The following is a 203938-nucleotide window of genomic DNA, read 5'->3' on the forward strand; positions in this document are numbered from 1 at the left end:
AATGGTCATGGATGAAAATCATGTCTTCTTTTGTCGATTTGCTGGAAATTCAGTTAAAATCTATGCTGCAGTGGAAACAAAGTGTTTTAAATTCAACTAGAAGCCCAAGAAAAGATACAATCACTCTCATCATTGTGGATTTAGTTACAGTTTAGTCTGTGAGAAGTACTTGGTGGGATATATTTATTTATATAAGAGACTGAAGCATGTAGTCACTTTATGTAATTTAGTGTAATTTTTTCTGGTGGTATGACATCTGTTCCCATGCTTCCAATATTCAAATGAGGGTTATTCATGAGCTGAGCATCAAGGCATTTTGGAAGCACAGTGGCAGACCTGCTGTAACCTAATGGCTGGCAATCTCCTTTTTTTTTTTTTTTTGTTCATAATGCATGTGTATAACATCTGAATATGTATGATCCCGGGTTTTTTTCCACATTGATGTGCTGACACTGGTGCAAGCTTCAGTAACTGGTGACTAAGACCATTACCACGTAGTCTGCCAAGGTCACAGCCATTTGTCATCAGCCTCTAAATCTCTAAGTGGGCACTTCACCTCTTTCACTCTGGTTTATAAGCAGATCATTAGCCCTGTTCGCTAATGATCTGCACACAAACACATGCACAACCTGCACATACATATACTCAATTTCTAAAGCAGGATTCTACTGTAAGCTCTTGGGTCTAGAAGTGTCCACATTGCTGAATTGTCTGCAAGCAAATTACTGGAACTGGATAACTCCTGCAGCTCCAGGGTAGCTGTTCTGTATAAGATCCTGACCTTTGACCTCCCTGTGGAGAGTGGCAAGAAAAAAGGGAAATGCTTGTTGGAGTCAGTAACACATAATTTCACAATGAAAAATCCTGGTGTGCAGCTCATCACATGTTGGACTATTGTTCCCTCTCACTCAATCCATAAAGAGTAGAGAAACATTAATTTTAGTTCACACTCTATCAATCCAGATTAATTATTGAACTTCAGCTGTCAGTTGGACAAGTTCAGTAAATACTTTGTTATTCACTTAAAGGTTCAGTGTGCACAATATAGTAGGATTTATTGGCAGAATTTATAATTTAGTATTTATAGGTATCTTTTCATCCACATATAATCAGCTGAAACTGAGAATTGTTATGTTTTCTTGACCTTAGAATGAGCCCTTTATTTCTACAGAGGGAGTACGGCCTCGTCCACGAAATCTGCTGCGCTGCACCACCATATTTTCACAATAGTCCAGAACCAAACACTGGTTCTAAAGAGGGCCTTTTGCATTTTTTTTTTTTTTTGCCATTGTAGGGATGGGTGAGGCAACAGGTGTTCAGCAGGTTGCAATCTGCAACCTCATTATTGGATGCCACTAAGTCCTACACACTAAATTTTTAAATATACAAACATACTGCATTTTATAGCTTGGTACACTTGCGACAGGAATATTACTTATTTCAGTGCAAACATGGTCATGTTTCAGTGTTTTGGAATATACTTGTGCCAGCACAATGGACAATGACTGTAGAGTTGAGTTCACAATATGGCTCGTATTTTCTTCACTCCTTCGATTCCACACTGTTCATTGTCTCCATTTAGTCAGTATTGATAAAATCTGTCACCCCCATCACTTCAAGCAGGTCATGACATGCCTCTCCTTTTTGAGTACATAACCCAACACATCGTGATGCATAACAAAATGATGCCAGTGCTCACACAGCTTTGACTGATCCAAAGCGTTTGTCATAGTTTAAGTCATGCAGTATAAAAATCTGAACCATGCCACTATCCTATCAGGCCAGTATTGTGCACCACTGGTACTTCTGTATCTTCTACTATTTTTTTAAATGGACGACAACAAAGCAAATGAAAATCTTATTCCGATTCAGTTGAATCACAAGATTCAATTGACTTTTGGTGGCAACATTCACAGCATACATCTCTCTCTCTCTCTCTCTCTGGTAGGGCGACATCTACCCACTGAGCACGGGGTAACCATAGTAACTAGAAACTAGGTTATAAAGTACTGTATGTAAACAACAGTAAAGCACACAAGAGCATACAGTGCACCGCCTCAGACAGTCGATATTCCATCAACAAGATGCTCAAGAGAGGCATGGTGAATATCAAGTACACAATGCCAAAGCCTTTGTTTATCAGGACATGTGTCTGTGTCTGACGGGTTGCCATGTCTCCCTCTGTTCTGGATCTGACTTCCCAAACTCACCTCTAACACACAGTTTGATTTAATGGGATTCAGCCACATTGTATCAGTAAAGCTCATGTATACAGTATATTATATATATAACAGCTGTAAGCCATTCCTAAAGTGTTCTGTGCAAACACAGTGAACATAAGACTCTACAGGTGGTTATGATACAGTATCCACCTTACTGCCCCACTGATTCTTATACACAAATATAAAAATCTGATATATCACAATCTAATGGTGATTTCTGGCATATGGGAGGAAGATTTCACCACTCTCTGAATCGAGGCTACAGAAAGTCGTGTAGTCATCCACACAGACTTCATTAAGGGGTTATTTGGGTCAGATGGTAACGTACGTACAATACGTGACTGAAATAGGCAAAAATGTAAAAATGTTTAAATACACTGATGTGTATGAGTATAGCTGGGATTAGTTTTGAGCCAATTAACCGCTTTAGCTTCTGTGTCAGCTTTCTGTATGTGCATGTCTCTGAGGGGAAAAGCCCATATGCACATGTAGCTCCATTAATGCCTTGCTTTACATATTTACATGTGATTGTGCATCCAAGGGAGATTTTCTTTGAGGGCGAGTGTGTGTGCGTGCTTGCCTGCGTGTGTGTGACTGTGTGCAAGTTTGGGTGTTGTGTGGAAGGCCTTCATCTCCAGTGCCTTTGATGCCCACAGCCTTTTCCTGTCTTTTGTGAAACCCAGGGGGGTAGCACTGTGGTGCTTTACTGTCCAAAGCCAGTACAGCCCACAGCCTCTTAGCACCACCGTAATTGGTTGAGCAGGGATAATGAGCCTGGGCCATTCGAGGAGTGATTAGGCACAAAAACAGAAGAGGCATAATAGCAAAGCGAAACTGGAAAGACCTGTCCATCATTCTGGCACCATGCTGTCAACCGTGTCAAATAAATTATTCTTTATCTCCTGGACGGCGATGACATGCGATCTGTGGGCGTCACCTGGGCTGATCTAACATCTCCCGCCTCTGCTGAAGGGTTCACATTTTCTCATTTGAAATCCTGAAAGAATCAACAGATCTGTTCAATATCTTGAGCCAGCCAGTATTCCAAATAGTACCAGTATGCTTTGCTGTGACTACCCCATTGTTACAGACAGAATTATACTGCCAGTGTTTGGTTATTGGCACGTGAGTTGGCGCAACTCATGTGACAGTAATGGAATATAACTGTCAATAGTAGCCCAAGGCATGCCAGTGATGGCCTCTAAATCTGTCCAGTCAGGTGGTCTATCACTTTGGTCCTGACTGAAACAAACAATTGATGGATGGATTTGGTGTGGATATCCATGTTGGCTAGAGGATGAATCCTAATGGCTTTGGTGATGCCTTGACTTTCCCTCTAACTCCATTTAAGCGAAATGCCTAGACAACTATCGGATGGATTGCAAAGAAATTCGGTACAGACATTCATGTCCTCCACAGGATGAACTGCAATAACTTTGGTGCCATCATCACATCGTCTGCAGACGCTAAATATAAATTAATGGCATTCCCATCAGCCTATCAAAGGGTGATTTAATATTCAACTACAATTCCAAACCTACCATACGCTGCAGGTATCTACAGTGGGACTCCTGTTGGCCTCTTGTGTTGACTTTGAATCCTGCTTCAGTCATGTTCTCATGTGTTGGATACCGCAGGTTTTGTTCTTTTGAAGTTTCACGGCTCTTCTGTCCTTTAATCAGAAGGAAATCTGATAAATGTTGTCATCAGAGAAAACTCCTGGGGTCCTTTCCGTCTAAAATTTTGAGATAGATCAAAATGTTCCTCTCACAAACAGTTTATCAGATATGAAGAACGTGTTCCAAAGAATTCACTCTTTTGAGGCTTTTCAATATCCTCTCCAAAACAGGTTCAGAAATGTCTGCCGCTGGCAGGTTGAATCATCCTTGCCCTCAAGGATTTTTACAGTAGCTGCTGCTCAGCATATCTCCCAACCTGAGATATGTAACCAACGCATGGCAGCACTATTAACAAGCTCACCTTTTAACAAGTACACAGACACAACAACTTGCATGACTCGTTTCATGCTGATAAGCATATAATGAAGCAATTACATTGTGCAAATTATTCAATCAGTGATTGCTGCAGGGGAGGGAGGCTTTCAATCATTTTCCAAACCTAACCATAGGCCTTAAAATCAGTTTCCCCTCATGCCTTCATTAATTTTATGATGAAATGTGAAAATTCTACCTTTATTTCTTAAAGGTTTACATTCACATTGGTCGACTATAATGTTTGTACTGCAAGCTAATATCAAATTCAAATTTCTCTCTTTTTTTTTTTTTGCTTGCCTTTGTATTTTGAATTCCAGCAGCAAACTGACCCTGAAGTGTGAGACGCCCTTGAGTGCCCTTGAATGCACCTACAGCTTTGGTTAAGTCGATGTTGCATAATAAGGGAAACCCTAATCAGCATAAAATAAATATGTGACCAACTTTCTGTAACCATATTTCTATCTATCCGGCAGTAAAGCTTTACCTTGAGCAACACTATTATGCTTCTTCCCTAATCAGTGCCAGAGAGTCTGCTTTACACAAACTGTTGCATCTTTTCTGCAGAATTTCTCACAAAGACACTTCAGCATAGCAGATGTTTACAGACGCTGGAGTACAATTTCTGGTATTTGAAGGACTGCTCTTCTTTTTAGAAGGTTTTTTCTCTTATTATATGATTTTGTGCATTGAGTTCTTAGTAATAGACTAAAGAACTTGTAATACTCCAGTATTAGTTATGAGGACAAGGATTTTCTGTCACAGAAAGCACCAGGAAAAATCAGAAAAGTGTCTTTCCAGGTGACCATTTTTTTAGCCTTGGTGCTGCTATGCTCATATGAAGTCAGCATTTTACATGACATCAATCGAAGTTCAAGTTCAAAGGGTTCACCTCCTTCTTTTTTCTTATCTTTTCACTGTCTCAGTGAATCAAACATATCATAAAACATCCTAAAAGACCACATCCTATTTTGCCCTCTGTGATGATACCATGGTGAGGCAGACTGGTTGCCATGGCTATTTCCAGTGGCTTTCCCTTTGATGTGTCATAGCAGCTTTTCCCGCCCATGTTGTACTACACTGCTCACTTTGGTCAACCAATTAGATCTGCCACTGGTCGTCTAATGTTTCATCGAGCAACGGCACCCTTCTGGGAATCAAGTCATTAATATGGCCCAAAGTAAGCTTTTCAATCACATGTATGCAAATTGTGTTTGGTTGAGCAAATTTGAGGATGCAGTCTGGGAAAGCATGTTTATGAGTTATCTCTCCAAGGAAAAATCACATGAGCTTTGTGAAATTAGTCAAGCTTCTATTGACAAAAACAAGTCAGATCATTAATATACCTACATGAAATTGTCCTTGTCTGGCTTTTGTTGGACAAAAATCCTGAAAAGACTTTGTTGATACAAAGGTAGACCTTGTTTAGCTTTGGTTCCACGTTTGACAGGTGGACTGCAGGTGGAACTGGCTGTCACAGTGTACCATGGGGGATGAGATGCAGAAAGAGCTGTTATAACATGAGGTTCAGTGTAGATGAATAACCATAAGAAGAGGGGGCAATTTGGTCTTAAAGGAAATAAACAACATCACTATTGGATCAAGAAATATTAGCAACAGTTATGCTACTGGCAGTCTAACATTTGACACAACATCCCAATAATAAATACTATCACCATGGTTTCAGGATAAAGTTCATACGCAGTAGGAGGCATTGAAAAGTTGCTGTTTTGCTGAGGAAGTGTTGAAAACTGATGCTGTTCATGTTCTCATCATTTGTGGTAGCAGATGGTTCTTTTTTTCAATGAGCAGTGTGAAAGGCAGTGCAATATGAACACTTTATCAGAGAGCTACCCGTGTGTGTGTGTGTGTGTGTGTGCGCGCGTGTACATTTTGTGCTTTTGTGTGTGTATTTGTGTTTGTGCACTTTTGAATCTTGTCCACATTTCCGCATGCATAGTCACATGTGTCAAAGATGGGCAAGTTGTTAGCAATGTCGGTATCACTTAAGGGACCACAATGCAACCATAGACATAAAATGAGACAAACAAGGGACCATCCATCCATCCATCCATCCATTTTCTATGCCACTTATCCCTTTTGGGGTCGCGGGGGGGCCGGAGCCTATCTCGGCTGTCAACGGGCGGGAGGCGGGCTACACCCTGGACCGGTCGCCAGCCGATCGCAAGGCACATACACACAACCATTCACACTCACACTCACACCTAGGGGCAACAAGGGACCAAAACTAAACAAAATGCTCAGAGGGATTGGCTTTCCACCAACAATATCAGACACTCTTGTAGCTGTACTGACATGGTTCATGCAGTTCAGAGCTGATTGCAGTGACTACCTGTGTTTGTCATTTTTCTGCAGGCAGAAGGAATCAGTGCACCAGTCGCTGTGCCAAAAAATTGTCTTTTTTCTACAAATATAGAGACCAAACTGACCCCCATCATGTGGTAATAGTTTCTTCAGTACTTCTTCTTTGTTTTATCACAATAATGGCAATGTCAGGCAGTCCACCATATTTTGGACTGATTGCCATGAAATTCTGTACAGACATTAATGGTCGTTTGAGGATGATCCCCATGACTTTTGCTATCCCTGACATTTCCTCTACACTCTGAAAATCAGTGGGTCAAATTGTTCCAGTGTGAGTCAATACAACACTGGCTGGGGCTAATTTTTCCAGCCACCAGAGAGGTTGTTTTTATCCAGTAACCCAACAGTAATATAAAAATAACACCAACACTGGGTCAAAACACCCCAGTGGTACATAAAGTAAAGTTAACTCAGTATTGCATTGGTGTCATATTGACCCAGACTGTAATCTCATTTCTGAAACATGCTGTAGAAAACCCCCAGTGGTGTACATAAAGTATAAAAGTCACAGCCATGAGAGCAACTTTGAAGAGACACCAAACTATCCCTGTTTGTTATCAAAGTACAGCAATAAAAATGTTTACCAGTCTTCCATTGTTAGCTTTTCCTACAGTGACGCATCAGTGTGTGCAAGTAAGGCTTGTGGAGCAATCTGGTGTAAGTCAACAACAAGCCTCGCAGTGCCCTCCCACAGACTGGATGAGGTGAGAGGAAGAGGAGACGTCCCAGAAGATGTCATACGCAAATAAGCTCATTGTTTGAATGGAGACCTGGAGGGACGACTGGTGAACGAGTGTTGTTTAGCAGGAATTATGAGCATGTTGTGTGAATGCTAAGTGGGATATAATGACTATCAAGAGAAAAATATGGTGTTTTTTCATACACGCAATGTGCCAGCAAAGTTGCAGAATGTAGTACACCTGACCTAAAACACACAGTGAATGTACAGTATGGCATGTGCAGAATAAGACATGTCATTACAAGCTACGCTAACAGGGATTCACAAAAACATAACACTGTATGAAAGAGAGAACATCTATGCATTTAAAAAGAGATTTAAATTCACGTGTTCTGGAAACATTGCTTGATGTGTTAATCAAACAGCAGCTCGGCTGTGCCTCAAGCAGCCATTTCCTGAATGATAAACAACTAATTAAACACTAACAACTCAATTACAGCCCCACGCTGTGTTATTAACTTTACAAATGCAAACTAACCAACCAGCCATCATGATCATCATCACCATCATCACCATCACCATCACTACATCCAGCTGGAATGGAAGCAATTAATGTCCTCTCCCAGCCTCACTGATTGTGCTGTCACGGCAACAGCTGTAAATTAACACTTCTCCCTTCCTCATCCAGCCTGTCAGCAGTTAACCACCATGCTGTAATAAGCCTTCTCTGGGACCCAGGGATATAAAGCTTTTGGATTGATATTGCAATATGAGAGAGAGCTCACAAACTGTATACCCATTACAATGTCTGTCTGTCCCTGCTCATGTGCCCTCTCCCTACAGCTACTTCTGTTTTATCTACGTATTTGTGCAGTGGATTTGATGGCACAGTGGTACGGTGGTAACACTGTCGCCTCACAGCTAGAAGGTTCTGGGTTCAATTCTCGCTGTGGGCGCCAGGGCGTGTCTTCCACCATGCCTTCAGTGCCTGCTGCTTGAGGAAAGTGGCCTTTCTGTGTGGAGTTTGCATGTTCTCCCTGTGTTCACCTGGGGTATCCTCCATAAAAAAAACCCACTAAAAATATGCAAGAAAATCACCACCTGACCAATGGTGACAAAAAGGAACTGGGTCCCCGGGCGCCGCTGTTGGCTAGCAGCCCCTGCTCCTGCTCTGCCGCGGAAGAAGGACTTGCCGGGATGGGATAAATGTGGAGAAATAATTTCACAGAAGCATGCCGTGTGACATATGCTATCTAGCTAGAGCCAACAGACAACGAGCTTAGTATAAAGACTGGAAGTAGTTTTCCTTGAAACCTCCTTGAGTCTGGAAGCCTGGCAACCAACAGAGACTTTGGTTTATGTACTGATTAAACAAAGAAGACATAACATGTTAATTAGAGAGCTTCAGAGATATTGGTAGGCAGAATTTTTCAACTTTGGATAGAGCCAGGCAAGCTGTTACCAGTCTTTATGCTAAGATAAGCTAATTGCCTGCTGTCTGAAGCTTCATGTTTAGTGCACCGACATGAGCGTTTTTTTGATCTTTTCAGCAAGAACGCAAATAAGCATATTTCCCAATATTTCAATATGCTGTGAGGAAAAATGCTGTCTTTGTACAAGCTTTAAATGCAAATGCATTACATCTATGGCTATGCCAAAAATGCTGAAATGTTTGCTGAGAACAGCTGTGTATCATTATATTATCTTAAATGTACAGGCACCTAAAAGACTCAAGTTACAAAATGCATTTTGGTATAATTCTGAAGGTATCAAATATAACGGTCCATTACACATCAGTAATCCAACCGTCAGTGAAATATGTGAGGTGTTTTGGTGTAACCGACAGAAGCTATTCATTACAACAGCATCATAACCAATAAAGAACAGGTGAAAACTGATTAAGTATAAGCGTTGCTCAATGGGCAGAACACTAGCATTCTAGTGGAAGTGAAGGGTTAATGGGCGAAGGTCTTTAAAAGTTGGTAGAAATGAGCTAAAACCTGTATTACTTCATGTATTAATTTTATTTTTTGAACACTTGGGGGCAGCATTCCAAGCTGTAAAGATAACATTACTATATAATAATTTTACAAAATTATAGTCGTGTTAGCAAGTACTTGCCTATTTTCACATCCAGAAGACTCAGAGCAACATTAGTATTCATTTGAAGTCATGTCCCTACAGTCACCAGATAAAAGTTCAATTGTCACTCCCCTTTGGGCTCTGGTTTGGTCTCCACCAGCTCCTAAACATCCCACTATGTTTCCACCAATTTGATCTACCATTAGAGCAGCTTTAAATATGCTTTAAGTATTTATAAGGTTTTTTTTGCTATCTTAATGTGAAAGCCAATGAATCTCACACTATTAACGTTTCAGGGACTTCTGAGCCTGCTTTGGTTCATCTGAAAAGTGCTGCAGTTCACAGTTTCCTGCAAAGTGGAGCTAATGGCACAATTGTGCTGTGGCACAATAATATGAAGTCTATACCATCACTGTTGGTGGTTTATGACTCCACTCTTTCACACAGACAGAACTACTTGGTTTTGTTCACAAAATAAGTGAATTTACACCAAGTAACTCATTAGCTTGATTCTGAACACCGCAATGCTGCCTGAAGACGTACAAAGAACAGCTTTACATTCTGCACCACCACAAAATAACAAACAGGTACAAAGCCATCAGTTCCTGTGATGTGAGAAAGATTCGAAGCCTAATTGGGCTCACACAGTGCCTAACTGCCATTAGGGCCTGCAAGAAGATAAAAAGAAAAGAAGAGCAAAGAGTTGAGCGCTAGAGGCTCTTCATCACCCCCTACCTCGCTCTGCTATCTCTATCCACCCCTCCACTTGTCCTGTTGTCCGCCCACACAACTTCAAGGAGTCACCATTGCCTGGCAACCCTGTGACAAAGGTGGGGGGGGGCATCTATATTAAGTGTGTGTGTGTGTGGGGGGGGGGGGGGGGGGGGGGGTGGGGGGGGCTCCGAAGACATTAATGCAAGCACTGATTGGGCTGTTTTGAAGGGCGTCATAGTAACCGTCCTGTGATATTAGGGTCAGCAGGTTTCAAGGAAAGGTTAGGTCAGCACAAAAGTGTCAAGAACAATGGGATAATACTGGATTTACTCTGCTAGAATCATAAATGCACACTTAAGTAATACCAGTAGTTCAGTGACAAGGAAAAGAAAGGACTCCTTCTCGCTCCCGCTGTCTTCAGTTTGGCTGACTGAAACACAAATATCGGCTCTTTGGCAATCAATATCAGTTGGCTTGTTACTCAGACAGTTCATGTCTAGGAGGAGGTTGCACAAAGGTAGGGAACTGACAGCTGAAATATCACAAGAAGCTGAAAAGAAACAAGACAGATGAAAGATGATCAGAAACTGGATTGAACAAGATAACAACAGATGATGATGAGAAAGAGCTCACAGGCAGACATAAATGACTCTTGTGCCAGAGAAATGATGTCTGCCTCTGAAGGACCAAAAATTGCTCTTATTGCTGATAGAAATCTGTGTGTGTGTGTGTGTGTGTGTGTGTGTGTGTGTGTGTGTGTGTGTGTGTGTGTGTGTGTGTGTGTGTGTGTGTGTGTGTGTGATTGAATGTTTAAAGCAGTTCACGTTCAGCCCTTGAGTGCTATTTTGATCTTCTTATACGCCGAATCCTCTATTCCTGAAGGAGACCAGATGTAAGACCAGCACATTTTGGCAACGGTGTTACCGTGTCATCGCTATTTTTAGGTATCCACCTCAACTGCCTGCCTAATTAGCTTCTTCTTGTGACATCGGCAGAGAAAACAAAGGCTGTGATTGGCTTAGGGAGCCTGGAGTGTCTTAACAGAGCTTTTGAGTTTTCCATGTAATGGGCAGTGGGGACTGATTGTGTATTTATTTAACATCCTTGCTTTACAGTGTATGTGTGCATGAATGTGTAGATGAAGTGAGACAAGAAAGGTTGCCAGTTGAAATCCCCCCAAATAACTGTGAATCTAGATAAGTAAATAAAAAGTACAAAAAAAAAGAAAAAAAAAGCTACATTTATCAATAATGTTGCTAAGAGGCCAACGGCAAAAGTGTCTGCTTTCATGATATCCCTGGTCTGATCATGTATGTAGCTGTGTGTGAGTCATATGCAAACCAAAAAAAAAAAAAAAAGGAAAATGGAGAAAGACCACAAGGTTGGAGAAAATGATGTGGGTGAAAATGAAAGAATAATTCAGACGGAGGTTTTGTGAGTGCAGACAGAGGGACCAATTCTTTGATAAAATGGCTGAGTGACTGTACACTGGCAGCAGAAAAGGTTGTCCAATATACTGGCATCAGAAACTGGATTTTAAATAATGACTCAGTGAAGGATGCAATGAAATAGCAAATAAATAGCTAATTGCCAGTTTTTGTTGACACAATGGAGAAAAAACTATGTATTACATTTCCTCATAAAACATGTGCTGCTTCGTTGTTGCTGATGTTTTCTTCAGGAGTTAAGCACAGAGAAAGTTGGGCAATGGGAGAACTTGCGGAACCACTGCTTTAATAAGTGTGAATATCCTGAGGAATGTTTTTTACTCAAGAGGAAAGGTCTGAGCAGTTTGTGTTTTTTGCAAGAAGCAACAGCCTGAAATTGGTTTCTCTAAAGTTCAATAGGAAGATTGATGGCACAAGGAGCAGAGCTAGAGTCAAGAGGCATTTTAGCGTAGCTTAGCACAAAGACTGGAAGCAGGGGGACACAGCTAGCATGTCCATTAACATCTCTAGAACTCACACGATACAGCCTGTTCATTAGTAATCCATAAAAGTGACCGTACTATAAGGATGAGAGTGTTTAGCTTTAAGGGAAGTTACGTTCTGTAACTGTTTCTTGATGAACAGCTTGTCCATCAGCATCTTTAGCTGGCCAATCTGGTTGTATACAGATTGAATAGAACAAGATTTATCATGTGAATAAGTGAGTTTAATAGGTGTTGGGAGGTGTATTTTTGAACTATGGAGAGAACAGGGCTAACTGACAACCACATTTATTAATATATAGTGATCAAGCTGGTGCCATGGGAAAGTGCAGCTCCATCATTCAATATTTCCATCACAATCTGTATCTTGTCTATGAAACATAAGCAAATGACAGAACAAAGTGACAGATTGAGAGCTGTGGACACAGACATAACATCTCAACATGTGGCCAACATGCACTCATTTTGTGTTCTCCAAGCATCCCAGTATCTTCCTATGGGAAGGTATCTGAAACACAGAGGCAATTGAAAGTGCTTTACATAATGTTTTAAAAACATTAAACAGGAAATGCAGCATAAAACAACAGGAACTACAAGATTAGAAACTATTTTTAAAAAAGAATGAAAAAGGAAAAAAAAGAAGAAAATACAAGATCCAGCTATGCACAAACCACTTTGCACCACTCAGAGAGTCAGAGGTCAGCAGGGCAGTGTGATGTCTGCCTCTCATCCCTGCTGAGGACGTGTGAGAGTCTCTGGGGAAATTATACAATTACACATGGGATGTGATGTGTTCGTACAGGTCCATCTGGAGACGGAGGGAAAGGGAAGCTGCAGGATTTTTAAGAGATTCCTCCAGAATCACACGGTTATGATTTCTGGCTACATTAGAGGAATGTACGGTGTGAAGAGGACGGGACAATATCCAGTCGACTGTCAGCATCCAGATGACAGTGACAGTGCCCACACTCTTCAGGCTCCTTTACAGCTTTCTCAATGTCCCTTATGCAATGCAAGATTATGGATCAGGCTGTCTGTCTATCTATATGATGTTATAGGCATGGTTGACCTGCTTTTAGCCAAAATGGTGTGTCATACACACTTGTGTTCCAATATTTAAAAATGTCACTGCACATAATTAAAGGTCAGACTTTCTAGCGTTGAAAGGCGTTATTTTCTTTCAAACTCTGACAGATTAAAAACCTTGGCTCCACATGATTGTACAATTAAAGGTCAAACTTGTAAAGTCAAATGTGATACCTTGGATACCATTGTTCCAGTTCTGATGAAACCTGACAGGGTTATGCCAAGCTTCAACTTTGAAAGACCATGACTGTTTTATAGATGGTTCAGCTGGGATGAAACCTGGAGGGATCATGTTGGTTATTGGCTCACAGGTTGTCTGTGTCATTTGTGGGGAAGGCGTTTTATTATCATTATTATTATTATTATTTAACTCGTATATCTACAACAGATGCCAGCATAGCTTAATTCTTGGTGCAAATCAAAAGTGACAGTCAGCATTTATATGCTTATCAGGTCAGAAAGGATTTCCCCCTCCACCAGCAGCTTCCAGGAAGTCCTTGAACTACACAAACAATGTAGAGGACCTTTCCTGCCATGTAACTAGTAATCCTGTATTGGTCACATAATTTGTCAGTGTCAGTGAAAATAACAATTGATGACAGTGGAGTGCAGCTCAGTGTTACACACACTCACGATGATCATCATCTACATTGTTCTCATTGTGGCAGACATGCTGAGTGGAGCCATGTATGCTGCCACCAATGGTCTCTTATCTATTTCTGATTACAAAAACATGAAACAACCACTGATTTCACGCTGATGTTTTGGATAAACTGGTCTTAAGTATTTATAAAATATCTTTTAAATAAAAAAAATGGACTATCTATATTCATATTTAAGGTATCTGTACCTATATATTGGGTATATATCTTTATATTGAGTCTCAATCTGTGTGTAATATTCCTACTAGAACTGAAATCTGCTTGATTTGAGGTGATCTGAACTGTAAATAATCCACTGAGGTGGCACATCGGCATATTCAGAAAAATATGGCTATTTGACTTCATCTGCAAGATTGGCTGCAATTGGCTCGATGTTCACACGGAAGACAAGAAGGGGACCCCTCTGTTCAACTCAGACTGTTATTGGCTTCTCTGGTTACTAGGCTTCATATGGCAGATCGTGATTGGTCATGAGCTCTTTTACCTTTTTTACTTTTTTCCCCGTCTTTGTTGTTAAGCACACTGGGTCCTAGAAATGCGCTATACAAGATTGATTTATTATTATTATTATTGTTGTTGTTGTTGTTGTTGTTGTTGTTGTTGTTGTTGTTGTTGTCGTCAAGCGAGGTGTCATTTGAGACTCTACAGAGTAACTGTATGGAGAACTTAGTTCGTCCAATCTTATTTTCCATCGTGACAAATGATATATTTGTAAATGTTCCAATGAACATGGAGAGGTCGCTGTTTGAGGACGACAGGGCTCTGTGGAAAAAGGGTATGTTCTTTACAAGAAAGATACTACTTTGAGATTGTATGGAGACAACTTGGAGAGTTGAGAGTTTTTGGTTTTTGGGAGTGTATTTCGGTCAGAGACTAACGTGGAGCGAACATGTTAAGTATGCAGTTGATAAATGTAAAAAAGTGATAAATGTCATGAGATGTCTGGCAGGTTTGGAATGAGGAGCTGACTGCGTAATTAAAACGCATTCATGTGGCAAGATCACAATTAGATTATAGAAGTATTGTAGGATCCTCAAACAAACACAACAAGGTCGTGGGTTTTAACAAGAGAGCATCAGACTGTTTGAATTTATATACTGTTGAATTGAATGCTGTGCTGACAGCATTACAATGGAGTGAACAGGTGAACTGCAGTATGTATTAATATGTAGTGATTCAGTGTTGGCCCCTACAAGCATCAGGTCAGGCACAGCCAGAAGCCATCAGGATCTGCTGTACGAAATCTGGAATGCTGACTCAAGAATAGTTAGACAGCGGAAAATGTGACTTTCATTGATTCATTCCCAGTACATGCAAAAATGCATGGTTGAAGTCAATATTAAATGATCGAAATTAGAGGGGAAAGACAAAGTGTGGAGGAAAATGACTCAACAGTGGCAACAGCATTGGGAAAATGCAATAAAAGGAAGACATTTAAATTCAATCCAACATAGAGTGGGCATAATGAGAAGAGGAAATCAGCGGAAAGAGCAAGTCATATTAAACAGGCTGAGAATTGGGCACAGCAACCTTTACAGTACGCTTTCCATCATAGGAAACAGGTCTTAGCAATCACTGTCATGAGGCTGAGACAGTTGAGCATATTCTAACATCATACAGGACAAAATACATCAGACAAGAGATGATGACATGTTGACATGATGTTAAAAGAATATTAGAATGTGGGGACAATGTGTAAGGGAGGAAATGGATATTTCGTCTTTTAAAGACAGACTGGACAGGAGAGACGGCTCCAGGGGGACACTGTAGTATCCCCCCTTAAAATGGATAATGAGGGACTAAAACCTGAGGGTGGCAGTAACGTAACATCAACTGCTGTAAAACCTGAAAGAAGAAGATATAGTAAAGGAAAAGAAGAAGAAGGCTGTATACCTTTCCGGAAGTTGGGCAGAAGATGAGCGCATTGCCTGCTAATTTGAAAGAAGAAAACATCTTTCTGTGGATTGTTATGTTGTTTTGGACTATATATTTTTACTGCAGTGGATCGTCCGGACCTTTGTCCATTTCACCAGACTGTTTCTGTCGGAGTGCTGTCCATCTGCAGATCGCCAGGAGACGCAGTCGGTGAGTTGCTCGATTTTGTTAAACGGTTGTTTGTCAGCGTGTGGTCTTTATTATGTCTCCTGTTTTGATTGTGTCTTGAAATAGTTGTTTTCATGTGACGGTGTGTAATGTGTGCATAAATGTGATCGTAGCTTTTGTGTCAGTAGACAGGAAGAACGATAAATAATCGTTCCCGCCGGTGGGCCGTTGGAACGGGAAGTCGTTCTATCTTAGTTAAAGCAGGCAGGCTACTTTTTATTGGTATGTGTGTGTCACTGGATCTGCGTATACCGGGTGATGTCATTAAAACTGAGTGGGAAAGGATTCAGTGTCTCTACATTGTGTTGCTTTGAGCCTTTGGCTAACATGAAATAATTTGTTCACTGTTTACATTTGCTGTGTGACTTGATGCCAGCAGAACTTGATGTGGAAGGGTATCTCTGATGGTTACACGGACTTACCAAATGAGAACACAACCCTTGTTTTGATGCACGACTGCTAGCCCGGTGAGTGGCTGCGTGTGTTGTTGCCATTGTCATTGTTACTGTCACAAGTGACATTGCCACAGAGCCCCCGCATTAAAAATACATGTCACACTTGTCTATTCATTTGGCAGCCCCCCTTAACATCTTTCCATGCACCTGGCTGGATGTACAGACAGCTGCTTGCTAGCATGTTGGCCATAATAACTTCATAAAATGATAATATCAGTGTTGTGTTTAGAGATTTTCCCAGCTGCCAGGGACTGTTTTCCACAGCAGAGGAAAACTGGCCCTGTACAAGAGCACTGCAAGAGGCACACAGGCAAAATGAGTGACGAGCATAATGAGCATAGATATTTTCCCTTCAGGTTGTTGGAGACCAAAACAAAGAAACAATTATGAGTGAATATTGAACTTTTGCCAGTTAAACTCAAAAAGGCTGTGCAGATGTGTAAAGGAACAACTGTTTGCTCACACATGCGCCATATCAACTCAAAGGCAATCATATGTCAATGTTGTGTTTAAAGCTTGTTAAGCAGCCCTCAGGGGGCCAAAAAACAGTTACTGCAAGCTTATTATAGAATATAGCAGCACCTCCAGGCTGCATGGTATGTGCCATTATTCTGAGTCTTACTTGTTGCTTGAGCATTTTAACATTTTACATGTAAATAACTGCAATACTGATAACATGTTTTTTTACATGACATTTTTTAGATGGGCTTTTGTGTTTTTCTTATTCATAAAGTGCATGATTTCATCCAAATAAATGTTATATCATTTAATTATCACTGACATTTTTGAGACCAGAGGAGTGCATGTAATAATCACCAAAAATCTGTACTTCATTTCCAGAGCTTCAAAAAAATGTCTCACGCTGAACACTGGATCCAATAGGATTGCATCTGTGGAAACACAGTGACAGTGTGCATAGATTAGATTACTGTTACCATCTAGTGGCCAAAGGTCTGCAGTACACCTTTGATGACAGCAGATTTCTGTCTTCTCTAAAATCACACTCATATTTATCACCTTATCTCACACAATTCATCTCATATTAGTTTTACCACTGCTTTGATTTTTTTAGGGGGTGCTTGTTTCAATTTATCTTGGATATCTCATCAAAGTACCAAGTTCCAGTCCAAAAATGAAAACATGCTGACAGAAACACGGTATCAGTCGTAATCCTAATCTGAAAACCTCATTAACACATGACACTTTTCTGGTTTTCATATTTTCTGTTCTCTATTTTCTCTGTTTATTAACAAAACTTTATTCGCAAAAATGACAGCCCCAAAACTAAATTTTAATAGAATAAAAAGTCTTTCGATTATATTTGGGACTTTATGTTTTAAAAGTATATGATAAAACTACAGCATGCTGCAGAGTGAAAAATGATCTCCTCATGGTCTCACTTCAAACCGTACTGAAACATAAATGAGTCACTGCTTTTAAAGAATCATTTCAAGGTCAATTTGAAGCTGTTTAGGTGAAATTGTCAAATACATAGTTTGACCCCTGGCCAAACAAAGAAGATAAAAGGTCATAAATTGCATTCAATAACATTCAGTCTCTCTCACACACACAAACACACACACGAGTCCACACTCATGTCCTTGTCTGTCAGGTGAAATGACTCTTTTCTCGCCATTGTGGCTCCCTGCGAGGCTCTTGACCCATGGCTGAGGGAGTCCCAGCCACTTTGCTGTGACAGTCCAAAGGGATTGACTCGAGTGAACGACCTTGTCCATCCCCTCTGGACATCTGCACACTCACTCAGTGTGGACAATCAATCCTGCTTTTTAAGTGCGTGCCGTGCACTCAGTCGCCATGAGAGGGTGCTGAGATACTCTTGAATCTCCTGGAACAAACTATTGTTTGCTCTCGCTCCTCTTTGCCTCGCAATGTCTCTGAGCGACTCTTTCTTTTTCTGCTTTTTTGTCTCTCTCAATCCTTTCTGTCTCTGTCATGTGTCCATCTTCTCAGCATCTGTGCGTATGCCTCTTTGCATCCTTGCACATGTGTGTGTCTGTGTGTGTGTGTCTCTCTCTGTTAACTGTGTGCACTGTATGTGTGTGCGCACGTGCCTGTTCCGCTCTCTGTTGTGGAACAAATTACACAGCGGCTGGGGAGCCAAATGACTAATCAGTGGTACACAGATTAAAATCCAATTGCTGCAATTTGAAGCCACACAGGAGTAGTATGGGAAATTAACTACTACAGTGTCTGCGCTGCTGTCTCCACCAGGCATACCTGTTAGATGTTGATCTTTTAATTAGTGAGGCCCATAGAAACTTTAGATCAAAGATTCTAAAAAAAAACTAAAAAACACTGGATGAGGGATTTAGATTATACAACGCTTAAAAGTGACACTTATTTACTTTTTTGCGATCCAAAATAAAAGCAGCATGTGTCTCCGTCCTGTCTGTGCAGTGCTTAATGCAGATTGTCTGGGATGTAATCTGTGCATGAAAGACAATGAAAAAAAATAGTGAACAAAGTTACAGCTAACCACAGTTGGTGGTTAATTTGCCCATGTTCACCAGGGAGGGATGTTAAGAAGATGAAGTGTTGTGTTTATGATGGGGCTGGGAGGATGGGATGTTGTCTACAGCCATTCGTTCGCCATCACTGTATCATCCCCTGCCCACAATAACCACTTATCAACCACAGGCGAAAGTGGCCATAGCCAGGGCTTACCATCTCTGACTTGGAAATGGATTGAAAGCGCCGTTTGTTTATTTTAAACTACAGCCCAGCAGACGATTCATTTCTCCGAGCAGAAAAACATGTTCGAGGGGAGGGAGAATGAATAATGTGAATAATGAGCAAGCCCTCTGCCCTGTAGGTGAAACCAGGCAATTGACTCCCGTTCTTATTATATTAGGATTTTTTTTCTTGGATGTAAAGAAGTGCAATATGCGCTTGAGCGGGGCTGAGACACAACATGAACGCTTGCCTGGAATAATCTCAATGGCAAAAAATAATCTCATTTTGTCTGGGAGTGTAAAAATCCTGTTTGCATGGCTGTGGCGTGTGTCTTTGTGCCTGAGTGTCTTATGGCAGGCAGGAGACGTGTGTGCAGGCTGTCGCTGAAACCATAACAATCGCGCTGGAACATTTCATTTGGAATGAATTGAAACATGCCACGTTTACCTTTTTCACAGATGTGACATATTTTAGTTGTGGATCGTGCACACAAAGGAGAGCCTTGTTTTGTAGGTTTTTAAACTGTGTGGAAAATGCTGTGAATGCCAAAATTTGAGTTTTTGAAACGTTTATTGGCCTGCAATGGGCTGACGAAAACCCACCTGCTCTTTTGCCGCAATGCCCTGCATATCCTCATTCAGCAGCAGAACTGAACAGCCCCTACGGCCCCTGTGGACGCTGAGCGACTCCGCTGGAGCAGTTCCTGGCGCCGATGCCTTGGTCAAGGGTACGTGTGTGGTAGCTGCACAGAGAGCTGAGAATGTGCTCAGTGATTTTTCCAAACAGTCAAACCTTCCACTTCATCTCTGTGAGCTCACTCCTCCAAAGTTTGAGCTGTTGTGTGCAGCTCAAGGAGTTTTCTTGCACTGATCCAAGGCCATCAGTACTATGTCTGGCACTCAATCAGCTCAATACCACTCTCATATATGCCCAGTAAAGTCTACAGTAAGTCTGCAATAAGTAGTCAGTAACTTAGCTTAGCATAATGACTGGAAACAGGGGGAAACAGCTAGCCTGACTCTGTCTGTTAACTCAGTTTATCTTTATTTTTTTAATCTGTGCAAAAACCAAGAAAAAGGCAGGTTGTGGTTTAATGGGGGGTTAAACCGCAACTAGCCCATATATTGGGCTAAATTGGTTTGTCCCCTACAGAACCTCCCTTGTTCTGCATGCTGACTGCTACTCTACTCTCCTCTAACCACCAAACACCGTTCTTAGAGATTCTAGATCTCACACAACAGCAGTAGCAGATCATGTGCTGATCATGCCGCAGGTCAGAGCAGCTGTCATCCAATCACAGGCCATTTTGGCATCAGTTGTGTGTGTAGTGTCAATGCACAAATTACTGCAAAAATTAATTAATTAATTAATTAAAAAGGACATTGCAGCTACAACAAACAACGGGAAGTAAGAAGACGTGGGTTGAGCCTGTCATAGAGGAAAACTGACAGGAAACTGAAAGTGATCAGCCTCTATCAGAAGCTCTCCTTCACTGACCTGGAGCAGGTAGACAGTCGACAGTATGGACCAACTCCATGAAGAGTTTTGACAGAACACCACAAAATCCACCGGTGAGATGTGTGTGGCAATTTTCCAAAACACAGAGAAAGCCAAGCTGATCAATATGTTCAGGATTATCTCATTTATCCTCAGTGTGTTGGGCTCAAATGCCTTTGTAGAGAGGATTTTCTCTCTGATGACCGTTAAACGGCCAGACTCAAGAAACAGGTGCAGCACCAAAAATTAGCTTCATATATCTGAGAAGTGTGACATCTCATGTAAGGACATCTCTCTGGCTGGTATTTGTGATTTATAATGGTAAAGTTTTTTTGTAAATCTATAGACTAAATGGTACATCTACATTTTTGCCTTTCCAATTCAATAAGAATATACACTGTATATTCACACAGCATCACATCCACACCGCCGTGGTTCCCTGCACTGGACAAAACCTTTTGTCCCTTGTTTGGTAGTGAGAAAGTTGGCAGTCTTAACCATAACTGTGCGTCCACTGTTAGCAGGCTCAAAGCTAATGTCTGGACAGTGAGTGCATTGGCTGTTTGGGGTGCATAAGAGTGAACTGCAGTCAGATTTGTGAAAAAGTTGCAAAACATTTTTTCACTTCCTGTCTGAATATGCCTCAAAATGGGTTGATTTTGCTACTTTACCTAATTAATTGCATCTATGAGCTGCGTCACAGCAGTTGCAGCCCCCTCTGCCACCTTCCCCACTGCATATACATGTATGATGCTTTTCAGGCCAATCACCCCCTTTCCCCATGTGCCACCCCAAGCTGACCACCCGTGAAGAAATCCTGGGGGCGCCTCTGGTTGTAGCACATCACATTTTTTTAGTACTTGCATGCATTACGGTTTTTCCACCCAAAGAAGAATATCTTTTCAACATTCTTCTCGTAAAGAGTTTTTATGAGCTGATCAGATGCTGAAATGTCAGAGATGGTCACCCAGGACTGTGATATGTAGTGTGACGGTCAGGGGAGGGAGTTCTCATGCCACATTTTCTCCAAAGCGTCTCCATCGCATGTGCACGAAATAATGATTACAGGATTGAGTGATTATAAGCTTTTATTTAGTCGAATAGCCATAAGGCACGCCACTGTCAATAAATCATTAAATCACTGTAGCTCGGGGCTTGGTCAAAGGACCATCCAAAAGCCATTACTCCAGATGGTGCATTAGGATGAATATCATTATGATGATATCATCCCCCACAGGTCCTTTCTTTCCTCTGTTATTTTCATCATATTTTATGGCTAACCATCACGCCGCCATTTTGCCATGTGGTCCTAAACTTACTGCAGGTATTGTTCACGCATGACAACAGAGGACACAGTGTTGAGGAAAAGTGTGTATTTTTTTCCTCTAGATTAAAACACTTTGGGCAGGTTGTTCTTTTCAAACTCCCTTTCAGCGTATTAAGGAAAGCTCTTTACAATCCTCAACTGAAAAAGAAGAAAAGAGGAAGATTCCTCCGGCTGAAACATTTTCCTCCCCTCTCCTCTCCTCTCTTTTGACTATACTTCTAAATTTACCCATCCATTAGTGGGAGACACAGAAGAAGACAGAGTTGCTGGAGCTTTTAACAAGGCTGCTTCTTCTCTTCAGTGTCATGCTCTGCTGGGCTTCAAAACACGCAGCACTCTTTTGTGTCTTTATTATGGCTGCTGCTGAAAGAGATGAGTTTGAGGTTGTTGAGCTTTTGTGCTTGTATGTGTGTGTGTGTGTTGGTGAGGGGGGCGGCTGGCATCAATATAATTTTAGGTAAGCTGCAGTAGGTGGTGTTTGTCATGGGAAGGGGGCAGTAGTAGTAGGTGTGTGTGTGTGTGTGTATGTGTGTGCAGAGTTATGTCCCAGTTATCTACCACAGATAATTGATGCGGACAAGCTCGAGTGAAATCTCTGTGACAGCGTTAGGCACGTCGCGCACTCGCTGTTGATGGATGCCCATGTCAATCTTTCTGACCCCTCCCCCCTACCACCCCCTTCATTCACACATACACACATGCACTCACACACTCACAAGCTATGAGTCCTTTTCAGCAGGCCACAAAAGGAGCAGTCTCCTGGCACGCCGTCACCAGCTGAGCTGTAACAGAACAGTGCTCAGAGGGCATAGAGAGGGGAGGACAAGGGAGGAGGATGCGGGTGGAGGACAGGGGAGGATAGGGGGAGGAGGGGGAGGAGGGAAAATATTGGGAGGGAGGGAGGATTTGAGGTGATATTAATGAGGTAACAGGGGCGGGATATGAGGAGGAGGACAGAGGATTGATGGAGAAATATAAAAGTTGGTGAGATGAGGAGGTGCAGGTGAAGAGAAAAGGCGGTTGGCTCAAAGAAGAATTTAGAGGGACATAAAAGAAGAAGGGGACACGGAGGAGTGTTTTGCTAACTGTGCTGAGTTTCCATTGTGATGCTAAGAGTTTGGGAAGCTGCTTAGCATTCTTCGTCTCTCACACACTCACTCCAACTTTAGAGCTGGCTCAGCAGAGAAACACATAGATGTTAAAGTGGCGTGATTAATTTAGGATGCAATGAGCTTTTTTGGCCAGTGTGCACACACACACACACATGCACACACACACTCTCCCACGCAAACTCACGCATCAGCTGAATGGAGGTAGTAGTTGTAGAGAAATGGCTTTTCCAAACTGGAATTTATCCTTATTCAATATCCGTCAGGTCTGACAGGTGGGTATCAACATGACACAACGGAAACCTCAGTTCAGGCTTATCAAAAGGGCACAGCTGTACCCACAAGTAGAGATGCTATTCATATCAAAATAAAACAGTTCAACATTTGAGAAATACGCTTATTTGCTATCTCGCCCAGAGTTACTGCAGATGAGAAGGTTGATACAGGCGTGCAGTGACTGTCCATTAAATATGGGCTATAGCAAAAGGATGGTTAGCTTAATGTCGCTCTCTCTCACTCATACACACACTCACACACACACGCTTCTTTGTGATGGTACACCTTGCAGGGCAGTGCTTTGAACTAAATGCTAATGTAAGCATGCTGTCATGCTCACAATGATGGTGGTGTCGTGCAGATTTTAAGCAGGTATAATGTTTAACATTTTAGTTTAGGCTTAGTTACTTTAGCGCTAATTAGCACTAAACTCGACATAGAGCTGAGGCTGATGGGAATGTCATTAGTTTCGCAGGTATTTGATCAAAAACCAAAGCAAAGGGAAAAATAAAGGATGGTGACGCTAGATGGAAGGTTAAGAGATCACCAAAGCCAAGGGCGATTGATGCTGATGAGGACATGAATGCCTGTGCCAAAATTCATGGTAATACCTCCAGTTGCTGTCAAGATTTTTCAATAATAAAACAAAAATGTCCATCTCATGGTGGCACTAGAGGAAAAGTCAGCAAAGTCAGCAGGATTCATCCTCTGGGCACCATGGATATCATCCTTGGCAAAAGATTTCACCTACCAGAACCTCTAAAGCTAACTAATTAACACATTGTAGCTTGATTGTTAGAAATAACAAGTTGTGGTTTGTTAAGAGGCTACGGACAATGAAATCTGGTACATAACTCATACAACTTGTTTTTCTATTTCATACCGTTCATGATCAAAAAGCATCATCGGTATCTCCATCTTATTTCAACAGCCTGTAATTCAGGGATTATTGAATTAATGAATTCAAATTTCGTGAGAAAGCTCATAAGCATATTTCCCAGAATGTCGAACTATTCCTTTAAAGTTGATGCCCAAAGCTCTGCATCTATTTCTCTCTCTGTGTTTCCTACTTTCCTCGTTGTCTTCTTCCTTATGGTGTTAGTGAAGGCAGATTGGGGTTTAGCTGATTGGGCAAACCAAAGGGGACAGATGAATTAAGCTGCACTCAAGACATATACCTGCTTTCATACAATACGGACTGCCTGCCTTCCCTGTCTGTTGGTCCCCAGCCCATTTCTATAGTGTGCAGCTAGATTGCTGCCTACCTGTCGCTGCAGCCCCACACATCACACCTTCAGCTCTTCTGAGTTTCACTGACCACACCACATTCAAAAAACACACACATGCATCAATGCCTGAGCCCAGAAGGGCACAGGAAGTGAAACAAACGCCCACCGGTATTTGCGGAAAGAAACCCGTAGCAGTGGAGTGGCGTGTACTGTGGCGGTGGCATTGGTGGGCACTGTGATGAGAATTGGACCACTCTCTTGGCGTGGGTAGCTTTCGTATTTTTGCTGCCACGAGTGCCCGCGGTGCAGTGCGGGGCTGGCTGGCAGGCTCGGGGAAGAGGACCCATCTGTTGTATGAGATTATTTCAAACCAGATACAGCACAGGATGTCACCTGTTTGGAGAGACCCAGGGGAGGTGGGATTATGGGGAGGAGGGTATGTATGTGTGCGTGGGAGGGGGGTATGGAGGTGAATTTCTCAAGACATGTGGTCTCTCATTTTGTCTAATCGCAGTTGTATTCATGTATCTGTGTTTAATGTGATTCTGTATGTTTGCTGAATAGCTGCCATCCTGTAAATGTGTTTAAAGTGAGCATAAAGAGACTCTCCAAAGAGAAGATGCAGCCTCTTAATTTATTGTATCATCCTCTGTATATATTTCTGTTGCACTTCTTTCATACCTTATTTCCAATAATCTGAATGTGTTGTATTTTTGAACAGTATATCCATTTTTTTTAACACTGCAACAGCTCATTTCCCCCAATAGCTCATGAAAGTTTCATCCATTCTGATGTAAAATGTGGAAAATGGACACATGCACCCAAAATCACTGCAACATACCTCAATTAGGCATTTGCAGTGTTTAAGTAGTGTCATCTTTACCACCCACCCAATGAGGTTTTACCTTCAAAAAAAGGTTTACACATGGACAGAGGACCTGGTCTCATTCCCACTTCCTGTCACTAACTGACGCTGTGTCTGTGAAGATTCTCACTCGTCCAGGTCACGGTTCTTCTGAGTGCTTTAGAACGCAGCTGGACTTGTGTGGACTTCAAGAAGACATTTCGTCTCTCGTCCAGGAGGCTTCTTCACTTCTAACTGACCGGTGGGGAGCCCCAGGCATTTATCGTCTTGCAGGATCGTTCACGCCTTGAGAGTCTGAGGTCACACCCAGCCATGGTGTCAGTTGTTCAGGTCACGTGAGTCATGGTGTGAATGGCTGTTAAAGCTGCCTGGGGAAAGATCTCAGGACTGCGTTGGAAGTGTTCTGGTTCACTGTTGGTCGGTCCAGTTTGACGTAGATGGCTTCTTTCACTCCTCTTTCAAACAATCGGTCTATTCTGGCCAAAATGTGTACATGATTGTCCTCAAATGAGCGTCCCTTGTCCTACTGATGCTTTTTGACGCCACTCTGCATCTCACACGAGATATCCTGTAACATCTATATGAGACGCACGAGGCTTTCAGCTGAACCGTACTCTATCTCAGACCACTACATCTGTTGGACAGCTTTAGTTACTAGTTACTTTCAAATTAAAAAAATTATACCCATCCTAAATCCTACACACCGGACATGTAAGCAAGGTCATGAATGCAGGTCTTTTACTTGTAGTGGAGTGTTTTCTTAGTTTGGTGTCGTGACTTGTACTCAAACTGGCAACAGACAAGTTTTTCTTTTTAACATATCATTATGAAGTAAATGTTGATTGCACAATTTAATGACTATAGAATAATGACACCATCTGCGTTTAGATCGGTTCCCTATAAGCCTCGCTTCCACTATGTAATTTTGTCTGCCACCGGGTGCGATGTCCCAGGGAATGAAAGGCCGGCTGGGAATCCAGTCCAGCTGGCACCATTTCTATCTGTTTTCATGTCTCCAAATTATAGATTAAATGAATAAACTCACGCTTTTTCCAATAATGTTTTCTTCGACTTCCCCCCTCCACCTTGACACCTACCCCTGCTGTAGTTACTTGTTTGCACTCAGGCTTACTCTACCTCTACAGTGAATATGCTTCTTTCTTCTCTCTAATTTCCAAAGTAGTGTTGATCGTTTCTTCACAGTAATTTGGAAACAAATGTGGTGTGTCCTTTGTTTTTGGGAGCTGCTGAGCTCTGAGGAAAACGGAAAGGGATCTGTGCTGCATGTCTTTGCGACAGCGGTGCCAACGTTAATGCCACTTGGAAACTCTAGAGCAGTTCAAAAGTTGTCTGTTTTCACTTTAAATAAAGGATCTGAATACTTCATCCACCACTGACTTAAACCTTTCCAAAGCTTCCTGACACAGCAGACACGAGACAAGAGTACACAAGGAAACATGTGATACAGGTTATAGTTTCTTTAAGCAGAGCTGCTGTAAAACATATTTAGTTTGCCTCGCTATTTTTTATGTGCGCTTACTTTAGACAAAGTAACAGGAGATGCTAAATGTTAAAGGACTCATATTAAGAGGAGCATTTGAATGAGCTCTTTGACTTTCCTAACAGAGCAGGCAAATGACAGTCACTTCAAACAGAAGCCCTGGTTTTGGGGCCGACGTACCCCTTGGGCCTCTGGGCTTGTGCCAGGTACGCCTGTGCTGTAATCTATCCCTGGGTTTGGATAATCTTGCTAAACTGTTGGCTCGTTTACAACCTGTTTGGTCGTTTGACTGCTCGTGTTTCTTGCCCTGTCAGACTTTGCTGTTGCAATGCCATGTCCCCATTATCTCAGCAATTAGCTTTGCGAGCTCGAAATAGTGGCCAAAACTGTAATAAAGTTGAGTTTTCCTTAAAAATTCCCTTTGTCTAAGTCTAAATAAAGGACCTAAACAGGTGAAAGCGAAAGAGCAAAGTCCACCCATCACAGCATCAGAACTTCAGAGACGGCAAAGTACCACTGAAGGAGTTGGACCTTCGGCCAAGGTTAGAGTGATGCACCACCTGCATCCTAATGTAACGCAGAATCCCTGCCTGCAGGTGATGAATGAGTGTCATGTCAGGAGGGAAGGAGAATGGGAGGAGGAGGCGAAGAGGAGGAGGAGGAAGATGAAATTTGGCTCTAGAGATGTTGCCCACAGGATGCTGAGGCACAGACCTCAGGAAGCCCTAACCCCTTCACTCCACCATCTGTGGCTCAGAAGTGTGTGTGCACGCATGCACGTGTGCATGTGTGTGTATCTATGTGCACATGTGTATAGGAATGTGTGTAGTTTGAGTGGACAAGGGAAATAGTTTTTGCAGTTTTAGTTGTTGAAAAGTGTGTGCAAACTGCAATTATTGCAAGCGCGCGCGCGCGCGTGTGTGTGTGTGTGTGTGTGTGTGTGTGTGTGTGTGTGTGTGTGTGTGCGTGCAGCCATGTGTGCAATATAAAAACAGTACCTCGTGCATGTATTAGTTATTAGCTGTGTGTGTGTATGTTTGTGTGAATGTGTTGTGTTTATGTTTCCCTACATACCTGTATACTTCTGTGCATGCCTGTGTGCTTTTGTGTGCCTGTACACACACACACACACACACACACACACACACACACACTCACACACTCAGCACCTCTATCCCCTCTTGCACCTCCACCAAGAAGAACAGATGGGAGAGCAGGAGAGAGGGTTCCCACGTCCGCTCCTCCACCTCGTCCAAACTCTACCCATCGCAGCCCAGCCCGCCTCGACCCTGCCAGAACCACTGTGACTCAGCCAAAACACACACACATGCACAAGCGCACACACCTCTGCTGGAACCCTCAAACTCATGCACACAAACACAGTTCAATCCATATTTATGCTCCACGCCAAAAATTCACATGCAAACACACGCATACACACACACATCAAGTACTTTGGCTCTCTGGCTGTCCAGAGTGACACCAGCGAGCCAAATTATGATGAGGTAATCAAACTGCAGTTAGTGCTGAACTATCACACATCTATCTAGTTATAAGGACCCAGCTAATAAAATGCTGCTTGAAAAATCAGCCGGCAAGGTCAGCGTTTGGTGCAGATCGATATACTTTCAAAGTCATCTGCAGCTATACAACAACTATTGCTCAACAGTGACCACTGTGTCAACAAGTGGCAATTACAGATAATGACGCATATACTTAAAGAATCTCTTCATTCGTTTCCTTAAAAGATGTGATCATTATACAACCTGGAATAGGGCCAAAAGCAGGAAACAACAACAGTGTCTCTGAGGTATGATGCGTTTACCTTCTGCTTTACTATCTTGACAAAACCATTGAAATGAGTGTCTGTCCCTATAATGCAAGATAACGATCACGATCAGTGACTGACAGGGCCAGCACGAGTGCCACAATGCTTCTCCACTAGAGGCAACGTTCGCTATGTTAGCATGGCTAAAGTAGCACACGGATGTCTTTGGATGTCTCTGCCTTTCATGTAACCCTCCCCGTGCACATTGTAGCCGTCTCTTGAGAGTGTCTTCCATCTCTTCCCTTGACCTGAAATGCACCATGTTTGTTTAAAAGTTCACCAGCTCCGCCGAACTCATTTGCATTTTATGATTTGATTACAGTGTGGGCATATTTGAATAAACAGTAAGGCTAATTAATATCAGATGCAAATGCAATTACTAACACCACAACCTAAGGACATATCTCAATAAAAAACAGAATTCTATCCACCAATGGTTTTTTATGACCAGTAATTTATGGCTGTTACTGTGAGCAAATTTTAGGGAGATATGTAATATTACTAATTAATAGTAGCAATATCACACAGTAAGTGTAATCCTTTGCGAGTTAAGTCCTACATTCAAAAATCTTACAGCTATAATTGATTTTTTTTATGATGGTAATACATGGACCTAGCTTGTAGTGGCGTATTTACAGAGAATTATCAGCTGGATTTGCTGCTCCTCTCCGCTCTACAGTGAGTATCACCTCATTGTTTAGCCGTCCGGCTGCAACTTTATTGTTTTCTCTCTCGCCATTCTTGTAGTGTTGTTTTTCGGCTGCAGCAGGCAGCTGTTTTCAGAGAAAGAGCTCTAAATATCGACTGTACGCTACCTGCTCAACACCAAGCCACGCAGAGACTCAGAGCCAGATAGTTCCCTCAGGGGCTTTTAGACACCAAAAAACAGACCTAAAACACTGGACTTATTCATCAGGATAAAAACATGAATGATAATGTTTAATTGAAAATAGCACAACTACAAAACATCAAGTATTTTTGAAAATGATGTCCTCATTTAAAATTTGAGGCCAGCAAAACGTTTCAAAGTTGGGACACGGTCGTGTTGCTTGATGTACGATTTCAGCTGCTCAACAGTTCGAACACTCCTTTGTCGTATTTTACGTTTCATAAAGCGCCAAACACTTTCAACGGGTGACGAGTCAGGACTGCAGACAGGCCAGTTTAGCAGCTCTTTTACTACGGAGCCATGTTGTTGAAATACATGCAGAATGTGGTTTGGCGTTGTCGTGCTGAAATAAGCAAGGCCTTCCCTGAAAAAGACATCTACTTGGCAGCATATGTTGCTCCAGAACCTGTAGATATGGTTCAGCATTCACGGGGCCTTCACAAATATGCAGGTTAGCCATGCCATGTGCAACGCCCCCCATACCATCACGAATGCTGGCTTTTGAACTGTGTGCTGATAACCACTAGGAAGGTCCTTCTCCTCTTTAGCCTAGGGGACGCGGCGTCCATGTTTTCCAAAAAGAATATCCATTGTTGACTCGTAGACCACAGGACAGCTCAAAAGTTTTTCATTTTAATTAAAAATATTGTAACTACACAATTAGATCACCAAGACTTGCTAAAACAATCAATATTGAATGTCAATAATAAAAAAACCCACCATATTTCTTCAATTAATTAAATGTATTTTTTTTTAATTTAATTTTTACATTTTTGTGGTGGAGAAATACTGAAACCTTCTCACATATATTCATCCGATGACTCAAAAGTAGTAACATTTTAACATACCGAGTGTGAAAATACTGGCTTATAAAATACCCACCAAGTGTAAACTTTTAATTGAAGGCTGCTAAACCCCCTTGACGAGACCTAAATGAGGACAATGAGGACTGCCTTTGAAGACAAATGTTGCTATGGCTCTGGTCTCACTTCTCCGCAATATTTTTGCCAACTGCGTCAGGTTGGATCAAGTCAGACCCTAAGCCCATTCAAACATAAATGTCAAGTTCAGCCTTAGGTGAAAAGGCCGGTGTCTGGCCTGTACCGTCCAGCAGCCTCGACAGATGCGACTAGCTCACTCGCCAAATCCATTGATTTTCCCGAGACCAATTACCCCGGCGTCAGAGATCTCACTCACAAGTTCTGGATGGCAGGGGGATTCTCTGACTTTAATCACACATCAATGCTAGTCCCTCAGAGCAATCTCCACTGTTTATCCCGAGCCCCAGCCCTTTGCCAACTCTCTATCGATTGCTCCCCAGCTTTAGCCCTGCGCTGCGATCCGTTGCTACCTGTGTCCATCCGCCAGCCGTCCCTCTCACTCTCTCTCCCCATGGTGGGAGAAACAGCCAGAGGGGGCTTAAGCAGAGGAGAACAAAGCGCAAGAGAGATGATTTCCTCATAAAACTGCCATTGATTTTTTTGGCATGCTGATGCCATCTCTTTGTCTGTCAGGAGAGAGTGAACAAATCATCAGGTCTTGACAGAGCAGCATTGGTGTACGTAAAGCCATGCTTATGGGGAGCGGGGTAAAGCCCCGGTGGCTCATTAACAGCCAGGCTGTGGGACTGTGGTGGGATATAGTGATTTACTCACATCATGTAGTCCTGTATGAGTTTTTCATTCCGTCTGGAGGTACAGATTATTTCACTGTTAAAATGAGACATTGTCAGAACAGGAAAAAACAGATGTAATTAATTATGATGACACTCATACAGCTGCATCAGTTCCAGGGTCCTGGCACTGTGCACGCTGGCAGTGGCTCACTGGGACACCTACTATGGAGCAGAGCCATTGTTAATGTTATTCATAACACCTGTGATTTTCCTGCTAATCTATGCAGTCAGAAAGTTCTATATTACTGTGGAATGCAGCAGTGGAATATAACCATACGTTTTGAGGTCTTTGTCCTCAAGTCTTTCCTTTTTATGCATCTTCATATACTTTGCACTTTGATTTTGGAGGCATATAATGTGCTTTTTATGTCACTACTACAGTATTTATTTGGCAGCCACAGTTACTAACTACTTATAGATCAAACTAAAATTTGATTATACAAAACATATGAGCTTATATAATGCAGTACCCTGTTCTAAATGATATACCCTAACAGTTTAAAATGGCACTCACCCCTCACCTTTTAAGTTCATATGAAGAATAAGTTTGCAAAGAGTTGCTTTTTTACACAGTAGAAACAGAGGAACTTCGTCATTCTGTCAGAGGTGTGTTTCTGGCCCGCTGCTGGACTGTTTTAGCTCTGGTTTTGGTCTTTACCAACTCCTGAGGGAAATATCTGGCTCTCTAGCTGCTGAATACTCCACTGTGTTCACCAGCTAGTCACCAACTGTGTCTGGCCGCTGTTTGGTGCTGAGCAGGTAGGGCACACCGAGTTTTTAGAGCATTTTCGCTGAAAATGAAAAACAGGTTCTGACAATATTTAAGGCTGTGACAGACATGGACTTTGTTCTGCAGAACAATTTGCAAGGTGTTCGGCAATCCCTGCCATGGTACACCAACATAAACCCAATTTACTGCCTTCTTTTAATCCCAGCAGACTAGCATGAAGTGACTGGATAAGTAACATGCATCATTGCAGATACTGTGAAGGTGATTTTTGGATAATAATGTGCAATAATGCTCTGATCTATAACTAAACCTGTGCAAGCATTTAATAATAATAATAATAATAATCATGATGATAAGATAATTTCATGAGAGCATACCTCTGCTAGAATGAAATAGGCTTGCATGACAAATATTCTGCGCATTATTATTCAGATTAATTATGAACAGCAAAAATAATCATAGTTATTATGAATTGGGGATGATATAAAGGCCTGTTGTTGATGCAGTAAGAAAATGATGTGCAATCAGAGAGCGCAGAAACATAGATGAGTGCAATGCCAACAACAGAACAAGCAGCACTGCTATGGAAGTAATATTCATCTGATTAACAAGTGCAGCTATTGTACAGCATCTGGATTAAACAAGTGACATGTTCATATCACCAGCACCTGTAATAGTCGTAATTCAGAATTTACAGATTGTGAGAGGAGGGCTGTGGACTTGAGAAACAGATATGAAAATGAATGGAGAGAGAGAGAGAGAGAGAGAGCTGGTGATACGAAATAGACTGGGGAATCAGAGCAGCCCTAATCATTCATGGCTTTAGGGTAGAACTGAACTTTCAGTTTACAAAAATACTGGCTGATGCATGATGTGGCTGTGTCAGGACAGAATTAGTGGACCAGAGAAACTGAATCCGTCAGCATCTCATTAATATCGCAAATTTAGGGAGGGAGGGAGGGAATTACCTGAATCTGCTGCGTTAACTGTGGGATACTTTGTTATCGAGAGAGCACAACAGTTTAGAAACTGCTCAGCAACAGCGCACTGAAAGGTTGTGTCCTGCTGGGGTTGGCCTGGCAAAGCGAAATCTCTCACTCAGCTCACTGTCTGAACAGATGTCCAGTGGTTACGCTCAGGTGCAACACACGCAGGGCTTAAGTCTAAATGTTGTCCTCACCGTAACCAGCCTACGGTCACAACCTTCACTTGGTTGTAACTTTCAGTTCTAAGTCCAGCGTAGCATTACACCCTGCGTGCATGCTCCACTCCCAGGCTTGCACATGTTTGTTGCAGAGGCTGGAGTTTCATTTGATTTCTGCTCTGGTGATAGCAGAGCAACTCTTCTCTTAAAGGCAGAGCTGGACGTACCAGACGTACTCAGTAGAAGCAAACAAGCTGCCCAAACACCCGCCCCACAGCGAGGTGGGAGCTAATGATGCTAATGATGTGGCAGAAATTTTGGGGTGGCATCCGGGGTGAGCAATCAGATTGTAGTGGTGGCACTGGCCACCCTGACCACCCCTTTAAAACTGCTGCCTGCTGGGACTGAAAACAGCACGATGAGAGTCGACTAAAACAGAAAAGTTGTTCTACAGAGTGAGCTGAAACTCTCAGGAAAGCAGGAAGCAACTGCAGATTCAGGTGATGATTCTCTGTGGGTTCATCACTGCACGCAGCCCCTTCAACACTGTCTCACTTATAGAATTTAATTTATTTATCAGTCATCTAATTTGCCCTTAAGTTTTAAAATCCTACCTCTGGCCCTGCGTGCAGCTATTCATAATATGCATTATTACATTTTTTTAAGCTCTGTTTTCTTTGGAATCACTCAGGCTTCCACACCTAAAGCTTTGCAGCGCATCAGATTTTGTAGTTTTGAGTCAAATCCAGTGAAAATTGATTCAAGCTGGAGCTCAAGCGTACAGTACATGTGATGTTCTTGGCTGATTTAGAAAAAATGTCAAGGGAACGACAGTAGGCTCTAGTGTATGTTTAGCAGAAATCTTTTAATAAGACAAACATTAAGTTAACTGTAAGTACCAACTGCAACTTCCATGTCGACTGGAAATGACCTTGGTTGGAGAAATAACTTCCAAGGTCCCACCCTGGGTCGTCCCACCACCCTTACCACTGTCCACACACCCTTTACATTTAGAGGGTACGCACAGTTAATCCTAGAAATCATTAATTCATTTGTATGTTTCCTGTTGGTCAAATCGCAGTTCAAGCTATGAAGAAACCCACAATCCTCTCAAAGTCTTTAAAGGATGTGTATGCACGATGGGATGTGATGGTAGGATACGTATGAACAGGCAATGAAAGGCTTATTAAAGTGGAGATTTTGAATCATTGTGCTGGGCTGGAACGGCTGTATTTCTATGTGGCTTGTTTTAATAAAGAACTGATTTGTCGGGGAAAATAAATTGTGACAAGTGGAATCAGGTTGGTAACTTGATTTCTGTAACCCTACTGTCATCTCTTGCTCTGTTCAACATGACAGCTTTCTGTAGCACGGGCCTTCATTTTCAAAAAGGTCATTGATGATGCAGGGACGCATCAGCATAAATCTAATCCAGTGACAGCTGTGCCTGGGAGCCATCGCTCTCACGGCACAGACCAATTAGAGGGGGTCTTGTATCAATCAGAAATCAAATAACATCTCATCAAAACGCATGTCTGTTTTTGATCCCCCCCCACTCCCCAAAGAGAGCCATGGTTCTCCCCAGATCCCATCTCCATCAACCCACACCTCTTTTAGCTTCTGCCTATATCTTTTGATTTTTTTTCAAACATCCACCCACATTTTACCAGTGCATGCACAGATATGCGTGCGCATGCGCGCGCGCGCGCGCACGCACACACACACACACACACACACACACACACACACACACACACACACACACACACACACGCACACACACACACACACACACACACACACGAGCACATACTGCCCAGGGCAGTGAGGGACAGTGCAGGTAACCAATCCAATTAGCACCTTAATGAGGAGGTCCCCAGTCACAGACTGACTTACTCTACAAGCACAGCAGAACGCACAGCTCTCATCTTCCTGCGTGTAGCATACAGACGCCTCATGGATCAACGGATGCAGCTGGATTCTGTCAGTTAGATTGTCTTAAATTTTCCCTCCAGACACATTCAAAGTATGTAAAAATGCTCTGCTATGATTAATGTTTAACATGTTTCCATTGGCTGAAAGCACATGTACTCCTTCTCTCTTACTGGGAAATTCTGAATCTATTAATCACAGGCCACGCCCATCACTACTGATCACTAGATTGACACGAGAATGAGCCATGGCCACCACAGAGATTCAGCCATACATGCCTGAGCCTCAGTCAGACCCAGACTTAAATGAGCAGTCGACTAGCAGACCTAATAAGTGTAATTAGCATCTTTTATTTGTTTAGGCTGTTTGTTAGCTTGTATCTGCACACTGCATTAGTGGTTGTGAGACATGCAATAATATCAGCCTTGATGTTACAGTGTGTTCACGTTGTTGCATTGTTTTTAAGTAAATATGTACCAGAGGTCTAATCGAAGAAAGGTATATTCCATATGGCTGAGAATTTTAGATTACATTTAATATCTGTTTTATCTTGGGTAAGACAGACAGACAGTAGAACAGAACAGCGCAGTGGTCAAGGTGTGAAAGAATTAGGTTGTGGGTAAAGTTGATAGCACTGATCTGATTTTTACAGTGTTATTGAGTTGGAAAAAGCACATTTGAATAAATCTGTTTATGTGTTGGGACCTTGGGACCAAAGAACTCCACAGAGCACAGGTGTGGTTGAGGATGCAAAGTTGTCTGTGACAACCTGAAACTTCCTGTTTGACAAGAGCCAATTGAGAGATGAGTCAGAGATCCACTTATATAGGCTGAACTGAACTTTTAACTTCAATACTGACAGTAGCCCTGACCACTGTCCTTAAATAAATCAGCGTTATTTGTGTTTTAAACATGTAATGCTCATGAAAGGGAAAGAAAACTGCCGTTCACCTGGAGAACCTCCCGCTAAAAAAGCCAGGTGTTGTCCACTCATGCATCATGTAGGGAGTGTTGAAATCCATTATTACATATTTGCATATCAAACAGTTGTGAACAAACAGCAATGAAGTGCCTGAGAAATTCTCAAGAACACGGCAAATCACAGAGGTGTGTAATGGAGTGAACTGCAATGTGCCCTGAGAATTTTCTCAAATATCGAGCAAAAATTAAGTAAAGCAATTTTGAGCAAAGGCACATTCGCTGCATGAAGCCTTGATTAAATTGTTTTTTAATTGGGTGCCCCAGTATCTCACCTGGTAGAGCCTGCGCATCATGGACGAAGGCAGAGTGTTTACTGCAGCAGCCCGGCTCTTTAATGCATGTCATCCACTCTCTCTCCCCCCTCCTGTCTCTCAGCTGTCACTAGTCAATAAAGCCAAAAAGCCCAAAAAACATAATTAGAAATAAAAGATTTTAATTGATTTTGTGCCAGCCATAAACCTTGCAGAAGCCTGATGCCATCGCATAAATAAATAGAGCGCTATTATTCCAGTTTTCAGATAGAGCTTGTAATCAGCAGCAGATGTAGCAAATAAGAGGAAGCTGAAGCAGAAAGAGGACAGAAGAAGAACGCTGGACTGAAGTTTTAGATGTTCAAGAGACCGTGAATCTCTTGCATGTGATCAAAGAGGCAGAGCGACTCAACCTGAGCTTTGGTTTAGCCAGTTGTTCTCTCCTCAGAGTTTGAGTACAAGTTTGCCTGGAATAATAAAAGCACCTTGATGAGGCGCTGTGACGCACACAGCAGCATTAGGGCAGACAGTTTGATTCATGACTCTGACAAAAATCCTCTTGTTTATGATCACACAACATCTGTTGACGGTGAATCACTTCTTGTAATCAGCACTCGGCTGCCATTTGATCATTTTATCTGTCACAACACTGTGTGAGTGTGTGAGTGTGTGTGCGTGTGTGTGTGTGTGCTGAGGCACTTTGCAACACAGAATTGCAGGTTTTATATCCCTGCAGTTCACTTACTTTTACAATTGTGCTAATAGACCCTACTGTGTGTGTGTGTGTGTGTGTGTGTGTGTGTGTGTGTGTGTGTGTGTGTGTGTGTGTGTGTGTGTGTGTGTGTGTGTGTGAGTGAGTGAGAACAGTACATATGTGCAGGGAACACTTCCAGCATAGATTCAGTGTTAAATGAATAAAGCCATAACCAGCGTGTGAACGTGCACACTCGCCGTCGAGGGCCGATGATGGTGGCAGTTTTCTCCCATCAAAGCCGATACACATCAATGAGCTGTTCAAACATCCTCCGCTGCCATTAATTAGAATGTACCAAATACCAAAGACGATGATGTAGCAGCTCGAACAAATAAAGCTGGAGTGTGACCCTGAAAATCAGAACCTGACTGTTATCCATTTGTTTTTGAAGTGAGCGCCTGTGCTGCTGCCACTTCTAATTCCAAACACTAATTCAAAGAGGATTCAGGCATTTTTTCTAGGTCAAACATCACAACTTTGAAAATCCCCCTGCCCCCCTCAACCTTCCCGTGCTGTTGTTTTTCTGGTGTTTCTGTTTTACTAAACAGCACTTGTGTTGAAAATGACAGCAGTGAAAAAGAAAGGCTGTACAGCGGACCTGAAAATATGATGCGAAGAGCTCGCACTTGTTGGCGCTCGTCATGCCTGAGAAATGCTCATGACACCCAGAGCCATTGCTTTTGTGATTTCTGTTTGCTTCTGGTGTTCGGCCACCGACGTGTCTTACACTAAATCTTTTTCTGTTCCTGGGAGAGCCATGAAACAAAACCAGAATGCCAAGTGAGGCTGTGGGACCACATACACCAGACCTTGATCCAGAAGGGCTTAGCCATCAGCTGGCTTGAAGGGTGTTGCAGACCTTCAGTAACTGCCATGTGCTGAGGTGATAATCCATGGGTTTGTGTTTTTTTTGTTTGTTTTTTTGGCAACGTTTTGGCGCTAAATGATCACCTTTGTGATGTTTTACATATGCACAGTCCACAAGCATGGGCTCCTCTACTGAGATGAGTAAATCATAAATACCGGACTGAAATTAAAATGATTAAGTATCAGTAAATGTATCCTCAGTATCTTTAGTTTACTTGTTCTTATTTGGTCAAATTTTTAAAGTATCACCACCCAGGAAAAAAGGGTTTTTTATATTTTTCTGCAGCGATAGCACACCTCACATCAGCACTCTGCAGCGGATGTGAGTTCTTCGTTCAGACAGTGTTGGTTCAGGTAAATTGATTTGGTGCTATATTGTAAAAATAGTTTGTTCCATCACATTAATTCCAGTAGAGACACCACCAGCTGGGAGTCGACATTATAATTTGAAAAATCAGTTCGGACATGTGACAGCTGCACTATCTAGTCCCCCACCTTTCTGTAATGAAGGACAAACACAACAATAACAGAAACTAAAGCTACCATCCAGTGGGAATCACTGTTCGTGTTTGCAAACTGGGCTAACTAGCTCCCACATTCCCAGTGTGATATCCATGTTCAGCACGTGCACTTATGTATCTTTAATGCAAAGTTGTCTACGTGAACTGACGGCACTGAATCATCATTGTCACTGACCAAATCGGTAGCTTCCAGCAGTGAACAGCTCAGCCGTAATGCACAGGATGTTACTTCCTTGTCAAAAGCTTAATAAAAGGCAGCAAAAACAGTCAATATATCATTGCAAATCGTTGTCTGCTAAACTGTTAACCTTACAAACAGCGCTTGTAGTGCGCTTATTTTGAGTCGCATCTAACTTGAACCAGCAATGAACTGATCTGAAGACAGTCAGAATCAGTGCAGAATGTCTCAGTGATATCAATGAGGATGCCTTTACTGCCTGTTTCATGTGGTGAAGTGCATTTGAATGGTGAACAACTGGCTTCTCTTACAAAAGAGTGAACTACATAGCTCATTAAGTACTGCACTGGATATTGACGACAACTTCTATCCTGTAAGTTAAGACAGCATCTTAGAAATAAAACCTATGGTATCAGTCCAAAGGAAAAAACACACACACACAAAACACTCCACTGCTCCTCAGTCCTGTCTCATCCTTGAGCCATTTTATCCTCAAAAGGCAGCACAGATTTCCACTCAACATTTGGCGTGGACACGCTTCCCTTCGACCTATCGAATAGCGTTTGATTTCCCTTGATTTTCTTCTTGCTGATACACTTGGAGTTGCTGTTTCTCTACTGGTTGTAGGTGTTTCTTTGTGCGTTTAGCCAGAGTAGTTTGATGCCATGTGCCCAGTTTTGCTATTTATTCTAAACAAACCGCAGTAGCTGCTTCCAAGGAAACATCAAATTCATTACCGCCTGTGCACCCAGGGGTTTTTCCGAGGGAACAGCGACCCACTTATCAGTGTTTACAACAGCAAATAGAAAAGAAAAAGTGAAAATGACTTTTATTTATATTAAAATGTTCCATATTATTGCTTGGATTCTTGCTTTTATACACGGCCTGGCTGGCGTTCAGACCGTAAATTTACAGTAAAACATGACTGCCACTAAAGCAGTACCTTGGGAACTCTGCAGTTGATCAGAATGATCCTCGGAGGTCTATGTTTAGACATGAGAAACCCCTGAGGCTGAGGGGTTTGTTTTGTTCAACAGGGAATACAGTTACATTACACCATGATGAAAGTGTGTCACACACACAGCATGGCACCCGCGGTGATAAAAGATCATGACTGACTATTCGGCTTCTGAAGAAAAGCGGCATGCTGACAACATTGGCACTATAATGCAATTAGAATACATAGAGGTATGACAGCTGAGATTTCCTTTTAATGGCTTTGCCAGGTATTATGGTACAGCTGATGCATAAACTGAGCGCTTTGTGAACAAGCTCTTTGATCAACCCAAAGTCATTCCTGTGGTGCCACCGTAAACTTTGCTATGGTACAAATGTTGCAGTAAAAACACTCTTGTGGTACATTTTGGACACTTCACATAAACAGACAGAGAACAAAACTTAATTCGCCATGTATAACAAGTCACTGTACCGATCCTGGTATTCCTGCTCTGTGTCACTGCTGTTTACTGCTTTGTTGAAGTTATTCCAAATAAGCTGGAACTACTACTTACTGTGAAGCAGGGTATTTAACTGAAAGCAAACAGCAAACTTTCACAACCACAAACTGTGTATTTTCACTTTTAAGGTACCATTATGTTCATCAAAGGGTTCATGAAAGAAAAAATAAAATGCTTTGTTCACCACAGAGAAAATCCAAATGACCTATTTGAAGAGAGCTAAAGCCAAGCCTGCAAACTCAAGTGGGATAAAAGGGGATGGAAACAGTTTACAGAGGACACTAGAAAGGAGACACACGTGTTTAAGTTCAGCTGGAGAGAGACAGCAAGAGAGCGGGGGGTAGGGTTAGGGTGCATGCAACGTGGGCCTTTGCAGACACAGACTTAGTGCACTCAGGGCTATCAGGACGGCCCAAGTGGGCACATTTGTTGTTTCATTAGTCTGTGACTCATAAAGTTACTGCAGTCTGTATCATCCGTTCATGTTTATGTTGTAGATTTCTGACACCTCTTCACCATGCACACGCACTGACAGCTGCTGCTGCGGTGTCAGACCGGCGGAGATGTTGTCTTCATTTGCTTGTGTTTTGTCTATTTGCATACTCTTGTGCAGTTGCAGTGCACGGAACTTTCAGGGAAACTCGACCAAGTGAGGAGGAGGAGCAAATAGCAAAGGCTACATCCACACTAATACGCCCTCATTTTAAACCAGCATCGTTTCAGAAATAATCTCCGTTCATACCGAAAACGCGAGTTGCTGGTGTAAACAGGAAGCAGATTGTTAGAACAGGACAACAAAACAGGACAAAACAGATGAGGCAGGGGCTGCTCTGCACAGAGTCCTCCCGGATAATGCTATTTTTATTTCAAGATTGTCGATAGCTTTGTGTTTTTGTCTTTCTTTTCCATCGTATTTTCAATGTCCTTTTGTCTCCCTCTAAATATAGACAATGTAACATCCATTCCATCAATGTACAAACTCAAACACTCCACAATAACATCATAATAACAATAACATCATAAGCAGCTCGGGAGGCTCTTGTTGCAGGTATTGATTGCTGTTTACACAAGCCAATAGCACTGACTGTGCTAGAATGACTGTAAAACTAGGACTGAAATATCAAGAATCCAGAGATCTGACGTCTTTTAATGTGGCCTGGGCCCTGGAAGATGGTGGATGCAAAATCGGTGCTCCATTTTGAAACGTTTTAGCGTCAATGTAGCCTTTATTATCATGAACTTCTAAGAAGTTTTTCCTTTAAGAACCCAGAGGTGAAGTTTGTACAGCAGCAAACATCTGATCCCACAATAGATAGGGTGGTCAAAGTCCTGAAAGTCATTCGTTGTTTTCTTTTGAAGCGAGCCTCACATTAAGGCAGACAGACTTCATCCCAAGGGCATCGCCGTCCAAAAACAGTTCCAGCTTTGTAATGAGGTAAAAATTACAAAGCTTCTCTCACCCTATTCACATGCCAAGGGCTTTATGGCTTTATGTGCCTCTTTATGAGCACTTCCTGGGTGCAGCTGAGAGGAGGGGTGGCGAGCGCAGGGTGCCACTGTGGCTCTATCACTCTATTAACAAAGGGAGGACACACAGAAGAGCAGCACATTCATCATCTGGCCAGCAGCCGGCCCTGTGGAAAAGACAATACACATTGCTCTGAGCTCACATTTGCTTGTGGTGCCGCAGACGTGTGTGTGTATGTGTGTAGCTGATGGTGTTAGATCCCTGTGTAGTTGAGGTAAGTGATGGCGACATCCCACAGATCCTCTCCAGACAGCTGGGAAAACTCTAATGAGCCTGTGAACCTGCTGAGAAGTGCGTGTGTGTAGTTACCTGGATGTGTACACAGTCCTGTGCTTTCAAATCTGCAATTTTTATCCCAAGACTCAATAAAAATAGAACACTTTCAGAGTGATACATCTCTTATGGGTTGAAAATGCAGCTCTTCACACTCCCTAAATATAAATACAAAATGCAATCAACTTCATCTGAACCACAGCATCACCCATCTCCCAAAGTCCTGCCTGCTTCCCGCCAAATCCATAAAAAAAACAGTTGGTGATAAAACTACTCCTTACGGGAGTTTATTGTTAATACAGATTGAATTTGTGTGTGTGTGTGTGTGTGTGTGTGTGTGTGTGTGTGTGTGTGTGTGTGTGTGTGTGTGTGTGTGTGTGTGTGCGTGGCTTAAGTTGTGTGTCATTCATGACAGCCGCCCAGCAGGAGGGGAACACACTCCATCTTGTGACCTTCGCGGGTGCTAACGTCGTTGCCATGGCAGCACGGCTTGATGCTTTCTGACAGGTCTGATTTGCCCTTGACAGAAATACGGCTGCAGGCCTCGCAACTCCCCTCGTCCTTGTCTCATATACAGCATATACAGTGTCATATTCACACACGCGCACACACATCCATATGCCCGCGCACATGCTCTCATGCAGTTAAATTACATTTTAACGGTACGAGCTCACGCCGAGCCTCCCGGCTGCGAGGCCCCCTGCTGGCCTGATACAGCTCAAAACTAAAGTGAGACAAAGCCGTTTGAAGAACAGAGACTTTACACATTCACAGAGAGCGCAACACGCTCCATCTATCCTCCCTCCTTTTCTCTCTTCACTTGACTTCCCTGTGTGACTCTTTATCTTGGGCTGGTTCACAGGCCAAAGGTTCAATCAGGGTTGGATGGAATCACAGGATGGGGGGGTGTGACTTCACATCCCAGCCCCTCGTGTAGTGAGTCATGAGGAGATATTTCACTATATAATAGATGGTGGTGTAGTGAGATAACCTGATATATCTGATAATGGTGCAAGCACACACACACGCACACACACAAACACACACACACCACTTCCACTATTCTCCCTGCTCTTAATCTCTGTCTGGGCTGCATGGGGACCCTGAGTGCACCTCCCTGACGTTGACAAAGCGCTATGGGTGTTTTTGGCAGTCGTCCTCCCCTCACCTCCCCCCTCAGCTACCTGCTCACCACTTCATCAAAACCACGGGCACCAAAATGGCGAGGGATCCATCAACTTCCCACGCTGAGAGATGATGTCATCAACGAGGGATGTCTCCTGGGGGATTGTTGCTGATGGCTGACATGGATCAGAACCACAGCGAAGGGAAGTAGCCCGCAGTACTGCAGTGGAAAACAAGGATAACAGTGCATCGAGTACACCAGATGTGAAGATATCTGCGCTTATTTTACTCTTTTATTCCCAGTAACACAAGAAAACCTTTGCTCTCAGCGGATATGAAAGATACTATTTATGACTATTTATCCTCAACTCAGACTTGTTAGCTGGTGTGTTAATTATACAGCACAAACACACACATGCTCTACACTCTGGAACAGTGCAAGCGAATAACTTGTTTTTTTATTTTGTTCTGTGGGAAGTTTTTTGAGAGTAAAAGTTTTCCCATCCCATGGAGCAAAATAAAAAGAACTTTTAAAATATACATTTTTCCTCTCACTTAAAAAAATAAAAAACAGAAACAAAAAAATATTTTCCATGAGTGCAGCTGACTGCGGCCCCCAAGGACAAAACAAATGTAGATGGGAAGGCACAAATATTGAAATAAAAACACTCACATATCAAAAAACACATGAGTGAAAGCACAGATGTTAAGGGAAATGTACCCTAAATCCAGAAATTTTACATACACCAAAACATAATTATAATTTCAAAAGGCAGACAACAGAAATGTCCAGCAACACATGATACAGCAGCGTATTGTTGGTGGATGAATGCGTGTTCATGGACACTGAAAAAGATGATTTGATTGCAAAATTAATATTACTTTTCCATTCAGTTTTGAAGCTGCCACGCAGACCATCAACAGCTAGCTTAGCTATGCAGAAAAAAACAAACAAAAAAGTGGCTAATATTGGTATAAATAACACCCCTAATTAGCAATGCAGAGGGGTACTGTTTAAATCAGGGTGCCTGTGGGAGGCTGTTTTAACATTTAACATCTAGACACATTGGGCAGATAACTGTAATTCAAGAACATTTCAGATATCCACAGTGACATTCCTCCAAGGACAAACGACATCACTTTTGCCATTCATGTGTACTGGCTTTCAATTTCAGATGTCCTCATTTAGATTTTGCTCATCTAAATCTAATCTAATCTGCATTTCTGCAGTAGAGTTTTGACAAGGACAAACTCTCATTTCACATATCTGCAATCCAGTAATCAGTGATAACTGAGGTGAGCCATTTTGGCGTTTATCATTATCTGGATAACCATCAGCAGATTGTCTCCACTTGAATTGTTTATGGTCAAAATCCAAATTGTGGATATGTGAAATTGCATTTTTACTAGCCATAATAAAAAATGTGTATATCCATATATGATATTTGTATTAGTCACAGTGTCACAGTGAAAAGAGAGTTTTTCATAATAAAAATTCTATCGCAGATATCCACAGATGTTTTGGGGAAAAAATGCTTTCGTGAATATGTGAAATTGAAAGGCCAAACACACATAGTTTGTCCTCTAAAGAATACAACTGTGGACATGTGAAATGTTCCTTTTGATGAGGAAGAGCTGAATTACAGAGGTCTGCAGTATGTACATAATCTCATCTAGCTATTGTAGGATAAATCAGCCTCTTCTAACTATTTAAGCGCATTTGTATTGAGAATAATATGTTACAGCATTTAACATAAAAGTTTGAATTTGTTTGCCTCACACAGCCTTTTTAATGCGTCCTCCTGGTCCTGTACGTGTTTACGCGTACACGCCCTTCTGAGTTGCGTCAGCTTTCCCTGCTTTCTAAATTTCAGCTGTGTTTTGTTTAATACTTGTGCTTTCAGAATAGCTCGCAGCACATTTCTCTTCGTGTTTGTCTTTCTGTCTTGCATGTGTTTTTCCCTCACAGGCCACCGCAGAAAACATTGTTCAGTCTCGCATGCTTTGAGGGGCTTCTTGTGAAGTTTGCACCTCAGCTCAACATGCTTCTCTCTTGGTCTCCCCTCAGAGTGACTTTGTATCAGAAACGGCTGACTTGTTTCTTGACCAACACTCAACACCATCTTCTCCTTCTGCAGCTCATTCCAGCTGTTTCTACATGCTCTGGTCCTCCAAACAGAGTGCCTGTAAAACAAATACCAAGCAGTGGCCCTCCTCAGGACTTTGCCATGTACATGACTGGTACATGACTGTGTGTTATTGTGTAATCTCTCTCTATAGCTGCTGTAAATCCTATTTGAGGTAATGTACAACACTTTAAGGCTCCCTAAGTCGTCTTGCCTGACACTCATCCTGAATTAGCATTTTTCTCTTTTTTCCATGATTCCGGCTGGATCTGGTTTTCTTTTGGTCGCTCTTGGTAATGCACTCAACAATGATCGGACATTGTTTCCTCAATTAAAAAATCTTAACTCATTAGGGCGCACCTTTCCAGTATCATGCTGTGCGCTGCCGTCATGTCCCTGTGTACCTGTATAGTCAGTTCCTGTGCATGTCATTTTACTTTCCCCTCTTTACAAGAGGAATTTGGATTCCCTCTCAATTCCTCAGCCCCTTAATTGACATAATTACAGGATTACAGTGTAAAGCTGCCACTCTGTCAGTCCTGGGCGAGGTGACGGTGCTGAGGTGGGATCCACACACACCGCCTCTCAGTTTGACACCAACATCCAGGAGGACAACAAAGATAAGGGCGGCTAGAGGGAAAGCCCTCGTTCTGACAAGAGCAAATTAACCTGCTGTGCCCAACAGAGAGCTGCCGCTATCTCCTCCCTTTGCCCCATTCATACTCCTTCCTCCTTCCTCCCTCGCTTTCTGCTCTCTCCTGGGCCTCCTCTGGAAGTTTTGCTTTATTTTTTCCCTCCCTGTTTCAAATCATTTTTCTTACTCTGTGTGTAAGTTTGAGGCAGAGCAATTGGCAGAACGTGTCACAAATGGAATCTAATATTCAGGAGTATGTTTTCATTAGTCTATAATGGCATGAAAATGAGAATTGTTGTGTTTTATATCTAAAGAGGGAGCAGGTCCTCTTCCACGCAGTCTGCCATGATGCACCGCCATGTTTCTACACACCAAACTCTGGCTCTAGAGAACGCCTTTCGCATTTTTCACAGCCACCGTACGTGAGGGAGAGGCGAGCAACTTTCAGCCAGTTGCAATCTGCAACCCCACTGCTAGATGCCACTAAGTCCTCCACACTAAGAGCTGGCGTGTGCTCATCAACTGCAGGCAAACCTCTTACTTCAACTCCTGCTCTGCCCTCCCACTCTCACTTAGTCCCTTTTACCAAATTATCCCTCTCATTCCTGTCTCCTTTACAGACGCATTTTATTTCCCTCCAAGATGACCACTCACTCTTTCCCAGACTCTCTCCCTATCTTTTTTCTCCATCCCTCTCTCATTACCGGCGTAGTGGCGCTGTAGCCTCCGGCACCTCACCTGGTGTGGGTCGTTGCTAATCATATCCTGGAGCTAAATTGACTAAAATGGCATCTTTATCAGGCCTTTGTTGTCCATAATACCTCTGCAGCACCCCAGGCGTGGATTAAATCCTTACATATCTGAAGTCATGTGCTGCTGCCAAAGTGTGTGCGCAGCATGTCTGTTAGCGTGTGTGTTCTGTCCTCTTCACCTCTGGGCAGCCCTGGCGAGAGGTTACGCAGGGCAGCAGGTTGGCAGGGGGAACTTACGGCTGCTCATACATACATGTATGTGATGTATATGTGCGGTTGCCTGTGTGTGTATGCGTGTGCGTTTGCTTGTCCATGTGCACAGGGATGACCCACAGCCTCATGTCTAATTAAGAACAGCAGATTGGTTAATAGAAAAGCTTGTTGGTTCTGTGAACATGTGACCTCCTTTAACATCCTGTCTTAGCCGCTAAAGGCCTTTAGGTTGCCTCCCTGTGCTGAAGCCACAGGTACACTCAATCCCTCAGCATGACCTCTGCTGTCAATACACAGTCAACCAGAGTGACATGTTGTTCATTTGTCTCTCCCTCCCTCCGCCTCCGCAACGTCCGCACTCCCTTTGTTGTCATTCTCTATAGCTGAAGTTCTCACTCAGCTCCCGCTAATCACAAAGTTGCACATCAGTTGTGCGTGTGTGTGTGTTTGTGGCGTACAGGCATACTATGCAGTTTACACAGTTAGCATTGTGCACGGACATGTGTGCGATGATCACACACAGGGTAATTAGAAATTGATGAAAATCCACAGGTGAGGACTGGTGTGTGTCACTAAATGAGGCCTGTGTGTGTGTGTTGGTTCCATTGAAAGCACGAGGATGTTGAGGCGGGATAAAAACACAGCGAGCCCATCAGGCGGCGCCGACACCTCTCACAATCGGACGCTTGTGGGCAGATCAATGGTGCTGTCAATCCAAATGCAGTTTGCCGCTTGTTTCCATTGTTGTCTGGGTTTAGGTGCACAGATGATAGAGATCAGCGCAGGAATAATAAGCTGCAATTTTCATTTATTTAGAATAAATATAACCTTGGATCCATCCAGGTCTCCTCTATATTCTGTTGCCTCCTACCTTCATCGTGCATCTCGTAGAATCTGTGAATGTAGATTATTCTCAAGTGTAAATCAATCTGACGCTTCTTATGAGGAGACAGCTGATCTGATTTGATAAGAAAGGTGTGATGATACTGTACTGGTTTAGTTACCATTCAACATTCTGTACAATACAGTGATACTGTAAAGCAATATAGTACTTGCATAGTATTGTTCTTTACTATGGTAGTTAGATAATAAGGAATTAACATATATTTGCACTGATGCCAATCAAATTTGGAACAAACTGTTTGTTGACAATTTTCCTGGAGCTGTCTCACCATTGTCCATAAAGTGTTTATTTACGCTCAGGCTCTGGGTATGCAATGCCAATCCACAGTGTCCATCAACTTTTCATTTCTTTACCAACAATAATTCTTTTTGTGTATGGAGGCTGGCGCCGCTGCCATTGTTGCTCAAGTCCGCTGTGTTGGCTGCAGTGGTTTGTTTAAACTGTCAATTGGGGATAAAGTTTGTGTCTTTACTGTTGCCCAAATTTTCCTGAATTATAATCCAAAATAATCAGGTTTCCTCAGCCTATAGAGAGAATGAACAGGGGTATTAAGGGTTTTTGCCTCGAAATATGTCCGAGCCACTGACTGTTTGCTCAAGATTTTTGGATTGAATACGGATTCCTCGCTAAAGATCTGTGGATTAATATGGATTTCCGCGTATCTAATCTACATATTGCAGTCTGCTGCTGAATATTCCAGTGCCTGTCCGCATGCAAAAACAACTGCCCATCAGGTTTAACTCTTCCTGGAACACATATTGTACTTTATCTTTTTTTAATGGTAAACACAAATTGATGAGGAGCACATGAAGACACACTTTGTCATAAAAAAAACCCCTAAAATGCTCTGATTGTCTGAGAGTGCTGCTGGCTCCAACATGTTACCAAAAAAAAAAAAAAAAAATGTTGGTTTGAGGCCACTGGCGACTTGGCAAAAACAGGTTGTGCGTTTATCCCTTCCTCTCTTTTTTTCCTCTCCGTGCTGGTTTCAGTCCAGTTCTGGAAACACACTGCAAATGTTCAAAAAATGTATTCTCTCCTCTTTTGCGCGAGACACACACAAGACGTACACTTAACCCGGCATAACAAGGGGGGCCGTAATCGTATTGACACAGCCCCTTTGTGTCGGAGCAGACCTACAGCATGTCCACAGTTTGTCAGCAAGAAATCTGCTTTTCCTAGAAACCCCATTCTGCCTCCTGCTCACTTTGTCATTTGGATTCTTTTTCCCGTCTTTGTGTGTTCGCTCCCTTCATCCCATTTTCTCTCTGTCCCCTTCGCTCTCTCCGTATTGACTCTGCCTTACAGTCCCAGATACCGCAGCCTACTATCACTGATCTGAGTCAACCATTACAGTCCAAGCGTCTACTCATTTGACCTACATCTGCGCTTGACTGACAGCTGTGAACCCGAGCTGGAGTTTCCGTGGCTATGTATGCATGCGTGTGTGTTTTGGTCACGTGTTACCATACATTTATCGTTGCATTGGCAGCCAGGAATAGCTCCCATGACCCCGTTGCGCTCACGTGTGGAAGCCGCCATGACAAGTTGACATCATAGTTCATCATTTTAGCATGCTTTCCATGAGCATCTCAGCTGCGAAGTGTTACAGACGACACTACTTTGGGCTGGGATCATCCAATTTTCTTTGTCTGCTTTTATTTTTGCTTTCGTCTCATTTGATCTGGCGCCCTTGTTCCCGTGCTGACTTTCAACCCCTTTGCTAAATACTCGTCATTATTCTTCCATTCTCTCTGTCTGCGTGTGTCCCCTGTCTGCGCGAGTCATCCCAACAGAAGGACGGCGAAGGTTCAAAGTGACGGAGCGCACTGGAGGTCAGAGCGGATTGTGTCAACAGTGACGAATCGTCATGTTTGATGACGACAGAAGCACGAGGGAGGCAGAGAGAGAGAGAGAGAGAGGGGACAGAAAAAACGGCTGAAGGAATAAACGAATTAAAAGAGACAGGAAGAGAGAGAGAAGAAAGTGAAGCAGAGAGGGCGGCAGACAGAAACAGGCGTATAGGCATTATCAGGATGCATGCAGGGACTTGTTCTCTGCCCGGACAGAGGCTGCCAGTGTTAGTGAGTCCATCCTGCTCGGAGAATGAAAGCGTCTGTGTCAGCCCACAGGCATCTGGTTGACATTGCAAAAAGCTGCATGACCACCAGGGACCTGTCTTTACAGTGTTGGCCTCTTTTCCTTGTTGTTTTCAATGGTAAGAACATGTTTTTGCGCGTTCCCAGCAGTATGGGAGAGAACATATTTTCAGTGTTCAGTATGCCAGGTGCTGAAAGTTGAAAACACTTCAGCTTTCCAAAAACCACAGCGCTTTAAAGCATGTTTACAGTGGTCTACACCAGCTCTGTCATCTGCTGAATGTACTGTACCTTGCCAAAAAAGGCCTTGCAAGGCTCGCAATATGCTGAGTGCAGAAGCTCTAAGAATTCAAGCCTCAGATGAAATTCCTTCTTGATATAACGAACGACTGATCAACTGATTGGTTGATTTATGCAGCTGAAATTGCAACCGGTAAGGACAATTTCTTGTTTCTTCCTTTTTTTTTTTCCTCAGCTGGCCAGTTCAGCAGAAGGGGAAAAAAAATGATGCATGACAAGTTGATGGATGGTGATAATAAAAGGTTTGCATAGGGCACTGCGGCATTCAAATGATCTCCAGTAGCCTACATAGCGTGCCATATAAATATATGTCTCAGCTTTGCTTTGTCTGCATTGTTTCACAGCCATATGGATACGGGTAGTGCAATTGCGGTTGCACATGCTTCGTGCTGAAAAACGCTGGGCGTTGACCACAATGTGCATTATTTGCTTGGTATTCTATGGATTACTCTTTAGATATTTGATTTTTTTGGACATGTTTGAGTTGCATAATGGACTTTTCCATATATCCAGACTTTGTTTTGATCTCATTTTAAGCCTTGTTGTGTAGCTTCGCTTTGAGATTAAAGCCTAGCGTCTTTCAACAGATCACCACTGAGTGCCACAGGAATTTGACGAATTGGCTTATTCTACTTCATGAACACCGACCTTAGACATTTTTCTGCCCATAAGTCTTCAGATACAGTATTTCAGGTCACATTTTCACACTTTTAAATCTACTAATGCCGATTCTGCATGCCATACGTTGCTGCTTTGAACTGCAACATCTGTCAGAAACAAGAGCCTTTAGTGTCCATTAGCATGAGCAGGATGTTTCCTACTGTACTGCTATATATAACAATGACCCAATTTCCTTTAGCAACCTCATTGATTGATCCTGGAAATTGGCTTCATCTTAGACATTGCCTTTTGTTCGTTGATGTATTTGTTATTTGATCAGTGTGATTTACACGTTTCTTTTCCAGAAACTGCAATTCATTACAGTTAGCGAGTTCTTTGCAGTCCAATTACTATATTGTTTTCACTTGTGAAGCATTTCTTTCCAAGCCCGGATCTTGGCTGTACAAGTAAGGATATCTCTGCATGCAGAGAGTGCTAAAAACCTGAGTGTGGTGATGAAGGCCATTGGAAAAGGGATAAGTGATTCAGCAGGCGGATCAATAGAGAAAGATCCATGCCTCCCAGCCGGCTCAATCAGACCCCCTGGGGGGTGAGAGAAACATTAGGAGACGGAAAGATGGACAGAAAGAGTGTGTGTGTGAGAGAGAGAGAGAGGGTATGCTTTCATTTAAGACTTGATTAGACTGGCAGAGAGAGAGAAAGAGAGAAAATGTGGATCTTTTGTCTCAGTGCTTTGGCATTTCATTCTCAACTGCCATGCCAATAAACCACATTGTGCTGAAATGAATTATAATAAATTGAACTGAACTGAAAAGAACTGAGAAATAGAGACTAAGTGCATTGGGACGGGGGCTTTTTTTTTTGGTCATGATTTGATCTTGAATTTTTGTTTTCAGAGCTATTTCCAGACATGAAACGCAAATCAGCTGCTTTGCTCGTTGCTCGAGTCAAAGCAATGACACCGTGCCCTTGACACAACGCTGAACTTTCACGCCGGCTTGCACTCAGGATCACTGAAGCCTGGTCTTAATGCCTAAATTACTCCGTTTCCACCACGATGTGATTCACTTTCCCCCGCACTTCATCCTCGAACCATCTGATGTGTGATTGATTAAAACAGAAGCCTCATCACACCGCTGCATTGATGTTAACATCTCCGGCTGCTGGTGTGGATTTCAGCATTGACCTCTGCTGAGACGTGTAAGTCAACCCCATTGTCCTTGTATGACCGTCACACTAATGCCCCCAAGACAGTTCAGTTTAGCCCGGACGAGCAAGCACACGCTGCAGCCCACCTCGCATCCACCAGCACTCACTCTGAGATGTTGTCCTTACTTGAATAATGTATCAATTTCTACAGAAACGGCAATGTTTGCATTTCTCTCCTCTCTCGCTCTCTTCCTCTCTCTCTCACTCTGGATGGTTCTCCCTTTTCAGTCTGAAAATAGAGTGCAGAAGAAGGCTGTTGCTATGGTGATACATCCACTGGCGTTGCCCGGGACATTTTTAGCCACGCGATGCGCGGGGGGATTTAGCTCGCCTGTAACTTTCTGTAATTTCCATTCTAATTATATCACTCCTGCCTGCGCTGTGTGCCACCGCATGGGGTAAAACAGCAGAGCGCGGCTGGGTGAGGATCCTAGTCAGTGCTCTCTGCGCTGCCCTCACACCACATTATGCGATAGTATCGTATAATATCACCATCCAAAGACAGAGGAAAGGCAGGGACAGGGAGTGGGAGAGGGAATGTGTGCGTGCATGCTCACTGCACCGGTATGTGAACGAGAAACTGAGACAGAGCGAGAAGTGGCAGAGCAAAACGAGGAATGCTGCTGCTCCACTGTACGTGACACAAATGGGGGTTTTACAGTGTCATTTAAGACTGGAGTCTGTTACCACTCAGTGGACACATCAAATGAGAGGCAAAGTGAGATTAGGCGGGAGCTCTGTTGATGCTCGCTGGATTTAGCACTGAGGACCAGCAGGGGGTCTCAGCTATCACTGATCACCAGGCCTATCAGCTGTGCACATAATATTACACCTTTCTAATGGATGAGCGCACCAATGAGAGTAAATGATGAATGCATTACTGTCCACCTTTTCTCCGTATTGTTATTCTGTATACACTAAAGCAGCATTCTTTATCTAATAAGAAGAAATACCTCAAAAACATTCCTAAAATAGGAGACGTTTGAAAATAGGGAATACAATTTAATTCAGCTTTATTCTCTGTATACAAAGATAAAGCAGCTTGCCAAAAGTGGAGAAAGGACGAAGCATTAAATCAGCACGGCTGTAATTAAAAGATATAGTGACCGTCAAAGTTACAAAGTGCAAAATAGTTTTAAAAGGCAGGATCATTACTGCGCGCTCTAAACATTGCTGGCAGTGAGAATTTAAGGTCGATGACAGTGCAGACGATGTTCATGACATTTCTTTCCGTGTGTGGGTGAACAACTGTGTGTGGGGAAATTATGGGTTTGCATCACAGATAATAACAGCATTTTAAAATTATATGATTTCACCAATAATTCAATGCTTTACCTATAGTGTGGTGAACAGACATGAATCAAACACTGTAGAATCTAGAAATGTTAATTTTGAATTTGAGCTATATTTCTTCTTGATGTTTAAAACTTTCGTGTTGGACACGTTTTTAGAATTGTCTCAAGTTTAACATGAACTGAACTGCAGCCAAGGGCGATTTCAGCTCCCTCCTGGGCTGTTAGCATTCACACCATTGATCAAATGATGTTGTCTTTACATCAGATAAAGACACGTCTTGTGACCAGCTGTATGAAAACTCATTCATACCCATTTCACACAGTGATCGGCCAGCTGTGTGGAGGCAGACAACAGACAGGGTTTGAACTTTTCTTGTTTATTCATCACAACTTCTTCTGTCCAATGTTGAGTGCAACACCTTGAATGTCTCTGAGGATGCCAGGGCTGTGCCGGATGTCAATTTTTTCATGTTTAATGTCTGTCATCATATTTTATGACGTCATCACCCTAAAAAAAATCCTCCAACAAAATTTGGATAAAGTGATTCACGGGATTAAATGAATTAGTGTTTGAGTTAGACTACCTGAAAGTGTGTGCCGTTGAATCGGTTTCATTGACATACAGTAAATACATGTAGGAAGCAGGCTAATCCAGTGAAGGCATAAAATAATGATGAAATAATGATGGTGCCCTTAGGCTTATTGCTGCTCGACCGCCCTGTTAATACAGGTGCGTGCCTCCCATTGCGTGCAGCAAGTGGGAGAGCAAACAGCTTTTTGCATTGAAAATGTTGTTGCTGAAAGGCTGAACACCAACGAATATGGACAGAAGCAGAGTATTTTGCTCGATAAACATGTGAATTTTGGGTATTTTTTCAATACATTTTGACTGCTGGACAACACTCTGGAGTTATTGTAAATTTTATGAGGAAACAATCCTGCACTCTAACTCTACAGATAATATAAGACTGATAATAATGTAGCTTATCTTCATCTGTAACTGTGCAGAAATACCAGGTACCAACATGTTGTCATCCTTCCTGCCAGAAAGCCTTTCTAACATGTAGTTAATGGTGTGATGGAGTTTTGTTGGGTTTGGGTACCAAACCTTTAGGACTAGGTTAGAACGATAAAAACTTAACCTACAACTAATGCAAAATTACAGCAGTGACATGGAGTGGTGAAACCATCAACTACAACACAAAGTAATAAAACGACACCCTGTTATTAGGCAGATTAACATTCTAACAAACACATGACACATGACAGCCTACAGTGGAAAGCTGATATAAGTTAGTATTTGTTAATGAGAAAGTTATCTAACATTCTGTGTTTGCTTGCCAAGACTGTAACGTTAGTGTCTAATGTAAAAAATTTAGTGACCAAAGTGACCAGCTTTGCTGACCCTGCTGTGTTGACAATAGCTTGTGTGCTGTCACAGAGATTGCATTGGCAATGCAAAATAAATGGTAAAATTTGCTCCTCCTCATTGTCATAGTTATTCACTCAATCCATCCATCCATCCATTGTCTATACCCGGCTATGGGGGGGGGGCAGGGCAACATATTATATGGACATACAACCATTCACGCTCACACTCACACCTAAGGACAATTTAGACAACCATCCATCATCTATACCGCGTATCCCTTTCGGGGTTGCGGGAGGCTGGAGCCTATCCCAGCTACAATGGGCGAGAGGCGGGGTACACCCTGGGCCGGTCGCCAGCCGATTGCAGGGCCACATGCAAGGACAAACAAACATTCATACTCACACTCACACCTATGGACAATTTAGAGTCATCAATTAACCTAATGAGCATGTTTTTGGTCTGTGGGAGGAAGACGGAGTACCTGGAGAGAACCCACGCATGCACGGGAAGAACATGCAAACTTCACACAGAAAGGCCCCGCCTGACCCGGGAATCGAACCGGCAACCTTCTTGCTGTGAAGCACGCGCACTACCTGCTGCTCCACCGTGCAGCCCAATTTAGAGTCAGGTTAGTCAGGTTAATTTCTTAACCTAATGAGCATGTTTTTGGTCTGTGGCAGGAAGCCGGAGTGCCTGGACAGAACCCATGCATGCATAGTTATTCCGACTTTGAAAACAATGCTCCATGCCAACTGCTATTTTATGGAGGAGTTTACACCTATGAAGGGCTAAGAGCAAAACTGAACTTGTAACTCAGGTCTACACTGGAGCAGTTTTAGCTGGCACAACCTTTGGACGGTTAGTAGCACATTGTAAGTTGGAAATTATGTTCAAACCAAGCTCCATTTGAACTTGCAAGTTAGGACTTCATGCACCATTACTTTGAAAAATACCAATATATGCTGGGATTTGCAACTACTTACTGAGCAACAGCATCAACCAAGTGCGATAAAATGAGATTTGTTCGAAGATGAGATACTGTGCCCACCATTTTTAGATAAAAAGTGACACATGCTCTAATAAAACAATTCATGAAAGCTGTTAAAGCAGAGAAGAAAAGTTTACAGAACACTTCAACTGGTAGAGAAAATATGCATTATTGTCCGAGTTTCAATCTGAAATACAGTGCCAGGGCCGTGGTCATTTCCAGCTGCAGACTCTTGTCTTCTATATCTGTCCACACGTCATCATCCCACCAACCAGCACAGCGATAATGTCTTGGCGGGGCAGCGCAGGCAAGTATTTACCAAAGTGAGGGATTATTCAAAAAAGTGTTGCCTTTAAATAATTCATGCACATCAAAGGCCTTCCTCATTGGACCTCATGAATAAACCAACGCCTCAGTCAAGCTCAGTGTTTCACAACACAAGTTCACAACAGGAAAAACCTGGGGAAAATATTTAAAGATATCCGAATAAAAGAGAAGTAGACAGAGGGAGGAGAGTAAAAGCAGCATAATAAATAGGACATCTCTGATCTCAGCAGCTCTTACTGAAGTCGACACATCAAGTTGTCGAAGCTGTTTAAGAGTCCAGAAAAGTTAAGTGAAGCATGTTTAGCTGTGTAAATGTAGGAAATCTATTCTGCTGCATCAATAGAAATGCGGTGATAGATTGGGAAAGCTGGAGATGGAGAGCGTCCGTGTCGTCTTTCCAAACTGAAGCATGTGTAAGGGAATGAAGAGGCCTGACTGATGTAGCCATCCCCTCGTTGACCACGACATCTTGTATTTCCTAGTGTCATTTTACGCTCCATTAGGGCTGCTAATGTTCATTAAAGATGACTGCCCTTCAGCAGACGTGGCATCACAAACTAATTACAATTTCAGCATCCAACGCCCCAAACCGTCATTCACTGTCATGGTGCCTTTAGAGAGAAAAAACAAAAAGTGACCCAGGATATCAGATAGGATTAGATCGCATGAGCAGATGCGTCGTTGGGAAGTTTAGAAAGAGTCCGAGCGCGTGCACGCTTCTCAAAAGCGAGGTGGGCTTTTGTCCAACAAGTGCAGGAAACACTGCAGTAAAGCAGCAATCTTCAGTCCCACTGCATCTTTTATTCCCGTGTATCCTGCAGGTAAAATATCATCTGATTAATTATTCATTATTAATTGCATCAAAGCTATAAGGTTGCAGGGAAGCTTTCCTGGCCAAGCCACTCTCAACGATCCATTATCTAATTTCCTGCATTATCTCAATCCCCCTCATGGATACTCATTTACCCACTTGGGATGAAAAACAATTATTGGAAACTAAACGGCTTGTGTTATTCCTCCATGAATGTCTGGACCAAATTTCATGGCAATCCATCGGTTGTTGAGGCTCAAATCCATAAATTCAAACTCATGGTGGAGCAGGAGTCATCCTCTGGGCACCATGAATGTCTTTACAAAATGTTAAGTCAGTCCACCTTCTAGATGCTAAGATACATCACTGGATGAGTGAAGAAGAGTCAAACTCTGGCCGGTCTAAACATCTTTTTGCGAACTTTTTCTTTTCAGATGCACACATGCTGCATCACTTCTGGCGCTAATAATACAGTATGCTGTGACCACACTCTGCATGCCGTTTCTGAAGGGGGAATAACTTTCCTCTGGGTCAGCGTTGCATGAATCCTTCTCCCTCTGTCTCTCTTGCTGTCTGTTGTTTGCCCTGCACACATTTGCTGTCGTGCATTTGACCCACTTTTTCCAGCCAGTACAAAAGATGGTTAACATGTGTCAGCTTGTGCAAACAAGTTCCCTGTGCCTTTAAATACTCCTCTATTCATTTCTAGCATGAGTGACCTTTTTTTTTTAGCATGCTGGTTTTTGCTTTTGGCAAAGTGTGATTCTGAATTGGCCTATGACAAACAGACAGCATTAATTGGATTAGCTGGCCTTCCACTGTTTAGTTACCACTCCATATACGTATTAGCATTTCATTTGAACACTTTCAGCTTCAGCATGAGGCTAATGCTGATTTTATTCTTGGATTTTGTCTATTTGTGTCTTTGGCAAACAGTCTTGTGTCTTTCTCTGTGAGTTAACATTAGCAGTGCTTAAACAGGACTGGCCAAGTCTTATTATTAGTGCCACTAAAATTACTTCCAGTGAAGCAGTTAAATGATGCCTTTTGCTTGTTTTATCAGCAGAGAATTTTTTTTAACATTTTTTCAGCATGTCCTCTAAATAGTCTACACCATAAATAACAAGGTGGGAAATATATATGAAGTATTTGCAGCACGCTCCACTGATCCTCACTTGGCTTCTTGCCGTGTTAAAGTGAATATTGCAAATACAAATGTCCTTTGTAAGAGGCTGCTCACACTAGCAAATATAGAACACTGCAGTATTTGGATTTAGCACAAGAGTGAAATCAATAGGATTCTGGACCCCCCACCCCCTCTCTCCCCGTCTTTTTGTGTGTCTTCCTCTCACACACACTCTCTCCTCGTTCTCTCTCTCTTCATCTTCCTCAATCCCCCCTCACTCACCCCCCTGATTGGAGGCAAAGCAGGCAGGCTCAGTTCCACGGGAGGACCTCTCCACAGCAGATAATGGTCCATTCCACTCATTTTGGCTTCCTTTTATTTGTTCACATCAACATCAAAGCCTGTCCATTTCCTCCGTTGGGGAGCGGGGCTTCAAGTCTTTGACTGATCCGCCTCTTTCACTCGTAGCGCTGCCCTGGTGATGTCCATCCCTCATCGCATGTGCAGCAAACGCGCACGCACAAAGGCGCTCACACATGCATGCATGCTAATACGCACACTCGCACACAGGGGACAAGGAGCTGCATAGACACACATAGCGCATGTAGAGGAAGCCGTGCATACAAAACCCACATATGCTCTCTAACAGTCTGTGAAAGAGGATCTTCCCAGCATTCATGGCGGTTGATGCACTGCTCAGTACTGAATTTACAGCTGTGGTTCCAAAACTTTTAGAAAGCATGGCACCTCTACCAAGTGTTTTTTTTATAGTATTAACTGAAATAAAACAGGTGAATCCTGAATTGCTCAAGCAAAAAGAAGTCGGTTTTGTCTATGTCTGTTGAGCTTAAACTAAACAACCAATAAGAACAGAGTTAGCTTATTGGTTAAATGTATTAACTTTAGCTTCATTCAAAAGTGATAAACATTTTTCTCAACATGCCTTTACTTGGATTTTTTCCTATCCTTCAGATGAGACATTTTATCTTTTGGTCTATTGCATTTCTTGGCCTTTATTTACAGTAACAAATCTTTCTATTGTTTTCTCTGACAGTCGCCATTTCTGACTGATGTGCATATGGAAAAACTTTTGTGGCAGAAAGCGTGTTGTGTTACTGTGGCAACGGCACGCTGTCGTCACCAGACTCAGCTGTGGAATTACAGAGCTGAGATATTTTGGGTCTCATTCTTTTTTTTCCATAGACAAGGTTACATGAGTCAAAGTTGATCCAAGCAGTACTTCTGCTGCTTGGATCAACATGAAAGCCCTGATGAATCATTTTTCAAAAGATTTGTGTTAGAAAACATCTGCTTCTTTCTCAAAGCACACGTTTTTGTACATCAAAACCTCAGGGTAGAAGTTAACGACATGTCCAAGGGTGCATTTAGGCAAGAAACATCCAATCACGGCACTTTAAATTCTGCTGTGTGTCCTGTGAAACGAGTGCTGAAAAACTTTTGCTACAATCTGCATCCTAAATTTATTCACTTTGAATTATGGATCAACATTTTGATGAATCCAACCACAGTGATCTGTGGCTTCATCCCAAGGCTTATGGTTATTATAGTTTTTCAACCTGCCATGCTAAACTGATGGAAATAAAAAAAATTCTCAGAAACAAAGTTAAAAGAATTAAATCGGGCCGTCAGAACATAAAGCTATAGGATTGTTGCATTGTCTGGGAGAGCATGTTTAGTAATACTGAGGATTTTGCTTCAAGAAAAAAATGGAAATACAGAATAAGGAAATTGCTCCTGGAGCCAGCAGCCTCTGTCCTAAATACAACCCTGCTCTTAAAGAATCTCATATCTATCAAGAACATACAGTATTGTTGATCTATCGCTGTAATAAACAACAGCTTAAGAAACAGCCGACTAAATCCCCTCCCGTGTTTCAAGCAAATATCTCAATATGGGTGTTTTATCATGAAACAAGAGAATTTCCTGGAGATTGTCAGCATAGCAAAATAATTTGACTTAAATTTTAAAGTAAGCTTGATAAGCCTGAATAGCAGATAAAAACATGTGCTCTGCTTATCATCGCTGTCCAAGTGGTTGTTATGTTCGCCTCTAGAAAGTGCTGTCCAAGGGCTTTATGTATGAGAGGTCCACTCTCAAAAATGCAACTCAGTGCGCGCGCACACACACACACGCACACACACACACACACACACACACACACACACACACACACACACACACACACACACACACACACACACACACACACACACACACACACACACACACACATAAGGATGCAGAAGGCACAATGGCACAAGATCAATTACTGATCAGAAGATTGGAGCTCCTTCACTTGGCGTCCTTTAGATGTCAACCTCTCCAGTTCTCTCTTAATTGGCCCCTAATCTCTTCTTTTCTGTATTCTCTTTCTTCCTCTCTCTTACACTGCCTTTATTCTGTCTGGATATCTGTCCTCCTTCTGTCTTCCTTTCTCTCTCGGCCTGTTTCTCTTTGCCCGTCGGCTGACCACCCCCCATTTCTTCCCCTGCGTCTCTTGACACTGCTCCTAATTACAAAACACACAGGGGCCATTAGCACGGACCTCCAGCCGACGCCTGTCCCTTTATCCATTCATCCCCTCCACTCGGCCGCTATCTCTCCATCTCTGCCCTCCTTCTTCCTCTGTTGTTGGTCAAAAGTCGCTTTGTGCGGGACCCGTTAGGCGAACAAAGGCAGCGGGCTGCAGCGGAGCTCAGAAAGGTCACGGTGATGTACGGCCCTCGGCGCTGCTGCCAGGGTCAGGCCTGTCTCAATGGGGACGCACTTAACGCTCATGCAGCCTAAAGCATTACGACATTTGGAAGGAAATGCATGTTGTCTTGGCGCTGCTTTAAGGGGAATATCAGTCAGTGTAAAAATTAAGAGCTTTTCTTATTGTCAAGTAAACTTCACTGATAATCAAAGACATGGACAGCTTGCCTCCAGAGCTTGAAACCAAACATAAAAGACCGTCTTCTTAAAGTGTCACTTTCAGCATAGATTGAGTTTGGAAGCTTATATAACCGCTACATCTTACATAAAAATGGAGGAGTGGTGAAAACTGGAAATATGCTACATAAATCACTTGTCACTTGTTTGTGAGCCCTGTTCTCACTGCTGAATACGCTTTGGAGGAAACATAAGGTAATTGCTGGCTGGAATATGTTCAGGAAGTGTCACAGTGAGGAGGGCCGGGTGGACGGTGGGCGTACAAAGCACAGGGCTCTGACACCGGAGGCCCGATATCAGAACTTACAAATGACCGTAATCAAAATGTTGGTACTGTGAAACGTCATCCCTACAGTCAAGGTATGGTTAGATTTAGGCATGAAAAGTGTTTAGTTGAGGTCAGGGAGCCTTTGTGGTCGTTATTAAAAGAAGAAATGTTAACGTTGACCTGTTAGGACACTGAATGCTTGCAGTGCCAACTCAAAGTTACACTCTCCTCATGCACCATCCATCCAGTTTGACCTCCTCTCTACTCTCTCTCCTCTGGGGCTTGACTAAGGTTAGAGAAAGATCATTTTAGTTGAAAATATAAAGTCTCATGCTTCAAGTTAGCGTTTACTCAGTCAGTAATTAGCCAAGTCCAGGATCTGTCCCTGACCTTACCAAAGTGCTTTAAAGGACCAGTGTGCAATATTTAGGAGGCTCTATTGGCAGAAATGGAGTATAATTTTAATAGGTATGTTTCCATCAGTGTGTAATCACCTGAAAATACACTGTTGTGTTTTTGTTCCCTTAGAATGAGCTCTTTATATCTACAGAGATCAAACAAGTTGACGCTGAATGTTTTGCGGATATTTTCTCCATCAGTTTGTAGATATGCTCAGTGTATTATATAAACTCCAAAACGGACAGTGACACGGACAGCAGCTGGCACACAAAGCCAGAATAATCTGCTAGTGGGCCCCAGGGCGAAAAGGGAGCTGTGGGCGCATGAAAGCACAATATCAACTGGAATATTATAGGTATTAAAACAGATTTTGACACAGGGCTCTTGACACTTTAGTTCCCACAGAGTACATGTTGTTGCCGTCTTTGTTTGCAATCCTGCCTTGTTGGCGTGCAGATTGGCTTACAGTACACTTGCGTGAGCAGTCAATGCAAACAGCCAGCACGTTTGCAGATTAGTTGTATATGAAAGGCAGAACTTTTAGAGAACAGTGCTAATAGATCAAGTGAATTTTTCATTAATTGGCTTAATTGGCCACTGGAATAGACAGCAACAGCACAACCCACTTGTTGAAATACCTCTCATCCCTGTCACCCTCATGAAAATACATGGTGGTCTAACAGCTCCATATATACAGTGATTCTACAATGATCCAAACAAAAATCCCAGCACTGATGAAGGCTGAGCATCGACAGCAGTGACTCAATTAAAAATGCAAGTTTCCGAATTCCTTCACGTCTGAGTTACAGCAGTTCAAGCTGTCTCTGGGACGCTGCTGGTGCCTAACAGAGCTCGAGTTTCTGTGAAATAGTGCGGCAAGTAGGAAGAGGAGCTGTTTAAAGAGGCCGTGCTCACTCTCCTTTCTCCTGTGAATGGCCCTCTGTGCCGTGGGCCCTCTGAGTGATATTTGTGTTAGGCTGTACGGCTTGTATCAGGGCTCCGGAGGACCAAGAAAATTGAATCTGATTAGTGTTCTATTCAGCCTGTGTCTCTGGATGTGTATACTGTCGCTATCTGCGCTGTGAGATTTGCCCCTCCATGAGCCTGTGCATGAGTAGCATGTCAAACTAGCCAGCTCTGTCGAAGCGGGCTCAGTTGCATTACTGTACATTGTGCGTGCGGCGTTGTGGCACTGATACTGCATGCGACAGGCAGCCTTGACCCCGCCTGTGTTGTGTGCGCTGCACATCCGTCAGGCTCCGGCTGGCGATGCTGCAGCTCCTGGTCATTACAGCACTCACATGTTAGATTTATGCCGCCGCCTGATGTTTCATGGCTTTATAAAAGGAGATGAAAGTGGTTCTCAATGGCTGGGTGGCTGGGTGGCTGGGTGGGTGGGGGGTGATAGAGGAAAGAACAAAAAATAAAAGAGAATAAAGGCGAGAGAGTCCAGTGATGTCCTTAGCATGATGCTTTGTCCTTAAATGAAAGATTGTCAAGAGCTCGCAATGAAAATGGAAAAATACTTTCTGTAATTCTTTGGGGAAAGAAGAAGGAAACATAAGCAAATGAATTTTGAAAATTGGCATGTGTGACATCAGGAGCAGTTAGAGGCTAAACCAGGATTGACCCCCCCATATAATACGTACACACACACACACACACACACACACACACATGCACACACACGCGCACACACAGGCATATTCAACCCCCACCCCAGCTTCACTCCACTTTACCCGGCTCCAAACGGCAGATGGAAGGCGTCATTACTGCTGAAGCTCTGGGAATGACAGACAGACACACACACACACACACACACACACACACACACACACACACACACACACACACAGATGCTACTAAAAATAAAAAATCTCAAATCTCAAACCTCTGGTCATGCTCTGCACAGTGTTCCCACCATGAAACATACCTGTACATTAGAAGGAAATATAAAAGCTGTGACTCATAAATGTAGAGCAGCACATACACAATTCTCCTCTGCACACACACACAGACACACACACACACACACACACACACACACATAACTCTTTCAAGACAGCCATCACGCCATGTCTCAGCAATACCATAAGCTCGTTGGTTTTGTTTATTGTTTGTCTCCGGGCACTGGGAGGCCTTTCTACACACACACACACACACACACACACACACACACACACACACACATACACACACACAAACACACACATACGCAGGCGCTCCAAATTGTTCGATTAAGTGGGTCATCCTCTCCTACAGTCTCTTGAAAGAGAAAAGAGCTTTTTTGTGCGTTTCTAGCCGAGAGGCAATCGCACCCTTCCATGGTTTTGGCTGCACCTTTTAAGAGTATTTATGGAAATGACAGTACAGCACTCTGGAGGGCTGCACGCTGTTTGGTTGCTTAATGTGTGTTTGCGTGTGTGTTGTATGTGTATCCATGTGTGCACGTGCAGCGAGGATTTAAAAGCTCACTTGTGGGAATATCAGCCGGTGTCTGCGGCTGTGCACCGCGAATGGTGCCAAAGTCCAAATGTATGGTTTGTCGTGATGGGTGCTTTATTGTTATTATTTATTTGTTTTGTTTATTCTTGGGGTGATGAGCCTGGACTTCAGCTGGACCGAGCTGCGACTCTGCTGCACATTTGGCAACAGTGCACAGAGGCTGACCTGTCACTGCAAATGAAAGCCAAGTATCTTACAGCCGATCCACTTTGGACGTCTGAGAGAGAGAGAGCTGAAGTGTCCATCTCGCTCTCGACCCCTCTGTCTGTCTGTCTGTCTGTCTGCCTGTCTATCTGTCTGTTTGCCTGTCTCAGCTCTGGGGCAGTCCAGTCAGATCAGGCCGCTATCATTGAGTTTTTGGACCAATTCGCCTCCTACAGCCACAGCTGCACAGGAAATGTTGATGCTGCGTGAGATAAACAGGCTTGAAATGAGCTGAGGGTTGATGATCAATGTTATATTTCTCATGTTTAGTCAGTGTTGTGAGAAACTGTGGGTACAGAGGACACAGCCAATAGATGACCTCAGTGACAGACTTGCTGGATGATGTGACAGGAATGTTGCTCTAATTGTGTGTGACATTATTGCGTTAATCCGCAATTATTATTTCATGGAATCTGGAATAAAAGATATGACGTAAGAACGATGTTGTGTAATACGCACATTAATATTCAGAGTTATCACTGCATTATCAGCTTAAATATTTCATGCAATTATGAAGTAATAATTGTTGGGTGTAATGCTATTTCATGACTCTTCAATATGTCACTATAGTTGTTATAACTACATTTTCCATTTATCTAAAAGCCCCCACACACATACTGTCACAGAAATCATTTCTTCCACAAATATTTACTGTTTGTCTTGTGTGCAGCTGTTTTTTTTTTTTGTTTTTTTGTTTTTTGGCAGTTGTGACACAATCATTGAAGTTTTTTCTTCTGAGTAGCTCCTTCATTTCCAATGTGAGTCGCGCTGTGGGTCCATCAACTGCTCACACAAATTGAGTCATGCATGGCATCTTATTCGGTTCTTTCTTTTTTGAAGGTGCTACAAACTCCCACACTTGTACAGCAGGATGCCCACACCTGGATCCCAGGAAATGTTTCTATAGTTACAGTATATTATCACTGTTTCATGCACCTTTGTCAGAAGTGGGCAGTCATACAGGTGGTGAAGAGACAAAGATGTATTGGTGCTCCTGAGGTGACTGGTGCATATTTTAGGTATTTATGCCCTTGTCTGAGTGTTGCTATGTGCTATCATAACCTGTATTAGAGGAGAAGTAGCTTCCATTAGATCCTGGAATCCCATAATATTCAACAGCTGTTTTTTGGGGGGTTTTTTTTTCCATTTTTTGTCAAAGCCACAGTGTGGAATTTCAACATTTCCAACGTTGGCACCTCCATAAAAACAACACTATAGCAGAAAGTGCTGCTGTGTGCTGCTAACAGTAAATTGTGGAGTTTTTAGCCACTAAAAGCTCAACAGAGCATTGTTTTACAAGTGAGCCCCCGCTGACATGATACACATCCACAATGCACTGGTTTCACACTATCCCACTAATCAGCAGCTGATCCTGGACATGTGCCAAGAAATGCGGCAAGGAGAGGAGAGGAAAACTGCAGGCCAGCAAACATGCATGTACACAGCAGGATTTAAAATAAGCTTTGCAAATGTTTATTGAAATGGATTCAACACATTTATTAGGATACAAATAAAGGGTTTTAGTCATGATCACTTGCAAATGTGCATTTTTTTACTTGCAAAAAATGTCAACAAGGCGCCTTTAAATTCCAGTTTCAAATCTACCAAATGAGGCCTTTTAAATAAGTGCTACCTTCAATTGAAATAGAAAATATGAACTGATCTCACTCTACTGAAGAAGTTTTGAACATGAAGATGAGGAGGGAAGTTGTTCAAAGAGGACTTTCTGCTGTATCGTGTCTGTTTGTCAGGGATAGAAACTGTAAAACCCTTGTGGGTGACTTCATTGTTTACAAGGAACAAATGTAGGTGGTCACAATGTAGGTGGTTCCATCCAATCATTTGAGAAGTATTTACACAATGGTCAGGTTTAACGCAATGAAATCACCTGTATTTGTGAACAAAAGAGCGGTTTTATCCAAAACACTTTTGCAGAATGAGACTTTAATATGTATGACGCCGTATAGAGATATCAGAGTTAAGCTCCAAACAGAACCTGTGTACCTTTGCTGCGTATGTCTGCACTCTAGCAGCAAGGTTGACATGAAGCTGAGAAGGAGTGTGAAGGGCACAGCACCTCAGGAGGAATGACACAACACGTGCGTGCACACACACACATACAGTACACACAAATACACCTCCTCTCCTTTCTTTTCTTCTCTCTCTTCGATGACTCATCCCACCCAGGGACAGCGAGTGAGGCAGAGGGAGAGTGAGGGAGGAGAGCGAGGAGACGGATGGGAGAGTGCGAGGAGCGACACAACGGCGGAGAGGAAACAGCCGGATTCGCCGAGAAGACATATGGCATGAAGCGTTTTTTTTCACTGACCTTTTATTTCAATGCTATGCTAATCCGATTGTGTGCATCATTGCAAAAGTTATTCCCAGCAAACATGAATTATGATTCCCACCAGTCCCACGTGAAGCCTCGCCGATGATTCCCCCACCGTTGTCTTTTCACGTTTTGCATCACGGCGGCTCAGCTATGAACAGCACAAACCCTCAGCGTGTCGATGAGCTGCTGAGGAGAGTTTCTGTTGTCATCGACAGGCTGAGCTTTGCTCCGGTCTGCCTCTCCGCCCTGCTTTGCTCGTTTGATGGTATCTGTTAGAGAGATCCCAAATTTCCTATGCGTTCCAGATCTGTATCACTGTGCATCATGGGCTGTAGACCCAATTCTTCACTCCAAATCCCATAGCCTCTAATGTCTTTATCTTATGGTATGAGGGTATTTGAGGAAGAAGATAGACTCCCGAGGTGCCGGGGATGTTGTCACAAGAGGTGATTATACTGCACTGAAGGAGGTACACTATTGAGCTGGCTGTATTGCTGAGGATAAGAGTGTATTGCTGAGGATATGTCTGTATTGCTGACTGCTGCAAAGCCCAGAGATAGTTGAGTGGTCAGGTCCCATGTGCCTGTAGAGCAACATACAGCATATGCCCCCACTGCACCATTATTCTATCCTTACTGAACTTTTTAAGGGCACTAGGGTTGCTCGGTGGTTAGATATATCATCTGATAATAGAAAGGTCCCATATATACTAGAGTTAGAGTGACTTAAACTTGACCTTTAAGATTGGATATCGACTTGACAGTGTTGCACAGCTCATGCAATGATACAATGGTATTTGTTATGGTATGGCATAGAATTATCTTGAAATAATACCCAAAATGGACCTCAGTTTAAACCCAGAGCTGCTCATTCAGCGTAAAAGCATTAACTAAATGGATTCATGTTAGCAAAGATCAATTTCCTCATCAGTGTTTGCTGCAGCGTGTCATTCCATGCCATGCAATTTTATGTTGAAAATGACCGTTTTTCAACTTTATGCTCCTTTCCCTGCTTTTGGTCATTTTTACTGCTCTCACTTTTTGCCCCGAAGAAATGGCAACGGGATTGGAAGTGCTGCTAGATTGCCTCAGATAATGCAATGCTCTCAGGCGAAGCACAGGTGTGTGTGTGTGTGTGTGTGTGTGTGTGTGTGTGTGTGTGTGTGTTTGGTGTGCAGGCGTGGCTGGCTGCCTCTGAGGGGAACGTTTCTGCCTGGAGATCCAAACTGATCCCCAAAAAAGTCCAACAGCAAGCCCAGACAAGCCCTCACAGCATGCTGCCAAACAAACCCTCCAGAGGTTTTCACTGTGATTATTGGACCCCAATAGAAATCACTCACTGCTTCCTATCTGAAAATTTAAAAGCCTATTTGCAATGATTTCCTAGATTAAGAGCAGGAAATAGGTGTTAATTGGTAAAAGTGCCAGCGGAGCAGCGTGGTCAAAAACAAAGTTATGATGTTCTTAATAGCTTTGGCGCTGCATAGATGAACTTCTTTGGACTCATTCACACCAGGAAGTGGCACAGCAATGTTCATCTGCATTACATTTTTATTTATTCATTTTGCCTCCCTCTCCCTCTCAGGTGTCATCATCTATGTATCATCATCTATGTATTATTGAAGCGGGGCAAAAGAAAAGCTTTCAGCTAGCTTCTAGCTTGGTATCTATGTGTTAGTAAGTTTGTTAGCTCGGCTGCTAACGGAACAAACGGTTAAAAAGTGTATAATGCGACACAGCTAATAAGCTAACATACCTTACTATAGCTCCGCTATTGATAGTATATGCTAGTATTGATTGGTGAAACTGATTTCATCCCAACAATGAATTGCTCCGATTCCACTGAGGTGAATTGATTTTGCCACAAAGTTGCTGCTGTTTTAAATGCTCATGTGACCGGATCATTTAAAATCACAAATCCAAATTGCTTTTGTACTGTCTGAATTCCAAAAAAAAAAAAAGAATCCCGGCTTTTATTGGTGAGGGGGGAAAAAGTTCCTCTGTGTAGAATTATAAATTCCTGGCAGGACTAGACAGCCGGCGGCTTGGAGTCAGCATACAGAGAGCTCCAGCCTAGCCAGCTGCTGAGAGCTGCCATCCCCAGAAACAGAGACCTTGGCAGGGGACAGTGTTGAGACACACTGGGTCCCCTCCTCCAGCCTGGAGCCCTGTGAGTTCTGCTCAGTGGAGGAAAGAAGAGAGCCCAGCCCGACAGGAGGCTTTGCTTGTCAGGCCCTGAGCGTGTTGAGTGTGTACTTGTCGGTGTGCGTAAGCGTGTGTGTCAGTTTGTCTGCACCAGTGCGTGCGGTGTTGGGCTCATGTGTGCGAGTGCAGCACCGACTCCAGCTGCAGCGGGATTTATGATGTCGCACACATGTGTGAGTGTGAATGTGGATTCTGTCACCCAGTGGGCCTCACACACATTCCAAAATAAACGGCTCCCACCGAGGATTACTATCGATCCGTGTGGAACACTCAGCTGCATTTGGAAAGAGAGAGAGCGAGAGAGAGAGCATGGGACTGCCTCTCTCTCTCGCTCTCTCGGCCTGTCTTCTGAGGAATGTTATGTGTCTGCCTGTCTGCAGAAAAAGTGTAAGGGATGATTTGGAAACACAGTCCACTAAACTGTTACAATGACAAACCACTGCTAGCTGTCTATCAGACATGTGAGACAAAGAATGTGTTTGTGTGTGTGTGTGTGAGAGAGAGAGAGAAAGAGAGAGAGAGGGAATGCTAAAAGGAGACAGGGAGACTCTTATGCCACCCTTTCCCTTATTTTCCCTCTCTGAAGTAAGTGAAAATCTTTTGCTTGTCAGACTTGAGGGAGAGACGGTGCTGAGAAAAAAGAGACAGTGAGAAGTGGAGAAACACACATGGAGAGACGGAGCGGAGAGAGGAAATAAAGAGGCCGTTTGATTGACAGCCAATACGTCTGCCTGTTTCCTGTCACACACATGATTGCTGACCCACCCCTCTGCCCAGCTGAGGCCTCTGGGAAGAAAGGCCAAGAAGGCAGCCCTATTTAAAGCATGAAGGATCATGAATGGACGGACGCCTCCCAGGCCACTCACTGTCCCTGGCCTGGACACGAGCGTGTGTGCGTATTTACAGTAAGCGCACATTGTTGTTGTGTTGTTGTTGCACATTGTGTTCATGCAAACGTTAGATTCAGCATTTTACCCGATTCGCTGTTACCATTACCCTAAATCCAATCTTAATCTCTAACTCTTAATCCTGCCAGAATGACCGCTGCAGGTGATTGGGTTGAGCATGTGATTTCCGGCGGGATGCTGCTGACATAACTGAAACACTTTTGTCATTTTAATCAAGTATTATTTATTGACAAGGACATTGATACAGCAGCAAAAAGCCATAAACGACACTGGTCACTGGGTAAATACTGAATGAGTATATATTCTCACTACACCTCCACTAACACCTGTGCGCATCAGTGTTAAACCATACAATTGCGGTCATTGTAATCTTGTAAAATTTGTTGCAACAGTTTCCCAGGTGGAAAGCCCCTGAAAACTTTGTTTCAAATCTGAAGTATGTCTTTGTAGCATTTAATATTTAGAAAATGAAACAATGAAAGTTAAAAAAAATCTTTGGTTATAACCAAACAACCAGTTCTTTTCTGCAGCTTCCTCTTCCTGCGTGCTGCTTACTGTGGTTGCTATCTTTCTATAAAGTCCCGGCCTCACCTGCCCAAAGGTTCCATCCCAGAAACGTCGAGGGCAGCAGGCAGTGTCTCTGCAGATAAAAACGTCTTCGCACACTTCTCGTTTACAAGTCTATAAATAGTTTTAAGAAAATCCTGCATAGTATACCCTCAACGCTGAAAACCTCATCCTGCTTCATCAGGACTGTGTGGGTGTGATGTGATCATTTGACTGACAGTGGCCTGGCAGCATCACAGCTGCCAGCAGACGTTCATTCAAATCCTCATTGGTGGCCAGCTTTTTTTTTTCCCAGCTGACCCCTGCTCACTTCAAACCAGTGTGAAGATGTGCTAAAAAAACAAGCTTGTGGTAACTTTGGCAGAATAACTTGGACCTCCTAATGTTCATACTGAGATCACATCAATCACAATCAAAATGTTTGTAGAACTGAACTAGAATGACAAGCTTTATTCACAACAGGAATAAATGCACAGATCCAGGATCAGACAGTTTATCCAGTTCACTATCCTCCACTTAAAGCTTAAGTGACTGACTTAAAAAAAATCACACAAAACTTTTGAGGTCACTCAAAACCAGTCTAGCGGATCACCAGCTACAATAAAACGTGATGTTCCATAAACTAATGCTGCGAGATAGTTGAATACAAAAGAAAGATTTGGACAGTAATCGTGCCGATTTGGCTGCAGTCCAGGTCGCCCATAACATCAGGTCTTGGTCCAAACTGGTTCACATTTGGTCCTCTGGCACTGGAACACGGCATGACTCGTCGTGACAGGTGGGTTACCTGGGTTACTCCCAACAATCAAGTTCAGGAATGAGGGGTGATGAGAAGTCATCATTAATGTCCACAAAAGGGTTACCATAGCAAATACACTAAAGGTTTAAGAGTAATGTGTACTGAAGGTTTACTGAGGTTTTCATCGTTATCTGCCAAATCTTCCATCCAACACCCTGGATTACACTCAGTATTGTGTTTACTTTCACTATATTAGTCATCAATAACAGCCAATTTCACACTGAATCACTTGACACCATCTTCATTAAACACACCAGATTATCTAAAGATGCCCTATTTCTTTAGAAATTTGAACTCAATTTTCTTGTGCTGACAAGCCAGTTATGTTTTCCTGTTGCCACCTGTTGACCCTAAACCTTGTCACTAATTGCTCCCTGGACTCAGCCTTCCTCTTTCACTCCCTCTCTTTTGTCTTTCAGCTTTCTTTTCTCTTTCATACATTGTTTTCTTCCTCTGCTCTCCTCTTTTTTGTGGTTCAGAGATAAGATCTTCCTCAGTGGTAAACTTTGGAAGACATCTTAAAGATCCCCGCTGTCACTTGCCCTCTGGGCTACAAACACACACATACACACCCGGCCTCCCGCTAATAACAGGGGCAGGAGCAGCAGCCTGGATTTGAGAACTCATAAACACACTTCTTCCTCCCAACAATTCTCTTTGATCTTTATCAAACAAAACAGTTTCCTCTGTGTGTTTTGTGCTTCCATCCCTCAGCTTGAACATGCTGCGATGCACTTTTCCCACTTCAATTTCCCAACCCATAAATAAAGTGAGAGCACTTTTGGATTTCCTGACTGTGGGCTTTCAGTAGGCCGATCACCGCCACGTCTGTCAAATCCATTATTTCAGAAGTGTGCGAGCAAGTTCTGCTAAAGCGTTTCCCGGGGCAACGTGTTTCCATCTCAAACAGCCCAGTTTGCATGTTGATACAAATTTGGTTTATTCATACCAACATGCTGGGTTCATAAACGTGCATTACTTTGCTCTTTTGGAGGGTTTAAATGGGTCATCAGAGGTCACTTTTACTCTAAACAGCACTCAGCGAAACTTCCTTCTGCAAAGTCATGCCGTGCTGCACTGGGTGTTTAACTAAGAGTTCAAGCTTTCCTGTTAAGGGTTCCCACTTCCTGTGTTCACAGAAAAAAAAATCATGTCCTTCAGTTTCTGGATCCCATGGTCCATAATGATCTGATCTCTGTCTCCCATAGGCGGGCCGTTGCTATGGCAACCTGATGACGCTCTGAGGAAGGACGGGAGGGAGAAGAGGGAGGGAGGTGTGGGGCGATGAGGAAGAAGGTAGCTGCACCGAAGATGGAGTGCATTTGAGAGGATGGCTCACTCTGCTGAGATAAAGCGTGCGTGGCATCTGTCTGTCCCCGTGCTTCACACAGAAATGCTGCTCAGGAAGTATTTCGGAAGTAGATGAAGGGGAAGCTTATGTGCATGCGTGTGTGTGTGTGTGTGTGGGGGGGGGGGGGGGTAACCTGGGATGGATAATCAGTCACAACATAAAGGCAGACGTTTTAAAGGCTGCTCGAGTAGATCCTGACTTCAGCACAGATGACGTGAAAATATGATTTATGATCTGAGCAAATAGGTCAGACAGAGCTCAGGAGTGATCATGTGCAGAGGACGTGTCCCCTCCATCCTCCATCCATAATGGCTCCTACACCCCTCACATGCCTCTCTGCCTCTGCTTCTGCCCTGCTGTTGCCATAGCGACCACTCCCCTACAGACTCAAAACAACTTACTGACAAAAACCCACATTTTACCTTTGGATGCTAACTGCTCTAAATGAGCCTTAGATGGGCTGAGCAGCAGCTCTCGGTGTGACTGTACATTTATCTCCCTGTTTGTCAATTAAACACCTCAGAGCACATTTGGATGCTTTGCCATGATGCATTTTGCAATTGTGATTGTGGCACCTGGTTAGCCTATGTGCTATCAATGTATGCTTTTTTTGCAATGAAAACAAGATTGTTATACATTAGGCTATCTCTCCTTTTTGCCATGCATTTCATTAGTTTTCTCAGTTTGCTTGATGGTGGTGGGAGGTGAGAGAGTGTGTGTGTGTGTGTGTGTGTGTGTGTGCATGGCATATGCCATAGAAGACTTTGCTGAGGACCGTCAATTTTGTGCTGTGGTTTAACACATTTTTTTTTTTTTTTTTTGTAATCCCTGTTTTCACTCTTTTTCTTAACAGCCTCCCTTTTGCTGTTCACATTTTTCATAATTAAGTCATGGTTAGACGCGTTTACAGGTAATATTAAAGCTGCAGGAATGGCCCCCCAAAATAAGTGAATCGTCTTGTCACAATCATAGACGATCTTTGGCTCTACCTTCCGTACACAATAGCATTCTTTCAGTGAATTGGGCCGGCGCTAGGACCCAGGGCGGGCGCCGGGGGAAGTCCTCTGCTGCTGGCGGGGCAAGGCAGAGCACAGAAACACACACGTCCACGCACACACATACACAAACACACACGTACACACACTCACCGAGCTCTTCTCCGACAGAGAGAGAGCACGAGCGCAGAGAGGGATAAACAGAGGGAGAGAGAGAGACTATAGGAACGCAGCGGCTCGTGTGTGTGTGCGTGTGTGTGTGTGTGTAGGTACGCTCGCTCGGTGGTAGAAACGACTGGCGGGGCGGATATGGAGGGGCTCGGGAAAAACGCTGGGAACTGACCGAGTACCGAGACGAAGAGAGGGAAAGAGAGAGAGAGAGAGAGAAAGAGAGGAAGGACGGACGGACGGCACGGAAGGAAGGAAGGAAGGAAGGAAGGAAGGAAGGAAGGAAGGAAGGAAGGAAAGGAGGAGAGGAGGAGAGAGAGAAGTGTGACAGAGGAGAGGAAGACTGTGAAGAAGGGGCTCGTCTGGAACACAGAAGGATCCTAAGGTGACTTTATGGGGCTTTCATGGCTGTATGCAGGTCTGGCAGAGGTGTGTGCGTGCGTGCGTGTGCGCGTGGTGTTGACATGTGCTGCATGGCTCTGCACTTAAAGGGAAGAGTAGAGGTGTGTGTGTGTGTGTGTGTGTGTGTGTGTGTGTGTGTTGGGGGGGCATATGTGTCTGTGGCTGTGTAAGTGTGTGTGTGTGTGTGTAGCCTATATATACCTTTGTGTGTGTGAGAGTTTTTAGGGTTGTTTTTCCACCAGCTAAAAAAGGGGCCAAAGTGTGTAAGCGAGCTGAGCTGACCGCTATAAACTGGAGTGAAGGGATCAAAAGGAGTGGATACTTTTTAGGGAAGAGCATGATCCCATTCCAACACACACACACACACACACACACACACACACACACACACACACACACACACACACACACACACACTTTTCAGGTAGGCTACTTTAAGTTGAGCTAGAGAAAAAAAGGAGTCCATTTGTACCCCCCTTTCCTTCACTCTCTCTCTCTCTCTCTCTCTCTCTCTCTCTCTCTCTCTCTCTCTCTCTCTCTCTCTGTATGTGTGTGTGAGCAGAGTTTTCAGTGCAGCGGGTAACACGCACAGTCGGTTGGAGCCTGCAAAAGCTGCATCGGATGAATTTTCTATTTTTTTTCCGAAAGCTGGTTTGACACTGAGTGGGGCTTGATAAGTAGTAGCAGCTTCTTGTGTGTGTGCCTATACGTGTGTGAAAGTGCGTGCGTGCGTGTGTGTGTGTGCGCCATAGACAGCAAACAGGTTGAGGGAGGCAGATCTGATCAGACGCACAGCAACAGAGGAGAGAGCGTGGCACAGGCTGAGCAGCAGCACATTGGATTACACCCAGACGAATACACACACGCACACAAGCTCCGTGGCCAGCAGAACAGCTGGGGGAGATGTGTGTGTGTGCGTGTGTGTGTCAGTGCCTGAGAGCGTTTCTCTTAATGCATGCGTCTGCCTTTGCACGTGCAGGACTGTTTGCTTTTGTATTATCTTTTGCTACTGTGTGTGTTTCCCAGTGACTCTGTGTGTGTGTGTGTGTGTGTGTGTGTGTGTGTGTGTGTGTGTGTGTGTGTGTGTGTGTGTGTGTGAGAGAGAGAGAGAGAGAGAGAGAGAGAGAGAGAGAGAGAGAGAGAGAGAGAGAGTGTGTACCCATCTGAGGCTGTGTAAATATGTATGTGCAGGGAAAGAATGTTCTGTCATCTCTTCAGACAGACGGCGTGTGTGTCTGCCTCTGTCTCCCCCCTGGTCCGGAGGCAGGAGGTGGAGGGAGGTTTGCAGGGAGGAAGAGCGATCAGATGGCCGAGAATAAGGCAGATGAGGAGATTCATTCCGGTATCGAGAGATGAAATAGAGACAGAGAGGAAGGGAAGGATGATGGAGGTTTTAGGACAGGAGGAGGAGGAGGAGGAGGAAGAGGAGGAGGAGGAGGAGGAGGAGGAGGACGAGGAATGGAAAGAAAGCGGAGGAGACAGAGTGAAGGAGAAGGGGGCTGACATGCTCTCTCCGGGAGTGCTCATTCATAATTCACCTCCATGGCAAACGTTCATTCACATATTGACCCCCCATGGCTGTGCTCAATGGAGTTCTCGCCCCTCCACCTCTCCCCGTCTCTCAATGGACACCCCTGTGGCGCGACGTTCAGTTAGCCCGCTTCTTTTTCACTTTGGAGACAGTTGAGACTCTCACTCTGTTTTTGTCCGTTATGGCTCTTTTGGACACCAGGACTTTGTCAGTGGGGACTCTCCGATGTGGGATTGAATTGTGTAAATTGAATATTGAATTCAGACTCCACCCCAGACACAGATAATTGGTATGGATGGCTCAGTGGGTTAGTGCTCTCACTACAACTGCTGTTAGTCTGATTCCCTCAACGCAGCTAAAACAGTCCATAATGGATCTATAATTCATGTGTGAATGAATTGAATAGTCTGTGTTTTGAATAAAAGCATCAGACAGATTTCTTGGATGCCAGAAGCATGATTTATTCAGTGTAAATACTCAAAAATGGCGGTATTAATATTTCTGATTGTATTAGCTGTGCCTGGAGCTACTATAAGCCACTCTGGTCAGCTGTGGGCCATATGGCCGAGTGTTTAAAATGCAGTCAGAAAAAGAGTGTATTGAGGAGGTACATTTAGCTCAGATACGTTAACACTACAGAAGTGCAGCTCATCAGAAAAAGTGACAAAATACCCCAGCGTCTTTAGTTTTACAGGTAGGATGGACTTTCAGCGTGTCTGCTCGGTGAGAAGAGGTCATAGGCGGGACATTGTTGTCACTGTATCGTCTCATATCTCTGCAGAAAGGTTCATGGATTTGCACCTTTGTTCCGCGCTCTCAGTCTTTGTCGTGTTTTCCAAACCTGCAGAGTGAAGCACTTCTGCCTCAGTACTGTACATCACGGTGCCGTTGTCAAGGGTTTGAGTCCCACAGGATCCAAGCACACTATATATAGCTAAACTAATTAAAGCCCCCCCACCCAAAAAAGTAAAAGCAACTCCTGTCATTAGCCATTCATCTCTGGGTCAATGGAAATCTGACTAAAGATTGCACGACAGTAAAACAGAGGAAGTGTCCTCATATTTCCATCCCTGCCAATAACAGAATCAGTCAGTTATCTGAGGAACAGCCGTGACCTACATGCAAAGGTCAGCTGCCCAACATGACCAGCTGAAGCCATTTTTATAGGGATGCACTGATGCACTTTTGATGCACCTGGATTGGGATATTTGGTGATGCCAAGTATTGATCCCCATACCAGTGTTTGGTGAATAAGCTGTATGTCTCGCTGGGTGGAAGACATCAGGCTTGACTTGAATTGATGCCCCATTAAGCTGTTGGAGTCAGTTTTAGGCTGATATGTGGTATCAGTATGAGATCAGTGCATCAGTCATTATTTAGCTACTTTTCGTTAGCTCTGTCTTTGGTTAGCCTTGCTATCTTGTCTGCTTGTACCCTAAGAGGGTACTGTGAAACATGAGTAGAATTCTAGAAAAATGTGGTGCAACTTGTTAATCAATCTGCAGTGTTTTGGTTTTTCATCGCCGTCAATCAAATGTAATCAATGCTAATAATTCAAATATTAAAATGAGTAAGTCTTCATGAGTGTCTGTAAGTGGAATAAGCGTTTTCTCACAACAATCAAAGAAATGTGCTGCTTTAAGAGTTGATGAACAGCAACCTGCACAGCTGCGGCGATCTTACATACGCACACCGCCATGTTTCTATCACTATTTTTAATGGATGTGATGAGGTAGCTAGCTAGCCACGCAGACGTATGTCTGCATCCCTAATGCTGCCTACAGAGCTCTGACTGAGACAGCTCCTTCTGATGGGAAGCTGCAGGCCGTCCACATCAGTGCATCACTTAGCTTCTGTGCTCCAAACTGAGGATGTGCCAGCCGCCATCTACTGCAGGTAATACACCGCCTGGATAAGTACCTCATTCAACCCCACTTCAAAAACCCTGAACTATCCCTTTAAGGAACCAACAACGCCCTCAAATCCCCAAACCTCTTCCCAGCTCACTCAACAGTGAACTGTGTTGACTTTCAAAATGTTGACAGTGAGCTGGGAGGAAATTTTAGGATTAGGCAGTATAACAAAAACAGGGTGTATCTTTATTGCCACTGCTGCACTGTTACTTGCTCCAACTGTGATGGAAAGAGACATTTGATTCGCTCCAGACGAAAGTGAGGCAAACGTGCACGACAGTAGATTGAACATTGTGACTTTTGGAGCCAAATTGTAATTGTTTCACCGTGAAGCAGACGGATTATTCTGCACAGGAGAGTCTTTGTGGGCTTTTTTCTAGATCTTTCTCTGTTATGCCCTTTCTCAGACATGTGGCTGAGGTTGGTGACCTGTGCCTGTCACCTCGTGGTTCATGTGTATGTTAACCAGGCGGTTAAAGGCATGGCATTAAATTGCAGTGGAAACAAAGCCTAAGTGGTCAAGATGGCTTCGAAGAATAATGCTCCTCTGTATCCCCCAGGTTATAATTGTCTTCAATTGGCCTCCTGCTGATTTGAAATGGACTCATCGTCCACAGTGCTGGGCACCTCTGCTCAATTAGCCTCTCTGTCCTTCATCGTGCTGAGCTATTGCCGGTCGCATCCTCACACAGTGGCATAAGAACACACCGAGACACAGGATAGCGTGCGTGAGCGCTGCCACGCACACTGTCATGCATAGAAAGACGTCAGCGGGTGTAAAAATAGAGCTTATAAATAGGGGAAATAGTGTTTTATGTTTACAAGGGGTGATGTCATGTTTGGTTTAGATCCATAGCTGACGAATGGGAGGGCAGCTGCGGAGAGTATCAGCCTGCTCAGCTTTGGCTCAGCTATCTGGTGGGTTTTTTGGGTGTTTTTAAAGGAACAGAGTTCAAGGAGTTGCAGTTTGTGTGTTTTTTTTTGTTTTTTTTTTGCGTGTGCACGCGTGTGTATCTCTGTCTTCATGTCTGTGTGTGTGTGTGTGTTGTTTTCAGCGGTGGAGGCATGCACACAGTGACGCTGCTCTGGTTGCCAAGCAACACAGGAACGTGGGTGGAAGGATTTCCTGTCCTTAGGAAGCTTTGTTTATAAGTGGGGGGGAGAGTGAGTGTGTATGTGTATGTATATGCATGTGTGTGTGTGTGTGTGTGTGTGTGTGTGTGTGTGTGTGTGTAGAATTCAGGGTGCATTTCATCAGTATGCTTGAGTGCTTGTGTGTTTTTAATGCACTCCCTGCCTCAAGTAAAAGTGCTACAGAAAAGTCACTTAAGACACACACACACACTCACACACACACTCTGTGTGTACAGTGTACACACAGAGAAAAGGCAAAAAAGGCCCTTTCTAGTCTGTTGAGTTGAATTTGTGTTGCATAACTCCTCAAGCCAGGTCTGCTCGCAGCACTCTGTCTCCTCCTCTTCTACCCAAACACTCACCATGTCACAGCCGCCACGCTCATGCCAGGCCGCCTCCCGCTAATGATGTCATCAGCATGCCTCATTTTATGTCTCCTCTCACACATGAGATTGCAATTATGTGTTCTTGCCCTGCATGCGATCACTAAAAACACACACACAGCATGTCTGTCCTGCAGGCGTTGGACCCCATGATTACGTAATTGACATTGAGTGAATGGGATGACGTCAGCTTGGCTCTCTCTGACTCTCCTGTCTTTCTGGCTAGCTACAGTGATGTCATAAGTGGATACAGCCATACACTGTGTGTTTGTGTGTGTGTGTTTGTGTTGGCATGCATAATCGTGTGTGGAGACAAAAATGACCTCAGGAACCATCTGATTTATATAATGTGTTTCCTCCTCCTCTCTTTCCCCCTCTTCCTTCCCCTTAAAGTGGAAAGACTTCACAGCTAATACTTGATTGTTCTGTATGCGCACGAGGCGTTCAAAGATGCCCGTGTAGCAGATGCACGGTGTTGCAGCCTGTTGGGGCCCCTTCAGATCCCTTGAAATGGATATCCCAGTGTCTCGCAACTGGTAGTCCCATCACCTTGCTGCCCTCCGTCTGCGGCTGTCTGACCTCTTTCGATTCTCGTCCCAAGGCACGCCAACAATCGCAGGCAGCGAATGAAAGGAGAAAGACACTGTGCATGCCAGTTCTTATTTTAACCAAAGAAAACACCGCGTCATGGAGAAAGAGGAGTGATTTGGTGGTTGGCCCTCTTAAGCGCTCAACAAAAAAATATCTGTTTTTAGCTCGCTGTTTGAGCTACAGGATTTTAGGCATGGAGGAAGAGTGCTCTATTTGTGTCTTGAGTTGAATAGGCCGCCTGTTGTGTTCTCCAAGCGCTGTGGTTGAAGCTCTGAACATCAGCCAGCGCTGGATGGGAGAACTGGGAGGTTTTAACAGACCTGAGCACACACACACACATGCACACGCATGCACAAAGATGCACAAACACGCTTTGTATTTCTGCGGCCCTCTCCAACTTTTTCTATCTCTAACCCCCAAACTGAAAGGAAATCACGCCACACCGTGCCTTAACAGCTCATGACCTGAGCAGCAACACACATACAAATGGTTTACATACACACGCGTGCACAAACACAAACACAAAATATGCAGATTTTCCTAATAAACTGATTAGCATTAGCTCAGCCTGGCTAAGACCAAACCACAAACGGTCTACTGTACATTCCGCTAACCACACAGCAGCTTAACACTGAACGGGATGATTTGTTGCCACTGCACAAACATACACACACACATGCGTAAATAAACATAAAGACAAACCCCACACATACGCTTTAGATCGTAACAGCGCGAATAAATCAGACGCGGCCCAGAGGATGTCCTCACTTCACGTCAACAAGTAACAGTTTGACATAGATACACAACTGCAGTAATTATATACATGTGCACACACACACAGACACACACACACACACACACAAGCTCACCCCACACCCCCCAGGAGTCTTAGGGCCTTAGTCAGCGTCTGTGTGTCCATGCGTGGGCCTGTTCCCTGGCAGTGTGAGGGGAAAAAATACCTTCCCATATGATGTAAACACCAAAGTGCCTGTGTGTGTGTGTGTGTGTGTGTGTGTGTGTGTGTGTGTGTGTGTGTGTGTGTGTGTGTGTGTGTGTGTGTGTGTGTGTGCACGAATGTGTGACTGGCATTCTCTGAGATAGGATTCGCTCTGTGTGACACTTTCCCAAATTATTCCACAACACTGTGCAGTTTCTTTTTAAAGATAAGTTTCTCTGCCATCTCTGCTTTGTTCCACTGCACACAGTGGAAAGAGACGGCGGAGACGGAGGGGCTGACATGTGACATCACTGACTAAAGCAAGGGAGTGAGGTAAAAACAGAGGCTGCTGCTTTTAACTCAATTTTCAAAAATGGCTTTTATTGATTTTATGATGGTTTTAGAGCACACAGCACTTTGTTTCTAGTAATGCTGAGTGAGTGAACTTCATTATTTTTGCGGTTTTATAGAAAATAAAATTATTGAGTCTTCAGGCCGCCTCTTCATTGTTAGGTTTGATACACGACTTCCAGACAGTATCATATGTGTCATGCATGTCTCTGTGTGTGCACATATGACAGACTGCCTGCACTTATATTGTCACAGATAGCTCATAAAAGGACTCTAAGCTAAAATGCAGAAGAAAGCATTTAAGCCTATAGACCAGGGAAACAGTATGCTGCGAAAGCTGACTTAAAGCGGCGCTCCAGCTGATCAGCAGATTGAACAAAAGTGAAGCAGCAGCTGCCATATTCTGACTGTTGTGTGAGTCAAACTCCAAAAACTCTGGCTTCTACATTTCCCATAGTGTAACTCAGCAGCATCCTTCCCTGCCTGGAACATGGAGTCATATCAAGAAGTTACTGGATTCTCGTACTGAAGGTCCTGATTCAAAACTGTAATAGTCCCAGATAGGATCTTCTAACCCTGGGAAGTTTTCACAGTCTTTCACTGCGACGATCGAGGGGTAAACAGTGGAAATGCTCAGTTCATGTTACAAAGTAATCTGCCAGGAATTTGCCCTGGCGTGTGTTTGACTGGTCAACGCTGCTCCTTGCTGGATGATGTTGCGTTGCAGCAAAAGTCGAGCCTGATTTAACTTTTTCTCCCAGACGATGCTGTGTTGTTACGCAGCAGCCCTCTGCATGGCTGCGTTTTTTCATGCAGGGCTCAGGTCAGTCTGAACGCATCCTTAGGCCTGTACTGTACTTGGACAGATGCATTTTTTTAACCTAAAAACTGTGTTTAATTCTGCATCGACAGAACTCCAAACATCCTCCTGAGCTCACTGTTTAGGATTTGAAACACTGCGGTGCACAAAGGGATGGAGGTAGAGAGGACAGGAGCCTTGTTCCTGTGATAACCCATAAAGAATTCAGCACACAGATGGGCTGAGCTACCTGAGGTCCTGATGAAACACGCTTTTCTAGGTTGTGTTCAGTGTCTTTTTCCCATTGCTGCATTCTGTGTTTGGAGCGTGCTGTATGGGCTTACAGAACTAACAGTGTGAATGTGACCTCATGTGGTATGTGTCTTTCTGGTGTTGGACATGTAAGTGTCCACCTCACGAGCACGTCATTGGAATATGAAACAGGACCACACTCCCCTAAACCATGAACACATGGGTTTTTTTCCATCTGTGAGCAGCAGTAGCTGCAAATGAGCAAGGTAGCGTGCTGCTAACTGTACCCTTTGGTTTGACTGTGGCGTCCTAACAATGGTGCAAGATTTATTGTGGTCTGTAATGAAGCACCAGCGCGTTCAGCACATTTCTCCTCAAACGTTGAGAGCCAGGTGCGAAACAATCACCGACCGTCGACATATTCATCATTACTGTGTTCAGACGTGGTCAGGGGGCACGCAGGAGATCGCACTGGAAATGATATGTGCCGTGTGTTTGTTGCTAGGCAATTTTGTCACAATACCCCTGTGACCTTCCGACCCTGCCAAGTCTGGTGTTACTGTCCCCGTCTCACACTCCTATGTGTGTGTGCGTATGTGTGTGTTATCTGAGACGATGGTGCGACTGCCGCGTAGCAACTGAGAACAGCTGTGATTTTCACTGTGGTTTGGATGAGAGAGTGCGTGCGTGTGTGCGCATGCACAGTTTTGTTTGTGTGCATTCTTGTCCGCATGAAGCTGCCGTCTCTCCTCATCTACGCACACACCCACAACAACATAATATGGCACGCTGTCACTTCCACAGCGTGATAGCGGCATAGACTCAATCAGCCAAAATGCACCCACCCCCCACACAACACACACACACACGAACATACACACACACACGCACGCACACTCAACCCTGTTGTCAAATCGCAGCCGAAAATAGAGAGCAGAGGGAGCGACGGAGCAGTCATTTCCCTGAAGATCCATTCATGTAAAATACTGTTATTCAAACCTCCCTCCCCCTTATTCAATAGTCTTATTCATCTCTCTCTTGACTGCAAAACCAAACACGCCTTGTCTTCTGCTTCCCGGCAAGAGCATTTGTGCCCGCGTACACACCAGCGCTCGTGTGTGTGTGTTTTCCCCGCTCTTCTCCATGAGAGGAATGTCCTTGGCCTGTCCGACCTGCATGCTCCCACTGAGCCCTCCGTCAAACACCTGGGGCGGGCTCTCCTGTGCCCCTCCAGCCAATCAGGAGCCCCGGCAGTTAATGACATCAGTTAGCGGAGGATCTTTAGGACCGGCCCCTCGAGGTGATTCGACTGAGAGAGAGTGCTCTTATTGTTATGATGATTAAGTGTTATATGAAGGGCTATCAGAGGAGAGCCCCTTAATGAAAGTGGAGCACAGAGAGCAGAGGCAGCGGCGGCAGAGCTGGAGAGAGCTACAGAGGGAGGCAGGGAGAAATTGAGCTAAAAGTAGAGTAAGATAGGAACGAGAGAGGGTGGGGGGGAAATCAGGCAGATTTAAGGTGAGAGAAGACAGAGATGGTGAGAGGAAGGGAGAGCAGGAGGGAGCGCAGGGCTGAATATTCAGCAGCTGTGTGTCCAGACTTGCTGACTCTGGGTGTTCATGCTCTGAATGTACCATGAGAGGTAGACAGTGTGCTCAGGAAACTGCTGTAAAAGAGCAAAAAGGAGAAGGAGCAGAGGAGGACAGAACAAGTGTATGTATGAGAAAATGCAGACAAATGTGTGCGTGGTTGTGTCGGCTTGTGGACTCTTTTCATGTGTGTATCTGTGCAGGAATGCGTGTGTTTGTGTGCAAGTGTGAACACTGGAGTTTCCCTTGCCATTTGGTAAAAAGTGTAACGCCCTGCCTCAGAGGAAAATTCCATCCTCAGCTGCTCCTACGCTGTTGTAAATCATCAGGCTGTGATGTCCAATGCGTTCAGTTGTTTTGTGAATAAGCAGGTTGTCATTCGCCTCTTTGTTGTATCCACGTTCCCTCAGCCTCTGCCCTCATCTGCAGTTAGTGTCTTACTACGTTTCCCAGAATGCCTCTCAACACCCGAACCCCCCACTCTTAACCCCGCCTGAGACTGTGTCTTAACTTGTTGATTTTCAGCTGTTGATGTCTGTAGAGAGCCATAGCAGGATTTCTTTTCCAGAGGAGAAAGTCTGTTGTGATCCTTCGACACATCATGTCTTGTGGTTGCATTGCATTATGGTATACCACAAACACCGTCACTGGCACAGTTTGTAAGTATGCCACCTCTATGATGCATTCCTCCCAGTGTTTATGCATGTCAGCGCTAACTGGAGGAGCGATGCTCCTCCAGAGCCCGAAACCTCATACTGTTGCTGTTCATTTGTAGCTGCTGATGAGACGTCATGTCATGTTGCACGAATTGTCCAAATCCATCACTTAACAGCAAAATGAGACCAGACCTCCCCCAGGTTAATGCATTTAAAGCTTTCTTTCTTTTCAGCAGCTTCCAGCACACCTAAAAATATTGCATTAGTATGGGTTCCACTGGAGAGTTGCAGTGTCTGATTGTGTTTCACAGGCTTTTGCACCCTTACAAGAATACGATTATGGAGAACTTTGTTTCATTTGCCTGTCTAGTTGATGGGTTGTTTCCATGCTATGGTTCAGTTTTCCTCAGGAACAGTGACTGAAATGTACTTTTTTCACCTGCCAAGGGCTGTTAAACGAGAAAATTAACCTGCCAGTAATCAGACTGCTTCTAGTTCACAAGTAATATACTCTATATATAATATATGTGATGTGTTTTTCTGTCTGTGTTCCTGTTAAACTTACTCACACTGACTGTGGATCAAGTGCGCAGAAGTGAGATGCCGTTTTAAAGCCTGAGATGAGGCTAAAACAGAAACACTGTGGAGTGAGGCATTTAAATGTTAGCAGCCAGTGCCCCCGTGAGTATTTTTGTTTGACTGATACACCCCCTTAAGAGACAGTTAGGTTGAGAGGGTTAACTTAAAGAGGAGCCACGCGTGAAATGGGTGGTTAGATGGGATGATTCGAGCAGAATTTGAGGGTATGGTTACCCTTCAAGTCTGTCTGCACATGATCAGCAGCCTGAGCTGCACCGGCTGAGAGCTCAGCTCAGAGCTGATTCATCATAAATCCTATGTATACAAGAGCTGTTAAATTCATGCTCAAGAAATAAAACAGCAACTTTGACTGTAATCAAATAGGTATACTTGGCAGATTGCTCTGTAACATGACTGCTGTATTTCTGCTCTCGATGATCACGGCGACAGATCAAGTGATTGCCATTGTGATAACTTTCCAGAGTTTTCCTCATAGTTGTCTAAATCACGGTGTGCTGATTTGGCGTCTTTCTCTTTATCTTTATCACGCCAACTCATTATCCTGGATCATATTTCACTGCCTCACCGGTGCCTTAAAGAACACGTTGTGGAAACTCAGGATGGTGTATGTGAGCCCTGAAATTGTACAAAAACGCCTCTTTATGCTTAACCTTCAGTCGGTCTGAAGCATGGCTGCATCCTTCACTTCACTGAGTCCACTGCATTGATGCATTGTGGTGCTCTAAATGAGAGCTCTAACTGGGGCAAAAAAAGTTGAACCTGCTTTCATTCTTCCCACAGTGCAAAGCAACATCGTCTGCATTGGCCAGTAACTGCCTTGAATTTTTGGCTTTTGATTACGTTGGATCCTGTTTCTTCGTTTTAGGCGTACCTGCTGCAGCACGCCGAACAACCACGCGGACACCTTCTTTCAAGGCCTGCTTCAGGGCTAGCCTGCCTGCCTTTGAGCGCGCATGCTGTTTGTGTTTAGGGTTAATGTTCGAGTGGGTGTGTCTTTGAGTTAGTCTGCAGCCAACAGATGGACCCTTCTCAGTTTATCCAACAAACACGACTAACAGCGGCGTTCATTTGGCACTGGACAGATGGAAACTTCAGACTTTGCTCCTGAGTGGATGTCAGGCAGGAACGAGAGAAGAAGCTGTAAGGCGGACTGGGGGTTTGAGGTCCGAAAGTAACGCAGAGAAAGCTACGTGGATATACAATTGTTGCATCGGCGCTCAAGCAAAGCCAGCTCATGTATTGCTATTATTAAAGGCGGAGGAAGAAGAGGCAGATAAAGCATCATTTACCCTCCACTTTCCTCTGGAAACCTCCAGCCAACGAGGAAGATCACCGCATATTTTGCGCTGGCAGAGAGGATGCCAGCCCCCCCCCCTCCTCTCCCACACATCACCCCTGGCTAAAGGAATGTAGTGGAAAACGAGGGACTCGAGATAGAAGATCAGAGGCCTTAATACGAACCACATTGTGTGTTGTTCTCCTGTTTCCCATCTCCTGTGTTCTCCGCATCAGGAGTGAAACAGCCTTTGATGAATATCTACAAAGAGATTTGAGGCTCATAAAGAGTGGCAATTTAGCCAGGTATGTTATCTTAAGCCTGGTAATTTGGGAAGTCAATTCACTCATAGGGAGAGCCAGGGGAGCCCGTGGTGTTTATCAGGCTGACGAGCATCAGGTCTGTACGTTGAAAAGGAGAGTTTCCTGGCTATCTAATCCATGACTGACCACATCTTGAGACTGGGGTTATCATATCTCTTATCCCCTCTCTTTTATTCATGATTCTTTTCTTTCTGCTGCCTGCATGTTTGTGAGTGGACTGTAAGCATAGATCAGGCCCCGTCTTTCCCCTCAGTTACACGTCTAATCACGGCACCATCATTCCTCTTCCCTAATTCTGTTGGCAGGGCCTGTCAAACAGCATACGCTGAAAGACGGGGTGACTTTGAAATGCTGCTAATGACCCTAGGATATAACTACCCTCTCCCTTTTACTCCCCCTCACTCTTTCTTTCTTGTCCACTCCTGTCATTTGCACTCACGGTCATCCTCTTTCTTGTTCACTGCTACTCTCTGTATCTGCTGATTAGAAAAATGCAAGATGAATCACGCCGGGTGAGGATGGGCTGGAGAGCTAAGCCGCGAAGGGTTAATGCAAAGACGAGCTTCTGTCCAAATGTTATTTAACCTGTATTTAAACTGGGCAGCCCCACAGATTAAAAATCTCCTCCGTCGAGGGAGGCCGGGCAAGACGCAGCATCCAGACAAACAGAAAAATCCAAGACAGAAAACACACAAAAGCAAACTAAAATCAAAGCCACATAGCCGGGAGACTGCTTTATAAGCTGTCCAATAGGCAACATGTCAGCGTCAAACCAGCCGGCTCATTGCCAAACCTATTTAAATCTTGACTAAACAATGCAAAGACAGCTCCTTATTGAGTCTGCCACAAGAACCTTCATTAACCGTGTAAACTCACAGAGAGCGCTTTCAGCTTTAAATAAGTTTGCAGCCCGTCGCATGAAGAGGGAGCAGAGTACATAAAGGCACTTTTCCCTAATTCAGCTCTGACCTCAGGGACAGATTACAAAAGCAAATCCTGGGACCGCTAACAGTCATTTTCCACCTGCTTTTCTTTTTTTAAGAGATGTTAGAAAACAGTGAATTAGTAGACCCAGAGTGCAGAGGGGAGTGAGTGGAGCAGGTGACACTGATGAGAGACAGAGGTGCAGCTCAGCGCTGCAGCGGCTCAGACGGGGCGATGCATGTGAATATAAAACAACATAATCAAGTGCTAGCATGAGATCAGTAGCAACCGGCAGAAGCAAAAAGCTTGCCATTTTAACCCACTTACTCCTTACTGCTTTCCAGGCGGCCATTTTTCCCAATCAGCTTCGAAAGCAACAAAATCAAATTGCAGAGGTTTAATGTTCTGTCCAATTTGCTTTATCCTCCAATCATTATTTCAGTGGGACGCTCACATCATCTAGTGAATTTCCCGAGCTGACTGATGACAGTGTGACAATGTCAAATGAGAGCCCACAGCCATGCCTGTAGCTCTGCGAGTGTGTAGGCAGGCAGCTAGGTGCTAATGTTAGCATGCTAACATGCTCAAAGTAATAATTAAATTAAGTTAAGCAGGTATGATGTTTACCATCTCCACCATGTTTAGTTTAGCACGTTAGCATGCTAGCATTACCTGATTAACACATAATACTTGAAAGGGTAATACCAGAGCCTTAGCATTGTAATATTTTTGATACCTTATTTTGACAAAATATTAACACAAAACTTTTTTTTTTTTGTTTAGTAAAAGAAGCCAGAGTTCTTAAAAGCTCCTGCCTTGTTTTAAATTTGAAAAGACTGAGTGTGACCAGACATTTGATACCAGTTTTCAGTACTTTTGGTCATGTATTTTGGTTTGGGACCAAGAAAAATGACATGTTTTGACACCCAGTACTACACAAACACACAAAAGGATTTGTATTTGGCTGCCTCTTGTTTTTTTTAAAAAGTGAAGATATTCACTTTAGTTCGACACTGTGCGTACACATTTGATGAGCTGATCTGAGCAGTTGATCTGTTGGGATTGTGCAAACATTTTGACAATGAGAAATGATATCCTTTGAAAATTGCCAGCAGTAAATCAATTCTGCACATCATTTAATTGGATGAAACGTGCGTATATTAACATCTCACAGAGGGGCTGCAACAGGCGTTTGAAACTGCTGTGACTCCTCGTATCACTTTTCGCTTTTTCTGGCCTGTTCGTGAGTTTGCAAACAGGCTGGATTTTGTTTTGTCAGCATTCGGAGCGCACTTCGTTTGACATAAGGTATCTTGTGTGGTGTTAAAAACAGCTTGCAGGAGTGGGAGGGAGGAGTGAAGGATGTAAGCAGAGTTGTATCATCAGCAGAAGCGGTGTAAGTATCGTCAGCAGAGACAGGCCGGAGAGGACTGTATAGGCTACTGACAGACTGCTGCCTCACTCCCTCGTCCTCCTCCTCTTTCCACTTTTTTCAAGTCCACCTAAGAACACATTTTTTGTGCTCCTGCCACCTTTCTCTGCCAAAGGTGAGCTAATAAACTCCTCAGCCTTGCTGCGCTTTCTAAACCAAACATGCAGCCGTGCGCCTCCTTTATCGCAAGCCTCTATCACCAACTTTGAGCTCATTTGCTTATTGATTCCAATCTTCCACCTCGGCCAAATTTGCAAAAGGCTCAAAGAGCAGAGGGAGCCGGAGCAGCCAGAGAGGGTGGACCTTTGGAGCCGGACAGGCTCTTCCAGCGGTTGTTGCCATGGTTTTTTGTTGTGGGGACAAACTGTCGGCCAGTGGCTGAGAGCCTGAGCTGCTGTTTGTTAAAGATAAGTGGAAAAGCCAGAGGGGAAAGAGAAAGAGGGAGACAGACAGACACAGAGAGGGAGCCCTGCTTAATTTTTTTTTTTTGTTTGACTGCAGGACATCCAACTGAAAACCACTCAGCACCTCAAAGCTTCATCCACCCCACTCTCCCCTCAATGTGGGGATCCCGATAGATCACGCTCCCCTCTTTAAACAGTTCACTGAGCTCTTCTCCTCGCGTTTTTCTGACCCGCACCCCTCCCTGCCCGCTATCAAAGCTCTGTTGGCTGTGCACTGGCCGCTTTGATATCGTATAGTGTTTCTGGCAGTCTCCCTCTCTCTTTCTTTTTCTCACTCTCTCTCTCGCTCGCTCTCTCTCCTTTTCCCACAATATTGTAAAAGAGCACAGAGCGCCAGCAGGGACCTGCTCACTGTCAAAGAGAAAAGACAGGGAGGCCTTAGAGGGAGTGAGGTAGGGGCCGGGGGAGGGAGGAGAGGAGGAAAAGGCGGCAGCGGTGAGAGAGTGTGATCTTTTTATCATTATTACTCTTCTTGTTGGCATCTGGTCGCATTTGATCTCATCTGAATACAGTATTAAATCTGCTCATTATATCAGAAGCCATGCTGAATTTTTTAGGTTCAGCTGTCATTTGTAAGTAACTAAAGCTGAAAAGTAACAGGTGTGGTCTTTCTTTTCCACGCCTCGGCTGACAATTGCTTCCAGTACTTGTGGTCCCAGTGCAGAACTGCTAAGTTCATTAAAGCTTGACAGCACTGTCTGCGATATGCATGAATGTTTGAACAGAAAAACGGACATCACACAATAAGATGATCATTTCACAAGATGAGGCTCGCCACTCTGCTGAAAGCGCATGTTAAAGGAATAGTTTCACGTTTTGGGAAATGCCTTCTTTCCAAGAGTTTGGTGAAAAGATCGGTCACGTCTGGAGCTGCAGCTGAGGATGATCAGCTTGGTTCAGCATTAAGACTCGAGGACAAGGGAAACAGCTCGCCTGGCTCTTTCCAGAGTTCAAAAACGATCACTTTTAAAGTTCGTTTACATGCGAAATGTATCCAGCTTATTTTGCTCAAACAGTAATATTTTTATTCTTAATTGAGTTTTATGCAAAAAAAAACACACAAATCGTCATTTCGATTGTATCTGCATTAAATTAACAAGCTACAACATGCTAATGTTAAGCTGCTCTGATTGCGTCTTGCCTTTTGTATTGTATTGAAAGAAAATGAATAAGCATATTATTTCCCCAAATGTTCAACTATTCCTTAAATTCAGAATTTGGAATTGTTTTTCTGCTATGTAAGATCAATGAAAGTGACACTGGCTGATTATTTCCCACAAGAGGAAACTCACTGCTCTGCTGGTCTTGTTGCAAAACCTCAGTCCACTCGTGATAATACAGTCATTTAAATAATTCTCTGTCTTTCTCTAACAAATGATCTTCAGCCTGGTACTCCCTCCGGCTTGCAAGGGCACATTAACTCGACAGTGGCCGAGTGTTTCATCTGTGCCTTTGGCTACATTTGTCGTTTTAACCAGCGACAGCGATGATCAGTGCCTGGTAAAAAGTGAGAAGCCTGTGAATTTCTCTTTGCTAAAAAATTCCATCAAGGATTCAGTAACGGGTTCGTTAGCCTCTTAGCTTAGCAAATCTGAGTATTGTAACCGTTTGGATCTGGATCCAAAGCAGAAAGTGACCCCGCTGACATCCAGTAGCAGTCATGGTAATGTTATTTTCTCACACATGCACCCCATGTTGAATGCCACACGAGGAGAGCATGCTGACCTGACCTGAACTGAGTGACAGAGAAAAGATTGGACCGACTGAATGAGCAACAGTACGAGCGAGTAAGTGAGCAAGCGAGCGAGCACGAGTGTGTGATTGCATGTGGGCCTGTGGTGTGTCATGACCATTACCATGGAAGTCTAGAGCCGTGGGCCTGGGCTTTTTTTAAGCCTGACCTGACTAGTCAGTCCACCACACACACACACACACACACACACAAACTACCCCTGCTCTCCACCAAGGGACCTCCAGGCTGCACACACACACACACACGTCACCTTCAAGTGTCCACATTTGCAGCCTCAGTTTGCTTTTGTGTGTGTGCACGTCTGATTCTGATTGTCCGGGTGCGCGCGACTTCATGATCGCTGGCTGCTGATGAATCATACCAAACTTACTTCGTAGTGGCCTGATGAAGGTCTGTTTGCTTTGCTGGTTAGCCTGCTGGAGGACAGAGGCTGTGTGTGTCTGTGTGCTTGTTGTCTTGAATTTTTCAGTGGCAATATTTGATTTTCTGGCTCCATACATTTCGCGTGGCCTTCCCGAGCTCTTGTCTCTTAGTTACTGTGTGTACCTCTGCTTTTTTAGTAAAACACTGGAGTGCTGTTCTTACAGCATAAGCAGTGGCCCCATTGATGTGGTTTGTGCTATCATTTTTCAGTTTGAAAGTTCTGGGGCTCAGCTCACCTAAATACACTGTATATTATGTGCTTATTATCTGCTTAGTTGCTTTGCCAATATACAGAAGGGGTATGTTTAATCCTGTAGCAGGACAAACTCTGAAACTTATACTGTTTAAGGTGCAAAGAAAGGGTCTTGACCTATTTTACCATAGGCCCCTATAATTAGGTTTCATATACCACATATATCATAATTGAACTGCATCCTATGATTATGTTATTTAAAAAGCCAATTAGAACTCCCAGAGCCAAAAATGACATCTTCAAATTGCTTGTTTTGTCAGATCAACTGTCCAAAACCCAAAGATTTTCAATTTACAGTGGCACGAAACAGAGGAAAAGCTGCCAATCCTCACTCTTCAGGGGCTGGAACCAAGCCATTGCTCCAGGGATAATAATGTCAGTCTGTTGGTCCACCACTTTGCTCCAGACTGAAATATCTCAACAACTGCTGGATGGATTGCCATGAAAATTTGTACACACATCCAAGGCATCCTGACAGGGTGAATCCCACTAACTTTGACAACCCCCTGACTTTTCCTCTAACGCCATCAGCAGGTCAAAGCTGTTACTTTTCCAGTGAAATATCTCGACATTTACTGGATGTATTGTGTGCAGACAGTCATGTTTGCTCGCATGTTCGATGAAGTGTATTAACGCTGGTGATCCCTTAATTATTCATCTAACGCCCTCGTCGGGCCAAAGCTAGCATTCTCAGCCTCAGCTGCAGCCTACTTGCACTAATTAGTTAATATTAGCATGCTAACAAACTAGGATGGTGGTAAGGATGGTAAGCATGTTAGCGTGTGGAGTGACAATCACAGTAAATTGATGATATAATACTATCACTGTATTTTGGCCATTTGCAGTAAGCGGTTCATCTTCGATACATCACAATATTGATATTAAGTGAAGAAGAAGTGTCTCTAAAGAGACAGGGTTAGCTGTTTACATTATTTATCATCATTATTATTATTATTTAAATCAGTTTTTTGAGAACAGAAAGAATATAAAACCAGTGCTCTCTGCGCCTTTTTAACACATACAGCTGTCAAATGGCCAAAAAGCAGAACATTTCCCAGAAAGTAGAACATTTCCTTTTGTGAAGGAAGTCTGACTTATCAGCCCGAGCATCTGAGGTCTGTTAAATCTGTGAAAATTCAATTCAGCAGAAAAGTCAGCAGTCATTTGGTGGTAAAGTAGAAAATTATTTGTGTATTTGATTAACTAATCACTGCAGAACTGTTAGTGTGTATTTGAAAAAGACTCTTAAGGCTGCTCAGATTGCCGGTCTGGTCCTGTGGCTCCGCTGCAGCGCTGTCCTCTGCGCAGATCAAATCAGTTCTGGGAGGGAAAAGCAAAGACAGCCTGTGTGTTTGTGTGTGTCTGATTACGTTCATGCGCACATGTATGTTGCCAGGCAGCTGAGAGCAGCAGCCAGGACCGAGGGGTCAGGAGCAGTCCTCTGGGACACCCTGACCCCTGACCTCTATTCCATAAGTCTTTGCTGCTGTGGATGACATAAAGGGAAGACACATTCAGACCTTATAGGATGTGATTGGTCCTGCTCTGCTTCTTTAAAGCCCTCTGGAACCCTGATATTTGTCGTCAGGGAAAAGCAGGAAATACAGAAAGGGGGGGGGGGGTGCCGATTTCACAGGCTGAAAATGGAGAACATCACAAGGCTTCCTACAAGCGGTGTTGACATATATGTAGCAGAAGTTATTATTTTCCAGTCTGTGAGAGAGTTCTCATTTTCCGCGTCTCACTGTTGGTCTTCCTCTCCCCTTCCATCCATCCAGCATATGTGTAGGAGGGATAAAGGTCGTCCTTTTGTCATCAAAACTCCAGATTAGTTTTGCCTCGGTGCATCTGACTCTCTGCTTTATCACTGTGGCCAGAGGAGCCACAAGGTTCAGCTCACCCCACTGCAAAGTAATAACTCCTACCAGCTACTATTCCATTCTTCGCCACTATCTCCTACACTACTATTACTACTCCATTCTGGGGTAGGGGGATTATTTTCATGGCATTGGCTTTATTGGGCTGTACACTGAAGATTGACAGGAAAGCGAGTAGCAGGAGGATGTGATCTGCTGCGTACATCACGTGCTGTGATCAAACTGACAAAGTTGTAATAGTCGCGTCAGTCCGCCGAGACCCGAAGCAGAGTATATATGCGCTGCTGACAGCACGTCATAAGCCCATCTTGGTTTTATTTGAATATTTCTGCATTGATGTGGCTTTGGTGCTTCTGTAACTTGATGACTTGGGGATTTCTCTGCAAGTCAGTTTGGCTAATATTGCAGCAGACTCCAGCACAAGACATTGAAATCAAGTGCATTATTGAAATGTTTCTTCTGGCTTCGGCACACAAAACGCCTGCGAGTCAGACAGAAAAAGCTGCCAGTGGGGACTGGAGATCTTCTGAGGATTACGTAAATGTGGCATGTGATTTCGACAAGTATCTGCGAGAGCATGAATGCAGTGTTGGATGATTACGCTGTCAATTAGAGCACATGAATTAGCCCACACCCTCTCCGCTCTCAGAGGAGTTTGTTAACCTTCTCCCCTCCGTGTAAACACTGGTGGCCTCTGCCTCCACTTACAAAGGCTTCAGAGAGTTTGGAGCTGGTCAGAGGTCAGCAGGGTCACATCGAGGCCAGTGACATTCTTCAAAATGAACACAGTGTCTGGGTTTGCGTTAAGCCTCGACCAGTTTGGGCATCTGAAACCAACAAAGGCCTCATCTCAGTTCATTCAGATTTGATGATTGATTGTAAAATAAGTATCTTTGACAACTTGTAATCTGAGGTTGGATCACATTAATTGGTGCTCCATTAGCTCTTAGAATCTGAAATGCCACTGCGTCTCACACCTCCATTCTTTTTTTTGCAGACGACAGCAATGTGTAATGATATATTGATTTTAAAAATGTTTTGCTTTTAATGGCGCGCCATTGTTAGCGGAGGCTCGATACAACTGCAGCCAAGCAGCACACTTTGGACGAGGACCTTTAGGTTTGTCAATATCTTGTCAGACAAACAGCAACAAAACAAGTCCTGGCAAAATCATAATTGCTCCAAAACAAATTTAGCTCAGATTTTTTGCTTTTTTTTGGACATGGCCACAGATTTTATGTAGGTGTACGACCTCAGAAATGTGATCTTTTAGGATTGGGATGGTTGGCTGTTCGAGTGGGTTTTTGACATTGTTTTTCATTATTGATTCATTAAAAGATTCATTTCTTTCAATTAATCGTGTATTTTAGGAAATCTGAAATGATAAACTGAAGGACTCCTTTGTAGCTTTTTCATCTCTATCACACAGTCTTTTGAGCAGCTGTTAAGCTAAGCACCGACCAGCTCCTCTACAGCACATTAACGTGTTACATCTGTAGATGTAAAAATTAGTGATTTTATTGGGGGGTTGTGTATCAGACTCTTTCTCGGCCAGGCGCAGTCACTCCCTGTCTTGTCCTCACTGTGAGGTTGCCAGGCAACCAGTGGAGACTCCACTAAGCTAACGTGCTGCTGGTGGCGGCTTGATGCAGAACACATGAGGGTGGTATCCATCTTCTCATGGAACTAAAATGTTCAACTATCTTTTAAATTCTTCCACCTTTTGTCGCCAGCACTGCCGCATGGATAAAATCCATCTCCATGACAACCGGGCAAACTCTAACTGCTGATGAAGACCATGTGATATGTTTAGAAAAAAGGTAGCAAGTGCATCTTGAATCAGAATTGTCAAATTGTCAAAACCTGCATTTGAGTCACTGAAAGCAGAAAAGGTGTGATTGACTGACATGTTTGCTGGATAAATCCCCCTAATCATTCATCAATTTTCAAAATTGTCGTAGATGATCATTTTCTGCCGGTCAGTTGTTTTGTCAATTGATCCGCCAATCATTTCCGCTGGGCTGTCATTTATAATAATGCAAATGAATAGAGGGCTGTTTCACTCATGGAGTCTGTGCGAGTTTAAATGTTCAGCACATTTGCCACAGTAATTTTCAGCCTTTGTTAAGTGGCAGACTCTTATGGAACCTATATTCATGGCAGCATAATAATAGGAACAATCTGACTTAAGTGTACCACCAACCTCTAAGCATTCAAAAATGGTGTTTCAAATGGAGAAATCCATTTACTTTAATTGAACGGCGTCTTTTAAAGTCCATGTTATCAGGTTTCAGTGCAAACAGACCTGGTGTGATGCCAGGGTCGCAGTGAGAGCGGAGACACGTCGCACAGATTACAGCTGCCTTAAATCGCATTGGTATGCACAGACACTTAGACGGGGTGTGCGCTCACAGTCCGACGCGCACGCGCACACAAACGCAGGAGGAAAAACATGTGCGCGCGCTAAGCCAAATGTGGACATGCCAAACACAGATGAACACAAATCAAAACAAAGCATGCAAACACAAAAGAGATCCAGAGAATGAAGAAGACAGAGAGAATAGCACAGTCCCATCTGTCAAACAAATGTGAGGATGCTTCGCTCACACACACACAGTCAAAAGCGTTCGCATACACACACACATGCACACACACACTCAGCAGGCATCATTTAGTCTGAACTTGAGCGATATCTGCCTTTGTCCTTTAGCAGTCGGTCCTGAGGGGCCGCTGTAGAAGTTGCATGAAAGTTTGTTTAGAGCTGAGCAAGTGTGTTAAGCTTTATGAGCGCCCATGGGAGACATGGTGGCGCACACACACACACACACACGCACACACACACACACACGCACACACACACACACACACACACACACACACACACCTCCTCAAACACACGCTCAGGCACGAGGCTTGGGCGGCAGCTCGCGCTGGCCCCGACCAACAGTGAGGAGTTTGTTGTCATAGCAACAGTAAAATGAGATGACTTTACTGTCAGCCGTAATGTTTCATGGCCCCCTTGCCGCTATGGCAACATAACAAGGAGGAGGAAGAGGAGAAGGAGAGAAAGAGAGCATCAGAGCCTTCCAGCATGCATTCCAGTGGACTCCTACCAGGAACAATGTCACTGTGATGCCCTCATACACACACACACCGTGACAAGCCTGTCAAACACATGCATAAACACACTGACACAAAGACGCGTGCACACACATACGCACACACACCTTGAAAAGCCTGTCAAACACCCCTTCCACCTCGCCCATCCCTTTGATTGTGCGCCGACTATTTTCAGCTACGGCGTTATCGTCACCGGGGCCAATTTGAATTCATTACGCTCAATGTCAATATTGGTGCACCGGCGCTGTACCTCAGACAGGTACAGCTTGTTGAATGAGCACGCGTGCTGTCAGGAAGCGTGAGAAGTGAAAAGAGAGGAGAGAAGAAGAAGAGGAGAGGAGATCAAAGACATCCGGCTCCGTTGAGCGTTGCCTGCGCCACCGAGAGAGTCGGATGGAGCGGCGGGGTGACTATAGGCTGGCCGGCTGTACACGGAGCAACAGCACAGCGGCTGTACATCACAATTCTATATTTAGCTCCTTCCTTCCTCTACAGTCTGTGGACGCTGTGAAGCAGAGTTGTTGGCGGTAGTGGAAAAGTGGGAAAAATGAAGGAGATGTGGGGGGTTTGTGGGGAAGGTGGAAGAGCGACAGACACGCAGAGAAGAAAAACCATCACAATGACAGAGGAGTTGTTTTCCTCTGTTGCCATGGTGACACATCGGCCAGAGCTGGAGCGAACTGACACTTGTCACGGCGCAGCAGGCTGCCGTGGGTGACAGCTGTCAGTCAATCACGCAGAGTGAGGGGACAGATCGGCCGATGATCACCTTGGATTAGAGAGTGATCGCACCACACGGGGGCCAGCCAGAACATATCTGGACTTAATCCCCGTGTCCTAATGGCGCTGCTCTCTGCTGCGTGTGTGTGTGCGCGCGTGCTTACATAAGTGTGTGTGTATTCATCCATGTTTACATGGATGCTTGCTTTTAGCTTTGCAACCTTTTTGCACACCCTGGTTTGCTACAATTTGCGTACGAATGCAAATTTAGGTTCTCATTCTCTCTTGTGTGTGTGTGTGTGTGTGTGGGCACGTGTGCATCCTAGCCAGGGTGTGTATTTGTGTCCAGACTCTGAAACATGTTCACAGGGTGAGTGGAGCAGATTACATTTAGCTGTAGCTGCTGCTTGGGTCCTTCCCACAGCTGTCTGTGCTAGAGGACAATCAGCGGCCTGGTTGCGAGCCTTCTGATTGGTGTGTGATACTCAGCCTCAGTCCCCTTCAACTGCCACACTCTGCCTGCGTCTAACAAGCACAGCATTGCTTTTATTTTAGGAGAACAATGGTCTGATTAGAATAGGGCTCACACGCAGTTTTTTTTTTTTTTTTCTTTTTGTCTTGGCAAATGTCCCGATCATGATCAGCTGTAGATCGTTGGCTGCTGTGGACAGACCGTTGGACATTATTTGTAATGTTGTAAACCCAGCAGCTGAAGTTTGTTCTGCGCTCATCAATAACATTTTCCTTTGCCGTAGAGATGTTAAAGCACCGGAGTCATCCCTGTGACCTACAACTACTAGACTTTTAACAGTGTTCAGTGTGTTATGACAGCAACCCCATGTAATGTCAATACTTTGCTGGTACACTAGTAATTAGAGGGTAGTTGTACAAGGCCAGATTTCCTCAACCAATGAAGCACTAAATTTGCCATCCCAGTCAGACTTGGATAGAAAGCCCCAGAGAAAAATGATGATGTATATTTTTCCCCTCAGATCTCAAACAGCGTAATTGGGAGTGTGGTCAAAATCCTGTTGTGCGTCTCCACCCTTTGGCCTTTAACAGAAATTAAGGCTTTGTGTGAGAAGCCAGCTGAATTTCATAAGCTGACCTTGTTTTGTTTCTTTTTTCTCCTTTTCCCTTTTCTTTCTCCCTGCTCCTCCTTCCCCTCTGCCTCTTCTCACCCCTCCCCCTTTCTCTCTCTCTCTCTCTGCTGTCTCCCTCTTCAGGAGTGAGCCCTGGGCTGGATGGGACCCACCATGCCCCCCAGTAAGAAGGCCCAGAGCCCCAGTAGTGGAGCCAGTGCCTCGCAGGGTATGAGCCCGCCGTACCGTCAGGGGGATGCCGCCACAGCGGCGTCTGAGGCCGAGGCGGCTGACCTCTCCCTGTCCCTGTCCGCGTCCTTCTCCAAAGCCGAGGACGAGGAGCTCACCAGCCTCTCCTGGCTCCACGAGAGCACCGACCTCCTCAACAGCTTCAGCCACTCGGGGCTGCGTAGCGTCTCCCCCCTGCAGGACCCCGACGGTCAGCACCCCCGCTCGCCCTCCTCGTCGTCTCCCTCCCCGGACGACCCTCTGCTCGGCGATGCACACTCGGCGTACGACTTAGCAGCAGGGGCCAACCGAAAACCGCCGTACTCCTTCAGCTGCCTGATCTTCATGGCCATCGAGGACGCGCCAAACAAGCGGCTGCCGGTGAAGGATATCTACGGCTGGATCCTGGAGCACTTCCCTTACTTTGCAAGCGCCCCCACAGGCTGGAAGAACTCAGTGCGCCACAATCTCTCGCTCAACAAGTGCTTCAAGAAGGTGGATAAAGACCGGAGCCAGGTAAAGACATCAGAGGTTGTGTCGAGAAATGTTGGATTTTTGCTCTCCCTCGAGCTAAGCGCCGAGTATTGATCTGCAACACTGTTTGATTACCAAATGAAGTCGTACTGAAATTTGACCATCAAAAACTTGCTCTGCGTCTGTCTTCAGGTCGTTTATGAGTTGTTTATCATATTTCCTAAACTAATCAGGAAAAATGCTGATTCTCGTATGACTGCTTGTGTTATGTTTAGTTATTTTAAACTAATATAGTGGAAAGTATTGCAATAGTACGGTGTGAAAACTCATGATCCAGAGTCTTAAAACACGAGTTCTCCTGCAGCTGCGTCCACACTGTGCCCTTAAAGTGAAGACTAGAGTTAATGCTGTTAGCAGGATGCTCCTTTTTAGATTTTGTCTGTTTTAATCAATGAACATACATTTTGTGTGCCAAACTGTAATTCCAAAAGGGATTTGCTGATGGTTATCTGCCACACGTGCGTCAGGATTTCTTGTGTGCTCGTCACGGACGTTTCTCAGGCTCAGGGGGATCCTCCTAAGCTCTATTGTGATGGCACCTTATTTCCATTCAGAATGCATGTCTTAATCATTCAGAAGTTGAAACGTGTAACCCTGAATTTTAAGTATCCCAGTAATTAAGCTCTTTTCTTCCACAGTATATGAGCTATTTGATCTGGTTTTCCAGATATGTGCGAACTCTTTGAAGTCGACTTCCAAGTAAAATGCTGCCAAAATATTTCAGTTGCACCATCAGGCCACGCTGAAACAAAGGGTGTTCTCATGTATATGAGTCTTTTATAATGTTGTCAGAAACAACACTATGTTGTGTCTAATAATATAAACTCCTGCATCATTTTAATCTGTGTATGGCGTACAGATGTCCACCTTGGAAGGAGCAGTGGACAGTACTTATTGGCCACTTTCACCCCCCTTCCAGACAATAATCCCCGGCCCCAATTCAAACTAATGCAGGGTTTTTCATCACCTGTCATCAATCATATTGGGAATACTTATATGGTGAAATAATAGTGCTGCCGCATGGTAAATACGCAGCCCATTATTCACTCTATCATGTGTGGTTAGAACTTATTTCACAGCCAGACAGTTATCAGCCGTTTGCAGGCATATCCAACTTGAAGTCAAACATATTCTGTATTTTGTCTACAGCTGTACCAGATTCGGCCTTATCAATAGTTGATGATCTCTGCTTTCATAGTTCTCTTTCACTCAGACGTTCTGTGCTCCCCCAGTGGGAGCAGCGTTTCGCTTTTGATTTAAGTCTTGATACATTCTTTTATACTGGCTTTCCTGTCCAGATTTTCCTCCATTAAAGACTCGGGGTAAACGGGGAATGAATCCCTCACTCAATTAGTGCTAAATTAATACTGGAGGATTTAATAACACAGATGCCAGCAGACTTTAGATTTCATCTCGCCCGAGGGTGTTGGGGGTGGGGGACAAACAGCGAGGATCAATGCTAGCTTTGCGTGTTAGCTTGATTGAGATTATGCTGGAGGATATGGGAGCTTTTTATGCTTTCCTTGACCAGCGTGTGAACCGTAACTCCTCCTTTCGCATGAGCTTTCTGTGTGTGTGTGCGCGCACGTCCGTGTATGCATGCCTGTGTGTGTATGTGTGTGTGTGTGTGGGGAGGTGTTGAGGAACAAAATGGTTGAAGGATGAACAGGACATGGTGTGTGTGCGTGTGTGTGTATCCATGTGTGTGTCTGCGCACACACCCTCACGCTATGCTGTCATCTGGCCCTTGACTACAACGGCACAGAGTTTCTCTTGTATACATATCTCCATAGTAACTAGGTTGCAGTTGACATAAAAGTATGCTGTTGCTGTAGCAACGGGAAAACTGATTTGGCTTTACTGACTTAGGCGTGTGTGTGCGCGTGAGTGTAAAGATGTGTGCATGCGCATACGAGCTTCAGATGGGTATTGAGGTGCTGAGTGGGGGAGAATGAGCATTTGTCCTCCTCTCGTGTTATATACACATATGTACGTGTGTGTGCGTGTGTGTGTGTGTGTGTGTGTGTGTGTGTGTGTGTGTGTGTGTGTGTGTGTGTGTGTGTGTGTGTGTGTGTGTGTGTGTGTGTGCATGTGTAAAGGTGATTTTGGCAAGGACAGCCTGTCTTGTCTTCCTGTCACTGCACACCGTTTAAGACAGCACGCTAATTAACCCTTCAAACCTATTCCCCCCTCTCTCGTGCGCACACACGCGCGCTTCCAAAAGCGCACGCAAACAAACAAGTGCACGCACACGCACGCTCTGAAGCATGCATGAATGCTTAAAAGGACTCACACACACACAGGCGATTGCTGTGGCGGTGGAGAAATGAGGGCACATCTCTGCAGACTCCTGCTCTACCTGCCAAGTGCCGTGCTTTATCTGAAGCTGCAATTACAGAATCTCTGTAATTTTAGTCAGACTCCACCATTCAGAGCGTTTCACTGAGAATATCTGCATGTGAATACTCCTTTTCTCTCCCTGCTTTGCTTCTTCTTCTACCTGTTTATGCCTTTTTGAATTGAGTGTGCAATTACGGGGTCGAAGTTATTTTTCTTTACGTCGCATTATGTTTCACTCGCCGTGGGGGAGGAAGAAGGGGATTTGGTTAAGGGGAGGTCAAGTTAGCGTTGTGAGGGATAGACAGAGGGATGCAGACACACGGGGAGAGGGAGAGAAAGGGGAGACATGGCTGACTCTGAACGCACCAAATCATATTTCCATCAATTTACAGAGGTGGAGATTAATATGACAGTGGCCTATTTGTTCCAGTGACTGTATTTCTGGGTCATATCCAGGCAGATGACAAGATGGGGACTAGTTTAGAATAAGCTTGCTGCTGCTGTGTGTGTGTGTGTGTGTGTGTGTGTGTGTGTGTGTGTGTGTGTGTGTGTGTGTGTGTGTGTGTGTGTGTGTGCGTGTCAGCCTTGCGTGTGAGTGTGCAAACTTGCGAGCGAGAGCGTGAGAGAGTGTGAGTCCCGCGGTTGCCATGGCTTTGTTTACAAACAGGATTCCTCACTGTGCTGAATGACATGCCTTAATGACAAGTGTTGTTGCCCTCAGACTTCTGGATCAGCGCTGGAGATCAGCGTTGTAACGGCGCGGCACACACACACACACACACACTCACTGACAGAGATGTATTTCTCCACGCCTCTTATGAAATCACAGTAGAGACAACAGGCAGTTTTGTAATCTAAGACTCGCTGTGATTTCTCTCGGTTTGGCGCTTAAGTGTGTCACCTCTACGTTAACCTCGCCCTGTTCAGAGAGGAGGCATCCCTCGTTCGTTAAGTTTGAACTCAGGGCATCTGGAGTGAGCTTATATTTCATTAAAAGGGTTTTTTTTTTTAGACGATCAATTGTTTAATTTCCTATGTATAATATGCAAGGGCTCACCCGTCGTGACAAACCTGCTGAGTTACCACCAGATTCTGCATTTTCCCACAGCTCTAAGCAACTTTTTGGCATCTTCCAGCCCTTTTTTTTTTTTTTAAACAGCCTGCAACTTTACTGTTCTGGTTCACCTTCCCAGCACCAAACAGCAGACGGAGAAATTCGGAATTACTTGACGTACATAATGGAGCATTTAGAGGCTAATGAGCCAGATATGTCCCTGAGGAGTTGGTGGCGACCAAAACAGGCCTAAAAGGAGAGAAGCATGGCTCCAAATGAACGCTGCATCCTGTCTGCTGGATGGATAAACAGCCACTTGTTTGCTAGCACGATACCCAGATCAGCTTTATAAGGTGATAATATGTCAGTGTTGTGTTTACAGCTCGCTCTGCTTTTTTCCCAAGTGGCCACTTTTAATACTGCTTTAATAAGCTATTAACATATACCGGCTGGCTTTGTTTTGGTAACCGCTTTTCTTATTTGGTTTAAAACTTGTGTCTAACGTGTGTTTCTGTCACTGGGAGTCATGAGCGTGAGGACGAACGCCGCTGTCACATACCATTTGTTCAGTCTAGCCTAAGGGAGGCAATTTAAACATCTGTGAGATTGGTCCTCGCTGGTGTCCTTGGAGAACTTTCACGGATGTGAGAATTATGCCACCATGACAAGCTATGGAACAACCAAAACCCAAATGACCTGAGTGAAATTAATTGCTAAGTGACAACATATCATTGGTGCTTTGGGAGTTGCTTACATTGGACGAGGTCCAGTTTGTGCCTCTCCTGTAATCAGTGTTTTTGCAGAGAATTTATGAGCGTTCCTGATTATATTCCAGTCACAGATTGAAGTTTGGCTGAAGGAATTGAGCTGCACTTTGTGAAATCGGTTAAAATGTGCTGCGAACCGGATGGAATATTTTTCCTGCCGGCAGGATTGAGTCTTTGGGGAATCTGGAAATGTCTCCAGTGTTGGCAATTGACCTGCAGACGTATTTGAAAGTTTGCCCAGTGTTTAGGAAAGCAAAGGCTTGTGTCTGTGACTCTATTGTAACAGCTGATGCAAAAGACTGAAATGTAAAAATACATGCAGGAGAAGCACAAACTGGGGTAAACTCTGGCTTAAATTAAAACCACATGGGAAACAGGTTTGGTACTTGTGGAAGAAAAGTCGATTCACAACACCTGTAGGAAAGATTTACCCCGCTCTGTTTCTGTGTGTACTGACAACAATGGCCAATGTGTGTTTTACACCCAGCACGGCCTCTTCGTCCTGTTGTCTCTTTGTCGTCAAATGACCTTCAACGAGAACAGAATTGGCCTGTTTCAAGCAACTTCGTCAGAAGAAATATCCCCCTCTTCTCTTTCTTTTCCCTCTTTCTGCCTCTTTCCTCTTTAAAAGTTCTGTCAAAACATTTCCATCCTCTGCTGTCTCTCTGTGCGTACCACAGATCCACTTCTGCTTCAGACCTCATGCTGTTATTCCTCTACTGGACTCAATATCTTAATCGGTGTTCAGACATTCGTCTGTATGTATGCTATAGTATTAATCCTCTGTTTATCTGTAAATGTACACTAAGTATTGATGGATCCCTGTATCACAGTTGTTTTTAATCAGGCTTAAACACAACTAGGGTTAATATTTCCCCTCCGCCTGTGGATGCCCATCATGAAATCGTATGCAGTCATAAAGCTGTAGATTGCTCGTATAGGTTAAGTCATAATGCACGTGGAAGTGCATTGAACAAAGCCTCTTATGCTGATGGCTTGCGTGCGCCGAGAGTGGCAGCTCCGAGCTCTCTGTGCAGCGTGCATCTTAGTTAATCTCATATCATGACTGAGTTGAAAGCAAAATTTACTTTCTCCTCTCGTAATAGGCAGAATGAACTGTTTAAATGTGTCTCTGCAGCATATGGATGCCATGTTTAATTATGATGAAACTTCTTAAAGCTGTAGTTTAGTTGCCTGGCAGTGTGTGTAGTTATAGTGGTTGATTGAAGAGTTCTTACCCAAACCAACTACAGATCCGTGTCTCAATCCTTTCTGGGGACTATTTTCCGGTGCGGATTCATACACATGTTCTGCTCTCATGAGAATTGCAGCACCTGGACAGTGTATGTGGTTGTGTCCATTGTAATAAGGCAACATGTCAGCCAGTGCAACAGTGAATCTCATGAACGTTTCAACAGTGGAGGAATAAGATATATCACACACAGCACTTATTAGGAGCATCAATACGTTGTTGTTAAGGAGATTTGTTGACATTAAGGATAGTATAGAATGTTGTCTGTCTTAAGGGAGGAGTTCAGCATTTTGGGAAATGTGCTTATTTGCTGAGAATTATATAAGACGACCATCGATAGCACTCTCACGACATTAAATATGAAACAGCAGCCATTAGATAGTTAGCTTAGCCTAAAGACAGGAGAAGAGCTAGCCAAAGCAGAGAAATCTGAGACACTCCGGAGCGTCTTTGAAGCTCACTAATTAACATCCGTTTGTTTATGTTGTTTGTTTCTCACAAATTGTAAAAACTACAGTTTGTTTCGGGAGAGAAGTGCACCTCCGTGAAGCCACAATGCCTCGTTTTGACTTTATTTTTGTTTGTTTGCATCAAACAAACAAAATCTAATGTGTCGATCAGTGAGCTGTAGGTGGAGTTTGTGACCTTTGTGCAAAGCCAGGCTAGCCGTCGCAGTCTTTGATGCTAAGCTAAGCTAACAGCTGCCGGCTGTGGCTTCGTATTTAACGCACAGATATGAGAAATACCAAACTAACCCATTAAAGTATATGAGGACGGATTGGTTAAGTTTACAGAGTAAATATGCGTGGATTAGTAGTAGTACTTTCAATGTTACCATCTGTGTATTTTTTGTGTATTTAGTTCTCTGCAGTGAAGTGAACTGACCTCTTGCAGTACATGTGGTGTGCTGTGTGCTCGGTCAGTGTATATGTGATAATAGTGCAGATAGGAATGCAGTAGCAGTAGTATAGTGTTACCAGCGGGGTCAGTGGCAGCAGGACTTTTTAATATCTCCCATTTCCAAGGGAGACCAGCCCCCACAGCTTATATAACACAGGAAACAGATGTTGGCAACACACAATCATCTCTCTCTCCCTCTCCCTATCTGCCTTTGTCTCCTCTTTCTTCCCCTTTTGTCTTTCACTCACACCATGACATGTCCCCGGCAAGTTACAGTATGTTTTCCTCATCGCGAAGACGCCTGTTCACTGCTCAGTATTCTGCAGTTTTATAACACAGAGGTGTGTGAATAATCCAAACTACTACAAGCTGGTGTAGTGACACAGATACATATCATTAAATCAATTTCTATTAAGTGTAATGTTGCTTAAACTTACAAATTAATGTCTAATGCAGTGCCGAGTGTGTTCTTATCTCATGCTGTATGAGACGTTTCCTCAAGTAGGGGCCAACATTTACAGTTGTGGATTATTTGTTGTGTAATCCGCTTCTTTAGCTGCACCAGCGCCTAGATGCAACTCAAATGAACACATCAGCCAGAAAACAGTGCTCATATGAGAGGTGTGAGACCAGATGGGATCAAAGGATGGAGGGAGGAAATGATATAAATGGAGATCACAAACGCAGTTTCAGGTTAATTTCAAACCGCGGTCCTTTATCACCTGCTTTTACGTCGGAACATCCACCTTGTGGAGGCGCGCTATTTTTAAAATCTGTGTCACACTGTATCAAAGATGAACCCTGCTGAAAACTCAAAGCCAATCTCTGACCTCAGATACTTTTTGTGATAATCGATTTTTGAGACATGCTGCCTTTTTCTCGACTTTCCGAATTTATCCGAAAATGAAAAGTCCGTTTCATCTCCTCTCTCTTCCAAGCCCAGATGATGCCTGTTGCCAAGGCGACCGCTATAACCCAGGTGACGGACCCTTCCTGTGAGCTGTGCCCTGTGATTGGCCTATCGACCGAGGGGGTGGGGGTCTGGAGATTGGGCGTTTTGATTGGCTGGCTGCTTGGCAGAGGCAGGGGCCCTGGCAGACACAGATTCTGTAGGGAGCATTGATTTAATCGGCTGGCAAGCGGGCACAGTAGGGACACGCGCACACACACACACACACACACACACGCACACACACACACACACACACACACACACACACACACACACACATACACAAACTGCTGGAGGTGCAAGGGGAAATTTGGCCCAGTGGGGGTCACCTCTGTGGGAGCGAGCGTATGTGTGTGTAATATCATGCTCTCCAGGAGAGGCGTTGCTGGCAGTAATAGAAGCACTCCCAGGAGCAGACCATGCTGGGTAATATCACACTCCCTAGGGAACTCGCCATACACACACTCACTCCCCATACACACACACACACACACACACACACACACACACACACACACACACACACACACACACACACACACACATAGTAGAACATGGCACATATGGCCTGTGTTCAACATGGCTTACATGCTAATGCAAATATCCAAACAGGGGGCACACAAATCAACAGTGCGCACACATCCTATTAGCTTCTTACATTCTTACAAGGTCAGGTGCTGCAGTTTGTGACTGATCGCTGGACATCTCGGGATCAGGAGACGGACGGAGAGACGCGAGGTGCCCGTAGAGGCTCCGCATGGTCGTCACTCATTAGACGCGACGCAGTTTGCATTCCATCAAAGGCTGATGTGAATGCAAGGGTTCGTTTTGGCATATTTTGCAGCCTGCGGCAGGATTTGTGTCCCAGCACGTCAGACATTGATGCTTTTTGTTTGAAGTTTGAGATGTGCTCTACCTTTGCAGCCACACTGACATTTAATGTTTCACTTGTTTTCATATTAAGGTTTGGTTGCTCTATGTGTCACCTCCTGTGTTAATTTTTGTGACATGACAGAGCGCTCAACAGAGGTTATTGTTACATGTTTCAGTGGAGTTTAGGGGTTCCCATAAATCCTTGTCTCTGAGTGGCTGTGATGTCATGTGATCTCTTGAGAGCTACTCTGACACTTTCTGTAAGCAGAAGTAAGCTTCTTGATAAATGTGTCTGATTCCTCACTCGTAGTCAAGAACTTTTTTACTCTTGAGTTTGCTCAGCCTGTTTATTGAGGGATATTTTCCAGTGCTGTAAACTCCGCAAATGCCATTCACCTGTGAGTATGTTTTATCATTTTGGAGCGTTTTTGACTGATGTGGGCGAAGCTGTTTTTTTCCATCCACTTCAATACAAAATGCTCCTCAGGTTTTAGAGTCTGTCTCCAATTAATGCTCACATGCAGGGCTCTGGCACATCTGACATTTCCCTCTTAATAGATTCCTCGCAGTATTTGCAGAAAATCAGAAGCCTGCAGTCTTGACATCTCCCCACCCTGTAGCCTGTACCTGTATCATATCACAGAGCACTACAAAGTGAGCTGAACACGAGGCAGGACGGCTTTAATTTTATATTTACTTTCCTCTCTCTGCCTCTTCCCGCCGCTCTCAGCCTCTGCCGTACACAAACTCCTGGTTTAGCCACACGCAGATGACAAGATGAAAGCGCGGGGAGATGGAGACAGGGATGTATTTTCATGGCGGCCCGTCTGAGATCCCTCCCCTCTCTATAATCTATAGGCTGGTTGCAGTCAGATTGGGAGCCGACAGCTTCATTAGGTGGGGGGGGGGGAGCTGCTTTGATCTAAAAATACACACCATCATCGCCTCTGGAGTGGAAAAAGTTAAACAGTCTCTCTGTGTCTTAATCAGAAAAAAAGCCTCCTGATTATTTTCAGCAGAGAGGTGGAGGATTGGAAAATATTGAGCGAGGCGGCATCGAGGACGTATTCGTTCTCATTCCTCCGAGCGTTATCTTCCTTGGGAATATGGGAATCGTTGCTGTGTGTACAGGTGGTTTGGTAAATAAGAATCCGGCACAAGGTCTGGACTCTGAGCCCGTGTTTGGGCTTTGGACTTGTTGGCTCACGTCAGTGTGCTGTGCTGTGTTTGTGATGTGCTTTGAGGGGCCTGATAGCGCTTCCAATAACATCTCTGTCGTCTGTCTCCCCTCCCTCACCCTCTCCCTCTCCCTCCGTCTCTCTTCCCATCTTTCAGAGCATAGGCAAAGGCTCTCTGTGGTCCATAGATCCGGAGTACAGACACAACCTGATCCAGGCGCTGAAGAAGACGCCGTACCATCCCTACTCGCCCGGCCTGGCCACCCCCTCCACCTCCCCACCCACTCTGCCTCAGACATTTCACCACAGGTAAGACGGATTAGCTGATTGGTTGATTGTTAATTGCTTAATCACTGAAGGGTTTTGATTTGATTATTCTAGCCGGGTTAATTGAAAAGCCCTGTAATTCATTGAGAGCGGGGACAGATCCGTGCATGCATGCTGCAGCACATCGCTGCCTCTGTCTTCACTGCTGTGGATCATGGATGATCAAGATATGTCAAGCTTGGTTCGGTGAATTTGACGCAATAGAAGTTCACTTGTTGATTTCACTGGAATGGTCAGATTGCACTTCTTATCTTTGGATCTGTGCCTTTTCTCAGTGAATATGTGTACATGTGTGCAAAATGTCTGTCCAGACTGTGCTTACTTGTTCTAAACGGTATATTTGGGTATACTAGGGTTGACCAATATGTTCAGATTTACCAGCTGGCCACCGTCAGCCCAACAGCTGGTGACTGCAGATATAGTTGCGCGGGTCTGTGTGCGGCGCCCCCTCAGCTGGGAAACTGTGCACTGTTTTCTCTGCCGTTGCTGACCTCTTTGTGTTACTGGGTTAGCTCACTGAGCAGAGTCTGTAGCTCACTCGTTCTTCAGAGACGATTAAAGGACCAGCGTGTAATATTTCTTGGGATCTATTGGCAGAGATGGAATATAAGTATGTTTTCATTAGTGTATAATCACCTGAAAATGACAATCATTGTGTTTTTGTTACCTTTGAATGAGCTCTGTATATCCACACACAGAGCAGGTCCTCTTCCACCAGTCCAACATGTTGCACCGCCACATTTCTACAGTAGCCCAGAGCAGACAAACCAAACACCGGCTCTACAGAGCGCCTCCATAGGGCAGGGTGAGGTGAGCAGCATTCAGCTGGTTACAATGTACAACCTTCCTGCTAGATACCATCACATCGCACACACTGCAAAATAAAATGACAAAATAAACAAGTGAGGACGGGCTCAACGGACTCGCCAATAACCGTTGGTCCATACTTTATCCAGTATTGGTGTTTATGTAATGTAATGTTCAAGAACCAAATGAATTGATATGAAGTGAAGACTTTGTGAATTGAATTGAAAGTGTTTGAAGTCGTCACTCCGGGCTCTGGGAAATTGCGCCCAGCAGTTTTCACTCTTTTCTGATGTTTTATAGAAAGATAAATAAATGGCTAAAAATAATCGGTAGCTGCTGCCCTATGGCACATTCAACATAAAGCGTATACACTCCTCCACCTCTCCTACTCTCTCTCTCCATCCGTCGCTCTCCCTCCACCCACCTGGCCCCAGGCGTTATACGGCTGACCCGCCCCATCCTTTCCTTAAATCTTTTTGCACGCTGTTTTCACTCCCACCCCTCCTCCTCTCTCCTCCACCCTCAGGCACATCACAGGTAGAGGCTCTGGTTGCCTTTTTTTCTCCCTCCACATGTTCACTTGTTCACTCCCTCACCTTCTCCCCAGTCCTCCCCGTCCGTCCCCCTCTTCTGCCTTTCCTCCGGCTCCTAACGCTCCTCTCGCTCTCCTGCCTCCTCTTTTAATGTCCCGCACACCCTCCTGCTCATCCTCAGGCATACATTACAAGTCGTGGGGCACCCTGTACTCCGTCTTCTTTATTTATCCCTGCTGTGATTTATTCTCTCTCCCTCTCCACTCTTTTCACTCTCTCTCTCCACCACTTTATCATTCAATTAAATCCTCCTTTGTCTGCATTCACTGCATTCTCAAACCCCCCACCACCACCAACACACACCTCTCCACAGCATCCACCTGTGTTGTTTCCTCCACATTCCTTCCCTCTCCTCTCCTGACCTCTCCTCTACCCTCCATCCTCTCCCTCCGGCTCCTCTGACCATCCCTGTGGAGATGTCAGTGAGAGTACTATTAGCCGTCTTTTTCTCTTTCTTCCGCTTGTTCTCTTTCCCCCTCTCCGTCTCTCTTATTCCCTCTCTCTCTCTCTCTCTCTCTCTCTCTCTCTCTCTCTTTCCGAACACCCCACCACCACCCCACCCCGCTCCTCAGTTGATCCGGGCAGGTTGGCTTGCAGAGCCAGCGGACTGTGTAAGACAGAATAATTGGTTCACCATAAAATGTAAAAGTGTCATTTTGAACAATGAGGTATGGGGAAGTGGAACAAATTGGAGGCCGGATTCGGAACATGAGGGGGAAGAGGAGGCGGGGTGGAGTGAGGAGAGGTCGGAGTATGGGGGGAGTGAGGCGGGGAGTGGAGAGGGAGAGGGAGGAGGTTGTTCATTTGCATTGTGACACACAGTGGGAGATGAGAGAGTAAGTGAGGAGAGTCCATTTCTTGGTTAGAGTGGAGCCTGGAGCTTAAAGAGCATGCACTGTGTGAATTTGTCTATGTGCAGCATCTATATTGTGTGTGTGTGTGTGTGTTATCTTGCCTTCCCATCAGCCACTTCCATTTGAGCTGCAACTAATCAGTTAACCCAACAATGATCCTCTCGATTAATCGATAAATTGTTTGGTCTATGAAATGTCCAACTCACTTTTAAAAGTTATTAAATCCCCACAGAGAAGAAGGAGCTGCCAGCAGATAGCGGCCGTTTTTGTGATGATTCAACAATCACCAAAATAGTTGCTGATGAATTTTCCGTCCATTTGATGCAGTTGATTCATCGACAGATTGTTGCAGCTCTGTCCTTGCAGAGATTGGAAGTTGCTTGAAGTACAGAATCACAATCGATGTTTTATCGCCTGCAAAGATACAGGACAGCTGTTTGCAGGCATTTGGTGCGTTTACAAAGGAGCCTCCAACACGAAGAACCTGAGAGTGAGCTGCTCACCGACAAACGTTTTAATGCGAGAAATGAAATTTACATTAGCCTTTCCGTAACCTCCATTTTTGTTCTTTTTTTTGTGTCTTTTTGTCTGGGCAGAAGACATACTGTTCGACTCGCAGATCTGAGAGCATGCTTGAACATCCTTGAATTGTTGAAAGGAGAGCTTTCAAAAAGTCACCGCTTTCAAAGACAACTTTGACGAAACGCAGAAAGGCTTCCAAACGTAACCTATAACTGAATAACAAGCATCTTTCACGTCTGTGCGAGTTGACTTTTTTATATCATCCTTAGATTAATGGACACCAGCGGCTGGCTGCGAAGTAGAAAATCAATGGAAGAATTTATGGTATGCTTTAGAAAATTGGCCAGCAGCGACGTAAAGCACATGCACAGCATATACAGTGTATGCACAATTTGTTGCTAATGGGCTAAGACGTGAATACCACTTGTATGGTAATCTCTCAAGCAACCTTGTGTACAGAAATGCTGCTGGACCCACATCTCTCAGTTCAATGACACTCCACATGCTGATGAAGACCATGTGATACTGCTGAAAGCCCTGGGAGGAAAAAGCTAACAGGTGGCCCTTGCGTTAGGATTGCTTTCTAAGAACTCACCGCTTTCTGTTTCATTGCTATGCTGTATCGAGTGTACTCGAGTAGACAATTCATTGAACATTAATGCTCTGTTAAATCATCTAAGAGTTAAAAATGTAACGTTTTACATCACATAAAACTTAAAGCTCAGGGTTATTGTGTGGGAGTGTGTAAAGTCGGCTGTGCAGTAGTAGCGAGTTTCCAGGTTCGGATGTAGTCAACGATAAAACAAAGGCACTGAAACAAATGGACGGTCTATGTTAGAATATGGAAGAATATATATATATATATATATATATATATATATATATATATATATATATATATCTTGGAACTCAGTAGGTCCAATCAATATAACACAGTATCACTCTCAAGAGCCCTCACTTTCAAGAATATTATGTTATGAAGTGTAATGACTGTGAATGGTTGCACAGCATGTCTATTATGTTAAGGTCAAGGACTGTCTCAAGCAGTTCTACACAACTCGCAAGTGGAAGATGAACCCAGAGAATGAGCAGATATAGAGCAAGAGGAAGTGGCAGAGCGAAGGGATGGGAAGAAAGAGGGGAGACGAGAGGCTGAGGGAGGGAGGAAGGGAGGGAGGGAGAGTAATGGTGCTTCTTTGTCCTCTACTCTTTGTCGCTCACACCTCTTGGTTTTTCATGGACCATAATAACTCACACCGCCTCAACCGACCCCCACCTGCAGTTTGCTCCAGAGTGTGTGTCCGCATGTGTGACTGCATCTACATGTGTGTGCGTGTGTGTGTGTGTGTGTGTGTGTGTGTGTGTGTGTGTGTGTGTGTGTGTGTGTGTGTGAATGTATGTATCCTGTGCATTCATTTCCAAATGGTTGTATGTGTCTGACATATTGTGTGTGTGTGTGTGTGTGTGTGTGTGTGTGTGTGTGTGTGTGTGTGTGTGTGTGTGTGAGTGTGAGTGTGAGTGTGAGATAGAGAGAGAGAGAGAGAGAGAGAGAGAGAGAGAGAGCATGCTGGGTAGGAGGTCAGCTCCATGGTGCATTCCTTCACACCCCATCAGCATCTGGATGAGAGGAGGAGGGGAGGATAGAATGGATGGAAGGAGGGAAGGGTGTCTCAAGGGGGTTGGGAGGAGCTCCCTCTCCCCTCGCTTGGAGAAAAAAGAGGGGAGTTGTTGGTGGTAGTGGTGGTTGGCGGGGGGGCGTTGCAGAATGAGCGTCTGCCACGAGTTTAGCCCCTCGCCCACTACATTAAATGCACAGGGTCTCCTTGGCAACGGGAACGCCGCCATGGCAACACATGTAGTATAAGGCAGGTGCTGTCGCACTGTGAAGCCATTTGTTGAGAGAGAGAGGGAGAGAGAGAGACAGAGGGAGAGAGAGAGAGACAGAGAGAGAGGGGGAGAGAAAGAGGGGGAGAGAGAAAGCGTAGGGATGGAGAGACAGACAGAAGGAGTGCAAGAAGGGAGGGAGAGAGTGAAAGAGACAGAACGGAGTAGAGAGAGAAGGGGGAGAGCGAGATGGGTGGGGGGGTGGTAGGGAAAACAGACAGGCTGTTAGCGCAGGAAAAATATGTTATCGCCGTGGCAACGCAATGTGGCAACTCTCCATGGCAACAGCAGGTGGCTCAGGGCTGAAATTTGCGTTCGCTGCTTTTGCTTTTGCGTATTGCCGTGTGTGCGTGCATGTACAGTAAGTGTGTGTGTGCAGCCATGCGTGTGCGTGAGTCCATTATTCCCCTGCATCTGGTGAGGTGAGAGCCACACACACATCCAAATCCTCTCATTCAGCAGCTTAGGACATGAAACAGGACTCACATTACAAAGAAACTCTCCTGATGAGTGCAAACGAGTGGGCTGCTTCCTCACAGTTCACAGCTTCCCCAGGTGTTTTCTGTCCTGTTTGTTGTGTGTGTGTGTGTGTGTGTGTGTGTGTGTGTGTGTGTGTGTGTGTGTGTGTGTGTGTGTGTGTGTGTGTGTGTGTGTGTGTGTGTGCATGCATATGACCAAGATCCATGTTGTCAGACACACAGTGACTGTATATGAGAGCAGCCTGTCTAGCTACAGAGGAAAAGAAAGGAGCAGTCAGACGTGTTGTCTAATGGGGAGCTAAAGACCACTCAACCTGGAAAAGCTCTTACAGCCACTCTCTCTCTCGCTCTCTTTCTCTCTCTCCTTCTCTCTCTCTTTCCCCCTCTTTCTCTTTCTCTATCCCTCCATCTTTCGCCTCCTGTCTTAAAAGTATGGATTCATCAGCAGGACTCTATCCATTGTCTCCTCGTGTGCGTGTGGAGTGAGTGAAGATGTCTCCATCTATGTGAGAAATGCCGTCATTACCTCCCTCATTAGTGGCGCAATGATCACCTAAACTGAGTCCCCGGCTTTGTGTGTTCCTCTGTGTGTGCATGTGTGTGTGCTTGAATGTGTCTAACTGTACGCTACATGCCTGTATGACATGAGCGCATGTTAAATGTGTGTGCGCGTTGATGAGGTTGTTTTTTTTTTTTTTTTTTTATGTGTGTGAATGGACCAGTGGCGGGCGATGGGGGGTTGTCATGAGAAATTACCCCCATGGACTACAGCGGCGAGGCTGTAATTCTCCGAGGTAATCACAGGGAATAATGGCAACAGTGGGACACCCGGGAATCTAATCACTATAATCAGAAGCACTGGCTTATGGGCTCAAATTCCTGCCTTGCTATCTGCCTCGTGATGAAGCCTGCTGGGCTGGTTGGCTGCTGCAACAGGATCAAATGATTGACCAGTTTTTTCTTTCTCTCTCCCCATCCCTTCTTCTTCTCCTTCTTCCTCTTCTTCTGTCTTTTCTAGTCCTCCATTGTGGTCGGGGAGTCCCCTCTTCAGAAAGAACGGAGGAGTTCTCCTACAAGGTACCGTTTCACCTCCGCAAGCCTTCTACTGTATGTGTGTGTGATCTCCCGCCTCTTTCTTTCTTCCTCTCTTTCTGTCTTTCTCTCTGTCTCCCCGCCTCCCCTCCCCTCCCCTCCCTCCTCCCTCTACGGATGTGCCAGCTCCAATCATCTCAATTCCAAATCCCTCTTTTTTAGAAGCGCACCTTGAGAATACCGAGCGCTGAGTTCTGACACTTGGCTCGGCGCCAGAGGAGGAATGCTTTTTCTACGGAGGCGTATTTGAAAGTTGAAAAAAAAAAGGAAAGAAAAGAAGTGATAGAGACGCAGCAAGTGAGGGAGGGAAAGAAAGAAAGAAAGAGAGGGGAGAGGAAAATCTCAGCTTCGAATCAGAGGCTGACGAGCAATCCCCCTGCCTCCTCTCCTCATTCAACACAACATACAGTCTCACTCCTTTACTCTTATACACCTCCTTTTCCCTGTATTTCCCATTATTCCCTCCTCTCCTCCTCTTCCCTCCCCCCCCTCGACCTCCTCCCTTGTGGCTGGACGGCAGTTTAAATGGACATTCAATCCCAATCAGAGAGCACTCCGGGAGCTCGCTGGGCTGCCGAGTCCTAAATGGAGGGGGAAATGGATACATTAGGCGTCTGCGGCGCGCCCTCCATCGCCGCTGATAATGGAGTAGTAATGGTCAAGGAGCCGAGCTCGGAGAGAGTGTCTGAAAACCTGGACTCCCCCCGGACGCACACAATCTGAGAGTGATGTGTCTGAGCGGCCGGCCAGGTGGACAGACAGATAGACGGAGGCGGAGGCAGTCGGCGAGGACGACTGGGAGCGCACACGTGACGGGGAGAGACGGGAAGAGGAAACTTTTTAAATGTGTAATGTGTTTTCTGAAAGGAGAGAGGCTGCAGAATGGTGTGACATTCGGAGGCAGCGGAGAGAAAGAAAGTTGTGACAGACAGCCAGAGGCAAAGACAAGGGAGGAGGGGGGGGTGGGGGGGTGGAGCGGTGGACTGCCAGAGAGAGTGAGTTTGGGGCTGTTAGTGCCCTCCGTTATTACTTCCATCTCCCATTCCCAGAGCTTTCAGAGCTGCTCCGCTCTGAGCTGATGCGGGCTGAAATCTGCCTCTCCCTGTGGCCCGGCACCAGCTCAGGATGAACGCAAGGACAATGCCTGGCAGCTGTGTCCTTAATCCAACCCATCACCCCAAAGTTCATCATTTAATAGCTCTAAATTATAGGCGATCTGCTCGGCCTCAGCATTTCTGTTAGATGTAAGCACTTAGGTCTCCTGCTATCATTTAGGAAGGAGCTTTACGTCACTTGTATTTATTTAGAAAGCTGCTCTGAGGCTTTATTTGCATGTCAGCTGCAAAGGAAAGGTGCACGCAAGCTTATAGAAATATTGACCAGCTGTTAAGTGTTTGTATATCAGCATGTCACGGCCACACTGACGGTTCGGCTGTGTTTAGTTTATGTCCAGTGAGTTGAAACTCTGAATATTCTCCTCATGATTTTTACATTAAAAGTCTCTTTTTGTTGTTGTTTGTGTTTTTTATTGCAGCTACAGACATCTGGAGAGCAGTAGCTATTTTAATAATTCAGACGTTATAGCAAAAGCTGGATTCAAGGGGCAGTGCTGGAAAGTGACTAAGTACATTTAATTTTGAGGTACTTCACTTGAGTATTTCATGGCACGCCACTTCATATGGTTGGCTCCTTTTAACAGGGAAATACGGAAATACTTTTAATTCTGCTCCATTTGTTTGACAGCTATAAGTACTGCGCAGATTCAGATTCAGACCAATAATGATGCATCGAGAAGTAAAATATTTACCATCAGCTTCAGCCAGCTAAATATATTCAAATGCTGCTTACACGTTAATGCATCAGTATTAATATTATAATATATAATGACATAATGGCGACTTTTCCTTTTGATACGAAAGTAAATTTTGTTTTGTTATTGAAGTAGAAATGCCTTGATTACTTCATTACAAGTGGAAGCCCTGCATTAAAAACTTGTGTGCCATCAACAAAATATACTTTATATACTGAATGGAAAGTGCTCAAGTATGCTGCTCTATTATAGAGCTTGGTTGAGGCTCTTTTATATAGTGCTGGGATGTAACTACGTATTTAAGACTCATATACGTACATATGGTTTGAAAGGCACAGATACAGCATACATGGACAAACTACAAACAGCTGTCTGATGCAAGTATCATATATCATTTCATCTTATTTAAGAATGAGAGTGAGGGAGAGAGTAAAAAGTACAGTATTTACAAGTGAAATACCTCATATCTGTATTTAAGTTCAGTACTTATGTTGTACTCCGTTACCTTCCACAGCTTTACTAATGTTTTAACTTTTAAAATGCAGCACCATTAGTTGTGTGTTTTCACAAGTACGACAGCGCTGTACAGTTGGAGGACAAAATAATGGAAACACCTCATTCACTTAAATTTTGTAGTTACTTAAGCACATCAGCAACATCAGGCTTTTTTCTTAGAGCTGACAAAGCTCCCTTCACAGCCACAGAAGACATTAAACAACTGAACTTCATGTGTAAAACTGACGGAGTGCCCCCTTAAGATTTCAAAGCAGTGTGAGGCTCTAAGGAGACAACATCACATTTGCCCAAATGGATGGTCAAAAGATCGGATTTTTATAAACATATTTAGGGGAATAGACTTGAAAATCATAGAAAATGTGCCAGAGTTCAGGCGATCCACACCCACAGAAAAGACCAAGAGGTGAGAGTTGAACGTGTCGGAGCACCGGTGCTCTGCTGGTTACCACTGAGCCTGATGCGACCCATGTTTGAGGCTGTGTTTAAAAGGCTGATTAAGTTCCAGTAAGTAAGCGTTGATTTAAGTGTCTCCCCCCTGTAAGTCCATGTCAGTCAGCCAACCACTTAGACGCTCAGCTGGAGTGTCAGATAGACAAGCCGGTTAGCCATCCAGTTAAACTGCCAGCATCGTCAGCCCACCAGCAATCCAGCCAGTCAGTCAGACAACATTAGTATGCATCCTGCCCTCAGACTCTGTACTCAGTTTAACACACAGCACAAAGACAGGATTTTTGGGGGGGAGGGGACGGACGGGTGTTTTGACTAAACGAGCGGCCACTTTCAAACAGTTGCATTCTCAAGGTCTGCTGGCTGTGACCTTTGACCCTTTGGACCATGCGCGTGTTTGCGTGCACTCGGTGCCTGTGCGCCGCGCTCCTCCGCCGGCCGCGCAGAGGCTGCAGCCTGCAGGGCCATGTGGAACTCATTTAACAGGAGAGCAGAGGAGGCTGAGTGCGTATACGGCACATGAGAGCGGAGAGGGGAGGGAGGCTGAGGGCTTCGCTTGCCCTGGAAAACAGGCAGGCAGGGAGACGGGCGGCAGGCGAAGACGTAGGAAGCAGACAGAGAGGCAGAGCAGCTGAGCAGACACAGGAAAAAAGACAGACTAGAGGATATTTTCTCTCCAGGAAAAAGGCAGAGTTGCAGACAGACACCTCTTCTCTTCTCTATTTACATTTTTTTCCTCAGCGCGTCCTGCTTTCTGCTACCAAGCCGAGTGTTTTTCTTCTCTCTTTTTTTCCTCCTTTTTTTTATTATTGCTTTGAGCTTGTAAAACGTATTGCTCAATCTCAGTCAGTGAGGATGGGCTTTGGGAGCGCTGCCTGCTCTCTCTTTCCCTTTTTTTTTTTAGTTTGTCACCTCATCTCCTCAGCATATGTCCCAGGCTTTTTTACCTGCTGAGACGGCGTGCATGCTCAGTCGGAGATATGAGTCACCACTATGCATAGAATGACACCGAGATCGATAGAGAGGGAAAGAAATCAACAAGAGAGGACGACATTAGAAAGACAAAGAGAGGGGTTTGCAGAGAAATCCAAACAGCAAAGCGCAGGAGGCGAAGATAGAGAACACACACATAAGACCAGAGTTGTCTGCGCTTGTGCTGGGAGGTGTGTGTGTGTGTGTGTATCCAGGGTAAACAGTGGTGGTCAGGAGTGTGTCGGTGAGCTATGAGAGGCCATGTCAAACAGAGCTTGGTATTTCCTTTCCCCCTTTTCTCTCTCTCTCTCTCTCCCCGCTTCTCTATCACTTTCTCTGCTGATGCATGATCTACCACTCTGTGGCATGTGGAAGGGGAGCCGTTGCTATGGCAACCCAAAGCCTGACTGGAGCGAGGTGGGGAAGGAGGGGTGGGTGCACATCCACCCGGGGAGACCTAATGCACTGCCCACACACACACACACACACACACACACACACAGCCATGCAGCGAGTGATCAAGATTATAAAAGAGACTCTGCGCAGGGACCTACTTATAAGGTTATGGAGAGCAGAGCTGCAGATATCAGGGGCAGAGCCACACTAACTGGAGTCAATAAGATTACTGTGGACACAGCCGGCCGGGGGGAAAGCGACAGAAACACACTGACAAACGGCAAATGACAAACAGATCTATCGTAATTCATCTCTGTGTGTTACAACATCAACCAAATATACGTTGTGGGAAGGTTTTCTGGGGGGCCCCGGCATGACAACTTGTATGTTTTAATGAGCTTGCGGTTCCTGGGGGCGAATTCAATTTCCTCCTCATAACATCAATCATAGATTTACTGAGATTTTTTTTTTTTTTTTTTTGTTAAACAAAAGCTGAAGCTACAGTATGTTGATGCTTAGTTAAAACATTTTTAGGATTTACAGTTTACCAAACGCCTCTGCGGCAGACAAAGCAAACAGCAGGTCGACGTTTGCGACAATGCAAACTGACCCTGAAACTGACAGCTGTTTTAGAGGACTGGGATGGCTGTGCTGAGCAGCCCGCCTTGAGTAATGACAGCTTTTGGCTCAGATGTGCACATGCACTCTTCCTCTCTGTCTTCTCTTCTCTTCTACAACACAGACATTAAAGATATAGAGTCACAGCTGTTGCGGAGTTAAAAGCATGTACCATAGATCTCCCGTCTGCTCTTTCACAGTCCAGTCAGTGTTTGCGACGACGTTCAGGTCGTTCCATGAGTACGAAACCAGCGTCACGACTTTGACCTTGATGGGAAATCTGAAGCAGCATAAGAAACAAACCATTACTTAGTGGTACTTCATGTTTTATCTCAAAGGTCTTTTCTATCCTGAGACACTGATGGTTCTGAACCAGACGGTGTTCCAGTGTCTTCAGGAATCCCTCTGGACTCACTGGAACCTTTAATGAATTCCTTGTCATGTGGGCTGATTCTTAAAGTTCTCTTTTTCCAGTAGTCTACACACATAAACCGGAATATTATGGCAAAATGAAACCCATGAAATGTAAGAAATTGTCTGGTAAATGCTCTAATTCGCTCCCTTGCAGAGAGTTAGATGAGAAGATTGATACCACTCGTGTCATGTCTGTATAGTAAATATGAAGCTACAGCTGACAGCCTGTTAGCTTAGCTTTAAGACTGGAAACAGCTAGCCTGGCTTTATGCAAAGGTAAACAAATTCAGCATCAGGGCCCCTCAGGTGCTCGCTAATGAACTCATTCTATCTTGTTTGTGTTATCCGTACAAGAACAGACAGGCTAAGCTAACCTACCTCAGATTTAGCAAACACACATGATGGTAGCAATCTTCTCCACATGAAAGTGAACAAGTGTGTTTCCTGAAATACTTGAGATATATTAGAAATCAGAAAGCGAAGTGTCACTGCAGGAGACGCATTGACAGCGACCACAGCTTTAAGTCTACCAGCTGTCAGATTGGATTAGGAGCATTGGTAAATCATGATCTTCAGGTCTCCCCGCAGATTTTCAAATGGCTTCAAGTCCAGGCTTTGGGTGGGCCACTCGAGGACATTTGGGGATTTGTTCCAAAGCCAGTCAATTATCCTGGATGTGGGGTTCAGGGTGTTGTGTTGCTGGAAGGTGGATCTTTGCACCGTTCTGTGGCGTTTTCATCCAGGACCTGTCTGCGTTTGTCTCAGTGCCGGCGCCGTGCCACAGTGTAGTGGCATCAGGTGATAGCCAGGCAATGAGCAGCACCTGCTTTTTGCCAGTTGAAATGTTTGGCTTTCAGACCAGAGAAAGCACTATTTGGTCAACTCCAGGCGTGTTGAAATTGAGTAGAGTGTCACTCAGAGTGCTCTAGAGTTGTCCTTCTTCTTGGTTCTCCGGTTTCTTTGAAAAATGGTTAGCGTGGCTTCTGGCCCGCTGTCTCCTCCCTGGTCAAGGCCCCTTCTGCCTGGTTACTGCTGACCTGAGCTTTGAATACTTGGAATACTTATTTTTCTGCTCCCTTCCCCAAATCTATGTCTCGACACAGTCCCGTGTTGGAGGTTTGTTGAGCGTTCCTTTAACACATTTGCAGTGAACTGAGGGACACGGTTCAGATCTCCATTTCATCTCCAGCTCAGCTTCAAGTCAAAGTGCCACAGGTAGATGCAAAAGGAAATCATGTATCTGAGCAGAGCTAAAACACTTGTTATAGTCAGCAACAATTTCAACAATTGATCGACTGTTGACATTTTTTAAGCAAAAATGCGTAAAATGCTCTGATTCCAGCTCCTTCAATATGACTTTAGGTGGGTCTAGGTCGATGGGAAGATTGTACTATTTTCTGTCATTTTATGGACATTTAATCGAGATAACAGTCTACAGAAAACCGCACAGAATCATACTTAAATGCTCCAGCATGAATGTGTAAAACATTTTAAACCCTTTTTTGCTTTATGAATTTGCACTGTTGTGCCTGGATTGCTTTAAAAAGAATACATTAATTTAGTTTCAAAGTTTTAACGCGTCATTCCTCACATGTTTTCAAAGCGGTGGTTTCCCCCTCTAAGTTCAGCCGCCTGCTGTTCAGCCCTCAGCTTCAGACAGGCTGGATTTAGCTGAGCCCAGCGGTCGTTGGTAATTGAATGATTCGCAGCGGCCTTAACTCATTTATGACGCTTTCCCGCTCAATTTAACCTTGCCTTGCTCATCAATATTGCCCTGTTGGCCTCCTCAGACGGTCAGTGAATGTTCATCGAGCTGCTCGGGCTCTTATCGGGGTCCGATCAGCTTTTGGAGAATCTTCCTCTGTGTTTCCGTCCTACTTTGGGATTGATTTGTGTGTTGCATGGATCTGTGTGTATGAGTTCTCACGTCCGCTGCTCTCTCTCTCTTTCAGTTCCTCGTGGTGTGATCCAAAATGGCGCCCGTGTCAGGAGCCAGGCACTCTTCCCTGTGATAAGACCCCTACCTGTTAGCCCTGTGGGGAGCAGAACCTCGGCCATAAGGTGAGGAAACCTCTGTTCCTGTTGCCCTCAACCATACAATTAATGTCAGTCAGGACTTTCCCCTTGCAAACACATGCACAGACACACGCCCATATCCACACACACGCACAGTAGCCTTGATACAAACACAAGAAGCACGCATACACAAAGCAGACCTCGCACCAAAATTTTCCACTCATAGTTTATGTAATTACATCTTTATTGTGTCCAAAAGACGGAGACATTCACACGCTCCCCACTGCTCAGAACATTTCATCCAGGTGTGTTTATATAACGGTCTCACACACACATACACACACACGCACATAAACAGGTTTATTAGAGGGAGAGGCCTCATGATACAAAGAACATTCAGAGCATGCATGGACATGCACATCCATCACAGGAGCGTAAGAATATGATGGCCTGCACCGCATAATGAATTAAACATACGCAAAGTCTCACTAAAGGTATGCGGTGAATATTTGATCACTGTAAGGGGGTGCATGTTTTTCTTATAAGATATTAATATGTTAACCCTCTCATTCTGAGGGGAGAAAAGGGGACGGAAGCTCCTTTTGATTTACTGGATGTCAGAATGCACCCCTGTCCTTTCATGCCTCGCAGAGAAAAGTGTCTTCTGACTAACTGAGCAAAATATGTGTGGCAGCGTAACGAAGTAGCTGACGTGGAGTGGACGGTGGTTAAATGGCTTCGCTGCAGGATCGTCACTCTGTGTTATTGTGACTTTAGAGCTCTCAAGGACTTTTATGCGCTGAGCAAGTTTGGGGAGCTGCTAAAAATGCACTGTGTCATTTGAAAAATGCATAGGTGGCAATCTGAAAATGAGTCTGCTCGCTGCTAAAAGGAAAGGCTGACTCTTATTGGCGATACAAGGTTTTAATCTGACCTGAGAAATATGCACATTGGGCCCTGGGGGGCTATTTGAGGGTGATAGATTATGGCTTGAACTTTTTTTTTTTTTTTTTTTGGCTTTTCCAGCCAAATGCAGAGCAAAGTGGAGCAGCTTCGGCAGAGTGAAGCGTGTGCATGCAGGCCACCTGGCTGCCGGCGTGACAGCACGAGTAACAACACTCTCTGTGCCCTTGCTTCATACAGATCATCCCTGGGAGATTATCTAAGCCGAGGACAGGACAGCCCATCCCGCTACTCTCCTCCGCCCTGCAGCGAGGACCTCCAGGACGACCACACTTACAGCACCGCCAAATCCCCCAGCAGGCTGTGCTCCTCCCAAGTCACCAACCCTTCCTCCCCCCTGGACGACGACGACATCATCGCTGTAGAGATCCAGTCAGACGTCAAACCCGAGCCCCGGGAGATCCCGCTGGATTCTCACGTCACCACTGCCGCCGCTACCTACATTTCCCAGCAGCCCCTGCGCGGACAGAGACGTAGTTTGGGGGCGGGAGCTGGGACTCTGGCGGGAAGCAGTTTGCCCTGGACCAAAAATCGAGCGAGGGGCATTAGCGACACGCTGCCGCTGAAGAAGCGGCGCGCGGCGGCGGTGGAGAAGCCGCCGGAGAGCGACGACGAGGAGATGAAGGAGGCGGCGGGGTCGCTGCTCCACCTGGCGGGGGTCAGAGCCTGCCTCAACAACATCACAAACCGCACCGCCAAGGGCCAGAAGGAGCAGAAAGAGGCCCTGAGAAACTAAGACACACACATAGAACAAGTACATAGTCATGCAAACACACACAGACAGTATACAGCTCAAAGAAACGCACACACACATTAACACACAGACACGTATACAATACACAAATAGGTCAACAGGTAACGTTACTACAGCATTAGTCTCAATGGACACTTCTCATCTCCCTCTATCTATCTGCAGGGCATTAGGTGAATCCTACTTATTTGTGGCAATATCAAAAATCTATGTTTTCCTACATGTTCAGCAACACTAACATCAATGGGTATTTCTCATGTGTCTTTGTTGTTTTTCTTGTTTAAAAGGGGATGAAAGCCATAAAAAAAAGCACGTTTTGTCACTAATTTGGACAAAGTTGAACACGACAAAACCGAATCACACTGAGGAGCGCACAGTCCATGAACACAGAAGATGGCTGTTTGTCTTACCTGTTTGTTTCTATGTGAATCTGTAGCAATCTCGCAGTGATGCCGGCGGAGACAGCGGCGCCGGCGAGGCGAGCCGATTTAACAAGACGAAGGGCTCGCTCGGCCACTCGCTTGGCATCACTCGCCTACATCCACGAGCACAAATGTGAGACTGTGCCAAAGATAAGCGACCAGGTTGCTTCATGTAGCCGATACGACAGCTGACAAAAAAAAACGAAGGCATAGTAGTAAAGGAGAGCTAGAAAGAAATGACCTTAAGTGTCAAAATAATTGTAAAACCCAATGTGATATATATTCATGCACTTAAGATTATTTAACGCCACTTATAATGGAAGCATCATGGGTAAAGACATGGTTTATTTCAAGAGCACTCATAGTATTTAAGAATAGATATTTTAAAATAAAAAAAAATGGTCATGTTTATCACCATAGAGATGGATAGTGTGCCGGGTCTGAGGCAATATCTCCTTCATTTTGTTGTTGTTGTTGCATAATGTAAACGTCCCTAAAACTTCCCCAGTACTTCTGTCCATAGACGTAGACACCTGGTATAGATATCGTAGCTGCCAGTAGCTACCACACCTTCCTATTCATTTGACAGTGTCAAAGAACTATATACATAAACTGTGGGTTTAGATTTCTGTTTGTGTCTGTTTACCCTCACTCTACCCTCATAAAGATATAAGCAATTTGTCCCTCGTGGACAACTCTGTAAAAAGGTTAGAAAATATTTTATTTTTTTCCTTTCTTAATTGAAGCAATTTGACCTGCAGGACTTTCTCAGTTATATTGCATGGGTGCTTGTAAATAAGATAAAAAGCGAATCTTTTTTATTCAAAGATCATGTAAGATAAACAATGTATTTAGCATGAAGCATGACTTATTTTCATATAAACCTTGATCCTAGACGAAAGAAAAAAAGTTTTGTCGCCAATTCTTATACCCGTGATTATATTGGAGTTTTTTTTGTTTTTGTTTTTGTTTTTTTTTCGTTGAATCTTTTGGGTTCTTTTTTTCTGAGCGGGCTTTCAAAGACACGTCTTCAGGGAGGAACGTGGGAGATCACTCTGCAATTAGAGGCCCGAGGGTGCCACCTCGGGGCTTCGGGTTCAGGCTATGTAGGCCAGCTGAATCACCTCTTAGGGGTGGGCTTCCGTCTTCTTCTGCCTGTACAGTGATTTTTAGGTGTTCAGTGTTAACCCCGGTGTTATTTCAGAACACATCTGTAGAGTGTGTGAGTTTGTGTGCCCAGGAACACACACCCTTTAACATTGTGCCTGCCTGCCTGCCTGCCCTCAGTACCTCTGTTGTCATGTCTCTGACATGTTTTGACAGAACGTTACCTGTCTTTATTTATAACAGTATTGTTTTCTCTCTCTCTCCTGTGTGTAAATGTACGTGTGTCCTTATTTTCCATCGGCATTGTTCAGTGTACATGTATGGATCAGACGGGCATGGGAAACGTTGTAGGTGTCCTGAAAGAACCTCATATCTGCAAAAAGGCTACCTGGGAGTTGAATTGAAAAGAGAGGAATGGAGGAGATCGCAAAAAAAAAAAGTTATTTTTCCATTTAAATACAGTATTGTTAACCCTTTGATTAAAGGAATTACCTGCCATGGTGGATGTCAAGCTTGCACACAGTCATATATTTATCTCAAAAGCCCAATCTGGAGATCAGAGGTTGTTTTTTTCTGTATTTTGCAGCTCTATAAGGTGTATTTGTACCTCACTTAAGGTCATGAAAACACTGACTTACCTGAAATTCCCAAAGGCAGAAGTGAGCTTTGACATGTTTGCATCAGAAGTGATACACATTCTGAACTGCCATTATTCGGCGTGCTTTTGCTGAAGCAGGAATGCATTAAAGTATTAATTTCATCCCCCCCCCACTTGCACAGAAGCAGTGCATATAAAAAGCAGCTTTGCAGGAGAAAACATAGGCTGGGTTTGGTTGTAGCAGCAGAGTCACACAAGGTTTTGTTTAAGCTGTTGAGCGATTGTCAGCGAGCCAAGCAGGCAAACAAATGCATGTCCCATCCACTGGTACAGTGTTTTGCCACCTGTAGCATGCATCACTGGCTTTGTATTTTGTACGGTATCCATGCCAACATATAAAAAAGGCTAAAAGGAGACACTGTCAGTGTTCTTGTTGTGTGCCATCCGTCTCTCGTCTGGTATCTGTCTGAGTGCTCCCGCGGCCCGGGTCAACCACTCTGCTGTATTTGCAGTAACAATCCGCTGTTGTGGTGACTAATAACGTGTTCAGCTAGCAAGAGGCATGTCGAGGGGAGGATGTGTTGCTTTGGCAACCACCTTTTTCCCTCTGACTCAGTCTGTGGCACGCAGGAAAGATGAACTCCTGACCCACAAGTCCTGGAAAAACAGAGCAACACATTAAATATACATGGGACATTTCAAAGCAAAGGGAATATACTTCACTGCCTAAAAAGCCCTCAAAAACAAGTGTTTCTTTCAAACCTGCCAAACTTACAGTGAAACGCTCTAAAAATAATAATAATAAAAAAAGTTGCCATTTTTTTATTTGTGGATGTTTTTAAGCGCATTTTCATTTTCTGTTTTGTTTTCTCTCTGACAAAATTATCTACAATACTGCCATTATTTTTTCGGTGACTGTCTGAGCTGAATATTGGAAAGCCATAGGTTAGAGATGTCAAAATGCAAAACTGTTATTGATCTGTGAGATGTGATGCAGAGTACACCCAGGTGTTGGTTTTTTCAGTAAGTGTTCAATTCTCTCCTTTATGTGCAATCATATTGCCAAAGAATGATTTCAAGACCTATTTCATCACTACATGTAAATATCAACGTTGTCCAATACCGTGGCAAAAAATATATAAATGTTGTTTTATTTTGTTTTCCATTTTCTGAAAAACTGCAATGATGTTTATGTGATGTATTGTCTTCCAGTTGGTTGCAATAATAAAAAATACAAGTTGCAGAAGATTAGCTTGGCTGTTCCTTTTGACGGACTTGGATCGAACGTGACCACCGTAATCAAAGAGAACGATACCCACATCAGCTACTGTGACACATTTAATAGCGGCATCACTGGCAGGCGGTTCATGTGCGCTAACAAAAGCAGATATTTAACAATTTTCCCTCTCAAAATACACAGTTAAATATAGTAGAGAAGCACAAGAAAGCATATCACCCTCTCTGTCCCCCTCCTCCTTCTCACCACTTCAACATGCAAACCCCGTTTGCTGGTAAAGTGCTGGCTTTGTGAGACTGGAGACTCTTTAATTTGCTCTCAAGACTGACCCCAATCATTAACCTCACATATTCCCATCAACAAGGGTTTTATCATAACCATGCCTCCTCTGCCAGTTAATTATTCATTTACTTATTCTAATCATTTAAGTTCAATACTTCTGATTAAAGTCAAACTCAGCTCCCCCCTCAGGGAAAGAAGTAGAAGAGTTAAGTGTACCAAAGAGTTCCTCGATGTCTTATCAATCTGACTGGTGCCATTTTGGAGCCGTGTGGCAGTGGAAGCCCATTCATAATTGAAGCCAAGACAGGCTTAATCTGGAGCCAGTGCCTCCCTGTGCAGTGCGCTCCCACCACCAACACAACTGGAGCTAGCAGCTCCTCTGTTGCTATGCAACTACAGCAAAGAAAGGGGGGGGGGGGAGAAAAAGTGTGCATCCTCCAGATCTTTAGAGGGCATCGTGCTACTCAGTTACCGAGGGTGAGACTCAAAGGTAGACGACATGCCTCAGATAATGCAGCTTTGTGTCTGATCACATCTCGCAGTCTGAGAAACAAGTAGCAGACACAAGTCTGCAGTCATCTTCTTCACAAGACTTCTCTCTTTTTTTTCCAAAGGAAAAGTGAATTCAAAAGCATATTCTCATCAGTGTCAGGTGGGCCTTTAATTCCCCTCAGTGAAATGAATGAAGTCCGTTGTTGTGACATCTTAGAGGAGGCACACTGAAGTGCGAGGTGAACTGATGCACGGAGAGCTGAGTCTTCCCCGTCTGTATCATCCACATCCACACAATGACCAGCGAGGCAAGTTTCCATGGAGACAGAAGTGGAGGTAACGTTTCTCTTGTCAGCTCTCATTTACTGCAAAGCTTTGTTGTTTTGGGTAATTCTGCCCCGGCAGTGAGGACAGATGGATCTTAGCTTAAACAGACAGAACACATGGCCACGGCTCCCCCCAAAACACACTCCCCTCTACTGAATCACACGTAAAAAAGTTACCTGCTATACAAAGGGAACGCATGTGTGTGTGTGTGTGTGTGTGTGTGTGTGTGTGTGTGTGTGTGTGTGTGTGTGTGTGTGTGTGTGTGTGTGTGTGTGTGTCTCATGCTATCAGAAAAAAAAGGAGAACTTGGTTTCTGGAGTTCTGGTGTGTGGTGTGATCACACTCTTGTGGTGGAGAGATGTTACTACATGAGAAATAAAAATAAAAGCACCAGGCATTGCCATCCAGCAGCACTGCTACATTACAGAAATTTGATTTGGGTAATTGAGTAACAGTTGATGTGTGTCCATGGCAACTCCATCATTTCCATCTTGCATCTTAAGATGCTTTAGCTCTCCAAGCTGAATCAAAATCAGACCAGGCATGCAGCTATCACAGCCTCTCAATGGTTGAAAATAAACTTTTCATAACAGATGGACCCATCAAGACAATCAGTGCAAAAGCATAATGTTGTTTGATAAGAAATACAATATTCCAATGTAGTGGAGTAGGAGTATATATTAACGGAAATCTTCAGTAAAGTGCAAGAACTTTAAGATTACCTGATGAAATGATCTTTGTTTCTTCATCACTTGTCAGCACTGTTGAGTAACAATGGCTGGTCTAAGTTTTCAAGTTTGATCACTGACATTATGACTGTATGGAAGCCCAGATAATAAGTAAAAGTTTAAACTCTAGAAATTGGGGCTCATTTGAAAAAATCCAGAGTAGGTATATATATATATATATATATATATATAAGTTTAACTTTGGTGCTAAAAAAAAAAAAAGAAGCAATTGTGGAAAGTATGGAGGCTGAGTTTGAATAAGGATCTTTTCCTTGAAGTAGGCTATTAGACCACATAAAGTTGGATCTGTCATATTTTTAATATAGCTTAGCCTATTTCATGTGAATTCTGACCACTTAGACAAATGGCCAATGAACAAACACATACAACGGACTCGGATTTCAGAATGGTATTACAGTGTCCACTTTATGCTCTCTCGTCATATTTTGCAGCAGGTTGCACACATCTGGCTTTTATGACTGAATACTAAGTGATAAAATCTGAGCTGAAATCCAAGGTTTCCTTTGGGGTTTCTACTTGTTTACTTGTTCTGCAAATTCGTTATCGACTTCTCCACATGTCATTGTTAGCCAATGTTGTCTACAGTTATCGACTAGTGTGTGCAAATGGCGGTGAAAGTTGTGGTTAATTCCATATGTGGGTCGTCATAGTTACAGCTGGCCTAATTCAATAAACAAGATCACTGAGCATTATAACACTGATGCGATCAGTGCGCATTAATTTTCCGCTTACAACGTTTAAACTACATTTCCCAAAGCAGCTGCGCTGATTGGTCGTCATAGTAAGCGCGGAATCTCGCGCGATGTGCGATTTGACCCTGCCCTATGTCTCGCGCACTCGCAGCTCCATCGCTCAGTATATAAAGCAGGACAACGACGGAAGGAGGACGGCTGGGGAGTCGCAGCCCGGGATTGTAAATAAGACCGTTAAAACTGTGTTTTATTTACAAAAGTGATGCCGGCTGTTTTAAGATATCGTTCCCAGTTGTTTTAAGTCGTTTTTCGTAATTTTTGGCTCTATTTCTCGCCTAATTCCGTGTGGTTTTTACACTACGCGTATAATGGCGAGCTCGGCTAACCCTAACCCAGTGGTAAGGATCAATCTCTAAGGACTGTCAGCGGGAAAAATGGGGGTAAAGATATCCTTAATGGAAAGCTGTCGAAGAGCTGATTTTTAAAAAATATTTCAGTAAAATGAATCTGCTTTAACAAACACTTCACTGTTTCATCAAATAAAATGAATACTTAAGTTCAGTCAATCGGCCATTTTAATCAGTTTTCGAAACTAACCTAGATTGTTCGTTTAGAGAACACCATCTGGTAGAGGAGCTGCGTTTCGATAAAAAAAGAAAAGAAAATACATGAAAATGGTGTTTAATTTGAGGGCTGGTGACAAAAATGCCGCTTTAAAGTTGTAACTTATGGGCTGTTAGTCAGTGTGAAGCTTTCATCAGTTTGTTCATGTTCGTATCTCGGAGGCTTCTGACATTTTGTCTGTGGATAAACTCGTTTAAGGTTTGAATAATCTGTATTTGATGCTTTTGCTGTTATTTTAATTCACGGTGAAGACATTGTCTGTGTTGAGTCGGTTATAAATGGACAAATGGTAACGTTTTATATAAGCTACGTTGCCCATTTCACATAGTTTATAAATTGGAGATGTACGCAAAGCACATAGCCATTGTCCACTGCGAATGAATTGACGAGTTTTGGGGGGGATTTTGGACGAATTAAAAGTCTTTTTAGCTGAAAGTCGTCAACGCTCAGTCATCATTGTCCACCATTCCACGAGCAGAAGGCACGACAGACGTCCCAAACCACCACTTTTACCCATCTCATGACAATTTAGCCCCGCTCCAAGGCCACATTACCGAGTCAAAGCTGAGTACTGATTCGATATTAAGCCGAAAACAACCTTCACATTCCGCCACATAACGTTCAATCTACGGGGCTTGTCGAGCGCGCAGTTTGCCGCTCCGTAAAATGGCTTCCACGTCTCCCCTCGCTCCGCTTCTGGCCCTCCTCTTTTCTGCTGCCTGGTTTTATACAGCCATATTGGCTCTCTAATATAGACTGCCCGGGATGGGAAGGTGCTACTCGACGCTACGTCACCGGCTCTACATATAAACACCAGACTGAGCTTTAAATAGTGGAGCAGACAGGCCGAGGGGGAGGGAAGGAGAGGCCGCTGTCCGCGCTGCGGACATTGGGGACAATGCGGCGCGGTGCGGTGCGGTGGCCTCCTTGTCTTTTTGTTGTTGTGCCGCTTTCTTGTTCCGCTGTGTCGGTGTAGACCTTTTAAGCGGTGTGCGGTCGTTGCTGGTGTGTGCCATGCACGCCGCGGTGTCCCGAAGGATCCACGGTTTACCTCGTAGGTCGTGACAGACGAACGTACAGACCTCTGTGATGGATTAGCGTAACAAACGACGCAGTGTCGTGCATAGGTGATCAATCCCAGGCGTCATTTAGCAAGGACCAGCTTCAGAGTTGAGCTGGCTATGATTACACAAGAGCTGTACACCAGATATGACCATATTAAACTAATATATGCTTATTTGGCAAAGTGGAGTGTATTGCGGCATCAGTAGTACATGCTGAGAGGTCAGCTGTGAGACATATTTCTGAATACCACTCAGCATCATTTCTTTTCCTCTGAAATGTAAGAGCAGACAATGAGATTGTGTTTTCTCTCCCCTTTTTGTGCTTGCATCCTTATAGCCTAAACTATATAAGTCTGTGATTGAGGATGTGATCAACGAGGTGCGAGAGCTGTTCCTGGACGAGGGGGTGGATGAGCAAGTGCTTCAGGAGCTGAAAACGGTAACTGTCCCCTGCACCGTGTTTCCTGTGCACAACCACTGCAGGAGGAAATGAAACTTGAGGTCACTGTAGTGGACGGACGAGCTGGTGTCAGGCTTTTTATTAGGATTTCCCAAATGCCAGATCCTCATTTGACAATTTTCCCTCATACAGTAATGCATGAGAGTGGTCTGGATGCATTTACTGTCTGCTACATCGCCAAATGTTATTAAAATCGGAGGGACCTTGCTTCACACTTGATAAGTAGTGCCTCTCTCTCTTCTATCCGATGCTTCAGCTATGGGAAAACAAGCTGTTGCAGTCCAAGGCAGTGGAGGGCTTCCATACTGAGGAGCAGGCAGCCCTGCAGGCCGCTCAACAGCAACAGCAGCAGCAACAACAACAGCAGCAGCAGCAGGTTCAGCAGGTCCAACAAGTCCAGCAGGTGACCCAGCCTGCACAGGCCCAGCAAGTCATCCTGCCTCCCCAGCAGCAGCAAGGTTTGTCAGCGCTGCATGCACAATGTCCATTTCAACAAGTCACGAATTCTTTTCCCACTGAAAGTAAGGGTAACGGAAAACTCCTCTATTAAAGGGATTGCTTCTTATTATGCATAACTAGCAGATTAGACTTTAAGAGCCAGCAGTAGAGTAAATGACTTGACCAAATCAGTGTTCACAGATGTACTTTTTTCCATTTCATTTCATTTAATGGTATTATTAGTAGTTTTCGGGCCACATTATGGCGCCACTGAAACGTGTCTCCCTCCACAGCTCCCCAGCAGCAAGTCATTGTTCAGGATTCCAAGATTCTACAGCACATGAGTGCAACAGGGATGGTAAGTAGATAACGTGCATTTAACGAAAAGTTTGGTGTGTGATGCTCAAAGAAAAACAGATGCAATGCACGTTGGTAGTGTATGCATAACTGTATCTGATTTGATGTGTTCTGCTGTTCCCCACATGACCACCATATGTGAACACATTTACGTGCTCCTGTTGTGTCTCACACACGACACCTTTTCCTTTATCGGTTTAAATTGTATACAATGGAGCATCAACACTTCACTTCCTTTTGTACTTCCTGTTCTCACCAATACCGTTCTGTTGAGCCAGCCGTCTGCTAATGTCGAGGCTTGCATCTGTATTGTTTTAAAAGAAAAAACCCTTCTCTCGAGATTTTTACGCTTTGCTTGCAAATTTCTCACCATTCACTGTCAAACCTGGCAGATAAAATGAACGAATGCAAACGATTAAAGGCTGCTTTTATCACGACAGCCAAGGGAATAAGAATATTAGCACTTTAATCGTCAAGATGTTGTGCTGTATTTCTTAAATTTATTACAGCCTCTCCAGAGAAATGTGCTTAATGCCAGTGGCAGATATACCTGTGTGAGTGTGTATGCGTGTTTTTTAATACCCATGTAGAGCATTTACATCTTGACAACCTTAAAACTTTAACAGTCTTGTTTTCCACATTCCTGAACCTTAAAACCCAGCTTTAGGGCTTTTGCCTGTGGACTTACGTGTGTGCAGTCGAGTGTGTGCATCACTTCCTCCTGTCAGGCGCTCGTTATATGTGTGTTCTCCTCTTCTCCTCTAGAGTGCAGCAGCTACCGCAGCAACCCTTGCTTTGCCCACAGGGGTCACCCCGTACCAACAGCTCATCACCAGCCAAGGTAAAACACTCACACAGGTTTATCTGTGCGCCAGATTGAGGAGAATAATCACAGATTTTAAATTTGACAAATGAAGCCCTCACATCTCTTCCGTTTTGTGGTCTCTCAGGTCAGATCCTGCAGGTGGTCCGTGCTCCCAATGGGGCCCAGTACATCATCCAGCAGCCGCAGCAGCAGATCCTCTTGCAGCAGCAGATGCAGCCTGGCGGCGTGCAGGCACCGGTCATACAACAGGTACAAAGGCAGAGTTATTTTGGGGAATCAGGAGAAGATGTGACCACTCAACCCTCACCCTTTCTCCCAAGAAATATTATCCGTGGCCTTTATGTCAGTGACGTCCCCCTTTGAACCAGCAACAGTAGGATGCAGTTAAAGTATAGCACTGTGTGATGAGTCAGACAACCGTTTTCTCTGTTTTTCAGAAACTGCTTGTAAATTACATCGTGTCAATTCACCGATATTTATGTTTGAGCTTTTGTAAAAACGTGGGTTCTTCCTGTTTACCGTCTGTGCAGGTCCTGGCTCCTCTGCAGGGAGGCCTGCCCCAGCAAACAGGAGTCATCATCCAGCCGCAGCAAATTGTGTTAGCTTCAGGAAACAAAGTCCAAGGCAGTACACAGGTCAGCACCTCCTCAGTTTGCTCTACACTTCAATACATCATTTTGTTTTCTATCAAATTTCCTGCTTTTTTTTGTTTTGTTTTGTCATATTATTGATGAACATTTGTGTCTATTTTGAACTGAAGTACATTGTTAAATCCCATAGGCATATATTTATGCTGTTCTTTCAACACTAACTAATTAGACTAATGACCTGACAATGTCGGTTTTGTCTTCTGGGGCCTTCTTCACATTAGGTGATGCAGGCAGCTGCGATGGCGCCGCAGCCTGGTCAGGCAGCAGCAGCTCAGGTCCAGCAGGTCCAGCAGGCCCAGGGTGCAGCTGCACCACAGACCCAGGCCCAGCAGCAAGCCCAGCCCCAGGCTCAACCCCAGCCTCAGGCCCAGCAGCCTCCCATGATGCTGCAGGTGGACGGCACCGGAGACACCTCGTCAGAAGAGGACGAGGATGAGGAGGAGGAGTATGATGAAGACGATGAGGAGGAGAAGGACAAGGATGGGGGAGAGGATGGACAGGTGGAAGAGGTGGGCACAAAACTGAAATCTGAAGTGAGACAGACAGAACAAAGGCCTTTGTTTACTGGTGGCTGTCCTGCAGCTTTGGGTGTTGTTGCTCAGTGGATCAGTGTTTGAAAAAGTCTAACTGGCCAAAAAGCAATATGTGTTTTCCTCTTGTTAAGGAAAAAAGATGTTACTGTATAATGACATCTTTTCCCCAGATAATAAATACGGATCATTAAATGGTGCATTTCTCCTGCAACAGAAGCAATGGGACACTTAACTCGCAGTCAGCCAGTCTGTGTGTTTTAATGTTTTATGGACCAGGAATTCTCTTTCAGAGGCTTTTGCACAACATTTGAAATGTTTAATATTGTCTAACCCGTCTTCAGGAGCCACTGAACAGTGGGGATGATGTCAGTGATGAGGAGGACCAGGAGCTGTTTGATACAGAGAATGTAGTGGTGTGCCAGTATGACAAGGTAAGAAGTGATCTGAAATCAGCCTGCATGGACAAATGGTCAAGTACCAAATTTCTAATTATCTTAGATCTTGTATCTCTTATATATGAAGGTTGTTTTTTTTTTTTTTATTTCAGCTCACCAGTCTGTTGCACACAGGTGTGGTGCTCACATACACCTTCAGGAGTCAAATATTGGCCAACATATTTTTGTTATTCAGTGATCAAAAAGCTGCTTTTTTAGACACTTTATACAAAAGCTGCAGCATAACAGTTAACTTTATATTTTCCCTACACCATACATTTCCATTATAAAAGTACCTCTTAAATTGTTTCATGTCAGCTTTGAAAAGAAAAATGCTGTCATGAAGTGAAATATTAAAGAAGCCTTTTCTGGTCCTTCAGTGTGTGGGAGCCGTTTTTATTGGATATTAGTGCTGTTTGTGCCTTGAGTGCCGTGTTTGATCGGCAGTATCATACAGCCCCAAGTGTATGACAGCCCTACTTTATGCTAATTCAGTCCTTAGAAAGAACTGTTGGCGAACCCTGCAGTGTTGCATTGGTTAAAGACATTAGAGACCACGTCTGCTGTAAGATGAAACAGTGTCCATCTGTCCTTGACGCCCACAACATTCATTTCCTTCTCTTCACTCCCCAGATTCACAGAAGTAAGAACAAATGGAAATTCCACCTGAAGGACGGGATCATGAATCTGAATGGGAGAGACTATGTCTTCTCCAAAGCCATTGGGGATGCCGAATGGTGAAGTAGAAAAAAAAAAACAGACAAAGCAACAGGAGCAGGAACTCTCTAACTCCTTCTATCCAGTTAACAGACACTTCAATATCCTTCCATATCCTGTGGCTGGATTCATTTCAGGAAACTTCTTCTGAGTCTTTGAGAACTCTGACAAACCCAAAGGACTGTGAGGTACCGTAAAAACTGGGTGTCGTCAAAAAACACTCGACTAGCCTTGCGGGATGAGAAACCTACAGGAGAAGGGAAAGCCTGTGAACAGAGTGTTCTTTATCTTTTTTGCTTCTTCCAGGCTTCTCTTCTGTTTTCCTGACAGAATTCACACACATTGGAAAGTAAGCATTTCACATCGTACAGGTGTAGTGGACCATGGTGACCTGACCTGTCCTGCCACAGGAGGTCAGAGGTCATTCATAATAATCCCCATAGATGAGAAACACCGTCATGATGCACTGTAGTCGGTTGACTGGATTGACTCGTGTCTACATTTAAGTCCAAACTTAGTGCCACCAGTCAGGATTGCTGCCTTTAGAACGGCCAGAATCACCTTTTTGCTTCGATTTTTTTTTTCTTCCTTGGATCATAGTTCTGTTTCACTTCATGTTTATGAAAATGGTGCTCCAGAGTGTTTTATGTAGTAAACAACCTGTTATTGTTTTAAGCATTTTTTTAAATGAAGGGTTAAGACAAAGAAAGTCAAAGTACAGGAATCCTAAAATAACTGATAGTTGTTTTTTTTTTTTCTTCTAAGCAGTGCTCAGTCCAAAAAATATTATTTTCCTCATTGGCTTCTCTGGAGCTTCATTCCATCTTTATCCCAAAACTTCACAAAAAAAAAGAAAGAGCAGATCCAACCCTGAATTCATTTCAGAATTGTAGAAAACGTCTGAAAGCTTGTCCTGTCAGTGTGTCTCCTTTGCTCTTGTTTTAGTTCTCTGCAGCCGTCTGAAAATTTGCACTGTCAGTTTATCAAAGTGTCGTGAAATCAGTCGAGTTAATCAACAGCCACAGCGTGCTCTGTGTGTGTGTGAGCGTGTGTGTGAGCGAGTGCGACTGCAGTCATGTGGTGAGTGCTCACGTGTGTTTATGTTGACTGATGTGTGTGTTTTCACTGCTTCTCTCTGGAAATGTATTCGTTTTTTTTTCTTGCACATCTCAGTCTCAAAACGTCACAGTTGAAACAGTAAAATAGAAAATTAGACATTTTTTTTGGTGGGGCAGGATGGTGTCTTTCTTTTCTTTTTTTCTTTTCTTTTTTTTTTTTTACATTTATTTATTCCTGAAAGTTCATGAAATGTTCTAGATTTTCAAAGGTTGGAAAGCCGCACCAAACTGTGCTCTTATAATCTAATAAGTGTTCCTTTTTTTCTGTTGGCTGGACAAAGTTACGTGAGGCTGTGTTCCAAACCATTTCGTCCACCATATGTTCTCCTGTGCTTTCATTTTATCCATGACTTTTAAATGAGAATATTTTCTATCGAAGTGAGTTGAACTCGGGGGCCCGTGTGTGTCTCTGCAGTTTGTTTTTAGTGCCCCTGTTGCAGCAATTTCAAATAAAGTATGTGTTTTTTGACTGTTGTGTCGATTTGGTTGATGGTTGGCTCTGTAGAGTAGTGCATTTTTAAAAGAAGCCCCATTAACACCGAGGAGGCACTGATAAGGTGACTGATGGAAACAATTAGTGAACAAAAAAATAATGTTATACATTTAGAAATACATGATCTAACTGAAACAAAATTGTTTTATTTCATTTTTTTTCCCCACTGACTAGAAAGTAATTCTATCTATTATCCACTCTTTAAAGAAAAAAAATCACGGGAAATCCTGGGTCAGCTTTTGGGTCAGTGTTCAGTAGCTCTCCATGGTTATTATTCACCAAAATCAATCCCACTCATAATTGCTTAATCATTTTCTGTTCATCTCCTGATTGTTGAATGTTGCGTGTGCCTTTTGAATTTTATTTCATTTTCCGTGATAGATGAGCTTATGAAAAGGATGTCTATTAAAAATGTATTCACTGCTTTCAAATTGTTTTGTCGTGTGTGTTCTAGCGACTGTTCAGATGATTGAGGACTTGTATTCTTATTATTTTCATTTAATTTTTTTTAATTAAATCAAGTTTGGAACAAAACTCAGAAGGTTGTGCTTTGAATGCATTAAAAAAGAAGGGAAAAAATGTGGCAGTAATTTTGTTTAGCCCTAATTTGAATTGACTGATGAGTAAATCATTGTCACTGTCAACTTTTTTATTCTGGTCAAATAGTTTTCAGGCACTTGCTATACTATCTTACTACAATGGGTCAGAACGTTTTCTGTCAGAGTTAACTCTACAGCCTGATCAGATGAAGTCAAGTAACCCTTTAGTAACACTACCTACTGTGTTTAGAATATGGTAAATTAAACTGATTTTAAAAGTGGATGCTGTTTAACACTGTTCACATTAAAGTGGACATTACTTTTTGCAATTTCAACCATTTTGCCTTTAGCTAATGACTTCATTATCTATTAGTTTTAGCTATATTGCAATTTTTTACAAACTGTTTTTATCTGACTGTTAACACAGTTGATTCTTGACCATTCTTTTCCCCTCTTTAGCTATTTCAGCATTTATGCCTTACTTTTAACAATGCCAAACATCCATTTTATACATTTAGCTAACTATTGTAACAAATTATCTGTGACTTTCAGCAATTTAAACCATTCATCGGTTATCATTATTACTATCTGTTAATGTTACCCATTATTTTAAGAAGTTTAAACCACTTTACTAATAGCTAACTGTTTCAGCTATAGGGAATGGGAATGTGAATTCATAGACAGCAAAATGTCCATTTCTCACCACCTGGCTAGCGGACCTGTTTCTGTTAGCTAGGTAGTCTCAACTGGGTGTAACTCAGTTAAATTTAAACATGTGGGCTATAACAGCCCCCCAAAAATAAATCATGCTGAGAAGCTGTGTCATGCAGGACTTCAGGACAGAGGGAGCAAAAGTGTAACTGCAGCTTTAACATTTTTGCACTTTACTTCTTGGTATACTGTAACCTTATCTAAAACAATAAGAACTGCTGAACTAATGCAAAACACAGTGAATAAGGTTGAAGACATGAAATGTTGCAGCATACAGTCAGACACAAAGGTAGGCTAACGTTTCATTTTCCTAGATACTGGTAGATTAATTATTTATGATTAGCCAACGTTTTGTTAACATTCAGTTAGCATAACATTAGCTAACCCTTGTTTTGTAATATATCACCCCTTTGCCACTGCTGAGAGCTTCTCTTTTTATGGGCACTTGTCTTTTGTATATACTATTACTCTGACATCTACTATACATTTCTGATGATGAACAATTGATAGATGACAAATGGCCAGTGACAATGACAGATAACAACAGCTGGTGCGCTATTCTCCATAAATGGCGGCACTGCCTTGGAATGCTAACACCATTCTCATTCCCTAACTATCCATCGTGTTTTGTTAACTATTGCAACTGTTTACAAAGCTTACCATTTCATTATCCATTAATTTTTAGCTTTATTACAGCTTATTACAATTTATTAGAGCTATATAATATTTTTTAATTGGATTTTAAGTTTATCCATTACTTGTAGGTTTTTATTAAAACTTTTTTGTCCCTGTTTTTTTTGGTTAATTTTAAGTTAGCTAACTGACTTTTCTGCTCGCTCACTAGTTTTCACATGCTCAATTGTAACACATACTCCAACTGTTATAACTGACTCAATATGGATCTATATGCTTCTCAATATAGGTGTATATTCTTTAATTGAATCTCAATTTTTAACTGTTGAGGCAAAAGTAACCCCTGGGCAACAGGGAGGTGGAATTGGGAATCACTTCCTTACTACATCTGATGCAATATGAACGTGAGACCTAGAATCTGCCCCAGCCTGTCTTCAATTCTGCTTTTCTAGCTGTATAATCCAGCATCTGGATGGCTGTCAGGGTAAGCACAGCATGGGCGTTCTCCCTGCCTTTCTTCTAAATCCTAGCCAAACTGATATAATCCTTGTGTATTTCCTTGTGGGTAATTATGAGATAAAGGTGTGGTGCTGCTTGGGATTAAAGCTGAATCAGAAACTACATGGAGATTTTTGCCCTTGATTGTAACTGGATTTGAGGCAGGCTGTCACTTCTACAATATATCACGCGTCACAAAGACTTATTCAGCCCTGAACAGACCTAGTAGAGGAAGAATGTATCCCTGGCTGCTTCTGATGAAGTGGGCCCTGTTGCTACTCCTGGGCACTCAGACATAAGAGTCTGAGCTGCTGGCGAATGAGGCTTATAATGAGGCCCCGGAGATGTCTAGCTTAGACTCTATAGCTTTCTCTGCTTAACAGCTAACTGACGGTGACTGCCAATCAGCTGCATGGCAAAATAGAGTTTGTAGGCTTCAGTGAAATGTCATAGCCAAGCCTGTTGGCTGTGGCGTGTTGAGTTTACCATAGTCTCAGAAAATGTGAAGTTCTTTGGGACAAAGAGCCTCTATCCATTTCTAATGGAGATTCCTCCTTTCCTGGTTTTCCTCCATTGTCTCATGCCTTTTGCAGTGTCCCATTATGAATGTAGAATCCGATAGGCAGAGGCGGGAGAAAGTTGTTTTACAAGTCACAACTAAATCTTAACTCTTGGCTATGGAGTCTTCTGGTGTGAACTACCAAACAAACATTTCCTCCATTGACACTGGAATCTGAACATAGTCTCTGTGATGTCACCCACAAGTTCCTGAGGAATCATTGTGAAGTTCAGTGAGAGAAGCTCCGGACGTCACCATCTTGGCAGTGTCTAACTCCACCAAACTCCCAGCTTGTCCAAAAATGGGCAAAGAGGTAGAGCGTGGGTGGAGCTCAGGCTGGCCAAATGAAGTCTTGTTGCTGAAACCTAGGAGTTAGTTGTTTATGGTCATTCAGAACAGCTTACACTTTTGCCTTTAGACATGATCAGATGACGTGTTGTATGAAGTCGTATGAAGTCTTTTATTTTAAGTGTACCCCTGATAAAGTAATCTATCTGATTCAAATCTTCAGTCTGACTTGTGTCCAAACTGTGTGATTTGAGTTGACACCTCTGCTGATAGGTGAAAGGTTATTTGCGAATAAGAAGAGGTGACTAATCATCTTTGGCAAAAGAGAATGGTTCAAATATTGGGCTGCTCAGTGGCTTAGAGCCCAAGCATCTTTTGGAAACTCATAGAAATTCTTAAAAAAAAATAGCAAAGTAGCAATAACAGTCATTTGCAAGGATCAGTGCACAAGTAATTAGCCCCATTCACCAACTGCAACCACTAAAGCTGGCACACTTAGGTAATTGAAATACTTTATCTGACAACAGAGGCCTTTAGCCAGTTTTCCTCCCCGGCGTATTTAATGAACAATATGGCATTCTGATTTAGTCATTTTGGTTGCATGCCATGCACTCCACCTGGGAAATGCCAGTGGCCCAGAAGTGCACAAAAATAGATAAAACACAGAGGGGGATTCTTATTGTCCTGCAGGGATGAAGATTGTTCATGGGTTAGCTGTATGTCATGGTGACATACTAAGTGACAGTAGAAAAAATTTGTGTCCTTTTACTGTTAAGAACAGTTTGTTTCAGAACAACACAGGGACAAGTGTTTTCACTGACTTAAACCTCAGGGTTTGGTTTAGTAGTCATTCAAGAGTTTTCATTGAGACAGAGAGGAATTTGACTCTTCAAGAGGACCATCCATGCCTACCATCCCATGGAATAACGTAAGGAATGGCGTCATAAATGCAGGGATTATATGTTCCCATGAACAAGAGCTGGATGGATACTTGAAGACTTTGACCTCCTCTGAGCAGCTAAGGCTATTCTAAATCTCCAACAGAAATCTCTGTTTCTCAGGTCAGTGCTTCTCATGATCCTTTTCCCACTGTATTTGAGTTTAGCAACCTAATCTGGTGTCAGTGAGGTGCATCATTGGGTCCTGCCCTGCTTATTTGAGGAATGGCTCAGAGATGGGTTTATTTGAAATACCGGGAGAGGAATGATCAGGCAGGCCTGAGAACCAGTTCCATGAAGAATATCAAAATAAATCCAGAGCAAGTCTCGATCAGTTCATTCAGCCATTTCGTCTGTTCGTTAGGATGTGAACCTACATGCACAAAAACCACAATTCTCTGATAATTTGTGCCATAATCCTGATGGCTTTGAGGAAACAAGGCCATCATGATTTGCATGTCACTCACGCAAACATGCAGTGATTTTGATTTTTATCAACCTTGACATGCAAACACTTGTGGAACAAATATGAACTGTGAGTTGACATTAACTGGCAGTGGAAGGGAGGAGGCCCTCACAAATGCAGCCAGGCACATCATGCTCCAGCTCTGTGTGCTTAGTATTTGAAGGGTCCATGCTGGGTTGTTGTTAATGGGTGATTGGAAGAGATGGACATGGAGCTGTGGAAAACATTCAACTGAAAATGATGTCTTGTTAGGAATTTACACTGTGAGTCAAGTCTGGGACACGGTGAAGAGATTTTTTTCAACTTAAAAAGAAATCCTTCCAGCATTGAGGTTTCAACCATTTTAAACTCACTGGTGCTTTGAGAGTGCATTAAAGTGATATGAAGTTGAGAATGTTTTTTCATACAGAAACAAACTGTCCAGCAGTCTGGTCAAATATCTTCATGACAACTTTGCAAGAAATTTAAAAAAAAAAAGGTCTGAAATGATCCCTCTTTCTTGGAAAGTCCCCCGTTCATCTGTATATTTCCTTGAAAAAATGTCACCCAGCAGATGAAATGCTAACCAGATGTTAAGCTGCCATTGGCAGAGGGTGTCCTTTAACTCATAATGGCTTCATATCACACAAGTTACAGTGCTGCAGCTCACCAGAATCTCAGCTGTATTTGCTTTAAGCTCTCCCTGGAAGGCAAAGCTATCTCTGCTGATTGTATAAGTCACTTGTTTCCGTAAGAGGATGGAAAAATATCACGATCGTGCTAGAAAAACAACCATGACATTCCAAAGGGGAGACAAGGCTTTAACAGTATACATTTGTGATTATCATACCTGTCTGTAATTTGTAGAAAATTGCTAATACTCAAAATATGCCCTGTGTTTACTTTTGTAATTGGATCACATGCTCTTTGGACATGAGGACATACCTCTGCAAACGTTTTTGTTGGATCAACGTGAAAAAATTGAAAGCAATAATTTTTGGTTATGTTAAAAAACTGACAATAAGAAATAAGAAAGACCAAAAAGACACACAGATTTTATGAATCTAAGAAAGTGATACATCAGTTTGGAGCAGGTATAAGACATATAAAAGCACATTTTCAGAGTCCACTGTAAAACACTCTTTCCAGCATCACAGTCAAGTACTATAGATGTCCATATTTACTTTTCAGTTGCAGGTAAAACCACAACAAAAAGCAAAACATCGCAGACAATGTGTGCTGTTGTCATCTGTAAATCACCAAAACCTACCATGCATAATATAGGGAGGTATTGAGAACACAACAAGAAATGCAGCTTTTTTTATAATTTCATAAACTGGATAAAGTTTTTTTTTTTTTTATTGTGAACAGCACTGAGCCAGCAGGCAGTCCTTGACCACAATAACCAAGTATAAATAGGGCTCCTCGGAAAGGTCTTATCACAGGAAAATGAAATACTTAAAAGAAAATCTGTTATATTTCCTTGTTTATCAATGATAGACTGCACAGAGACAATTTGAAGTTAAACTCAATATACAATATAATAAAGATACTGAAAAAATAGATTTTATTCATACTTATACATGCATGCTTGAGTTTTTATCTTTACTAATTTCTCTCTAACATTCTCTGATCCTATTCTAACCAGTCCCTCCATATACAAAGGACAACAACAGTGTATAAGCGAGATGACGTCTGGCTCATATTTCATCGTCACTTGATACTCTTCAACAACTGGAACCATAAAATCATCAAAACCGAAATTGTGGAAACAGCTGAACTTGGCCTGAAAATTGAAGCAGCTACAGAATACTGGAGCTTTCTGTTAAATATCCAAACAGATATGTCCACAAACACTTCAAGGCCTCTCTTCTCCCACCTGAACCTGTCTTGCTTTACTACCTCAAGATGATCTTTGGCTCACGTGTTCAGGCTCTGGCTCTCTTCAGGTCTTGTCTGCTGGCAGACTGCATGGGGGTAAGTATGTCTAGAACACTTCTTCATGTGGATGGGCACCTCTTCCTGACCTCCGCTTCCACCTTTCCTCACCTTATCCTTGTCTCTACGGACCTGAGATGTCCCACTGCTGCCTTTAGACGAAACTGTCTGACCTCTGAACAGTTGTGCTCGCTGCTGACAAAGGCCCACCTTACTCAGGAGGATGAATACATCCCCCCTGAAGGCCTTAGTGAAGATGGCATAGAGGAATGGATTGGCACAGGAATTGAGCGGGTAGAAGAGCACCAATAAAATCTTGGAGTTGGAGACAGTGATGAGTGGCCGGTCCAGTACGGCTGACATGGCGTAGAAGGAGATAGGCGCCATACACAAGAAGTCAGTAAAGATGAGGACAGCCATGCGTTTGGCGATGTTGGTATCCTTGGATCCAGAACGGTAGTGGGGGTTGTGCACTGCACAGTAGATCTTGAAGTAGCAAGCACAGATAATAAGAAAGGCCAGGATGTTGAGGACCAGAACTGACAAGATGTAGACCTGAGACACTGTGGACTGGGTGTCCATTGGGAGACAGATACTGACCTTCTGGTAACTGCTCACCCCAACCAGTGGAAGCAGGGCCAGAAGGAGGCAGAAGATCCAGCCACCTAGCATCACGGCTGCTGCATGGTGCAGATGCAGCTTACGATCCAGCCGCATGGCAAAGGTGATAGCATACCACCTCTCCAGAGTGATCACCGTCAAGGTGTACACAGACAGCTCACTCGCAAAGACTGTAAAAAACCCTGCAAGTCCACAGCCAGGGCCTGTCTGCCAGTCTATGGCATGGTTGAAGTACTCTGCTCGTGTGTGGAGGTCTACAGAGGCAATAAGCAACAGATAAATGCCCATACACAGATCTGCGAAGGCAAGGTGACACATGAGGAAACGGGAGACTGAGAGCTTGTAGTGGCTGGTGAGAAGGACCAGGAGCACAACCACATTTCCCAGAACAGCCAGCAGACTCACAAACCACACTGACACTCGCAGGAAGCCAAAACCCATTATGTCCTCACAAGGATTGAACTCATCAGGCACTGGTGCACACGCGACCTCCTCTCCCTCCTCACACACCACATAATCGTAACGACTGTCAAAGTCTTGGCTGGTGTCCTCCTGAGGGTTCTTGAGGGTTTCTCCAAAACCCACATCCTCATCTGGCTGACCCCCAAAGTAGGCGTGATAGTGGAGGCTGCCATGGAAGTCACCTCTCCTCCAGTCATGCTGGGACTCTCTGTGGCCTCCATCGTTTGGCTCCTTGTCTAAGATTGTTTCCACCACACTGTCCCCTTGGAGGGAAGGCATGCGGAGGGGCCCCACAGAGCGCTTGTGATGCTGATCATAGAAAGCAGTCAGGTTACAGATGATGTATTCCAAAAAGCTGAAAAACACATAGGCACAAATACACACAAGATTGAGTCCATAAAGTAATACTGTATTTCTAAATTAGACAAAAAACACACCTGGCTTCAATTCACACTTGCACAAAGTGTCAAATCAAATCTAATAATTTATATATCTAGTTCAAGAAAAGTTATTCCTGTTTTGAGAGTCATTATTAGTCTGGCTCAACCTTCTTCCTATAATAACAGCAATGACTGACACTAATTATGGAAGCACTGTAAAAGTTATAGGTAAACACGTCAGAGAGTTGATTCAGAACATGCCAAAATCCACACCATACAAGTGCAGCTGCCTCACTCACTGTGGTAGATCATCCAAATAAATGAAAAACACAGTCTACAAGAGCACTCTATTGGATGCTGTTTGTCTTTTATACACTATGGAGGCACTTCTTGTGATGCCTCCACATTACTTTTCTGACTCTTGTAAGTACTTTTAACAGATTGAAAATGAAGATTTGATGGAAGCTTACCCTCGTTTCTTTTTGCGGTTTTTGAAGCCGCAGCAGTGGCTGGGGTAGGTGAGGTTGGCAATGGTGAGATGTTTGAAGGTGTTGATGGGTGGCAGTTTCTTGAGGGCCCAGGCATTGCGTGCCTTTAGCTCCCGGAGAGAATCCATACCTGTGGTCGGGAGGGAGGTGATCCCTGTTAGGGACACGTCTCTTTAAGACAGAAAGGGAATTAAAGAATTTAACAAGATACATTAGATGCATAGACATAGATTTTTGTTTTTGGCTCTAATAATGGTAGAGTGGTGATAAGAAGGAAAGTGAAGGGGGAAGCAGGGCTATCTTCAATGCATGGGTCCAGTAATTCTTGGCTATGTCCTAGCATTTGTGACTTTTTACGTTACCAAGCTGCAGGTTGCATCTTCAAAGGTATTTTTATGGATTCACAGATGTAAGTTTTCTGCCAGGAATGCCAGGTCAGAATCAACATTCAAATCCCATATTGCCACAGCCTTCACCACTCCACTCTTTGTCTCTGCTGGAACATACTGTACGTTAAGTCCGCTGAACCGGCCATGGCAGTGTTGCTGCTATAATCTATGAAATATTGGATTTAAATGTTGGTCTCACCCCTGGCAAATATTTTATCTCTCCAGGCACACAGAAGACATCTGTGGGATCATGAGAATACCTTAAAATGTTTTGACTTTTCCTTTGGTTTATGTAGGGAACTTCATGTGATCAAATCATGGAATGTGTGGAGCCCTGATAACATAAAAGAATGCAATTGCTGGATGTGAACAAATAATCCTGAGTACTATGCTTTCATCTGACTACCTGAAATAACCACCCATTACCCTTCCACACTGGAACAACTGTACTATCTGCAAATCTACCGGGCAGCTAGACATGATGAGACCAGAGAGCTCATAGATGGATTAAACAACACCCTCCATCTGTTTCCTAGGGTGAGCTCCTCACTCTTTCATCATCTTTAAACAATTACATGCGGTATTTCTTGTGCTCGGCCATCATGCAAAAGCCAGCTGAACCTCAACAGGATGAAGACATGCAGGGGATTGACAATCTCACCAACATCCTGTGTGATCCCATTATCAGGACATTCCGCTGTTCAGCGACACTCCCCCCTTCCAGGGGCCAAGTTGAGGCCAAGTTCTATTTTGCTTTCTTTAGTTTCCTAACCCATTAAATCTCTCAGTCATTGTATTTGCTGATTAATTTGATTAAATAAAAAAAAAACACAAGCCAAACAATTTCATACTTGCTAAGAGCTCAATTGTTCTTTTTTAAGTCCCATTTTCTCTCCTCACTTCTCTATCCTCTGCTCTTTTTCTCCTCTCATGGGGCACATTGCGTAAGGCTGTAAAAAAAAAAAAAAAAGGCAGCAGCACAGACTCTATGAGTGTCAGTCTGATTTTGTCATTCCCAGATGTTTAGCTCATGACCTCATGGAGGTGACCTCACTCAGGACATGTTCCTCAATGGAACAGAGGAAGAAGACCTACACACGAACTCCATTTACCTAACCAGACACTCAATGGCTAGATCAGAGCCATAACAGCAACTAGATAGCCGTGGTAGAGGGTTTTGGCATAATAAACCTTTAAAAATGAGGCTCAGGTCAAGACCACAGTATCAAAGAAACGTCACTCTTGCACACAATGCGTTTCAGATTTCCCGGTCAAGGACAGCTGTGGAGGAGCGACTTTTACTCTTTGATGATATTCTATCCCATTTCGCAGACATGTCTCATCTAGTCTGCACTTCATGAATGAGCAAATTGTTGAAACATTATTTGACATGGAGTGAATAATGAAATTATCAAACCAGGCCTGTTATTTATCAATATGTATGCCTTCAAAATGGTTTGCTATTTGTAAATTTGAAAAATACCATTGAAACTGTGATGCTTTTCTCTCTTGCTGAGACTTAGATGAGAAGATCGATACCACTTTCATGTCTGTCTGTCTAGCAAATATAAATCTACAGTGAGCAGCCAATTAAATCAGCTTGCCAGCATACCTACCTAATTGACACACTGTGTCTCATTTAAAACTGGTATCAATCTTTAACTCTTTAAAGCAAATAAGCCAGTGAGACCATGTAAAAGGAGCCACTGTTGCCACAAGTGTAAATTACAGCATATAATGTCAATGTCAGCAAACTGATGCAGCAACATCAATTGTGCAGCAGTATCTATGTGGTCATAGTAGACCATGTAAGGCTGCAGCAGGATAACCCCTGAGTGTACTGAACTGAGCATGGCTGCATTTTATTTCTTATGAGTTCAACATTTAATTTTTAAGAGACTATATGTGCTTTTTTTCTCTCTTTCAAAAGTTAACATAATTTTGCTTTAATGTAGACTACATGCAGATTGCTGTGAGCAAGCGTGGAACTATTACTGCATTTCATCATTTATTCAATTTATCTAGACAATAGATCAGACTTTGTCTTTTTTACATGGTAGTAATAATAGAAAATCTGCAAAGAAATATCCTAAAACTGAGTTTAAAACACTGGGGCTCCCTCTTGGAGATGATTAAGTTGAAAGGCACTATGTGTGGTAAGAATTGTGTGTAATTAAGAGTTAATAGGAGTGGCTCAAATTTTCTGGTACTTACAGAAGCATGGGGCCGCTGATGGTGCCCGCAAAAGTCCTTTCATCCATCTTGGTGAGGTACTTATTCCTGTGGAGGTCGCTGGACAGGAAAGCACAAATTTAAGTTTATTAAGAGAAAAGTTATCCTTCACATTTCAATCAGACTGACAGAGGCAAGGCTTGGCATAATATTTTCCTAAGCCTCATCACTGCACATTTCTTTATTTATTTTCTCAGATTTCAGAGGTGAAACATGACAGAAAAGGGTCTAACTCACGTTGTTGATTTAAATTAGTCTGTATAAGATTTGATGGCGTATTCTTTAAACACACTGCACCCTCACTACACATCTCCCTGAATCCCTTAAATCTAATAAGGATAATAGACCTGTGAGGGGTGTGTTTGTCTTGGTCAGGCTGTGCTGGGATCAGTTCTCCCCTCAGAGCAGATCAGGTGCCAAGACAAACACCCATGTGAGAAGACTCACTAGTCACCGACCAATGGCTTAATTAGGCTCTTATAAGGACCAGGGATGTGTGTAGGTGTTGTAAAAGAGGAGAGGGATCTTAAATTAATATCGTTAATACCTCATATCCTGAATATGCAGGTTTCTGGACCAGGGGGTGACAAGAAGGAAGAAAACATGTTGCGACAAAAGGAAGCAATGCTAACCCGTTCACTCGCATTTTATCCAACTGAGGCTATTGAATATACAAGTGTGAAATTGATTTTTTTCAAGTCTGACACAGACAGGGTCAGTGTCATTGAGTGTATGAGAGAGGGGAACTCTTAATGCAGACTTCCTGATGCCCTCTTTTGGACACATATTTTCCCATGAGAACTCGATCTTACTAATCAAGAGCTGGGCTTAGGCCCTTTTTGAGTACATATGAGAGGGCCTGGAGAGACCCAACTGAGATCCTACTGCTTTTTTGTGTAACTTTGGGTAAGGAATTACACATGCCAGATGTCAGACATGACTTAATCCAGGCAAAATACTGAGCAACCTCATTTTTTGAGAACTGTAAAACCTCTAAATCGGCTGATTCTGGTGTCTTTGCAAAAGAAAAAAACCCAAATGTGATTTGATGATTGAATTTTATAAAAATACTGTCAAAACAGTCAAAGCTTATCAAGTGAATAATAAAGAACTTTTGAACATAATATACAAGCAATTATGAATTAAACAAGATTTTAAACAATTAAACAAGATTTGAAGGAATTCACGTAGCATACACTTGATCCAGCTTGGTCCCATTGAAGGCATGATGCTGGACTTCTCTGAAGCCATTTCCATACAGCATCCTGGAATCAAAGAAGTTTACACAGTAACATAAGAAAATAGCACTGAATGGAATTTGTTTCTTTAGGCCTAATAACCTAATCTACGGAATAAAAACATTTTCCATTTGTGGACACTTCATCCGCAGTCGGAGCTACTTATTTCACATTGCATAGATCTGTCTGTGCAGCTTTGCGGTCTTTAGCCCAGCGGTTTCTGTAACATGCTGTTTTGTGGATTAAAGTTGCAATCCCTCTTCCCTTGCTCCCAAACCTAACTGCGCACATGCAATAGCCTGTTGTGTATGAGTATCTGGGTACTTGTTTTTTTGCTATCTTTGTGAGTTTCAAGTGAGTTCAGAGTGAGGGCATGTTTTCAAAGTGAGGTCATTTTGGCCAATCCCCACTTCTTCTAGTGGCTATTTTAGGGTTTGGATTGGATTTAGGGATAAAGGACAACAGCAGAATTATAACGCTCACCATGTGTTTATTAAATCAAGTTCACATTTCCCTTATGCATTTTGTATAAAGTGTATGCTTTATTCTGTGTGGGACATTCATGTACAGTATAGGCATGTGTGTATGTGTACGTGTCCATGCATGTGATTGCTCTTGCTGTTCTCTTACACTGTCAGCACCTCGCTGGTGATGCCGCAGAATGAGTTGGCTGAGATCTCAGTGATGTAGGGATGATCAACAATTTCCCTGCAAAGGAAAGGACACCGATTTGAGGAAATTACGTGGTGTTCTAAATAAACGCCTTTCACTGGAAAGTGAAATAGGGAGCAATGCAGTTGATGAATGTATTCTGAAGTATTATGGCTCAGCAGGAAAATGAAATTAGATAGAGTTGAGAGGGCGATGACACACAGATGTGAAGACCTGTGTATAGATGGAGATCATTTCATGCAGATGGTGACGCATGGAAACAGACGCTTATTGACTCAAAAACAAAGATGCACTCACAAGCAAACAATCATGATTATGTAATATTTTGTATGTTAATAACACATAAGCAAACTTACAAAGGCAAGTGGTCTTGTTAGTAGTAGCTTTTACCAAAGTTGAGATCACATTTCCCATAATCCCTACAACATTATGCCCCCTTTTCATTCTTTATTCCTTGTGATACTGAAAAAAATATATACAGCTCTCTTTGCAGTGGAAGACTGCCTCCATCTTTCTGTTCCTTAAACAGTATAACATATAGTGCATGAGAAAGCTGAAATAGCTCATCATCTTGCTGAGAGTATTGTTGGTTTATGATTCAATTCAGAGTAATGGCTCTGAATTAATGTGGCGATGAATTGCTGACATTAAAATGCTACAAGGAGCAGTTTTAGTGAGCATAAATATTGATTAGTGTGCTTATCTTAAAAGTTATAAAGTCAGAGCAACTTACAGGATGAAGTTCATGTCATTAGAGTGGATGCTGCCCAAGTTAGGGAAGAAAGTAAGGCCGGTATTGAAAATTCCCCTGAACAGCAAGAGTATAGAAACAGTCAGAACATATATATGATGTATGCTTTTATTATTATTAACCCTGTGTTGGATTATATCAGCCAACAGTGTAATACAAAAGTAAGTGACTATTACAAAAACAGTCCTAAAGATCTTAGTTGAGTAGAAGAAATCATTTAATAATAACTAGCCCAATTCATTTCTTGGCAGAATTATTTGTTATACCAATAGCCAATGAGATCAGGCTAAAATACTAAGGTTTTTTTAACCTGCAATGGGGAAACAACAAGTTATAATTTTCTAGCCAAGAGTCAAGAATTTACACAAGGTTGACATATTTCATTCTCAGGCCAAATCCATTGAATTTCTTCTAAAATGTTCAGTGCTCAGTCACTTTTCTCGACTCGACCTGTACCGCTGCATTAAAGTCAAATGAAGCAGGACTAAGTCTTGCCCAAACTGTTACACACAATGCTATGAATAGATCACACTGTCTAAACTATTGCCAGACTTAGACATTTTAAATATACACCACTCATTTTTAGGTTACCATAATATTGTCAATATGTGGAATTCAATGACAAAAACAGCCTGAGTTTCAAAAAAGAGCATGTCGTGAAAAATACTCACAGATATTTGAGGTTCGGGAGATTTTTAAAAGCTTCTGGATCAATGTAGGTCAGACTTTTTGCATTTCGTATCTCTCTGAAAGAACAGACAACGCAAAAATGTACTTAAAATGCACATAAAAATGAACCAATTCAAAGCACAAGTAATAGGTAGAACTGTGTGTGGTGGCCACTATGAAACTGTTTGCACACATTCAGAAACACACACTGCCTTAGAACTTGCTGACAGAACAGGACAAGGTGCATGTCAGTGCGCAAGAGAAGGGAAACTCGGTGCAGACAGCCAGGGCCGGAAGTAGAGTCCAATTAGTGCTTCATTAGTGTGTTTACTCTGGTCCACCCTGGGCTGGTCTGAAGCTGCGTGCTGGCCCCTCTTCACACACCTGACAAACCGCACTCAGCCCAGCAGACAGATGTGGTCATGGTCGGTGGGAGAGGTTCATCTTCCCAGTGATTCGACATCGACAAGGAATTACAGGTGTTGCTGATCTTGTTGTCTATGCAGCAGTTCAATTCTGCATTTTATTCTGTTATTCTCGCCTGCATGTGCAGGAGGGAAAACCAAACACAGGCATGTGTGTCCAGTGTATGTGAATGGTCATGTGATGTGCATTTTCAGGTGCGTTAGTGTGGAATTTTTTCTAATAGGGTGCTAAAAGGCTCGTCTGAATGAAGCGTGGCATGAGTTCTCTGATCCAGGTGAGGTGAGAAGTCTTAAACCCCCAGAAGGTCAGTGAAACAGGGCTGTTGAGAGTTTGATTTCCTTTTACTTGGATTTTCTATTGATAAAGTTTGTGTTTCTGTGGGTGGTCTTTTCTTTGGCTGGTCATGTTAACTAAGCAATCTGAAAAGGTCTGCGTTCTTGGATCCACTTTTACTAAAAACTACAATCAGGTTCGTGTCGCCAAAATAAACTGTACCATCGTCAAATAGGAAAATGGTCTTGCCTGCACAAAAACACACATGAGGCTGTTCAAAAAAGAATCAGTTCATTTCCTGTGCCAAAGGGAGACGAAGTGTCAAAAACATGAAACAAGAGCTATCATTTCAAGTTAAATTGACCATTAAGTTGTTCTGATGATGCTGTTATGACCTGTTATTTAATGTTTTTCACACATTGTCACAGTTGAGAAATGAAATAGATCCTTTTTGCACATGAAGAAGCTCCTCTACATCATCATCATTTAGATGATGATATGTACGTTATATATACAGTACAGTTATATGTCATCATCTTAAAGCAGAAATAATAGATTTTTGGGCCACTTGGGGGCAGCAAAACTACTCTCTCTTATTTCAGCTGTTTTTCTCTCTTGGTGTTTGTCGGGCTGAACACAGTGTGTTCACCAGAGGGTGTTTTAGCTGAAAACAGCTGCTTTGTGCAGCTGGAAATGAGCATTATGAGAACATTGCATGAAATAGTTACGTTGTGGGCCGTAAAACCAAAACAATCAGCTTAAAGGCATCAAGCTGAGGGAAACTGCAGAGTTACATTTACACTTATTAGTTTAACCCACAGTTAATATGAAAATAATGATTGTTGTAGCTTCAATTTATTTCCTGCATGTGATCCAAACAAACTGCTGTTGTTGCTCCTGTACAGATAAAATACACTTTCCTTTGTGCCACAAATGAGTGAGAATGCGGAAGTTCTTATAAGTGTGTGTGTACAGGTTAATCATTATTGCACTGTGCCAAAAGATTACCAAAAGTGAGATTTATCTGTTTGGACAACTTTTTTGCTTCCCCGTAAAAGCTAAGAATCGTTAAAGCTGCTGGTTTATCTTGATGGTGGCGTGTTTCAAACTTCACCCAGTCCTCTGAATTCTCAGCTCTGACTGCAGTCCTGGATCCACAGCTGCTGTTGGCCTCAAGCAGCCAACAGGAAGCAGAGCATTAATTTGTGTCTGACCCTGAAGGAAACCTGAGAGAGATGCCATTATCTGATGTATGGCACTACACCACACCAATCAGTGGCAAATAGGCCCCGGAGATCCAAAATACACCACCAGAACACAAACACAACCCTCAGCTGGCAGTTTGAATTATCGTTTCTGTCTGTGGTTTGATGTCTGGAATTCAGCAGCTAACAAGGCTAAAGACTAGACTCTAGGAAGGATAGTCAAGATAAAAAATGATGGGCAAATGATGCGCAGACGTGCATCAAGCCGTGCACAATTAATCGCTGGAGCTGTTAATTATAGTTTGTCTCAAATGGCTACGCACGCCCCCATTTTATATAGTAACTGAAGTGTGGAAACAAATTACGTATACACAAAATGCTGTGTTACAAGATGCTGTAACTTGGAACAAATCATTCACATAGGCAGGAAGTCTTGCAGTAATATATGAAGTGCTAGGAGGTGTTCTGCTGGAAAGTGTGTGGTCCACCCAGAGACTCGGCCATAAATCTCTATCCCATAATTGAGAATAGAGTGCACCTTGCTAGACTTTTTCCCCTGAGCTGCTTCAACAAGAGCTGGAGCATGAAGACGAGGACGGACGCCAAATACTGCCTGTTTTTTGGCCTCTCTGCTCTAACATGCTTATTCTCACTGTCTGTTCAGACCAGGCTCGGTAATGATAGTCCAAAACTCATCAAATTGAATTGTTTCTCGTCTAATTTGCATGGAGTAATTCCACAACAGGGTATTCTCTTTCAATTTCTCTAGTTGCCAGTGAGGCAGACTGCTCTATACCGCTCTGATGAGGCGCAGTAAGTGGTGTGCAGGAGAGAAATACGTTTCTAATGGGTTTTTTCCTTGCTTCCAGTTGCTGCTGGCAAGGTTCAAAATTAAACATTTTTCCCTCCAGAGACCAAAGGAACAGCTTAATCAATACAGATCAATACAAAGAGTGTGCCCTTTCCCTTTAGTTACTCACATGTGGGTGATTTTCCTCAGGCTGTGGAACGAGTGCCTCTCCAGCCTCTGCAGTGTCACGTCCACCGATATATAGCTAAAAGAAATACACAATGCTGAAAACCAAATCGAGCATACAAATTGGCTTTGCAGTATAAAAATAATGTTGTTGTTTTTTTTAAATGAAGGTAGCGTCCCAGCATGCAAGTGAAATGTAATACTGTTTTCATAAATGAGCTTGAATGTGTGGCTCTAAGAATTATCCTAAAGGCTGCAACTCTCGCCTTAATTTATCAAGCCACCTTGTCTAAAGCCTCTAAAGTCATGGGCAATTTTACAGGTATGCACCTCACATATACATTACCCAGTCATCAGTCACTCTGCTCCCATTTGTTATTACTTGGTAACAAGTATGCTCTTTAAATAAACCATGAACTTGAGCTTACCTCATAAATGGCTTACTTTCATGAAAAAAACACATATTTTCTGTTTACCTATAGCTAGTACTGAGCAGCTAATAAAACACACCTCAGTGTCGACAACATAAAAAAGAGCTTGTATTTGGACATCTGACATTTTGCTGGGATTCTATCACACAGCCTATCATTTTATGTGGAAAGACAAAAAAGAGTCAGTGGAAACACTGGCTGTGAGCACTCGTGGCGGGTGGAGGCTTACAAAAAAACCCACCTCCATCTCCCTTCATGCATGACTTGGACACAGACGTTGGACTCAGCGGCTGAGGGATCAAGGCTCAAATGTATATTTTACCTCGACGCAGAGATTTCACCTCTACTGGGAGTCTAAAATCACCACACGCCCAAAAAGCTGTGCTGAAATACCTAGCCAATGTCCAAGCCCCGCTGCGGTTGAAGGACCAACATTCCTATTGAAGGAATGCATTAGCGCTTCCAGCTGTGATTAGGAGCCAGCGGTGATACTAAACAGAGAGCATATCATCTGCTTGGGTGGGAGACAAAAAGGAAAGGGGGTGGGCAGTTTGGAGCTGGGATAAGTTCCCACTTTGAAGCAAAGCAGTTGAAAGACAACAGGTGGATGACAGCGGCTGTGTTTGAAAAAGCAGCTAATGAAAAGAGTGCGAGCCTTGAATTAAATAATCCCGCAGAATAAATTGCCACTCACATCCTTGAGATGTTGACCATGCTGGAAAAGGCGTCTGCCCGCACGGATGACAGACGGGTCTCAAAGAGCCATCTGGTTAAAAAATGAAAACGAACATTTTAGTTTTCACAAACACATTTCATTCTTAATATCCTCAATGTCGTTTTGTTATCACTAGCAAGGTGTTCTAGATAATAGATGCTAAATATTCTGGGAAACACACCTAGTGGCTTTCTTTTAGTTAGATGAAAGGGCAGATTCCACTTTTATATGTGAATATGTAACTGGAGCCAGCAGCAATTTATGTTAGCTTAGCATGAAAACTGGAAACAGCTTGCCTGTCCAAAATTAACACAATTCGCCCATCAGCACCTCAATAATTAGCACATTAAATCTTTTATTGCTTTATCTGTTAAAAAAAAAAAAAAAAAAAAAGTGTGACAATGACACATTATGGTTTGATGGAGGGTTATATGCCAGGTGATTTCCTGGTCTGGAGTGCTGGTTGCCTGGCAATTGCTTTTGGCCAAGAAACAGTCTGCCACATACTGTAACCCGTCATAAAATGACATATTGTTTTTACACTTCACTTTTTGTACAAACTAAACAAATGAGCTCTAATGTGTTAGGTGCTGGTAGATGGTAGACTTTGTTTCCTCTGGACAGAGCCAGACTTGCTTTTTCCTCCCGTTTCAAGCCTTTACACTAAGCTGACCATCTCCTGGCTGTAGCCTCATATTTATCACAGCCATATGAGAGTGGTATCAACCCTCTCATCTAGCCCTCAGGAAGGAAGTCAAACCCAAAGTGTCAAACGATTTCTTGAAAGGAGGAGAGCACAGTGACATTCAAAATGCCATAGCACTGTTAAAAAAAAATCTTAAGATTCTCTTTGTAATGAAAGTAATTCTGTTATCAAAAAGCACAGTTCATGTGCAGAATTTTTGTCTTTACACTTGTCCAATGATTCTAGACAGGAAGAGAGAAGGAGGCAGTGTGCAGGTAAGAGAGGAGAAAAAGGGAGTGATAGATAAAGGCCCAACAGTGATACATTTTCGAGTCAGATGAAAGGTTTCTTTGAAGCAAATGGTGAAACAGACCCCCTTATTCTAGGAACACTGGAAAACCAAAGACTTGGATCTGACTGGACCTGAGCTGGAAGCCAAATCAAACAACGTCTGGGTCTGTTTAGGACAATGTTTCAGGTTAAGACCTGAGTGTACAAAACACAGGCTAAAGCGGACCTCCACACTGTTCAGGGTAAATGAGTAACCAATGTTACACTGTAAAACCAAGGGTTAAGTCATGAAAAAGCAAATGTTTAGAATCAGATATCAGACATACCCACAAATCAACCCTTTCAGCTGACTGCAAGTTTTTCAGTAAAAGAAAGACAAATTGTTCAAAATTGAATAATTCTCAAAGAGAGATATATGTATTTTGACATTTTGGGAAATAAGCTTTTTTGTTTTCTTCCTTAGAATTAGATGAGAAGATCAACAGCACTCTCACATCTGCATGACAAATACAGAATGAGGCTGTAGCCGGGAGCTGGTTAGCTTAGCTTAGCATAAAGGCTAAAAGCTGTGGGGGAAGCTAGTCTGGCTCTGTCCAAAGGTAGAAAATTCCACCTCTAAAGCTCACCAATGAATATGTTATATCTCATTTGTTTAATCCATTCACTCAACAACATAAGCAAATAAGTGTATCTCCCAAAATAAAGTACATTATGGGCACTGTTACCTCTTCTTAGAAAGTGAAAATGTGTTATTTCTTTCCTGTGAACTTGCGGCAGATTTAGTTGCGGTGAAATTGGGAATCACAACATAATAATAGATGAAAGAGACTAAGATGGTAGCCACATGTGTTGATGTCATGTTGTATTCTGCAGCCCTCCTGCAGTAGGATGCGCATTCGGTGTTTGTTCCACCGCATCCTGTCTCAACTGGCAACAGCGTATGCATCCATTTGGAAACAGGTAGAAAAAGCGACCGAGCCAAAGCCACCATCTTCATGCACCTTTGGTTCATCAGGGGAACAATAGACTAATTCAGAGGTTGAGATCTGGACCATGAGTCTGGATCACGCTCACATGGGGGGGAGGTTAGTCAGTCGGTAGACACGGGAGCAGAGCGCCCTGCATGCGCTTTGACAAACTCAAACAAACAGAGGAACACAGAGCAGACCCTTCCACCAAACACCCCTGTCAGAATGGCAGTGGTTCGCCGCTGCGCTCGAACACGAATAACCAGCATGCATTTTCTCTCAGGAGCTCAGGGAGAAGACCAATGAAGCCATCTCAGAGTCTTGAGGAGAAAAGCCCCCCCCCCCCCCCCCAATTTGTCATTTTGGATACCAACCCGAGAAAACAAACATGTTGGGAATGGAGTTTGAAGTGGGGAGAAGCCACATAATTCAGAATATTGTGAGCATTGGATTGGCAATGTAGCCGTGTTTTCTATGGCTCTGTCGCACTTTGATGAGTAATGGTGTGTGGTGACTGGTAGAAAGAGTCACTTACATATTCTGCTGCACATTTCAAGCTACCCTTTTTCCAGTGTGATTCAATGTAAACTCCTATCATAGTGACATACCATCTCTATAAAACATGGATTCTGAGTCAGACTGCTTAGATTCACAGTTACTATTTAATCTTTCTAATGGGTGATGGTGCAAAATTGATTTATCTTCTAAATTATTTTCTTCCTAGGTTCCTAGAGATTACATGCCTATTTGTTTTCTCATAAATATGAGAGAATTATTGCAGAATATGAAGTAACAGTAACCATTTTCATTACACGATCCATCGGTCCAAATGAATAGCTGGGGAACAGTCAGCTTTTCCAGTAATCTCAGCTACACCTCATGATGTTCAATGTCCCACTTCTTTACAATTAATCCCAGTGCTCATCTGTTACCATTCAGGGAACAGCATTAGACTTTCACTCAGCAGTCAGTTTTATGAGATGAGAGGTCGAGGAGTAACGAATATGATGAGTTATCACATGTTTAAAGAGCAGTCCAAAAATTCTGATGTTTTTAAAAGAGTGGAACTGCTGTGTTTTTTCCCCTTTCCCTTGAAGTCTTTTTTTCCCTCTTAATTATTCTCAAATGGAACTCTCTGGGTGTTTGAGAAATGTGCTGTAAAAGGTAAATATTGTATTTGAATGCATCGTCCAGACACAGTCGGGAGTCACGCTACGCAGGCTTTTAAGCATGTCTGTGCTTTCCTTTCCACCTCTCTGACTCGCAGTGACACATGGAGTAACCTCCACAAGCACACACACACACATACGCACACACACACGCACACACATACGCACACACACACGCACACACATACGCACACACACAGCACTCCAAACTCTAAGTGTCCACATATGCAGACTCACACACAAACATGCACAGACGTCTGCTTTGCATTCGCATTTGGGTTTGCGAATAGAACTTTCACACGTTTCCCTCCACATAAGAATTCTTAATCAAACTCTTATGTTAATAGCAGAATTAATGCAGAAAGTGACAAAGTATTCGCCTATAATGGGGTAATTTCAAAATGATGCCATTATAAAGAAGGGTTTTGAAAGCAACTTGAGAGCCTAAACCTCCACCAATGAAAAAAACTAGCTTTAAAAGATGTAACTCAGAAAGCAGCATAAAATTCAAAGTCGAGGCCACTACAGAAAACGTCATTGATTTTTTTCATTGGCCCAATTCTTGGAAATCTCTAATGAGAAATCTTGTGCTGACAGACAGACAAACTAACAGTTCAAAGCTTAAGCTCCTGGCAGAGGTAACAATTAAGACAAAGGGCCAATAGCACAAATGAGCTGACAGCCGGGCTCTGCTGGAGTCAGCAGGACTGGAGCGCACTGGCCTGACTAGGGCAGCAGGGTCATTCATCTCTCAGTGTGTGTACAACTAGACCAAACTTCCTCACGCCTCATCTGCTGGAACATCCCGCTCAATACTCAGTCTATTTCGGGCTTATATGGCAGATATTTTTATCCGGAGGGTTGACGTTCCGGTGCTTGGTGGCATGCTTTCATGTCTCTCTACCCTCCTGAGGGGTCTAGGTAAACTTTGGGCAGGCACGTGAGGAAATCGTAGGGGACATCGGGGCACGTGGACGTGTGAATTGGGGCAGTGATCGGGAGATAATTATATGTGATGGGTGCTGTTGGAGGCGATGCAAAGTGGTGTTTGGGATGGAGGGATGTTCCAATAAACTAAGAAAGGAATGAGGATTATCATAACATAGCACAGGACCTCCTCCTTAGCTAAAATGATCATGAGTGAGCTCTACATCAGTGCTTTGGAGGAATTTTGAGTAAGAGTAACACATGTCAAAATCATCATTATCTGTTTGATAATTGGGGAATCTCACCTGTATGCTTAAATGCTACTTCATTAGAGGTGTGCATCCTACAAGTCCATCCATCTTAATAACAAGACCAAGAGCTGCAGACATGCTAGCAGCTCTCTGAGGCTGTACTGCTAACCAGTACTAAACACTAAGTACAGCTGAGATCGATGGTATTACACTTCATCCTGAAGGCGACATGAACATCCTGACCATCACTATTGTCAGTGGGATTCACCCTCTGGGGACCATGGACACCTATACCAAATTTCATGGCAACCCATCCAATGGTGTTGAGACATTTCACCAAAAATCCATCCATCCATCCATTGTCTATACCCGACCATCCCTTTCGGGGTTGCGGGGGGGCTGGAGCCTATCCCAGCTGTCATTGGGCGGAAGGCGGGGTACACCCTGAGCCGGTCGACAGTCGATTGCAGGGCATTCACCAAAAATGTCAACCTCTTTTTTCAAATTTTGCAGAAAGTGCTGATGGTAATATAATTTGTTAAACCAACGTATTGGACAAATGGACATGGCATGACATCCAATATTTATTGAGACATTTCGTCTGGACCAAAGCAGTGGACTGACCGTCCAACGGACAGACCAACAATACCATCCTTTGAGTGGTGCTGCAACCATGGCTATAAATGTCATGAGTAAAAATTTGATGGATCAATTTGTGAATGGATCAACATGTCACTGACCTCCATTTTTTTTTTGTTATCATTTGTTCGATAACATCTGCAGTCGACTGAGACAGCGCATTACTTAGTGATAACCCCCAGGTCTCAGTCCTCCCTCAGCACCATGCAATGTAATACACTGTGCACCTCCTCTGGGACAAAAGTGCAAAGGCACACTCATTGAAAATGCTAAAAATAGTACTATAGGAGCACAGCGTTTAAAATTGTAGATTATTTCCACAAAAGCATCACCAAAAAGTTTAGTTTCTACCATGCAACAATAGCATCTGATTTCCCATTCAAGAATGTTGATTTAAATGGAAATACCCTCTCTAACTCGTCCACTTCTATGTTTCCACACATGCCACGGAGTCCCTCTGAAAGGCATGTGTTTCCATCACTCAAGGCCATGGCAAACTGGTTGTTCTCTATTGCATAATTTTCACCCTGTACTTAAGCAATTTAGGAAGTGTACAAACCCCGCTACATTTTTCAGAGGTGACCCTGACATCATGTCGGCTCCCAAGATTCCTGACAGATTCTTTGGGGTCTCAGATAACAAGAGGACAGACTGCTCAGAGCTCAGCTGTTGGTTGGGTCAGTTTTTCACAGTTCTGTTGGTTTAATGTCCCACTGCTCACACAGTCAAACAAAACTGCCTCTGCTCCACTCTGATTTCACTGGCGAGGTTTGCTTTTTCTTGAATTTATCATGTATGTAGCGCAGGAGTGAAAGAAGATGTAAAGCCAAGGGATCTCCCAAACTGCGAGAGGGATTTTTCACAATTTTCTGACATTTTATTATTTCCTACTATTTAAAAAAATAATGCACAGAAAATCTGTAATAGAAAAGAATAATTAGCTGCAGCACTAGCTGGCAGTGGAATGAGTACACTGTTATATTTTGGAAAGAAAGGTGGGCGTGCTGTGATTCCACTTCATCACACATACTGTATACAGTCCGATTTCTGGCAAATAAGATGAGCCCATCGGCTGAACAGCGCGTCTCACTGTTGAAACTGAATGATTAAATGTCAGCAGGTACGTCTGTGTTTTTTCTAAAAATGTCCTGAAATGCAGGCACAGTAAAGGGTGGCGCACACTGAGTTTTAATCAAACACTGACGAGCAGCCACCTCTGTTTTCCAAAATGTCTTTTGTCTACAGTGTGGACACTACACATTTAAACACCCTATGTGAGACCCTCTGAAGTGGACATCTGTGTTCTGGGTTTCTTCTTTTTCTCTCTGTCACCATCTCTCCCTCCATAGATCCTCAGATCTCAAATAAGTAAATCTGCAAGACTTAGGGACCAGGTGTTGTGGTGCGTATTTGTAATGATAGTTAAAACAGAGCACAGCTAAACCTGAAAACTGACTATATATTTCAGAAATTTAGCTTGACTTTTTCACCTGTTCAGTCACATGTAAGAGCTTTATTGAGTCATTTTGTTATCATGGATGGATGAATAGCACAAGTTGTTGTAAAATATGGTGCAAATGAATGAATCACCACAGTCATTAAAACATACTTTTACAATTATCAATTATTTATAAGTTCAGTGTTCCTTTAATATTTTTCAATATTGGCTTCATTTCACGCCAAATCAAGACTACAAGTCACCCTGACAACTGGAACATAGACGTAAATAATACCTCAAAGTGGAATAACTACTTAACATCACAGCCAGCCTCAAAGTCCCTGTGGGAACACTTTGAAGGAATATTCATGATATTATAATGGTTTTTCCTGGGGGTTAAGAGCACTTTACATTCAAAATGCATGAAAAAAAGAGAAAAGCCCAGCAGAATCGCTTTTACAGATGCGTTTTGTACGCATACTTACAGTGTCTCCGTGCTTGCTGGAAACCTGGGAAGAATATCAATGTCAAAGCAGGAGATTGTGTGAGTCCTCCACTCAGAGCACTCGCAGACAGCAGGGCAGGAGTCAGCCTCCGACACGGTGCTGATAGGGAGGATGAAGAGCGTAAACAACGCACATGTTATCACCTGCATGATGGAGTGCTGCTCGCTGTCGGCTCAGAATATCCCCACACTGGCTTCTCTTTCTCCACCTGATAGTCCTCCTGATGTCCACAACAACAAATATGTATATCAACTGGAGTGAGGCAGTCTAGTCTGTGGTATTTGTTTTTTGGTGCCTGGTCCTCAGGTAGAGGCAGTGGAGCTGCTGCACTGGACTGATATGCTAAGTTTTCTTCTCAGGGCCCCAGGAGTGTCTGTGAGGTTGTGAAGGTGGGGATGCTGTAGGACGGACAGCTGCAGCTCCGTGGTGGGTTTGGAGGTGGTCTTCAACTTGAGGGGAGGGTGGACTCTTGTGTTCGACTTGAGAATAGTTTGGTTTTCGTTTTTCCCCTTGAGCCGTGTGTTTTACTGTATTCTGCTCTATGCACTACTATGTCTATGCCAATATGTTTATACACGTTTATTTTATACACTATATATTGTTTGATTTTCGTATGGTATTCTGTTATTCTACTCATTAAAATACATACTAGGCTGTATACTACAGCAGGTTAACATTTCTAAATTTTATGTGTATCCCATGACCAAAACCGCACACTTTTTCTTTTCTTTAGTTTTTAACAGTTTTTTCTTTACTTGTTCAATAAACTGATTTTTTCTTTTCTTTTCTTTTTCTTGCTGTAGAGCGGCAGCACTGGCGCAAACGCATACATTTGGACAATGTAGTTCACAAATACTAAGTTCCCACGCTGCTCCATAGCGGACAGCATACACTTCCCGGCGTCCTTTGGAGCCGCTGTGGTCGGTTGTTTTCCTGCTCAGACGCGGCTAGTTCAAGTTGCCATAGCACGGTATAGTTGAGGGTTGTTCCTCCGGTAGTTATCACTCTCAAAGCGAAAAACCAGTGATTCTTGTGTAACTTATACTGCGGTAGCGTGTGTTTCCTCTGTTCTTGCTGGACATATGCAGTGTTTTTTTTAGTTTTTACGATATTGTCACAAGGCAAAATTAGTTGGCTAACGTTGGGTTAGCTAGCTAACGTCCACTGTGGTTGCCACTTGTTGCTAGCCTGAAGGAGCATCACCCACAACAATGCCGGGCGCAGTGATTGATTGGGAAAAGGACAGTTTGAATTGTAGTGTTTTGCTGGTCAGATAGCTTTCTGTCTCCACGGGCTGTCAGGGTAACGATGACAAAGGTAGCTATGACAACAATATGTGCTGTAAAGACTGTTCAAAATCAGCCCAGTTTGTGCATTAATCTGATTAACGTTACCAGTTAGCGTTTTCCGCAGACAAAGCTAGTGCTTGTCACTAATCGTCAGACTTGCCTAGTCAGCCGTTTTTTACGTCACCGTCGTCGTAGATCTGCCCCATCCCAGGCTATGGATACATCCAGTGAGTCGGATTCATACGACAGGACGCGGGTGCACAGGCCACGGGGGCGTGAAGCCCACCGCAGACCTGGCCAGGACAGGGGCAGAGGCAGTGGGAGTGGAGGTGATGGTCGAGGAGCAGGCATCTCGGAGAAGATCAGCACACTCGCGAGCACCTTACAGGTACTCTGCTCTGATTCAGGAGACAGTCACACCTGCTCCTGCTCAGATTTCATCCAGCTGCAAGTCCTGTAAATGCATCTCCGTGTTGTAGTCCTACCAAACCCCTAAGTGACATGCTGTGACCTCAGAGAGTCTTCTACCATGTACCATAATAGAGAGACTGATAGAAGAAAAGATAGAGTACTTTATTGATCCTCTAAGGGAAATTGCAATGTTGTAGCAGCAATTCACATAATACAAAACACACCTAAGTTACACTAAGGTAAGACCTGTTTATGCCACTGTGCTTCCTTTTGTAACTTGCAGGCTGAATTTCCCCGATGTGGGATCAATAAAGTCCTATCTTATCTTAAGCTGCCCTGAGGTAGTTAGTTAACTTACAGTAGCAGTATATCAGCTCCCCTATAAACTTATTATATATTTTGGGTTAGATGTTTATTTAAAGCAAGCACTGATTCCTAAACTTATGCTAGTATTTGTTAACCAAGAGCTTCTTTTCCCTGGCAGGACACCAGTAGGAATTTAACCAAAGTAGACCGGATGCTGGGCCAGTACAGGGACCATACAGATGATCAGGCTGAAGCCATGGCACTGGTCAGACACCTGTTTTTTTTAATTGGAACTGAATTGTAATATTTTCACACCAGTTTGGCTTTTGCTTCTAATGCTATTAAACAGTTATCTCTTTTATCAGTTTGCCGATCATGTCTACTCTTTCTCTGCACCAGCTCAGGGAGAACCTGGAGGAGTCAATCAGTCAGCTGCAGACACAGAGGCTGGGCAGATCCAATGGCGTTCGGAGTGCTTCAGCTTCGGCCTCCACCCTGCACACTAGCGACCTAGAAGCTTGCTCGGGTTCAGGTATGGAGGGATAGAGACGATTTTGCTCTCAACTGTCTTCTCGTATTAGTCTTAGTTCTGGGTAATTTGCAAAGAGACAGAAATAGTATCTGAAAATGACAACAAACACACAAAGAACACCTCAAGAATATTTTGCACCTTGACAGCTTATGCTGTTAGTGTTTGGTTAAATATTTTTGAAGTAAGCAGCCAACAGAAGCTCCTTCTTTAGCACTTCATATATAAATCTGTTATTTCAGATGGCCAGCGTTTCTATCCTACTTCTCCACTGAGGGACTATACAGCCACTCCAGGAAGGAGAAGGAGGTCTCAGTCTGCCAGTGTTCGCTTCAAGGATGCCAATCTGACAGGAGAAGATGTAAGAAATGGAGACCTGCCAACTACCAATCAGTGCCACTTGTTACTGTCATGTAGTTTCAGAGAATTCCCACAAGAGGGCACACTGTGTCAACAACATGAATATGAAATGTATTAAGCTAATCTGGTTAAGATTTCATTCAAATCAGCAAATGTTTATTTTAGTAATTTCCTTCACAGAGGCCTATAGCGTGTTCATGAGCCCCCATTTGTTTTTGGTTATATTTTGAACAGTTGTTGCAGTAAATGGACATCTCTGTAAAGGCAGCAATAGGCAACTTTTTGCTTTGCTTTGCTTTGCTCATATATGATGTTTTATATTCAGTGTGGCTGTCCCATATAGATTCACAGTATGCACCAGTCGTTGAGAGATCTGCGTTGTGACCAGCACAGACTGTCTGATGACCTGGATAGAGAAATCCTCAGGAGAAACAGGTACCACAGCGGGGGGGCAAAGTCTGAATATCCAAACAGTAACTTAGTGTGTTTTTTTGTGTTTGCACATAGCATAGCACACTGGCTAGTACACAACTGAACTCACCAGTCATTGACATTTATTATGAGACTTGAAGACTGAACTTATGATTTTTTTAGAGCTGAATTCAGCCTCCAAATGGTGTTTGTTACCTGCCATAGTAAGTAGTAGCATAAACAGTCTCTCTAAACAGAAAATATATAATATAATATGCCAGTATTTCTGCCAATTTGCCACTGCCACATTTGAAAAGCTTGAAGACTGGTGATGACCAATGGATATACACAATAAAAAAAAAAAGTTTAATCTCAGATATTGGAATGAACTCATTAGAGCAGACTCTTTTTTTTAATTTATTTTGCATTGCAGCCACATAAATCAGTCCTTAAAGGCTACTCACCTCTTAAAGTTTATTCAAATGAAACACTAAATGGCCTTGCCTTTTCCCAAGTCACTACATATCCTTAAATTCAATTTAGAAGCATTATTTGCTGTAACACCAGTTTGGATGTTTGGTTAAGGCTTTATGAGTTTAGCACACACTGCTCTAATAATCCTCACTCAGTGCAGTGGGACTCTTCAGTAGTCTCTTCTTTGGGTCTGACCTCAGATGTTCTGCATTATTTTGACAGTAGCTAAGGCCTGAAACATCTTTCATTTTTCATTTCCACTGTGCATAAAAAGTTTTTGCTTGAGCTTTGAAAACAAATGCGTGTGTTTTCAGGTCTTTGAAATCTCCTCGATGAGAAAGTGATGAAAGTTGTTGGAAGGTTAAAGAGAATCAGCAGTGGAAAGTCGAAAGGCAGCAGATCCTTCTCTCAACGTGCATTAGAATTTGACATTTATTAAAAAAAATCTGTCCTCCCTGGTGCTGCCGGCCAGACCAAATTGATCCACCACCATATTTCAACATCTGAAGCTGCATAATTATTTTTAGTGGTGTCCCATTATGCATTCACATTATGATCAATGGTGTCTTGAAATGGGATTTTTCAAAATGAGAACACTTGCTGTGTAAATATTTTCAGCCTGCTGGATTTGTCTTTTTTCTATAGGTCTGATATTGACACCAGGCATGCGATGGAGAGCCTCCTCGAGCACATGACAGCTTCCCAGAGACAGTCCTCAGTGAGTTGAAGCAGTGCATTTCACCACCACTACTTCAAGTACGCTTTCTAACTCTGCGGACTTGAGAAGAAATGTGGACGCATCCTGAATTTAAGGACATCACATCACAGTTGTTGATGAATCCGTATGAAGAAATATGCAAATATTTCTATTTCCTGAACAGAAATGGATAAATGCTGTCCTCCTTTTTAAATGTCACTTCAGTAAAGTGTAACTTTTGCAAATGTTCCAGCATAATTTCCAGGCACATGCCTCCTCGCTGCACCGTCACTACTCTGACAAATATGCGGCACCAAATGACATCCAGCATGTTTAATATTTTTTATCTTGTCATGGCTGCGGATGTGACAAGATAAAGGTGATGCTTCCTGATTAGACGGGGAATTCTTGCATCCTGAATGTACCACGTCCAGTCAGTTATAGGAGATATTTTTGTCACCCACCCTATTAATTTCCTGGTGTCTCATTTATCCTATCTTGCTGCCATTCTGGCACCGGTTGTGTTTGTGTGACCTGAGGGGTCCTCCGTCTCACTGTCTGCAGGTGTCGTCTCGTGTGGAGCGGCGTCTGCAGGAGCTGGAGAAAGAGATGCATGCTGAGCAAAGTAGCGTGGGGAGAGATAGAAGGCCCAGTCAGCAGGCGGCCATGTCTCAGGAGCTGCAGGAGGTGACACTCCTCCCCATCACTCATCTGGTGTGATCCCTCCATGCCACACCTGCGCTTTCGCTCACATTCAAAGAGCATGTGAAAAAAATACTCTAGAGATGCCGTGCAAACACATAAATGCAATAGAGGGATGAAGACAGGGCAAGATGGAATATAACTCTTGACCTGTTTCATTTATTTACTTCTTAGAGACAACACGCTTTGATCCACCTCAATATGATTTAAATGTGTCAGATTCCATCTACAGTCCCTGAGCAGGTTAATGCGATACTTTACAAACAAACAAGTCATTCAAAAGTAGAAAAAACAACATTAAACCACATAGAAATGGACACAGCGTAAGTGACAGGAAGCCAAGTAAAAGCCAGGACAGGACAGATGCCTAAAAGCATGTATTACAATCTGAACGTATGTCATACAAGCAAATACTAAGGACGCAAGAGTCATACACACACTCAGATCAGTGTGTTCCAGCCATCTGATGCTGTTTGCTTACTGGTCTGATGCAGTGACCCTCAACAGCTGGTGTAGCTGCTTTTTGGGCACTTGTCCTCACAAATTCAGCCAAATAATGATGGCTGTGAAAATGTGACACCTTATTTCATCATAAACATTTTAAAAGTGTCACAAGGATGGCAATGATTTGGCTTTCTCTCTCAAAAACCTCCAAAAGCTTGATTGCACACACTCTCTCTGTCCTTGAATAACAATACAGACCATTAACATTTACAGGATTTATTAATGCTCTATTAAAAACAAAAGCTGCTGTTCTGGCTGCCAGCTCTCGTACACAAAGGTTAAAATGCAAGCTTGACAAATGAATGCTGAAACATTCTTAAGTGATCTCTGCTGAGTAATTATTCCTTTACAGAAAAAGAAGTCAGAAAAGAGCCAACCTACTAAGTGTAATTGGTATAATCTTGCACTTAGTTAGATACAGCATTTATTACTGTGTTGTCCATTACATACATTTGAATTGAGCCATTGAGCAGAAAAATCCTGGTGTCTTACTCAAGGCTTTTCTCTCTAATGTACCGCCGTCCTCTCTTGTTTGCTAAAGCAGCGTTCCCGCTGTGTAACCTCGCCATCTTGTTCTTTTTTGTGAGACTATAAAGCACACCTAGGCAATTATTTCGATGCAGCGCAAGTGGTTGCTAAGCAAATAATTGCTAGTTTCCTGTATTGCATGCCAGTCATGTTTTTTAGGCGTGCATTTGTCTTATAGCATTAACAGCTGAGAGAGCTCTGTCATTAGGGGCACTTTAGTGTTGTAGACTCAGAGCTAGATGGACTCAAAATAGGAGCCTACAGTCACAGTAAAGAACATATAATCTCATATTATTGCTCTCTACTTGCCATTTAGCCACACAAACCATTCCATACCTCATCAGCTTAATGTTAGTTCATTTCTGAAAGGCCTGAACCATTTATTTCTCGGTTACTGGTTTGGTGCACAGGGGTTTTCTACATGCTCATAAGTGTCATGGCATCAGTATTTTTTTTTTAAATCTCTCATACCTAGTGTAGTTTATTAGCAGACCACAGAGGGGCACTGTGTAGCTGCACCCAGGCTGATAACCTTTGTGAGCCAGACTTTTCAACACACTGTTTAATGATAGTAGCTACCAATTCATTTGCATCCAACTCCTCTGTAGTGTCCTAATGGGACACCGGCAGGGCCCGAGGCGATGGGAAATAACGCATTTGTCCAAAAATTAAGGGTAAATAAACAAGCATGAGGAAATGAAGAGGAAAATAATCTCCTTTACTACAAAAGAGCAGGAGAGGAGAGAGAGCAGAGGGCACATTTATTCCCCACCGATGGGCCTGCTGTGATGTGAATCAAATAGATGATGAGTCACTTGGGTAGATGTTATTGCTAGCAGCCGGTAATTCATCAGCACAGCCTGCTTGGAGTGAGTGGGATTGAGTGGGATCTAAGCTCTTGTACAAATCCACCATGATGCCAGTATCTCGTTCCAAGAAGACGAGATGTGTGACGCTGTGATGCAATAGCACCTCTCATGTTTCATTCTTACGCTACGCTTATGTGTCTGCTCTCACAATAAAACGCGCTGTGGCCTGTGTATTGTGTTTTGTAGACTTCTGGGAGACGGCAAGTTCAAACCCATGAGCGAGAGGAGGCCATGACAGCCAGGCTGCTTAAAGCAGAGAGGGACAAGTCCAAGGTGAATATATTTAGTCTCAAAGGAAAATCTTTGTATTAACCAAGCAAAAGCATGCGGTAAATTATTATTAACTTTATGGAAGTTTGCCTTTCTAAAAGTTCCTGCATCATTTTACTGAAACGCAATATTAGTGGTTAGCATTACAGTTTTTAGGCAGTTAATATTTCTAAACCTTTCAGATGAAAATCAAATAAAGCCAATTCCCAGCACTTTCATAATTGTGCCTTAATTCAATTTGAACATGTTCAAAATTTATAGATTGGAGATGCTACATACCTAATGATATACTGTAGGCAATGTGCACACATCACACCTGGCTCCTGCTACTTCCACATCAATTTCTAAACCACTTTCTCATTATGTATTGTTATTGTTATGCTCTCCATAGATGGATCAGGACCTGGAGAGAGCTAGACGACTACTCCAGCAGTCTGAGGATAGCAGAGAGTCCCTTGTTCAACAGGTTTGTTTACGTCTGTGTGTACTGTACCTGATTGTATTTGCACATCTACAGTAAACCTCAGGAGACTAAACAATAAACAGTGCAGTGTCTTCTAAGACAACTTCAGTGTTGTTTTTCTGCCCGCTGTCAGACAGTCAGATGTCTTTCTCTCTCTGCTTTGCACGGCTTACGATCCTCAGGTGGAGAACTTGCACAGTGAGCTGCTGAGGATGAGGAAGGAGAAGGCTGAGCTTCAGAGGGCTCGGCTGGAGACTTTTCAGCCCATTGCTCAGCCACATGGCAACCGCACTGACAGGGAGGAGGGAAGAGGTGGACAGCGAGAGCCAGGTACTGAATACAGGTCTGGATAAACAGAATAGGAGAAGAGGGAGAGATGATTTAGGTGCAGGTTATGGGTGGATGGATGGGTTAAAGGATTGCTATGCCAACTCTGTAGCCATAGAAATAGCTGGTATTATGTCTTGTTATTTTTATGTATCAATCTTTCCTTGGAAAAGAAAGTCTTCAGACAGTACACATGCATTGCCAATTCATAGATCATACCTTCAAGCATAGGAGAATGCAGAGCACTGGGAAGAGAGAGATACCTGAGATCAGATACAAGGCCAGCAAGAGTGAAGACAGTGAGGACAGGGCAAGTGGACTGCTTGAGAGAGGACGAAGAATTGAATTGACCATAATGCAGAAAAGCAAATATCAAATTTATGATCATAAAAGAGAACTGAGGGCAAATTAGAGAAACATATTGAAAATCTTATCAATCAGTGACTCACTGTTTTTTTTTTTTAATGTTATTGATTTTAGGGCATCAAAGTGGCCTTAAAAGGCAGTGAAAGTTTGAAAATAACAGATTCTTGTGTGTATTAAGTTCTGGAGTGGTTCAGTATGTCGTCTTGCATAGCCAGAACTGTCTCCTGACTTTGTTTTAGTGCTGTGTCAGCACTGGGGAATGGTCTGGCTCAATCTATTATCATTCTGGTATAAGGGGAAAAACATTTATGTGTGTTTTCAAATCAATCTCAGTCGTCTTGGGTGGTGCAACAGTGCCCTTGCAAAATGGTGTCAGGAGGGCAGCTTGTTTTGGTGGAATATTTGCAGATGGGGAGGCATTAGAATGGCGAAGCCCCTGCAAAGGAAAAGGTAACCACTGGCTGCTAGCATGTTTACACCCATTCCATTAGCGACCAGGTTTGAGTTAGGGTAACTTCAAGTTTTTACTGTGTAGCGTGAAGATTGTTGGTCAGGGACCTTGAAAAAGTAGAGGAGAATGCCACCTAAACATACCAGAGCCTACTCCTTGAAGTCAGACTATTCAGTGTGCAGCAGGAATTTTCAGATGATTTAGATTATTTATTGAAATCTGAATTTCACATAGATTGTGCGAAAGATGGTGAAATACTTAATGATGACACGTCCAACGGTGCTTAGTGTTTGTATCAGAATCTTGATCAAATCCTGCTTCATTCACACCTTATCAGTTCTCTCATATTCTGGTCACATCTATCATCTTACGGTGGCCCCAAGTGTCCAAGTGAAGTGATTGACAGTGAGCCATTCATATGAGCCCTCAGTACAGGACATAAAAAGGTGAAGAAATTTCAGAGTAAGGTCAGAAAAAAATTCAAGATGGGCTCTGCTTAAATATTTATCTCGCTCAGAAATGTTGCCTGCGTTTGTTTTGCCTTTTTGCAGAAGGTACGGTGTATTTCTTGTGCTCCTTGACACGATGTGTCAGGTGTGTGTGTTTGTATGTGGAATGTGTGTGTACATGTGTGTAGATCATGTGAACCTGGAAAAAGAAGTGGCAGGGCTGCGAGTCCAGCTGCACGCGGCCTCACTCGTCAGTGAGACTGAAGCATTGAAAAGAGCCCTCGACCGCAAGGAGAAGGAGAGGGTCCAACTCAGCTTACAGGTGGAGGTGTGTATCAGAGAAATTGTGTGACAGTGGGTATTTATCTGAAATAACGAGCTTATAGCGGTGGCACAGAGAAGGCATTGCACGTCATTCCTTAGTCTCCAGTCGGCTGTCTTTGCAGTTCGCTCTAAAGAATAAATGGGAAACATTGTGGATCCCCCAGCTGGAGTGCAAACGAACACAGCACAAGCATGCTTTTGACTTTGCCCGTTGTTGCTGTCTCCACCCTGAGCGGGGTTATTTCAGTTTGTCGGGTGCCTCTCATCCGTGGTCGCATCCCCCGCCAACTCCATGCCGCTTGATCCTCTTAAAATCGTCAGATGAAGTGACAGTTGGAATAGGAGATCAGAAGTCAACCAGCAGTCATTTATCCTTCTCAAACTGGTACAATGTGTCACTTCCATCACTGTAACAAGACATAAAAAAAATCTAGAAAAAAACAAACAAAACAAAAACGCATTGCCTTATTAAGCAGGGGTATTCAAGGCTATGGTGGTATCAATAAAATGTCAGTAGAAATAGCTGCACTTTAAGCATTGGCGCATTCCCCTAATCTCTGATTTCTTTCACTGAATATGTGTTTAAACTCCCACGCTTCCCCTATTGCCGAGTAGGTGTTAAAAGATGAAGTGGGTGTTTGCATGTATCACCTGGGGCACCTCTTATGGTTTTTATGTCTAGATCAAAATAGACATTGGAAGTGTTTCATTTAACGGTAAATGAGCAGAGATGAAATATAATGAGGAGAAAGGGGTGGAAGATTCAATTTCTCAGCGACTGAATTTATATAGAGTCTAATAGGTCTATGCCGAATCAGTCTATGACTAATTACTCCTAACTGGCAGTCTTATTTAATATAAATACCTGAACGGCACCAGACTAACCTTACTTGCCCTTACTTTAGACTTCAGTCACACTTGAAACTTCAAAGTGATTGTGATTTTGTTGTGGATATGAAGTTAATCCAGTGCAACTCTCTACTTTTCAGTCCGGCTTGCAGATAATCCAATTGCAAGCACCATGTAAACACAGTCTCAACTTACTTTGACCTTTCTGTCTTTGCCTTTTGTCCTCATCTTCGCTTTCTGTCTGTTCTTTAAATCCCTCATACCTTTTTTTCCCCCGCTTCCTTCTTTAACAATCAGTTGCCTTTTCTTTCTCCGTTTTCTTGGCTTCCATTGCCTTAAACCCATCCATCCGTACCGCTTTGTCTCCCTTTCACCTGCCTTTCTGTAATTTTCCTCCCATTGGCAATAGTAGTCACACAAACACATTTGTCCTTGACCTTTCTCTTGTCTATATACCAGGAATTGTCATCAGACCTGGCGCGGCGAGAGCAGCAGCAGCAACGAATGCTGGAACAGCTAAGGGAAATACAGGTATTTTAATATTAGATATTGCATCACTCTGTAATTCATCAGTGGATAGATAATTTTATTCAAGCACTTGAAGCAAGGGATGCGGTTTCTAGTGGCAGTTTAAATTGGATGCATATTGTGTGTAGTGCATCATTCAGGGCCACAAGTTCACAGAGTTACACCGTAAAGAATTCAAAAACCAATGCTGCAGTAATGAGATCCTTCAGAATTAGGCCTGTGAGACATTTAGTATCACCCCATGATTAAAAAAAAAACACTGATTCAGATTATAAAGTACAAATATACACTTTATGTCTGAATTCACTCATCTTTCAGAGCCGAGGGCAGGCAGAGAGGAGGGAGATGGAGGCATTACTCCAGGAGAGCACGAGGACCAGAGATGAATTGAAGATCAGGGCCCAGGAGGCTGTTCGCCAGTGGAGGGCAAAGTGCAGGAGACTGCAGAAGGAGCTGGAGGAGGCGAGGGCCCAGGCGCAATTCCATACCGACAAGGCCTCGCAGGTCGGTTGAGGCAGATGCATTCATTACAGCACTTTTGACACCGCAGCCTACAGCAGCAGCTGTGGCTAAGTAACGGCTGATCTTTATAATGCCGGCTGTCTTTGCTCAGGGAAAAAAAATCCATCTCAACAACTCATTGAGATCAGCGGACTTATCTACCTTTTTCTGCCTTACCTCAACATATTGCTAGTGGGAGGAGTGGAATCACGACACTGCATTTGAAATGAGAAAAATGATCTCACCCCATTTGCTTTAAAGGAACAATTGACGGATTTTACCTATGAAGATCAGCTTGCCCTTCTCAAGGTGTACCACTCAGCCTGTGAAGACAGTTATAATGTCCTCTGTGGCTTTCCATAGTTGAAGAAATAACCCTGGATGTGTCGTCATTGAGACTTAAGATTTTTAACATAAAGCTGGCGTTAAAGTCAGGAGGTATGGAGTTTGAGACAAGTGGGCATTTAGGAAGCAGGGGAGTGTGTGTGTTATGGGAAATGTAGGATCCTGGGTTTTTGACTTTGACTGGCACTCGGGACTCAAAGTCAGGATATCTCTGCCTTTGCTGCTTTGATTTTGACTGTTCTTATAATGTTTCCCCTTATATGGCACCTACATTTATGGAATTACAGCACTAAGTCACTGAAGCACCTCTTTAAAGCAACATTTTGCATCTAATTATTTGGATGTGTAGTCTGTATTTATGGTAGATTTAGTCTATTAGGACTAAAACCACTGTGGCACCCTTCATATTGACAGAGAAATAGCCATTCTCCTGCAAAGAGAGTCTGTCCCATGGTGCCTTAAAGTACCAATATGCATTGTGTATGAGGTACTTGATGGTAAAGCAGCTGAGCAGCATGCATGAAAAATGTACAAATACAACATGCTTTGCACACACAGCAATGCTATACAGTCAACAAATGTGTGCCATTGGTAACAGGCAGACAAAATTGTTACTGTTAGTGTGCATTAGACTTAAACTAGCACTCTGTCTGTGCATGCTGTGTTCAAGATACCAATCAAAACCTCTCAGTAGGCAGCTGCTTTCTTGTTCCTGTTGGCAACAGTCATTCTTTCGGCTTATCTTAAAGCTCTCAGTTGTTCCAAAGAATCCAGCAAACGTTTACTAGACCACAGTTAATCTCACTGCAACTTAGTGATGAGGTATCAGTTGGCACTGATGGGCAACTGTTGCTCAAATACAAGTCGTTTCTCGTCGTCGGCCCCCGGCAGCTCTGTCGCAAACATTCCGTATAGTGTTGCTGCTGCTGGCTGGCCTAGCAGTGCTATTAACAACAACTGACTGGCTTTGTTGCATTTTCTTAGCCATGGACTAATGCATAGCTGCTTTGACTTTGACAGGGTGTTCTAAAAATTAATCAGTAATGTCTGTACTGCAATGCATTTCTCCACTTGAGTAGTAGACTGATTCATAGTGACACAAGAAGAAAAACAAATATTACCTCAGCCAAACTCTCCCTTTTGTTCTGCAACTCACTGACGTCAGTGGATGGTGGAAACAAACTAGGCTGCTACAACTGGCATCAGTGATACACACAATCCTGGCAAGTGTTGTGAGCATTATGGACTCATGATGCCACAAAAAATGTCTGCTCTGTTACTCAGATGTTGTATTTCAAATATTTTTCAGCAGCTCTGTGTTTCTAAGCAGTCCTTCCTCCTTCTTTTGTTCCAGTACAGTATGGAGGACATGCAAGTTTAGATCTCAACATTTTAGAGAAAAAAGAAATCAACACCCTCCCATCACGGGGGAAATGCAGATGTTAAAATATTTATGAGTTTTTCTGGTCCAATTCCTACATGTCGTTTCATAGCACAAATTGAAAGTAAAATCAGCAAAAGCAGCATCTTCTCGATTTTTTTTAAGTCTAATAATTGCAAATGGGAGATATAAATACATATCTGTTGCGATCCATATTGTGTGCCACATTCAGTCCTCTTAAGATGATGAGAAAGAAGGAAGAGTGAAAGAAAAATGCTATTCAGAACTACTGAATGCCTATTAATACACACCAATACAAGCAATACATAAAGAGGAATTTGCTGGAGCTTTTTTATTAATTACCAAACGAAGCATAATGGTTGAATACATACCTTTGTCTGTTCATTGTATTCCATACTTTGTTCCATATGTAAAGAAGAGCGGGCTTTGAAAGTCAGTCAGATGAAAACTCTTGAATAGGATATTTTGAATTAACTTAATTATGATATAACTTAATATGAAGTCAAGTAGTCGGAGTACCTTTGCGAGGTATGTTACAGCCGTTATGCTTAGTCGAATAATTAACGGCTGACTATTATTGTTATCTTGAAAGTCACCTCCCAGTGATTTCCATTCCATTTGAACTGAGTGAGTCACCTCCAAACTCACAGTCAGCAGCCTCGTGCCTCACAGACAGACAGACACACTCCCACCTGGCATATTCGACGTGATGCGAATTAATTACAAAATCATTTCTGCCCCCTTAATGAATTAGGGGAGAGAATCAAGTGCTCAATTAAATGATTAGGTTCTGAGCTACAGTAAAGTCTTTCCAAATTCCCGTCAAAGCCAGAGTATTAGAAGCAATCTGCCTTGAACAGACCTGACCATTGTCCCTTATCAGGGAGCTGAGTGCTAGCATTTTCCTATCAGTGCAAGAGCTGGTACTGCATATGTTTCTCTCCCTCTGTCTCTCTGTCACTCTTTCTCTCACTCTCATCATTATTGTTAGAGCTCCTTTTTGTACACCATCTTCGGCCCCCTCTTCATTTGTCATTCTTCATTTCCCTCCTCCCCTCCTCTCTTCTCCCACCCCCTCATCTCCCTCTCTCTTTTTTGCTCCTGCTCTCTCTTTCTCCCTCCAGGCAGCTAGGGAAAAGGAGAGCTCTCAGGCCCAGCTGAAGGCGCTGAGCCAGCAGACTGAGGCAGCCCGCAGGGAGCTTGCTGAAATCCTAGGCCGTTTGGCCCAGCGCGAAGAAGAGCTCCACCGCAAGGACGTGGAGCTGTCTGAGACCCGCCAGCGCCAGTTGTCACTGGAGCAAGAGATCCGGGAGGTGTGGGGTTGAACATCCAGAAATAGAAAATATCTTTGAAATCACTAGAGGCACAATGAAAAATTATTACTTATGGGCCCACAGGGTGGGTCAGGTTTTCACTGAACAGTGTGCATCTAGGAATTTTTTTTATTCCTTAAATTTGAATCATTTAGGGTATTTGTAGCTCTAGTTCACTGATTCAAGACCAATTTAACACCACACTACCACCAAGTATGCAATTTGAGTGTTGTGTAATGATGACAGAAAGAAGTCAGCAAACATTGAAGTTGTGTCAAGGTAGACATGAGAAATATTTGTTTGGTGGTTACAAAAACACTGGCATTCTCGTACAAATCCTAGTCTAACCACAGACATGGCTGAAATGTTGATTTAATTCTGTTGGCAGACCAGTTTGTTGTGTTTACTTTGAGGTGTTGTTATAGTAAAAAAGGAATGTGTAACAAAAGCCTCAGCTAAAGAGACATCAAAAAAGCTTGGATCAGATTCTAACAGCGCTCTGAACCCTAGGTGAGGGAGGCCTCAGCTGTTCTGGAGGAGGAGAGCCGGCGTCAGGCCGCTGTCCAGGCGAGACTGGAGGACGAGAAACAGAGGCTGGAAGAGCAAGCTGACATCCAAGGCCGCCGCTGTCAAAGAGACCGGGACACACAGGCCGAGCTCCAGACCGCCCTGAAGCAGATGACCTCAGCCCATGCCCAGCTAGCCCTGCGGTTGGCTGACGAGGAGAACTCCAAGAAGGAGCTCCAGAAGGGCACATCGGAGCTGCAGGCCAAACTGACAGCAGTGCAGGAGGAGTGGGCCACACTGGGGCAGCAACTGCAGCTTGAGAGAGAGGTGCATCAGAAAGAACTGCACAACATGAAGACCATGGTGGAGGACAGCAGGACAAAGAAGGATCGTGAAGTGCAGGACATGCTCAAGCTCTGCCGACAGGAGCGGGATGAAATACAGGCACACCTGAAGGAGGCTAAGGTAAGCCTTTTTATAAGTATGCTTCAAGTATTTTATATAATGTACAGTTAAAGGAAACACTTTGGAAAATACACTTATCCGCTTTTTTGCTGAGTTAGATGAAACTCTTTGTGCATACAGCAGTAACTCTGGTTCTGTGAGTTGCAGTGCAGTCCAGCCGCTGTGGCAGTGCTGCTGTCTATTCCACAATCAAATATTAATTTTCACAATCAAACATCTGGATTTTTTAATAATTTGATGATATATTCACATTTGGAATATCCGTTGACAGCCCTGCTGTTAAGCAGATATTGCAGTGCTTGAATTACAGGAGAGTTGGTTAGCTCCCCCAAAAGAGACTTGAGCTCCCCAAGAAGCAACAAAATTTTGAGTTTGAAAGTGTCTCTAAAAGATGATAAATAGTAATCAGCTTTTCTAAGCGAATCACATAAGAAATATTAGTCATTTTAGATGTGTGTGTGCCACTCTGTTGTGCTCAGTGTGGCTGACACCATCCTCTCTCATTAATGTGTGTAACATGATCGATGTGGACATGTGCAGGGTGTTTTCACAGTATATATCAAGGCTCATGGGCTGCTTGCATCCTGTATTCTTTTGTTTCTTTTTATATTCGATTTGTTGCCATGAAATTACATCTGTTTTAATCAAATGCTTTATATCTTATGCTGCACTGGCACGGCACAACGAGAGGCCCTCAAAAAGTACTCTTGGATATTGCAATCTTTTCATCAAGCTCTTGGCAAGAAAGTGAAAATAATATATTTCAAAATATATTCAACTATTCCCTTAAATGTACCTAAAGGCCCATCTAAAAAGCATGGCTGAGCTCTGGATTATGTGTCAGATGTGACACACTCTGTTAATTTGTCAAATCAAATCAAATCAAATTTGAGATGTCAAGGTCATAAGCCAACCAAAGATATCTGTTCTCTTTGCACCCAGGCATGGATCACAGAGTGCCGCGCTCTAATTGACATTTAGAGGTACTATTGGCACACACTTCAAATTCAGCACAGGGTAACACGCCTCAGCCACTAAACATCTGGCATATTTCCGACTCAGCGAGACACAGACAAAATTCTCATTTGGAGTGATTTTCTTCATTGGCCGGGGCTCTGTCCTCTGAGTATGGGTGAATCGAGAATAGCTGAGCCCTTAATGGTGTGTGGTGCCCCGTGGATCCTCATGCCCATTCCAAAGCTCCAAGCGTGAATATTTAAAAACCCCCGATATCAGACCTCAGAAGTCTCATCAAGGCAGTGCTGGAGATAGGGGACTCCACTTGACTTACTCCCCCAGTGGCCCACCCCCCCCTTTCTCCCGTGAATATCTCAATGATGAGCCCTCAAGGGTACATTGTTTCTTAAGGGGCATGGTCCTCGCTGATATAGTTGAGTTTAGCCCATTAGCTGTGCTGAATGGCATTAATATCTGACATAGCTCATTGTAATGGTGTCATTTCCGAGCGCGGTAAGGACAAGGGCGTTTGCTAGAATGTTTTTAAGTACTAGCCTACGGGTGCTGCAGATGTCCCTAAGAAGCCCACCCAATATTCACACTGCATAGCCAGAAGCCAGTGTTACGATTCTGATACTGTCAACTGTCAGAGAAAGCTTAAAATATTCTTATTTTCTTGTCCTTGTCCTCTCAGTCTTGATTTCTCCTCCACTCTATCTTCCCTCTCACTGTCTCTCTTTGCCTTAATCCCTCTCTTACTGCCTCCCTCCAGTTCTGATTTTGCAGTTTCAATCTGTTTTTCCCTTTCCTCTCTCTTCCAGCAGTTCTGTTTTTTTCCATTATTTCTTTGTTTGTGTCACTCCTGTCACTCCCAGTCCCCACTCATTGTTGTTAATTCCACTTAAGTATATCTTGAGCTGTGTGTGATAATGTGATAATTGTCGATGGAAAGCCAGGATGGATTTACTTTTGCTAGCTTCGGAAGGACCTGAGACATGAATTATTGACTTGATTTCAGAGTCTTGGCAATAGCATTTACACATTGTCTTGACACATTACACGATGTTCTTTGTTTATGTGGCACAGAATGGCATGGCATGGCGCCTCATTATGAATTCACCCTGTATCTGCCAGACTTGAGTAATAGTTAGTGCCTGGCAAATATGGCATGCTGTAAGATGTAGAATCCACAACACAGCATTCTTGTCAAAAAATGGCCATTTTGGAAATGGATTTGCAGCACTTACTCAAATTCCCAGTATATTTAAGGGCTCGGAAATCACAGAAATACAAACAGCAACCTGCTTTAAGTTGATGTTTGATTCTTTTTTGCAGCAGGTAAACCATCAGTCCTCTTTGTCTCGAATTATTTTCTGTGTATCATGGCTTTAAACACATCCACTCTCTACTAGGCAGATGCAGCATCAGACAAGGAGCTGTGTGGGGCGCTGCGCATCAAGTTGGACAGGATGAAGGATGAGTGTGATAAACTGGCAGCACAGCTGAGCACAAAAGACGAGGCACATGCACTTCTCCAGAGAAAACACCAGCTACTCAAACAGGAACTGGATGACAAAGTAAGCCCTGCCTCCTCCTCCTCCTGCCGCCATGTTTCTCAAAACAATGACAGATCTTGAGTGACGTGAAAGTATCCATTGTTATATCAGTGTAACACATCTATGCTCAGCTACTTCCAAGATGGGGGCTATCTGGTGAGGTCATTTGATCCTACAAAACTGAGAATGGTTTGAAGGTTAAGTGGTGCCAAATCAGCAGTATTTTTAAAGGGGGTTTATCAATATGCCCTTAGGTTTTTTTACAACAGCAGATGAAGTATTGAACCCCTCTTCACCTCTCTGACAGACCGCTGTTAAGTTGTATGGAGCTCTTTGGGGAGATCCATGTATTGATTTGAAATCGGGTGAATGGAGAAAAAGGGGCCCTTCTTAATGTAACATCGGTGGTTTATTATCCCAGGGACAGGATAATGATCCACGGTCCCTGAGCAGTACTGATCAGTTGGTTCCTGTGCTTCGGACATATCGATTGACCATGTCCTGGTAGGGACCCTGAAACTATTGACAGTGCGGGCCAGAGAGGGGAAACTTAACTAGGTCTGTTTGTGTGAGAGGAAACTGAATGCTCTCTTGGTGCCCAAGGTTGTCTTTCTGTCTTTCTCTGTATGTATTATTGAGTAAACTGTAACAGCTACTGGAATTGATCTTGCGATAAGAAAACCTGCATCTCTACTTCCTGCAAAATCTCCTTCAACGAGTGTCCTGATACTGTCTTGTAAGATTCAAATGACATAACTGAAAACACCCGACAGCGAACACTAATTTGCATTCACAATACCCCACTGGGCTCGCTCCCATCCTCCACAGGTCAGGTCAGGTGAGCGGAGGCGTGCTTCGGAGTCAGAGCTTGTTAAGCTGGAGGAGGAGGTGTTGCGGTTGGAAGCAGAGCAAGAAGCAGTCCTTACCTCCATAGGTGAAGAACTAGATGCAGCTTGTCGCAGCCTGGCTAGGAACAGTGAAGACAAACTGCAGGTATTTATTACATTATATTTAATTCTATGTTGTTTTGTTTATGTGTATGCAGGGATGTACCTGTACTTACTACATAGTTCATTTTTTTAACCAACAAAGGACATTTTAGCTGGTCCTCACAAGGTGAAAGGGCTGTTTCAAGCTAAGACTTGGTTTTAAGGGTTTGGTTAGAATTGGTTTGGGGTTAAGCATTTAGATACACTGGTTAGAGTTAGGGCCTAGAGAATGCATTATCTCAATGAGTGTCCTCACAAGGACAGAAATGTGTGTGTGTGTTTTTTTTTTTGTGTGTGTGTGTGTGTCCGTGTGTCCGTGCGCGTGTGCGCGCGTGTGTGTGTCCGTGCGCGTGTTCCACAAAGCTGCTACCACCAGCTTGTTAATGATCATTCAAAGCGCTTTACAACACATGCCACACACACACACACACACACACGCGCACACACACACACACATGCACACACACACATGCGCGCACACAAACACACACACACACACACACACACACACACACACACACACACTGATGGGACAGCCATCGGTAATTTGGGGAATTTGGAGGAGGAGCCAGGGATCAAACCAATGACTTTCTTTTTAGTGAACCACCTGCTCTACCTCTTGAGCCACAGCTGTCCAAGCAACAATTTGATTAAGTGCTAAATATGAATATTTTTTTCAAGTCAACATATAATTTCATGTCTTTTCCTTAATTAAGAAGGTAGTCTTTTGTGATGCTGAGATGAAACCAATGTAGAGGAAAAACACAAGTGTCCACTTTGGCTGGTGTTGAGTGTCTTGTTATACAGTATTGTATAACTATACAACCCAAATTCCAAAAAAGTTGGGTCTCTTTGTAAAACATAAATGAAAACAGAATACAATCATTTGCCAGCAACGATTTTATGAAGTATTCCTGAGTCCATGTCGAAACATCCTCTATACAATCATGTTTTCACAAAGTGGTGAACTTCGCTCCATCCTTGCTCGCCTGTTACCAGTGAACCTGTTTAATAAACTTTCCCAGTCTTTCGTTGTTCATGTCCCAACTTGTTTGAAATGTGTTGCTGCATCAAATTCAGAATAAGCAGATATTTATAAAAATCAATAAAGCTGATGAGGTCAAACATTGAGTATATTTTCTTTGTACTTTTTTCAATTGAATAATTGTCAAAAAGGATTAGCAAATGATCACATTCTGTTTTATTTATATTTTGCACAGCATCCCAACTTTTTTGGACTCTGGGTTCAACGCTCCGCTCACCCAGCCAGCCTTGGTTACAGCTTTGAAGGCTTAAAAACATACATGCTTTCTGTCTATGCCATCGTCACCTGAGCACACCAGGCCTGCAACTAACAATTATTCCTATCAGCAATTAATCTGCTGATTAAACTTTTGATTAAATCAAAAGACCTGAACGATTACTCGATTGTCAATGTAGTAGATTCATTTTCTGTCAGTTGACTGATATTTGCAGCTCCACATCACCTGGATGCAGCACCCTGTTGAGGCGTACTTATCTTGTACAAACACACTGCACTGAATGCTGTGATGTCAACTACAGATATACAGTGGCGGCTGTGACTCAGGAGGCAGAGCAGGTCGTCTATTAATCCCACGGTTGGCTATTTGATCCCTGGCACCTCTTGTGTGTGTGTGTGTCAACATGTCCTTGAGCAAGACACTGAACCACAAGGTGTTCGTGATGGGCAGGGCAGTGTCCTGCATGGGGGCTCCTTCACCATTGGTGTGCCTTGGAAAACAACATTGCCCTAATCCCCTACATGCTTGAAGCTAGTTTTCCTCTGCTGCCTCAGGCTAATGAACCCAGCCAGCTCTTATCTGCTCATATAGATTTCCCAATTTGGTCCAGCAGTACTGCACCCAGACATGCGAGCAAACGTCTCGCCTCATCTGTAATTTGTCATGTTGAAAAGAAGTCAAACTCGCTAGTGATTGCCCTAATGAGGGGAATCATTAACAGTTAAGGGGTGTATTAGGTTTCAGTTACCTCATGGTACTGTCCTTCCTTCTCTTTAGAAGCTCGATTGTAAGAAGTTGTACGACAGTGCCGCATTGAAAGTTGGGGAAAACTTGATAGGGATTGTGCGCTGTCATATGGGAGATTGGGAGTTTACTATATGTTGGCAGGTGATAAATCTCTTGACAAGGAACATTTTCGATAGCATCATTTAATACTAAGTCCAGAACCTACACTTCAATGTTGAAATTTGTTTTTCTTGCCTTAAATGCTAAACCTTGCGGGATACCTCCTCCAGGGTTACAGTACTTCCCTGTCCCTCTCTGTCTTCTCACATTTGCGACCTACTTGCTGTCCATGTCTTCTTTTGAGCTCAGCTGGATTTGGATCAAGTGAGTGCACAATATGTACTGTAACCGCAAAGTTGTGTGTTTGAATCCAGCCTGGGACATTTGTCATTCTTTGTTCTGTCTGCTCAACCTTTCCTGTCTTCCTTTACTTGAAACAGCTTAAGACAAATGCCACAGGAGTAATCTCTATAAAAAACATCTTGCTGTGTCCTTTCCACTTGCTTTTAGTCTTAACATCTCCACCTTTTGCTTCTCTCTAAACTCTGCCATCTTTACCATTTTCTCGGCAGGAGGTGAAACAAACTGTAACCAAAGACACGCAGTTACAGATTTACTCGCGCTCTGAAAGAGACGTATAAACCATGCAGTCACACATTTAAATTAGCAGTGGCAGACACTTGGATTCCACAGCAGTGCTGCTGAGAAAATAGTGGCATTTCTTTCAGTTCAACCCCACAGATAGCACTTTCAACTCCCAGCCTACTTGTTCAGTTTTTCAACAGTTTCACCTCCTTTTTGTCTGCCACTGCGCAGAGCTGCCTTTGATGGTTCGGGAAAGAGTAAAGAGAGCGAGAGGCATGTTTTATCCTCCCACACAGTCACACGCTCTGCCATGCGGTTGTACACTTCCTAAGATGGGGACCTCTGCACAGCAGTACTCCATCGCCGTACTTTGAGCTGCCATGGCAACAACTTGGGGAATGCGTTTTGCTTGGATCTGGCTTTGAGTGACAGCTTGAAAAAGTTGCCTGACACCTGTGCAGTGACAATGTTGTTTTCCAAGGCACAGGACAGAAAGAGTCCAAAAAAATCCTGCTGCTTGCTTTCCATGTCTGTTGATCATGCGTAAACACCTTGCCACAAGGGTGTGCTTGAAAAAAATGCTTCTACTTTTTTGTTGACTTTGTTTATGGCTGTGTGTGAGTTTGTACATGTGAATGTGTGTTTGTTATGTCTTTTGGCTTTTATTGTTTTTACCTGTAGCAGGATGGGAGTTGTGGTTTTGTCTGTTTGTGCGTTAGCAGGGTGGCAGGATGTTCTCTGCGAATGGATTTGCACAAAACCCAATGGAAGGGTTGGTCGTGGGGCAAAGAAGCAATTATTTGCTTTTGCATTCCGTAGAGCATTTTGGTTTCATCTAATAGGCATGCAACTTCTGACAGATTCATGTTAACACAAGAGAATTTTTTTTTGCCATGCTAAGCAGCTTGCTTGTAGGGATGGCAGTGTGAGTTGTTCTGTTTGTTGATGAGGTTCAGACTGAAATATCCCAACAAATATTATGATTTTATTCCATTTCTCAGTGTTATTTTGTGTTTTGTGCTAATTTGCAAATGTTACCATGATAATAGGCTCAACTAAGATGAATATGGTTAATGCTCTGTCAGCTAAATATCAGCAAGCTAGCATTATCTTTGTGAGCATGTTAGCATGCTGATGGTAGCATGTAGCTTTAAACCTGACAACCTCATAGAGCTGCTAGTGTGAAATTTAATTCATGTCTCATTGGTGCACAGGAAAAGCCAAACCCTCCATTATTGGCCAAATCATAGAGAGACACTTTCGGGTGTCCTGGAGGCTCAGTAGTTCTTTGTTGCATATTATTCCCTTCTACTCCATATTTCCTGTCTGTATGCACCCTATGATTGTCTAAAAAGGCAGCAAAGGAAAAAAGCTACTCTAATTTTTCCAAACCTTGGAGCACAAGATAAAGTACAACAGGCTTATCTAATGTTCAGTTTCAGGCACTGGGATGCACATGTGTTCGTCTCATGTGAAACAAGCGTGTAATGAAGCATAGCATGATTATTAACCTTTCCACATCTGAACAGTATTGGTGGAGGCGTGCTTTCAACTGAGTGCCATCCAGTTAGGTGACTGTGTTTATCTGTGTATGAGTGTCTTTTTGTCTTTAGAGTGTGTTTTCTGTGTGTGTGTGAGAACGCGTATGTGTCCGTGCGTGCGTGCGTGTGTGTCAGCAGTCATTAGGAGTTGGCAGACAGTCAGTTTGTATTGCTGATGCTGACAGGCTTGTCTGGGAAGGATGGAACATACTCCCTGAGCTCATTTTTATGACACACACATCTACATCTACACACAACTTCTGTGTGTAGGGGTGTGTGCATGCGCCAGTGTGTGTAGTGTCATAGGCTGTTTAACACACGCGCACACCAATTTAAGCTGGCAGAAGCAGTTCTTCACAAAAGTTAAGGGTCTGACAGGAGGCCGTTCTTCTGATTTGTATCCTGTTGTTTGTCCAGCCAAATTTTCAATCGCTATTTCAGTTTTTCCTTTTTACATTCTGTAACTCCTATGATGTCTCTTCATATATTGTTGTGCCTATTTAGACGACTAACTATACACCCATAAAAAGCAAAGCTCACATTTGCATTAATCTCGGTTCTTCTTTCAACAGGCGATCTCTCAGAAACCTGGTTTAGTGAAAGACCCCCACCGCTGGCTAGCTGAGACAAAGGTATGATTATTACATGTAGTAGCTGCATTCCTTACATGGAATTTTTCTAAATAATCAATTGTGTAATTGACAGAACAGAAGATTATGCATTTGACACTGTTACCATGAACATCATGTTCCTTCCAAGCCTACACTACTGTATGTAGAGGATCAATGAAAGACGATAACATAGAATACATGTAATCAATGATTTAGTCATTGCAAATGTAAAAGTATTGAACTAACCACATATGGGTGTACATATACTGCAGTATAACCTCCCGTAAAAGATGATCCATTGTTGAGGAAACCAGTTTCCACAGCAGAGCACTGATGTGTGGTGGGAGTCAGCAGTGATCATGATGAAACTGTGAAGTTTAGGGATTTGTGATAATGATAATAAGATAATAATAATCATAAGGGCAAGGACAATTGTAAATTGCACTACCCTTAGAAGGTCAGTCATTGTACCTTTATTTCACTGCATCTTATTCCTCTAATCCAGCATCATGGTAAACACGATGCTCTTGATTTAGTGAGCCTTGTTTAATTAATGAAATTATCGGAAGCGGCTTTTATTTAATGTGTTCTTTATCCGATATCTTCGTCTCCTTTGCAGTAATATTTGCCTCCTGGCTTCTTTCCAAGACAAATCAGTTCCTGTTTAGTATTGCAATGATGTGCTGTACAAAAGAAACATGTAATTATGGCTGCGGTGGTGATGCATGATACTGTGTTGAAATGTGTTTGCACAATTCCTACTGTAATGTATATCTCCTGTCAGAAAGCTTTCAGAGCACTGCACATTTACAAGAACAAAACACTCGAGAACAAGAGCGATAATTAGCTCCCTAGTTAGCCCTTTTTATGTTAGTAAAATCTAGGTAGGATTTACAGCCTCACAGAGCACAGTTCCATTTCCCATTTAACCAATGATTTTGCATGGCTGTAACAGCTGTTTGAATGAAACATTATAGATTCATTTTGCATTACCTGTCACACTGACAGCGAGCTCCATGCCACTTTGACTTGGCCACTGTGTTTTCTTTTATTACACTCATTTTGGCAGTGCTCTTTTCTAAACTTGAGTTTAACACCGCAGTCGCAGCCAAAATGACAAAATAATGACTATATTTTGTGTTTGAAGATATTTCAAGAGAATGGTAAACTTTCAGCTTAAAGAGTACTGGAGTTAGAAAGCCTTTCAGATGGAGGAGAAATTAAGATGTAATTTCTTTATCCAAGGATTCAGCGAAGTTTTAGTTTTAGTGTGCAGACTTCTTCATCAGAACCAACCGGTGGACAGTACTGTATGTATGGCTGCATAATGAAAATCATTTATATTACAAGAAATGGGTCTGAAATGCAGGGTATCAAGGTAGAAACTGTGGCCTTGGTTTTAATTCTGCTTTCCCAATGTACAGATTCCACAAAATCTTGAATAAAACCTTTACTATAAGAAACCCACAAAACCCATTCTACTTCACTCCTATCAAAAACAATTATGCATTGATTTTGTTTTTACTTAACAAACCAGACCAAGCTCCGCTGGCTGTGTGAGGAGGTGCGGGAGGGCAACACAAGAGAACAGCGCCTAAGGAAGCAGCATCAACAGACCAGGGATCAGTTGAAGGCGCTCAGGCAGAGCCGGGACTCGGAGCAGACGGCTCTCCTGCAGCGCCTGGACCAACAAGAAAAGCTGCTGCACTCCCTCAGCACTGAAAAGAGAGGTACACCACCATGCGTTTAATTACCAAAATACCTTCATGTTGATTTCACTCACACTTATGAAGCAAGAGAGAATGCAGCGTATGAGTTTGTGGGTTTAGTTTGTGGGCTTTTATTTTTCCTCTCAAACAGTGGTACCAATGGCATCAAAGCACAACAATGAGTCCTACACACACTCAGTACGAAATGTCAAAGCACAGCATCATAAGAGACTAATCAGGCTTTGTGTTTATTTATGACGGCAAAAGAGTCATAACGGTGTCGTAACAGTCAAATATTTACCATAGCAACCTCATAATGAAAGCGTACTTATTCCTTGACTGTTGGACCAATAGTCTTTTTGATTGAAGGCCTAGTCTGACACTAACTTCCTGTTTTCTTTTTCTCTTGTTTCTATTTAATCGCTCTGTCCAGTAGTACTGATGAATAGATACCCAAAGACACCCCGATATACCAAATGAATGTTGGCTCTGTGCAGTTAACATGATGATTGATTGATGGGTGTCATCTTTCTAATTATTTTTTGGGTTGGGGGGCATATGTTATGAAATGAGTTGACAATATGACTGATATGTATATGTAAATATGAGTGATCTAAAAGGGTTAAAGGGGCATTTTTCATTTCATGTCAACTTTAAAAGCAATAACTAATGCAATGCCTGCACATTACTGAAGTGTTTTTGTCAGCGAGCGGCTTGTGTGTGTCATGTTGTAATGGACGCTTGTTAAAATGGCTGTCTGTGCCTGTGTGTCTGATGCATTGTTTTTTAGACTGACACGGCCCTGTCTGTTTGTGATTCCAAATGTTTGAGAAAGCATCTTAATGTGTGTCAACTTTGAGACTTCTGTTGGAAATGGACTTGTTTTCCCCCTGTCTCAAGTCCCATTTTTGACTGAATTTCTCCTAATGAGCTGTAACTGCCAGAGGAAGAACAACTTGTTTTTAGCACTTCACCTGAACAATACAGGGAAATAGGCCTAATTTGTGTTTCATTAAGAGAGAGAGAGAAATAGCGTTAAAAGACACAGTGAGGCCATGAATACAGGGATGGGTATAGACGGACAAGGAGATGGAACACCTGAGCACAGAGACAATTGACTCTCTAATTTCACTCTGTTTCTTAGTTATAGCGGCAGCGCACTGCTCAGATAAGCCATCTGATGACCCAGCCTCATTTCCAGACCCCCTTTGGAAATGCAGTTCACTCTGTCTTTAGACCCAATCAGCCATTTGACCAAAGCAGCCGTCTGTCTTCACTGCAGGCAGGAGCACTGATATGGTCTCTTTAGTAATTAGGCGTAAGAATAATCTTTGTGTCACAACAGTTACGGAATCAGGTTATTTGGATTGAAGGCGTGCAGATAAAGATTTTATCAGCTGTGCTTTGAATATGGCTTCTCAGTAATGTGGTTGCTCATTTGCTCTCTTGTTGTGATTGCTGCCGAGCAAGACAAGACCTACAAATCCCTGCCATGCGTGAATACATACATTATGATGAGCACTAATGACATGATGCATTTGCAACAAAACACTCAACTGTGCAGTGTGGCAAATACTAATTATCTTAAGTTCACCTTCCACCATCACAACTGATTCTTGTTTTTTTGCCATTTATATAATCAAAATGGAAATTGTATTCTCATGAGATTAGTTTTCCTCGTAGCTACTTGTCTGCTCATCTCAGCCGATTAACTGTTAATGCCAGCACTTTGCAGAACCCTTGTGTGATGTACAGTAATTGTCTCTCAGTGAATTTATTAGTGTCAGATTGTGGTTGCAGTCTGTGTATTTTCCTTTAGAGATTACATCACTTGTGCAGTGATCTATATGGGCCTTTCCCTTTAAAACAAATCGGTACTGCATGTGAAGATAATAGTAGTTCTAACATTATAGGACCCATCCCAAGCTTTAGATGAGATGTGACAGGTGTGAGGCAGACACTGCCGATTTGTTCCATAGACAGAAATTGGTGTTTGGAGTCAGGTGTGTTGACCAGTGTTGTCAGGTGTGTGTTTGTTTACATGCACACATGCTTGAGGAGGTGGAGGTTCGGTCATCCCCAGCTACTTACTGAGTGTATGTCAGGAGTTAATTCAAACGATAGAGTAATCCAAATTCAACACCGAACACCGTTGGAATAATAAGTATGATTACGTATAGTTCATGATAATGAATGGAAATTAAATGTTTGAACCTTTTCTTTCTTTTTAATGTGTTGCCACCATTTCATTAAAACAGTTTACTCTGCCTGGCATGATGCCAAGCAGAGTAAACTTGGGTAGGTATTGTGGAATTTTCTAAATAAAATTCTATTGCTAAACGAAATCACAGCCATTCCTCTAAATTAACACCTCATTACACAAACAAGCAGTGATTGTAATTAAAAATAATTTGGCGTCGCAATCAACAACAAATGCAAGCAGAGTTTGTCTTTCCTCCACCTGTCGGGGTAAAATAATCCACCAGCGGCAAACTGTGTTTGAAATGGTCTAACACTGGGGTGATTGGCATTCATTACAAGATAAAAACACTGTTATTTTTTCTCTGGTACGCTGCGAGGTTTCGGGAGTCTGCTTTTCCGTGCCACAATTGGTAATTGAAATTGGTAAAACTGATCATTGGGTGGTGTTATGTGCCTGTCCCAGTTAGAACTGGGACGGTATGGGGTTTTATTGCCGATTGCCATGAAAAAAAAAAAAACACTGATAATTTGATCATGATGAATTTTCATTGTTAGGATCATCTTGAATATCCTCATGCTGTCTAGAGAGGTGCCACAGAATTGTTCAGGTTTTTTATTTACTGAAATGTGTCGGAAGTACAGTTGAACTGTATGCCACAATGCCACTTGGACTTTATTTTTGGTTAAGGTTAATTCCTCTGTTTCTGATGAAAATGGTTTCTGACATCATAGTAGAGAAGTAAAAAACAGTCTGACATAAAAATGAAAGAAACGATCATGTTAAAAAGGAAAGAATCCTGTAATCTGTCACAAATTCTAAATCAAATAGAGATAGCATTTAATTGATAATCTTCCAAAACCTTGCTAAGTGAGCTTAACCTAAAGTCTTTTTAGCCGGTGCACAGTAGTGTTGTTTTTGGCGGCCTGTTTTAATTTTAGTCTTAGTCTAGTCTTTGTGTCAAGCTGTCATTTTAGTTTTTATTAGTTTTAGTCACGTTCATACCCTTTTAAGTCTAGTCAAGTTTCAGTCGACTAAAAGTCTGAGCATTTAAGTCTTATTTCAGTCAGAATTATCCGTGATTATTTTCGTCTACTTTTAGTCGACGAAAACTGATGACATTTTAGTCTAGTTTTAGTCAATGAAAATTGTAGTCTCTTTCTAGTAATGCAATTCTATTTAACCCAGTCAATATAGTATCTAGTAGTAAAGACAAAACCAAAAAACCATTTCATAATTCAAACAAGGTTGTCTTATTATTATATTGTTACCTTATAGACTCAAGAATACAACCATTCCAGACACGAAGACGCTCTGATTTGAATTTACAACATATTTATTTTACCAACCGAAGTCGGCTGGCCGGCCATCGGTCCTGTTCTCTGTGTCGGCTGTCTGTCGTTAACCTTAACCTACCGCAGCTGCATCTTCTAAATCATGCCGCGAGTGGGAACTAATACCGTGACGTCGCTGCGACTGTGCAGTGCGACCTGATGCAGCCCCTGAAGTGAGACACAGGAAACAGAAATACTGCAAAATAATAATAACAACGCGACTAAACGAGACGAATAACGTTAGAACATTTCGTCTCGTTTCGTTTTAGTCAACGAAAATGAAGAGACATTTTAGCAGAGTTTTTATTTTGTAATTTAGTCTTGTTTTTATTCGTCAACGATATTGCATTATACATTTAATTATAGTGATCGTCACGTGACCAGCATTTACTTTGCGTCTCGTCTCGTTTTTGTCACGTGATAAAGGTTCGTTGACGACGATGTTTAGTCATAATTTTCGTTGACGAAAGCAACTATAGTGCACAGCAGGTCAACTGAACATGCAGAATAGGAGCTTAACATTAGTCCAGGCAGGCAGAGCACTCACTTTCTACTTGTATTAGCTGTTTGGCATCAGCTGTTTCATTTATGCTTTCACAGTTACTGTCTCATTCATCAGCTGCTTGGCTACCAGTTAACAAGTCCAATCATGTTCCTACAGGTGTTGCGTGGCCATATAACCTGATTCTTCTCACTATTACTGTGCTGATACTACTATGGCATGAGTGTTTGCTGTCACAGCTCACTCAGCCACCCAAACTGCTACTTATTTATGTTTTCACCGTTGATTTAACTAAATGTTCATGTGTTTGTTTATTAAGAGAGGATTCTTTGAGAGCTCCCTCAAACAGTAGAGCCTTTTCTAGCAAACCTAAAGATTATCAATGCATGACTATAAATGTGGACTTCCAAACCAACTGAAATAACTGTTAGAATTGTCTATATTACAATTTTCCTTTAGCATGAGGTAAAATGGAAATACAAATAAAGTACACATCACCAACTGCAGATGGACAATCAAGTCAACATATGCCTTGATTGACTCCAGTGGCGATACTTTGACTCTGGGTCAGGGAGTCGAGGGCAGTTCCATCTCATTAACAACATGTTTCTTTCAGAGCTGTTGGAGAGGAGTCGCAGGAAGGAGGAGGAAATGAGGAGCCTTCAGGTTAGCAGAACATGTCTTTATTAATCCTTCCTGTTTGTCTGTTCATTGGTGTCTGTAAATCTGCACTATAAATGGCAGATTTTTAATATCCTGCTGGCCTAATTTCAACTGTTTTGCCAAAAAGAGACAGCTGGTAATATTTTGTTTATACACCACATTGCCTTCAAATTCCTTTTCTGCTTTGCATATTTGTGGGGTTGTTTTTGAGTAACTGCTGGGCTTTAGTCATCTGAGCTCTGTGATGCAGTGCTGCAGACATTAGTACACAGTCATGGGCCTGACAGACTCCTTGCAGCCTTGCTTGGACAAGTAGCTAATTATTGCAGACACAAGGCCTTGGAGTTTAAAAGCCACCAGAGGCCTCGTCTCTGTCTTTCAATACTGCAGCGTCGACACTTGGCAGGCCACCAACTCACCTAGTCTGGGTTGAACTGGACCCCTGCACCTCACTGGCCCTTTACTCACCATTAAACACTGAAACACATGCTCTGTCTCTGCTTCGCTCTCTCTCTCTCTTACACACACACACACACACACACGGATGTTTGCGAAGCATTTGTTCTTTCCAAACGTGTGTTTGTACCTCTGTGAACAAGCATGTGTTTGTGTTGCATACCGGGGTCCCATCTGTGGCTGCATGATGGCACCTGCCAACGCTCGTGTGCAATTAATCAGCCCTCTCAGACCCAGCCGAGCTTTTAATTATGAAGGATGAGGAGAGAGAGACACGGAGAGGAAAGACGGATAGAGTGAGGGATGTAGACGAGGAAGAAGCTGGGAGGTTGGGCCGAGGAAACCAAAGTACCCTTGTTACAAACCAGCAACACATTACAGGCAGAGGGGGAGAGGCAGCCGGTTGGGGGGGTGGGGGGAGCAGGTGTGCGTTTGAGTGGCAGATAAGAGGCATAGCATCACTTATGCATCGTTAGAGAGGCAACATCAGTCAGAAGCTGGATGAGCAGCGCGAGCAGTTTGTCTTTGTGTGTGTGTGTCGGTGTGTGTGATAAGAAGCCTGTTGTGTGCTACAGACTCTCCCTAGCCCCCTGCATTTCCCTCCCTTGTTACATATCTGTTAGAACACTCTATTCCTCTCTTCTGTTGCTTTTCTCCCACACTCACCAGGTTTCTCTCTGCTTATCTACCATTTTGAGCAGTTACCTGGACTCACCGTCCCCCTCGTTTTGTTTAAACCTTACTTTGGTATTGGGTCATACTTTTTGTTTTCATGTGCATATTAAGTAACATTGCTGTGTTTGTGTGTCTCCACAGGACCGCGTGTTGGATCTGGAGATGGTAAGGTTTGATTTTTCAATCGAATGAATAGAGTTAAAGAAAATTGGCATGTATATTTAGGTTTCGAGTTAGTTGTTAAGAGCCCTGGAGTTGTTAAATCAGAAGTCATGTTGACTTTCAGCATGATTCCATGCGGCCGTGTAGGCAGGTTCACCTTAGGCTATGTGTGTTTAGCAACCCATAGAGGCTAACGGAGGGTTAGAAATGATTGCTTTAGTCAAGGCTCAGAGCTCTGTTAATCATCATAAGTCTTGCTGATGGGGTTAAGAACCAAGCTATACTGACAATACACTATTGACCCACTATTAACACTGTTAACGTTCACCGCTAACATCCTTAATCAGCTATTAGATGTCAGCCCAAAATTACTTAGCATTACTGAAAGGTTATATTGACCCAAGCGCTTTTTCTCTCCTGAGAGGAAAAAAGATGAAGCTGTCAAATGCACGCTTTCCATCCATCACAATTATTCGGCGTGCTTGGCCACTTCAGCCTTCAATTAGCTGCCTCGAGGAAGAAGAGTGAGTACGTCGGACCTCTATCCAGTCAAATATTTTCTGCTTACCGCAACAACACATCGGCAGGATGCATCGACACATCCTCCACTCAGGCCGGGTGGTGAGGATCAGCCAGCAGTCTCACTTGTGTGTCAGTGTGTCATTCAGTGTATTAATCAGCGTGACGCCTTGTAACAACCAGCTCTTTTGATGCTTAAATACTCCGTCTGAATGGGGAGGCTATTGAAACATACAGTGGAGGGATGAATAGAACGGAGTGCAGTGAGAGTCTTTACTTAATCAAAGATGCAGTGTGTTCCAACAAAAGTGCTCAATTAGCTCTATGAACAGGCAGTATGACATGTCTGTTACCTCATAGGCTTGAGCACACCATTTGTAATTCATAATACAGCAGTTCTGAATATGATGGAAATGACTGAATGGGAATGTATAGACTGCATACCTTTTTACATTAGGAATGCCAACTGGGAGCAGAAAACAAACACCAATACTTCATGGCCAAAAGACACAATCAATCGCTCATTGAAACTTCCTCAACGCCCCTGCAGCATGATCCGCCTTTTTCCAGCGTTAATCCACATCCTCAGCATATTCCAATCAAGCTAAACTCACCAGTTCTGGCCAAGCTTCAGAGTGAGGAGGAGCATGACACACAGGAGTTGTATTAAAGGTGCCCTGTGGACGAATTTTCACTGTCAGTGTTTCTCAAAAGAACACACTGTGTGTGTATACTCAAAGTATGTTGAGTTTCCTTCCTCATAGAACGGAACATATTTATACTTTAGGAATATATTGGCATCTGTGCCACCTGTTGCATCAAGCTCAGGTCAGTGACATTTGTTGAAATGACAACGTTTTAAATGGTCTGAGCAGATAAATGAATGTATTTACAAATGCACTTCTTGGCTGAGTGTGCACAGTCTAAGCACGGGTTTGCTGTGCATGTGTGTGAATGCTTATCAGACAGTTTAAGGGAAAAATATTTCTCTGCTTTGTTACATGAGAGGACATGAATAATACCTAACAGTGCGAACAGTATCAGCTGTGCACCCTTGTGATTTGGGTAGTACATCCCATTATCTCTGCAAATACAAAGGCATCAGTAGCCGCCACAGAGCACCTGAAGCCCACAGACAGCTGATCCAGCTGTGCAGGCATCATCAGCAATAATCGCTTCAGGTGACCTTTGACTAGGAACGGCATCTCATTTAACTAAATGTGTGTTATATTGATTTTTGTCCCTCACTTCTCCTTCATCTTTTCCTCGTTCTATAATAAGAAGTGCTGAGCAACGAGGAGAAGGCATGTGAAGAGGGGCAATTAAGGGAATTGGGACGGAGCCTCAGTATTTAGCTGTGGATAATTCTTCATTTGCTGTTTAGTCGTTGCGTTGTAGTGCTTTCTGCTTTGTTCCTTTCATGGTAATTTATGTTTTGGGGAGTCTTTACTTGATTTCTTTGTTTTTAAAATGATGGCAGAAGACATTTCTAATGAACATCATTAAACTAAAACAGCATGTGTGGTCTCAGTGCTGTGAGCTGCGGTCTCCTGCCTGTCCTTCGTTTTTTTTGTTTGTTTGTTTGTTTTTTTTACTGCTGATTCAAAAAAATCACTTCCAGATAAGACAAGATAGGACTTTATTGATCCCACAGCGGGGAAATTTGGTTGCTACAGCCAGCAAGTTACTAAAGCGAGCACAGTGGTGTAAAAAGGTCAAAATAAAAATATAGAAGTGTACAGATACAGAATAGATAAAACGGCTATGTATACGTACATTACAGGTACAGGTTCTAAAATAATCGTAAAGAATCCTACTGCCATAAAATAAGTACTGTTGTAGTCGTATGAGAACTACTACTACTTACGTGACATGTATTGTATTTCACTTGAGAAATACTAGGTCTATGTATATGCGCAATATATACAGTTTCTGAAAATACAGTAGCCAATATGGATAATGAATAGTGTTACTGCACAGTTGAGAGAAATATACAACTTAGGAATTTAGAAATTGCACCAGATGAAATGGATAAATGTGAGCAGATGTTAGCATTTGAGCATTGGTTAGCACGGTGGCACAAGTGGTAACACTGTCGCCTCACAGCTAGAAGGCCCCTGGTTCGAATCCTGCTGTGGGCGCTGGTGGCGTGTCCTCCACCATGTCTTCAGTGCCTGCTGCTCGAGGAAAGGGGCCTTTCTGTGTGGAGTTTGCATGCTCTCCCCGTGCTCACCTGGGGTTTCCTCCTTAAAATAACCCCCACTAAAAACATGCAAGAAGATCACCACCTGACCAATGGTAATCTTAATCTTAATTTGTTAGCCTTGATAGCAGTAGTGTAAATCAAAGTGGGTTTTTGATGTGGATTTGAGAAAGACAGCATCAACACAGTGCTGCATTACATGACGCTGGACTTAAACAGTCTGAGAAAGAACCATGTTGGATTTTTGTTTGTTTGTTGTTTTAGTGAAAATGCTGGTAATGCTTGTATTGTTAGTCATGGTTGGACTTAAAGTTAAATGGCTAAATATGAATGTCAGACAAACCTGAACTGATTTGTGTGTATGGTTTCTAGAACACAAGAGTGGCCCTGGACCACCTGGAGGCAATTCCAGAGAAACAGTGCCTGATGGACAACTTCAAAGATTTAGAGGTGGGCTCACTTAAAGCTTCGATAAATGTTCTTCTGTAATAGAATCACATTTATTTCTGTTTATCCAGTTAATCAATGTTGTGCATTGTGTTCTTCCACTACATGTGAGGCTTCTGAAGGGCTAGATGCTCAGGCTTTTGTCCTTTTGGCTGGGTTGGTTATGATGACACAGCCTCCATTTTGTGCCCTCAGGAGTCACAGCGGCAGAGGGAGATGGTGGAGCAGCGCTACACCAAATACAAAGAGATCGTCTGGGACCTGCAGCACCAGCTGGATGAGTCCAAGCGCAGAATCCAAGAGTACAGAGTACGACACACACATGCAGATAGATGCAACCTGCACTTCCCAACAACAACCCACGCCTTCTCTATTTCAGTCGCTAATTGCGCTGTTTTGTTCAAACACCAGCGGTTTGGATAAGGATAGCCTGACTTTGAGAGCCATTTATGAGTCTAGCTCGCCCACACTGGTGCCAGTGTGTGCACTGCACCGAATTTCAGCTTGTATGAATAAATGAATAATTTCACATGCTGGTAATGCATCACGGATGGACAGAGTGGGACGAGCTCGAGCAATGGCACAAATGTGCACTCGAACAAAACCTGAATTTTTACCAGTCACTGCTAAGTGCTGCAGTTATCTTCTGTGCTATAAAGCCATCAAGGGAGCCATCAAGGCATCATTGTTGACAGCTGATTGCCATCAGCAGTTTGCAACCTCCCCTAAACAGCCATACAGTCACTTAAATGGTTTTAATCTGCCAGATTACCCCGTTGGTTTGCGAAATGACTCCGGTGTTGAGCGATAAGTGGCGATTGCATTAGTGTAATAGCTGCTGCCCACCCGGGGTTTGTTTAAGGAAAAAGGATGGATGGAATGTCTTTAACAGACCTACATCTTGATCACAGTCAGCAATGCCGATAACAACAAACAGCTTCTACGCTGAAAGTAAAAGCTGCTCTCTGCTTGTAACAGCAGCCTCCAAAGCTCGATTCAGACAGGACCTCTGTAATGTCGATGATCTATAGACAGCAGAAAAGAAATCTGTAGACAGCTGTGACTTTGCAGGCCTTGCAACAGAATCACAACATATTAGGAGATCTCTGCGTGGGCTTTTGCCTGCATGTTTACAGGCAAATAAATGTCTGTAAAAGAAGCTTTTATCATAAACAGGTGCACACAGTCCATAGGGGAACATGAATCACTCTCTTCCCAGACAGCGCTGAGATGTCCAAACAAGCATTTTTGTGGACAGCCAGATTTGGCCCAGAACACTTTACGGTGCTTTGAGTTTGATTTTGTGTACTCAGTGTGTTCTGTAATGTGCATTACTGTAGGACACGGTGCAGCCATGGTTATAAAGACATGACTGCATTCTTAGTCAGTCTGTCGCTAACATTTTGGATCAACAGACGGATATCTTGCGAGTTATTGCACGGATTGTTACTCAGTTTTGGCGCAGATTTGTTTCATTTCTACTATAGCCAAGAGATCTCAACCCGCTGCAAAAGAGTGCATTGAGTGCATTGAGAAAACACATGCAAGCAATTCAAGGAAAGGAAGAAAAGGAATCATTAGTTTGGCAACACAAGCGCTGCAGATACACAAGCACTCTGCATACACTCCCAACACAACCAAACACACAACCTGAGCATTTCGCTTATTAATAGCCTGCCAATGCACTTTTTTGTGTCTCCTGAATGGCACTCATGGGTCACCACAGTCATTACAAGACCTAGTCTACAAATATGGTGGCAGTTGTTCTTGCAGATGTTGAGATGTCGGGTGAATAGCTTTAACTGGCTTTAAGAGAAGTCAGAGGATCACCACAGTCATTCGGCTCCACCATCTGGGGATCTTGAATGTACAAAATTTCATCCAATAACAACATGTTTCAGTCTGGACAAGCAGAGAAACTGATGAACCTGTGTAATGTCGATAGAGTGTGGCAGTATAGGTCTGAACCTGACAAGAGGAATCTGACTTCTCCCAGGATGCCCTCGGGCTATACCCACTTTCACTAAGATCTAAGAATAATCCTGTTTTCTTTTTGCACACGGCATGCGTGTCGTTTCTGGTGTGTACTGAGTGTTACAGCCTCACTGTGCTGCTAACTGTAGACTTTTAGCCTTGTCAGTTACTGTGTCCTCCCGTCTTCCAGGATGAGAAGCTGGACGCCACTTCCAGGAGCCTGCGACTGGCTGCTCTTTCTTCCTCCATCAAAGGCACCAGCACATTCCTGAGCAGCTCGCTGCGATCTGACACCCTGTGTGAGTATTTATATTCTGAGGCTTCAAAACCTGTGCTCTGACAGCTTATTTATCGGCTGGTTTGATGGTAGTCATGTTTTTCCTGCGTCTCTGAAAATGTGCACCAGTCTTTTTAGAGGTTTTGTACTGCCTGGATGGCGAAAATGAAGGTCTGGGTTATTTTGCGAGATGCATAATCGCCTTTTTAAAAGAGGTCATTATGAATTCCAAAACATATATACTCCTTCCATCTTTGTCAATATCTCTGTATTTGCTCCAGCACACGGTGTAGTGTATCATCATAAAGCTTCTAAAGCTAAAGTTGTGATATCCATCGTTAAACATGGTGAATTTCAGAGCACGGTCACTTTTCCTTTCAGGATTTCAACATGAAGAGCTCAAACTTTCCTCCAATGCTCTCTGGAAGTGTGTATGTCTGTATCACTGCCAGTGGCTCCCAGCCAAAATCACTTGTAGCACTTTCCTAAGCTGCTTATAGATATTTTTGGCGCCGTGTGAGAGGAGCGTATTTTCTGTGGCTTTGTGTCTGTTTTACCTCCAAGATTTATGGTGGCCAAAACGTCTATGGCTTTTTAACGCTACTGTTAAAATACAAGACAATTACTTCATCTATTCATGACTGTCATTACCCATAGAGATGAATGCAGTGCTCCCACACGTTTGGGCTGTGGCTGTGTTTTAGACACACAGGGATTATAACTCCAGCTTCCTTCCATCCTCCCTCCCTCTGCCGCAGCTCCTCACAAACGCCTGACCAGTTCAGATTTCGATGAGTCCACAGTCAACGGGGCCAAACCACTGCCAGATTAGGTTGACCTCAACTGAACCTTTTATCTATATCTCTACAACCCCAAACACGTGGTGCTTACAGCTGATTCTGCCTGCCCGGCGCTCAAGCAGAACAAAGAATAACTGGACTGTACCAGGAGGCCTTGAACTCAACACTAATCCTCCTCGACTACCTCAACCAGGCAATCACTGCAGGTGCTCAGGAGCAGGAGGGTAAGACTGTGAGACTTCACCGCAAACTTTGACAAATACTTTGACGAAGGAGATTTGTTTGGACACTGGAAGGAGGAGTACTGTAAAGTGTTTAGATGTTATTTATAAGGAGCTGAACTGAATGTATTTAATAAATTTGATAAAGGATTAAACCAAAATAGTTTCGCTGTTACTTTTTATGCCATTGTTGAACCAATTTTAACCATTCAAGAGATGTTTTAATACTTTTTACTTCATTATCAATCTGTATTCTTATTATAATGCGTATTATAACATGTTTGTGCTAAAATGAGTTAATATAATGTCACTGGTGCCTTTTGAACAATATGCAGTTTTGTTTTTTACTGTCACGCTGTTGTCTTCATCATGAGAATGTGACACGTTTTGTCGATTTAAATGTATTTACATTTTCTTTATATATAGATTTTTTTTACACTTTATATTTGTAAAGACAAACTATAAGCACAAATCCATTTTTTGTGAAATATGAAAGAAGTGTATGCACTGAATAAACCCCCATGCATCTAAATGTTTTGATAAGCACACTCGATGTCCCCTTCATTTCAGAGTGAAGTGTTTGCTTTGTAGAGACTCCAGCTACGTGCTCTGGTATCCTTCACTGAAGAGATCAACCTAAAGCCACATGAGAGCGCAGTGCTGCCTTTAAATCTGCTGCTCAGCTTCATATGCGTAAACGCAGTACCTCTCTCAAACTTGTACATAACCTTGTTTGAAAGGTGCTGTGATGTGGTGTAGAGTATAAACCTCACTATCCTCAAACACTGAACATTCGGACAGTTATGGAGCCCTAAAACTTAGAAAAAGTTACCAGTTATCAGTCATAAAATTAACTAAATCCATTAATAAATAATACTGTCCGTTCCTGTAAATAATTAAAATGTGTCACTCACATTTATCCATTTCCTGTTTTTTCCCACACAGCATTTCCCATTTCATTTTAATCACCACGTCAGATTTTCCTAATAATTACATGATAACATGATGGGATTGGTGCAGGGTCTCTGTGTGTTTCTACCGTCGGTGGAGCAGTGAGGGGACTGCTTGGATCGCCATCTTGACTGAAAACACCAGCCACAGACATGAAGCACCAGCCTTTTTAGCCAGACAGCCAGCCGAAGCCTAACTCCAGTGCATGTGGTGTGAATCATTCCTGTACTGTGTGAAGATTGGAGTGTTTTTGACTTTGTCAGCGTTAACATTGAAGTCACTCCTCTTGCAAAAACTTATACTACAGCAGTACAGAGTACAGTATATTGATGATTAACATAATCGACACTGTTGTAGTTTAGTTATAATGAAAGCTTCAGCTAAGTGCAGTAGCTAACTGTAAAGGCTTAAGCTAGCTACACACAGTACTCAATTAGCCACTTACACACAAACGCAACCTAGACCAGTCCCTGCTCTGGACACTGCATGCATATCTCTAAATCATATAATTAGTAGGTAATGTGAGGGGGGGGGGGGGGTGCCGTCCCCTTTGTTAACCTGCCACCCCTCCCCCCCATCCCCTAGTAGAGGCAGAGGGGTTGTTTAGTTGAATGTTAGCCTTGTCCGCCTGCCTCATTGATGCTTTATCTGACTGAGCTCTGTGCACGTTGGAATCCATTGCTCTGAAGTATCAGCTGACTGACTGTGTTAAATAAATCCATGACGCTGTTCGCGGCGCTGAAGCAGCGCACTGATTTGTACAGTAATTGCTCCTTTCTCAGTCCTGCTGTTCTGCCAGTTTCGTCTTGATCTATAATACTGTTTTAGCCGTGTAGCTGCGGGGGGTAAAAGGAAAAAGAGGTGAAGTGCTTTCTGCTTTTTTTTCACCAGCTGATTGGAGGTTAAAGGAAAAATCTGGAGCTTTATATTCTTACAATCCATTTTCATTACTCACTACTTGTTGGTCTATTCAGTTGTATTTTCCACTCCTTTCACTACATTTTGTCAGTTTCAGGGCTTCATAAAGACTGTCCACTGTTTTTTTTCTTTTTTATCAGTGATTTAATTACAGTGCTGTAATGGTTGATAACTCTCTAAAGTAAAATCAATCCCCATCCGGTAATAATTTCAGTGTCACTCACTTTTCTCTTGAGCAGCACGGTGCTGTTAAATCTCAAATAAGACATACAAGCGTGAGTTTGTGAAGCTAAACTTCCCAAAAGAAATATGATTTGTGCACCTTTACTAAATCCAAACTAGTGGGGATTTTTTTTTTGGAGCTTTGCGTGTGCCAGCTGAACAACACAAATCCTCTCCTTTAAAAGCCTCTGCAGGTTTCTTTTGTACAGCGGCCTGAAACATTCAAAGAGAAGAAAGAACTTAATTGACAGCTAAGTAGTCTTCTGCCTTAATGAAAATCAAAGCTTTTGAGAGTTGGCATTTTTGAACACAGCCAGTACAAATGTTCTGTCTCATCCTCTGAAGAAACAGCACTGTTATCTCCTCAGATCATTTTCAAAAAGGAAAAAAAAGTCTTGTATTTAAAAGAGGCAAAGTTTTTGCTCAACTTAATAACAAAAGCAAAGCAAAGTGTTCAACACGGTCCAGGCGATTATGGGTCCAGTTTGACAAAATGTGTCTGTGTTTTATGAAGCAGCATCCAGAGGAAAGCAAAGCTCAACCAAGCTTAGAGCAAAAATGAGCTGCGGAGCCGTGCTAAGCCTTCGCTCAATCCCTGTTTCCCCTTAAGTTCTAAGTACATTTGGAAAGCCAAGGTCCAGAGAAAATATTGAACAATTCTCTGAGCACATATTCACACAAATTGACTGCACTTGTGTGCCGGCTCCTTAAACACACACTAATTTATTGACTGATAGCTTCAGTTAGGGGTTTAGCACTACATATAAACATATGGAGACGTCCCAACTGGTCGAGAAAGTCCTGCAGACACCCTGAGACTATGGAATAGAGTGCGTGCTATCCTAGGATGGTGTCAGGATAACCTGGAACATGTAATTTCACCTATCAGACGACAGCAGATGCGTTTTGGCATTTGCTCCCCAAACCTGTCTTCAGACTTAAATTTGAACATAATGTGCAATCAGAGAGTTCACATCTTTCACCCCTCATTCATCATCGTATTGATACTTTCACATTTGTCTAAATAAATCACATTTGGCAGGCTCATTCACGCTCACAGGCAACCCTGGCCCCTAATGTACTTCTTTATACAATAACAACGTCCCTTGGA

At 43.3% G+C, this 203938-nt stretch overlaps 4 protein-coding genes across 4 annotated transcripts; 3 read left to right on the top strand and 1 right to left on the bottom strand.

The window, feature by feature from the left end:
* Positions 1-73321: 73321 nt before the first annotated feature.
* On the top strand, positions 73322-127071 carry ches1 (checkpoint suppressor 1). The gene is made up of 6 exons (XM_070987067.1): positions 73322-73757; positions 98302-98901; positions 108393-108544; positions 114720-114778; positions 121919-122027; positions 123126-127071. Exons 2-6 carry the CDS (start codon positions 98320-98322, stop codon positions 123679-123681), a joined length of 1458 nt encoding a protein of 485 aa, XP_070843168.1. The 5' UTR covers positions 73322-73757; positions 98302-98319; the 3' UTR covers positions 123682-127071.
* A 2693-nt stretch (positions 127072-129764) lies between these two features.
* Positions 129765-135753, top strand: gtf2a1 (general transcription factor IIA, 1). Its single transcript, XM_070987408.1, has 10 exons — positions 129765-130000; positions 131628-131729; positions 132007-132208; positions 132482-132546; positions 133311-133386; positions 133496-133620; positions 133902-134006; positions 134243-134530; positions 134896-134985; positions 135622-135753. The coding sequence occupies exons 1-10, from the start codon at positions 129971-129973 to the stop codon at positions 135727-135729; spliced, it is 1191 nt and encodes a 396-aa protein (XP_070843509.1). The 5' UTR covers positions 129765-129970; the 3' UTR covers positions 135730-135753.
* An 8094-nt stretch (positions 135754-143847) lies between these two features.
* tshr (thyroid stimulating hormone receptor) lies at positions 143848-162816 on the bottom strand. Its single transcript, XM_070987010.1, has 10 exons — positions 162647-162816; positions 155773-155844; positions 154652-154726; positions 151770-151844; positions 151081-151155; positions 150306-150383; positions 149634-149702; positions 148420-148497; positions 145799-145987; positions 143848-145303 (listed from the first exon to the last, which is right to left on the bottom strand). Exons 1-10 carry the CDS (start codon positions 162814-162816, stop codon positions 143848-143850), a joined length of 2337 nt encoding a protein of 778 aa, XP_070843111.1.
* Positions 162817-163578: 762 nt separating this feature from the next.
* Positions 163579-201283, top strand: LOC139348218 (centrosomal protein of 128 kDa-like). Its single transcript, XM_070988211.1, has 25 exons — positions 163579-164344; positions 164852-164938; positions 165073-165205; positions 165445-165563; positions 165906-165997; positions 167093-167165; positions 167709-167831; positions 169934-170020; positions 170409-170483; positions 170663-170810; positions 172262-172401; positions 173706-173777; positions 174093-174278; positions 177147-177335; positions 177846-178307; positions 180677-180841; positions 181649-181813; positions 186556-186615; positions 188132-188324; positions 192956-193005; positions 194275-194298; positions 197390-197467; positions 197660-197773; positions 199629-199737; positions 200474-201283. The coding sequence occupies exons 1-25, from the start codon at positions 164171-164173 to the stop codon at positions 200545-200547; spliced, it is 3192 nt and encodes a 1063-aa protein (XP_070844312.1). The 5' UTR covers positions 163579-164170; the 3' UTR covers positions 200548-201283.
* The last annotated feature ends 2655 nt before the right edge of the window (positions 201284-203938 follow it).

This window comes from Chaetodon trifascialis, chromosome 19, assembly GCF_039877785.1.
Source record: "Chaetodon trifascialis isolate fChaTrf1 chromosome 19, fChaTrf1.hap1, whole genome shotgun sequence".
In the NCBI taxonomy this organism is placed as follows: Eukaryota; Metazoa; Chordata; class Actinopteri; order Chaetodontiformes; family Chaetodontidae; genus Chaetodon; species Chaetodon trifascialis.

Bases quoted from the DNA above. Each gene is read 5' to 3' on its own strand.
- LOC139348218 (XM_070988211.1), top strand. From the start codon at position 164,171: ATGGATACATCCAGTGAGTCGGATTCATACGACAGGACGCGGGTGCAC. The intron at 186,616-188,131 runs GTATGATTATTA...TTAACAAACCAG, and splicing joins GCTGGCTAGCTGAGACAAAG to ACCAAGCTCCGCTGGCTGTG. The intron at 188,325-192,955 runs GTACACCACCAT...TGTTTCTTTCAG, and splicing joins CCTCAGCACTGAAAAGAGAG to AGCTGTTGGAGAGGAGTCGC.
- gtf2a1 (XM_070987408.1), top strand. From the start codon at position 129,971: ATGGCGAGCTCGGCTAACCCTAACCCAGTG. The intron at 132,209-132,481 runs GTTTGTCAGCGC...CTCCCTCCACAG, and splicing joins GCCTCCCCAGCAGCAGCAAG to CTCCCCAGCAGCAAGTCATT. The intron at 134,531-134,895 runs GTGGGCACAAAA...ACCCGTCTTCAG, and splicing joins AGGATGGACAGGTGGAAGAG to GAGCCACTGAACAGTGGGGA.
- tshr (XM_070987010.1), bottom strand. From the start codon at position 162,816: ATGCAGGTGATAACATGTGCGTTGTTTACGCTCTTCATCCTCCCTATC. The intron at 151,845-154,651 runs GTGAGTAACTAA...CTGTTCTTTCAG, and splicing joins CTGAGGAAAATCACCCACAT to AGAGATACGAAATGCAAAAA. The intron at 145,304-145,798 runs GTAAGCTTCCAT...TGTGTTTTTCAG, and splicing joins AACCGCAAAAAGAAACGAGG to CTTTTTGGAATACATCATCT.
- ches1 (XM_070987067.1), top strand. From the start codon at position 98,320: ATGGGACCCACCATGCCCCCCAGTAAGAAGGCCCAGAGCCCCAGTAGT. The intron at 98,902-108,392 runs GTAAAGACATCA...CCCATCTTTCAG, and splicing joins TGGATAAAGACCGGAGCCAG to AGCATAGGCAAAGGCTCTCT. The intron at 114,779-121,918 runs GTACCGTTTCAC...TCTCTCTTTCAG, and splicing joins CGGAGGAGTTCTCCTACAAG to TTCCTCGTGGTGTGATCCAA.